Here is a 283,833-nt window from a genome sequence, read left to right as displayed (position 1 = left end):
ACCGCAATGACTTCATATATTGGAATTATCAAAAATTATGGCCTTAGAATCACAAGTTCAGGGACTTCTCTGGTGGCGCAGTGGTTAAGAATCCACCTGCCAATGCAGGGGACACTGGTTCGATCCCTGGTCCGGGAAGATCCCACATGCCGCAGAGCAACTAAGCCCGTGCACCACAACTACTGAGCCTGTGCTCTAGAGCCTGCGAGCCACAACTACTGAGCCCGCATACTGCAACTACTGAAGCCTGCGTGCCTAGAGCCCGTATTCTGCAACAAGAGAAGCCACCGCAGTGAGAAGCCCGCACACCGCAACGAAGAGGAGCCCCTGCTCACCACAACTAGAGAAAGCTCGTGCGCAGCAACGAAGACCCAATGCAGCCAAAGCCAAAAAAAAAAGACCAAGTGCTCTGAAGCCAAACACCCCCCAAAAAAGATTTCTTACAACTCAACAGTAAAAATGACAAACAACCCAATTTAAAAATGAGCAAGGGATTTGAACAAATATTTCTCTAAAGAAGAAATATGAATGGCCAATAAGTACATGAAAAGGTGTTCAACATCATTAGTCACAGGAAAATGTAAATCAAACCCACAAGGAGACACCATTCACACCCACTAAGATGGTTACAATAAAAAAGACATTAACAAGTGTTGGCAAGCGTACAGAGAAACTGGAATCCTCATACATTGCTGGTAGGAATATAAACTGGTGCAACCACTTTGGAAAAGAGTATGGCAATTCCTCAGAAAGCTAAATGTGATCCAGCAATTCCATTCCAACAGAGATACCCAAGAGAATGAAAAACATATGTTTACATAAAACTTCTACTTGAATGTTTATAACAGCATTATTCATAATAGCCAAAAAAGTGGAAACAATCCAAATGTCCATCAACAGATATGGTATATTCATACAATGGAATATTTTTCAGCCATGAAAAGGAATGTAGTACTGATACATTGTAAATGAACCTTGAAAACATTATGTTAAGTGAAAGAAGCCAGATACAAAACTGTGTATTCCATTTATATGAAATGTCCAGAATAGGCAAAGTCATAGAGATAGAAAGTAGATTAGTGGTACATAAACCATAGCAATATTTCTTTGGATCTGTTTCCTAAAGCAAAGGAAATAAAAGCAAAAATAAACAAATGGGACCTAATTAAACATAACAGCTTTTGCACAGCAAAGGAAACCATTGACAAAACGAAAAATTCAACCTACTGAATGGGAGAAAATATTTGCAAATGATATGACTGATAAGGGGTTAATATCCAAAATATATAAACAGCTCATACAACTCAACATCAAAAAAAGAAAAGCTTGATTTAACAAATGGGCAGAAGACCTAAATAGACATTTTTCCAAAGAGGAAATGCAGATGGCCAATAGGCACATGAAAAGATGCTCAACATTGCTAATCATCAGGGAAATGCAAATCGAAACCACAGTGAGATATCACCTCACACCTGTCAGAATGGCGATCATCAAAAAGAGCACAAATAACAAATGTTGGCCAGGATGTGGAGAAAAGGGAACCCTTGTACACTGGTGGTTGGAATGTAGATTGGTGCAGCCACTGTGGAAAATGGTATGGAGGTTTCTCAAAAAACTAAAAATAGAACTATCAGATGATCCAGTGATTCCAATCCTAGGTATATATCTGAAAAAATACTAAACCACTAATTTGAAAAGATACATGCACCCCAATGTTCATAACAGCATTATTTATATTTGCCAAGATATGGAAGCAACCTAAATGTCCATCAACAGGTGAATGGATAAAGAAGATGTGGCATATATATATCTATATATATATGATGGAATACTACTCAGCCATAAAAAGAATGAAATTTTGCCATTTGCAACAAGATAGATGGACTTGGAGGGTATTATGTTAAGTGAAATAAGTCAGACAAGAAAGACAAATACTGTATGATATCACTTATATGTGGAATCTAAAAAATACAACAAACGAATGAGTATAACAAAAAAGAAACAGACTCACAGATATAGAGAACAAACTAGTGGTTACTAGTGGGGAGAGAGAAGGGGGGAGGGGCCAGATAGGGGTAGGAGATTAAGAGGTACAAACTATTATGTATAAAATAAACTACAAGGATATATTGTACAACTTAGGGAATATAGCTAATATTGTATAATAACTGTAAATGGAGTATAACATTTAAAAATCGTGAATCACTATATTGTACACCTATAACATATAATGTTGTAATATAAACTATACTTCAATAAGAAAAATTTTTTAATAAAAAAAAGAAGGTAGATTAGTGGTTGCCAGGGGTGGGGGATGGGAGAGAATGGGGAAAAACTGACAGGTACAGGGTTTCATTTTGGGGTGATGAACATGTCCCGGAATTAGACAGTGTTGATGATTGCACAATCTTGTGAATATAGTAAAAGTGACTAAATTGTATATTTTAAAAGGGTGAATTTTATAGTATGTAACTTATATCTCAATTTTTAAAAAGAACCTCAGAGGGCTTCCCTGGTGGCGCAGTGGTTGGGAATCTCCCTGCCAATGCAGGGGACACGGGTTCGAGCCCTGGTCTGGGAAGATCCCACATGCCGCAGAGCAACTAGGCCCGTGAGCCACAACTACTGAGCCTGCGCGTCTGGAGCCTGTGCTCCGCAGCAAGAGAGGCCGCAACAGTGAGAGGCCCGCGCACTGCAATGAGGAGTGGCCCCTGCTCCCCGCAACTGGAGAAAATCCTCGCACAGAAACAAAGACCCAACGCAGCCAAAAATAAATAAATAAATAAATAAATTTTAAAAAAAGATCCTCAGAGATAATGTTAGCTAATAATAAGGGCTAACATCTGTGAAGCACTATGTATCAGACCTGTTCTAAGCACTTTACATGTATTAATTCACTTATTCCTCTCAGCATTCCTGTAGGTAGGTACTGTTACTGTTCCATTTTACAGACAAAAACTCAGTTGGAGAGAGGTCACTTGTCTAAGGTCATCCAAGTCAACCGGTCATTGTTCAAACAGGGAACCTGAGGCCCAGAGAGGGGTGATGACTCAGCCAGGTCACACAACAATGTAATGGCAAACTCAGAACCAGAACCCAGGGCTCCTGCATGGTTTCCTTCAGGAGGCTTTCAGAATCAGGTCTTGTTTGGGCTGGGGGTTGCCATTAGGGGTCTGTGTGCCCCTAGAGGCCCCAGGAAAGTTTTTGCAAAGGATTAAAAAAAAGAACAGCTCCTGAGGCTGGAACACTTACCATAAGCCAGGCACTATGCTCAATGTTCTATGCCTCATCCCAGTGAAACCTCCAAAACCCCTGTTTATCTTCCCCCATTTTTTTTGGCTGTGTTGGGTCTCCGTTGCTGCGCGCGGGCTTTCTCTAGTTGCGGTGAGAGGGGGCTACTCTTCATCGCAGTGCGTGGGCTTCTCATTGCGGTGGCTTCTCTTGTTGCGGAACGCAGGCTCTAGGTGTATGGGCTTCAGTAGTTGTGGCTCACGGGCTCTAGAGCGCAGGCTCTGTAGTTGTGGCATAGGGGCTTAGTTGCTCTGCAGCATGTGGGATCTTCCCGGACAAGGGCTCGTACCCGTGTCCCCTGCATTGGCAGGAGATTCTTTTTTTTCTTTTTTTTTCTTTGCGGTACGCAGGCCTCTCACTGTTGTGGCCTTTCCCATTGCGGAGCACAGGCTCCGGATGCGCAGGCTCAGCAGCCATGGCTCACGGGCCTAGCTGCTCTGCGGCATGTGGGATCTTCCCGGACCAGGGCACGAACCCGTGTCCCCTGCATCGGCAGGCGGACTCTCAACCACTGCGCCACCAGGGAAGCCCGGCAGGAGATTCTTAACTACTGCGTCACCAGGGAAGTCCCTCTTCCCCCTTTTTACTGTTGCAAACTGGGGGCTCAGAGAGATGATGGGACTTTCCCAAGATCACACAGCTAGTAAGTGGTGAAGCAAAATATTAACTCAGCCCTTGGGATTAGCATCCATGCTCTAACTACCACATGATGAAAGAATGCTTGAATGAATGAATGAGAATTAAGGAGTTCCCTGGCAGATCCCAGGCCCGGAGTGTCACTCGATGGTCATCACAGATGTTGGGGGAGGGGACAGGACCAGGGAAAGAAGTTTTGGGGACATGGGACTGGACCATGCAGCTGCTGGTTGAGTCAAGAGTTACCAGTGCCTGGCAGAGAGGGCCCAGCAATATGAAAAACGGGGCGGTCAGTGGGCTCTGGACTGGGAGGGCCCTCCTGCTAGGAATCTGGGCAGCAAACAGCTCTGGGCAGCCTTCCAAGTTCCTCTCCCCGTCCCCGATAGACCAGGGCACCCACAGCTTGCTGGTGAGAGCTTCTTCCTCTCCCTGCCGTGATGGCCCCTCTTGGTTGTAGTCCTTCATTAGGGGCTGCCAGCTGGGGCAGGGAGGGCCCCAGTGTGGAGCTGAGCACAGCCCTCAGACTCAGCCCGGGCTCAGCCCAACCTGCCCTGCCAGGGAGGCACGAGGAAGGGGGACACCTCCTCTCCAGTGCCCAAGAGTGCCTGGCAGAGTCCACAGTGACTCAGGGTAGTGGGTGTGGCCCCCATGTGGTGACTACGGGGGTAGATCCCCACGGTGTGGAGCCCTCCTGTCTGGGTCCCCAAGTCTCCTCACTGTAGGAATCTGCAAAGATGAGCCTTATCTCCCTGCTGACTTGGAGTGGAGAGAAAGAGCGCCCTGACCTCCTCCTTTTCAGAAACTTCAGCTCCACTGACAGCAGCACCCTAGACCTGGGGTGGGGAGCGAGGGGTCGGTGGAGCAAGGGGACGGTGGGGGAGGCTTTCTCAGGGAGAGAGAGAGAGACGGGGGTCTGGATTGCTGGGACATGCATCCTGGTGACCAGTTCACACAGCCACTCAGCTCACATTTGCAGAAAGGCTGTAGCCTGGCGCCGTTCAGGGCATGAACTCTAAAGCCAGACTGCCTGGGTGTTCAAATCCCAGCTTGGGTATTGGCTAGCTGTGTCACTTTGGGCAAGTCACTTGATATCCGTGAGACTTGGTTTCCCCTTCTGTGAAATGGGCATCGCAATGGTGCCTACCTCATAGGACTGAGCTAAGTAAAGTTCTTAAGACAGCCCCTGCTGTTCTGGGCTTCCCTGGTGACGCAGTGGTTGAGAGTCCGCCTGCCAATGCAGGGGACACGGGTTCGTGCCCCGGTCTGGGAGGATCCCACATGCCGCGGAGCGGCTAGGCCCGTGAGCCATGGCTGCTGGGTCTGCACGTCCGGAGCCTGTGCTCCGCAACGGGAGAGGCCACAACAGTGAGAGGCCTGCGTACTGCAAAAAAAAAAACCCAAAAACCCAACAACAGCCCCTGCTGTTCTAAGTGAGCTTTCAGTCCTTTCACCCAGTGCTCAGCATCTGGGTCCCGCTGGGAGCCAAAGTCCCCAGGCTTCATGGAGCGCACAGCCAAGTGGAGGGTAGACAAACTATAAATAAGGATTTGAATAAATAAACAAGATCTTCAGGATTTGGGGATAAGTGCTGGGAGGGAAATACTCAGAGGTTTATGATGGAGAGTGCAGGAGGGAATGGGGGTGTCAGGGAAAACCACTCTAAGGAGGGAATATTTAAGCAGATTCTGGAAGGATGAGAAGGCAAGCAGCTATGTGACGATCTGGGGAGAGTGAATTCCAAGCAGGACCAACAGCACGTGCAAAGACCCCGAGGCAGGAACTTTGGCACGCCTGGGAACAGAAGGGTGATGGGTATGCTGGACAATTCTTGGTTGTACAGGCTGTCCTATAGGATGTTTAGCAGCATGCCTGGCCTCTACCACTAGACACCAGTAGCACGCACGTGCACACACACACACCCCAATTCTGACAAACAAAAATGCCTTCAGACATTGTCAGATATCCCGTTGGGGCAAAATCACCACGCTTGAGAACCACTGGGTTAGGGTGAGCACAGTGAGAAGTCAGCCAGGTTGCCGGGCCCATGGCACCTCATAAGCCACTTAGGAGGTGTTGGATGGTGGAAGAGCCAAAAAGGGACTGGGATGTGGCTGGTGAGAAGCGGACGCCTGGTGCCTGCCCCAGCCCTGCCAGGGTGTGGCCCGGACCCAGCTTTGCACAGCCTCCTGGATGACCCCCATGCCCCCTGGAGGACCTCCATCTGAATTGCCCCTCTTGTCTCTGCCAGCCTCCCCTCTTTGTCCCCCCATCCTCTCGGGGCACACTCTGGGACCACTCCCTGGCCTCCTCAGCCTCTGAGCGTTTGCTCCTTTAGGTAGACCACACCCTGGCATGCACAGATAACAGGTCCTCAAAATATCGCCTTAGGCAGAAATAGAGACACAGATGTAGAGAACAAATGCATGGACACCAAGAAGGGAAGGTGGGCGCGGGGTGGTGGTGGGATGAATTGGGAGATTGGGATTGACATGTATACACAAATATGTATAAAACAGATAACTAATAAGAACCTGCTTATTAAAAATAAAAGAAATAAAATTCAAAATAAAATAAAATAAAAATCATAGTTGTTATCTTCCCCCCCAAAAAAATATTGCCTTAGGGACGGGTGATCTTAGAGCCACTGACCAGAACAAAAGCAGACATAGGGGTCCTCCCTTGGTCCCCCACTCAGGGGAGGCATGGGTGGGAAGCTGCCTAGACTACAGCCCACTTCCCTCCAGGGGAGCCCCACCCCTCCCCCATCTCTGCTCTCTGGCTCCCTCTTTCTCCAATTCGCCCTCTTTCTGGGCATCTCTTGTCTCCTCTCCACCAACCCAGCATCCGCCATCATCCTGTCTGTCTGTCTGCCTCCCACCTCACCTCATCCCTCTGGCTCTGGCTCTGTCCTTCCCTGTTTCTCTCCTCTCTGCCTTGGTCTCTTTCCCTCCCTCAGCACCCCCTACTCCCTGCCTCCCCCCACCCCGAGTCTGTCTCTCTCTCCCCTAGTGGCTCCAGTGGTTTGGACAAGCTCAGCTCCCTTCTGCCCAGATGACCTCACTTCCCCACCACACGCAGGCACGCACACATTCACTGTCACACACAAATACAAGCTACACACACACACGCACGCACCCTGGTCCCTGGCTGGGTTTCCCTCAGAATCGGAAGGGCCCCAGCCCCAGCGCTGGTCTACCTGCCCAGGTCCGAGGGTGGTGGAGAGCCATTCACATGCCCTGCGCCTGGCCTGCACCCTGCCTGGTCCCTGCACAGCAGTCCCTCACCCCACCGCCCAGCAACCTCCCTCCCATCTCCCCCTGGGGCTGTGGGGGCAGGCTCACAGTTCAGGGTCCCCCCTCCGCTCCCCAGGAAGGACTAGCCATCTCCACTGTCCCCCACCCTCCCCTCTGCCTTCTACAAAGGGACCAGCCCTGGCCCGGGAGCTGGAAACCTGGGTCCAGCTGGCTTAGCCTCCAACACCCTGGGGGACCTTGAGCTCATGCCTCAGTTTCTTCCTCTGTAAAATGGACCTTGCAGTACTTCTGGAAGGATCAAATGTGCTAATTCAGCCCCGTGCCTGGCACACAGCAGGCACTCGCAGACACAGACACGAGGATTCTGGTGACAGCCGCCCGCCTGCCTGGCTCCCACCCCAGTCTAAGCCCTGGGCACCTCTGTAGTTAGCCCCCCACCAGCGGTCTGTCTCCAGGAGAACTTCCCGGCAGACTTGAGGGGTCGGAGGGAAGCGGGAGCCAGCCTCCTGCCTTCTAATTTAGATTCCTGGGTTTATGGCAGGAAGCACAGTGAGGCTGACGCTGTAATTAAGGCAATTCCTGAGGCTGCGGCAGGAGCCCACCGCAGGGCTGGCCCCCTCTCCTCTCTACCCCTCTGCCAGAGGCCCCGGCCTCAGACCTTCAGCAGGCTCCTCGGCCTGCAGCCCCCTGCTGCTGCACTCCATTTTGCAGCCCGGGAAACCAGAGAGGGGTAGCTGCATTCCAAGGGTCACACAGCACTCAGGGACACATGCCTGAGCCACCCTTGGGGGTCCCCCTCTGGCAGCTGTGGTCCAGCCCAGGGTGCAGGGAGAGTCCAGACACGTGGCTTCTTTGTTCTGTCCACCCCTGGACCCCAGGCCCCATCTTCCCTGAGTCCCCCTCCCCCCACATTCCTGAGGTGTCTGGGCAGAATCTGGCCAGGGCTGTGGCAGGAGGGCAGAGCCCGCCCAGGGGTCAAGACCAGGGCAGCAGCCTGGGCCTGAACATCCGTCTCCCTCCTCCCAGTTGGGGCCTGCCCTAGCTGAGGCCTGGGACTGTACTGGGGTCTGCGGTGGCCAGGGAGGGGACCTGGGGGCTCAGCATCTCTGACAATCCATCCCAACCACAGGGCCCCCGGGCTGAAGCTCAAATCCTCGCTCTGCTCCTGGCTGGGTAACCTTGGGCCACTCCCCTCCAAACCTCAGTGTTCTCATCTGTACAAAGGGTGCAGCCGTTACCAGGGAGGCCAGTTCTCCCCGCCGCCCCTGGCTGGGCTCAGAATGAGATCCCACCAGAGTGTGTGCGGCCTTCCCCGGTCCCTACGCTCCCCCTAGGCCCAGCCCTACAAGGCTCTGTGGCCCCGGGCAAACCTCTTGCCCATCCTGGACCTCTGCATCCTCCTTGGGAAAAACAAAGGGCTTGGACAGAATCAGGGGCTCGGACCCTGGGATGTCACACGTCAATACCAATCCAAAAAGTAGGGGCGGGTGTGGGTGGGGCTGTGACTTTTTGCTTTGCCAAGTTTGGATATTTTTAACAACATCATCAAGTGCAAGGTCACAGGAAGAGCAAGGTGAGGCAGGGTGCTCACGCTCTGCGGGCCTTTCTTCCTTCGTAGCCTGTTGCAGACACCTTTGCCCCAGACTGCCTCGGATTCTGGACTGGGCTCAGGGCTCCGACCCAAGGGCTGGGCTGTTTGGTGTTCACGCGCGTGTATGTGTGTGTGTTGTGTGTGCGTGTGTGTGTGTGCTCCTGCGAGTGTGTGTGTGTGATGGTAGGCAGGGGAGGCTGCTGAGGGGCAGGAGTGGCACTCTCACACTGTAAAGGGCCAGTGCTGCCCAGAGGCTCAGGGCAGAGCCAGTGCCCAGCCTGGGCCCCATGGAGTGAACGCTAGGCCTAGGTAATGGATATTGATGGGGCGGGGGCAGGAGGGGGTGCCAGGCATTCTTCAGGCTAGGGAGAAACAGGACTTTGTTGTCCGAAACCAAGCCACCCCTGGCCTCTTTGCATGCCCAGGCACTCTGCCAAGGATGGAGAAACCCACTTGGGAAGCGGTAGGGGTGCTGCCGAGGCCTCTCCTGGAGCTGTACCTCCCCCCGCCTAGGTGTCCGCAGCCGGCAGTCAAAGCCCCAGACAGTTTCCAGATGCCAGCCTGGAAGAGCTTGGCGGAGGGTTGAAACCCAAGAAGAGATGGAGGTGGAGCAGGGGTGCCAGGACTAGAGACTCCCTGCCCCCACCTCCAGCTGAAGGTACGGTGAGGGTGGGCTAGTGATTTGGAGGAGAGTTCTGGGTGCTCATACTATCTCGTCCAGCCCTCGGGACAACCCCTGAGAGGGGTACAGTTAGTTCCATTCTATGGATGTGTAAACGGAGGCTCAGTGAGGGAGAGTGTGCAAGTTAGTGGCCGAGGAGGAACTGCAAACCTGGTCCTCTGACCCCAGAGCTTGAGCCTCAGGAGCCCTGCCCTCTCCTCCCTCAGGGACCCCTGAGTCCCTGTCCAAAGTGGCCAGGCCTGGGGTTGGTGCTGGCCACCACCGTCCAGGGTTTCAAGGATCAGACGACCAACCCACAGCACAGACTAGTATGGCTCTCAGTAGGTGTTTAATAAATGTTCACAGATGCTGCTGGGTGACAAGTTCTGTCCCTCTCTAGGTCTCGGTCCCCCACCTGTCCCCCAGGTCTGTCTTTCAGGGACTTCCGCCTTCTGACTCCAGCTGACTCTGCTTCTTCTCCCCGCACAGGGCCCCCTGCAGCCCCCAGGGCCTCCCGTCCTCATCTCAAGGCTGACTGTCATGTCAGGGGTCCAGGAGGGGTTTCTGCCTCTAGCCTCGTCCTCACAGGTTCTGGCCCCAGAGCTGAGGGCGACCTGGGGCGGGAGGTGCAGGGCCTGGACTCTCTTTACCTCTGCTGTCCTACTTGCCGGCAGCCCAGCGAGGAGCCCTGGGGCCATGGGGGCAGCGACTGGTGGCGGAAGCAGGGCCTCCAGCCCGACCTGGAGACCCAGCTAGGGGAGGTGGCAGGCTCTGGAATGCACAACCTCTTGCTGTCCCCTCCCTCTGCAGCCAGTGACTCACTTCAGACAGGGTTAAAGCACAAAGCGCCTTCCTTTGTCCCCAGCCCGTGCTTAATAGGATTGGGCAGGGGGTGGGGAGCGGGCCTCTGGTGGGGGACACCTCCCCTTCCATGGCCACAATGAGGCCCTGTGACATCATGCTGCCCCCCGCCGTGATGTCAGAGGCCACCACAATGGACCTTCCCACACAGATGGCTGGGGATGTGGTGGGAAGGGTGTGGGACCGGGACACCTGCATCCTCCGGGGCTCAGTCCTGTTCTGGAGAGCAGGCCCTGCAGGGCCAGGCAGGCAGTGGCTCTGGTCTTACAAACGGCAGGCAAAAAATTTTACAAGAGGACAACACAATCCTGAAAAAAAAAAAAGTTGAGATTTTTCTTGCCCATCCCCCTCCCCCCATATTAAGAATCTGCTCCTTGGTGCCACCCTCGGGATCGAAATTAAATCCCTAGCAGGGCAAAGAGACCATCTCAGAAGGCCAGCCACACTGGCTGTCCTTTGGCTTCTGAGATGAACCTACCACCTCATCCTTCAAGTCAGCTTAGAGGCTGCCTCTTCCAGGAAGCCTTCCCTGACCCACCCCAGACTGACCAAGTTGCTCTTTCTCTGGGTCATAGCACACAGCACTGAACTTTTGAGTATTCTTGTTTCCATGAGTGTCTCTCCCCAGGCAGACTGGGGGGTGGGGGGTTCTGTGAGGGGACCATTTGGATCCTCCCACTACCCACCCTTTCCCTAGTACCAAGAACCATTCACCGATTCCTACATTAAATACGTGAGGGCAGCCCACAGGAGTCAGGTCTGGGGATCCAGGAGCCACAAAACAGGCCTGCCCTTGCCCTCATGGAACTGGCTGGCGGGCAGGAGGTGGTGTCTATGACAGACGATTATCGCATCATGTGAGCCAGTAGCTGCAAAGAGTCAAAAGTGCATGAGTGGGGTTTCCCTGGTGGCGCAGTGGTTGAGAATCTGCCTGCCAATGCAGGGGACACGGGTTCATGCCCTGGTCTGGGAGGATCCCACATGCCGCGGAGCAACTAGTCCCGTGAGCCACAACTACTGAGCCTGCACGCCTGGAGGCTGCGCTCCGCAACAAGAGAGGCCGCGATAGTGAGAGGCCCGCACACTGCGACGAAGAGTGGCCCCCGCTTGCCGCAACTAGAAAAAGCCCTCGCACAGAAACGAAGATCCAACACAGCCAAAAATAAATAAATAAATAAATAATTAAAAAAAAAAAAGTGCATGAAGGAGATATGGTGGGGGTCGGGGGTACCTTTAAGTTGGGTGATGGGGGATCCTCTCTGAGGCTGTGATGCATGCGTTGAAAGGTCAGAGGAAGCTGGTGGGTCATGCCAAGGGTGTGTGGGAAAGAGGTCTAGGCAGTGGGTGGCACAGAGTAAGCCCTGGAGAAAGCCTGGTCTCATTCACTCAGAAACCCTTCAGTGAATATGGGGAGGGGGAAGGGTAAGCTGTGACAAAGTGAGAGAGTGGCATGGACACATATACTTTACCAAACGTAAAATAGATAGCTAGTGGGAAGCAGCCGCATAGCACAGGGACATCAGCTCGGTGTTTTGTGACCACCTAGAAGGGTGGGATAGGGAGGGTGGGAGGGAGGGAGACGCAAGAGGGAAGAGATATGGGAACATGTATATGTATAACTGATTCACTTGGTTATAAAGCAGAAACTAACACACCACTGTAAAGCAATTATACTCCAATAAAGATGTTTAAAAAAAAAAGATTCAAAAAGAAACCCATCAGTGGGGAGCAGGGCTCTGGGCCAACGTGCCAAGTTCTGATCCTGACTCTGTCACTTGCCAGCTGCGGGGCTTTGGGCAAGCCTTTCCCTTCTGTATACCCCATTTGGGTGACCAAGTAAGTTATCATTGGCAAATGGGGTACACAGTCCCCCTGCCCATGGGGTAGATGATAACCCCAGTTCATGGAGCTCTTGAAGAAAGGGATATGGAGGGAACTTCTGTCCCTCACTTGCTCAGAGGAGCTAGGACCCACTTTGACTGTCATTCCAGCCCCATTGTGGTCCATGTGCTGAAGCCGCATGGGAGAATGGGGCTGGTTTTTCCCAAATCAGTTGGTAGCAGGAATGGTTCTGGAGGTCTCCTGGGGGATGAAGAACTTGAGGTGGGCCTGGAAGAGTGAGTGCAGTTTCCTCAAGCATAAATAAAGGAGGGGAGTCTGTGCAGAGATGGGGGAGGGCTCAGATGGGGAATTGCGAACAGGTTGGGGTGTCTGGAAGGATAAATGGGAGAGGTGTGGAGTTTGGGGGAAGAGGCATGTGGAGACATCCTGGGGCTTTGCAATGTAACTGTCTGGGCCCAGATGCTGGGACTGGCTTGCCTGGCCCCGAGGCTTGGTCCCTGGGGGAAGGACCCCTCCGCCCAGCAGGAGACCTGGTCACGCAGCTGCCTGGCTGCCAGACCAGAGTGGAAACTGCATCCGTCCATCCAGGCTGCCGAGGCTGCTGGGGAATGTGATGAGGCTGCTGAAATGGGGCCCCTGGCAGGGGGGATGCAGCCGCGGCTTCCCAGAAACCCCGGTCTGGTTCTGCCAACAGAGAATAGCTGATAAGGTTTGCATTAGAAAGCCAGACCCTGAGGGGCTGGAGTGGGGCCTGCTGCCTGGAGCTGCCCGGGGAGAGGGTGCCAGGAGAGGGGGGGGCAATCTGTGGTTGGGGGGCAGGAGCCCCTCAGCCCAGCCCGGATGGACTTCCTCGCACCCTCCATATGACAAATGGACAAACCGAGATGCAGCGCCCCAAGGGACATGACCAGGGTCCCACAGCAAGGTCATCAGGAGGTGACAGAGCCCCCTTCTTCTTCCAGTCAAGGGTCTTCCTGCTGCCTTGCTTCCTAAGAACCCCACAAACTCCCAGATGTCACTCAGCAGCAGGCAGTGGGGTGAGACAGCCCTTGTCTCATATTCTGCTCTGTCACCTCCTGGCTGTGGGATCTTGGTCTGATACCATAACCTCGCTGAGCCTCAGTGTCCCCATCTGTATAATGGGGATAATCCATGCCTTGCAGAATCATTGTGATCTTTCAATAAGACAGTGTGGGTCTCGGGCTTAGCACACTGACTGGCACATAGTGGGTGCTCAGAAATGCTCAATCCCTTCTCCTTTACTGCTTGCGTGCGTGGTCCTGGCCAGCCAGCGAGAGCTGAGGCCGCCTGCATAGCATGCCTCCCGGACACAACCCACATGTGGGGATATTGAATAATCTGGCTCCATATGGCTCCACTGAGCCCCCAGATCCCAAAAGCGTGGCCCCTGTGTCCTTCATTCTTTGTTTATTGAGCGAATATTTATTGAGGGCCTAGTGGGTGCCAAACACTGATCTGGGGAGGGGGCCATGGAGGCATGGCGATCCTGCGTAAAGGCACAGAAGACCAGAGGTGAGAATGCAAGCACTTTACACACTGCAAGCATCCAGCCCGTTCCAGCGGCATCTGTTGTGTACCAGGCCCTACCCTCAGCCCTGGGCCACAGCTAGAGGTGGGGAACGGGGTGAGGAGGAGGGGCGGAGAGCTTGCCCACTCCTCTATGATTTACTAATTAACTAGAAGACCCAAGGCCGGTGCCTGGTGATACTGTTTTGACTTGCCACCCAGACCGGGAGCAGAAGAGAAAGAGGGCAATTCCCCACCCAGCATCCTTGTAATTGCTCCCTTTGCCTCCTTTAGGGCTTTGTTGGATGCATCAGAGGGCTGCCAAGGCCTCTGAAGCTCAGAGCCCAGGGAGGGCAGTGGGCTGCAGGCCCACTTCCCAGCTGAGATGACTGAGGCCAGAGATGAAGGTTCTGCTTGGGGTGGCAATGAGAGCAGGGCTGGCGTCATAGGGCTGCTCGTGGCACAACAGCCAGGGGCCAGGGTGGCCTTGGAACCAGAGCAGGGCTTGTCCTGGTCAAATGAGGGAGACTCAGGCCCCACTCACAAAGGTCTGGAGTATGGAGGACAGGGACAAGCTCTTCTGGGGATCCTTCTCCCCCCGTCACCTGATGGACTCCCTCTTGACCTTGGCCTCAACTTGGATGGCTTCTCTTCTTCCAGGAAGCCTGCCTGAACCTTCCAGGCTGAGTCAGGTGCCCCCCTCTGGCCCCTATGATACCCAGCTTCTCTCCTTCTTGGCCTGAGTCCTGCTGTGTTGCCACTGCTGCCCCTGCCTGGCTAAGAGCTCCTTGAGGGCAGAGAAGGACCTTATTCATCCCTACCACCCCAATGCCCAGCATGGCCCAGAGCAGGAAGAAGCAACAAACAGTCTCCATCCTCTCCCCTCCCCACTCCAATCTGGGTGCCTGGGGCGTTGGGGCCCTGTGGTATTTGGAGATCTTGGGCAGGTTATGTGGCCTGTTTCCGGAGGTGCCCATTATAGCAGAGAGAGGAGAATGCCTTGTCTTGGCAGTTGAAGGTGGCAAACGAAAAACCATTTTATCAAGGCCCCAGACTGCCTGGCCTCAACTCCTGTTCCTTCTGTGCTTGAGCCAGTGGCTCTGGCGAGTTACTTAACCTCCCTGTGCCTCACTGTTCAAATCTATAAAATGGGATAATGATGGTACCTACCTCGAAGTGTTGTTGGAAAGATTAAATGAGTAAATATGGGCAAAGCACTTGGAGCAGTGGGTGGCACCTGGTAACTCCTGTGTGTTTGCTGACACCCAATCAAATTCAAGCAATATATTCCTGGGTTTGTTTGTTTGTTTTTTCACTGATGATGTTAACTTAGTTATGGTGGTGTTTGCCAGGTTTCTCTACTGTAAACATTTTTTTCTTTTTCTTTTTAAACCCTTTTTATACTTCCTTTCTTTGGAGGGTTTCACTAGGTCCAGTCCACACTCAGAGAGTGGGGGGACTAAGCTCCACCTCCTGGAGGGGGAAAACCTACATGAATTATTTGAAATTCTTCTGTAAGGGAGATTTGTCTAGTCTCCCCCATTTATTTACTTCTTCAGTCATTATAGCAGTACAGACTCATGGATATTTATTTTATACTTTGGATGATAATCTAATTCTGTTATTTGCTCCGTTGCTCATCCTGGTTTAGGTTTGGCCATTGGGATCTCTTTCAGGTTGGTTCCTGCTCTGATATCCCACCATCTGTTTATTTTTTGAGCATTTCCCTACTCTCTAGCACTGCAAGATGTTCCAGACTCATCTTGCATTTTTCCCTGCCTCAGCCCTGGAATCAGTCATTTCTCTAAGGAGCTCTGATTCCTTTTATTAGAGAATGGTGTTTAGGAACCAAGATCTGGGGGCTGGATGTGCTTATTGCTACCAGGATGTCACAGCTTCTAGGCCCTTTAGAGGGGAGAACTGGGTTTGCTTTCACTTAAAAAATGAAGTTTCCCCTCTTGCCAATCGTGGGGTCTGTTGGAGGCTCCAGACGGCTGCCCACTGGCCTTTGACCCAGTCTGTAGGCCACAGGCCTCTGCAATGTCATATGCCCTTAGTAGGCTTTATGTCCACTGGGGCTGTGACAGAGCGAGCGGGGGAACACAGGCCGCCACTTCCCCAGCACGCTGAGCCACCTCTTGTGTCCACTCCTGCTCACCAGTGGGGCCATTGGGTGGCTGAGTCGCTTTGGGAATGGGACTGAGCCTGGTCTCAGGTGCCCTCACAGCCCAGACCGCTGGGGAGATTATAGGCTTGCTCCTTGCTGGACCAACAGCTTTGTCAACAGTGGTGGCAGTGGCCACAGCCCAGCAACAGAGCCACGCTGGCCACCTGGGGCACGACAGGCAAGGGTCATGTCCCAGGAAGGCCTGACTCAGCCACCATGCCCAGCACACTCAGGTGGCCCAGTGCTCATGGGAGAAAGGGCTGGTGAGCTGGTCCCTGTCCTCTCTTACCTTTCCCAACCCCAGCACTGCCCAACGCTTCAGGAAACACTGATGCTCAGTGGGCCAGGACCCAGAGCTCCCCATGGAGGCAGCTCTCCTGCAGCTGTAGGGAGTCAGGGCAGAGTAGGCATCCTGAGGCCCTAAGGCAAGCTGAGCTCCCTCCCAACTTTGCCAGAATGCATCCTGTCTCCCCATAGCTCTAGGCTGGGAGTCAAGAGGCCCGAGTTCCGGGCCTGCCTCTACCAGTGACTTCTGTTTGGGGCACTGTAATCACATCTCTTCCTATTTAAAATCCTGAGTGTCTCCCCATCGCCCTCAACTTAAAATCCTGGAACTGCCTTACAAGGCCCCGGAGACCTCTTCAGCACCCTACGTCACACCCTAATGACACCAAATTGCTTGTGATTCCTCCTTACAACATCACTCGGTTTCTTACCTCCACAGTTTACTCTGCCTGCATCACCCTCTCCCAATGCTTCACTGGTTAATTCCTACTTGTCCCTGAGCTCTTAGCTCTGGATCACCTCCTCCAGGAAGGCTTCCTCCTGTGCCCCAGACCACTTCTGCTCATCTGGTCCTGTCTCTGGTCACCTGTGTATGACACCTTCCTAAGGCCCACTGTGAACAACCTCTGGCGTACCGGGCAGCAACCCGGTACAGTGGAGGAGGTTCGGGGTGTAATACCCGGGCTTTGGCTTCCCTCAAACCCTCTGCTCCTTCCTGCTGTGTGACTTCGGGCAAGTCACTGCACATCTCTGAGCCTCAGTCGCCCCTCTGGGAGAAAAGCATCTAACTGGGATTCAAGACCCTGCTTTCAAGTCTGGCCTCTGCCTCTAACTCACTGTGGAGCCTTGGGCAAGCCCTGTCACTGGGCCCGGCCTCAGTTTTCTTCTTCTGTAAAATGGGACTACCCATAAAACTCGGAGTGCTAAGGCTCCAACAAGCCCAAACTTGTGAAAAGTTTTATAAACCTCAGAGCCCTACATGGATGAAGAATCTATTTCAACAACTCCGTGGAGATGTGTGGGAGGGAGGCTGAGGGGTGTTCTCACCGTTCTCCGCCCGCCCCCCCCCGCCCCCCAAGCCCTCCAGAAGCCTTGAGATCAAAGGTGACAGAGGCCTGTTGGCATGGAAGCGGGACTCGGCAGGGCCCGCTCCCTGGTCCTCCGCCCACCTTCCACCCACCCCATTCCCAGGGTTACATGACATGTGTGCCTTGCGTAAGAAGCTGTTTAAACACTCTGGGTGGGGTGAGCCCTCCCCTACCCACTGCTGACACAAAGCCTCTCCAACCCCACTGTTTGAACAATCTGCAACTTTATTTCAGAGCAGAAATAAGTCATTTCCTAACAATAAATATAAAAAAAATAATAATAAATTAAGGTTCGAAAAAAATACGCAACAGAACAAAATCATTAATACTGACAGAGTAGAAAATGTTGTCTAAAGGGGTGAGAGGCCGGATGGGCCAGCCCCCAGCCTGGGAATGTCTGACACAGGCCGTTGTCTGCCCCCAGTCCTAGCTGGGCCCCTGTCACACACACGTTCTCTCCACAAAGTACAAAATATATATTAAAAAAAAAAAAAAAACCCTCCACACAACCAAGCATCCTGTGAGGGCCCCGAGGAAGCAAGAGTTTGGCCCGTGGGGGCTGAGGATGGGGCCTGGGGGGCTGAGGAAGGCACTAGAGGGACGGGAGAACCACTGTGGGTCTTGCCCAGCTGACTTTGCTGTTTGTCCTCTTCTCGTGAGGTACCCTGCTCCTGTGACCACTGCAGGCTGACTGCCCCACCTCCTGAGACGGCGAAGGGGAGGTCAGTTTAGCAATGTCCCACGTGTGTGTCCAAAGGCCTTGGCAGGGCTCCTGCCCCAGGGGATGCTGGGAACACGATGGTGACTGCTAAGTGCTTGGCTGTCTGTCCTTTGTAGGTGAAGAGGCCCCCCTGCCCAAGGTTCCTGAGCATCTCCTCAGCTCAGGCCAAGGTATCATCCAAGACCCCCCAGCAGAGCCCTCAGGGTGGCATCAATAAAGAAAGACTAGAAATAAATAAGGTCCCTGGTGGCCCAGCATGGAGCTGGCAGGAAAGCCAGTCTGTTTCTTCAAGTATTCTTAGCTGAGGGGGTCACGAGGTCTGTCAGGGCTCAGATGGGGATCCCCACTGTGTTCACCTGGTCCTTGAGGCCCAGCAGGCTGTAGGCAATGCGCTTCTGGTGGCCGGGCAGCCGCACCCCGATCCTCTTGATGTCACTGTGCGGGGGAGGGAGAGAGGGAGAGTGAGGGGCCTGCTCTGGAGAGGTGGGCAGCCATGGGAGGGAGGTGAGGGGAGAGAAGAGGGACCGGGGAGGGGGCCTTGGGTGCCTGGGGGGCAGAGCTCGTAAGGCAGAGGTCTGATGAGTGGATCCATATCCGGAAAGCCTGCCGACACCGACAAAATTCGGAAAATGATTGAAGCGCTGAATGCGAGCAGCTTTGTTTTTTTTTTAAATCAAATCTGCACAAAATCTATGGTAGGTGCCGTTTTTGCCCCCATTTTGCAGACTAGAAAACTGAGGCTCAAAGAGATGAAGTGACTTGCCCAAAGTGACCCAGGCTAAGAGGTGGAGGAGCTGAATCAAGCCAGCTGTGAACAAAGGCTTCCCTCCCCCACCCTGGGGTCTGTCCCCAGGTAAGGCTCCTCCCCAGGCAGCACTGATGCCATCACCAGATGCCAGGGACCCTCTGGGGGTGTCGCTCAAAGCTCTCTGCCCAAGGTCTCTTCGTAGCCATCGCCTTATTTCACCCCCACTCCCTCCAAGTTCTCATAATGGAGGAAGGACTCAGGAAATCCTTGCTGAGGGGCCATCAGAGGTTCAAGTTCTGCTGGTCTCTAATGGGAGGGGCTTTCAGGTGACCGGATCCAGTGACTAGGTTACCCTGAGGTAGGGGTTTTCCCTTCAGGGACCTCAATTTCCTCACCTGTAAAATGGGATAACAGTGCCTAACTGCAGAGTGGGAAATCCCGGATACTGGTGGCAGAGGGCTAAGGCAGCATTAGTACCAGATAGAAAGACGCGCCCAGGAGCCCATAGCCCTTCCCTGCCCCTCCTTTCCATGCCCCTGCAACCCCTTGTAAAACCACTTACACTCCAAGAGCCCTGGAGCGGACCTTACTGCTTACTCTGGGAGTTTCCTCCTTCACCATCCTCATCCACCAGCCCAAACCCATGAAAACACCCAGGTTTTTATGGGACCTCTCCTGGCTGTAAAGGGAGCTAATTATATGGTGCAAGCTCCTATCTGCAATTCCGGAGACATGACTTTCCCACAGGCTCTGCGAGCCCCTGGAGAAGTGCTGAGCACAGAAGAGCAGGTGTGTGGGAGGGTGGCTCAGGGACTGAAGCAGGAAGGCCAGAAGTCAGACATCTGGGAGAACTTCCTAACCTAACACTACAGTGCCATTTCTAACCTATACAGTTGAGGGTGTTGGAAAAGAAGCACTGTGTTCCCCATACCTGTAGGTGTCTAAGTGTGGCTCTCAGATAAGTATTCGGACCAGCAGGGAAGGAGGCACTTACTGAAAAGGCAGGCTCCTGGGCCCAACTCCAGACTCACTGACTTTGAAGTTCTGAAGGTGGGGCAGGGAGTCTGCATTTGATCAGATCCCAAAGACCCTGATGTATGGTTTAAGGACCAGGGGGTTAAGTTAGCTATAGCAGAGCAACGGTAGGGCCTAGTGCCCCAGGCTCATCCCCTCAACCCCAGCCCCTCCCAAGGTCCAGGATAGGCCTGGTAAACAGTAGGCCCTCAAGAAGTGTCTGCTGAATGAATGAATGAATGCTTTAGTGGCGACTGAGCCACTGCCCAGGCTGCCTGGGGCCCCCCTCCCAGGTTGCTGAAGTTAACCTGACAGGGCGAGAACTGAGGGTGCTTCTGAGGTCCATCTAGGAGGAAAAGTCCTGGGCTGGGAGTCAGGAGGCCGAATTCTAGTCCTGGATTCCACCAGAGCCTCAGGTGGGTCCTGTCCTGTCTTTGGGCCACAGTTTCTTTATACGTAAAATAGGAGGCTCTGCTTAGATGCTTCTAAGCCACCTGCCCCAGCCCCATTCTCTTCCAACACAAAGCCCCCCACACCTTCCCTGCCTCATTTCCTAACTATAAACAGAGACACACACAGGATGAGGCTCCCAGACCGGCCAATGCCTGCGGCCTCTTGCAAGTCTGTTCCTGCCCCAGCCTCAGTTCCCCACTCGGAGATCCAGGGCAGTCACTGCCTTGGATCAACTCCCATCACAGGGGTGGGGAAGCACATGACTGAGGCCACCTTCTTCCTGAGCACTCGCAAGGCCAGCCCCGGCCTGAGGGAATTCAAAGGCCACAATGTCCCCCGGGAGCACCGACTGTGCTCTGGCCCTTGGCACAAGGAGAGTGGAGGGAGAGGTGGCCTGATCATTCATCCTCTCAGCAAACATCCCATCAGCACCAAGCCTGTGCTGAGGGCACTCGGAGACTAAAAGACCTATCAGCCAGTGTCCCCACGTCCTCTCAGGACGCTGTATGCCACAGCCTCGCACACTGGATAGGCCTTTTGTTGGACTGGGTATTTTTCTGGGGTGTAACATCCACTGCTTTCATTAGCTCCTTGAAACACATTTAGAACCACTCACTACTCTAGCTAGAAACTCAAGTGACTCCAAAATAACACGGTGAATGCTTAAGATGAGAAAAGGTGGCCACTGCGGGACCACAGGGAACTGAGCAACCAGCCCCCTGGGAGGGGGCAAAGGAAGCAGGGAGGCAAAGGCGGGGGGCAAGGGCATTGAAGCCGAAATCCAGACCCCATCCCAGAAGGGCTGAATTCTGAGAGCGGCTCAGAGCCTCGCACTGGGATCCACAGCACGTGTACACAGAGCTTTCGGAGTGAAAAAGCATTTTGAGACCCCCCTTTCTTTCATTTAATTGAAATAATGAAGGAGGCAGTGGTATGAGTCACACAGGCCCCAGATCTGAGCAGCAGTAGAGCTGATGGGAGGAGAAGCAGCGTGGAATGACTTCCTGCCTTTATGCAGGCCTTTTCAAAACACAACACACACACCCTCCACCGATCCAAGACAGCCCCGTCCCTGCTCCTGCTCGTGGGAAAGGAATTGGCCCAGGAGCACCCCGGGCTATTTCGGGAAGCTTCTACGAACATGTGTTTCCTGTATGCACTTCTCCGTGCCCTCAGCTCTGCTCACCCAGAAGAGAAGCTGTACTGTCCTCAGTGGGAGCTCCTGGAGGGGCAAAGGGGGCTGTTCCAGGTTCCCAGGTTAGAGGAGGGAGCCGAGGAACCCTGGTATTTGTCCGCAGGCTATGGGTGGAAAGCAAGGGCAGGAGGAAAAGGGAAGAGTGACATGGGTTAAGCCCTTACTGCGCACCAGGCGTATCATCTGTACTGCACCCATGCCATCCCCACAACGGGGAAACAGAAACCAAGGCTCAAAGATGGAACCTAATTTGACCAAAACCACCGGCTAGGAAGTGGCCAGTGTGGGACTCGAACCCAGGTGTGACTGCAGAGCCCAAGCTTTGGACCCTGCAGTTGGCTGGAAACAAAAGATATCCTGGGGGCTGTGTCTTCTCTCCACATTCCCGTGCCGCCCTCTGGTCAGCTCTGTCCCTGCCTGACTGTCATCCCGGCCTTCCCCTGGGACAGGCCGGGGCCTGGTCTGAGAGGCCTTGAGCAGCAGGTCAGAAGCCCAGTTGAGCAGTTTTCAGAGGCCTTGGAGAATGTTCAGACACAGGCCCAAATCCCAGAACTGTGACCCAGAACTGTGGGACCCCTGGGTCATCCCTTCCCATGTGATTCCCAAAACCTCTCAGCCCCAAGGCTCATTCCCACCATGACCTTGGACCTTACACAAGCTGGGCTATTGGGAACTAATAGTATTTTTAGAAGCACAAAAGGCTAAGAGGGTAATGTCTTCTCCCTCCTGGGGTGGGAGGAGGTGTCCATGCCAAGGCCATGCCGGGAAGGGTCCCTGATGCTGGAGCTGGGAGGAGAGAAGAGCTCCCATAGGGTAGCCTGACAAAAGCCAGAACCCAGGGCCAGGACAAGGGGTAACTGGCACTTCTTGCCAAGCTGGACCGCAGAGCTGAGAGTCAACCACACGGGGAGAGGTGCCTGGGATGGGCTGGCCTGGTGCCCTCTCTCCTCGGCAACAGCCAGGAAAGTCCAAGGGCTCTGCCCATTTCTTCTCAGCATCCTGGAGAGGAACGCTGCCCCTAACTGGCTGCGTGACCTCGGGCGACCTATGTAACCTCTCAGCCTCAGTTTCCCTACTTAAACAGGGAAGTAATCATAGCATCTATTCACAAGGCAAATAGGGAATTCAACCAGGTGATGGCTGTGACGTGAAGCCTTTCTTTTCTCAGCTACAAACTGTGTGACCTGGAGTAAGCCACGTAACCTCTCTGAGCCTCAGTTTCTCCACTAATGGCCTCCATGGTCCCTGAGTTCTGGACCCTGACTGACCAGGGCTGGAATCCCCCAAACGGCCATAGACCCTGGGCTGTACTGTTTCTGACCTGCCCAGTGGGACTACTGACGGGAACCACCTGCCAAGTTATCACAAGGGCTGATTCAGAGTGCTCAGGCGCAGAGCTGGCACAGCCCACGCTAAATGCTACGGTTATGATCACAATTACTATTATTTTCTCGCTGTGGAAAAAAGATGTAGGAAGAGGACGGAGCCACGAGTAAGCGACCAGAATCGCTGGCTGCCAGCCTGGTTCTGCCCTTCCTGCAAAGCCACTCTCCCCAAAAGAGACGGAGGGAGAGAGAGCAGAGAGGGGAGCGCTGGGAAGGTAGAGGGAAGAGTGGACGGGTGGTGGAGCCAGAGGCAGCCTGGGGAGGCAGGAGGCGGGGGAGAGGGCAGGCGCGGGCAGGGCCCGAGCGCAGACTCACTCGTTGGTCATCTGTACCACCTTCTCGATGGCCGTGTAGCCGGCCGCCAGGAAGTGCTCAGTGTACTGCTGCATCTTGATGGATTCCAGCCACTCGGACACCGTGCGGAAGGGCACACCCTCGGAGCCGCTGGTGCTGGGCAGCCGGATGGACACCCTGCAACAGGAGATAGAGGCCCGCGGGTGAGGGGCTGCAGCATCCAGCCCACGATGCTGCTCCCTAACCCCGGCAGTTGGCTCAGCTGCCCTGTGCCTCGGTTTCCTCGTCTGGGCAACGGGGCAGCCAAGTCAGGTGGGTTGCCGGGAGTCTGCCTGACGTGTCGGGAGCGCTCAGTGTTTATAGCTCCTGCCGCCCCTCTGATCCTACTGACGATACCACCACCAGCTACTACAAAATAACCACATGTTAAGAATAGTCAGGTTTTCAGAGTCACAGCCCCAGCCTGGCCACTTGCCAGCACATAAGACACTTCATTGCCCTACGTCTGTTTCCTCATCTACAAAAGGGGGATGATTACAGGAGCCAACTCCTAAGTCGTTTAAATGAGTTAAAACACGTGAAGCGCTGAGTGCCGCGCTGGCACATTTACTGTATATGCTGATTGGTTCTGTGAGGGCCACCTGAGCCAACCCGGTCCAGTCTAAGTAAAGTCCACGCGTAACGTCTGAGCCCCTTGCCCACCGCCCCTGGCTGCCCATTACGCTGAAGTGGCTCAGGAGTAAAACTGGGGGCCACCCTGGACAGAGGGTATGGAACCCACCGGGGGTCAAAGTCAGCCAGGGTCTTGAGGGATTCGGGGGCTCGGATGAGCTTGTCCAGGATGCTGACAATGTCGGCGAACTTGGGGCGGCGGGCGCGCTCCTGCTGCCAGCACTGCATCATGAGCTGGTAGATGGCGGAGGGGCAGTCCATGGGTGTGGGAAGCCGGAAGCCATCATTAATGGCCTTCATCACCTGGGGGAGGGGGCGAGCAGGATGGTCAGGGGTGCCTTCACAGCCCCCAAACTCCCCCATACACAGGAGCTGGTAGAGGAGAGAAGGGGAGCCCCTGAAACAGAGGGGTTGGCCTCCTTCCTTAAGCACGACACACAACCTTCAGCGCTACACAAAGGACAAGTGCTAAGAGGATGTCTCCAGAGGAGGAAGGGTCTCCTGACTTGGTTCCCTCACGGGGTACCCCGGGCAGCAGCCATGCTGTGTGCCCTGCAGCCAGCCTCCCTGCGGTCTCTGGGCGCCTATACACTCTGCTCCCTTCAGCCAGAGCACTCTTCCCGCTCCGTGTCTTCACCTGGCTGCCGCTTTATTGTGCCTTAGTCCTAGCTGAGACGTGACCTCCTCTGGGAAGCCTTCCAGGCCTCCAGGCTGCGTGAGGCACCAGGCACTTGCGCACACACACACACACAGATACACACATGCATGCACGCACACACTTCCCCCACACCCACTACTTCTTTCCTCGTCCTTCTGCTGAGTGTAAGCAGGGACTGGGTCTGGAGCTCAGCACAAGGCCTGACACATGGTAGGCCCTCAATAAACATTCACTGAACGAACCAATGAAGGGGTGTACCAGATGAAGATTAGCCCCCAAAACTCTTCTCTGCCCAGCCCCTGGGGTTCGAGGATGAGTAAAGGGTTTCAGTTCAGGTCCGGACGGGGCTGGGCAGGGCGAGGGCGCCTACCTCGTGGTTCGACAGCTCCCAGTAGGGCCGCTCGCCGTAGGTCATCACCTCCCACATGACGATGCCATAGCTCCACACGTCGCTGGCGGAGGTGAACTTGCGGTAGGAGATGGCCTCCGGAGCCGTCCAGCGGATCGGGATCTTGCCACCCTGTGGGGACCTGGCCAATCACTATTGTCCCCTAGGCCACCCCCAGGACGATCGCAGTCAGGGCCCTTCCTCCATGCTCCCCAGAGGCGTTCTCGCCTCCTGAGGCCCACGCCCCAGGTGTGTAGGGGAGAGGACCCCAGAACAGAGCGAAGGCTGCTTCACCTTGAGGCCCCCATCCCAGGTGACAGCCGCCCCAGCCCTTACACTGGTGGTGTAGGTGGCCTCGGGGTCGTCCTCCAGCACACGGGACAGGCCGAAGTCAGACACCTTGCAGACCAGGTTGCTGTTGACGAGGATGTTGCGGGCAGCCAGGTCGCGGTGGACGTAGTTCATGTTGGCCAGATACTTCATGCCGGCCGCGATGCCCCGCAGCATGCCCACCAGCTGCAGCACGCTGAACTCGCCATCCTTCTCCTGCCAGAGCACAAGTCCTCAGCTGCCAGCCAGCCCCGTGCCCCCCAGGGCCCCTAAGCGCCGGCCACAGATCCCGGCCCACCCCGGCCCACGTCCTTACCCGAAGGAACTTGTCCAGAGCCCCGTTCTCCATGTATTCGGTGATGATCATCATGGGCTTGTCTGCAGGGGTGAGCACAAGTGTGAGGGGATGGCCACGGGTGGAGGGAAGAGGCACAGCCGGGGCTGGGGTGGGCACAGCTATGAACAGAGGCCCGATCAGAGGCCCCAGAGGGCAGCCCCTCCCCCATTCCCCACGTGGGTCTCCCACACCCCACCCTGGAGCTGGGCCTCACACTTGGAGACAACGCCTTCCAGGCGGATGATGTTGTGGTGGCTGAACTGGCCCATGATGCTGGCCTCGCTGAGGAAGTCCACCCGCTGCTTCTCGGTGTAGCCGGCTTTCAGTGTCTTGATGGCCACGGGTACCTCCTTCTTGCCCGGCACCTTCAGCGTGCCCTTGTACACCTCCCCAAACTCTCCTGCAGGCGGGCGATGTGGGAGACACACCCCAGTCAGCCCGGGCGTCGGGTGCTCCCGACCCGCACCAGGCCCCTCGGCGAGCGCTTAACCTCACCTGCTCCGATCACCTTCTGCCGTGTGACACAGGACGGATGGATCTCGGTGGTGAACTTGAGCACGGCCTGGTTGGGGTCCTCGTATGTGTGTGGGTCCACGTATGTCTTCAGGGGCTTCAGTTGTTCTGGGAGGGAAAGGAAGGGCAGGGTCATAGACAGTTTGGGGAGGGGAGGGGTCCCTACGAGGGGCTGCCTTGGAGGAGGGGGAGGGGGAGGAGGCAACAGTCCGGGCACCTCAGGAGCTTCTGGCTCAGCCCTCTGAGCTGCCCAAGGACGCCCAGGGAGTGCTCTGGCTGCCCGCATCTCTACCGCAGAGCTGGGGAGGTCCGTGGGGACAGCAGGCCAGGCAGGGAGGCGGCGCTGCATCTCACCTGACTTGGAAAAGTAAACGTCTTCCGAGGACTGGCGCGTCCGCAGGCTCTTCCTCCTGAGAGACCCCATGGGAAACCAAACACGCAGGGAGGTCAGTGACCTGCCCCAGCCGGGGAGCCTCCTGACCCTACTCTGGTCCAGGTTGCGGGCCTGGTGTGCTCAGCACTCTGCTCAGTCAGGCAGAGGGCGTGGAAAAGGCCAGGGGGAGAGGAAATGAGCAAGCCGGGCTCACTCCTTGGGATCTACACCCCGTAATGGCCCCTTAAGTGGCTGTAATGAAGGCTCTCCTCATTAGAGCTCCCCAGAGCTTCCTGCCCGCGTGTCCCGAGGAAGTGTGGACGCACTGTCATAATGACCACCATGCCCTGAGCCTTGCAGGTGCTGTGCTGAGCCCTTTACAGATCATTACATCTTTACAGCCCCCCGGGAGGCAGGGACTAGATTCCTATCAGCCCCATTTTCCATACAGGAAACTGAGGTTCCCGCCCCTGTGTCCCACCTAAGCCCCTGGGGAGCCGGGGCGTAGGCTCCAACGAACCTGCGGAGGATGAAGAAGCCAATTCCTGCCAGCACCAGAAGCAAGACCACACCAACGGCCAAACCACCAATCACTGCCATGTTGCTAGATCCTTCTGTGGCTGCCAGGGAGAGAACAGTAGATGACAAGGGAGCCCCCCCCACCGCCACTTCAAATCATGGTAATACCCCCGGTTGTACTTTAGGGCCCCAAGACACCTGCCGGATGCCTTTACTAGTGATGGTCCATGAGGATATTTATTCCCATTTCATAGATGGCAGATGAGAGGGCTTCCCCAGGGAATAGAGCAGGTAGTCTCAGGTGTGTGGGACTCTCTCCACGATGCAGGATTTGAACTGGGCCCACCAATGCCGGAGCCCACATCCTTCCTTCTCTCAACACTGCCCTGGACACACAGCTGGTTCCCACACCCCCAGCCCTCAATTCTGCCCCCTCCCCAGACTTGGGGCTGACCCACACCGGGCTGTCCTAGGCCCTGGCCGACCAGGAAGGGGACACTTCTAAGTTCTTTGATCCATTCCCTCCGCCCACGATGTTCCAGTTGTTTCAGGACTCTGGCCTGGCCCACACCCTGGTCCCCGACTCACACAGTGTCTGGAACTCGTGCACCTTGCTGCCAGCACCCTGGCCCTCCTGCGTCAGCGCCTGCACCTGGACCAGGTAGATGGTGTCCGGAGCCAGGTCATCCAGGGTTACGGAGAAGCCTTCAGTGCGGCGCACGTTGTAGCTGTTGGAGTCCCCCTGTGGGTGTTTGGCGGGTGGAGGGACAGACAGTGAGGGCAGGGCCATCAGCTTAGCCCACCAGAGAGCAACCCCAGCTTAGCAAGGTGACAAGCTATGTTAGCAACCTCGATGCTCTCCTTACAGAGGAAGAAGCTGAGGCTCGGAGAAGTGAAGCAACTCACTCCAGATCATAACCAGCAAATGCGTGACCCAGGACTCAAACCCAGGTCTGTCTGATCCCCAAGACCTGGCTCCCCACCACCCAAGACTATGGGGGTTCCAGAACACTATGTCTTCTTTCCCACAAATCTCTGCTGGGCTGGCCTGGGAGAGGCAACTCTCAGGAAGACCCCAGACCCCACTTTCCTCATCTGCAGAACAGCACTTCTTCAGATGGCTGTGTTGTGCAGTGAGCATCTATGTGACCAGCTGGTCCTCTGTTCGAAGCCCAGCGGGGACAGCCCCAACCCTTTGAGAGTTACCTTCTTGCGGTAGGTGACCTCGTACTTCCACACGCGGCTCTGCTGCGGCGGAGGGATGCTCCAAGAGACGCTCAGCGAGGTGGTGCTGCGGTCATCCAGCTTCACCTTGGGGGGTTCTGGGCAGGACGGTGGGGGGAAGGGAGGGATGTGAAAAGCCACGCGGGGGGAGGGGAGTAGTGGGTATGCACCCAGACGCATTCCCATCCACAGCCCAGGCTCCTTAGATCCCGACCTGGCATTCTCAACTTCCAGCTCCAGGGCACAAAGCCCCAGGCTGGGCCCCACCACAGGCTGGCACATCGGGGGTACCCTGTGAGTACTTATGAGTGCATAAATAATAAAACCAAAACAATATCTGACTCTTGCTAGAACCTTTCTATGGACCAGGCACTGTTCTAAGAGCCTTATATACAAGAGTTTATTAAATCCTCTCAAAAGCCCTAGAACGCCCATTTTACAGGTGAGGAAACTGGGGCTCAGAGAGGTTAAGTAAGCTGCCCACAGTCACAGAGCGTGGAAGTGATTACAGGGACTGCGTTTAACCACGTGCTGCTATCTCTCTCTGAACCCAGCCGAACCCTGAGTGGCCATCCTCACGAAGCCCCACCTCGGCGGGCCCCAAGGGCACAGCTGCCACCCCTGGGCCCTCACCTGTCTGGTTGATGCTGACGCTGGCAGTGAGGAAGCTGCGGCTGGTCACCAGGTCCGAGACGCCGTTGCGGGCCTCTAAGGTGAAGGTGTAGTTCATATGGGGCTCCAGGTCGCTGACTGTCACGCTGGTGCGGGTCAGCCCGTGCGGTGGCTCCGAGTAGCGCACGCTGGCCTCGCAGGGACCGCACTCGCCTGACTCGGGCCAGCACTGCTCGCAGGTGACACTGTAGGTGATGTCCTCACGGCCCCCATTGTCCTGGGGGGGCGTCCAGCGCAGCTCCACTTTGGCGCCCATGCCCACAGCCGTGAGGTAGTACGGGGCGGAGGGCGGGCCTGTGCAGAGGGCAGAGGGCAGAGCTCGGATCCAGGTAGGCCTGGACATGTCAACATCACCACGCCCAGCTCTGTCACCCCTCCTTGACCCGCTGTGAGACTCACGTGTGCAGGGCAGTGACAGTGGGTCCTGCGGGGCCCGGAAATAGCCTTCCTCACACTCGCAGGCGGTGGCCCCCTCGGAGGATGGCAGGGTGTTTGGGGGGCACTCCAGACAGGGGCTCTCGGAGGCCTCGGACTTGAAGAATCCCGGCGAGCAGGCTGGCAGGCACAGGGACAGACATCAGCTCAGCCTGTTCTCACCTCCAGCGACTTTTCACTCCCTGGCCCTGGGACCCCTGGCAAGTCACTAAACCTCTATGGGCCTGTTTTGTCATTGGTAAAATGTCTTGTGGTGAGAAAATGCGTGGTAAGCACCTAGCTCGGGCCAGGCACCCAGGAAGTGCCTTGCCCTCCTGCTCCCAACCTTTGCAGCCCTCCCCAGTGGCTCTTGTAAGAAGCGCCATGCCCCTGAGCCTGGCATTCAAGGCCCACATCTCACCTTCCAGCTTCCTAAGAATCCTATCTCACAGCTGGCTCAGCATTGGACAGAGCATGCTGCCCACCTGCCTTATCTCCTTTAATCTGTGAGGACCAGCCTGGCAGGTCCCCACCTGGACTGCGAGCTGCCCAGGGCAGTGACTGCTTCTTCTTCACCATTTGTGTTTGCTGACTAACAGATCAGACAGGGGCATCAGGATGCCACCTCTGCAGGTGCTCCCCCCACCCTGGGACCTGACCTGACCACTTTCCTGTTCCGGGGCTGGCTGACCAGGAAGCAGGAAAGGCCAGGCCCCCAGCATTTTCTCTGGACCTGCTTTCAGGGACCCAGTCATTTCCGCCACTCACAAGGGTGGCCAGGAAGCAGCTTTCCCTCCCCCGGTGGCAGGTCCTGTCCTGGCCAGGGCGGGCGGGGCTCAGACACCTGATTCCAGAGTCTCCTTCCTCCCACCACCCTATCCTGCCCCTGCCTGCCCCTGCCCCAAGCCCTTTCCTGGTCCCACAGACAGGAAGCTACCCAGACACTGTGCAGGGCTGTCCAGGGATTGGGCAGCTGCTGAAGTGGCCAAGATGGGGTGGGGTCACCCAGGGACCTCTTACCCAACCCTACAGTTATCGTTCCCGCCCTCAGCTTACTCTGGAGAGGGTCCTGAGATACCTCCAGCCTCAGTGTCACGTTCATCAAACACTGATCCTCAACTCTGCGTCCAGCCCAGTGCATGGACCTCGAGATGAGACAAAGCCCCTGACCTCTGGGAGCAAGAGCACGTGACAATGTCCACCATAAAGGGGCGGGCAGCAAGGACCTACTGTACAGCACAGGGAACTCTGCTCAATGTTATGCGGCAGCCTGGATGGGAGGGGAGTTTGGGGGAGAATGGGTACATGTATATGTATGGCTGAGTCCCTTTGCTATGTACGTGAAACTATCACAACATTGTTAATAGGCTATGCTCCAGTATAAAATAAAAAGTTAAAGTAAATAAATAAATAAAGGGGTGGGCAAAGGGCTAAGGGGGTAGAGACAACCTTGGCTAGAGGTTTGTGGAGTCATAGAGGAGATATGTCAGCTGGGGTTTAGAGGCTGAGTAGGAGTTCAGCAGGGCAGAAATACTGGGAGGAGGAGTTAGGGGTGAGAAAGAGCAAGACTAACACAGGAACTATGAGTGCCTTGGTGGTCGGAAATCAGGGGAGCAGCAGGCAACAAGGCTGAGCGATCTCCAGGGACCAGATTGAGAAAGGCCTTTAATGCCAGGTCAAGGACTTTATCCTGGGGGCAGTGAGAGCCACTGAAGGTTTGATGTAGAGAATAATGGCACAGCCAGATCTACGGTATCAAGAAAAATTTGTGGACAGTCTCCCTCCTTCGGTCCTCTACGCGAGCAGAGAGGTGGGGAGTCAAGGGACAGGACTCAAAGGACACCCCGTTCTTAAGGTCTTGGATAGTGACTTCCCGTTAATGACTGCTTGCTGGAGGCCCCAGGGGGACCATCCCAGACGTCTCTCTCACGTCCTCTGCCTGTCCTGCCACTTCAGAATGTTAGCACAGGCCCTGAAAGAGCTCAGGCACACGCTGCAGGGAAGGGGGCTTGTCCAGGACAGAAGGGACCTGGGACCCGACTCCTGCTCTGTGCAGAGCCTGGAGCCCCAGTTACAAAAGCGACCACTGATTCAGCAGCTGCTGTGTGCAGTTCCTGGGCTACGCACTTGACACTCATTTAGTCCTCACAGTGAGTCTGTTATACTAGGCACTGTGATCACTCATTCCACTTTGGAGGTGAGGAAACTGGTGCTCAGAGAGGAAAAAGAACTTGGCCAAGGTCAACAAGCTCCTAAGACACGAACCCAAAACCTAAACCCAGGATGCCTGACCTCGAACCTCCCTCCTTTCTCACAAACATTTCAGTTTGGAGCAAAGAGAAGTCAATGTTCTGAAACAAGCCAGAAGAGAGAGGAGAGGAGGTCCGACCTGCTTCAACAGCCAGAAAATCCCAAAACTAATTTCAGAGCAGCTGGGGGGCGGGGCGAGGGGCCGTGCCACCTCTTAACATACGTCTTCTCATACTGGGCACATTTATGTCCTATGGGGAGAAAAGACTAGAATCAAGCCCGGGGGGTGGGTGGGGGTGGTTTGTTGGGGCTGCCAACGTGGCCTCCTTCAAGGAAGGTCCAGAGGTCTTTCCAAGTCTCCTACTGTATTTAAGAAATACACATGTTGGGGCTTCCCTGGTGGCGCAGCGGTTGAGAGTCCGCCTGCCGATGCAGGGGACACGGGTTCGTGCCCCGGTCTGGGAAGATCCCACGTGCCGCGGAGCGGCTGGGCCCGTGAGCCCTGGCCGCTGAGCCTGCGCGTCCGGAGCCTGTGCTCCGCAGCGGGAGAGGCCACAGCAGTGAGAAGCCCGCGTACCGCAAAGACAAGAAATCCACATGTATTTTGCAGTCCTCCTCATAACTTATCTGTTACAATACAAAAATAGCTCTCTCCTCGCCCAAATCTTCAAGTACAAATGAGACTTCAGAAAGCTGGGCTATGTTTATCCTGGGATCTCAAGTCCCCCAAGTGCCCTGACTTGCCCACCCGAGGGGCTTACCCTCTGGGTAAGTGCTGGCTCCAGGTGGTCCAGGCCCCACGGGTTAGGGGGGCTCAGGGGCCCCTAGAACACTGTAGCGTCTTCCCGGCTCATGGGGAGGGACCACGAGCCCCCACAAAGTTTTAGCCACCTGCAAAACCCACAGTGTCCCCACTCCCCACCACGGGGTTGCTCCCCAGCCCCCAGCCCTATGCCAAGAGGCGGAAGTAGGGGGAGAGGCGGGTTCCATTCTTTGGTCCCAGAGCCCGGGGGTGGCCCGCCTGCTGCCAGCAGGAAAGAGGGAATTTGGAGAGATTTCCGCTGCGGATGTGCCAGATATTACAGTGGAGAGGCAGGACCAACGAGGCATGTACTTGCCTGACGAGAATGCGGCGCCCCCTCCTCCAACCACAGAACTTCAAGGGGCCCTGCCAGAGTGTGCCCGTGCTCAGGGGCCCCAGAGTTCATGTGTCTGACACCAGCAGGCCCCTGTGTCTTCCTGACTTTGCCTGGTTGGATTTCCTGGCATGCAGGGCAGGCAAGTGGGGACAGGGGTCACACTTTTGGTGTTCACACATTCTCAAACATACTCACATACACAAAATACCCATGGTCCCTTCGCCAACCAGCAAACTCCTATGCATCCTTCAATACCCAGCTTGAGTTCTTCTACACAGCCCTCCCAGACTGCCCAATTTCTGGTCCCCTTCTGACCATTAGGGCATCTATTACTCAATCTTATGTTTGCCAAATAGAAATTGAGCGTTTCCTACGTGTCTGGCACAGTGCGGGGTGCTGGGAGACTATGGCAAGATAAACACTGTTTCTGCTCCAGGGGAATTCACAGCCTGGCTTTCATGCTTCATTGGAAATGATTTCTGCACATATTAGGATCCTCTATGAGACTGGCAGCTCGTGGGGAGCAAAAATTATCTGTGTCCCGTGTCCCAGCACAGGGTCTGGCATGCAGTAGGTGCTCAGCTAGTGTTTGCTGACTGGATGGGTGAATGAATATGTGAGTAAAGACAAAACCCACGTGCTCATTAAATATGAGCTCTAGGGCCACAGAAATGAGTGGCGTTTCATTCCCCAGGGAGACCCTGCGGGGACGGTGCACCGGGACACCACCTGCCTGGCACCGGAGGCTGACTCTGACACACCTGTGGAGAACTCCTCTGACCCCGGTCGCCTGGCAGGCCCCGGGTCACTCCGAGCAGGGGAAATGGGGCATGGTGGCTGCACCCAGGGCTGTACCCCAGCTTTTCCAGTTCCCGATGCCCGCCCCTCAGATGGCAGCATGGGGTGTGACTCAGGGACATGCATCCTCTGGCATGACGCAAAACCAGCCCCTGGCAGAGCCCCTCCCCCAAGGCCCAACAACCTCCCGGGCTGGTGGTGGCGAGGTCACAGGGTCAAGAAGTCGCAGTGACAATTCCCTGCAGCCGGTCACCTCCCCAAGCCATGCCCAGCTGACGACCACGTGCACCCCCTCAGCCCAAGAATGCGAAGCCTGGACTTTGTCTGGTGCCCTGACGGGCAGCAAACGGCGACCCCGTAAGTTACTGACCCTGCAAATGAGGGGAACTGATAACTCCAGACCCCAGCAGCTTCTCAGTCCCCAGCAGGCCCTGTCGCCCCCATGGAAGCAGTTGTCCCAGTGGCCCAGTTGCTGCTAACACCTTGCCCTTTTCCCACACACCCTGGGGAATTATCTTTGTGCGCATTCCTCCACCAAGCTGTGATAAGCACAGCCTCTGCTTCCCGCTGTCTCCCTACCACCAGCCTTTTATCTTCTGTTTGCTTTCCCTGCCTCCTTCCTTCCGTTCTGGGGACTCACTCACCTCAGCGAGGGAGGGAGGGGCCGCCCCATGGAGCTGCCAGCGTCTGAATTTGCCCCCAGTGTGAGCTGAGGGCAGGGTGAGCAGGACACAGAGGTGGGAGCTGCCACCCACAAACCCCCATTCAGGCCAGAGGAAACTCCACAGAAATAAGGCCCGGTGGCACTCCCCAGGGAGGGGACAAGCCCAAGCAAGAGTCACAGCACACAGAGTTCCCCGCCTGGGGATCAGCCCTGTCCCGACTGCCAACAGCCCCTGCCATGGCTCAGGGACACCCTGCCTAAGGACCACCTCAATCAGCTCCTCCCCTTTAACTCTGGATCTTGGGAGAGGCCTGGGCCACTCAGGATGCCAGCACTAGGACCCAGCTCCTTGCACACATGGTGAGGTCACCCAGTCTGCAGCTTGCCAGAGTGACCCAGGTTCTCAAAAGGAACCACAGCAGAAAGTCACAGGAGGTAGACTGTGATCACTAAGTCAGCAAGGCTCCAACCTACCCATTTTACAGGTGGGGAGAATGAGGCCCAGAGGGGACTCACCAAGGTCACACAGCTTGTGGGTAGAAAGATATATGCCAGGGGCACTTGGGGACAGCCCTCCCCATGCCAGGCCCCAGCTCTTTTGGTCATTGTTTCCTCTTTCTGGGCCTCAGTTTCCTCATCTGTAAAATGAGGATAAAGTCCTCAGGTTCTCTGGTTTGTTTGTGAAGACAGAAGGAAACCTCGCTTGGGAAGTGCTCCGCATGGGATGAGGTGTCCATGAACTGGGAGCCAGAGGAGCTGCAGGAGCGAGGGGCTGGGCCCCTGGAAGGAGCAGCAGCTTCCAAGGAGGGAATTCCTGACCCTGCAGCCCCACCTCCAGCTCTGGCCTCCCAGCTGCTGGGCTGAGCCTCTGGCCAAAGCCGCTGGCCACCTGCTCACCTGGCCGGCAGTCGCCTCGGCTGAGGCGCTATCCGGGGCCCCACCAGCTCAGCTGCCGATGCCAGCACAGGAAGCAGAGACAAACAGGGAGACAAAGCCGCCCCGGGGGAGATGACGGTCAGCCTGAGTGACTCCACTGTCCCCTAGGCAGGCCTGGGGAGGGAGGGCAGGGAGGGGGGGAGCTGGAGGGAAGCTGGCTCATTCCTGACATAGCTCACAAGAGCTCTCTGGGCAGTGTGCCCACCTGTCCGCACAGCACCTGGGAGGTGCCTCTCTTCCGTTGTCTATTTAACTCTTTCTTGAGCTGAGAGCTTCCTGGGGAAAGAACTCTCAGGAGAAACAATCGCTGGGAATAACCTGGACCAGGTGCTGGGTGACCTTGGTCTGCCCAGCGCCCTCTCTGGGCTTGGTTTGTCATCAATAAAAGCCACAATGGGAGAATCTGGGTCCATGGCCCCGTGGAGGGTGAGGCGCCATTCGGGGGGGGGGGTGGGCAGACTCTGCATCTCTCTCCATTTCTCCCTTAACATGCTCAGTAAGAGCCCCTCAACTACCTCACATCCTGCGCCAGGACCCACCATCCCGGGGCTGCCCTGAGAGTCTGTCCCAGGGCCAGGAGCTGAGTCAGGGATTCCAAAGGAACTGGTCATTTCCCGCCCCGTTTCCTGACCCATCCTCCAGCTTGGATGCTGCTGCATCGCTTAGATTCAATCCTGATGCAACTAAATCTTAGCTGTGTGACTCCAGGCAAGTCTCTTCACCTCTCTGAGCCTCAGTTTCCTGTCTGTTAAGTGGGACTGATAACAGTCCCTGCCTCTCACGAAAGCTGGTGCAGATTCAGCAGGAACAGCAAGATAAAGCACTTGCTGAGCTCATGCCTGCCCTGGAAGGGCACTTTTCTTTCCTTTCTTTTTTTTTTGAAGAGCACTTTTCTACGGGAATTACTGTTATTATCTCCACTGGCATCCGGTCAGGGGTGCTGGGGAAGGTCTGGAGGGATAAAGAGTAGCCAGGCTGGGGGTTCCCAACCACACAGAGGGTCCTTAAACCACGTTGAAGGGAATTTTGGGAGAGGGATCCTAAGGAGGAAAAAACCAAGGCAACAGGTGGCCGGCAGTGGAGAGGGTCCCACAAGCAAAGTCAAAGATTTCGCTCCTGGAAACCAGTCCTCCCTACCCTGGGGTGGCTCAACTCTTCACAAACAAAGCCTGTGAGGCCCTGACCCCCCACTTCCTGGGGAGGGAAGCCTGCCCCCCTTCCTGGAGAGAGACATCCCTCCCCAACCTCAACTGTCCACTTATCTCTGCAGGGCCTGAATCACCAGCCTGTGGAAAGTTTTCAGCTGCCCCTCACCCCCCACCCCTGCATTCTTGTGTGAGGATGTCATGTGGGAGGAGTCTGCTCAACCCACTGGGCTCCCTCACAACCCCCCCAGTCATTGTCTGAAACTGGGAGTGTGCACTTGAGGTCACCTAAAGCAGGGGCTGCCTGAAGAGCAGACGAGAGCTGGGAGGACAACAGGGTGGTGTGAAGGGCCAGAGCAGAGACTACACCACAGGCACAGAAAGGCTCTGAGGGGACGTCTCATTCAGGGGTTTGCAGACTGTGTTAAGCAGGGTTCTGAGGATTTGTTTTAAGAGGCAAGTGGAGCCCATGAGAAAGGGCTTCAGGCTCCTCCAATACCTGAAACCCTTTCATGGGTTGCAGGATCCATGGCTATTCCATGGGTTGCAGGATCCATGGCTAAAACCCAAGTATACAGTCTGCTAGTATAGTTGAACTTCTTGTCTTACGGACAAGAAGCCTGAGGCCAGAGATGAAGAGAGATTTACTGAAGGTCACTCAGTCGGTATGTATAGCTGTAGGGCCTAACCCCCCAATTTCTCAACACCCTGCTTATCTCAGCAAAGAAGCTCCCAGAGAGAGGGGATGAGCTGGCCTTCCAAAGGTCAGCCTACATTCCACAAATGCCCTGCCCCACAGCCATTTCCAGAAAAAGTCACCCATTGAAAAAATCCACGTTGCTCTAGAGCTTTCCGCTGTCACAGGTCCTGGCCGGGCCAAGCCACAGCCTCCCAGTGTGAGCTCACTAATGCCCAGGCCCTGTTCCCAGAGAGAGTCTGATTTAATTGGCCCCCTCTCTGGGCTCAATCCGTCATCAGTAGAAGCCCCAATGGGAGGATCTGAGTCTATGGCCCTGGGGAGGGTCAGGTAGGGAGGGCAGATCCTGAGGATCCCCTCCAGGCAGGCATTTTTCAAAAAGCTCCCCAGGTAACTGTCATGTGCAGCCAGGAGACGCAAATCCTGGTTTCAATTCACTCACCTCCATGTACAAAAGAGGAGCCTGAGACCCAGAGAGGTTAAGTGACTTGCCTAAAGTCACAGGGAGTTAACAGGGATGGTACTAGCTCCTGGGACTGTGTTATGTGCCCACAGTGCTGGTATATAATAGATACTCAAGATATACTTGTGGGATGAATCAAAAATAACAATCACACTTAAAAACGCTTATGTGTCAGACGTTGACCTAAGAACTTTACAAGTATTAAGTCATTTGATTATCATAACAACCCTACAAGATGGGCACTATGTTTATCTCCATTTTACAGATGAGGAAACCTGGGCACAGAGAGGTTAAGGAACTGGCTTAAAGTCACACAGCTAAATGTAGACCTGGGATTCGAACCCAGGTATTCTTTCTGAGAGTCTTCACTCGTAACCTCCATACTGTTTCTCAGTGTACCCATTCTCGGTGAATGAGTGAATCCAATCGTAAGGCCAGGAAGCCTCCGAGATTTTCACTAAGAGAACCACTGCGTGTCTGAGCAGGGACAACCTTACCAAGATCCCCACATCCCAGAGCTGAGACCAGATCCCGGACCACAGCCTCCACCCCAGTACCCCCTTTCTCTGCCACCCCAGCACCGTCACTCACCCTGGCAGGCGTCCTCCACCTTCTCGTAGCCTGCTTGGCACAGGCACTGGCCGATGGGCACCAGCCACTCGCCATCCACTGCACAGTGCATGCGGGGCTCTTCACCCCCGGGCGGCACCACAGCGTGGTCCACGCAGGTGCCAGCCACGGTGGCCAGGGAGGGCGCGTCGGAGCCCGCAATGGTCTCGGGGAAGTGGGCCAGCCCCTGCAGCAGCTCAGGACACTTCTTGTAGTAGACGCGCACAGAGAGCAGCGCCACGCAGGCACCAATGTCCTGAAAGGCCAGGTAGAAGCCCTTGCGGCTGAGCGGCCCCACGGAGCGTTCTTCCACGTTCAGCTTCACGTGGCGTGCTTCGAAGTCGCTGCTGACCGTGATCTCGTCAGGCGCAATAGTGTCGATCTTGGTGAACTGGCGCTTCTGGAAGTTGGTGCCATAGTCCACGTCAGACTCGGCGTAGTAGAGGTTGAAGGTTTCCTTGCAGGAGCTGGCGCCCCCAGGGAAGCTATTGCAGTCACGCACGGTGAACTTGAGCTCGATGAAGATGCGCTCGGCCTCACCGCGGTATACCCAGTTGGTGCGGAGCCAGTTGTCCTGGTCGCCAGCCACCACGTTGCACACGGAGTACATGTAGATGGGCATGTCGTCCATGATGTTCTGCATGAGGTCCCACTGCATGGGGCCGACAGGTTAGTGTGGGCAGGTGCCTGGGGGAAACTGAGGCCCAGAGGCATCGCCCAGGTGGCAGAGCTGGGCAGCAGGAAGCTGCTCTATGGTTCCTGCTGTCTTCATTCTACGGGGAAGGAAACTGAGGCCCAGGGAGGGGCTTCAAGTCACCATCACACACTACAAGTGGCGGAGCTGGATCTGACCCCCTGGTGTCCCTGACCCCAGTGTTGCAGTGCTGAACCCGTATATTAGACAGTGAGCTGAGGGGGGAGGCTGGGGGTCCCATGTGACCTCAGGCAGATAACTTAAACTCTCTGAGCCTCGAAGTCCCCATTGTACAATGGGGGCAAGAACTACCTCACAGAACTGCTGTGAAGATAAATGACAGAATGTCTATTGAAGGCTGAGCACATCGCCTGGCGTGGGTGACAGTCACACAAGGCAGCTGGTATCATTATCATGATTATCCCTATTATAATTATCATTATAATTCACCGTGTAGATGTGTGTGAGTGGCAGGGAAGAGGTTAAGTCAGAAACAGTGGATGATCCCCCATCACTCCTCAGAACATTGCTCAGCCTCCTCCAGGAAGACTTCTCAGGTTGGGCCAAGATTGGGGCAAGTGCTTCCCCCTGTCACCCAAGTGGTGACAGCTACACCTGGCTCCCACACGAGATTCTGAGCTCCTTAGGGCAGAGACTGCACCTAGTTCATTTCTGTATCCCCAGGGCCTACCTGAAATGGAGGAGGTACTCAGGAAAGTATTTGTTGAATGAATGAGCAAATGAATGAAAAAACCAGAAGGGGCCAAGGAAAAAGACCTGGGCTGCATTGTGTCACACGGGCCTCAGATGCCCTTGGGCCTCAGTTTCCCACTCTATATAATGACTGGGTTGCATTAGGTGATCTGTGTTCTCTCCCAGCTGAACATTCCAGGATCCTGGAAATCCACTTGAGTTAAACTCCAGGCCTCCTCGGAGCTAAGGTGACCAGGGACAAGTGCCTGACTCCGCAGATCTGGCCAGCAATAGAAACTGTCCCCAGCTATCCCCCTGGAGATACCGCTCTCCCCAGCTAAGGCCCCAGAACAAATTCAACAAGGGGAAAACAGGCCCAGAGAGCAGCAGTATCCTCCCCAGGGCCACACAGTAGTCACAGGCAAAGCCAGGGAGAGGACCCTGGGGTCTTGCCCTCCAGTCCAGGTCACAGCAGGGCAGGGCAGAGGGAGGGGAGGGAATGAACTTGGGTGGGAAGGAGGCAAAACAAACTCAACCCCGAGCAGGAAAGGGAAACAACAGCTGGAGGAGCAGGGAGAGGGCCCAGCAGGAAGGAACATGATCTGGTTTCCCGGGGCTGTGGGGACCTGGGAGCCCACATTCCCTGTCTCTTCCTCACCCCTCACTTCCTGGGCTGGGACCTCAAAGGCAGGGGGAGCCTTTAACCCCTTCCCACCCAAGAGGGGAATGAAGGGAGCGCGAGGGGGTCCCTCTTGACCATCAGCCTTCTGGGGCATCCAAGGGTCCTGCTCCGCTAGGGCCTTCAGCTGTCTCCCCAGCTCTTTCCACGTCTCGGGTCCCTTCCCCACCTTCCAACCCCAGCCTTCCCAGTTTGTGTGAGAAGCAGGAACCCGAGTTTGAACCCTGGCTGAGCTGTTTGATCTGGGCCAGGCCCCATCCTCCCTGGGTCTCAGCTTCCTCATGCCCACACCCGCACCCTGAAGGCTTACCCCTTTGCCATATGGGTGTGTGAGCCAGCCGAGTTCCCCTTTAGCTGCAGCAAAGTCCAACAGGACGACTGGAAGAGATGAGAGAGGGCGCTGGGTGAGCTTGGGGGTATCTTCACGGGTCAGGCCATGGGAAAAGGTGAGAGTCCCCCAGGAATCCCAAGAAGCCTTGAAGGCTTCCTCAGCCCTCAGAGAGAGACCCCACCACACAGGGTCACCAGGTCCAAGAGACCCGTCTCTCCAAAAACCAGGAAGCAGAGCTCCAGGCAAGGGATGGGACCTAGTCAAAGTCATAGAGCAGGTTGGGTGAGGCCTCACGTCTCCCAGCCCACGCCGCCCCCTCAGCAGCCCCCAGCTGGGCAGAGCAGGACAGAGCTCGGCCCAGCAGGGGAACAACAGCTGGGTAGAGAGCTGGGGCGAGCAGGGCTATTAAGTGACACCACGCTGCCCCATCTGCTTCCTGAAACAGGGCCCCTCCGCAGCACTTCACATGCACGTGGGCCTTGGAGGCACTCTTGTCCGCTCCTGCCACGTCCCCTCCATACACACACAGCACAAAACACCCTCAGCCCCACCCAGGCCACGTAACACATGCTTATGCAGCACACGTATGTACACACATGTCTCATGGCCCTCCGAGAGGAGAGAGTTGTTCACAGGTGGGAACAGCTCCAGGGAGGGGAGCGGGATGGGTGGGGGGGTCTGGAAACCGATCTTCCCACCACAAAAGCCACAGAGCAGGCAGGATAAAGCCCTGAAGCCATAGGGGCTTTTAGGAGGGACCCAAAGATACACACAGCTGGCGAGGTCCCCTCCCTGGGAAAATCGCTCCCACTGCCCCCGTCCCTCACACCCTGGCCACTGCCCTGCCAGGGGTGCCTAGGGGACCAGGGATGGAAACCCTTAAAGAGGACTTCCAGGCCCAGAGGGACCAGGTGCCAGGACCTGGCACCCAGAGAGGCATCTGGAGCCTGAGGGAAGGATACATTGCCAGGGGCTTCCCTAGATCCAGCCCCTCCCCCCCGCTTGGGCACCTCCCACTGGCCCACCCGGGGTTCTGCCAGGCTCAGGGGCTACAGCCAAGACCCAAGACCCAAGACTCCAGTATGGCCCCCTCCTCCATTTCCAAGTAAGGTCCAGGTAGCTGCCAATAGAAGCTACCCTCCCTGGAGGATAACGCGATTGGAGAAACCGAGGCATGGACCCTATACAAGGTCCCTGGATTCTGAGAGTAAAGCCCTAAGGTGGAGGGAGTAAGGGACCAAGTGCTTACTTCCTCTGGAGTCTGGAGCATGAGGAATATGGCCTCAAGAAGGTGCATTCCTCAAGGCCTAGGCCTGGAAGAATGACTCTAAGGGTGCAATCCCGGGCAGGTGGAGATGGGCCTGATTTAGAGAGATGGGGAGGGAGGGGGAGAGGGGCCTGAGTAGAGTCTGAGAAACCCTTTCCTGAGGACAGACTGCCCTGCTCGCCTGGGCTGAAGGCCCCCAGGCCTGGGGATGAAGCACTGCCACCTGACCGCTGCTGACCCGAGCCAAGTCTCTCTAGGAAGGGCCTCACAGCCCAGACAGGGAGAGGAAATCCGATGTGGCACCGGCCCCAAGGCTGAGGGGACAGGGGAGGGTGGCTGGGGGGTGGGTAGGGGCAGGGATTTGTTCGGACATGCCCAAGGCTCAGGCTTGGAAAACTCACTAACCCCACTAGCAAATGGAATGTTCTGGCTCCACAGGAAGGAATCTGGGGGCTCCAGCTGGGTGTGTAGGCGGACAAAGGTGAGTGTCCCTCAAGGTCCTGCACACCCCCCTTCCTTAGAGGCGTGGGAAGCTGCAGTCTGCGCCCCTGGGGAAGGGGGCTCATGGCTCCTAGGCTCTGAAGGGTTAACCTGGCACAGAGGGACCCCCACCAGCCCTGCCAGAGCTCGCTCCCCTTCCAGACCCAGGCCCGGCTCTAGAAATATCACAGGGCTCATCGGAGAAGAAAAGAAGCCTTCACACAGGAAGGAGCCCCCTCCCGGGGAAATTCCCTAGAACCGATCACCAGGAACAGGCGCCCAACTCCGGTCCCTCCACCCTGCCACACGGGTGCGGCCTCTCCCGGCCTCTCCCTGAGCGGCCTCCAGGGTCTGAGGCTCCTGCTCCCCTGGAAGGGGCGGGGGCCAACAGCCCCTCGGCTGGCCCCGAAGGCTTCACTGAGAAGCCTGGGCTAAGCAGGGCTCATCCAGGAGCCCCCCGTCCCTCCTCCCACCCCCAGGAAAACCTCCTTCTCGGTCTGAAGTTCCATCATAAATGTCATCCTTCTGGGTCCGTATTGTTTTAGGGCTCTTTACTCAAAGGCAGTACGACCACCCACTTCCCTAGTGTCACCTCCCTGCTCCCCCCATCCCTCCTGAACCAAGACCAGCTAATTCCTAAAGAAGCAGAGAGGCAGGGGACTGGGGGGCGGGGAGGGGGAAGAATGAAGAAGAAAAGGGGAAGGGGACAGAGGGCACATTGGGCTCTTCCGGAATCAAGAAGCCAAGGACTTTCCAGGCCTCCTGAGGGCTCTCCAGCCCACCTCCCTGCTGCACCTCAAGTCAGCAAGCCCTGCACCCCTGCCCAGCTATTCTCACTTCTCAGAAAAACCCACCACACAACCGGGTGCGGGGGCCCTGGGCTCTGGCAGCCCAAGAAGCCAGATGCTCAGACCTAACCCTCCCTATACAGAGGGCCCTACTGAGGGAGGGCTTGGGCCTCCCTGTTTCCCCATTTGTAAAAGGAGGGCAGATTCAGTGGCTGTTGAGAATTTAACAGGCTCCATCTGGGTCTCCCAAGGCAGCCTGGCTCCTCCACTCACAGGGGAGGAGAAGGGAAGCGAAGAGCAGCCTGGGTGAAGGGTTGAAGGGACGTGTGTCTCTGCACCCCCAACCCAGCCCCAGGCAGATCCAGCACATCCAGCCAGAGTCCCGGCAGCCGGGCCATCACTCCCCCACCCCCCCCACTACAGGAACACCTCCTTAGGGAGTCCTTCACAGGGACTCTTGAAGCCTAAGGAAGAATGTTCCCCTGTCCTTTTCCTCCCCCGTTCCATGGGGGTGGGGGGCGCAGTAGTCATCTAGGCTGGGGAGGGCTCGGCAGAGGGGCACAAGGACAAGGCTTGCAGCACAACAATCGCCCAGTAGCATCCCTCCTGCCTAATCCCCCCATGGGCAGCCTTCAAGAAAGGCCTGTAGTGAATTCAGCTGTCTCTCCCCTTCTCTCCAACCGCAATCCCCCAGGAAGGGGGAGGACGAAAAGCTGGGGCGGGGGCGGGTATTGGGGATCACAGAAATCCCTGCCACCCACTCCTCCAGCACATTGGGACAAGAAACCCTGAGTGATTCAGGGACGGGGACAGGATGCCACCCCCGCCTCCACCCTCCAAGAGTTCCAGCTCTGGCTTCTTTTCCTCCCAACTTAGAACAGCAAAACCTCCAACCCCAGTTTGGGAGGCGGAAAAGGAAGGCAAGGCTCAAGGAAACTTCTCACCGGGCCAGGGCTTCCTCCGCACTTCCCCCTGGTGGAGCCTGCGGAAACCTCCCTCGGCCCCGGCGAGCGGGCAAAACTCGTTCTCAGTCGGAAACTGAAACCGGCCTCGGCTGGGTGGACAGGAAGGTCCTCGGCCAAGGGCAAGAGCCCGCATCCTCTCTGCGACCCTAGCCGAGGGGCAACTTCCCCATCCACCACCCGCCCCGCCCAGGGCAAAGTCCGCGGCCCCTCGCGCAGCGCGGCAGCGGGAGCGCTGGGGCGGGGGTGGGTGATGCTGTCCCCCACCCCCGGGCGCTCGGACTCCCTGGTGGCCCTGGGGTGACGGCTCCACACCTTGGGAGGCCGCGCCCCCACCTGCCGCATTTCCTCGTTCTGAGTCACCCCTTGCTCAGAAGGCTTGGCTTTGGGACTTCCTGTCCGCTCTCGCGGCCCCGAGCCTGCCCCCCGAGCCTGGGAGTGCGGGGAGGGAAGGAGGGAAGGCTGTGCGTGGGCAGATTGACCCGAAGCTCCCCGCAAGCTCTCCTCCCCGACTGGAGGCATAAGGGGGCGTGGAGAAAATCCCAGGGAGCTGGGGCTTCTGCAGGGGTCTGTCTTCTCGCCTGTCGAAGAGACCCCTCCCCAAAATGAGGGGCCTCCACAGAAACGCCTTCTCCACAGAATAGGGGCAAGCAGGTTAGCGAATTCACCGTGAAGCTGAGCCGGCGGAAAGGCCCCCAGGTAGCCCATTCTCCAAGGGACCCCGAGGCCCCGCCAGGACGCGTTCCTGAAACCGCCACCCTGGCTGCAACCGTGTGGACGCCCTGAGTCCCCCTTTTCTTTCTTTCTTTCTTTTTTAAAATTTTTATTGGAGTATAGTTGCTTTACAATGTTGTGTTAGTTTCTGCTGTACAGCAAAGTGAATCGGTTATAGGTTCATATATACCCTCTTTTTTATATTTCCTTCCATTTAGGTCACCACAGAGCATTGAGTAGAGTTCCGGGTCCCCTTCTCTGCGGCCTCTGAACCCCGCGCGCCCGGGCCCCAACCTCTTAGTCCCCGGAGCCCCTATAACCCCGGGTGGGGGGGTCCCAGATTCGTCCCGATCGCAGCCAGCAAGTCCTCCCGACCTCAGCACTCCGGGACTGGGCGGCGCCAGGTCAGTTTCCAAAGTTGCGCGCGTCCAGGAGCGCCTGGCTCCGGGAGGAGCGGGGGTCCGGGGGTCCGGCCGCCGCGGCTAGGTCGGGCCGGGTGGCCGCCGGCGCGCACACTCACCTTCCTTGCCCTGCGCCGCGACAGCCGAGGCCAGCAGGCAGCCCCACAGCAGGGCGAGGCAGGCGCGGGGTGCCAGACGCTCCATGCCGCGCTCCTTGCTCTCAGCCCGGTTCTCCGTGCCCGGCTCCAGCACGCCCGCGCGCAGGCCTCGATGTCCGGCTACCTCCTGCCGCCTGCGCGTAACTTCTGCCCCGAGTGCTTAATGGAAGTTGAGTGAGAACCGGCTCCTGTTCATTCATGTCCCGCGCTGACGTCAACGAAGCCACGCCCTCAGGAATGTCTTTAAAGGGGCCGGGCTGGCACCCGGCGAGAAGGGAGGGGGAAGTCCCGAGGGGGTTGGAGGGGCCCTTTGGGCCCGCTGGACTCGCTGGCGCCCCCCAGGTCCTTCCAAGTTTGAGCGCCTCCAAGCACCAGTGCAACCAGGGCTAGTCCTCGAGGATCTCTGAGCCGGGAATCCTCGGCCCAGACTTGGGGATGGTTTTGTGCTGAGCCATCCCCCACTCTCACCCTTTGGCCTCTGGGACCAGCTCAACGTTGGCCCGATGGCCTGAACTGAAATGGCCTGGAGGGTCAAGAAGCAGTTGCCTGCTTAGCAGCTTGCCTGGAAAGAGAGCTCCAAAATAGACCCAGATGCCCCTCTGCCTGGGATTTCTAAACTGCACCAAACCGTCGGAGGTCAGGGAGAGCCTCTCTGCTCAGGGGCCTCTAAGAATACAGTAATCTGAGAGCAGCCTCGTCTAAAAATGAGTCAGACATGCATGATCTCCTTTAATTCTCATCTGGGAGGTAGATGTCATTATCCCCATTTTACAGACGAGTAAACCGAGGCTCCAACAGCTTAAACAATATGCCCAAAGGTTGCACAGCTCAAAGGTAGTAGAGCCAGGATTTGAATCTGGGTAATCTCTGCTTTAAGCACTGCCCATATTGGGAAAGGGTGGGCAAGAGTCTGCTGGGTAGAGCACCCCTATGCCCCAACCCTAGCATGGTAGAATCAGTTGGTCTGTTTTGACACTTTGGAGGACAGGACACCTGCTTCCCACCTGCCCCTTCAAGGGGCCTCTCCCCAACGGTTCCTCAGACAAGAACTCATCTCCCCTCCTGACAGAAGTGGCTGGTGCTAGTGAAACAAATGGGAAATGTCCTCTCTCCTGCCTGCCTGGCCACCCACAGTTGCCTGTTGCCCAATCGCCATTTGGTCGGTCCAGTCCAGGAGGAGCAGCTGTAGCAAGCCTGGCTTCCTGGGAGGCTACAACCCCCTCTGCCCACCTCCTTCTCTTTCACCCCATCCTCTTCTTGACTCTCCTGGACCTGCTCACCAGACAGCCACGTGACTTCCTCTGGTACCCAGGTCCTCCCTGCCAGATGTGGACATCTTGGCCCCTCGGCCTTGGCGCCAGCCCTTGGGAAGCGGGTCCAGACATCTCCCTTGGAAGGGGGTGGGAGGGTTAATTACAGGTGTTGGGGTAGTATAATTAAAGCCTTTGACCAAGATGATGGGAGGAGAGCCTTGGTCTTCTGAGAGTGTGTGAGTGTGCAAGTGTCCATGAGATTGAGTGTGTGGACATGTGCGTGTGTGTGTGTGCGTGAGCATGTGTGGACATGAGAGGATTTGTGTGTGACCAAGTGCCATACTTGGCAGTGGTCAAGACTGTAGGCTGTGGAGTCAGCCTATGAGTTTTTGGACATTTCACTTCTTGGAGGCTCGATTTGCTCATCTGGAAGATGTATAAACCTACTTCAGAGGGTTACTGTGAAGATCAAATACGATCATGCATGTTAACTGCAGAAGCCAGGATGACGGAACGCGCTTGTTAAATCTCAGCTGTTATTATGGTCACACGTGGTGCAGCCAGAGGAAGCAGCATCTGTAGCGGGTGGGGCGGGCGGTGTGCACAGGGCGCTGCGCATGGCCTGTGAGGGGTGTGTGTTTGTGTGTGTGTGTGTGTGTGTGTGTGTGTAGTACATGGTATGGATAAGTGTTTTGCATTTTGTGTTGGACCCTCTGGGCTATGGACATTGTGTGGTGAGCATAAGATTTCCTGTATGTTGTATGTAAGACTCTGTACATGTGTGTTACCTACCATTGCAGGCTCTGAATGTTGGATGCATCACTAGAAGATGTGGTCCAAGAGGGCAGGGATGTTTGTGGAAAACAGACAGCATCTGATACATCGTGGGTATTCAGCAAACCTTTGCTGAATGTATGAACTGATGAGTGAATGAAGGTGTTGGTAAGTTCGACGTCGTGTGAAAGTCGTTGTGTGGCGAGTGTGGGTTTGCATGTGTGGGTTTCCATGTGTGGCCCCGCAAGGTTGAACCCACATGCTGGGGTGCAGGCAGGCCCTGTTGGCTGTGGGCTGAGTGCCTGCAGGATGTGCCCAGCTACGGGCTCAGAGCCCAGAGCTAAGTGTGGCTCATCTATGACACAGGACATGAGCAGAGGCGTGTGGGAAGGGTGGTGTGTGAGAGGGCAGCAGGGTGTGGAGTGGGGGCAGCTCCTTGGTCTTTAGTCATTCACCTGGTGACAACGCCCTTCCCTCTCTTCCTGTCTCACCCTGAGTCCCTCCCGCTCTGGGTAACTGGATGCTGAGAAGGAAAGTTCTTTGGTGAGTCTTATAAAGCAGCACGGAAAAGTGGTATTTATAGTGACATAATAAACCCTAATGGAGATGGAATTACCCCATAAAGGCCCCAAAGAGCCCTCGGGGCCTGAGAGCCACTGCAGCAAGTAAGCCTTCGGGTACAGGCAGGTGGAGCCTGAGAGAGAGAGAGAGAGAGAGAGAGAAAGAGAGAGAGAGAGAGAGAGAGAGAGAGAGTGTGTGTGTGTGTGTGTGTGTGTGTGGTTGCACGGGCCTCACCTCCTAATCCCCACCTCCAGCCCACCAGCCTGCTCAGGTGCCCACCCTTTGCTAGGACTTGGCTAGTGGCTGGTGGCAACCAGGTGACAAAGATAAACATTGAAACAATAGTTTTACCCAGGAGGTGAGCACTGTTACTGTGCCCTTTTGCAGAGGATCAGACTTGCTTGTAAAAGCTGGAAAACAACTAGCGTTCTAGCCCAGGCAGCCTGAATGCGCCACACCTCCCTCCCAGGTACCTCTTTCCACTGCCTCTCAAAACACTGAATTCCACAGAACCCAAAGAGCCGTCCCAGCCCAGATGCCTGGAATTATGCCCTGCTGGAGTCTTCAAGGCCAGTCCAATGAGTACCTCTGCAATGGAGTCCCCAGGGATCAGGCCCTCCCTTGAGCCTCTGGAGCCCCTGTACCACATGCCCTCCAGGACCCCGGCCTCAGCCAGCTTAACTCTTTCTTGTCTTTGGAGCCTCTGAACTGTCTCTCAACTAGACTGTAAGCTCCCTGAGGCAAGGAACAAATCCAACGCCCCTTTGCAATCCTGGCATCAGCTAGAACAGTGCCCGGTACAAGGAGTCACTCAAGAGATGCGCACATTTGATGGTGACCCGCTAAATCAGTTCTCTCCATTCTTTCAATTCATTTTCTCAAAGGCCTACTACGCGCCAAGCCACTTTTACCTATGCAAACTCATCTAATCCTCCCAGAAGCCCCGGAAGGATTAATATTGTCCCCATTTTTGCAGGTGAAGAAAGTGAGACTCAGAGAGAACTTGCTTGCCTAGAGTCATACAGCCAGGACATGGCAGAGGTAAAACTAAAAAGTTAAGTGGGTTTCAGTCCAGAGCCCGGTCTAGCTGTGTTTCTTTGAACACACCATGTGTTTTCATGCCTGCATCCCGTTGTCCAAGCTATACCCTCTCCCTGGATGCCCTTTCCACCTCGGCAACTCCTATTCCTTCTTCAAGGCTTACCTTGGAGCAGCACAGAAGAGACACTGGAGCCCCCAAATGGAGGTGGGCACCTGGCCTACAGCGTGTGCCGAGACAGATCTGGTGGGTGAATGAATGAATGAATGAGGATGGGTCCAGTAGACCTGGACTCTGCCATTGAACCAACTGTGTGGCCTTGGGCAAGCCTTATAATCTCAACTGCCATGTCTGTAAAATGGGCATGATAATAATGGTTTCCACCCTCCAGTACTGCTGCTGGAATTAAACGAGATTATATGTTAAACCCTTAGCACAGTGGCTGGCACAGGGTGAGTGAGCGTTACATTTTAGCTACTGTTACCTTTATAATCAAAAGTCACTTCGAAAAGCCAGCTGGGCACTGCCAGGCAAATAAATCATCTCAACCTGGAACAGACCTCAGTTCTCACACTGTGTTATAATTACTTCCTCACCTTCCCTCCCCTTTAAGCAGGGGGCTCCTTGAGGGATAGAAGCCCAGTTTTATTCCATCTTGCCATGCCCCATGGAGACTGGCATACAGTAGGTGCTCAGTAAATGTACCTAGTACCACGCAGGTACTAGGACTCCATCTTTTTCAAAGGAACACACTCCCCAGTTGCAACCACAAAGTGGGACTTGAAGTTCAGCTTTTCAGGCAAGGTTTTGGGGGTGAACTTGCCTGAGCAGAAGTGTTACTGAGCACCCCTTCCCCAGTGCGATGGTCAGGGAAGGGGAACTTAAATGTGGGCTCCTTCATTTGGACGGGGGCAGTGTGGGAGGAAGCCCTCCCATAATTGTGGGGCTTCCCCCATGCCCAGAGTTGGGTCAGAGGCTGTGCCGCTTCCTTTGGGACTTGCTCAAGCTTCCTGGGATCCTTTGAAGTGGGTTCCCTGAAAATCCTGCCTGTGGGGCCTGGATAAGGGACAGAGCCTCTGGGTGGGGTGGGGTCTCAGTTGGGAGGAGGGGCGGGAGTGAGGTGTGTCCCTGATCAGTGTCGCTTGGGTGCCCATCTTCTGCCTGCTTCGCACCTGGATTCAGAGCCCCCTTCCTCCTGCACTTGGCTTCCGGATGACACCCCCCATTCCTCTTGGCCTTCTCTGCCCCATCTGGCCACATTCTCTTCCCCTTCCAAACTCAGCTTAGACCCCCCAACCCCACCCCGCCCCAGAAGGCTTCTCTGATCCCTGGACCACTACTGGCCTTTCTCCCTTCTCTGAGTGCCAGTCCTTAACTAGGTGTTTAAAAAAATCAAAGTAGGGACTTGGGTTAAGACTCCACGCTCCCAATGCAGGGGGCCTGGGGGCCCGGGTTCAATCCCTGGTCAGGGAACTAGATCCTACGTGCCGCAACGAAGATCCCGCGTGCTGCAATGAAGATCCCGCGTGCTGCCACTAAGACCCGGTGCAGCCAAATAAATAAATATTAAGAAAAATAAACTACTAAAAAATCTAAGTAAAAGCAGAGCCCATTTGTTGAGCCCCGATTATGTGCCAGGCCCTGATCTAAGAGCTTTGCAGCACCACCTCAATATACACACACAAGCACCCTGAGAAGCAGGGATTCTACCCCCATTCTACAGAGAACACTGAGTTTCAGAGAAGTCAGAGTCACTTGCTTAAGGTCAGGAGCCTGAGGGGGCAAAAGTATCTCCAAAGCCCTTGCTGGGATCACGCCCCCTCCCCTGACCGAGTCATAGCATGGCCACTGAAATGGAGTCTTAGGAGATCAAGTCCAATCTCTGTATTTTACAAAGGAGGAAACTGAGGCCACAGAGGGGAAAGAACTTGCTGGAGGTCACAGAAACTGCGTGAAGACTACAGCCCTGGCCTTCTGAGTCCTAGCTCTGTGTAAACACCTTCTCACTAATCACTTCTCTCTCTTTTTTTTTGGGGGGGGGGCGGGCAAGAGGCATGTGGGAGCTTAGCTCCCCAACCAGGGATGGAACCCGAGTCCCCTGCAGTGGGAGCGCGGAGTCCTAACACTGGACCACCAGGGAAGTCCCACTAATCACTTCTCTTGACCTTCAAAGGCTATCAGCTGCAGGGAAGGTGCCTCATCAAGACCTTTGGCATAAGTGAATTTGGATACAGGAATAGGGCAGCCCTGCCTCAGGGCTTTTGCACCTACTTCTCCCTCTGCCTGGATCACTCCCTCCCCCCACTCAGTTTTCAGGGCGGCTCCCTCACCTCCTTTAGCTGACCACTCTATTTAAAATAAAAGAGCAACACCAGCCCCACCCCTGGACTCCCTACTTCCCTTCCTTGCTGTTTTTCTCCATCTCACCACCCGCTGCCATGCTCTACATATTATTGTTTATTTGACTATTGTCTGTCTCCCTCCCCCACCCCACCTCCATTAGTGTGTCAGCTCCCAGAGGGCTGGGCTGCTGCCTGCCTTCTTCATGGTGTACCTGCCCCAGCAGTCCAGCCTGGAGCTTAGTGGAATGAAGGAGCCCACAGTGTGGTAGCTTCACAGCACAGTGTGATCTGGGCTAGCTATTTCTGTTCTCTTTCTCTCACTTTCCTCGTGGGTACCTTGGGGGGAAACAGTGGCTCCCCCACTTAGAGAGGTATGAAGATGGCCCAGGCTACCATCTGGTGCTCAGCCACACCCAGAGGCCCAGGACGCATTCCAGAGATGAGGACTAATGGGGGGGTTCCTGCTACTGCAGAAGGTGGGGTGGGTGACCAGGGGCCCCAGTGGATTTACCTGAGTTCCAGGATCCTCTGCTGTGGCCCTGGGGTGCTCAGACCTGCCAGGTGCTGTTCCTACATTATCTTATTTCACCCTCACAACAGCTCCTGTGAGCGGCATGTTCCCCATTTCACAGACAAGGAAATTGAGGCTTAGACAGATGAAGTGACCTGCTCAAGTCACAAAGGCAGGATCCGAATCCAAGCCCGTCGGGCTCTGTGGCCCCCAGTGCTAACCAAGGGCCCAGAGGTCACTCCTGTCCTTTCTCCACCCTGGTCTGCTCCCTGCTCTGTGTTCTGAGGGTCCCCCTGCCAACCAGAGTCCCCTGTGCAGATGTGGCAAGGCGGATCCGGCCATGGCTGGCAAGGGGCTGAGGGTACACTTCTGGCTTTCCACAGCCACCATCTCCTGTGAGAAGCATCACCTCTCTCGAGCTTCTGTTTTCTCCTTGGTCAATTGGAGATAAAAATAATACAATACCCACCTTGTGGGGGAGCCGTGAAAGTATAAACAACTCTCTCGGCACAATGCCTGGCACATGGCAAGTCCTCCGCAAATGTCAGCAGTGATCATTTTTATTGCTGACACTGTATTTGGGGGCCCAGGTGCACAGTACCTGCCAGGCACCACCCGCCTGCCTGAGTCCTGTCTGTTTGGCCTCAGGCCTGTTGGAGGCTCAGAGGAGGAAGGGAGGAAGGGTAGGAAAGCTGCTCTGTTTGCTTTCTGAAAACCTCCAAGTCTGACCCCAAGCCCCTTTCCGCCCTGACACCACTGACAAGCACACAAGGCTTCATTCACCGCGAACCCTGCCCTAGGTCCCCTTCCCACCATGCCCTGGATAAACCCAGCAGGACCCTACTAGCCTCTGAGGGAAGGACAGGGACCTCACACTCCAGGCCTCTATTCTCATGCCCATCACCAGGCCTGTGTGCTCACAAGTCTACACACACACTGAGAAGTACTGTGAACACAGCCATGGTCCCAATACTGCATAGGTCTGAACACACACACACACACACACACACACACATGTCCAGGCACGCATGTCTAGGGGACTCGGTAGGGACAACCTTGGGACAAGACAGGAGCTCCTAACCCACCCCACCCTTGCCCCTGCTTCCTGTCCTGTCTCCCTCCATCTGTCTAGCCATCTCCATCAACCAGTCCCAGCAGGGCTTTGGTCACTCCTCAGCTATCCTCCCCATCCATCTATCCATCCATCCACGAGTCCATCTGTCTGTCCACCTGTCTGTAGCCAGCCCAGCAGTGAGCATCCATCCTCACCCAGGCCTATGCATCATCTCTGCCACAACCTCCCCAGCAAGACCCTGTCCCCTCTCTCAGCAGGCTCTCTCATCACTCGTCCACCCCCCACCCACCCCTCCCCCACTCCTCATCTGTCTCCCTCATCTGTCCGTCTGTCTGTCCCTCTATCCATCCTTACTTCCTTCCTTCCTTCCCCAATGGGCCCAGCCCCTCACAGTCCTCTCTGTGTCCCATCCATCACTTCCCAGACAGCCCTTCCCAGCCAGGTAGTCACCTCCTGGCAGCTCCTGTGTGTCTATCTTTCCACCAGCCCATCCATCCATCCATCCATCTGTCTGCCATCCCATCCATCATGCCCCAGCCACTTGTCCAAACTTGCCACCATTCACATATTCCCTGGTTGGACCCCCTGAGGTGCCCCCAGCAAGCCCTAGGTAGGGTGTGTGTGTGTGTGTGTATGTGTGTACGGACACACACATGCTCACATCGGTAGATAGCTCTGTGACCTCTGACACGCATTGTGTTGAATCCTGTGCTGAGCATGAGGGGACCAGAGACTTGGACATAGCTCTGCCTTGAGAAGCACGTGTGTGTATGTTGAATGTGTGTGAGTGTGTGTGGAAACTGGGAACCTTGGTGGGGACCTGGGGGGGGTGGGCTGTTTTACTGTGTATTCTTCCTGTTGCAGTTGACAATTTCACCATATGCATCAGTGACCTATTCAAAAATAAGTACATAATATGAAAAAAAATCCAACCTCTATTCTTATCTCCTGATTCCTTAAGAGGTACCTGACCAGTGCCCCCAAGATTGGGGGCGCAGGCACCCGCCAGCCCTGGCGTCCCAGACTGGGGCCACCCATCCATCTCCATCCAAGGGCACTCCCCCTCCTCTCCAGCTTCCGAGAGACAGAGGCGCGCTGGGACAGAGGTGGAAGCTGCGGGAGAGCCCGGAAAAGCCCGGAAGGAGCCCGGGCCACGTGGAGAGGAGAGAGCCGGAGAGGAGGCCGGAGAGAGGGGAAGGCGGAGCGAGACAATAGCCGGGGGCCAAGGGGGGTGGGGGTCGGACTCCGGTTCCCTGAGGGGCCGGCGCCCACCTGCCCGGGAGCGGGACAGTGAATTAAGGGGCCCGGGGCGGGGAGCGGGGGTGGGGTGGGGGGCGGCGCGGCCCAGCATCCCCTGCCCCCGCGCCCGTCTCGCACCCCGCCCGCCCGGGCTGCCAGCCCCGCAGGTGCAGCCTTTGAGGGTTGCCGCGTGCGGTTTACGGCCGGCCCGAGCCCATTCCCCGCTGCGAGGAACCGCCTCTGCGCCTCGTAAAGGGGTCGGGGGCCTGAGAGGGGCGGCCCCCGTCGCCATGGAAACAAGGGCGGCCCTGGGGACGGCGACAGGGGACGGGGCATCCGGGCCCAGGAGCTCCGGCGCGGTGCGAGCTTTGCTTGTTCTTGACTTGGAGTCCCAGCCGCTCCTCCTCCCCAAGCCTCATCACCCCCGCCTTTAAAAGTGGCCTGGGGCCTCACTGGTGCTTCACAACGATAATAATTAGTAATAAATCACAGCGAGATTCACTGAGTTCTATCTCTGTGCCAGGCACTAGGTTAGTGCTACACATCCATTTCCTTTTGTCCTCACACCAGCCCTGTGCCGGAGGCAAAGGAGAAAACTAAGGCTGGCAGAGGTCTGCTCCAGGTCTCACAGCTGGAAAACTACCTCCTGGTTTTCTCCATCTGTAAAAAGGGAAGGTGGAATGGGTTTCACCAGCTGACCAGCCAAGGGCAGGAACTAGATCACAGACTTGCCTGGGGGTGGTGGGTCTGGAGGGCTGCCTGTAAAATCCTGACTTCGAAGGTCTTTAGAGGGCATGCAGGCTCCGGTTTGTCCCAGTGCCTGCCAGGCACACCCACTCTCCCCACGTGCCCCCCGTGAGTCCCGCCCCTGTGATCCTGAGTGGGTCTCTCCAGGCCAAGACCCTGGAGACCCGAGAGAGGTTCGAAGGGACCCCCCAGCTTCGACATTCCGAACAGACTTAGGTCATCACGAGGGTGACTTGGTATACTGCTTCCCCCCTCTGACTGGGTGTTGGGGGGAGGGAGGGTAAAGGGGGGTTCCTGCCTCTCCCATTAGACCAAGTGCTCCTAAGGGCCAGTACACCTCTGCCACCTCCCCAGGTCTGTGGTCACCAGAAATGTGCAGACCCCAGGGGCTGAGTTGGTTGACTATGTCTGTCCATGGCCAAGCTCATCCCAGGGGTCTGCCCCAGCCCCTCCCCCTGCCCTGAGATCTGGGATCCACAGGACTGGGTTCCTGGTGAGGAAACTGCAGGCTCCACCATGGAAACAGAGAGCCTCGTCCGAGACCCCCAGACCCTTCCACAGCACAGGCTTGGAAGGGGAGAAAGGGGCCTAGGGGCCACCTCCCAGGTCATAATCACACCAGAATTATCATCCCTTCTGCTTAGTGAGCTTCGTGCCCAGCACATAACCAACAGTGAGCCGTTCATTTTCACGCCCATTTTATGAGTGGGGAAACTGAGTTCAAAGAGGGACAATCACTGGACTAAGATCACCCCCCTGAAAAGCGGCAGCCCTGCTCTTTCCCCTCACACCCTGCTGCCTCTCTGATGGTCTCCCAGCACACCTCATACTGACTTGGAACTGACCGTTGACACGTCATCCGTCATCCGCAGTATTGGGTGAGCACCTTGAGGGAAGGGAGGGAACAAGGTTTGGTTTGGTTTTGCTTTGTTTTAACTCTGAGGCCCCAGTGCCCAGCTCAAAGCCTGGAACATAACAGGCTTGTGGATCACACCTGATCGTATCTGTTCTCTTCCACATGCCACGTAGGGGCTGCTGTCCCAAGTCAACCCAACCAGCGCTTACTGAGCATCTGCTGTATCCTGGGCACTTTACACATGTCACCCTTGGTATAGATCCTCCCATGGCATGCACCCCCTGCCCCGTGGCCTCTCAATGACTATTTGCACTTCCCCACTTTACAGATGAGGAAGCCAAGGGTTGGGGCAGTTGGCATTTGAAGCCAGATCTATGTGTCTCTCACACACAACCTCCCCCTGGCCAAATGGGCATTAACCCAGGAGAGAGAGCAGGGGGCACTGAGCCTGGGCACCCTGCCTGGGGCATGGCTGACTTAGGGGTCCACCCCAGAGACAGAATGCTGCTGGTGGGGGGTGAGGGTTCCCTCTGCGGTCCTGGAGACCCTGCCGCAGTCCCCCAACTGCATGTACTTGTGCGTGCACTTGTGTGAAGGTTCACAAGCAAGGGTGTGTGGGCACATTGCATGTGAGTTGGGGGTGTTCTGAGCAGGGCCGTGTGGGCTCATGTGGGTGCCCACGTGAGTGTGTAAGGACGCGTATGTGTCCACGTCTGCATGTCCCAGAGTAAGGGAACAGGTGGGGGAGGGAGGTGCCAGGCATGCGAGCTCTTATGATCCTCATTTCACAGTTGAAGAAACTGAGGCTCAGGGAGGTGAAGGGACTTGCTCAAAATCATACAACTAGCATGTCTGTCTGCGTGTGCGCACAGATGTGCGTGTCTGTGCCCGGGGGTGTGTGTGTGTGTGTGTGCGCGCGTGCGCGCGCGCGGTGGGCAGGGTAGGGTGGGACGAGGAGGGAGGGCTGCCTGCAGCTCCAACCCTGAAATAGAGCCCCCCTGTCTCACCGGGGCCTAGAGGAGCAGCGGTAATAACTGTTTTGCACGGCGGATCCACCTCATGTCACAGCCCGAACCTGTGCCTCGGGGCCAGTCTGGCAGAGACCCCCCCTCCCCAGCCTGGGCCTGACCTCAGGCTGATCCCTGGTGCGGGTGGGGGTGTCTCTGGGCCCTGCCCTGCCTTCCTCGCCTCCAAATTGGCCTGACGAGGCCCAGCAGGTGAAGGGGTTGGACTCCAAGCAGCCCTGCTAGTTCGCAGCCGTGCCCGCCTGCCTTCCTCTGCCCTCAGACTGTGAATCCCCCAAGGGAAGGGCAGTATAGGTCCTCCAGCAGTTGGTGGAATGCTTTTCCAGGAACGGCCTGTGTGCCCTCTCCTGAGACGAGGAACTCCCTGAGGGCAGGGGCTGTGTCTCTTTCATCGGAGGAGAGATATTCCCAGGGCAGGGGCCAAGCCTTCCCCCATCAGACACGGACCCCCCAGCCCAGCCCATCAGCTGAGGGCGCCCATCTCAGAGGAGGCCCCACAGACACGGCCTCTTTCAGCCCTGGGCCCCCAAATCATTGCCATCTGTTCGAGTCCCCTCCCCCGAAGCCAGAGAGGGGAGTCAGGGCAGAGGGCAGCAGGTCCTCAGACCCGGGCTGAGGCCGAGGGCAGTGGGGCATAAACTGGCAGGCAGGCTGGGAACCAGACCCACTGCCCCCCTCCCACCCCACCGGGTCTCCTGCCCCCGCCCCGGCTCCCACGGACTTTGACCACCCCTTCCTTCTCTTATCAAACACCACCAAAACCAGCCATTGAAACTCCTGGCCTCCTGACCCCTCCCCCACGTGCCCCACCCGTCTGCCCCATCCTGTCTCCCATTGCCCACAACCCGCCAGTTTCGTTCCAAGGGAGACCCGGCGGGGAGCAGGGCTGGCACCGTGAGGCCAACGTCCAAGACGCCTCCAAGTCCTGGCCCTTCTTGGCCCAGGCTCTTCCCACCACCACTCTTGTTTCTCCTGGGTGCGCCCCCCTCTGCCCTCTGGGTGCCAGTGTGGGGTGGGGGGGTGAGGGTGGTGCCCAGGGGCATTGCCCATAAAGATAAAGGGAATCTGAAGGCAGGCACCGCCAGGAGATCAAAGACTGGCCTGGAGGGTGAGGCCAGCCAGGGGAAGTGACTTGTCCCTAATCAAGAGCAAATAGCACTGAGGACGATGTGGTGCAGGCCCCCCCCCCCCGCTATCCCTTCCCCCTCAGGGCTTGGAGGGACCCTCGCTGATCCCAGCAGAGACGGGAAACTGAGGCCCCCCCAGAGTGGGAGGGGCTGGTCCAGGCGCACGAGGCCAGGCCTGGGGGAACAGGGGATCCCTCCCGACCACCCTGCGCAGTGAGCAAGGCTCTGAGTCACAGGCCTGGCCCTGCCCTTTGCTCACTAAGGATCTGCCCCTCAGTTTCCCCGTATGAAAAATGGAGGATAAGGATAGTGAGTCAGTTTTATTAGAGGAGATAAGAGACCTGGCAAAGCAGCCGGCACGGCGCCTGGCATATGGAAGGCGATACTGAAAGCACAGATGCCCCCGCTCGGGTCTGAAGTCCTCACTCTGGGCCCTGAGCTCCACTGACCCAACTCCTTTGCAGGGAGCCTCTTAGCTCCCCATGCAGGACTCAGCCTGACTTCCCCCACTAAGGCATCTCCCCCCACCCCCCTCCCCCTGCAAGGGAAGCAGAGCTTCCTCCTCCCCTCCTGCCACCACCTTCCTGGTGACGGGGGTTTGCTGGGAGTGACAGGGCTGCGCGGCCTGCTGACTCAGCGCCTGGAGCTGGGACTTGCTTAACAACCAGCACAGGCCTCCGGCAAACAGAGCCACGGGCCCACACACCCACACCACAGGAATGCAGCGGCATTCCTGGGGGTGCCTGCAACGGGGGGGTGGGCAGGTCAGCACCTTGTTCTGCCACCTTGGCACCGGGAGGGAGGAGGGGGCCTCAGACAGAGGCGCAGGGCCTTACAACCGCCCAGGCCCTGGGGCCAGCCTGCTGGGATCCCAGCCTACAGCTTGGCATCTGAGACCGGGGGGGCCAAAGTGAGGTCGCGAGGCTCTGAAATCTTTACGAGCTGCGTGACCTTGGACAAGGCCTCTCTGAGCCTCAGTTTCCTCATCTGTCAAGTGGGGGGGAAATTATTCTGGTGCAATTGCTGTGAGGATTGGATAAAAGAATGCAGGTCCAGGCCTTAGCACAAGCCTGCCTCACCGAAGGATTCAGTGAAGGGGCCCCTCAGTCATCAAGCCCACATCGCCATGACAGAATGAGGAGGTCTCCTGGCTCTGGGGCCCTAGAAGGAGAATGAGGCCCAGAGAGGGATTTTCACCTCCCTGACGTCACACAGCAGGGCAGAACCGCAGGGCCCAACTGCCCATCGTGATGCTCCCCTCATCCTCTACACCCACCCAGAGCCCTCACTATTGAGACCCACACTCCCTTCTCTCCCAGGTGAGTCTGGGTCCCAGGTCAGTGAGGACCCCCAGGCCCCACTCCTCACACTGGCCGGGGGCAGACCTGGTACAGGAGGCTCTGGGTGGGGAAGCCCTGGGCTTTCATCTCCCCTGGCATCTCTGGCACTCCGTCCTCGTGTGGTTCGCTGTCCCTCCTCGGCTCTTCTACCAGACGGGGCAAAGTCCAGGCGGCACTGCAGCCCTCGTTCCCCAGCGCCCCCCTCAGGCGCTCAGGAGGGGAGGCTTCCCCTAGGAGACCCCCTCTCTTCTCCCTTCTGCCAGCTGGTGTGTCCTCCTCTCTCTGCCTGCCTTTGTCCTTTTCTATGTCTCTGGAAGAGGCCACAGGACAGGGGTGTCAAGCACAGAGGAAACTTGTTTCATGAAAAAAGCCCTGAGTGGGAGCTGGGTCACCTGGATTTGAAGCCTGGTTCTGCCTCCGACTTGCTGTGTGAACTTGGGCAAGTCCCTTCCGTCTCTGGCCTTCCAATTCCCATCATTACCTACACTGCCGGTGGCCATGAGGACTACGTGAGATCAGGGGGTGCCCAGCACATAGTATGGAGTCCCATGAGAGTGTCCCCAGCTCCTCCCCAGCACCCCCAGCCTCTCACTGCCTCCTTTAATCCCCCCAGATCTGCCTGCCTTTGATAGTCCTGTCGGTGGCTGAGCCAGGGTTCTGAATAGGAAGCTGAGGGCTCCCAGGCTGTGGGGAAGCAGGCAGGAGCAGAGCCTGCCAGGCCTGCCCACGGGAGGGGCTGCAGGCCCCTCGCCATTCACCACTAAGCCTGGATCCGGATGCCTTTGTGCCAAGAACAAAACCCCAGGGATCAGTTGTTCTCAGACCTGCCTCTCTCAGCTCCGGAAGGGACAGGAGCCTGGGCCTGAGGGTGGAGGGTGCCCCCTCCATGGGCCCTGGGAGGCCAGGGGGTGTCTCCACACCCCAGAAGCTCCCCACTGTCCCAGGGTGTGGGGCTGTGGTGGGTGAGCAAATCCGGGTTCAAATCCCGCATTTTATTCATCAAGAGATTTGGGTAAGCGTGTTAACTCCTCTGAGCCTCGGTTTCATGATCTGTAAAGTGGACGGACGTTATAATGGCTCCAACCTCATGGGGTGTGAGGGTTAAATGAGATGCTGCATTCAAACTGCTTGGCAGTTTCTGGGGCCCATTAGGTGCCCTACAAATGCTAGCTGCTATCAGACTAGCTTCACTCCTGCCTGGGTCCCTGGGGCTTAGGCCAGATCAAAATTGGGGGTCTGAGTGCAAAATATGTGAGTGTGAGATGGAGGGGCTCTGAGCAAGCCTGGCCAGGTGTGCTGGGAGACAAAGCCCCCGACCCACCCTGCCTGCTCTTCCTTGCATAATACCCTCCATGGTCCCCATGGCGCACGGGTCACTCCCAGCCAGGTGCCCTCGACCCAGGGCTGCAGGGACCTACCTGCGACGTGTCCCTAGAGAGGAGGGGGGGAGGGCCTCTGAATATCTGGGGACGCGGCACCCCTGCTGACCAGGCCCCAAGTTAATGCCGAGCCTGAACCTGTCCCTACTCCGGCCTTCCTCCGGGCCGCAGTGCCCCGCCTGGCCCTCAGACTCGGGCCTCATGGTGGTTGGTTGCTCCCAGCCCGGAATGACCGCGAAGCTCTGGCAGGGGCAGCCCCCTTGGGGGGATATCTGGGAGAAGCCTCAGGGGCCCTGCCTGCTGAGGGATCCCTCCTGTGCCCCTCAGGCCTGAGCCGTGCCCCGGGACGAGGCTCTGTGTCAGAGATGGCTGAGAGCAGAGCCCCAGGCAGCTATGACTTGAGTTTCCCAGGCAGGGGGCCAGGAGGCCCGTGGGCACACTCTGCCTGGGGCCTGGGCTCCAGCCAACCGTCAGCAGCAGAGATTGTTGGGTCGGTTTTATTTTAAACAAAAAAGAACTTTGAGTGGAAACATGTGTCTCTTCTTCTCCCCCTCCCCCTCTCTCCCTCTCCTTCTCTCTCCATTTCGTTCTCGAATATTTCTCTTTTGGGGGCCTCCCTTTCTCTGTTTTTCTCTGTCTTGCTCTATTTCACTCTGCCTCCCTGCCTCTGTCTCTGTCTCTGTCTATCTCTGTCTTTCTATCTCTTGACTTCTCTGTCTTTCTCCATCTCTTTCAGGGGTCGGGGGTGGTACCAGACTCCCTCCCTTGGGGTGTGGCCCAAGACCCAGCATCCCACCCCTCCCTACAGGTGCAATCCCCAGGGGGTGCCATGGAGGGCTGAGTCCCCTCCCCTGGTGTCTGAGTAGCCGAGGCTCCAGGACCCAAATCCTCCACCCTCCTGCGGTCGGCCCCTCCTCAAACCCCAGCTTCCCCCAGCTCTGTCCCTCTTGTGTCTGTTTTCTATACCAGGCCTCTAGACAATCATTCTGCAGCTTAAAACAAGTTTTCAACCACTGGTCTGGTCCGAACCACCAATTTTGCTGCCAGAGAGACTGGTGTCAAGGGGCGGGGACAGGGGTGGGAGGGACCATGAATTGCCCAAGGCCACACAGGGAATTAAGGGCAAAGCTGGGCAGACCCAGGTCCCCACCCGCAGGCAGCATCATCTACACGTCAGGAAGGGGGGTGTTCAACCCCCAGACTCACCTTCACTCCACTTCTCAGGGCCTGGGGCTTGTAGGAGGGTGGTCACCAGCAAGAGGGAAATTGTAGGCCTTGGCTGGTCACCCTTTCCCCCCAGGACAGCCATGTTCTTGCGCCACTACCTTCCAGCCTCTTCCACCACTCACCAGGTAGCAAAAAAGAGACTGGCCATCCAGGGACTGGGTGCAGGTCCCAGCTCAGCCTCTGAGTCCTTGTGCGACTATGAATATGACCTTTCCCCTCCCTGGCCTCAGTTTCCCCATCTTTGCAGCAGAAGGCTTGTCTTTGCCATAGGTCCCTTTCTGCCCTAATATTTTGTTGTTTTCTCCTGTTCTTTACAAAGAATCTTTTAGAACACCTGGCCGGGAATGCAGTCTTCCCTCCCGAAGTGAGAAGGACCCTTCTCAACATGATCAGCTCCCCTTAGCTGCCAGGCTCACTGCCCCTGGATGCAGGCGCCTCAGATGCCAAAACCAAGAGGAGAGATGCAGAGTGGGGCATGGCACCGTGATCCGGTACCCCATTGTCAAAGGAGGGCTCCCTTGGGTGCCCAGGGTCCTGCCAGCACTCAGGTACGGATAGGAGGGGCTGCATGGGTGGTGGAGGGGAATTCCTCCCCCCTCCCATGGTACAGGAATTAAACCAGGGTAAAAGGAGGGGATTAGCCAGACTCGGGCAGGTGAGCCCGTCTTTCCAGGTTTGGGCAAACTCTGTTGTCACCACTGAGCTGCTCTGCCCACCCCCTTGCGCCACCCGCTTCTGGAAGTGGCGCAAACAGAAGGGCGGGGGGCTTCATGGTCACCTCCACTGGGCAACCCAGGAATCCTTGGGCCGGGAATCAGAAAGGAAGGATAGGCTGCCCAGGAGGCCAGGGGTGGGAAGGGGATGAGGTGCCGGTCTCCCACAGCTGAGGCTCCTGGCTGCCCTCTGGGCCCCCTCAACATGCCCCAGCCAGGGCTGGAAGGTGGGACCTTCCACAGTGCCCCCTAGTCTTGCTGATCTCCCGGCCTCTGGGTTGGAGCATAGAAACAACCCATTTCATCCTCACGACAGCCCTGCAGGTAGGAACCATCAGCACCTCCACTTTACAGACGAGGAAGATGAGGCACAGGAAGGGGAAGAGCCTGGCCTGACGTGCTAGAGCTGGCTCCTTCTGGCTCAGGGAGAGTGGGTTGTTAAAATTTCATGAATTTGGTGAGCCAGCTTTCATTGGTACCTTGAAATAACTGTGAGTGGAAATATCTACACCACAGCAATCAGCAAATGATGCAAACCAGAGCATTTTTTTTCTCCTTTGAGAGGGCCAGTTGGTAAACACTTACCAGCTCACCACTAGCTGGAGGCCACAGCTTTTTTTTTTTTTTTTTTTTCGGTATGCGGGCCTCTCACTGTTGTGGCCTCTCCCGTTGCAGAGCACAGGCTCCAGAGGCGCAGGCCCAGCGGCCATGGCTCACGGGCCCAGCCGCTCCGCGGCACGTGGGATCCTCCCGGACAGGGCACGAACCCGCGTCCCCTGCATCGGCAGGCGGACTCTCAACCACTGCGCCACCAGGGAAGCCCGAGGCCACAGCTTTTATAATGTCTCAGGAGGTTCCCAAGCTTAGAAAGTTTGAGAGCTCAGCAAGACTGCTCCCTTGTCTCAAGACCTGTGACAGATCTGAGCCTGTCTGAGTCCAAACCCAAAGAAATTCCTTCCTTCCTTCATGATGCCAAGAGATAGCTTCTCTTTCTCCTCCGCCATGACAACTTCCTGTCCAAATCAAGAGACTGTCCTGGCTGTCCCTTGGGGGCAGCGATTAAAGGTACTGCAGGGTTCAAGGTGCCTGGCCAGCAGGCCCTGCCCTCTGACACTAAGCGATCAATTCCATAAACATTTACCAAGCACCTCACTTAACCTCCCTGAGCCTGTTTCTTCAGCCACCTGACAGCATTCATTCATTCATTCATCCATCCATTCATTCAGTTAGTGGCTCCCATGTGCCAGTCAGGTAGTGTCTTGAAAAGCTTGGGATCAGCATTCCTGCTCTGAGCCGTGACTCTGCCTCTGCCTTCCTATGTGACCTTGGGCCTCAGCCTTCCATCTGTACTTTGACATCGTCTGTAAGGGTTTATTCCAACTCCCCCCGCATTTCAGGGGGTGTTGCAGGGTCCCAGGCTAGCTGTTGGTGAAGCAGCTGGAAGTGACGGTCATCAGGGTAGCTAGCCTGGCTGAGGACACAAAGGCAACAGCGGCTCACGCCCTGGAGACAAAACACCCATGTCATTCACACCAACAGTGGTCCCTGTTTCTATCTACTTGAATGGAGAGTTCAGAGGGCAGGGAGATGTGGGATACTCAGGAAAGACTGGGGCAATAACACTGTGACAGCGAACATTTTTTTTTTTTTTTTTTTTTTTTTTGCGGTACGCGGGCCTCTCACCGTTGTGGCCTCTCCCGTTGCGGAGCACAGGCTCCGGACGCACAGGCTCAGCGGCCATGGCTCACGGGCCCAGCCACTCCGCGGCATGTGGGATCTTCCCGGACCGGGGCACGAACCCGTGTCCCCTGCATCGGCAGGCGGACTCTCAACCACTGCGCCACCAGGGAAGCCCCAACAGCGAACATTTAATGAGCACTTAGTCTGCGTCAGGGTCTGTGCTAAACACACGCTCTAGATCTCATTTAACCTTTACAGACTTGCAAGATGGGAACTCATATGACACCCATTCTGCAGGTAAGGAAGCTAAAGCCCAGAGCAGGGAGGTGACCAAGATCACTCATTTATTAAAAAAATATTTATTGATAGCGATTTATTGTTTCATAGGGACAGAGTTTCAGTTTGGGATGATGACAAAATTCTGCAGATGAATAGCGGTGATGGTTGCACAACAATGTGAATATACTTAATGCCACAGAGCTGAATACGTAAAGATGGGTAAGATGGTCAATTTTTCATTATATGTGGTATATTTTACCACAATAAAAAATCAACTAAAAAAGTATTTATGGATCTCCAACTATGTTCCAGGCACTATGCTGTATATCTTGGACACCAGGGAACAAAGCAAATGATTATCTCTGCCTTCGTGGAGCTGACATTCTATAACGGTGCTGTCCAAGAGAACTTTCTGTGGTTGGAGTGATGGTTGGATGGCAGTGTTCTATATCTGCTCTGTGCCATACGGTGGCCACTAAGCCACATGGGGCTACTGAGCACTGGAATTGTGGCCAATGCCCCTGAGGAACTGGCTTTAATTTTATTTCATCTCAATTAATTTAAATGTAAATAGCCACCTGTTGCTAGTGCCGACTGAACTGGAAGGTACAGTTCTCAAAGGTCAGTAACAGGACAGGTAAATGGTAGAGCTGGGGTTAGAGCCCATGTTTGTCTGTCTAACCTGGCTTTGTCTTCTTCAAGCTTTTCACCACTGTGTGTCAGCAGTGTGGGCCTCCTGCATCTGAATCACCAGGGAAGCATGCTCCGAATTCAGATCCCCGGGTTCTCCCTCAGATCCACTGAATCAGAAAGTCAGAGGATGGGGCCCAGGAGTCTGCATTTTTGTCGAGGTTCCTGGGTGATTCTGAGGCACGAGAGTTCAAGTCTGAGACCCACCACACTACTTGCTCAAGACACCCAGTTGGGGAGGGTTTGAATTAGGTCTGACCTGTGCTGGGCCTCCTCAGCCAGGCCTAGGCCTGCCCAGCCCGGCTAACCCAGTAACTTGTTCTGGCTACCAGCCTGTGATTCCCTGAAGAGCGAAAAGATTTGGCCTTTCCATACTCTCTGCGGGGGAGGGGGGGCTCCTGAGCTCCCTGTCTCATGCCCCAATCTCTGGGTTCCCCAGTCAGCCAGTTCAAGGCTCGGGCCCTAGCTGGTGGGCAGCAGGAGAGACAGGCTTGGCCCAGCTCCCCAGGGCAAACCAGCCTGGTCAAGTAAGGGGAGGAAGGAAGCAAAGCCAGGCCAGGGGCCAGTGGGGACAGGGGTGAGAGGTGATGCGGGCCTCAGGAATTTGAAAACAAACATTTAGCCAGCAAAGGAAGAGCCAGCAAAGGAAGAGCCTGCTGTTGGTCACTGAGCTAGGGCGGGCCCAGTTCCCTCCCTCCCGAGGCAGGGGTGAATCCCACCCCTGCTGATCATGGCCCCTAGCTGGGACCAGTGCCTGGGGAGTTTCCACTCACCAGCAGGATGGGAAAGTCTTTTGGGGGGTGTGCCCAGACACCGGAGCATCCTGGCTGGAGTGAGGAGAGGAAGCAGCAGAGAGCAGGGTGCTGGCAGTACCCAGGAGGAGGCCCAGAAGCAACAAGTTGCCTCTTCAAGCTTTTATTGAGCACCCATGGTATACCAAGAATTCAGAGACGAAAGCACTGCCTTACTAGAGAGGGAAGCAGGCGCAGGGGGAAGATAATACTGAGGGAAGCCCAGGAGCCTGTGGGCCCTCTGCAGAGGAAATCAGAGAAGGCTTCCTGGAGGAGGTGGCACCTGAGCTGAGCCCTGAAGGACACATTTTGCCAGGGCAGAACAGAATCATTATCCTCACCCCTCCCTTTCCCAGAGCTAGCACTCAGTGAATGGATGGGTGAGTGAGTGAGTGGCCAGCAGATATGTGGAATGAATGAATGAATGAATGAATGAACAACCCACGAAATCATGTGAAGTCTGAAGTCTCAAGGTCCAGACTGCAAAATCCAGCTTCCCACCACTCAGCTATGGGCTCTCCTCCTAGTCCTGGGGCCGTGCTCCCATTTGGTATCTGGAGACTCGGGAGCCAACCTGTATGGGTTCAATCCCAACTCAGTCACTTACCATCTGTATGACTTGAGGTAAGTTACTTAACTTCTCTGTGCCTCCATGAAATGGAGGTAGTAAGACAGCTTACTTTTGTGAAGACTGACTGAGTACAGAGAAGGAAAGGGCTTAGAGCAACGCCAGGCATGTTGCGAGAGCTACATAAGTGTCTGCTAATGTTGTTTAGGCATTAGCTTATTCATTAATTCACTCATTCACTTATTCATTCATTGATTCACTCTATTCAATCCACCACTCCCTTCCCACTCCTCCCACTTCACCAGTCATTTGTTGAGCAATCCCGGTTCCCAGGCTCTCTCTCCTTCTCTCGCAGCCCCCCTTGCCAGTCCTGGATGGTGCCCACCACCCTGCTAATTACATAACAACTTCACTAATTCCTCCCAAACCCGAAACAAACGAGAAGATGCTGTCTGGAGCAGGGGTGCCGTGCTACAAACAGAACCAGGGTGTGGGCACTAAGCCTACAGCATGGGCTCCTTGGCCGGGGGCCGTCACCTGGAGCTGCCCCAGAGAGGACCAGGCCTCCCCCCTGAATCCCCCCACAAGGCAGTCTTGTCCGCTCTCCTCTTGGACAGGCTGGATTCTTCCAAGTCCTGACCTCGCCCAGATGGTGGCCTCTGGCCGTGCCCATTCCCTGCCCACACCTCAGGCTCTGCTAATGCCAGGAACCCAGAGCCGGCTCAGGTGGGAGACTCAGGTGGGAAGCTCGAACCCATTTCACCAGTGAGCCATGGAGCTGCGTGATGAGCGTGATGACTGATGCTGATGGAGGTGAGGTGGGCGAGCAGAAGATTCCACAGCTCCCTTCTCCCCCACAGGCCCTGGGAAAACAGGTCATGCTGGAGGAGAGTCTGTAGGAACCATTCATTCCCTGAACACCTGTTGCCTGCCGGCACCCTCTGGGCCCCTTCTATCCTTTGAACAGTAAGGCCCAGTGGGGTGACAACCTGCATCTCATCAGTGAGGAAGCTGAGGCTCAGAGAGGTAATGGGACTTGCCCAAGGTTACAGAGCCGGTAGGTGTGGTCCCGGAATTCAAACCCAGGTCTCCTGACACCCCCTCCTACTCCAGAGTGAGCAAGTCTGGCATCTGGGAAGTTGGAGAGAGGCTGGTTTGGGGCATGACGTGATGTTTGGGCTAGAGGTTGGGGCAGGAGAGAAGGAGAGTGAGAGAGACAGGGCTGCTTGCCAGGTAGGAACAATGTCGCAGGGTGGGTAGCGGGAACCTGGCCAGGCCTGGGGATCCTGGGCAGGCCCTGCTGGGCCCTGGAAGCAACAGGTTCATCCCGTAGAGCTGCCAGGGTGATACCAGCCTCAATCCACTGACTCAGCGATTGCATCGGCCTTTTCCTGGAAACCAGCAGACTCGGCGGGGGTGTCCAGGAGGGAGGCACCTGTTTGGGAAAAGGGGGTGTGGGCCCCCCATCCTCCCCTGTGCTCCTCCCTGAGCCCGTCCACGTGTCCTCACCTCCAGGTGCGTTGACTGCACACTTGGACCCCAAAACCACCCCCAGCAGCCCGAGTGGCTGTAGGGCTGAATCCAGGATGCCACTGGGGCCCCGAGTGACCAGTGCCACCGGCCACTACCTCAGCCGAGAAATACAGCCTTCCAGCACATGTCCACCCCTGCCTTCGCAAAGCCTTGCTTCACCCCACCCTGCGGGGGGCAGGTGTAGACAGGCATTGAGGCAAGGTGGATGTGACACCATTTGGTGTCAGTCTTCTTTGGCGGGTCACAGCTTGAGGGGCATCAAAGTCGGGTTCGAGGCATCCCACTGCCCACTGGGCACAAGATTTACCTGGGGGGCCAGGAGCACCCCCAGTCCACAGGCAGGAAGAGGGAGGGGCAGGGGGCCCAGCAGGGCCAGTCACAGGCACTTGTCACGCCCTGGAGGGGATAATAGGATCAGGGGCGCAGCTGCTGAAACTGCATCATTCCCACACCCAGGCAGGATGTGAGCAAAGAGAGGGAGAGCAGAGGCTCCGGGAGAGCCAGGCAGAGGGGCTGAAGCCTGGCTGGGAAGCAGAGAGGGCCTGTGGGCATTGCGGTATCTTCACTTCTCTCTGAGGCTCGGTGGGCTCCTATTCATCCAGGGGTGTGCTGGTGAAGGATTAACAGCCAGCTCTGACGTCGGGTGGTGACAGGGATGGGGGGCAGCTGGTTTCAGTAGTATAAATACGCCCAGCATGGCTCATTTCCAGCACCAGCCTGACATCACTGAACGCAGAGCTGGGAAGGGCTGCTCCTGAGTGCCCGGCTGAGTGAACCGTGGTACGACACTGCCCCGTGCTCCCCAGCCCCATCTGCCCACCTTGCAGGGCTGCTGTGAGCACCATGGTGACTGGTGGACATGCATGGGCTTCCTGCGTTGGGAACTGCTGCAGAGCTGGGAGAGGGTGGTTGTTAGAGCAAAGGGCTTCAGGGAGTAGGCCCTGGGTCAGGGGGGTCTGGGTTCAAAGAGGCTCTGCTTCTTATTTGCTGTGTGACCTCACTTCCTCTCTCTGAGCCTCTGTTTCCTCCTTTGAAAAATCTGGAAGGTATATATAGAACCTGTTTGGAAGGTTGTCACAGGGGTTAAGGAGATAAACAACGTGGATGAAATGACAAACAACATTTAGTACGTGGTGGTGGTGATTTTATTGTCGCATTATGCAGCCAAGAACTTGGCATAAAGATTCAGACATCCCAGGGCCAAGTGGGTGGTCTCCGGAGCCTCTGGAGATAAGCATCTTTCAGTCTTAGGAATTCTCCCTTCCCCTTCACTCCACCTTCGGGGCAGTCTCAGAAGGAAGGGGCTCTGAACCCAGCTCAGACACCCGCTGCCCACATACATGTATTCAATAAGCCTTAAGCACCCCTGAGTACTCGGCCCATGCTGGGACCCCTGAAGGAGTCAGAGTGCACGGCCCTCAAGGTGCCGACCATCCAAAGGGAGCATAGAGAAGGTGACTTACCCTGTGATGCTGATGCCGTGGATTCCAGGGCTATGGGGGCAAGAAGAGGGCTCCTGACACAGCCCTGGAGTCAGCGGGGAGCTTCCTGGAGGAGGGTGTCACGATCAACCACCATCTTGCTTGTCAGACGTTTTCCTCTCAGAGCTGAGGTCAGGACTGGGCATGTGCTCCTATTTCCCAAAGGCTGTGCCATCTCTTGCCCCCTGCCCAGCCCGCTGCTCTGTGCGCCTACCCTCCAGCACACAGCTAAGCATCAGGAGGGCTCAAGACCCAAGGATGTGAGAAGTGGGCAGGGCACCACCCTCAGGACCTCTGGGTCCCAGTCCAGGGCTCTGCTGCCCTCTAGTGGCAGGACTGAGAAGTACTCTGCTCCCTCTAGAGCAGCGGTCCTAACCTTTTTTGGCACCAGGGACCGGTTATGTGGAAGACAATTTTTCCACGGACGGTGGGGGGGGGTGGGTGGCGGGTGGCGGGAGGTGGTTTCTGGATGATTCAAGTGCATTATGTTTATTGTTCACTTTATTTCTATTATTATTACACTGTAATATCTAATGAAATAATTATACAACTCACCATAATGCAAGATCAGTGGGAGCCCTGAGCTTATTTTCCTGCAACTAGATGGTCCCATCTGGGGGGTGATGCGATACAGTGACACCTGAAGTGTGTTGCTTATGTCCAGTCTACTAGGTAAGATGCAGCTTAATTGTCACTTGCCACTCACTGATAGGGTGTTTTTGTTTTGTTTTGTTTTAATGTTGAGCCTTCTTTTAATTTATTTATTTTTATTTTTGGCTGTGTTGGGTCTTTGTTTCTGTGCGAGGGCTTTCTCTAGTTGTGGCAAGCGGGGGCCACTCTTCATCGCGGTGCGCGGGCCTCTCACTGTCGTGGCCTCTCTTGTTGCGGAGCACAGGCTCCAGACACGCAGGCTCAGTAGGTGTGGCTCACGGGCCCAGTTGCTCCGTGGCATGTGGGATCTTCCCAGACCAGGGCTCGAACCCGTGTCCCCTGCATTAGCAGGCAGATTCTCAACCACTGCACCACCAGGGAAACCCACTGATAGGGTTTTGATATGAGTCTGCACGCCATTGATTTATTATGGTCTCTGTGCAGTCAAACCTGTCTGCTAACGATAATCTGTATTTGCAGCCGCTCCCCAGCACTAGCATCACCGCCTCAGCTCCACCTCGGATCATCAGGTGTTAGATTCTCATAAGAAGCGCGCAACCTAGATCCCTCGCCCGTGCAGTTCCTAGTAGGGTTCACGCTCCTGTGAGAATCTAATGCCGCCGCTGATCTGACAGGAGGTGGAGCTCAGGCGGTAACACGAGCGATGCGGAGCGGCTGTAAATACAGATGAAGCTTTGCTCGCTGGCCTGCCACTCACCTCCTGCTGTGTGGCCCAGTTTCTAATAGGCCACAGACCGGTACTAGTCCATGGCCCAGGGGTTGGGGACTCCTGCTCTAGAGGAAACTAGTTAATGAACAGCAATCACTTTTTTAAAAAAATGATGATGATATTCATCATTTTACAACTTGTCAAGTACCTTCTCAGTCAATCATAGGCAGCAGGGGGAGGGTGCAGGATACTGGACTGAAGTCATATGGGATTTAAGTCCTGAGTCAGATTCCAGCTGGTTATGTGACTGTGGACAAGTCATGTCACCACTCTGAGCCTCATTCACTCTGTAGAAGGGGTGACAAAAATAGGGTTATTGTGGGAATTCCCTGGCGGTCCAGTGGTTAGGACTCCGCGCTCTCACTGCCCAGGACCCGGGTTCACGGGACATGACCAAAGAAAAAACGGTTGTTGTTAGGCTGAAATGACCTTATGCCTGGCGCAAACTTTGAACTCAAAACAAAACCACCATAATTGTTACCATAATAAAGCTTGCCCGGTCTGCCGTATATCCCGCCACCATCAGGATGCTTTCTGTACAGTCCCTTTCAAACTGCCACCTCCTTTCATCTGCGCTATCCTTCCAATTTAACAGGGGACGGAACTGACCAAAAACGGGAAGTAACTGGCCGAGAGCGTCACGGCGCATAAGTGGTAAAACAGGACTCAAAGCCAGGTCTGCCTGACTCCAGCTCCAGTGCTCACTTCCCCACACCCTGCTTCGGAAACTCTAAAGCACCTGAAAATTCCCCGGGTCCTGGGCCTCCCTGGTGGCGCAGTGGTTGAGAGTCCGCCTGCCGATGCAGGGGACACGGGTTCGTGCCCCGGTCCGGGAAGATCCCACATGCCGTGAGCCATGGCCGCTGGGCCTGCGCGTCCGGCGCCTGTGCTCCGCAGGGGGAGAGGCCACAACAGTGAGAGCCCCGCGTACCACCAAAAAAATAAAAAATAAAAAGAATTCCCCGGGTCCTTATTGCCTGGTTTAAATAAACAAGCACAGCCTCTGCCCCCACTTCAGCCTCTTTCTCCACCTTCTCCCACACCCACACCAGTGCCGGGTGGGCCTAACAGCTGACCCCTTCTCTCCTTCCTGACCAGGTCCCTGGCCCTCAAGGCAGCTCATGAGCCAAGAGCTTGAGAGTGGCTTCCAAAATTCATCGTGTCCATACTCCTGCACCCAACCCAAGCAGATGACTGTTCATCCTGTTCTTCACGCGGCTCAGGGGAGGAGATTCCGTAAGTCCACTTCCTCCACCCGCCCAGGTGTTTGTTACAGTTCCCAAAGCTGGCAAGTTCTACTTTATGTCTAACCAGAGTCCTTCCTGCTGCAGTTTCGGCCCATTTCCTTTTGTTCTTCCTCTGAGGCGTGTCAGAAATATAATCTTGGGTGGACACTTGAGGCCCAGAGAGGAGGACCCTGGAATGGGGAAGGATCACTCAGGGACAGGAAGTGAGAGCTGAGCCCAGGTTCAAATCCAGGTCAGGGCAGCAACAGTGGCTGAGCTGGTCTCCTGGTGCCCAGGGCAGCCTCATCCACATCCTGAGGACACCTGTGCTCACGCCCTGCCCCACTGCCACCATGTGGCTCCTAGCAGGGGGGTGGTGTGGGAACCGAGGGGCGGAGCGGGTGCGAAGGGACACAAAGACCTCAGGCTCAGGAGTCACGTGGAGCTGGGTTCGAATCCCCTCAAGCCCCTCAACAAACACTTGCTGAGTGTCTCCTCTGTGCCAGGCGCTGCATGCGGCCCTGAGGCCACAGCCAGGATCCCTGTCCTCGTGGAACTCACAGTCCAATGAGGGATTGACAGTCAACAAGTCAATAGATAAATAAAGAAGGAATCCCAGAGTGGCAAGAGGGGAGGTAGGGAGACCACGTATGCCATGGTGATCATGGAAGGTCTCCTGAGGAGGTGGCATTTGAGCCAAGTCCTGAATAACAAGAAGGGGCCAGACCTGAATATCTGAAGGGAGAACATGCCAGAAGGAGTGAGCAGCCAGGGCAAAAGCCCCGAGGTTGGAATGAGCTTGTAGTCTAAAGACCAACTAGGGGCCTCCCTGGTGGCGCAGTGGTTGAGAGTCCGCCTGCCGATGCAGGGGATACGGGTTCGTGCCCCGGTCTGGGAGGATCCCATATGCCGCGGAGCGGCTGGGCCCGTGAGCCATGGCCGCCGGGCCTGCGCGTCCGGAGCCTGTGCTCCGCAACAGGAGAGGCCACAGCAATGAGAGGCCCGCATACCGCAAAAAGAAAAAAATAAAATAAAATAAAATAAAGACCAACTAGAAAGATGGACAGGGCGGCGAGACTGCATGGGGTTCTCGTTTCTGGACTCACATGGTGCCTTTCTCTCCCTCTTTTTTTTTTTTTTTTTTTTTTGCGGTACGCGGGCCTCTCACTGTTGTGGCCTCTCCCGTTGCGGAGCACAGGCTCGGGACCCGCAGGCTCAGCGGCCATGGCTCACGGGCCCAGCCGCTCCGCGGCATATGGGATCCTCCCGGACCGGGGCACGAACCCGTGTGCCCTGCATCGGCAGGCGGACTCTCAACCACTGCACGACCAGGGAAGCCCTCTCTTTTTTTTTTTTAAGGACTTTTTTTTTTTTTTGGCCGCACCTCGCAGCATGTGGGATTTTAGTTCCCTGACCAGGGATCAAACCCACGTCCCCTGCAGTGGAAGTGCGGAATCTGAGCCACTGGACCACCAGGGAAGTCCCACATGCTTTTCTCTCTGAGTGTCAGTCTTCTCTGTAAAATGGGATCAACAATACCCACTTAACATGAAGATGGACACACAGGCCTTATCCCAGGGCTTGGTAAGTGGTCAGTAAATGGTACCTGGTTTTTTTTGTGTGGTTTTTTTGGTGGTACGCGGGCCTCTCACTGTTGTGGCCTCTCCCGTTGCGGAGCACAGGCTCCGGACGCGCAGGCTCAGCGGCCATGGCTTACGGGCCCAGCTGCTCTGCGGCATGTGGGATCCTCCCAGACTGGGGCATGAACCCGTGTCCCCTGCATCAGCAGGGAGATTCTCAACCACTGCCCCACCAGGGAAGCCCTTTTTTAAAAAAATATTTATTTATTTATTTATGGCTGCATTGGATCTTCGTTGCTGTGCGAGGGCTTTCTCCAGTTGCGGCAAGCAGGGGCTACTGTTTCGTTGCGGCGCACAGGCTTCTCATTGCGTGGCCTCTCTTGTTGCGGAGCTCGGGCTCTAGGTGCGTGGGCTTCAGTAGTTGTGGCATACAGCCTCAGTAGCTGTGGCTCGTGGGCTCTAGAGCGCAGGCTCAGTAGTTGTGCTGCACGGGCTTAGTTGCTCCGCGGCATGTGGGATCTTTCCAGACCAGGACTTGAACCCGTGTCCCCTGCATTGGCAGGTGGATTCTTAACCACTGTGCCACCAGGGAAGCCTGGTACCTGGTATTTTATCATTGCTCTAATAACAGGTTCATGGGTGGCATGCTTCAGGGTTTAATTTCAACACCATGCCCCAGCCCCAAACTATCCACACCATGCACACGGGCTGCTCAACCATTCAGTGAGGTGTTAAAGTGTTTTAGGTCTTGTCCAAGTGTACTGCACTTCACAGTTTATAAAGCATTTCCTCCCATCCTTCCATTGCCCTGCAGAGTTAGGTGGCTGTGGAAATCTTTGGAGTCACTGGATGGCAGAGTGTCTGTCTGTCCCTGGCCCACAGCAGGTGCTCAAAGGATTTCAGGTCCAGGTCCTGCCACTCCTGCCTCCATGATGAACTTTCAAATTCCAAAGGCCTTTCTTACCAAACTTCCTTTATCTGCAGAAAGGATCATTTTCCAGCCACATAGATTCCTAATACTGGGAGGTTCTGAATCACAGCTAAGCTCTGTTGGAATCAGAAGCTGAGCCTCCGTGTAAACCCAGAAAAAATACTGGAGCAAGAATGATCCTTGGACCTTCTCACATGGAAGCAAATCAGGAGCAGGCCAAAGTCAAGGTCAGGTCAAGGACTCGAGCCGCTGACTCCTCTCTTCCTGACAGGAAACAGCTTCTCAAGCCGCTGGTTCCCAGAGGAGGGCAAATCCTGGGTTTCTCTGCTCTGCTGTGTCCTTGTCCTGCCACCTCCATTTCAGCTTTTCAAGTCGTAGCTTGGGTGACACCACCTCCAGGAAGCCTGCCCTGATCCCTTGTAAGAGCTGGCTGCTCCCTTATTTGCCCACCCACAGTTCCTCCTACCAGGGTTAAGTTTCTGTTGAAGTTTAACTCACAGGTATAAAGTACACAGATCTTGAGTGGTTAGCTGAATGGATTGTCCCCAAATGAACAGCCTGTATAAACAGTATCATCAGACTCCTCCCCCATAAGTTACTAGTCCTGCCCCAGGGCATCCCCACCCTGACCTCTACCCCTCAATTAGTTTTGCCTGTTTCTGTACTTTATGCAAAAACAATTATCTAAGAAGTCCCCTTTTGTGTCTGGCTTCTCTCTCTTACGCATAGTTGCAGATGGTTTATTCTCATCACCGTTCCAGTGTGAGCGGTAATACTCATAGCATTCCCATGTGTGACTAGACCAGAACTTATCCATTTTACCATTGATGAGCATTTGGGTAATTTCCAGTACTTTTGCCAGTTAATGAATAGTACTGCTAAGAACATTTTAAATAGTTCGTGTTTTGGGGAGCACACGTGTACAGATTTCTGTTGGGTGTATATGCAAAGAAAGAAGCAAGGGCCTTCCCTGGTGGTCCAGTGGGTAAGACTCTGTGCTCCCAATGTAGGGGGCCCAGGTTTGATCCCTGGTCAGGGAACTAGATACCGCATGCCACAACTAAAAAAGATCCCGCATGCTGCAACTTAAAAAAAAAAGATCCCGCTCACCGTAACGAAGATCCCACGTGCCGCAACTAAGACCTGGCGCAGCCAAAATAAATAAATAAACAAACAAACAAATATATATATATATATATATTTTAAAAAACCAACAACAACAAATAAAGAAGTGAAATTACTGGGTCATAGGGTGGGCATGTACTCGGCGTTAGCAGATGCAGCCAAACTGTTTTCCAAAGTAGTTGTGCCAGTTTACACCCTCCTGCTGCCCCACATCCTGGCCTACTCTCAAAACTGCCTGGTAGCCCCCGCACTGCATCTGTTCACTTGTCTGTCTCACCGATTAGGGTAGGAGGAGGCTGTCCGAGCCCACCTGGCTCCCAGGAGACACAAATGAGAGAGAGGAGAATGAAGGGGATTAGAACGAAGCACAGAAGGGGACTTCCCTGGCAGTCCAGTGGTTAGGACTCTGCACTTCCACTACTGGGGGCCCGGGTTCGATCCCTGGCTGGGGAACTAAGATCCCGCCAGCCACATGGTGTGGCCAAAAAATAAACTGTAACAAAATTAACTCTAGACAGACTGCAATAGGGCTTCCCTGGTGGCGCAGTAGTTAAGAATCTGCCTGCTAATGCAGGGGACACGGGTTCAAGCCCTGGCCCAGGAAGATCCCACATGCCACGGAGCAACTAAGCCTGTGCGCCACAACTACAGAGCCTGCACTCTAGAGCCCGCAAGCCACAACTACTGAAGCCCGCGCGCCTAGAGCCCGTGCTCCACAACAAGAGAAACCACCACAATGAGAAGCCCGCACACCGCAATGAAGAGTAGCCCCCGCTCGTCACAACTGGAGAAAACCCGCGCGCAGCAACAAAGACCCAATGCAGCCAAAAATAAATAAATAAAATAAATAAAAATTTTAAAAATAAATAAATAGACTGCAATAAGTTAAACTACATTAAAAAAAAAAAAAAGCACAAAGAGAGAGAGGGGGAGAGAGAGGAGGGAGGGAGAGAATGAACAAAGAAAGGTGAATATCTCTGTGCTGTGGGCTCCGTGCTGGCTGCCCGGAGTTAAGCACCTGCTGGGGCTGAAGCTCTGGCTCCTGGTTCACCCTGAAACCTCATTGTGCCCTAAAAATGAACAACTGAATACGTTTCTTTCTCAATTCATTTCAGGATAAAGTCTTCTAAACAATAGGTTCAGAGTTTGGGAACTATTGGGGGGGCAGAGAACAGCAGGATCCCCTCAGTCACTGCAGAAGGGGCTTGGCACTGGGTGGGAAGCCTTTGAGATGAGCTCCTGGAAGCCCATGGCTTGGACAATGGCTGAGCAGACAGCCTCAGGGGCCAAAACCCCTGCCCTGGACATGCCCACCCATCTCCTGTCCTGCCCAATACCACCCCCACCTCCCTCCGTCTCCTGCAGCAAGCAGGGGCAAGGCCCTGGGTCCTTGGCCAAGGCCAGATGCCAGGGCAGAGCCTACTGGGCAGAGGTACCACTGAGAGAGGGGCTCCCCCCAAGATGCCTTGCCTGGATATACCTCCTGAAGTAGACCCCATGGGACCCTGCGCAGTCTGCCTCTCTGCCCAGCAGCACGGCCCCAAAGAGAGCCACCTCCCCGCCCCCGCCAGCCCCCAGCAGCCTAGCCCAGACTCCAGTGTCAGCCAGATATGCCAGGGCAGGTTGAATGAGGAGAGTTTGTTCCCTCTGCTTTGCCAACCTGGTGCCAACCTTGGCTATTTCCGTGCAGATTCAGCACTGGAAGAAGCAGAGGGGCCGTTTGGTCTTTACTCAGTGCAGGGAAGTCCCGTTCCTGGACTTTCTGAGTTCCTTAAATCCTCAAGAAACAGAGGCCTCACCACCTCACAAGGGCTCCCATGTTTTGGCTATGCAGCTCTGACAATAAAAGCCACCATTTTTTTGCAATTTCTTATGGACCAGGCACTGTGTCAACCTTACATACTTTATTTCACAGTGGCTCCATGAAGTAGGTACTATTATCACCATCCCCATTTTGCAGAGGTGGAAACTGAGGTTTAGAGTCATTATGCATCTTGCCTAAAATCACATTTTGTGAGTGTGTGTGTATATATATATATATATATTTTTTTTTTTTTTTTCCTCTGTCTGATGAAAGGGCCTAGAAACAGTGACACCTCAGTAGCAATGAGCACATCCAGTGCCCAGATCTTAGTTTCTAAACACCACCCTTCAGTAAAAGGAACCAGGCTCCTTAGAGAAATGGCTGATTCTGGTGCTGAGAAAGGGAAAATACAACATGAACCTGGAGCATCGTGTGCCAGAAAGTAAGGAAATGCTCAAAAAGAAAAAAAAGGATGGGGGATATCACAGACACAGGAGCTAATCTGACAGAGTTCCCAATGGCCAAAGTTGGAACAATCTGAACAATAAAATAAATAACTTAGTATTGAATTATAACCCAAAGAATAAGACAGATAAAGGCATGGGTCCATGCTGATAGAAATAAATGGGGGGAGGGGGAGGTGGGAGGAGGAAAAATCTTCCTAACAGAAGAATTCAAAATAATATATGTAGATACAGCTTCCAGGAGGTGGAGTATGGCTTTCCCCCAACTTGAGTGTGGGCTCCACTTGCTTCAAATAACAGACTGTGAAAAGGAGAAAATAGTAACTTCACAGTGGAAAAGGCGGGCAGACACCAACTCAACCATGTAATTAAGGTTAACACAACCAGTAATAAGTCATGGGGACATCATGTGCCTCCTGGGATGATGTGACAAGAAGGGCACTTCACCTCTGTGGTCTTCTTCCCCCAAACCCACAATTCCTGCCCAGTCATGAGCATCATACAAACCCAAACAGAGGGACAGTCTAACAAAATACTGACTGGAACTCTTCAAAATTGTCAAGGTCATGAAAAACAAGGAAAGACTAAGAAACTGTCCCAGACTAGAGGTGTCTAAGGAGACGTGACAACTGCATGCAATGTGGGAACATGGACTGGCTCATGGAACAAAAAAAAAAGGACATTAGTGGAAAAACTGGTGAAATCAGAAGAAAATCTAGAGTTCAGTTAATAGTCATGTACCAGCGTTGGTTTCCTAGTTTTGACAACTGTTCCATGGTCATGTGAGATGTTACCATTAGGGGAAACTGCAGAAGGGGTATGCAGAACTCTCTGTATAATCCTGCAACTTTTCTGTAAACCTAAAATTATTCCAAAGTAACAGCTATATTTTTAAAACTCATACGGAGGGGCTTCCCTGGTGGCGCAGTGGTTAAGAATCCGCCTGCCGATGCAGGGGACACGGGTTCAAGCCCTGGTCCAGGAAGATCCCACATGCCGCGGAGCAACTAAGTCCGTGCGCCACAACTACTGAGCCTGCGCTCTAGAGCCCGCGAGCCACAACTACTGAGCCTGTGTGCCACAACTACTGAAGCCCGTATGCCTAGAGCCCGTGCTCTGCAACAAGTGAAGCCACTGCAGTGAGAAGCCCGCGCACCGCAACAAAGAGTTGCCCCTGCTCACTGCAACTAGAGAAAGCCCATGCGCAGCAACGAAGACCCAATGCAGCCAAAAATAAATAAATTAATTAATTAATACAAAAAAAATCATACGGGGACTTCCCTGGCAGTCCAGTGGTTAAGACCCCGCACTCCCAATGTGGCCAAAAAAAAAAAAAATCATACAGGATATAAATGTATGAACCAGCACTCAAATTCAAATATGTCTGTCCCCTTAGCCCATACATTCCACCTTCCCTGCACCATCTCATGTTAGAAAGTCATTCCCAAAGCCTTCTTCATGGGTCTGAGCTTCTTCCCATCTGCCCACGTTTGTCCTCTTGGACCACCCTAACTCATTTGTTTCCTTTGCCCCATGACCTCCTCTTGAGAGATGAAGGATGCTCCTATCCCCTCAGGTGTGTACACATCTCCAAGCTCATTATTCCCAGGTCCTTCCACTTTCTTGGGTGACATGGGTTTCAGTGAATATTGGCCTCCCTAGCACCTACTCCTCCTTTGCAGCAGCCATCAGATTCTACTTGGGGATCCATGGGGTTCCAGAGAATATAACCTGGTTCCAGAGATAAAGCACATGACTTAGGCTAGGTCTATTAGCACACACCATCCCTTGGCCACTGTGATCAGCCCAGAGGTAGCAATGTGACCCAAGCAGGTCTAAAACATCCCAGGACTTTGACAGGGAATGCTAGGACAAAGACAGTTCTCTTCTTCCATTTTGGATGTAAATGAAGAAGCCCCTGGAAGCCTTAGGATGAAGCCAATTATAGGGACAACAGAGTAGAGAAATGGAAAAAGCTGGGTTGTCAGTGACATCAATGAGCCACTGGATCAAGCCTTGCCTGAAGCCCATCCTGCCACTACACTTCTCAGTTGGCTGAGAAATGCCCCCCCCACCCCCCCCCACAGATATCCACATTCTAATCCCTGGAACCTGTGAATGTTATCTTATAGGACAAAGGCAGGGGAGGGGGGTTCTTTGCAGATGGGATTTAAATTAAGGATTATAGGATGGGGAGATTATCTGGGTGTGCCCCAAATGCAACCGCATGTATTCTTTTTTTTTTTTTAATTAATTTATTTTATTTTTGGCCGCGTTGGGTCTTTGCCACTGTGCACGGGTTTTCTCCAGTTGTGGCGAGCAGGGGCTACTCTTCGTTGCAGTGACCAGGCTTCTCATTGCAGTGGCTTCTCTTGTTGCCGAGCATGGGCTCTAGGCTCATGGGCTTCAGTAGTTGTGGCTCGCGGGCTCCAGAGCGCTGGCTCAGTAGTTGTGGCGCACGGGCTTAGCTGCACGTGGGATCTTCCTGGACCAGGGCTTGAACCCATGTCCCCTGCATTGGCAGGCGGATTCTTAACCACTGCGCCACCAGGGATGCCCCAACCACATGTATTCTTATAGGAGGGAGGCAGAGGGAGATTAGACAGACACACAAAGAAGGCAATGTGACCGCAGACGCAGAGAGTAGAGTGATGCGGCCACAAGCCATGGAATGCTGGCAGCCACCAGAAGCTGGAAGAGGCCAGGAACCATTCTCCCCTAGAGCACAGCTCCTCTACAAGACAGAGCACAGCCCTGCCGACACCTGGATTTTGGCTCAATGATACTGATTTCAGACTTCTGGTCAGAATTGCGATAGAATAAATTTCTGTTGTTTTAAGTCATCTAGTTTGTGACAGTTTGTTAAAGAAGCTGTAAGAAAAAAATCCAAGAACTAACATATTCTCTTTAATATTTAAGACTACTTGAATCCGATATTTTGTTCATTGCGGCCAAAAGCAGTCTAACTGATACACAGCCCCTCTCTCACCCTCCTCTGGTTAAGAGGTGAACTCTACAGAAGGGCCAATCCCCGGTGGGAGGTAGCCAGAGACCCTCCTGATCTTTCGCTGGGGAAATAGGGCTGGGGTGGAGGCAGTACCAAAAGGCTCACAGACTCCAAGCAAAGGCATTATGGGACTTTATTTACAGACAGGTCCCAGCAGCCAGGGCCCACACAGGCTCGGGCCAGAAGACTCCAGATATATATACATGTACAGGTCCCAGCACCCAGCAGCACCAGAGCCATTGCCAGCCAGGTCCCTGCCAGAGGGACCAAGAGTCAGGCAGTGTCGAGGGCAGGAAAGGGAGAGGGCCCCAGTCCTTGCCAGATATCAGAGGTCACAAGTTGTGGCCCCCAAGCCAGAGGAAGAAACTACCCTCGTCCCTGAACTGTGGACACTGAGGAGCATGAGGACAGGGGAGGCCCCCTCCTGTGTCCAGCCTGTACTCTCAACGCCAGGTTTCGGAACAGAAGTCCCAGTGACAGCATCTTGGGGCATGGAGACACTGCGGGCCCCCTCCAGACCTGTCCAGGAGCCGGGCGTGGAGCAGGTGTCCCAGGCCATGGCTGCCCATCACACGGGGGGCTCCCCCAGTTTGCTGGTGGCACTTGTGATCCGCTTATTTTCCCGGAGGTTTCGGAGGCGGGCACTGAGGCTGCTGATCTCTTCCACGTAGGCCTGGGGCACCCACCCTTTCTCACCATCTGCCAGGCGGACCCCCTCCAGCCAGCCTAAGGGCACATAGTCCAGGCGTTGCATCAGTGGCATCAAAGGAACACCTGGGCTAGGTCTGCGAGGAAACACCTAGGCCCTGATACAAGCCTTGTCTGCAGCCCTGGGGCTGAGGTGACATCATCTCAGTATCCCCCAGATCCAGGAAGGAGCATGCCTCTAGCAGACTTGCAGATGAACTTCTGACCTGTTTTTCCTGACATCCTCTGAGAAGGGATTTCCCACTCTCCCTCATCAGTTACTCTCAATCCTAATCTTTGCAAGCAGGAAGTTCCTCCTCTTGTCTAACTTGATTCTTGCATGCTGTAGTTGATCAACACTTGCATAACCTTTTTCCTGTGCACTCTTAGCTATCTAGCTACTTCCTGCCCACTAAAGTCCCATCAGGGCGGCCTTCCCAGGAGGCCCCTCTCACCATCACTGGTCCGGGTCCTCACTGCCAGAATGTCAGTCTTCTCCAAGGTCAGCTCGTCTGGCTGCAGCGCCTTGTATGTCCTGACACACTGAACCTGGGGGCGGTCTGAGAGCCCAAGGGAGAGTGAGGGAGTCCCCAGGGTAGGATGGGGCCGGGGGAGGCAGGGAGAGGCAGGAGCAGCAAATAAGGGGTGGGAGGGTAGTCTCTGCTGCTGCTTTTCCTCTGTCCACCCTGGCCACTCTTTTCTCTGACCCTAAACACAAGTTCTAGGTGAATCCAGTCTCTCCCGGCTTCAATACTGCTTCTGTGCCTGGGCTCTCATCTTCCCAGCTCAATTCAATACTTTGTTCCTGACTTCCTGGTCTAACTGCCCCCAGAAAACCTCCACAAAACAGTAATGGTCCCTTTGTATGTCCCCTCATGCTACTCTGGTGTTCCCTCCAGTCCCTCCTTCTCAGCTGAGCTTCAAGCCACATCATTCCCCCATTTATAATCCTCCAGGGCTTCCCACTCTTCTTAGAATAAAATCCAAAGTCCTCCCCACAGCCTACAAAGCCCCACACAGTCTGGTGTGGCCCCCCTTGCTAACCTCCTCACCTCCTGCATCTTCCCCTCTCTCCTTCGCTCATGAAGCTCAGCCACACTTGTCACCCTGCTGTTCCTCAAACACTCTAGGCTTCCTCCTCCTTCAGGGCCTTTGCACTGGCTGTTCCGCCTTCCAGGAATGATTTTCCCCAGATCTTTTCATGGCTGCGCCTCCCCATCCTTCAGGGGCCTTCCCTGACCACCTCTTTGGAGTGGGAAGTTTACCCTCCAACCCAAACAGGACCCCTAGCTCAAGTCAGAGAATCAGGTCCAGTCCAGGCCCTCAGCCCTTTCTACCTCCCTAGGTGGGCTGGGAGTATCGGGAAAACCACAGGCCTTGGGGCCAGACCAGCTTATTGGCTGTATGACCTTGCAGGTTACCTAACATTCCTGGGCCTCAGTTTTCTCAGATAGGAAAAATGAATAGGATTTTTGACTAATGACTAATAGGATCATCATGAGGATTAAATAAAATAAAGGCATATACAAATCCCCTAGCACCCTGGCACATGGAAGGTACTGGGTGGAAATGAGTTCCCTACCTTCCCTTCCCCTTCACTAGCTTAGCCTTAACACCCTCTCTCAGAAACCTTCCAAAGCTACCTGGTACCCACTATACCAAGATGCTCTCTGATTGGGCTGCACCCTAGCTTACCAGCCTCATTTCATACCCAGAGAAGCCTCTGGATCAACAGAGCAGATCCCTTATCCTACCACCCCCACCCCCATGCCCCAGCCACTCTGGTTTCCATCCTCTTTGCAACTGATGCAAGGCTAGAGACAGACCTGGGTTCCAGTCCCAGCTCTGCCACTTACTAGTTGAACTTGGACAAGTCACTTTACCTTTCTGAATCTGTTTTCTAACTTGGAAAATGGGGATGAAATGGGAGGATGGAAAAGGCTATGTCATCTCCAGGGTGCTACCTGTGCACGTGGAGGTTGGTCTGTCCTATGTCAAGCCTACCCATCCTTCAAGCTGTCACAGAGCTGCCCCTGCCTGCCCCAGGCCAGTTGGTCTCTCTTCGCACTAGCCCCGCTGGCAACAGGACACCCGGGGCTGGAGGAAAGGGGAGCGCAATGAGGTACCCAGCCCAGGGAATGTGGCTCCAGTGGGGGTGGGGGCCAGGCTGTTACCTTCCCCCTCGCTGATGACCTCCTTGTCCTCCTGGGGGGTAGAGGGGCACATGGCTGAGATCCATCGCTGCTTCTCACTTCTAGGGAAAGGGGGGCTGAGTTGTCACAACATGCAAAGTGCAGTCTCCCAGGGCCAGGGTGGTGAAACCGGAGCTGGGAGAACTGGGTACGACGCCCAGACCTGGGATCCAGAATCAGGTCTTCTCTACCCGAGGGCCCACCCACGGCCCTGTTCCCAAGCCAGTGCCCCACCCAGCTCTGAGCATAAGAACAGAACAGGTGCAGGGCACCCTGGATGCCAGCTCTGCCCACGTCCGGCCTTATGCCACCATCCTGAAGCCAGAGATAAAGGCCTTGTGCCTGCCAGGGGGGTCCTCTCCCCGTACCCAAGCCCACTCACTCCGTCCGGGCCCTCAGTAGGAACTGGTGCTTCGTGTGCTGCCCATGGAGGAGTTGAAGGAGGAACACATGGCCAGGGATGCCCTGGAGCTTCAGGCTCAGGTCCTTCACCTGCAGCTCAGCCATCTTGGCGTGGACAAAGACGGCGAATTTCCCCAGCCTGCAGGACCAGAGGAGGCGAGGTCAGCCTGCCCCCACCCTCAGGACGAGGTGAATTCTGATTGGAAGAGAGGAGAAGGGGGTCACCTGTCCCTCTAGGACCCTCCTCAAAGAAACTTGGCTGCACAGGGCACCGCTTCCCTGGCAGCCAGCAAAGTCCCTAAAAGGAACGGGGGTTCCATTCGTGCTGGCTCACTGACGGAGGTGGAAGGTGATGGAGACCAGTCCCTGGCCCCCAGGCACACTTTCCACTTCTCTGAACCTCCTCCTGGAGGCTCTGTTCCGAAGAACCAACTGGGCAGCTCCCCTGATGAGATCTATGGACTGTTTCGTGTCTGACTCTCTAACCGGTAGAGAAGCTGAACTTTGTCTCATTTGCCGCTGTATCCCAGCACCCAATACTGCCAGGCCCACTGTTTGGGTCTGATAAACCCTTGTGGGAAGGATGGGTGGGTGGGTGGGTCAAGGATGTTCCATAAATTCCTTCATCTCAACCCATCTAAACAAAACCAGTATCTCCTACCCCAAACCAGGTCCCTTCACTGTTCCCCATTCCAGTGAAAGACGCCACCAAGTTGCCCAAAAGGAGACTCAGTCCTCATTCTCACCTCTTTCCTTCCTCTCCCCCGACACCCAACCGGCAGCTGTGTCCTATCTGTCTATCTCCTTAATGTCCCCAGAATGCAGTTATCCCCAAGCCCATTACCACTTCTGGAGCATCTACTCTCATCTGGGCAGTTACAAGAGCTTCTGGTCTCTGCCCTTCCGGCCCATTCTCCAAATTGGCCAGGAGTAAATATCACTCCTCTACTTAACTTCCCATGTTCCCTACTGCCTTCAGAAAGTCTAGCCTCTCTGCCATGACTTTCAACATCCCAACTTCCTTCTCCTGCCCTTCCCCTCTATAAATCCAGCCATACTAGGCTTCATCGTCTCCCAAACATACTCTGCTCTTATACCCTTCTGTGACTTGGCTATATCCCCCCAAATTCCTCTACCTGAAAAACTCCTACTTATCCTTCAAAACCCAACTCAGATGTTCCTTCCTCTGTGAAACTTTACTGATTCTCACCCCACACCAGGGGATACTACAGTATACTACCCCTTTCCTTCAAAACCCTGAACAGGTGGTTATCAGGATGTATTTTCACTGGTCTGAGAGCTCCTACACACTTTGGAGGGCCCAGTACAGAACAGGGATTCAGTGATGCTTCATTGAATGAATGAGTGAATCAGCAATGAACTCTTTTCACGGCATAAAATGTCCATCCTTTTCATGGCATAAGATGTCCCATCCAGCCTTAAGGCTTACTTCATTCCAGAAGTCTCTCCCTCATCCCGAACGTATAATAATCAAGGCTAATACTGAGCGAATGTTCATTATGTACCAGGCACTCTGCTAAACTCTTCACATATTATTATCACATTGAATCTCCCTTCTATTTTACATATGGAAGACAGGATAGTACAATATTTAAGAGCCTGGGATCTGGCATCAGACAGACCTGGCCTCCTCCTGGCTCCTGCACTTACTAGCTCCATGATCTTGAGAAAAACAAGGGAGACTACTTCTCAGGAAGATGATTAGAGGATTAAAGGGAACAATCCACATAGCATGCCTGGAACAGAATACACGCTCAGTAAATGTTGATTATTATCATTACGACTCAGGGGAGATTGGAACTCTACGGTTGTGCTTTTAATCTCTGCTCCAGTTAGCTTAAGCTCAGAGAGCTTCAAAGTTCTTGGCACACAGTTCAGCCCTTGATTCTCAGGTCCAGAAGATGGACTTGCCCTAGCTCTGTCTTTCCTAGGGGAACCTCCCAGGCTCAGGGTGCCCTGGCAGCACAGCCTGTCAGATGGACTGATTGTGAGCCCGTTGGTGGGGAAGAAGAGAGCTCCACTCTCATCTACACCCACCCCTGCCCCGACTCACTCCTTCCTCCGGGACAGCAGGAGGCAGTCATTGAAGAGGTGCAGGTAGACCGCCTTGCTGGACAGCTTCAGCTTGGCAGGGGGTGCTGCGGGCAGCGGGGCCAGCTCCACCAGCTCCCCGTGCCGAACCAGCCAGCGGGCCTGCGAGATCAGCGGGAAGATCTGGGAGGATAGAGGAGGCAAGGGGGAGCCCAGGTCAGGCCGGGGGCAGCAGGGCAGGGAGCACAGGGCAGGGGATGGGAGGGCTGGACGGTGATGAACTGGCTTGCAGCCCCCAGGGAAGGAGGAGACAGGGCTGCCCCTTTGCGTGCCCCATCCTATCAGCGGAGGCCATGCACCTTGCCCTCAAAGTGGATCTTCTTGCTCAGGTGGATGAGCTCCTCTGTCCTCTTCATGGACTGCACACTGGCATTGCACTCTTGCACCAGCTGGGGAGACCAGAGGTGGGTCACCTGCAGCGCCCCCTACCCCGGCTCCCAGAGCCCAGCCTCAGGCTCCCACCTGGGGACCAGAGACTCTGAAGGCTGGGGCTCCTTTAGAGGCACACAGGGATTCCGGGGAGGCCCTTGGAAGCCAGACATCCCCTGCCCTGCCGAGCTCACCTCCTTGAGTGCATTGAAGGCCTTGGTGGCCATGTCTTCGTCTTCTGAACCCTGTGCTGTCCGCTTCAGGATGTTCTGGAGGGTGGAGTCGGCACAATGAAGCAGGCTGTGACCTCTCCCAGTGACCCTGCCCAGCTGTGGGTGCCCGGAAGGGGCTGAGGAGGGCACAGCAGCATCTCCCCCACCCAGCCCTCCCCACAGCCCGGTGCCCTCTAGGTACCTCCACCAGCATCTTGAGGCGGGTGATCCTCTGAAACGGCAGGATGAGGAAGGAGGTGAGGGGCAGACGCTGGCACACGGGAGACTCCTCCAGGCGAGCCAGGATGCTGGGGAACTTGGGGTTCTCCAGGCTGGAAAATGGGGAGAAGGGAGGGTCTGCGATCACAGGTGACCCTGAACTTCTGGATCCACGACTCCAGCCACCCCATTTGTCCTTGAGGTGCGTTCTCAGGTCTAGCCTTCTCCTGGCCAGAGAGCCCTTTTCAGGTACCCCTCCCCTCCCAGGTCGCCCTTCCTCACCCAGTCCTCTGCACCTACTGCTGCCTGAGACTCCCCTGTCCTCCCCCACCTCCCCTTTCAGAGCCCCCAGCCCTACAGCAGCCGCTGGTAGGTGCGCTCCTGATAGGCCTGGTTGGTGACATAGGGCAGGTAGACACGGCGGAAGGCCGGACAGTGGTGCAACACAATGTCACACACGCTGAAGCGCAGGACATCGGCCTCCAACCGCTGCTCCAGGTCCTGTAGGAACCTGAAAGGTCAGAGAGGGGTCAGGGCCAGCAGCAGGATGAGACCCCAGATATGGGAGCCCGGGCTCGGTCCCTGACTCCCGGCGAGGCCAGACCACTCCCTCACCTCTCGCTGGTGCTCTTGACCTCGGGCAGTTTGGAGAACAGCCACTGCTTGTCCTGCACCCCCAGACACTCACTCAGCTCGGCCGAGCCTAAGAAGTGGCCCACGGCCACCGACAGGCTGTGGATGTATGAGGCCTCGGACGTAATCAGCTCAAATTTGGCCTGAGGGCGGACACAGGGTTGAAAAGGCGGAACCAGCCAACGCTGAATGCGACCGCTTCGCCCACCACGCACACCCCAAGCCCTGGACACCACCTCTTTAGACGTAGCTGCACTCCCGTGTCGCCTCCCCTTCTCTAGCCTCACCCAGGATCTGGCGCCAGATGGGGTTCGGAGACACGCCCCCTGCTTCTAGCGATCGTCCAAACCCTACAGCAGCCCAGGTTTGCGCCCCTAGCTCCGCCCATCCAGCCGGGCCCTAGTCTTCTGATGGCCCTGCCCCTCCCTGGTGCGCCCTCCCATTAGCCCCGCCCTCCTGCCGACCCCGCCCCTGCTCTTCTTCTCGCTCGGTCCTGCGCGCACCTTGCGTTTTGCGCTCTGCGTGTCTCCCCCATCCCAGTCCCCGCTTTCAGTGATCTCTGTCATAAGGCCCAGCCTGATTCCGCCCTTCCTCTGGCCCTGCCCTATCCTAGGCCTTGCCCCGTTGACACCGCCCCTCCATCGAGCTTCCCCACTCGCCTTTGGCTCCAGGGCTCCTGCGTCCTCGCTTGCATCCAGCCTCACCTTTGTCGTGTTCTAGACCCATCTTCCCCATTGACAGCCCCTCTTTTGTGGCCCCTCTTTCCCCGCTGGATCCCATGCCCACCTACTGCAGTTTGTAGTCCCGCTGGCCGGGTACCCCTGCGGCCCGGGTCGCCGCAGAGTCCGCGGACCACCTACTCCTGACCCCGCCCCTTATGTTGCCCCGGCCTCTTTGGGCCCCAGGACCGCCTCCCACGGCTGGCAGTCCCGCCGGCCCCGCCCGCCGGGTCCCGGCGCCCACCTCCTGCAGTTTACAGTCGAGCAGGCTCAGCGTAGCGAGGACGCCGCTGCCGCGCACGTCGGGGATGTCTTGCCACAGCGAGAAGGTGGAGCCTCGCGCCGAGCGCTGCGCCCGGAAGGAGCTGCTCGGGGAGAGGTTGGCGCGCGGCGGCCCGGGCCCCTCCTCCGCGCCCTCGGCCTCGTCCCCCGGGCCCTCCTCCTCGCGCTGCTGCCGCCGCAGTTCGCGGGCGCTGGCCACGTCGCTATATTCCTGGTAGAGGACCGCTGGGCGGGGAGAGGGGCGGGGGAGGGCCGTGGGGCGCCCGCCAGCCCTGCCCGGCTCTTCCCAGGCTCCCCCGAGGGCCCGCCTCACTTAACCAGCCTTTCCGATGGTTCGGATAGCGGGACTCAGTGAATTCATTAATTCACTCACTCATTCCACAAACACTACTTGAGCACCAATTGCGTGCTAGCCCCTGTGCTGGATACTGAGAGTTCAATTCTCTCCCTCTCACAAGAGCCCTACCTCTCAACTCTCCAAACCCCAGTTTCCCAGTACGCCAAAGCCCCCAGACCCTTCCTCGGTGACCCCCTCCCACGTACAGTTAAGGAGGAACCGTGACTGGCGCCGCTCGCTGGCGCTCCTGGAACCCGGAGCCGGCTCTTCCTGCGCATCTAGCCTAAGAAAGGGAGTGTCAGGGCCCTTCTTCACCTGTACCCCGCCTCGGACCCAAGGCCGCAGTGGGAGGTGGTACCTGGGCTCGGGCCAGCTGCCACGGCCCCCGCTCAGGTCAACAAGAGCCGGCATCACCATAGCGTCCACCCGCATCTCTACACTGCGCGACTCTCTTCCAGACGCTTTCCCTGGAGGGGGCAAGAGCTGAGGGAGGGTGGCCCCAAGAGTGGCGCTGGGCACCGGGGCACCACCACACTCCAGTTGACCAGGCCCCAGTCTCAGGTATCCAGTGAGCGTGAGCTGTGCCCCACCCCGCATCTGGCTCTTGGGCTGCTCTTAGGGCCCAGGGGAGGAGGCTGTACCTTCCCGGGCAGCTCCAGGGCCTGACCCTGGGGTCAGTGCCCTGGCTGCCGAATTCCGTCCCAGGCGCAGGGAAGAGTGCAACCGGGTCATCAGCTCAGAGGCTGAGAAGCGCCTCCGCTCAGGCCCCTCGAGGCCCACTCGGGTGGGCCCAGGCAGCTCCAGCGGCCTAGGCTCCGCTGTGCTCAGGGCCTGTTCTGTCGCCTGGCGTGGCTCCAGGAAGACAGCATGGGCCTCAGGGCTGCCAAGGGCCTCTTCTTGCTGGTACACCCGCATCTTGCGCCCTGCAGGGGGGGTGGGGTGAGAGCATAGGCTGGCATCCACTGGGGTCTCTCCTCTCCTCCCTGCCACCGCTCTGTGGCCCTGAGCATCAGGGGGACGTGACTATGAGAAAGGCCAATGTTTTTGCCAGGTTCTTTCCCCAGAGTAATGGGATCAACAAGAGGGGCAGAGAGGAAGCAAAGTGCCTGACTGCAGTCGGCAAAGGGTGGGCAAAGGACCAGGGAGGCCAGGCCAGCCACTCACTGTGTAACCTCAGACAAGTCACTTGCCTCCCCTGAGCCCCAGTTCCCTTATCACTAAAATCTATCACTTGTCCCACCTATTTGGGGAATTTGGGGGCTTACGGGTCCTAAAAGAGCCACCCAACCTCTTCCCCATCCTCCCCACCAGGCCACCACCCCCCTCACCCTGAGGGACTCACAGGCTGACTTCTTCTCTGAGCCGTGGCTGGCCCGGCGCTGTGGCTGTAGGTGCTGGGAACTCCAGGGTCCCTCCAGAGCTGGGGACTGGGCACTAGGACAGTGTGGCCAGCTGCCAGCCCTGCTGGGCCGCATTCCCCCACTGGTAGAGATCTCGGTGTCTGGGCCTCCTGGGGATGGTGGCCATAGCAGCCCTTGGAGAGGAGCAGGGGTCCCCAGAGACCAGCGGCTGCCAGGTGCCTGCAGCTCCTCTGGAGCGACGGGGAAGAGATCCAGACACACAGGGCTTGGGGGCTGCAGGGTGGGCAACTCCGCAAAGGACAGACTCTCTTGCTGGCACACAGCTACTGGGCGGTGGGCAGTGCCAGGTGGCCCAGCCAGATGGGACTGGAGGGTGGGAGGTGGCCCACAGTCCATTCCTCCTTTGATCTGCCACCCACCTGGGCCTGCAGGGGAGAAGGCATCAGAGCGAGACACAGGACAGCAGGGCTGGCCAGTAAGCACCATGTCCTGGAGACCTGGACAAAGCCTTGTGTACACACATCTGTACAAGCACACACACACCTTATTATATAGTAATAGCTAATGCTTACTTGGCACGTACTGAATGACAGGCCAAGTACTTTACACATCTTATTTCATTTAATCCTCACAACCCCAAGCTGATGCTATTATTAGCCCCGTTTTATAGGTGACGAAAGTGAGGCACAGAAGTTGTTATTTGGTAAATAATGGAGCCAGGATTCAAACCCAGGCAGTCTAGCTTCTGAGTCTGTGCTTTTAAGCACCTTGCACATTTCCTAACTCTCACTGACATGCAATCAGACATACAGATACACACGTTGTCACACAAACCCATGTCTGTTCCATGCACATCCACACACATTTTCTTCCAAGTATACACATTGACATACATACTTTTGCAGATATACTCAGACATTTCTAATTTGCAGGCTCACACATTCACACACACTTTTTTATACAAGTACATATATTCACTCAGACTTTCACAAACACATGATGACCCATCAGATATTTACATATCCACTCAAGTTTTCTCACACTCCTGTTCCATTCACACTCACACACCATGATGCAGATACAAACACACAGGCCCAGGAATCCTTGCTTTGGTGTTACCCAGCCTCCCCTCCCGTGCCCAGAGTTGTAGCCTTTAGCGCTGAGAGGTGCCCACACCCATGCCAAGCTGGCTGGGAGGGTCACACACTGGCAGGCGGGCCACCACACAGATCAGACTGGGCCCTCCCAAGAGATGAGCAGGGAAGTGCCCCAGCCCCTGAGCTTAGGGTGAGGGAGGGGTTCTTCCCTACCCCAGCTCCCAGCCCCAGGATCGGGCCAGGCTGAATGGGTCCTCTCTGGGCAGGACGTCGTCCCGAGGGAGGCTGCCGGAGCCTCAGGACAGGTCTACTGATCAAGGGGTCTGAGCCCCCCAGCCCTTGCCCCGTGGCCCTTTGCTGGCTGCCCTCCTGCAGCCCCTCACCTCTCCAGCCAAGGCCCACTGCTGATGTTGTTCGGCTGCTCCGGCAGGGGAAGCCCTCTCTCTTCCCAGCTGGCTGGGGGAGATCCCACCCAGACAAAGAGTTTGATTCATCAAACCCTGTGGTAAGGCAAGCGGGTAGGGAGGGAGGGAACAGGCAGCGGGCTGGGCGGGGGCATACCCTAGCCTGGCCTCGCTGTGGGCAGGCTGGGCAGCGAGGACCCCCCAGAGGCCCCTTCAGGCCAAAGGGGCAGTGCCCAGCCTCGTAGGGCCAGGAGACCCAGGAGACAGAGACTGAGAGACCGAGGGACTGAGACCTGGAAAACTGAGACCCTTTAGACAGCAACCCAGAAACCGAGACCCCAAAGCACTCAAAACCAGAAAACCACAGACGCTGAGACATTCAGGGACCCAGAGATGGAGACACAGAGAGAGACACTGAAAATTTCAGACAGACCAGATATTCAGAGACAGATGTGAAGCCCGGAAAAACTCGGGGAGACAGATGGGCAAATGTTTCATGCCACGCAGGATTGCCAGTCTCATGGGGAAGCCAAAAATGAAAACAGTTACAATCCAGGTTGGCAAGAGCCAACCCAGAGGAACCGTCAGATTAGGGTGCTGGGCTCCGCTCAACCCGGGCATTCCAGGAAGGCATCCTGGAGGAAGTAAGAGTGAACTGTTCTGGCTGAAATACCTAAGGACCCAGTCCACAGAGATAGGGAGAAAGCCTCGGCATGAGAGAAACAGTGACAGTGTCAGTGACCCTGGGAGAGAGGGAAAGAGGGGAGGACCCAGTGGAGGACAGCTGGATCTGTGACTGGGTCCCACTCTCTGCAGTCCCTCAACCTGCCTCCTCCTGCTTTCTCATCCCCTGCCTGGAGTCCAGGTAGGGTGGCTGCTTCTGAGGAACAGTTACTTCTCTAGACCCTCCCCACATGGAGCAAGTCTCTTCTTATCTGGTAAATGGGACAGTCATGCTTCAAAACGCTAATAGGAGAATTAAGAATAATGCAGGGGGGGCTTCCCTGGTGGCGCAGTGGTTGAGAGTCCGCTTGCCGATGCAGGGGACACGGGTTCGTGCCCCGGTCGGGGAAGATCCCACATGTCGCGGAGCGGCTGGGCCCGTGAGCCATGGCCGCTGAGCCTGCACGTCCAGAGCTTGTGCTCCGCGACGGGAGAGGCCACAACAGTGAGAGGCCCGCGTAGTGCAAAAAAAAAGAGGCCCGCGTAGTGCAGGGGGACTTCCCTGGCAGTCCAATGGTTAAGACTCCTCGCTCCCAATGCAGGGGGGCACAGGTTCAATCCCTGGTCGGGGAACTAAGATCCTGCATGCCTCACGGCGCAGCAAAAAAAAAAAAAAAAAAAAAAGAAGAATGCATATCAAGCACCTATCACATAGTGGGAGCTTTGCAGTTGATAGTCATTCTTCTGAGTGTTATTAGTGTTTCTCTAGTCAGAGGGATGGCTTCAGCCATCACAGAGTTAGGGAAACTGAGGCAGTGAGGGTGAGACACACCCTATTTTGTAGGAGCATGTGGCAGGAGACACAGGGGACCACTGCCCACCAGACAGGTCTCTTTCTTTGCTGGAATCAGAAGTCCTTAACACAGAAGTCCCACTTGCTTCTGTGGGTACACGTGTGCAAGAATACACACTCTGCTCCCTTGTATTCTGGGAGATTCTCTCCGCTTGGGTTCTGGAAGCCCCTAGAGGGCAGGGAGGAACCCCCTGCCCTTGTCAGTTGCAGGGATAAATGAGCAAAACATGGAACCCTTGGGGCAGGAGTACCCCCAATTTAAAAAAAAATTTCTTTTTTTGGCCATGCCACGCGGCATGCGAGATCTTAGTTCCCTGACCAGGGATCGAACCTGTGCCCCCTGCCGTGGAAGTGCAGAGTCCTAACCACTGGACCACCAGGGAATTCCAAGGAGCACCCCCTGTTAAAGCCTCAGAGGAGAAGGCTGGGTAAATGGAGGGGGCGTGTAAGGCTTCCTCAGGGGCCACAAGCTGGAGGCAGGTCCTTAGGGAGGAAGTCAGGAGTGGGTCAGCCTCCACCTCCGTCCAGGCCAAGGGACAATGAGAATGACCCATCTAGCCAGGATGCCAGCCCTGTGGCCTTCCATGGATGTGGTCCACTCAGCCTCAATGCTGGGGACCAAGGAGGGGCAGAACTATGTTCATAGTGTTTATAGCTTATCTCTGCTAGAAAAAAAAGAAAAAAAAAACCTCAGGAAGAGACTGGCCCCAGGTAACAGAGGGACGTTACCTGCCCAAGACATTGTCACAGGATACTCTAGTGCCCACTAGGCAAGGGTCATTCTGGAACCCACAGGGGAAAACCCCTGCCAACGTTCAAGGCCCTGCGTTGACACTGGCCTTAGGCAAATCATAGCCTGTGCCTGGGCCTGTGTGTGCCCATCTGTAGAGCAGCCCCTAGGGCCCCTCTCAGCCACGCCATCTAGGAAACTTTGGTCATCATGAGTATCTCTGCAGGCTGAGAAGGATGGGCAGGGCCAGAAAGGGTCCCATCCAGTGGGCACTGCTAATCACATGGACAATGGGCCCACTTGGCAAGGCTGGCAGGGAAGGTCCCTGGACACTGCTATGGTCCGGAGAAAGCATCTCTGACCTCCTGTGCCCAGCTTTTCCCTTCCCCCTCCCTGGTGCCCCCTGCCCAGCTGCCCGAGGAGTAGGGCCCTGCCAGGGCCCCTCTTCTCCTTAAGGGACAAGGCCAAGTAGGAGGTCATGACTGGAAAGGGAATCCAGGCCAAGCAGGCTGTGGAGCCCCAAGAGGCCTTAAGTGTGTGGGAGCCAGGATCAGAGGCCAGGCAGGCTGCACAAAGGACTCACTTGGGAAGACTGGCGGGAGGAGGATGGGGTTGCTGGCAGCCAGGTGGGGCCCTACCTCAGCCAGGGAGCTCCGTCCAGCCTCCAGCACGGTCCAGGGCTCCAGGACACCCTGGGAGCTCTGGGGTTGCAGCCGGGTCCTCAGGGGGCGATGTCAGCATGGCCCCTGAGCCAGGCAATGCAAGCTCCCGGGTATTGTGTGGGGCAGGGAGAAGGGGAGGCAAGGGCGGAGGGAACCTTGCGGGCGGGCAGGCGGCTGTCTCAACGTGCCTGCTCCCCGCCCCCCTTTCCCAGAACCGGTTTGGCCAGTCTGAGGTACAAGAGGGGGGCTGGAACAATGGGAGTCCTATGCCCAGGAGAGGCTTTGAAGGACCCCAGACCGACATCCTAAAGATGGGGGAGGCACTGTTTTTCCTCCCAGGGGACAGACAGGTCACCCCTCTTCTGGAGCTTCCCAAATGTGAGATGTGCTCAGGGGGCTTCTTGGGGCTGGGGAGCATCCTGGGAGTTTTGCAGAGAAACTCCCAAGCCTTGGTCTCCTCAGGGATCCTGAGAACTCTGCAGTGTGCTGATCCTCTCTGAGCCTGCTACAGCATCTATAAAGGGATCACTCGTCTCTATGGTTGGGAGACGAAAATCGTGAAAGCCAGTGATGTGACACACCTGGCACCATCCTGGCCATCGTCCCAGCATCACAGCTCCTCATGAATGATCTATCCGCCCCTGCTACCTGCAGGGACCCACCCTCACCATCTCCAACAGCCTCCTCCACCAGACTTCCCAGACTCTAGACCACACTGAATGAGCCCTCAAAAAACCAATTCAGTGTCCCGAACGGATAAAGAAGATGTGGCACATATATACAATGGAATATTACTCAGTCATAAAAAGAAACGAAATTGAGTTATTTGTAGTGAGGTGGATGGACTTAGAGTCTGTCATACAGAGTGAGGTAAGTCAGAAAGAGAAAAATAAATACCGTATGCTAACACATATATATGGAATCTGAAAAAAAAAAGAGGTTCTGAAAAACCTAGGGGCAGGTCAGGAATAAAGACAGATGTAGAGAATGGACTTGAGGACACGGGGAGGGGGACGGGTAAGCTGGGACGAAGTGAGAGAGTGGCGTGGACATATATACACTACCAAACGTAAAATAGCTAGTGGGAAGCAGCCACAGAGCACAGGGAGGTCAGCTCTGTGCTTTGTGACCACCTAGAGGAGTGGGATAGGGAGGGTGGGAGGGAGACGCAAGAGGGAGGGGATAGGGGAATATATGTATACATATAGATGATTCACTTTGTGATACAGCATAAACTAACACACCATTGTAAAGCAATTATACTCCAATAAAGATGTTAAAAAAAATTCAAATAGCCCAGTGGTATGCAATCTTCGCATGCCTTTTTTTTTTTTTTTGGCCACACAGTGAGGCTTGTGGAATCTTAGTTCCCCGACCAGCAACTGAACCCCCTGCCCTGGCAGTGAAAGCACCGGAGTCCTAATGGACCACAGGGAATCTCCTTTGCATGCCATTTATTTGAGCAATTGGTAATTGCCAGACACTTAATATGAAGATGTATACAAATACTAATACTCACGTTGCTAATAACTCTTATTGTACACTCACTGTGTGCCAGGCAGTGTTCTGAGCACTTCACATAAATCATTTAATATCCACCACAACCCTACAAGATAGATACTGTTACTGCTCCTACTTACCAGATGAGGACATGAGCCTTGTACATGTTAAGTACATTATCCCATTTAAATGTCTCATCAGTTCTATGAAGTCTCTATCTTACAAATGATGAAATTGAACTTGCCCAAGGTCACACAGCAAATAAAAGTCAGAACGAATATTCAGACCCAGGTCTGTGACTCCACCACCAATCTGTGCCCTTAACTACTGCCCAGTACTGCCTCACCAGGCTTTGGGGAGGATCTGGTGAAAAGTGTGTGAAAGTCCACTGGGAGGTGTCTCAGCTGACCTAACTATAAACACTTTCATTATTGTTGACACACTACAGGCCTTGATGAGCATACAGGGCAGGAGGTCCACGCCCAGACCCTAATGAGCTCTCCCTTACCAACTGCTGACCATTCAGTTCAGAGAGGTTAGGTCCCTTCACTCCTTCATATCCACTTCGCCCCCCAGAGCACAGTCACATAATGAGGAGACACTGCACAGAGTGGTTGGGGACCAGGTGTCCATGGAGAGGTGGCACGCTGGGGCGCAGAGAGGATTATTGTCAGCGTTGCACATAGAGCAGGACACTGGAAACATGAAGAGGGAGGCAATGCAGGACTAGGGGTCTTCAGAGAACCCCAGCCCTCTCATCCCAACTCCAGGGCCGACCTTGGGGCCGCTGGCCAAGGTACTGCCCAGACCCCTAGCTGGAAGCAGAGGACCCCAAAGGAGGGAGGATCCTGGGGGAACTAGGGTCTTGGAAGGGCAATCTCTCCTCACTCGACCCTGCGTCCTGGGCTCTGGGGACAGCGCCCTTGCTGCAGTGGACGGAAAGCAAGCCTAGGTCAGGCTGAGCAGGAGGGCCCTCCAGAGCAGAAGCGACAGTGGTGGAAACAGTGTAAAAGAAGGGGCGTGGCGTGCGCGGAGCTGGATGAAGAGGGAGGCCAGGCGAAAATCTGAGGGCAAGGGGCCAATCCTCCCCCTGGGCGAGGCCAAACAAGAGGGCGGGGCAAGAAAGCAGAGCATAGGCCTGGGAGCAGGCAGAGGGGCGTGGTCAGAGGGGTGGGGCCAGGGTCCTTGGGCAGCGCTAACCGAAAGTAGCGCCTCCCTGTCGTCCTCCAGCGCCTGCTTGGCCAGGTAACGCTCGCGCTTTATCTTGGTAGCCAGGGCGGCTGGCACGTCGGGCACGAGACAGGCGATGAGGCCCAGGAAGAACACCACGTGCTGGGGAGAAGGAGGGGCAAAGAGAATGACTGCTTTAGCAATCTTAATCTGCCGAGCGTTCACAAAGTGCAAGGCACTATTCTGAGGGTTTCCGGGTATTCATTAAGTTAATCCTCACAACAACTCTAGGAGATGAGTAAATTACTTCCCCTGTTTTACCTGTAAAGAAACCGAAGCATAGAGGTTCTCATTTGCCCAAAGACACAGAGGTATAATTCGAACCCCTTAACACTAGGGATCCTGTTAGAATCAGAGCTAGAGAAAGAGGATCTTGAGCAAAGCTGGAAGGAGCTCCAGGGCTGTTGCCAAGAGATAATAATAGTAGTGGTCGTGACATTAATTCACTGAGCACCCACTATGCTGTGCAAGTACTTGCCACTGAATCTTCGTAGCGACCCTAGGAAGTAGATCCTATTCTGCAATATACCCCGTTTACAGCCAGTCGGCCGCACAGCCCGAACTTGTACCCGGATCTGCCCGACGCACAGATGGCTGAGCCTACCTCGAAGGCGATGATGAAGCCTAGACGCACAGCCAGCAGCTTCCAGCAGAAGAGGGTGAGATTCCTCTGAGCGTCGCGAAAGCCCTTGTACCTGGGTTGAGGAGGGCGCGGGGTCCCGCGAGGTTCTCGACTCCGCGACCGGCACTCCCACCCCTCCCCACCCTAGAGCCTGGCCCTGCCAGGTTAGCAGTACCCTCAGCCAGCTCTGCCCTCTAGCCCACCCCCTAGACTCAGCTTCCTGCCCTCCCAGTTAGGCCCCGCCCAACCCCTCCCACAAACTAATTGCCCCGCCTCCAGATTCAGCACCCCGCCCCCAGCCAGGCCCAGCGGGTCCGCAGACTCAGGGCCCCGCCCCTCCCAGGCAGGCCCCGCCCCACCGCGTTCAGCCCGCCAATGGTTCTCCCACCTGCAGGGCGTGTGGTTGCCCCAGGCCAGGTAAGCAGAGGGTGCGGGCGCCAGCATGAAGTTCACGTAGCCGCACAGCTGGCTGTGGTGTTCTTACTGGTACAGCAGACGTGGCAGGAAGTCCGAGGTGAAGGCGATGAGGAAAGCCTGCAAGGGGGCTTCACAGGAAGGCCGTTCCGCCTTTCAGGGCCCAGTCTCCTAACTCATCCCCGCCCAGGTCCAGCCCCACGCCCGCAGGCAGGAGCCTGTGCCCGAGGATCCTAGCCTTCTGCCCCTATTTCCCAATCTCTCACCCTGATTTCCAGCCTCAGCCCCCATTTCCCTATTCCCGAGGCTCCTCCCAGTCTCTGATCTTCATTTCCCCCTCTGACCCTGTATTTCCCACCTTACCCCCCTCTCCTCACATTCACGATGACAGAAAGGTAGGCAATGGCTTCAAGCAGGAGCAGCCGGGTCCACTCAGCCACCAGCCGTCAGTACTCGCACAGAACTTCTGGGTGTCCGGTCGGATCTCCACCCAGTGGTTGAGCAGAGCAAACAGGGGTGCCGGTGGGAAGGCTGCCACGAAGATGGTGATGAACCTAGACTGCAGCACTGGAGTTGGGGGCTGTCAGGCCTGGGGTCACCTCCCCTGCTGGGCCAGGCCCCCAGGAACCCTGCTGGGCCTGGTACTGCTGGGCCACTGCTCACCCATCTCCAGGTATTCATCAAACTGGCCCTTGACCTCAATGAGCTCATAGTCGTCCTCCCAGCGCCGCTGCTCCTGCCTGATCTAGGTGTCCTGCAGCCCAGCCAGGTGTCTCTTCTGCCACTGGGTCTTCAGCTTCCTGGGACCAGACAATGCCATTTCTATCCTCCCACTCCCTTAAAGATAGGCACCATGATTATTCACACTTTACAGATGAGGAAATGGAGACTCAGAGTCCTGGCCCAAGGCTCCCCAAGTTGTAAATGGTGCAACCAGAGCTCAAGTCCTGTTTGTTAGACTCCAGAGTCCAGGGCTCTTAAACTCTGTGCTTCCTACATGGCCATTCTCGGTCTCTGAAAGCCCTTCCCCGATCTAAAATGCTAATAGAAAGCCCTCCTCTTTCCTGTTCAGCATATCATTTAATCCACTCAACTCTCTTGGAGAGGTATTATTGTCCCCATTGTACAGGTGAGCAAACTGAGGCTTAGAGAGAAGCAAAGCCAGAGCTTACAGGAAGCAGAACTAGGACTGATGTTCCGGGGTCCTGAGCCCCATGGTGGGGGGCGGTTTCTGCTGTGCTCTCATAAAGGCCCCCTGCCCCAGCCTGACTAGGCCCAACCCCCAGATCATCCCCTGCACTCACAGCACAACGAACTCCTGCACGTTGCTGACCAGCTGTTTGCCCACTGTGATGATGAAGAGCTGTTGAGCAAGCTCGAGAAGTCAGCCTCCAGGCTCGCTGTGATTGGCAGACACACAGCACCTTACTCAGGGCTTAGGGGCTGGCCCCCTACTCCTTGGAGGCCCCAGAGGCAGATCCTGCCCTGGCAGACCTGAGGGTCTGATGCCCCCCACCGTCCCTCAAGAGCTGGCTCTCTAAGGATGCTCACGTCCTCGTTCCACATGCCAAGCAGCCTGCCATGCTCACCAGGGTATCCCACAAACCTGTAGACCCACCGCATCTGTTGGCAATGTGACCTCCCCTTCTGGAGCCAGGCCACAGCTAAACTCCACGCTGAGGCTGACCTCTCTCCCTGCCCACCCACTGAGAGATAACTCTGGTGACCGGGCTGCTGGGAGGCCTTGTCCCACCGCCCCCAACTAGGCTATGTTCCCAAGGCCTGTTGGGACCATGGCCCATATCTACTGCTCAACCCATGAGAAGTCAATTGGGTATTTCTGGCCCGGGAAGAGGGAGTCATGCTGCTGGTGGGGGGAGGGGTGGTTCTCTTGGTGATTCTCCCTCCCATTCCTGCCAAATGACAACGGCAATTACACAGTAACACCACCTCCTGGGAGTCTAGCCCTTGAGGACTCCTGACCCATCCTTGTTAAAAACTGGATGCTCCTAGAGGGAAGGCCCAGCTCTGGTTCATTTCTGTGTCCCCAGCATCCAGTCCAGACTGCTCAGTGGAAAGGCTACCACAAAGATGGTGATGAAGCCAAATGTCAGCAATGGGAGGTTGAGTGAATGAATGAATGCAGGTGTTAGAGTTTCACATTTACCCAATGATGCACTGGAATATTACAGTTGAGAAAATGGAAGCCCAGGGATTTCCTTGGTGGGGCAGCAGTTCAGACTCCGCGCTCCCGATGCAGAGGCCCAGGTTCGATCCCTGGTCAGGGAACTAGATCCCACATGCATGCCACAACTAAGAGTTCACATGCTACAACTAAGGAGCCTGCCTGCCGCAACTAAGACCCAGCCCAGCACAACCAAAATAAATAAATAAATAAACATATTTTTTAAAAAAACTGAAGTCCAGGGAAATCAAGGACCAACTTCAAGGTCAAGACCTTGGTAGAGACAAATCTAGAGGCTCAAGGATGCTGCCACTCTGCTGGCAAGTCATTTGAGAGTCGACAGCCTTGGTAGGGGTGGGTGGGGGAGTCCTCACCTGCCCTTGAAGAATGCCACAAAGAAGGGAGAGGAGTGGATGGACTTCCCTGGCGGTCCAGTGGTTAAGACTCTGCACTCCCAGTGCAGGGGGCATGGGTTCTATCCCTGGTTGGGGAAGATCCCACATGCTGTGTGGCGTGGCCAAGAAAAACAAAAAAAGAAAGGAGAGGAGTAGAAATTGACAAACTGGAAGATGAAGACTTTAAAAGTGAAGGCATCTTCATGGAGGGTCTGGGCTCTGTGCATCTCTGGGCAAAAGGCAGAGCTGGTCAGAGTTTTACTGAGTGTAAGGGCGCAGGCCCAGCCCACTGGGTCAGCTCATATGCTTCTGTCCCCAGTCCACCTTCCCCTAAGGCTGACCATGCCCCCCTGGCCACCTTCACCTGAGGACGGCTGAGCAGGCTGGAGACACCAAGGTGGGAGCTGCAGGCTCTGAGATGCAGGGAGCCCTGCCTCAGGGCTCACAGTTCCCAAGTGATGCCAGGACACCCCTGCAATCCCCTGCCCTTATTCATCCCAACTGGTGAGCTGCTCAGCCAGTGAGGTATAGATCTGGCCCAGGAGGAGGATCAGTACCAGGTAGAGCACAGTGCTGCTGATGTTGGCAACGTTAGCAGCCTAGGCAGAGTGATGGCCATCACCTTGATCCCAGCCATGTGGAGAGACAGAAGGAACTTGAGGATGCCCCCGTTGTGCCCAGAATCTGGAACAGTGGTCCCACCCTCCATTGCTCCAAGGGGCACTCACTTGGATCATGAGCACAGAGTTGGCCGTGTGGAACATGGCAATGCTGATGATGCCACAGTAAATGATGAGGGACACCAGGAAAATCATCACCACACAGAGCTGGGGGCCAGCAGGGAGAGCTGTCAGAGCTGGAAGGCAGGTCCACCAGGGCACCAGCCCACCCTGGAGGGCACAGTCCTTCCAGAGCAAGGGCCCAACGCCCCCTCACCATGATGAGGATGGCTGCAGAGCTGGTGAGTAGGCGGGGAAGATGGGTGCGGGGTGGGAAGTAGGGCTCCTTCAGGCCTGTCACTGGGTTCTGGGCCATCTGTGGGGCCAGGGCAGCAAACTCTGGATGTGGTCACTCCTATCAGAGGGGGCAACAGAAATGTACATCCCAGGGCCCAAGGGTCTGGGTGTCATGACCCTGGGGTGAGGGAAGCCTCCTGCCTTTTCCTGTTTGCACAGGGAGCTCTGGAAATGCAGGAATGAGGTCTGATTCATTTTTTTATCTGCAGGGCCTTTTTTCCCTAGGGCCTGACTAAGAGCCTGTGGATGGATGGATGGATGGATGGATGGGTGGGTGAGTAGACAGAGAAGTAAACAACAAACGGATGCACATGTGGGAGAGGGCTGGATAGTCTGAAGGACGGGTGGCAGTAGGTGGACAGGTGGGTGGGCAAACTAGACAGGCAAATCTCGATAAGTGGGTGCACAAATGTGTGGGTAGATGGGCAGATGGATGTATGTATGGATGGATGGCTAGGTGGAGGAGGACATGAGGGTGTAGTTGGATGGATGATGGACATGAGGATGGATGGGTAGATGGAGGGATGGGTGGATGAATAGATAATGTATTCGTTATTCAATAACTATTAACTGACCACATACACTCTGCAGTAGATACTGGATATGACATGATGAACAAACTGGACAAAATCTAAGTCCTAACAGAGTTTACAGTCTAGTTGGGGAGACGGACATTAGATAAATGAACACAAATATGTACTTGTGAATACCTCCTATGAAGGAAAACTGGTCTTCAGGGATGATCACTCAGAGGAAATGACGTTTTAGCTGGGCCCTAAAAGATAAACAGGTGCTAAGTAATGGGAAAATGAAGGGGAAGTATTGCAGGGGTTGGGGAGGAGACTGTGTGCAGAGGCAGGGCCACTCTTTGAATCACGTGAGTTGTATAATTCACTGCTCTAAGAGGTGCCATTCACAATGACTTTGTTACTTCCGTTTTTCCTTCCTGCTTTTTCAGTCCTCCAGAACCTGTTTAACCAATCAATACCTTATATTAAATCCTCTCTGTTGAAATAACTAGTCTGGTTTCTATCTTCTTCTCAACCCTAACTGTTGGATGGATTACATTATGGATATCTGGACAGATGGATAGGTGGAGAGATAGATTTGTGATTCATAGATTCACCCATCAAATGTTTAATGAGCACTTTCTATATGCTAGGGGCTGTTCTGGGCCCTAGGGAGACAGCAACATCACACACAAGGTCTCTGGAGCTCACGTTCTAGTGGCAGAGGACAGACAAAAAACAATAAACAAGACAATGTAGTGATAAATGCTGTGATGAGGTTAAAACAGTGATAGGGAGACTCTTTAGATTGGGTGATCAAGGAAGGCCTCTTTATTTTTATTTATTTATTTATTTTAGCCACCCCCTCACAGCTTGTGGGGTTTTAGTTCCCCGACCAGGGATTGAACCCAGGTCCTTGGCAGTGAGAGTGCGGAGTCCTAACCACTGGCCATCAGGGAATTCCCAAGAAAGTCCTCTTTAAAAGGGTGATATTTAAGTCAAGATATGAATGACAAAAAGTAGGCCATATAAAGTCTGGAAGAAGATTCTAGCAGAGAACAGCCAGTGCCAAAGCTCAGGGGTGGAAATAACCCCGTCCTATTCAAGAAACAGCAAGGAGCCAGTGGAGGTAGTGGAGGAGAACTAGGCAGAAGCCAGATCACACAGGGTTGTGGGCTGCTGTGAGGGGCTTGGATAGTTTTCCAAGTGCATATGAGAACCCACTAGAACGCTTTGAGTAGGATAATTCAGGATGTGATTTGTATCTTCAAAAGATTGCCCTGGCAGCTGGGAATGGATTGAATGGGGGCAAACATAAGAGCAGGGAGATATACGGGGAGGCTACTGCGGGGGTTCAGGTGAGACAGAATTGTGGTTTGGACTGGGGCTAGGGGGTGGGGAAAGTGAGGGTGGCAGTGGAGATGGAGAAAAGCAAACAGATTCAGCATCAATGATTAGATGTTTGGATGGACAGGTGGATGGCTAGATGGGTAGGTGAGTGGAACGCTTCTCTCCTTCTTCCCTGTTTCAGGAAGAGTTTCTCTTTGAGCCTCTAAATGCCTCTAGTATTTAACTTCACCAAACCTTATATCATCCTGATGTCAGGGGAGGGTGGAAAAGTGACCCAGGAAAATTGTAGGGAAGAGCCAGATTTGGATCCTGGGATGCTGGACTCCAGAGTCTGAGCTGTTCCCAGCATGCCTTATGGCCTCTGAGAACTGCAGGAAGCAGAGTTCTGGGCCTGGAGGGCTGAGCTGGGTGTCACCTCCTCTTCCTGGAAGTCACTGCAGTCCCAGTGGTGGGCCACGGTGGTACTCTTGTGCTTCCAGTGCTCCAGGAAGGCCATGGCCCAGAAGGACATGAAGATGCTAAAGAACACAGTTCCCAGATGGTCATAGAGATAGCCCAGCTGCAAAGGAGGGAGAGAGGGCACACTGCAGAGGGCACACTGCCTTCCCAGCAGCTAGGCCCAAGGTGCTGGGTCCCAAACACCTACCCATTCCCTTGCTGTCTTCCCTGGCTCACCTTGGCCATGGGGCAGATCTCGGAAATATTCCATGTGGCACAAGTATCACAGAGTGAGCACATGAGGAAGGAACTCCTGGTCGCACAGATCTCCTCCCTACGAGCAAAGGGGACCCCATCCTGGGAGGGTCTATCCTCAACCAGCCAGCTGACCCAGCCCATGCAGCTCATCCCCCCAGCACCCCCAGTCATCACGCTGGTACATTTGTGCCCATGGTAACTAGGCCAGAGGTAAAGACCAGGGTACCCACAAGAGCAGCAGTCAGCAGCCAGGCTGTGTAGGTGACAGAATGCGGGGGGACAGAATGCTCATGAGCCTCCACCTCTGTACTGAACCCCAGCTCCCAGCCCTCACCCCCAACACCAGATGCACCAACCAGGCAAAGTAGATAGCTGCCTTGTCCCCAAAGTCCTCCTGTATGTGGTGCAGGGGCTGATACTTTTGCCAGCACCCCCAGCAGGCCCCGTATGAATAGAGCAATTGTCGAGGGTTGAGGTCTGCACCAGGCATCTGGTACCCGGGCAGATCACAGGGGCCCTAGGGAGAGGAAAGGCGGGAGGGCTGCAGGGAAGTCCCAGAATTTTCTCCTGATGCCCCTGCAGTGGAAGAAAGCTGGGTTTGTGTCATCTCTACCTCACGCAGTGGGAAGGCTGCAGTGTAGACTCCCTCGGTCAGCAGACGGGCCATGACCGTCTCTGCACGTTTCTGTTTCCCATAGATTGTTCGGGCCAGGATCTCTGCCACCTGCCAGAAAGAATTCTGGCATCAACTCTGCCCCCGTAAGGTCCCAGCTGGACCCTCCCCAGGCAGTTGTCTCAGCACTTAGTGCCTCTGGGTGCTGGAGAAGTAGGAGTCATGGGAAGCCCTGCCCAGGAATCTGTGAGCAGAGCAGGGGTCAGAAGCTGAACCCTCCGCCGAATGCGAGACCTAACACGATGGGAGCGCAGTCTCTAGGCTGGGGACGCAGGGATAAAATGTGCCAGCTGGACTTCCCTGGTGGCACAGTGGTTAAGAATCCACCTGCCACATGCACGGGACACGGGTTGGATACCTGGCCGGGGAAGATCCCACGTGCCATGGAGCAACTAAGCCCGTGCGCCACAACTACTGAGCCTGTGCTCTAGAGCCCGCGAGTCACATCTACTGAGCCCGCGAGCCACAACTACCGAAGCCCGCGCGCCTAGGAACCGTGCTCCGCAACAAAAGATGCCACCGCAATGAGAAGCCCGCGCACCTCAACGGACAGTAGCCCCCGCTGGCGGCTGCTAGAGAAAGCCCGCGTGCAGCAACGAAGACCCAACGCAGCCAAAAATAAATAAGTAAAATAAATAAATTTATTTTTTTAAAAAGTGCCATTTGCTAAAACCGGAGAGCCCTTCTCCCCACAAAGCTCAGCCTGGGCTGGGTGTTTTGCAGCCAGGTGAGCATCTGAGGGGCATTGAACGGGTGGGAATCAGGGACGGGGAGCCGCTCGGGCTCCCTGAACCCCAGGTTGCGGAAAGGACAAGCCTGAGACCTAAAGTGAGTTAAGCAGGAGTTGCCTCACTGGCAAACCAAGGAGGAGCAACGGAGCCTCGATTTGGCTAAGCCTGCGGCTGGCGCCCCTCCCCTCTGCGGGAGGCCCCGCCCACCCGAGACAAGTCCAGCTTGGAGCGGCGGAAAGTCCAGCGGCTTATTGGGCACGTGTTGCTGCAGAGGTTGCAGAAGGCGAAGGCGCCGCAGTAGCTCCCCCGACCCCGTCCGAGTCACGTCGGGCCTGCGGGACCAGGGCAGGGTCGCCGGTACCTGGGAAGACTCCGCCCCCGGGCTGACCTCGCCCCGGCCCGTCCCTGCCACCTACAGCGGCACGCACAGGCTCAGTTCCTCCGCCAGCAGCTCCCAGGGCGCACAGCTTGGCGAAGTACACGGCGAGGGCGCGGTGCTTGGCGAGACACTACTCCTTGCGGGGCCGGGGTCTCCGGATGGGCCAGAGCCCGGTGCCCCTCCTCTCATGATCCCGCCTGGGAGTGACAGTTCCCGTTCCGCGCGCGCGCGGGCCCTTGGCCGCCTTCAAAAGAGCTTTGATTTGCGTTTCCTCGTTTGAAATTCAAACGAGGGGGGAACTAGCACCCTCATTTTACAAACGTGGAGATAGACGCTGAGTAGGCCGGCGTCATACAGTAGTGGCTGCTGGTTCCCATTTATTGAGCACCTCCAATGTGCAGGCCCTGGGCTGAGCGCTTTGCACGCTCGCCAGTTTAATCATCACCGCCCCTCTATGGGGCTGACGCTACGGTAAAGCCTATTTTACAGATGAGGTGCTGAAGTCGCTTGCGCAGGTCACAGGGCTCGTTAGGGGAGCCCGCGCTCGGCCTCGGGGACTGAACCCGCGCAGCCCGTCCCCGCCGCGCTCACCTCCTCCAGGAGCAGCCCGGCCGCGCGCAGGTTCCTCTGGAACTTATCGCGCCAGCTCCGCTGCAGGAGTCGCTGCCACCACGCCCGCCGCGGGGGTCGCAGCTTCTCCTCCCTCACGAGCAGGAAGTCTGTCCCATCGCCGGGGCAGGACGGCAGTTAGGAACGGTCTGCCCCACCCTACCCCACTTCCACCCTGGGTGGGGAGTTGGGGGCTGGGTTTATCAGTCCCACTAAAGCCCAAATTAAAGGAAATAGTTCGTGGGACTTCCCTAGCGGTCAGTGGTTAAGACTCCGCGCTCCCAATGCAGGGGACGCGGGTTCGATACCGCATGTCGCAACTAAAGATCCCGCAGGAGGCAACGAAGGTCCGCGTGTCAGAACTAAGACCCGGCACAGCCAAATAAATACATTAAAAAAAAAAAAAAAAGGAAACAGTTCGCGCCACAGCAAGAGCGACTGGGCTTAGCTCAAAGGAGGAACTGCCCATTGCAAGAAAGGGACCAGAGATGCCACGGGATTCCTCGCGGAGGTAAGACCTCTCTTTCCTCCCTGTAAGAGAGGGACTGTGGGTTGGCTACTCTGGCTGCCTGAGTGAAGCGGTGAAGTGGGGCTAAGAGTCCTGTCTGGCCCCAGTCTCACCGATTTCGGTTTTCCAGTCGCGGAAAAAGTTGCCTCCGGAGTCTGGGACACAAATGCTGCCGCGGGACGCGCAGAGACGGTCGTCCTCCGGTCCTTGTCCTCGGCGCCATCGCCGTCCTGGGCTCAACAGGACCGGAGTGCGGGTGAGAGGACCCCGGCGCAGGTGCAGGTGCCAGGAACTTCTCCACCAGCCCAGCTGGGCCGCCCCCGCTTCCGCGCACCCGCCCGCCCACCTCTGGCTAAATATAAAGCGCAACAATGGAGGCGCTGTCGGCGCGATCTGCGACCCTGCTCCCTCTTCTCCACTCGCTCTCAGCCCCAGAAACACCACCACTACCATTAGTAACAACAGCGACAAAGACAGTAGCCAACCTTTGCTGGGCCCGTAATTCAGTGCCTGGCCCAGTGCTAAATATTTTACACGCATTTACTTGTTACAACTCAGAAGAAGTGAGTGGGTGCTCTTGTTATCTCCATTTTACAGATGACACAAAGGAATTACAGTGAACAATCCAAAGTCACAGTTCTTCACCTTCCTTCTGGACCATGGTCCCAAGCCTCAGTCGGTCCCCTTTGCTCCCAGGAAACACCCCTTCTTTCTAGAATAGAATTGAACACCAACTCTCCCCACTTCACCTCGCCCCTACTGGCCCAGCCTCTAGGTCTGAGGTCACAGGGAGGGAGGGGCCCCCACCCCCTTACTCCCAGCTTGGGCCTCTGGGGATTTGCCTCCACACAGCTCTGACTTGTCTTGGGCCCTGAGCCCCATGCCACCCTCTGGGCACTGCTCCCCCAAGTGTGTTTCATGGCACGGGGTGGAGGCCGGGGGTGGTGTCATGGCTGGCACCAGGCTGCCCTGGGAGTAAGGAGATCCAGGGCAGCACCAGGGAGTCCCACCCCCATTCTGGACTCACCCAAGGCTCTGGAGGCCTGCCCAGCAGCCTTTGCAGATCTGGCTTCCTGTATCCCCTTCCTCATCCTGGGAGCAGGCAACTTGCCTGGGGTTCTCCTTGTTGTCCACAAGGCCAGGCTTGGCTGGTGGCTGGCAGCAGGCAGGAGCTTCACTTACCAGCTCACTGTGGCCTGGGAAGGATGGGGGAAGGAGAGAAAGAGGAGAGGGAGGAGGGAGCGAGGCACCAGTACCGTATTTCCCCTCCTACAGGCAGCCCCAGGCTTCTGCTTGGAAAAGCAAGACCAGGTGGGCTCATGTGAGGGGCTGGACCCAGAAGACACCATTGGGGGATGAGGGGAAGGGACAGTCCAGGGGAGAGGGGTACGGAAGGCTAAGAGCATCAGGGCTGCTCCATGGCTCTGCAGCCTTGGAGAAACGCCTGACCCTCTCTGGCCTCAGCCTCCCTATCTTAGTCCATTGGACTGCTATAACAAAAACCCACAAACCGGGTAGCTTACGAACAACAGAAATTTATTTCGCATGGCTCTGGAGGCTGGGAGTCCAAGATCAAGTCATCATCACTGTCCAGTTCTGGAGAGGGCCCTCTTCCTTGTTCACAGCCAGCACTTTTCCTCTGTGTCCTCGGATGGTGGAAGGGGCTAGGGAGCTCTGTGGGGTCTCTCTTATTAGAGCACTAACCCCATTCATGAGGCTCTGTCCTCATGACCGAATCCGCTCCCAAAGGCCCCTAACACCATCACGCTGTGGACTAGGATTTCAGTGTACCCATCTTGCGGGGACACAACCATTCGGTCCATAGCACTCCCCCTCTGTAGGAAAGGGGCTTGGGGAGGGAAGAAGAGGGGTCTGGGATGTCCTGACAAACAGCACCAGGGCTGGGCTGCAGCACATACACACCCCCACCCCTGGAGAAGCTAGTCCCTCCTCCTCCCACCAGCTTCCCTCTAAGGCCCTGAAGTCTGTGGGCTCCAGGGGCCGGGGGAGCAAACATGGCTACCCTCTTCCCAAGGATCCCCTCCAAGTCAGGGCTCACCCTTGAACCATCCTGGGGGCACAGTCACCACCCCTTCCCTCCAGGTAGTCTCAGGGCCCACAAAGGGAGCAGCAGGGTATTTGCCTTTGAGCTGTTCTAAGGCTTAACCTAACGGTGGAATTTCTGGCACCAAAATGGGGAGAAGGCAACTCCCCGACTTCCGGTGGCCTCCGGACACGCCACAGAATGGCCTCTGTCTCCAAGGCCCTGAGAGAGGAACTTTATCTGGAGTCTGGACCCTCTCCTGTGCAGGACCTACCACGTGACTGGTGGTGTCCAGTGGAAAACTATTGAAAAATTATTAAGGATTTCAAGATGGCAACAGCAGAGCATTAAACCAGGTGTGGGCCCCCCAGTGCAGAGCCCTGTGGACTACTCAGGTGCCAGGCCCACAAAGCCGGCCTGAGTCCGTGTGTGTGTGCACACACATTCTCTTCTCATTTGCTTTCCACGACCCTGCCCAGAGTCCACTCTGCGGGGACAGCCACCAGCTATTAGGAGAATTATGGCTCTGCAGCTCCCTCCTCCCTCGTGCTTCCAGTTCTCTGCACTTCGGTGGAGGCCTCTAAGGGGGTAGCCTACGAAATACTAAAGTGGCACTGGGCCTGGGCTCTGAGGGGCTGGGAAAGCAGTGCTGGGATGGCAGGTGGCCGGCTCCAAGTCTTAGCACCGTTGTGGTCCTCACTTTGTTCTTACTCAGGGAGAAGGGAATTGTTTACCTCTTGGTTTGGGGTGAAAGTGGGTGAGGGGTCGATTCTCTGACTGGAGCAGTGCTAACCAGTGCCAACCAGTGCCCTGCTCTGCTGTGGGGAGGATCTAGGTTATTTCTCCAGAGCAACCTCTGGCTCTTGGCTGAGCTGGTGCCCAAGAAGGATGCTGAAGCTTTAAGGCCTGAGATAACTGGCTGGGATGTGGGGTAGCTGGCGCCCACAACACACACGGGTATCCATAGCTGGAAGGTCACATTCCAGCCCAGAGGCCACCTTTGCTGGGTCCTGCCTTGCTCTGCCTGGTGGGTAAGGTCTACTGGAGCTAAGACCAGAGGGAAATGGGCCAAAGCAGAGCTGAAGGCAGCAGTGGGACACTCTGTGGCCCGGGAGCAGGATTCAGCCAGTGGGCTGTGCAGGCTGTGAGGCCTGGGTCCTGCCCAGCAACATTCCTCCTCTGGGACATGGGCTAAGCTCAGGTCTCAGCTCTGACCCTGAGTTGGGGGTAAGAAGGTGCTAAAATCAATGCTTTAGACCCTGGAAAGGTTGACAAACTTACAGGCAGTGCACAGGGTGGCCAGACTGACAAGCAGTGCCATGCAGGCCATCAGTAAGCGTAGGAGCGTAAGCCAGGGAGAGCATGCAGGAGCCTCCTGTGTGTGCCAGGAGGGAGAAGCGGGGCAGCGTTTTAGGGCAAGTACTGGTGTGTGTGCGCACACGATCATGCGTGTGAGTGTGGAGTGTTCAGAGCTGCTTTCTCGAGAGGGGGCTCTGAGGGTCAGCTGGCTGACCTGGGCATCCAGGGCCCTTCCAGCTGGGTCAGACTCAGGCCGGCTCTCTGCCCGGGGGTCCATCTATGGGGCTGGAGAGGGTGTCACCGGGGAGGGAAAGAAAGTATAAAGGTCGGCTTTGTAGGCACCTGCCCGCAGGTGCCTGCAACTCTAGCCCACATTCACTAGTGTCTGGCTGATGGGGCAAGGTCACTCACCTTCCTGCTCCTGTCCTTGCTGGCCTCCTGCCAGCTCACGCCCTGACCCCCCACCTGGCCCAGTCCCTGCCTAGTGATACTTTCTGGTTCCCCCAGGCTGGCAGGGCCCCTGTCCTAAGCATAGCTTGACAGCTTCATGGTCAAAAAAAGGAATTCCAGAGTGAGGTGCTTGCCTCCTGGACACACAGGTGGACTACATTTCCCAACTTCCCCCGCTGCTCTGTGTGACCATGTGACTAGGTGCTGGCCAATGGAATGTGGGCAGAAATGAGGCACACTGTCCTAGGCCAGGTCCATAGAAACCTGCTGGGGGACCTTCCACCTGCACTCATCCCGTCTGCTGACTGGATGTTGATGCCCCGGGACAAGCTGGGAAGAAACTCATTGAAGATGTCAGAGCCTGGGTCTCTGAATCAGTGTATAGAGCAGAGCCTCCACACCCACCTTCACCTCCACCTGACGTGAGACATAGAAAGAAAAAAACTTCTATTAAGTTAAGCCACTGAGAGTTCAGGGTTTACCTGGTACAGCAGATGGTATTACCTCAACTAATACGTACAGGCTCTGACTGAAGTCACTTGAGGTCCAGGGCCCAGCTGAGGCACCCCGCCTCCCCAGTCACACTCCATGGTTGCTGCAGAAGGGGGAAGGGCAGGGGGAGGCTGGGGAGATGCTTGAGACCTCAGGCCTTGCACATACAGTTCCTCAGTTTCCAGAAACCCAGACTCCTAGGGCGGAGGGAGGAGGCCAGAGGACAGCCAGATGCCCTCAGATGGCTGCCCTACAGAGCCTTGTGCCCCATTTCACTGCCAAGAATTCCACAAGGAAAGTGCTCTGGGGCCGGGAGCCTTCTCAGGCCACCATTCTCCCTGACTAGGACCCTCCGGCCAGTCCTCGGGATGAGATCAATATTCCTGTCCAAGCCTTGGGCCCTGGGTCCTGCTCTGGGTCACCTGAGGGTGGGGAGTGCCCACTCATCATGCCACCACCCCTCAGCTGGGGGGGTCCTCTGGCGGGTTGGGGAGCAGGCCAGCTGCCACCTGGTCCTGGTGCCACAACTGCTCTGCCAGGCCATTGAGCACATGGGCAATGTCGGCCAGCCCAGCCCGCCCATCCAGCGTGCGTCCATCTGCCAGCCGTCGCCCTGGCACACTCTTCACCCGCAGGAGGGGCAGCTCCCAGGCCTGCCGGAAGGCTGTGAGGTCACGCTCAGGCACGTCTGTGTGCATATACTGGTCAAATCTGGAGGAGGGTCAAGGAGCCTGTCTGGGCACCTCTGCTAACCATTCCATCAAACCCAGCCTTCTCCCTCCTCCCTTTGCCCCCCACACCCAGGGTCTGGGGGAGGCCCTGTTGCAGCCGTTAAGATAAAGCCCGTGGGGCTGGACCCCATAGCTGGGCAGAGGCAGGCTGCCCGACACCCTTGCTCCGTGCCTTGCCAAGTGTGGCCTCTGACAGTCCTGGGGGGCACCCAAAGGATACTTGGAGCCGATGACCATCCTGACCACACCAGGGGCCTCGCCTGCTACTCGGGCCAGCTGTCCAGGGAGGTCTTCAAAGGAGGCACGGTCAGTGAAGGAGAAGAGAAAGAGGAAAGCATCTGTGTTCTCCTGGCAAGCCTGGGGATAGAGAGGCTGATTAGAGGCTGATGCGAGGCTTGTAACCAGAACCTATCGGCTGCAGGGCCCTGAGAAGTCTCAGCACCATCCCTCCTTTCACAGACTGGGAAACTGAGGCCCAGAGCAGGGAGTGGCTGGTCCCAGGACAGAGCTCTCCCAGCCCGGGCAGCATCCTCAGTCCATTCATGCCCACTTCTGGCTCCTGCAGACCAGGCAGGCCAGGCTCAGATGGCTGTACTCAGAAGCCCACCTCAGGCAACCAGCCCCTCCTGGACCCACCCAGGCCCACCTTCCTGCTCACCGGCAGCATGTGATCAAACTTTTTGAGCGCAGACTCCCCGCAGTCCCAGAACTCAAAGCGGAACATGACAACACGGTCGCTGGCCTGCAGCTTGGCCGGCCAAAATACCACGGTGGTCTGGATGCCTGGGGAGGCCGGGGTCAGTCACTCAGCATGGGAGAGGCGGAGGTGGAGAGGAGTAGGGGGCCCAGAAGGAACAGGAAGAAGAGATATGTCCCTACCTTAATGGGTCCTCAGTCTGATGGGGAAGGCATAGTCCCTGACGTGGGAGAATTCTCAGTCCGATGGGGGAAACTGCCCTGCCCCAGAGGAGCCTCCAGTCTACCAGGGAGAGGCAGCCCTAGCCCTAGCCATGACAAAGTAGTTTCCCTCTTGTGCACTGGGGAAGCCAAAGGTTCCGGAATACTCTCAGATATTGCAACATGATGGTCAATCAGCATCCAGTGGAAGGAAACAAGAAAGGAAGATTGGTGTTTTCTGAGCACCTACCCTGTGCCAGCTTGATGCTAGGCATGTTACCACAACTATCGCTAGTACCAACCCCACCACAACCCCAAGGGGTTGGTACTATTATCCCTTTTGGACAAAGGAGCCAATGTAGGCTCAGAGAGGTGAAGTGACTTTCCAAGGTTGCAGAGTAAATGGTAAGGCTGGTTACAAATCCCAGCTTATGTGGTCCAGGGCGAGTCTTCTCTCCACCCCAGGGAAGGCCTCCTCGGAGGGACTCACCAGTGGTCTCGTGGTGCACCACGGGCACCTCCAGGCCAGCCAGCTTGGCCACCAGCGCTGTCTTGCCCACACCACTCTTCCCAGACACAAAGATCTTGTAGCGGGCGGTGTCAATGGCCACAGGCGGGGGCAGCACTGGTCGCTCGAGCAGCCCTGGGGCAAGGAGGGATCCAGGTGGGGTCAGGGAGTCACCGTGCACTTGCCCCATCATACCTTGGCTGTACAACCTCATCTCTTAGGGCTTTTTCAGTGCCAACCAACCATTCCCTATACAGCACTCATGACAGAGGCCTGGGATACAAGCAGCATCCCCGGAGGAGAAGCTCTGCTGGGGACACCTGTGCTCTGTGAACTGGGCCGGTGCCTACTCCAAATAACACCATTTTTCAAAAAAAGTTTGATGCGTGAGATGATTTTTATTATTTTATTTTATTTTTTGCTGCACCACACGGCTTGCGGGATCTTAGTTCCCCGACCAGGGATCGAACCCAGGACCCAGCAGTGAAAGCACTGAGTCCTAACCACTGGACTACCAGGGAATTCCCTGAGATGGTTTTTATTAATACTATCACATATCCTAGATTTCCCACAGGTAAAAGAAAGGTTTTTCCTAATTCTCTCCTCAGTGGAGAAATATCAGCAAAAGTATTCTTAATTAATATAAACTCCTTAGAATCAATACAGTGAGATATTTATGAATGTTTATTTATTCTTTTTTTTTGATCCCACCGTGCAGCGTGTGGGATCTTAGTTCCCTGACCAGAGACTGAACCCAGGCCCACAGAAGTGAAAGTGCCGAGTTCTAACCACTGGACCGCCCTGAATGTTTTAATTTAAAACTTGCAAAAAATAGTCTAAACTATGATCCATCTATAGGTGTAGGACCTGAAAGTCCTAAATTGTGGGTTGCCTGTCACTCTCTGGTCTTAAGCCTTCTGGTGTTTTGTCTCTCCTGGCCAGAGCTGGACTCCTGCAGCCGATGCCAGGCCCCTCTGCTGGCCTGTCAGCTGACCTTGCCTGGGTGAGTTAGCTTCATCCTGGGGAACATGAGTGTCTTATCCTGGAGACAGCAGGATATGGAAGAGGCTTGTCTCTACTCACTAGGGGATCTTGGACAACTCTGCAACGTGCTGTTGAGAAGGTTAAATTGGAGTCCATTGTATAAAGTGCCCAGCAGAGGGCCTGCCACCAGGTGAGGCCTCAATCAACAGCCTCTCTGGTGACAGTGGTTCCTGGCAGGGTTTTGGCTGTTTCCATGGCTCTGATGACAGAATTAACGCTAAGGAGGTTTGGGGGTGGGGACCCCAGGATAGGGCTTCTGGGGTCCCCAAGGTTGAGGAGTGCAGTGGAGAAGGCCCTCAACTGCCCTGCTTCTCTGCTCCACGCCCCCACCACAGGGGACACTATTCTCCCCAGGGAGTGGCAGGTGACAGGCTGGGGGAGGGGGGCACTTACCAAACACCCGCCGGCGGTTCTTGCGCAGGATACAAGCCAGGTACTCCTTGCCCTCGGCGCTCTCGTGCCAGTCTGGGACAATCACTGAGCCTGGGGCGGGTAGTCTGGCCATGGCTGGGCAACCTGACGGGGAGGGGAGATGGTAGAATGCTGAGAGTAGGGGATGGGAGAGGGTAACTGTTCTAAGCTGTACCTGTGAGGGCTCTTAACCTGCCCTCGGACTCTCCCCTGGAGCCCCAGCTCCCTCCTTGGAGGATGGAGCAACTATGGAGCCCCAACCTTCTCATTATTACGACTAACATTTTTGGAATCCAAGCTCCCTTTCAACATCCTGAGGGGTTACACACCCCCGTCCCCCTCTTATCACCCAGAAGGTGCAATTCCATAGTCCTTTCTCCTCCGTATTGCTCCCTGGGGGACAGCCATCCCATTATTGCCCCAGAGGGCATTTACACAGTCCCTAGCTCCCTTGTCACCTCCGGGGGCGGGGTGGGGGGGAGTCACACAGACCTGCTTCTCCTCTGCCTCCTGGATCTTGACTCCCAGGACCACCCAGCCCTCACCATCAGCAATCCCCGCGGGCGAATGGGCCCGAGTGGAGACCGGCCCTTTAAAAGCCCGCCCAGCGTTCCCGCCGCTCAGCCCGCCGGGGCCAGCTTCCGCCCTGCTTGCGTCCGGCTTCGGCTCAAGCCAGCCCAGGCGCCGGTGCTTGAGGCGCATGTGCAGAGGCTGTTGTCATGGAGACGCGGGGGGCGGGGTTGGGCTGCCGGGTTCCACGTAGGTCCTATGTGTGCAGCCACCCCGGCTCAGAGACACCCTGGACAGGGACTTGCCCTCTGGGCCATGGATCCTCTTCACATTGCTCAGTCCCAGCCCCAGTCTTTCCTCCAAAACTTGATCAAATCCCCCTTCTCCAGGAGCCTTCCCTGCCTCTTTGCTCCTCAGTTTCCTCTTCCATAAAGTGGAGGTAAAATACTGTTACCTCCTAGGGTTCTTTACAACACTGCCTGGTCCATAGCAGTGCTCAATAAGTTTACTTATTATTGTTTTGCTTATTCCTGCTCGGCAGGAACTTGATATGAATTAAACACCGCTGGCTTCACAGATGGGGAAAAAGCTGCTGAGAGATGTCAATGGACTTGCTCAAGGTCTTAAAAATGAGTCAGAGGCTCTCCAGTCACTCATTGATTGATTGATTGATTGATGTCACTCATTCAACAAATAATAACTGAGCGCCTACTGTATGCCTGGCCTGTTCCAGCTGCTGGGAATACAATGGCAACAGGAAGTCCCTGCCCTCCTGGAGCTGACATTTCAGCACTGAGGCCATGAGCCCTTCTCCACTGTTCCAACACTGGGCATCAGGCCTGTTACCCAGAAGATGGGTGCTCAGTAAATGCCCATTAGTTGGACAGGACGCAAAGTGGGTCATTACTGACAGGTTGTCTATTACACTGTTTTTTTTTTTTTTTTTTGGCTGCGTTGGGTCTTCGTTGCTGCATGCAGGGTTTCTCTAGTTGCGGCGAGCAAGAGCTACTCTTTGTTGCAGTGCGCAGGCTTCTCATTGCGGTGGCTTCTCTTGTTGCGAAGCACAGGCTCTAGGCACACGTGCTCAGTAGTTGTGGCTCGTGGGCTCTAGAGCACAGGCTCCGTAGTTGTGGCGCACGGTCTCAGTTGCTCTGCGGCATGTGGGATCTTCCCGGACCAGGGCTCGAACCCATGTCCCCTGCATTGGCAGGCGGATTCTTAACCACTCTGCCACCAGGGAAGTCCTCTATAAGTTAACTTTTATTGAAGGCCAACTAAGTGCCAGAGAGTGGGGGCTTTACAGAGGTTAGCTTGTTTACTTCTATAAACAAACTTGTGGAGTAAATATTCTTCTTCTTCTTTTCTTTTACAGATGAGGAAACTCAGAGACAACGGGATTGTCTGAAGTCACGCCATACAGGTGGTCAGTGGGAAAACTAGGCTCAGAACCTAGGGGTCCTGGACTCTGAAGGATGTCTTTGTTCTGCCAGATTGGGTCTTGTGTTTTTAAAACTTTGACCCCAGCCACTAGGCAGGCCATTCCTAGTAAAGCTGAAAGCAGCCAGAGGGCCATGAACCCACAAATCATTGAGGTCCATTATGAGGCCCCAAGGGGGTAGAGGGGACAGGGCACTTGCCCACAACTTGCTTGCACTGCAGCTAGGCGGAAATACAACAAATTAATAACCATTCCTACAGGATTCTGCAGCTTGAAACCATTGCCTGTACTCCCAGGTCACTCAGTTCCCCTTCCTGCAGTTCCTAGCGCATCTGCCAGAGTCGGGGTTAATCACAGCTGTGTGGAGTTCACACTGTGGACCCCGAGTACCTCAGTCACAGGCCTCAGATCTGATTTATCTCTGGGTTTCCAGACTTCATATCCAGCCCTGCCCGGGCTTGGCTTGTGGAGGGCTCAGGGAGAGTGTGAGGAAAGGGGGCAACTCGACAGAGTGAGCTTACTAGTTAACCTGGAGGCCAGATAAAATGTGAAGTCCTCTTGGGCACAGAGAGGGAGGCTGGCGGTCAGAGGAGATAGTGGCCGGAGGGTTGGGGGGATCAGTCTTCACTGCCCTCAGGAGCTCATGGAGAAGACACTCCAGTGAGCGTCAGGAGCCTGTTCAAAACATGGATTCTCGGGCCCCGACCCCCAGGGATTCTGCTTCAGGGGGTCGGATGGGTCTGTGAGCCTGAACACTTAACAAAAGCACTGGGCAGTTCAGAAGCTGGGCTCTGCATCAGTCGGCTTGGGCACCACAGACGGGGTGGTGTAAACAACAGAAAGTGCCTTCTCACAGTTCTGGCAGCTGGAAGTCCAAAATCAAGGTGCCAGCAGGGTTGGTTTCTGGTGAAGACTTTCTTCCTGGTTTGCAGGCAGCTGCGGCCTCACAAGGCCTTTTCTCTGCTCACACACACCCTTGGTGTCTCCTCCTCTTTTCATAAGGACACCAGTAATATTGGGTTAAGGCCCCACACTTATGACCTCATTTAACCTTAATTACCTCCTTAAAGGCCCCACCTCCAAATAAGTCGCATTGGGGGTTAAGGCTTTAACACGCGGTGGGGGTGACGCAATTCAGTCTGAAACAAGGCCCGAAGACCTCCCTGAGCATGGTCACCACTGCTCGGGACAGGAAGCCAGTCGGGGGTTGCAGCCTGGGAGTGGGGTGGTTGGAATTGTGTTTCAGAAGGATGCTGTGAACATGGCCTAGTGAGTTCCTCTCTCCTGTGCCTCTTTGACCACTAAATTGTGTGTCCCCTTAAGGATCTCCTCTTTGGGTCTCAAGTGAAACGGGTGGGCCATCCATCTAAAGGCCCTTCTAGTGTAGAACCTTCGGATTAATCCACTCGTTTTTTCATGGTTTGGTCTTCTCCCCAGATGCAGCACCTCCTGGACAAGGCTCCACAAGGCCTTGAGAGGAAGATCTGTCAAGGCAGGGACGCAGGTGGCCCAGGAGGGCAGACACACACAGAAACCTGAGGACCTGGAGGGCAGGGGTGGGGGTGGGTGGGACGCCCAGGGAGTGTAAGTGGAGAAGGGACACCATCGGCTTCATGTTTCTGTCTCTTGCTCGGATGCTACAGCTGCTTCCTTCAGGGCTTCCCTGCTTGCCCTCGGGGACGCCACACAGGCACCAGAGTGATCTTTTTGCAACATAAATCCACTACTATCACACCCATGATTACAGTCTTCCAGTAGTTTTCACTGCGCTCAGAATAAAATCCAGACTCCATGCCTTCCAGGCCTTCCGTGACTGGCCCCTGACCACCTCTCGCTTTCATTTCAACTGCCACCCTCTTCCCCTGGCCTACCGCACTCCAGCGACTCTGGCCTTTTCCTGTTCCCACTTAGGGCCTCTGCGTTGCACCCCACCCCGGGAGCCCCCTGCACCACCCCAGTGCCTCACATGGATGACTGCTCCCTGGCTCAGGTCTCCTGCACAGAAGCCTTCCTCCTCTACACTCAAGGATATGCCCGTGCACCCCTGGCTCACTTTCACATTGTCCTTTCTTGATCCTGAAATTTTAAAACGTACTGTCTGTCTCCCTCACCTAGGACATAAGTTAGGATAGGGGCCTTGTCTTTTTGTTCTGTTATATCCCTGTATTAATTTCCTAGAGCTGCAGTAACAAAGTGCCACAGACAGGGTGGCTTAAACAACAGAAATGTATTTTCTCAGTTCTGGAGGTTAAATATCTGTGATCAAGGTGCTGGCAGGGTCAGCTCCTTGGCGCGGTGGTCCCCAACCATTCTGGCACCAGGGGCCAGTTTCGTGGAAGACAATTTTTCCACGGACGGTGGGAGGAGGGGATGGTTTCGGGATTATTCGAGCGCATTACGTTTACTGTGCACTTTATTTCTATTATTATTATGTTGTAATATATAATGAAATAATTATCCAACTCACCATAATGCTGACAGGAGGTGGAGCTCAGGCAGAAATGCGAGCGATGGGGAGCGGCTGTAAATACAGATGAAGCTTCACTCACTCACCCGCCACTCACCTCCTGCTGTGTGGCCCGGTTCCTAACAGGCCATGGACCGGTACCAGTCTGTGGCCTGGGGGTTGGGGACCCCTGCCTTGGAGGGCTGAGAGGGAAGGATCCATTCCAGGCCTCTCTGTCTTGTCGGTAACCATCTTCTCCCAGTGTCTTCACACCGCCTTCCCTCCGTGTTAAGTCCCTGTCCAATTTCCTGTTCTTATAATGACACCAGTCCTACTGGTTTAGGGCCCACCCTTAATGATCTCATTTTACTTTAATCACCTCCGTAAAGACCTTATCTCCAGGACTTCCCTGGCAGCCCAGTCGTTAAGACTCTGCCCTTTTACTGCAGGGGGTGTGGGTTTGATCCCTGGTTGGGGGACTAAGATCCTGCATGCCGTGTGGCCAAACAAACAAACAAACAAAAACTTATTTCTAAATATCACATTCTGAGGTACTGGCGGTTAGAACTTCAACATATGAACTTTTTCCAGGGTGCGGGAGACATAATTCTGCCCCTATTCTAAGTAATCCCTATTACTTAGAATATGTCTGAAATATAGTAAAAACTTAATAAAAATGTGTTGACTGATTGCCTGGCTATGGCTACAACATGAAGAATGGCTTGAACGACCCGTTAGGAAGCAGGGTAAACATTCCAGGCACGAGTGGATGAGGACATGTATTTGTCAAATATTTATGGGCACTCACTGGGAAGACAACGGTGAAAGAGATACAAGGCTTGCCCTTGTGTAGTCCACATTCTGGCAGAGACTGGTAGGCAGGGCAGCAGGGTAGAGAGGATTCTAGTCGGCAGATTGAAAATGTCCAGATTAAGTAAGTCAGAAAGAGAAAGACAAATACTGTATGCTAACACATATATATGGAATTTAAGGAAAAAAAATGTCATGAAGAACTTAGGGGTAAAACAGGAATAGAGACAGAGACCTACTGGGGGTGGGCTTGGGGATATGGGAAGGGGGGGCTGTGACGGGGCGGGGGAGAGGCATGGACGTGTATACACTGCCGGGCGTGGGGTGGATGGATGGTGGGGGGTGGCCGCGTGGCGCGGGGGGATCAGCTCAGTGCCTTGTGGCCGCCTGGAGGGGTGGGATGGGGAGGGTGGGAGGGAGGGAGACGCAGGAGGGAGGGGATGTGGGAACAGATGTATATGTATGACTGATTCACTTTGTTGTAAAGCAGAGACTAATAAAAAAAAAAAAAGAAAAAAAAAAAGAAAATGTCCAGAACACCTTTAAATACAGGATTCGGGGCTGGAGCTGCCAAATCATCCCCAGGGAGTTCTTTTTAGGCTGGGATGTGACAGGTTTGTGCTTGGTGGCAAGGCTGGTGTCCTCGACCTGGACAGCCTCGGGTCAATCCCCTGCTTAAAACCCTCTAACAGCCTCCCACTGCACCTGCTGTCCACACCCCTCCCTCACCACGGCCTACAAGGCCCACCTGTGCACTCTGCCCCTACTCGACACTCCAGCCACACTGGCCTTGCTTCTCCTCCTTGAACTTGTCAAGTTCACACCAACCCCAGGGCCTTTCTTCCTGTTGTTCTCTCTGCATGGAATGCTCTTCCCCCCATCTTCGCATGGCTGCTGTTTCTTACATTCACGTCTCAGCTGAAACGTCACCTCAGAAGGGACACTCTGATGAGCCCGACCCCATCACATTCCGTCACATCCCATTTTTATTTTCTTCATAGTATTCATCTGGAATAATCTTTTTTTTTTTCGCAGTACGCAGGCCTCTCACTGTTGTGGCCTCTCCCCCTGCGGAGCACAGGCTCCGGACGCGCAGGCTCAGCGGCCATGGCTCACGGGCCCAGCCTCTCCGCGGCATGCGGGATCCTCCCGGACCGGGGCACGAACCCGCATCCCCTGCATCGGCAGGCGGACTCCCAACCACTGCGCCACCAGGGAAGCCCTGGAATCATCTTGCTTAGTTGTTTACACATTTGTCTGTCCCTTCTCCTGACCCTCCACTGACATGGAAGTTCCACGGGGCAGGGGCAGGGCCTGGAAGTGCCCCCTTACAGTGGGTACTATATATCTGCTTAATGCAGGAATCCACGCTGGCCAGACACCTCCCTCTCCACCTCCAGATCCAGCTGGCCACCAGAGGCTGATTTTTCTCCCATTTCTCATCTCTCGTCGTTGCCACTGTCTGGGTCCGGGCGCCCATTCCTGGGCTCCGCCTCTCGTCCCCCATCTCCAATTCACTCTCCAGTTCTGTCCACTCATCACACTGACCTCGAAGCTCTGGAGGGGCCAGTCACAGCCGGGTCTCTGTGCCTTCGCACAGGCTGCTCCCTCTACTGGAAGACCCTTTTCTTTCCTTCCTCCAGCACTTGCCAGAATCCCTCTCATCCTTGGTTCTTGTGGATCCCAAGCACTTCATCTGACTCCTCTCCTTCTATTTGGAGCAAGTACAAGTTTTTACCTTCACTGATTCAGACATTTAAGAAATACAGCTTTGTTTCCTCGGACTCAATTTAATCTGTCTCTGCTATGCAGACATTTTAATCCAGCAATTTCCTGGCAAACTTAAGTTCAGTGATTCCTCATACAGCTTAAACACTCAGTCTTCACAAGGCTGTTCCTTTTCATCCCCCCCTCCTCTGGCCCCGGGGCTCGTGTTCAGTGGGGTGGCGGGGAGGCACTTATCCAAGTGCCAGGGAAGCATGGTGGAGTGCGGGTGGGGTACACAGCCCTCAGATGTCATCCCTCCTGGGCCTTTGTGGGCCTCCTGCTCCAGAGAGAGCTCTCCTCTGTACCTTTGCCATGGCCTCATCCATGCTGGCCTCTGTCACAGATGTTCTCTCCTCCCACTGTAGATCCTGGTCATGAGCTTCTGTCCCTGCTACATCGGAGGGGATGACCTCTGGTCACTCTGCATTGTCCTCAGCCCTGAATGCCGGCTCCTCTGGACATGCCAGACTCCCCACAGCTTCTCTCACCCTTCCTGGAGCACAGGGAGTCTGTCTTCCCAGTCTGAGGCCTGTAGCCCTGCATATTCTGCATTACTGCCTGCCAGAGGCCAGGCCTGGGCCCCCCACGACCTGGGATCTCCCAGAAAGGCTCGGTCCTCATCTGCCCTCTGCCTCAGTTTAGCAGGATGAGGCCAGGACAAGAACAATTTCCTAGTTCTCTGGCTTCTCAACCGTCCTGCCCCCTGCTGGCTGTGTTGGTTGTTCTACTGACTTCACCTTCTCATCTTTTGGTATGACATAACTGGACTGTCTTTTGGCCTCAGAAGCTCAGGATTTGTAGCCTTTGTTCAGCCAAGGTGACACTCCCTGGTGTGTGATGAGGTTGTGAACTCCTCCAGGGGCAAGCCTCTTTTTGATTTATCTGTGCCCAGTGCCTCAGGGGTCAGTCCACGTTCAGGGAACGTGTGCTGAGAATGAGTGATCCCCAGGGCAGTCCTGGGCCCTCCCAGCCTTGCCAAGGAGTGAGCAGAAGCCCAGGTCCCAGGGCCCCAGAGCAGGAGCTTCCTTCTTCCTCCCAGGCTTCTGTCTGACAAGGCCTGGCCCTCATCCCTCCTTCTCTTCCCTGCAGTAGGTGGGCAGACAGGCTCCCTGGTAGGGGCACGGCACACTCCACCAGGCCTCTTAGGCATTTAAAACTTCAGCCCAGCTTTGTGCATACTGACAGGGCCCGGGCCCAGAGCCCAACCCCATGGGCAAAACACTGGCTTTCCCACAGCTGGGGGCTAGAGCAGAGAGGGCAGGCCGGCCAGCTTCGGGATGGTGCTCAGAAGCGTGGAAGAGGCCAGAGAAGGGGTCCTCCCCAGGCTTTACCAACAGAGGTGGAGGAGAAATGGGCCATTTTCTCTTCTAGCCATTTAGTTTCCTTCTCAAGACACTTTCCTTGACAAGACTGTCAAGGAGGACTTGAAGCCTTTCACAGGGTGCCCCCAGGTGGTCTTTTGAGGAACCACACCCATGCCATAGACTAGCAATTATTGCTGGTTCCAGCTGAACTGTAACCTGTGAAGCCAGCAGCATCATAACCGTTTTAGCTGAGGCTCAGAGAAGTGGGATGACTTGCCCCAGCTCAATGAGACAGGAAGTTTTTGAACCGAGGTCTTTCCTGGTCCAAAGTCTGTGCCTATGTCCCTGTCCTGCGGACTCTCTGGGAAGTTCTAAGTCCACAGAACCACATCTCAAGAATTGAAAGGGCATACAGAGGCCCCTTGGTCTCATTCTTGATCTGATGCATAAGTCATCTCTGTCATCTCCTCCTATACAATTTACCAGTCTCTGCTTGAATACTTCTATCAATAGTGAAACCATTACCTCATAAAGAATCCACAAGAATGCTGGACTGCTTTTGTCAATGGTATATTGTAGGGAGAAGGGGATAGTTACGGCCATTGAGAGCAGAAGGCAGACTTTAGCTGGAGATACTCCCCTCTTCCTGGAAGAGGTAAGAAGGGCAAACCCCAGTCACCTGTGGTGACACTACAAGCAGAACAGCCTGCAGGATTTCAAGGTGATGCCTCCTGTACTACCTGGACCTGAGGATACTCACAGCCTGGTCTTTCCCAGGTTCCCCAGATGCGGGGGATGTGAGGCGAAGTCTGGGGCTGAGGAGCCAGCTCAGGGTAGTAATAGCACGTGCAAGGCCTTTGTCTCCTTGTTGGAGTCGGTGATTCCTGCACTGCTTCCCCACAGGGCCAGCTGGAGGAGAGCTGTAGAGATGCGGGAAGCGGACAGGACAGTGCGGCATTGCCCTTTCTCTGGCTAGGTGCTGTGATTCAGACCCAAATGTACACAGGCCTCTGGCCCTTTAGTACCCAGGGAAGTGGCCAGGGAGTACTGTGCTGGGACTGCATGGGAAGGCAGTGGCTGCCAACTCCTGCAAGGCCTGGGGTTGAGTCGTGGCTCTTCTCTGCGCTGTGATCTCCTTGACATTAAGGTTTCTCCTCAAGTTGGCAAGTTCCCTCCTCTCTGCTCCACACGTCCTCTGACGTGGGGTCAATCACACTGCTGTCTTCATACTCTGACCCTTCCAGAGCAGAAGCCTGCTCCTCAGTAGTTAGGAGCATGGCCCCTGGCACAGACGGACTGAGTTAGGAAGCTGTCAGGGAGCCTTATGGGACTGACCCATCCTGCAGGCTGGGCCTGTGGGGTCTTCCCGGACCACCAATCACTGCTGGCACCCTACCCACCGAACATCACCTCCTCTACAACATCCCTTAGTCTGACTACCCAGGCAATGCTTGAATTCCTCCAGTGATGCTACCCTGGTTCCACTCATTTACGTAGAGCTCTGACGGTACAAAGTTCTTCCCAATGAGCCTTCTCTAGAGCTTCTACCTACCGGACCTTGTTTAGCACAACAGAGCCATAAGGAGCAAGCCCAACCCTTCTGCAAGGGCAACTGTGGAAGCATCCAAAACAATCCTTCTATCCCTACCACCACCAAATCAGTACCTGCCAGCACATGGGCCCTCTGTCCCTAGACCCTTCCTCACACCATGGTCTAGTTTGCTATATGCCTCAAAGTACAGTAAACAGAACAGAGAGAATCAGACCACATGTTGTTAGAAATGGAAAAGTTTCATCTTGCAGCTTGGGAAACACAACTGTGCAGACAGGATGAGACCTGCAGGCTTACAGCACCTGAGCCTGGGATAAGGTCAACATTCAGTATGCACTGAATGAAAAGAACATTAACGGTGCTTGGCACAAAGACCCAGGGGTATAAGAAACTGGCACATACTCAGCAAGTGGCTTCAGGGCTGTAGCCCCCCCACCCTCCTCCTAGGCTCCCACACGGGTGGGCAGACTCATGTCATCAGCCCCCAAATGATACTAAGTGTGCCTTTTCTTTTCTTTTTTTTTATTACCTACATGAAAACTGCTGTCCTTCTCTTCCTTTATCCTTTAAATGTAGGAGACACAGGAAATTGACCTAAATCTGATGGAATCTGACTTCTTTTGAATGTTTTTTTAAAAATATTAATTAATTAATATATCTATTGCACAAGAAACACCTGTGGTTACTACAGAATATACATAAGCAAAAAAATACTAAAATTAGCTATAATTCTACCACTTAGAAATAAGTCTGAAGTGGGTCTCTTGTAGACAGTATATGGATCTTGTTTTTGTATCCATTCAGCAAGCCTGTGTCTTTTGGTTGGAGCATTTAATCCATTCACGTTTAAGGTAATTATCGATATGTATGCTCCTATGACCATTTTCTTAATTGTTTTGGGTTTGTTTTTGTAGATCCTTTTCTTCTCTTGTGTTTTTCCCACTTAGAGCTCTAAGTTCCTTTAGCATTTGTTGTAGAGCTGGTTTGGTGGTGGTGAATTCTCTTAGCTTTTGCTTGTCTCTAAAGCTTTTGATTTCTCCATCGAATCTGAATGAGATCCTTGCCGGGTCATCTTGGTTGTGGGTTCTTCCCTTTCATCACTTTAAGTATATCATGCCACTCCCTTCTGGCTTGTAGAGTTTCTGCTGAGAAATCAGCTGTTAACCTTATGGGAGTTCCCTCGTATGTTATTTTTTGTTTTTCCCTTGCTGCTTTCAATAGTTTTTCTTTCTCTTTAATTTTTGTCAATTTGATTACTATGTGTCTCAGCGTGTTTTTCCTTGGGTTTATCCTGTATGGGACTCGCTGTGCTTCCTGGACTTGGGTGGCTATTTCCTTTCCCATGTTAGGGAAGTTTTCGACTATATAATCTCTTCAAATATTTTCTCTTCAAATATTTTCTCTGGTCCTTTCTCTCTTCTCCTTCTGGGACCCCTATAATGTGAACATCTTTGCATTTAATGTTGTCCCAGAGGTCTCTTAGGCTGTCTTCATTTCTTTTCATTCTTTTTTCTTTATTCTGTTCCGCAGCAGTGAATTCCACCATTCTGTCTTCCAGGTCACTTATCCGTTCTTCTGCCTCAGTTATTCTGCTATTGATTCCTTCCAGTGTAGTTTTCATTTCAGTTATTGTATTGTTCATCTCTGTTTGTTTGTTCTTTAATTCTTCTAGGTCTTTGTTAAACATTTCTTGCACCTTCTCGATCTTTGCCTCTGTTGTTTTTCCGAGGTCCTGGATCATCTTCACTACCATTATTCTGAATTCTTTTTCTGGAAGGTTGCCTATCTCCACTTCATTTAGTTGTTTTTCTGGGGTTTTATCTTGTTCCTTCATCTGGTACATAGCCCTCTGCCTTTTCATCTTCTCTGTGAATGTGGTTTTTGTTCCACAGGCTGCAGGATTGTAGTTCTTCTTGCTTCTGCTCTCTGCCCTCTGGTGGATGAGGCTATCTAAGAGGCTTGATGGGAGGGACTCCTAAGTGTGCCTTTGAATCCAGGCGAATCCTTCACGAGCTAGAGGCTGAATTCAACTGGCAAACCAAAGAATAAAGTCCAAAGGGAGACGAAACTACTGAGACCACTCTGACCTGACTGATGGCAGCAGCTGCTACGTACTGCTCTCGAGGCAAAAGCCTCAGAGGTTCTCATGGTGACATGTAAAAGACGACTCAGACAACTGTAGACATGCATAATCTTTAGTATGGCCATGCTCCTAACAATTTACACACATTGCCCAGCACTTTCATTCAAGATCACGTATTTTCAAGGCCTAATTATAAATAACAGCCACCATTTATTAAGCATTTATTATGTGCCAGGCACTGTGCTGGTGCTCTTCATATACAACTTTAATTAATCCTCATGATCCTATAAAATAGAAACTATATTTATAGATAGGAAACTTGTATCCAAGATTAAGTAGTAAATAGCAGAAGGTAGAATTAGCCACAGGCCTATAGGGCTCAGGCCTGTGTTCTGAACCCCCATTTGCTATGCTGTTTCAAGACCCGGAGGCCCTGTGTCCTCATCTTTGCTTAGGAGGTCAGTGACGGCGTAGATGTCATCCTGGTCCCTGGGCCTCTGCTCCAAGCTCATCACCTCTCTTGGGTCTCCAATGCAGGGTGGTACTGAGGCTCTGAAACACTGAGTCCTTCAAGCATGATGGAGAGAGCTGCTTTATTAAATGACGTCCTCAGGGATGGGCAACCTCCTAGAGGAGGAGTATCTTTCCAACTACCTTGCTTCCAACTTCAATCTCCAATTGCTTTTCATCACAGCTTGCTTGCTTTCTTTCATACTAATAAAACAGTTAAGACAATTCTATCCATTTTGTTTTATTTGTTAAACTGCTAAAAAGTCATTGGGGAAAACATAAACGAAAAATAAAATCGACAGAGATTTAAATATCAATGAAATCAAATCCACTTTTCATTCCTACACTGTAATGTGCCTAAAACGATCATCTCAGGGCAAGCCACCCAGGACCCCTGAGCCGTATGGGAAACATCACTCAGAGCACCAGCTTCCTCAGGGCACAACAGGTGGGCACTGACATGAACCCTGGTTGGTGGGAAGGGAGCACAGCGAGGAGAGAGAGTACAGTGGAGCCAATGCCTAAGGGTTGCTTTCATTTGACAATGAACATGGTGGAGGGAGCCACTTACTGGTGACCATGCAGAACATGCCTTCTGCAGTTCATGGGGAGGCTGCATGGGGTACAGGCTTTGAAGTTCGGCTTCCTTGCCCCTGGGTGTGTTCAGATCCTCCCCACTGACTTGTGTGCTGGTAAGAGACCACAGATAATGCAAAGCAGAGCACATCACCATACTACGATCACTACAAGGACAAGGACAGACAAACCAACCAGGAATGTCACTCTGAAGAAGCAAAGCAGAAGGAAATCCAGAAAAATAAAGTGAAAGGAAAAGGAAGCATCCCTTTGTTCTCCATCAGCTGGTGGCTTTCTGTCCTCCAAAGTCAAGACTTCAGTTGCTTTTCTTTCTTCTTCCTCTTCTTCTATTTTAAAGAGTTTGGACACAGTTCCTAGGATAGTTCTTGGTTTCAGCTCTTGATAGAAAACTCAAACATGAAAATGAAATCAATCTCTAGAGGGCCGGGAGGAGAGTAAGCCCAGTATTGCCTTACAACTAAAATTTAAGCTTGTTTTGATACCAAATGTGTGCTTCCAAATGTATGGTGGGTGCGGTGGGTGGGTGGTGGTTTGCGGAACCCACCACTGAAGTGTAGCAGCAGGGCAGAAATATGAGCAAAAATACAGAACCCTCTCTGCTGCACAGCCTGCAAAATGAGAAAACAGCAAGCTCTGTTCAAGAGGATGGGAAGAGACTAAAATTCTCACGACATCAGTGAGGTGGCCAGTGGAGTCAATGTGACATGGGGGCTCTCAAAGGCACACTTGCAGGAATGGAAGGGGGTTAAAGCTTCAAGTAGAAACAAAATGTATTTTAAATACTTAAATATGGATAAATATTTACTTTAGGTGCTCCTGAGGGTTTAAAAAAATATTTTGTCTCATTTTCCTCAGTGAATTTTAAGACAAAATTGGCATCATGTCAAAACCAGAGTTGTGGTTAAATCTGATCTGACTGAAGCATCCATGGCGCTGTGGAAAGGGTCACCTCAGCTGAGACGCCTGAAGTTCCACTGCATGGGGCGGCTTCACAAGGGCCCAAGGAGACAATCACCTTGACTATGTTGAGTCACTCTCCCAAGATGCACGGCCACAACGCCCAGGAGCCACCAGGACCAACACCACCAGGTGCGGAAGAGGCAGGTTTTCCTTAAAGAGCTGTAAACAGACAGTCTGGTTCCAAGTGGCGCAGGTAATCCTGGGATGCCATGGAGTTCCGAGGAGCCACGTTACTTTCTAAGAGAATCATCATCTCTGTTGCCTGCCTACTTGGGGAAAGTAGAAGGAATCAACAAGTTAACAGCTGGCTTAGGAAGGCCACAGGACAAAAGGAAAGATTACAAAGTTGAGATTCTGAACTTTCAGCCTTCCAAATACTTTATATTGAAGTAGGAACTGAGTTTGGAGGCACTGTCCATGCACAAACGCAATGTCATAAACAAGGTTCAGCAATAGCAATGATGCCAAAATTGCTGATCTTCTAGGCTAGCTTTCTCTTGTGAATAAGGACCCCCGCGTGATCAAACAGTCTTTGCCAAAGAAGGACTGGCAACAGGCCCAGAGCAGAGAGTCTGGAAAGCTAAGTGCTGAGCTCTGAGCAGTTGGACACCACAGTAAGTAGGCACATGGTAGTTTCCTCATCTAAGAGAGCACATAGAGCAGTTTCTGGAACACATACCCCTCCCCATGAGCTGGCCCTTTCCTGGGCTTGGCACCAGGGGCGCTTTCCCACCAAGACCACATTGTAGAGCTAATGGCTAGGGGAAAGGATTTAACATGACGTTAACAGGAGAAAACAGACTTATCAGACAGACTGCTAAGAGCTGGCTGAGAGCCAGGACCCAGGGCCAGCTGTAGCAGGCTTGCGCTTGGGAAATGCTAACAAGAAAAAGGGGAGTGTGGGGATGAGAAATGCAGTGTTTTGAAATTTAAACCCTAAAGGCAAAATAAAAATCCTCTTTCTATTGATAAGAAATCACCAAAATAATCCACATTTAAGTGGTGCCAATGTCTCCTATGTCCAGGCCATGGTTTAGACACTGGTAACTTGTAATCTCCTGTGCCAACCAAAAAAAATGCTCTGGTTGGTTATACCTTATCTCAGAAATGACATGAAAGTAAAAACCCAAGCCTTGTTTGGGTGACAGGTAAACATGACAATGACAAAGAAGGAGCTGCTCCCAAGGTCAGCCATGCATCAAAGAGGCCAAGCACGTGATACTCAACCCAATCACCAGTCAACAGCCAGGCAGAAAAATGCATGTCACAAACAAGGGCAAAAATCATTTCTAGAAGGAATTGTTATTGGGATTCTCTCCCAAGATCAATTTCCACATTCTATAAACATGGATGGGTGTGTCCAATGTGCTTTGGAAATAAAAAGAAGCCCATGAGGTAAAACAGTATCTTTTTTTTTTTTTTTTTTTTTTTTTTGCGGTACGCGGGCCTCTCACTGTTGTGGCCTCTCCCGTTGCGGAGCACAGGCTCCGGACGCATAGGCTCAGCGGCCATGGCTCACGGGCCCAGCCGCTCCACGGCATGTGGGATCCTCCCGGACCGGGGCACGAACCCGTGTCCCCTGCATCGGCAGGCAGACTCTCAACCACTGCGCCACCAGGGAAGCCCAAACAGTATCTTTTGATGCTTCAAGGATTTCTCATGATACTGGCATCTCAGAATTCCCTACTGGTCCCCTAGTGACACCAGAAAAAGGATTCCAGAAATACTTCTGAGAGATTTCTCTGGGCACCCAAGCTTAAGAAAAGAAAGTGCGAAAGGTTTTAGGGCTTAAAAAAAATCCACATATTAAAGAAAAAGAGGGAGGGAGGGAGGGAGGGAGGGAGGGAGGGGTGCGGAGGGAAGGAGGAAGGGAGGAAGGAGGGAAGAAAAGCAGCCTATAAATAGAAAAGGCAGCCTCTGAGGATCAGGTTTTAAGGGAAAGAAAAAGAGAACAAATGTGGGTTTTGGCAACTGCAACGAAATATGATTGTCAGAAAATTCCACAATCAGACACCAGAATGTTTTCTGAAACATGGAGAGAGCAAAGACCAATGGACACTAGGTGTTTCTGCATAAACTTTGTTTCACGATGATCCCGGCACACAAACGTGGAACAAAATCCCTTGTTGGGTAACTTTCCTCAGTCACAAAGAGCAGAATAGGGCCAGGCATAGGGCATTACTGCAAAGAGAAGTTTTCACAGGTCCTCTGCGGGCGGGGCAGGGCGGGGAGAAGAACAGTTTTCTACAGGTTACTTTTACCCTGCCAGCCCCTGAAGCATGGGAATCTGAAACCTCTAGTCGTGCATCTTACACATGCCCTTTCTTTTTCTAACTCTAAGAAGGCCAAATAAGATTTACAGGTGGCTCTTCAGTTTCTTTAGTAAGGTTCTGGTATTAATCTATTCCCTAAATTCTTGGTCTAGTTATCAGCAAAGTAGAAAAAGGCAGCACAGCCTCTGCTAAAACACAGCAACAATTTTATCTGAACCAGGACGGAGATCTCTCCCTCTTTGTAAACAGAGTTGGCTATATAATATATATTTATATAATTCTTTTCTTTATGAAGATTTGATCCCAGCCTGGAGTGAGTGAGGTTGGGAATTGGGGTTTGGTTTATGAGAGCAATTTTGTCCTTTGTTTCCTCAATTCTCAGTCCAAATGCTTGCACGCTGGAAAACTCCAAATTAAAAGCCACAGGAAGGGACAGGGTTTTAGAACATATTATCTCTTTGCTCGCACAAAGTACAAGGCGTTTGTTTTTGGATAGTACTTCACATTCTGCTTCTTGTCCATGAGTCCTCCAAATATGATGAGTTCACCCCTGCCTTGTACCACTGTATGCAGGCTGGTTTCGGGAGGTCCAACCACAGAACTGCTATTAAATACTTTCCATTTGACTCGCCCCTTCTCCTTGGTGTCTTTAATGTCCAGCACGTACATCTGCATGGGCTTGCAGTTCATACTCTGGTACAAGGGTTTGCCAACATTTAGGGACTGTGGAGGGTGGTGGCCCAGGCGCCGGGCAATGGGAGGTAAGGAATGTCCATCTCCTTGGGTAGGCCCTGGGCGGGGAACGGGCACTGTTTCTCCACTGCTCAGGTTCTGGCTCCCAGGGGAGCCTGGAGAAGACCCCAGAGGAGGACTTAGTGCTGCGGAGGCTGGGGGTCCTTTGGACGACATTGCTTTGATGGCTTCTAGGCTCCGACGCAGGGCACCTGGGGAAACGGCTCCTGCAAGGGCACTGGCCACATGCGGTGGGGTATGCACACCATTTGTCTGTTCAGGAGGGTGTCTCAAACTTCCCCCAACTGTTCTGTTGTCCACGCCATCCATATGACTGCTACTGGAAGCAGGTTTCGGATCCCAGTTCAGATCCATTGATCCTAATCTTAGATCTTTCTGATCCGGTAGTGACCCTCGTCGGGGGGCCAAAGAAAGTCCCATTTTTAGGTCATATCCTTCAGTGGTGGATGGAGTGCTAGGAGATATAGCCTGTACAGGACTGTCCAAGGAAGAGCCACCTACAGCTGCTGATCCTGGAGATAAATTCCCACCATTGAGGATGGGAGAGCCATCGCCTCTGGCTGGGGAAAGGCTTCCTTCTCGGGAACTTGAGGGTGTCTGTCTTTGCGCTCTGGGCCTCAGCGTTCCCCAGCGGCCGTTAACACAAGGAGCTTCATCCATACTCCTTACCGGAGACTGAGAGCGGTATTCTCGAGGTTCGGGAACTAGGGCTGGAGGAGTGGCACTGATAGGTGATGGGCGGGAGTTCAAACTGGGGCTGAGTGGGGCTCGCCCACTAGGAGCCTGGCTGAAGACCACCACACACTGCCCAACCTGGAAGACAAAAAACCTGTGCTCAGTTCTTATCATCCATTTAACCATCAAACATTTTGTCACGAGCATCTGGGATGTGCCACGTGTTTTGTAGGTACCTGAGATGTAGAGATGAAAAGAATGCAGTCTGCCCTCTAGGCTCGATGTGGGGATAGATGGGAACAATTTGTTGCTACAGGGAGACATGTGCTACCATTTGAATTATCTCTACAGAATAGGGGTAGAGTGGAGGAAGGAATCAAGTATTTGTTTGGGGGACCCTGGGGCAAGTTTTAGAGACAAAGAGATGCTTAAAGCTGGGGCTTAAAGGATAAGTGGGGCCCATGTTAAGTTTTTCCATCTAGTGGCTCATGTATGTGAGAAATACCCAAAAAGCTATGGTCAATGTCCACCTCTTTTGTGACATCAAGGGGTTTTCGATTTCCGTACAAAGTTGCTTGGGAATCTGATGAGTTAATTTGGCTTTAGAGTTTAGGACCTCTCCTTCTGCTGGCCTGTCAGTTCCCTACTTACTCGGCAAGCTGGATGGCACCACAGTTCTGGGGCCCCATGGTCTTCATTTTCTACCTTGAGTGGTTGCCAGGCCCAGGGACCTGAGTGCATGTGCAACAACCAAGCATCCTTGAACAGCTGTAAGAGAAGCACCAACAACAGGACTCAGGTGTGGTACATGTTACAAAACACATACACACACAGAGCTGGAATCTCAAAGTTGTGCTGTCTGTCATAGAGTGTGTGAATTCTTCAGAAAGAATAGCAAAATCTCTAGCCATTCATTCATTCATATATTACCACTGGCCTGGCACGTGAAATTGTACTTGTGACCCCATGAATCAATTTTAAGTGGTTTTGAATTTTGCCTGTGGTTTTATGTGTGTGTATGTATCTGTGTGTGTACACTGATGAAAGGGTAGATAATACATATCCAGAATGTCTGAATCTGCATTCTTTTTTTTTTTTTTTTTTTTGCGGTACGCGGGCCTCTCACTGCTGTGGCCTCTCCCGTTGAGGAGCACAGGCTCCGGACGCGCAGGCTCAGCGGCCATGGGTCACGGGCCCAGCCGCTCCGCGGCATGTGGGATCTTCCCGGACCGGGGCACGAACCCGTGTCCCCTGCATCGGCAGGCGGACTCTCAACCACGGCGCCACCAGGGAAGCCCTGAATCTGCATTCTTAAATAAATTCCATGTGAACTCTGGCCATTATCCATCTGCTTTTCTGTCCCATCCCTCCTTGAAAACATGACAGCAGCAAACCTTACAGCCCAAAGACTAAGTGGGAGTTAGGAAGGCTTTAGACAGGAATATCCAATAGACGAATGTCTCTGATGAAAAGCTTCCCCCCGCAAAAAGAGAGTGGAGAAGAAGGCCAGAAAATACAAAGGCTATATACCCAAAGTGGAAAAGGTATTTTCTAAATAAAAATGCTACAGAAATGGCCTTGTACACTTTGACAAGATGAGACAGGGGAAGCAAGTTTTGAATACTTAGCAGCATGTGCAGGGGAACGCCATACCAGCAATACTCACAGCATTGGGACCGCCACACCCTCCAAGGATTAAAATAGTTGCATCATCTATGACAATCTGGGGAGAGGAAGAAATTTAAAATAAACCTACAAAGACACAGGCATCTGAGCTTCCTATACTTCAGTGGTAAATGAAAATAGTCTACTCAGCTCCCAAATGAGAGTATTCTATTTACCATAAGACCTCCATTACCCAAACCATGTCAATTCTGATCCTCGTAAACAAATTACTGATGATTCACCTGAATGGATTCTTTGTTGATCAAACATTATTAACATGAGAGTGCCAACCACATAAAATGCAGGGTTCTCTTGAAAAATAAAAAAGCAAAGTAAATGCTTTCAGGAGAGGCATAATATAAAGCCAACAAAAATAATTATAACCCATTAGAAGTTGAAAAATAAATACCAGCCAAAAAGAATGATAAATTCTCCTTGGCTTCTGTATGTTGGCATCTTACCTGACTCCCTCCTCCCTCTCCTGTCCTAACTGAAAGATGCTACAGTGTTTGCTGAATAGTTATTTTAATTTCTGAGCACCTGAGATTGGCCACCTCGAGGATGAGGACTAGGGCCGGAGATGTTCGGCTTGGACCACGCCCACTGCTCGAGGTCAAGGACCCAGACATCATTGCTCCTATAAGACAAGGACAAAAGAATGAAGCAGTTGGGAGCTCTCAGGGCCCACAAGAACTGATATAAATGAAGTTACATTCATAAGGATGCCCCGCAAAGTGCCATGCTCATAGTCAGTGCTCAACTATATTTTTCTTCCCCTCCTTTCCCTGGAAAGGAGACCTTCAAACCTTTGCTCTTTCCATTGACCCATAAGGCCTCAGTTGAGTCATGTCTGTAGCCAAACAATAATACCCAAAGCTAGAGTTAATTAATTGGTGATAGCAGGAAATAGATACTAGTCATGATACAGTCCTTCAAAGGCAAAACCCACAAGGAAGAGCAAAAAATTATTCAAAAGGCAGTTCTACCATTGTCCAGGAGATAAAGATTTATTGACTTTGGCTACAAAAGGTAATTTCACCATGGCTCATGAAAGCTGCACTTTTATCAAGGACAAATTGGCATCTCCAACCCTCAAGGGACCAGTATGGCAAGGATAGACTCCTAAATGGCAGTCTCTATTTTATGGTCCCCTCTCTATGGTCAGTTATACACACACAGAAACACAGGAGTAAGAGCTCCAATACCTTAAGCCTTAAACCCTCTCATCTGGAGGGTAGAGCTCACATTGTCTCCTCCATACTGTTTTAAAATAAGAAGATGGAAAGTACCCTAAGGGGGAATAGGGTTGGATCTGGAATGGTTTTACTGCTGACAGCCCATCAACCTCCATTTCAAAGCACAGAGGAAACAACCACTACTGCTCCTAATGCCAAAGCAGATACATAGTGATTCAGACAGACTGCTCCGGGTCTGGCCTGAGCTGGCCAGTCGTGGCCAGAGGTGGAGGACAGTGGGCAGGGAGAACCACCTCACAGAGGATGTCAGGCCTGACACGGTTTTCTTGCTCCTACCCACTCCCTCAATCCATCCTATTTGGAGAGTGAACCGTTTCCACCTGTCCTGTCAATCTACCTCTCTCCTTCTCTAAAGCCCCAAGGGTCACGAGCTGGGCCATAAAGGAGAAGAAGGAAAAGTACTCTGCTTCTTAGAGGGCGGCCTTCTGTAGGCACAGGTAGAAACAGAGAAGGTGGAGGCCCCATCAGAACTTATCCCACTGAACTGAACCACATATCAAACAAAACAGAGATTCTACATAGCCCTGATTCTATGGAGCAAGTTTTTCAACATATTGGTCTATGACTAGAATAAAAAAATGAAATACTAGGGGGTGAGATAATTATTGGATTAATTAGAACCATGCTCAGGAATACTGACCCTGACTAGTTTACTTTTCTGACCTAGTTTACTTTTCCAGGAGTATTTACGTTCAGGTTGATAGCGAACAAACCAAATAGACTTACATTTGCCGGGATCCTAGGGAGCCACCAAAGACGATCATTTTATCGTCTATCACACAAGAAGAATGCCCAGCCATGGGAGGTGGGCCATGGGTTGTCACAATGCAGTTCCACCTAATATAAAAAGACAGGAGGAAGCCAAGAAGTCAGCCCCTCTGCTTCTGACCCTACATGTTTAAGGTGGAAAACAGTTAAGCAGGCATCCATTTAAAATGACAATCCTATCACCTTCAGTAGAGAAACTGTTAGGATAATAAATGGAGGATGTCACAAGGTATTTATGCCTTTTCTACGAATCTGCTAACGTTATATACACTTTCAACTTCTCAATGTGTATGGCTTGGAGGTAGAGTGATGAGAAAACAATGACAAGGGATTCCATTATGGTTCCTTAGCTGCTACGGCCTAGTTTGCTGAAGGAACACCACCTGCTATTTCTTCCTAGAGGCCTGATCTGATCAGTAGCGGCTGCCAGGAGCCCTGTACGAAGTAGTCCATTACAAGGAACAGAGGTTACTGTCATTTAAAAAAGACAAGTTTGTAAAACAACTGGGAGTCAGTCTTGGGGACAAAGCATGGAGTAAAGAATCATCTGGATCCATAGCACTCCTGGGGAATCAGTAACCAAAGCTGAAGAGCTCTCTATTCTTCAACTGTCTCATTCATTTTTCTTGGAAGAGGAATAAATGTCTTCTACATTTTCTCTTCGGAATAAGCGTTCTTAACTTCAAGTTTTAAGGGGGTCCTATAAACCCTCTGAAACCGTAGGCAAAATCTGTGCATGTGTAAAAATTTTGTTTTTCTGGGAAAAGAGTCCAAAGCTTTCGTCAAATTCTCAAAGAGATTCCTGGACACACGAAAAAAGATAAGGAATCCAAACATTTTAAACCTTCTACTCCAGATTGAAAGGATCTTATCTTTGTGGCTTACCAGTTTTTAGAGGGTGAGTAAGTATGTATTTCATCAAAGAACCTCTCTGGTTGGTGTAGGGGGTAAGGGCTTGGCCGTGTCCAACCACCAAACAGCACCAGCAGGTCCTTGTATACAACCAGAGTTGCGCCAGCTTTGGGGGAAGGATAGGACCCTGGGAGAAGTCAATAACAGCATGGTTAGGATTCAGGGCCTCACAAAAAGCCATAAGTAGGCTGTCTATAGATCACCTTTTCCTGGAAGACTGGCAAAACAGGAACCAATTCTACAAAGCATAAGGGAGAGAGAGGAGGAGACAAAACTGGGTTTGCAGGTCTGAGGGAAAATCATCACCAATTTATACGTCTTTTATAACTGAAGTAAAGAAACCTGAATTAGAGGAAAGTTACTTAGTCTCTCTCAGGCTTAGTTTGTTCACCTGAAATTAGGGCTGAGAGTATATATCTCATAAGGTTGCTTTGAGTATTAAACAGTATATTCAAAGCACCTAGCACAGTGCTGGGCACATAGCAGGTACTCAATAAATGTTGACTCTCCTGTCCGTCCCTTCAATAAGCTTAACAGAGATCACAAAGGAAAGCATGTAAAGGATCCGGGGAGGAGTATATATAGAGGCTAGATACAACTTAAAAATAACTGCTGCTAACAAACATAGGTTAAAAAAAAAAAAAAAAAAGGAGGCAGAATGCAGTTCTCATTTGTCCTATAAATCAAATGTTAACATAGTGACCTTTGGGCCCCTAGCTATGGGCCTCACTAGCACAATGGAAGCAGACTTTCAAGGCTTTATATGAAAGCATTCCAATGAAACTGCAGCCAAGAGTGGCTACTAAGGCCCTCCAGGCTGGACCTCCGAGCTATGATGACCAAATTTCAAAACAATAGAAATTTGGCTTATGCTGGAAAACTTTACGGCTAACAAATGTCCCACAGGAGCATCATTTTTCAGAGCTTCTTGTCTTCGAAACAATAGCTATTTCTCCCAATCCCTTACTCTACCTGCCACCTTTAGTTTGCTCAAGACCAAAGTAATTTGTCTCATCCAGTATTTACTAATACTGGAATATTAAAAAGAATTTTTGTTGTTGTTAAAGCTATAGGATCTATTTTTCAAAGGAAATCTTAAGCAGAAAGAATCCCAGCAGTATATTAACATGATAGCTGTTGAGGTGCTCCAATTTCAGTGGATAACTTGGCCTCCCCCTTCAGCAAGGGGTATGGGAACACAGTTTGAAAAGCTCTGCTCAGACTGCTTTAATGGTGTCGATTACACAGTCCTGAGGTTGAGAAGGTGGAGAAGAGGACAGTCTTCCCTGGGATGCAACTTAAGAGTAACAACATGAGGGAAGTCCCTGAAAGCTTAGTGGTTAGGACTCTGTGCTCTCATTGCTGAGGGCCTGGGTTTAACTCCTGGTCAGGGAACTAAGATCCCACAAGCCTCGTGGTGTGGTTAAAAAAAAAAAAAGAGTAACAACATGATTTACTAGGAAGGTACCAGCACTCAGAATGTGGAGTAAGCATCAGATATTTTGAATACTTTTCTAATAGAACACACATCAATCCAGAGCAGGATCTGAACACAGAAACAAGTCTTCTCTAGGAATGGTTCTTCCTGAGACACTAGGTGAAGTATTCCATGAGTCAGTTCTTGCTATCCTCATATCTCACAGGAATCACGATTAAGGGGGCTACTCATGATATGTTGTCTTTCATACAATCTCATGATTTCTGGTTAAGAACTTTTGCTCTCCTAGGAGGAAGCCTCCTAGCCCAACTAGAAAGCCTAACTGATACAACAGTCAAGTTAAAACGCTAGTGTTACCCCAAAATGATTTAATTTGTGAAATACCAAACAAAGCTTCAAGTTCTTGCCCCTACTTTGGAACTCCTAAGTACTGTGAAAAAGTTGGAAAAAGCTAATAAAATACGTAACAGACTTCAGCAGAGTAGTAGCTTAAAAACTTTCCAGACTAAAATTTGGATTTGAATTTGAGGTACTGGAGACCCCAGCTTTTAAATTGAGTGTATAAAGTGAAGAAGCAGAGAATTCCCTGGTGGTCCAGTGGTTAGGATTCCGTGCTTTCACTGCCGAGGGCCCAGGTTCTATCCCTGGTCGTTGAACTAAGATCCCGCAAGCTGCGAGGCGCACCCTCCCCCCACAGAAAAGTGAAGCAGCATACCAAGGTTCCCCCAATAAGCAAAACATGGAAACAAACAAAAATGGGATTTTTAACTTAAAATGAGCAGTTTGTATCAAAAAAGTTTAAGTGCATATGCTTTGAATCAGAAATTCCATTTCTAGGGATTAATCTAACAAGATAGCTGGGCAAATGAAAAAAGAAAAGAAACAAGGATGCTTATTTGCAGTGTTTAAATAGATCAAGGAATATCCATATAAAAGAGTGGTTGTGAAAATTAAATGACTTAAATCACATAATGCATTTAGGACAGTGCCTGGTATTGTTATTATCATTGCTAAAGCAAATTATTACGACGTTAATACCAGGTCAATTGGCCACAGACATCTGATAGTAGTGCTTTCTACATGGCACAAAGTTTATGAGAACAGAACTGAACTGGTGGACATATTTAACTACTACAATATGATTAGAGTATTCCTGGCAGAGTAACTATTTAGCTCAAGAAAGTACAATAGAAATGAAATTATAACCGATGCTACATGATATGAAAAGGAGGTCATCCCGAGTCCCAGAAAGGTAACTCAAATATACTGAATTATGATTTGGAAACAAAAACCAATGGTTAACATGATAAGACTAGTTAGGGTTTGCTCTTTCATGTGTACTATGTATTTCCTATAATATCTTTTGAAATAAATTACCAATACTTTATAAGGCAAGGCAAACCAATGTTTACCACTGCTGGGTGTAAAGAGATTACAAATGTAGTATAAGAATACATATCTCTTAAGGGGAAAAACTAGTCACAGAATCAAAAAGACTGTTTGTAAAACATAACAATATGTAAAATCAAACCCAAGTAAAGACCATACTTTAGACCTGCATGCCCAGCACAGTCACCATTTAGCCACATGTGCCAGTGACTATTGAATTGGAAAGTACAGATACACAACATTTCCATCATTACAGAGACAGTACTACTTTAGACAAAGGATTTTAACTTTATAAATTCTATGCCTATGTTCACACGGTATGGGGAAGGTGGTAGGGATGGATGGGTGACCTGACCGACTTTTAAGAGAAATTACAATTACTGCTACTTAAAACTATTACTGGGACTTCCCTGGTGGTGCGGTGGTTAAGAATTCTCCTGCCAATGCAGGGGACACGGGTTTGAGCCCTGGTCCAGAAAGCTGCCACATGCCGCAGAGCAACTAAGCCCGTGTGCCACAACTACTGAGCCCATGTGCCACAACTACTGAAGACCGCGTGCCACAACTACAGAAGCCTGTGCGCCTAGAGCCCATGCTCTGCAACAAGAGAAGCCACTGCAATGAGAAACCCGTGCACCACAATGAAGAGTAGGCCCCACTTGCTGCAACTAGAGAAAGCCTGTGTGCAGCAACAAAGACCCAAACGCAAACAAAAATAAAATTAATTAATAAAAAATAAAGTTACAAAACTTAAAAAAAAACCGATTACTACTGCTACTAATGATAATGACTAACATTTACCGAGCATTTATTATATGCTAAGCACATTTCTAAGTACTCTGCATGTATTAAGTAATTTAATCCTTCCAAAACTCTAGTTTTACCTCCATTTTATGTTGTTGGTTTTTTTTTGGCCATACCACACAACATGTGGGATCTTAGTTCCCAGACCAGGGATCAAACCCGTGCCCACTGCAGTGCAAGTGTGGAGTCTTAACCACTGGACCACCAGAGAAGTTCCTTTATTTCCATTTTACAGATGAGAATACCGAGGCATAGCTTATACTCATTCTCTAGATTGTTCTTCATGCACACAGATACATTCCTTCTGAGTAGTTACCACAAACAAGTCAGGCACCTCAAAAGGTCTGAGTGTTTCAAAGCTGAAAAAGTTCTTTCCTAAATCTTTTTTTAAAAGTTCCTTTGTATTAAAAATTTTTAAATTGAAATATAGTTGATTTACAACCTAAATCTTTTTTAAAATTTAATTTTATTTATTTAAATTTATTTATTTTGCGGTATGCGGGCCTCTCACTGTTGTGGCCTCTGCCGTTGCGGAGCACAGGCTCCGGACGCGCAGGCTCAGCGGCCACGGCTCACGGGCCCAGCCGCTCCGTGGCATGTGGCATCTGCCCGGACCGGGGAACAAACCCGCGTCCCGTGCGTTGGCAGGCGGACTCTCAACCACTGCGCCACCAGGGAAGCCCTACAACTTAAATCTTAATTAATTAAAGCCACAGACCTAGAACAGACAGAGAGATAAGTAAATTGAACAGAAGGCTATTCTTAGGATCTCTTTTTCTCCACAAGGCTCTGGGTCACACTCTACCTCTAATATAGACAAGACCCTTTATTTGTTCTCCAGGCTCTCCAAAGAAAGGTAAACTGGGACCAGTGACAATGATAAATCAATCCTTAAGGATTATCTTAAATAAGGGCTTTCTGAAATGACTTCTCAAATATCTTGACCTTTAAGAAAGCCAAAAAATTTCCCTCTACTTCTTAACCAAAGAAGTAGGAGAATCCCTTCATCCAAAATTTCCAAGGTCTGTTTTATGTCACATATGGAAGCTTTAATTTTAGCATCATACTATCTTGACAGCTATACAGAGTCATACTGAAAAGTTAAATTGTGCTTCTCCATCTCAATTTATAAGGAAAGTGGGGAAAAAATTACCCTACAAGAACAAATGAAGCAGGGGGGAGGGAGGGCACAGAATTCAACATACAACCTCTGTACAGTTGGTTCAGCAACAAGAGGTCAAAGATACTGGTGTGTCAAATTTTCTGTGACCAATCATGCATGTAATGCTTACATTATTTGTTGCAAATTCGATACTTTAAAATTCTTGTTACTTGAAGAAATCAATATTATAAAGCCTTTGCCAAGAGCCCCTAATTTTATCATTTTTTAAATTTACATATTTCCTATTTTGAATTTGTTTAAAGCAAAGGGTCTTCAATTCCCCTCCCAATTATCTTAACGCAAGGTCCACAAATGAAATGAATTAAATTTATGGTGAGATCAGAGTCTGCAGAGGTCAATGAATTTTGGCAATTTCTATATCTTAAAAGAATAAACAGTCTATTTATCCGAGTTCTGGAAAGCAAACAATATCTTTACCAGAATTCTTAGAAAAACAAGAAAACTCATTTTCAAATTACATACCTTTATTTGCTGTTTTAAAGTTCCAAGAAAAGCAAGCTATGTAAAGAGTAGCGTTTACAAACTTTATTAAAAAACAAACAAACAAACAAAATGACCATACATTATTGGGCAAGGAAAGTAACTTTCATATGGACTCTCCCTAGATAAAATATCAGGTCCTAAACTTTGAAGAACTGCACCTATATGCAAGCAATTCATTCCATACAGTAGCTAGAATGAAATCACATGGTTGTTTAACACACCCACCTATGACATGAGAGAGGGAATGAGTCACTGGAAATCTTGTACAGTACAGGGCAGTCTGACAACAAGACCTTCCACAGTTAAAAGGCCCATCATCATCATGGTGACATACGATGAAATAAATACCCTTCCTTCAAGAAAACGTATAAATGGAGGTTTTCTACTCATTAGGACCTTTCTCGGCCTGCCTTCAAAATATGAGGTCACTGGGGCTCTAGACAGTCTAAATATCATTGTATCACAGAAGTGGAGTTAGAAAGGGTGTCACTCCCAAGTCGGTTCTCATCAAGCACCAGAGGACCAAATATGCCCGTGTCAGACGTGGACAGACATGTTACTTAAGCTCGTTCCTCCCAGAGCTGATGGTTATCCTCACCGGCTTCTTTCCCCAAACACCAAAGGCCTCTGATCACACAGGAGATATGATCAATGGAGCGAGTTTCAAAACAAGGCACAAGCCAAAAAGGCATCTGTGGGAAACTGGATAATCAGATAGGCACCCTATACACAGAACTAACATTCCCTAAAATCACTAACTGGCTCACATGTTTCCCAAGACTCCTATGAAATCAGAAGAAATTTTCACACACGAAAGACAGTGGTAGAATTACAAGGCATTCTCGTTTACTTTTGCAAAGACGATGGTAAAACAGTGAAGCGATGCCAAATTCTGGTTTGGTTTCTATGCCACTTTCCCACAACTGTGGTGGCTACTCACGTAGACCCTAGTACTAGAAGAGAAGCGCGATTGTTTGATACAGGATAAAACAAGCACCCATTCTAATTGAGGGTGCCTGTATTTTATGCATGACTAAAAAGCTACTTTTACTTCTCCATACTGTGAGCATTATTTATTAATATTATTGGTTTACTATTCAGATGTTATAGTTACCATTCCCCTCGAGCTGTAGTTCTCAAACTTCAGTTGTATCAGAAGTAGCTGAAGGACTTGTTACAACGCAGATTGCTGGTACACATTTCTGAGTTTCCTATTTAGTAGGTATGGGGTAGGGTCCATGAAGTTGCATTTCTAACAAGTTCCCAGGTGATGCTGATGTTTGGGGACTAGACTTTGAGAACCATGTTGCAGACTTAAATAATCCTTGGGTGAACCTGTTAGAAAATGCTCAAAGATGACATTAAAAGGGCATGTGGTCAGCCTTTTGACTTTTTCCCCAGTTTATATGATTTTCCTTAACGCTGAATCTATCCAGACTTCTTCTGTACATACACTCTGTTTATGACTATATGAACATGGGTCCAAAGTGGGTTTTCCCTGCCAAGTGCTTTGATTAAAGGGGTGCTGAAAGGAACTACTTTAACATTTTCAATACACAAATATTTCCTTGGTCATCCTCATCTACATGTTACTGGACCTACACTCTGCAAAATAAATAAGTGGAAAAAAAATGTTCCACCTACTGCTTTCAGACAAGTCACTTTAAGACTTATTTACAGCAACATAAGTGACTTGCTAATAGTTCTCCATGACTCTGAAAATAGAAAGATCTACTACTAGGAATTAGGTACTTACAAGAGGTAAAGTTTGAAAACAAGAAAACTATGAGCATGAAAAATTTTACCAAGGGAGACTCACTAGCATGCCAATTAATCCAGAAGAAAAGTACTGGACAAAAAAATCTCCACTTCGCTCATGGAGTTACAGAATTCTTTGGTGTGTGATTTGCTTTTTTAAAAAGGGGGTCTAAATTGCTTCCTAACTGGAAGTCAAAAACTTTTCCCTGGATGCTTTCAAATAATTACTATTTTGTAGTAATGATGCCAAAGGGGACATTAAAGAATGAATAATGGGACTGAGGTTTCAGGTCATACTCTCCATCTCATATTAACAACTCTTCACTTGCACTCACTTTCTCAGGGTAGGTCCAATGAAAGGCATTCACTCGCAGCTCCAAATGAGGTACACTCGTCCATCCCACACAAAACTGGCCTTGAGGGCAAAATAAGACCAGATAGGCCAGATTAACCAACAACCCTACCTCACAGTTTCTCTTCTGTGGGTACTCTTCTGTGGTAGTGAGGAGCCTGAGTTGGTGTGGGGGGTGGGGGAGGGCGTAGGGGAAGATGAGTTTTGCTGATAGGACCCAAGCTGGGTCTTGGGAAGTGGACCAAGCCCTTGGTGTGACAGAACTGTCATTATGGTAGTGTGTGAAGTGACTGACCTTGATAGCAAGAGTCAGAGGTCAAGAGAAGAATAATTTGGAGAGGTATTTCCCAGACACCACATTAGCATCTGCAATCAGAAAACCTACAGGGCACAAGAAGATAGGCTGGCACTTATAACTTAGGACGGAAGAGACCCTTTAAAGAAAAACTACTGGAGTTATAATTTAACTGCTTACATCTCTAAACTGGTTTGACTTTATAGGTAATACTTTGTAATCAGAACAAGAAAAGCATGTTTCATGGTTTTATGACTTGAGGAAGGGGGAGACAAAAGGAAAACTGAGAAGAACACAATTCATGAGTATAAAGTCTGTCTTGGGCACTGTAAACACCTTGAAGACTAGTAACTATTCAGAATGGTCTCCAAAGTATGCAGCCAGGACCACAGAGGTTCTATCTGGAACAGATACCAGTTTCTCTTCAGCTAATGAAAATGTTTCCAATTTAACTTCAATGTGGCCAATAATAATTATGTTGAGTCTCCTCAATTATTTAGAGGCCCAGGGAAGATACAAAACTATAATGCCTATTTTAAAGAACAAAGGTAGGAGATAAATATAAAGTTACTCTTTGGCAAAGTCACTCCAGAACCCCTAAACTCCTGCTTTCCAAGACTTGATTCTAGCCAACGGGGCTCTTTAATTCTAAAACAGGGACTTAAGTTAGTCACCAAGGACATGGTACTGGATGCAAAAGAACTAAGTTCTTCTAGACATGGCTTTCTTCAGGACCAGCACATTCCTTCCCATGCTGGGCTAAAGACCCTCCTAGGGGAGGGAGGGGTGAATGGAGAGGGACATCCTTTATCTAACCTCAATCTGAGCATTCAGTACAGTGCTGAAATTATCCATTTAGAATCTCCCGATAAGATTATATTATTATATTATCCTAGAGAACAGGAACTATTTCTCATGAAAATGTTTGCAGAACTGAACCCATCCAAGGAAGCCGAATGGTTATGGATCCCTTGTGGGCTGGGATGAGACCTGGCTCCAGTTCATCACAACCTACCCTGGAGGTATCAATGTGCCTTTCAGCAGGGGAAAGGCCAAACACTTCTTTAGGTGTTCCCCTCACACTCCAATTTTTTTTTCCTTTTCCTATTTTTTTCCTCAGTTGCAACATGGTCAGAAAGTTACTGATTGATATCAAAACAACTCACTAATATTAGACGAAGCTTGCCTGGATCTCAGGCTTCAGGGTACACATTTTCATTATTACAATTATACCCATATCTTTAAAAACATCACTCCCTGGGTCATTTACAGAACATCCAAAACAAGAGGAACTTTTGTAATAGGCATGAGAAACTTTTAGATCCTGTATAACTATATAGGCCATAGGCATGAACAAAAAGAAATTCCCTGGTGGCAGTTTTCACTTCTAAACAAACCCACATGAAAGACCACCTGATAAGTAAGGCAGCACTTATCAGTTAAAAACTAACAACATGAAAACCAGTAACAGTTCCTTGTTACCATGTTAAGTAGTCTTTTGATTCAATTTCTGGGGAAGGGGATGAGGTCCAGAGTCTGAGTCTAATCTGGTAATTTGTTAATTGCAGTTCTCAGGGTTGGGGGGGCAGGTGCCCTTTTAAGTGGTAACAATGTGGCGAGTCATAAAGTTTCTGGCCTGGTAACAAAACAGGAAAATCCTAGTCAGGCAGGAGAGAGCTAAACTGAAATATGGTAGAACCTTATTTATTCTCTTCCTTAGAGGACTAAAGTTTACCCAGATTTGTGCTATGCAAATTTCCCCACTCTTCTCTCCAGCAGGAGAGAATGTGTACCCACCTTAGAAAAGCATGTATTCTGGAAAAATCCCAGGATCTGAACTTTATAAACAAACAGAAAAGGATTCCTTCCTTTCCTAGGGGAACCCACTGGCTCTGCACTCATTCCCATCTCCCAAGACCACCAGAGATCCAGGCTGTTCCAGGATTGCATAGGGCTAGAGGAGACATGGAGAAATCACCAACTCATAAAGAGGATTAACCAGGAACGGGGTCCATGAAGCAGGAAGGAGCTAACTCAACAAAGAATTAAAAGTAGTCACTTAAGTAACATCCTATGCCTTCCTCATAGCGATTAGCACTACGGTATCTGGGCCCTGGGTGCCTTCCTACTACGAAAACAAAAAAATGGAGATGGAGATTCAAATATGTCAGAGTTATTTTAAGCAAAATCACATAATCTTTAAACAACTAGTCTTGGGCTTCCCTGGTGGCGCAGCAGTTAAGAATCCGCCTGCCAGTGCAGGGGACACGGGTTCCCGTCCTGGTCCGGGAAGATCCCACATGCCACGGAGCAACTAAGCCCACGCGCCGCAACTTGTGAGCCTGCGCTCTAGAGCCCGTGAGCCTCAACTACTGAAGCCCGCATGCCTAGAGCCTGTGCTCCACAACAAGAGAAGCCACCGAGATGAGAAGCCCGTGCACCACAACGAAGATCCAACTCAGCCAAAAATAAATAAATTTAAAAACAAAACAAAACAAAACAACTAGTCTTAAAAATAACTTGTAACAGGGAATTCTGTGGTAGTCCAGTGGTTAGGACTTGGCGCTTTCACTGCCAGGGCCGGGGTTCAATCCCTGGTTGGGGAACTAAGATCCCGCAAGCCAAATGGCAGGGCCAAGAAAAAAAAAAAGGCAACAAATTCTGAACAGAATCCTATTTCATTAGTTTACTACTTTTCTCCTCATAAGTCATATTTCTTTTAAAAACCTACCCATCCATATAAGTCCTGGCTCTATATACATTTTATAACTTATTTAAACACCTCCATCTACTTTCTTGCACCACCAGTTATTTTCTTCTTAGTTCTTTGTATTTTCTTCGTATTGATTTGTTTATTGTCTTATAGATCTTGCTGCTTGTTCACATCTATATCTGCAGGACTTACAACAGCACTGGGCATAAATACTCAATAAATAAAGGCATGAAAATGAACAAAGGAATGAATGCACTTTTCAAGCTTTGGGAACTCGAGGATAACTTATGACCACTCTCTACACTCCTTAGCTAGGACTTCAGTATACATATAAAGGTGTATTGTATATAATCCGAACAAAAGTTATGAAATGTAGGTATTACCATGTCTACCTTATAGGTGAGGCAAATGAAATGTTAAACAACCTGTCTAAGGTCATCCAGTTACTAAGCAACCTTAGCCTGAAGAGATCAGATGCAAACCTGTGTTTGCTCGGCACAAAAACCATGCTCTTAATGGTACTACCACCAACTAGCCTTCCTCCCATCACTTGAGGTCATGAGGCCCTAATAATGAGTGTACCTTTAATTACTAGCTGAGTGGTCTTTTCTCTTCAAACCTCTAAAATACTTAGTTATATCACTATATCCTCCTACTTAGAGCAAGACTAAGTGAGGAGAGAACTCTCTGGGTACTTAGTGTGTCTAGAATATTCTTTTATTTATTTATTTTTGGCTGCGTTGGGTCTTTGTTGCTGCACGCGGGCTTTCTCTAGTTGAGGCGGGCGGGGGCTACTCTTCATTATGGTGCACGGGCTTCTCATTGCGGTGGCTTCTCTTGCTGCAGAGCACGGGCTCTAGGTGCGTGGGCTTCAGTGGTTGTGGTGCACAGGCTCAGTAGTTGTGGCTTGTGAGCTCTAGAGCTCAGGCTCAGTAGTTGTGGCGCTCAGGCTTAGTTGCTCCGTGGCATGTGGAATTCTCCTGGACCAGGGCTCGAACCCTTGTCCCCTGCATTGGCAAGCGGGTTCTTAACCACTGTGCCACCAGGGAAGCCCCCTAGGATATTCTTTAAAGTTGACAAGTAGGTCTTAAGTAAGAAATGAGTGCATATGTCCACAAACAAATTTATGTAAGAATGTTGACTGCAGCTATATTCAAAGTGGAAATAACCCAAGTATCCATCAACAGGAGAATGGGTTCAAACAAAAGTGGTATATTCATGTTACGGAATACTGACAGCAATGAAAAGGAATAAACCACTGACAGATGCAACCGCATGGATGAATCTTAAAAAAAAAACCAAGATGAATCTCAAAAAAATCTCTTGGAAGTCAGAATAGTGGTTACCTCTGTGGGGAGTGGTACTGACAGGCAAGGGGCACAAGGGAGCTTTCGGAAGGGAGAGCAGCATTTTGTATCTTGATCGAGGTGATCATCACATGGCTGTGTACATATGTAAAAAAGTCTCTGAGTTACACACTTAAGAGTTGTTCGTTTTCCTATATGTAAACTGTCTTAACAAATGTATTGTTAAGAAAGAAAAAATGGCTAATGCCAAAGCTAATGTTAAAGCATGTTACACTGTTGTCACATGGCATCACCCACTACTTTCACCAGTAAACAGAAATACCAGCAATCCACTGTCAGAATTAAAATTCACTATGTGAGGTCTTTAAGAACACATTCCTCATTTAATACCTAACCACTCTATAACTCATAGATACATATAAATCAAATAGCAACAAACATTTTAAGACTGGGCAATGGGATTTCAGAAAGTTTACTAAAATGGGAAGAGAAAGCAAGAAAGGAACACAGTGTAAAAGCCAACAAACCACATATAAAATCCATAGCCCATAATCACTTTCAAGAGAACTATGGAAAAGAGAAAATAATCAGGGGTACTACTTGTTTGATAAGTAGAGTCAATTAAAGTATAGCTCAAGAGTTCATCTCCCAAAGAAGAGATGAGAGGTAGCTTCTGAGCTTTGAAAGGATAAAGTAGTTTCCCAGAATTCAGGCTGATATTTTTAAGTTAATAAATGACCAAACACAACTCTCGCCCACCTGGGAAGAGCACCCTGCAGATTCTGTACAAAATCTCCTCAACGTTAAGAGAGTTGGAAAACTTGAGAAATTGGCCTGATCCTGGATTGTAAACAGCCAAACAATGTGCACTGGGCACGAGTTGGTACACTGTACTGCTGAGTGTACTAGAAACCAACAGGGTCATTCATGGGGAAGGAGAAGTTAGAAACAACACAAGGACAATACCTTTTGTGTTCCCCCATACAGGACTAGCTTTCTAAAATTTCATTCAGGACACAACATTAATAAATCATACAAAGTGAAGTGCTCTTGCTCGGGGTGGGGTGTGGGGTAGGGAATTACGTGGATACCTGACAATAAACAGAAACACTAGATGGTCTGAGAGTTTTACTGCACAAGGAATCCAAGAGCAACCAAAAATGGCTTGTCAAGATAGTAGGCAGAGGGGGCTTCCCTGGTGGCGCAGTCGTTGAGAGTCCGCCTGCCGATGCGGGGGACACGGGTTTGTGCCCCGGTCTGGGAAGATCCCACATGCCCCGGAGCGGCTGGGCCCGTGAGCCATGGCCGCTGAGTCTGCGCGTCCGGAGCCTGTGCTCCGCAACGGGAGAGACCACAACAGTGAGAGGCCCGCGTACCGCAAAAAAAAAAAAAAAAAAAAAAAAAAAAGATAGTAGGCAGACATGAACACATGTGTAGATATGAAAGCTCAGAATTCTAAAGAAAGTCACTGCTTATTCTCAATGACACTCTGAACTTCTATCTAAAATAAGAAAAAAAATTAGAAGGTTTTAAGAAAGGACAGAAAAGGCTCATGAGTTGGACCAAATGAATAAAGTTAAAGGATATAGAATTTCCAACATGGAAGAGATAAACTAAGGACAGATTTTAATACATTTTGGTAATCAATACATCTGGTAATCAAGAAAAGATCTGTAGGTAAGAACGAACTGGGACTTCTCCTTCACAAAGAAAATATTAAAACAATGAGATCAATGATTTGTTTTTACGACAGAAGAGAAGCTTGAAGGCATGCAACAGTGTCCTCTTGCTACACAGTCTAATATTTACCAGTTGATAAGCAACCATTTCTCCCCCTTCTCCATAGACAGGTATTCTCAGAACACATTTACATATAATGGTGATTTTTTTAACAAATGTATAAAGGGTTTAGATGCAAAACAACGCTAAAAAGCAGAATCTAAAGCCCATAAGTACACTAATACATTTTATTCTAAAAAATTCCACATCCAGCTATTTCAATGTCAGCATTGACATTTGGGACCTAAGGCAAGGGAAGGACTGGGTGATCTTCTCCAGAACAGATTTTTCCGTCAGCTGTTTTGGTTATACCTGGTGCCAGGTATCAGTCCCAGACTCCCTTCTTTCCAGGTGATATTACCACAGGCTCAGGAAAGGGCAGTAGAAAACCTAAGAGTAAGCTTTTCCACTAGACACAGAACAGAAAGCTTCATCAATGGATCCAAGAACCCTATGAGTATCATTTTTAAGGTATCATTTACACAGAAGAGAAACAGTGACACTCTGGGCAGTTATTTCTGGATAGTTCCAGCACTTTTCAGCTTCTGAGGATATTCTGGGCTGTCCTATAAACATCTGATATGACCAATACTCTTTCTTTTTCCTGCCCCTGACTCCAAAAGTAGACTTTCTGCAGGATTACTCAGTGATTTTGTAAGATGTGATTTTTCTCTTGGGGAATTGTCCTAAGGAAAGAAAATTATTTCCAACAGAGCTTCTGACTCTGGATAGCTGGAAGGATCTTGATCGGGTTAAGTCATAATAAAAGAGAGATTCTGTCTTCAGCATCCTCCTGCTTCCCACCAAAAAATTAAAAAAGGCAAATCATGTTGATATTTTAAAATTCTCTAAGCTGCGAAAAGGTTTCTTTGCTGACATACCCTCTGCTCATCATCCTTTCCTGACTCTGATGATAGACATAATGGCCAGAGAGCTTAGTTATTCCCCCTCAAACTGAATGTCAAGGACCAAGGGCAACTATAAATAAAGAAAAGAGAATCACAGGAAAGTAAACAAACTTTAAAAAAGAATTTTAAAAGGAGGGAAAAAAAAGAATAATTATTATAGTGGAGAAATCTAATAAACACTATCTCAGCCAGATGATAAGGGTGACATCAACAGTGATAAATCATGTTGACAGTATGTACCCTTGATGGGATGTGATGAAAAGGGCACTATACCACTATGGTCTTCTTCCCCCAAATCCATAACTCTAGTCTAACCATAAGAAAAACACCAGACAAACCACAACTGAATGATAGTCCACAAAATACCCCTAAAACTGTCAAGATCAACAAACAAGGAAGTCTGGGAAACTGTCATAGTCAAGAGGAACCTAAGGAGACATGAAGACTAAATGTGATGTGAACTGGATGAGATCTTGGAACAGAAAAAGGACATCAGAATAAAAAAATAAGGAAATGTGAATAAGGTAGGGACTTCAGTTAATAATAATGTATCAATATTGGTTCATTAATTGTCATAAATGTACTATTATGACTAGATGTTAACAACATGGAAAACTGGTTGTGGGAACTCTGTTCTATTCTAAAATTTAAAAATCCATTTAAAAAGTAAAATTGATAATGTGAAACTAGCAAACTATAGAATAAAATAAAACTACTCACAGCATGGCATAGTAGAAAAAAACACAGACTCTAGAGACAAAATCTTGCGTTTCAATCACTGCTCCGTCACTTATTGGCTGTGTGATCTTAGGTAAATTATTAGGTGATTCTCTGAGCTTCAGTTTCCTCACCTGCAAAATGGGGATAATAGTAGTGCCAACCTAGTTGGGTTGGTTTGAAAGTTAGGTAGTTATGTATGAAGAGTCTGGGGCAACCAACACCCAAAACCTTTCTCCATAATCATTTCCTCAGAAAGTAGGCTATTCCTAACTAGGGTAACAGGTAGCTAGTTCTACAAAGAAGCAGCTAAGAGAGCACAGAGCGGCCATTCTTAACAGTTAGGGAATCCAGTTTGGCACACACCCACCTAATAGACTGTGACAACAAAGTGAGGTCACAGTTTGCACAGTAAGAAAGCAAGAAGATTTCGCAGTGATCCAGGGTTTCCAAATTTAGCTAGGTTTAAAATCAACTGGGACATTTTCTTTTTTAAAATGCAGATCTGCCACTCTATCCCCAATCCCTTGATAACAGGTGAGTGACTGTTATGAGGCTGAGGAATCTATATTTTTAGTAAGTTTCCCAGGTGATTTGCTGTGTAGTTTTAGGAACAGTGGTCTTATCTTTTCCTCTTTATACAGTGAAGGAAATCGAGGCCCAGAAAATGCAGACGTGATTAACTTCAAAAGCAAGTAGCTCAGAAGTAGCAAGGCCAAGATTAGAATAGGCATCTAGTACGTGTGTCTCGGACCTTGATATGTTTTTCTAATACAAAGGGCCTGAACAACAATCCATCACTTGGAACTCCACGCGTGACTAAAAGGGAAGAAACTAGAAAGGGGGAAAAAAAAATCCTTGGGAAAGAAGATTCTACGGGAAGGATGTGGTAGGAAAATCAACTGTGCTCCAGGACTAGAGTTGACAGGCTAAGCTTTAAATCTTTACCTAACATTTATAGGCTCTCCCAAAATTTATAGACTCTCATAACTATGGAGAATTTTAAAACTGAAATTTGTTCCCCTTTTGTAAATGGGTGTGAGCTAATGTTTAATACATTTTAAAAATCACAACAGTCCAATATTAAATGTAAAAATTTCTACTTGAAAATTTCTACCTTGATTTAAAGTAACCAAAAAAGGCTGTGACTTACATGACATTATATATTAAACAGACGCCAAAATTAGCTTCCGTTTGAATAAAGGGTATTTTAGAAAGAGTGGTTCAAACATTAGTCTTTTTTTTTTTTTTTTTTTTTTTTTGCGGTACGCCATCCTCTCACTGCTGTGGCCTCTCCCGTTGCGGAGCACAGGCTCCAGACACGCAGGCTCAGCGGCCATGGCTCACGGGCCCAGCCGCTCCGCGGCATGTGGGATCTTCCCAGACCAGGGCACGAACCCCGTGTCCCCCGCATCGGCAGGCGGACCCTCAACCACTGCGCCACCAGGGAAGCCCCAAACATTAGTCTTTTGAAGTACCTGTCCTAAGAACTGCTCATTTGCTTTAGGAATTGAACACAGGCTGAGTCAAACAAAACTAAGAGTGAAGGTGTTACCTTAGTACAATACCAGAAGTCGAAACACTCAACTTCCTAGAACCGCCTGGCAAAGACTACAATGAATATAACTGTACATTCATAATCACCAGCCAAGATTTCCAAGGGCTTCTGTTCTGTTCCATTCTTAATTATTTTATCTGAGTGATGAAGCAATCAGTAGAGAACTTCCACCAGTTCCCACACCTACCCATCCACCAGCATCCGTAATCTGATATTCCTTCTTGTTCCTTTGGATAAAGGGTCAGTGTTCCTATCCACAGTCAAGCCCTCCACCTGTATAGTAGATTCTGCCTTTGTCACTATTTGAAGACACTGTCCTAGCAATTAATTCTTCCTTTTTATCCAAATCAATTCCTCCCTCTAGAAGAGCATTCCCATCAGCAAATAGACATGTTATATCTGCCACCTTAAAAAAAAAAAAAAAAACCCATGGCTTCCCTGGTGACACAGTGGTTGACAGTCCACCTGCTGATGCAGGGAACACGGGTTCGCGCCCCGGTCCGGGAAGATTCCACATGCCGCGGAGCGGGTGGGCCCATGAGCCATGGCCGCTGAGCCTGTGCATCCGGAGCCTGTGCTCCGCGACAGGAGAGGCCACAACTCTCAATTCTACATTCATCTCTGCTTAGCACCTCACTTCCCTGCTCTCCTTTATAGTAACACTCTTTTAAAAAAATTAATGTATTGCTCATACTTAACTATCTTCAACTCCTCTCTTCCCATTCTCTTAAAACCATTCCAAGTAGGCTTCATCCTTACCTCTCATTGAAAATACTCTTTATTAAATTCAAAGTCAGTTCTCAGTCATTATATGACTTGACCTCTTAGCTGAATATGACACGGTTGACTATTTCCTCCTCTTCTGGAAACACGTGCAAGTATGGTAGCTTCCAAGATGCCACATTCCCCTGGTTTTCTCATACCACCGCCCTCCCCCAACCTTGCTCTTTTTCTAGTATTTTGCCATTTCCCCCTCCTCCCTGATTTCCAAATGGTGGAGTCTCCCAGACTTAGACTCTCTATCTTCACTTACTCCCTTGGTAATCTCATCCAGTCTCACGGCTTTAAATCCATCTACATGACTCCCATTTGGCTATCTACACAAAAATCTCTAGCCTGCATTTCTCCCCTGAACTCCAGACACATACCTTTTTCTACCTGGATGTCCTAATGTGCATTTCAAACTTAACATGCTTCAAACTGAATCTCTCATCTCTCCTGCACTTTGCCAACCCTGGCCACCCACAGTCTTACTCATCTCAGTGAACGGCAACTCTATTCCTTCAAGTGCCCAGGCTAAAAATCCTTACAGCCATCCTTGACTCCTCTCTTTCACACTCCATATCCAAACCGTGGGCTCTATCCAATGCATCCAATTTTTATCTTTCTGCTAACACCCTAGTCCAAATCACCATAATTTCTTGCCTAGACTGTTGCTACCATTTCTTAACTGATCTCCTCGCTTCTACACTTGCCATCTGACAGTCTTCTCAGCAACCTAAATCATCAGCCATTTCACTCAAAGAATATGACAAAGTCCACGAAATCCTTATAACAGCCAGAAAGCCTTATATGTAGGACACCCTCTCCTCCATTATTTGTCCAACCTCTCCTAGAACAGTCTCCTTTGTTCACTCTGTTCCAGCCACACAGGATTCTCATTACCCCTTGACTGTCCCAAGCACACTCTCACCTCTGAACCCTTGCACTGGTTATTCTTTGGAATGTTCTTTCCTTAGATATCCTCATGGTTCACTTCTTGTACCCATCAAGTCTTTGTTCTGATGTCACCTTCTCCATGAGGTCTACCGTGATCCCCCTAGTTATAATCTCCCCTATTCCTCATCCCCTTTACTATGCTATAGTTTTGCTTCAATAGCATTAATCATCTTCTAATATATTATATTAGGTACCTGTCATTTTATTTCATTTTTAAAATCTATTTATTTTTATTTTTATTTATTTTTGGCTGCATTGGGTCTTTGTTGTTGCATGCGGGCTTCCTCTAGTTTTGGCAAGCGGAGGCTACTCTTCTTTGTGGTGCGAGGGCTTCTCATTGCAGTGGCTTCTCTTATTGCGGAGCACGGGCTCTAGGCATGCGGGCTTCAGTAGCTGGGGCACACGGGCTCCAGTAGTTGTGGCACACGGGCTCTAGAGGGCAGGCTCAGTAGTTGTGGCACACTTGCTCTGCGGCATGTGGGATCCTCCTGGACCAGGGCACGAACCTGTGTCCTCTGTGTTGGCAGGTGGATTCTTAACCACTGCGCCACCAGGAAAGCCCTGTACTTGTCATTTTAAATATGTCTTCCCTCATTTGAATTTAATCTCCAGTAGGATTTTTTGTCTGTTTTATTCAGTCATGTATCCCCAGCATCTAAAACAATACCAGGCACAGAGTAGGCAATCCATAAATATTTGTTGAATGAACAAATGAAGGATGAGAGAACAATTAACTAAGCAAAAGGACTGTACTGTCATTTAAGGAAAGTCAAGTCCTCTATTTTAAATGCCAAACTCCCCATAACAACTAATTACTTGATACCACCACTTAAATGTTTAAAGAGGTAAAAAAAAAAAAAAAAAAAAAACCTCTTCCAAATGTTTCTTCTCCATTTCAGCAAATGGCCCCACTACCTACCTAAGTGAACAAACCTGAAACGTAAGTTAGCCTTGATTGACCCTCTCACCCTCCCATATCCAATCCATCAAGAAGTCCCATCATTTTTAACACAAAAATTCAGCTCAAATTCATTCACTTCTCTTTATCTCCACTGTTAGGACTCTAGTCCAAGCCAACACAGTCTCTCACCTGTACTATTCTGATAGCCTCCTACCTGTTCTCTCTGCTTTATTTTCTTGCCTTCTTTAATCCATTTCCTAAATAGCAGCAAAAGTGTTCCTAAAAATGTAAACAGGATCATAATATTCCTTTGTTTAAAATCTCAAAATCTCACAGACTATGGTCTGTGAATGATTTGGCTTCCATCTACACCTCAACTCCATCTGTGCCACTCTACCCCTTGCTCATTACGCTACATCCACAAAGCTCTGTTTTCAGTTCCTCCAATATGTCCTCTTCTTTGTATATGACATTATCACTTCCTTCCACTCTGCATCTTTCATATCTCAGCAAAAAAAGGTCGTCTTCTGTTTAAAGTAGATCTCCCCCTCTTATTCTGTATCTCATTCCTCATTTCCTTCATAACTGTTTTTTTTTCTTCCCCATTACAGTATAAGCTCCATGAGGGGAGGGGTCACCTACCCTCACGTAAAAGGGAGGAGGCGGTAACTCACGTAACTCCGAAATGTCGGAGAAGTACTGTAGGTCTCTCTCAGCTGTAAGAGCTGTCATTCCAGCACTCATCACCACCACACTCCCTCCAGATGCTCCCTCCTTCTATCATTTCAAAAGGAATGCAAGACAAGGTTTCATTGGCAAATCACATTAATTCCAACTGCTATGGACTGAATTCTGTCCTCCCAAAATTCATATGTTGAAGTCCTAATCTCAGTGTGATGGCATATGGAGATGGGAGCTTTGGGAGATAATTAGGTTTAGATACTTTTATAAAAAGAGGAAGGGATATCAGAACTCACTCTTTGCCATGTAAGGACACAGCAAGCTCACTAGCTCTCTGAAAGCCATGAATAGAGGCTTCACCAGCACCCTGCTCTCAGACTCCTAGCCTCCAGAATTGTGAGAAATAAGTTTCTGTTGTTAAAGCCCCCCAGACTTTGTGTATTTTGTTATGGCAGCCTATGCTACAACACCAACCAAAATGAGATGCTCCAGTCTCATCTGTAATAAAACCAAATACACATGTAAAAAGATACCTGATACAGTAGCATTCTTTATCAAGATTCTGCTCTTAACCCAAACTGTTCCACTGTTTTTTGATGCTCTTTTCCAAAGAGCTACACTTTTTTTTTTTTTTTTTTTTTTTTTTTTTTTTTTTTTTTGGTAGACATTCGTATTTTTTTTTTTTAATTTATTTATTTATTTATGGCTGTGTTGGGTCTTTGTTTCTGTGCGAAGGCTTTCTCTAGTTGTGGCAAGCGGGGGCCACTCTTCATTGCGGTGCACGGGCCTCTCACTATTGCGGCCTCTCTTGTGCGGAGCACAGGCTCCAGACACGCAGGCTCAGTAATTGTGGCTCACGGGCCTAGTTGCTCCGCGGCATGTGGGATCTTCCCAGACCAGGGCTCGAACCCGTGTCCCCTGCATTGGCAGGCAGATTCTCAACCACTGCGCCACCAGGGAAGCCCAAGAGCTACACTTTTGAAGACTGAGCACTGTTAAAACTATCACCCTAGGCTTCCCTGGTGGCGCAGTGGTTGAGAGTCCGCCTGCCAATGCAGGGGACACGGGTTCGTGCCCCAGTCTGCAAAGATCCCATATTGCCGCGGAGCGGCTGGGCCCGTGAGCCATGGCCTCTGAGCCTGCGCGTCCGGAGCCTGTGCTCCGCAACGGGAGAGGCCACAACAGCGAGAGGCCCGCGTACTGCAAAAAAACAAAAAAAACAAAAAAAAAAAAACACAAAAAAACTATCACCCTAGATACCCATCACTTGCAAATACTTAAATGCTAGAAGACGTCACATCTGGTACCAAAGGGTGGGGGTAGCACCCTCCTCTCAGCTACCATCTAACTTACCCACCACCATGCACTAAAATGGGTGAGTCAGGCACACCAAGACATCCCAACAACTGTGTTTTATTCAGAAAGACTCACTGATGTTTCAGTTAGGAAGTAATTTTGGTTGCGACTCATGACAGCGTATAGAAACATTTCCCCAGGCAATCTTCCCATGGGATTTCTGCCTAAATGAGAATCTCACAGGACTCTTTATTAAATTACTGTGGGTTTTTTTTTTTTTAAAGTAGACATTCAAGAAGCTCAGTTTCCACCCCTCTAAAACTAGGCTCTAATTGTAGATTAGAGGGAAGCAGAAACTAGATTCTTTGAGACATTTTGTTAGAAAATTACTTTTAAACATTCAGGAGCTAATATATTTTATAAAATGGAACAGTCTAACATTGTTTTTTTTTTAATGGCAATTTTTTTCTTTATTGAGAAACTTAAGACTTGGGTAACATTGTATTTTTAAAAAATTCAGATCCCGGGGACTTCCCTGGTGGTGCAGTGGTTAAGAATCCGTCTTTCAGTGCAGGGGACGCTGTTTCGATCCCTGGTCGGGGAACTAAGATCCCACATGCCGCAGGCCTACTAAGCCCGTGCCGCAACTAGAGAGACCGTGCACTCTGGAGCCTGCGCACCACAACTAGAGAGAAGCCTGCATGCCACAACTATAGAGAAGCCTGTGCACCACAACGAAGATACTGCACCGCAGTGAAAAGATCTCACGTGCTGCAACTAAGACCCGACCCAGCTAAAAATAATAATAATAATAATAATTTAAAAAAATCAGATCCGTTGTAGAATCTGAATTACAAAGTCAGTTATTTCTCTGATACTTCTACCTTGGGGATTTCAAAGCATTGCTTTTAAACTTAGTAGTTAATAACAACAACAAAACATCCCATGTCTATCTTATAGGGAGAAATAAGGAAAAATAAGCAAAGTAGATGCCAACAGGCTATGAAGGTCCAGAGCTCCATGTCTACAAGAAAGAGCAACACCCATGCCAAATTATCAAAGGCATAAAGCTTGGTTACAAAACAGAGAAAGGCAGTATTTGTATTTTGTGACTGGAACATGAAAGCTACTCTGAAATGGGGCCTGGACAACAAGTACAAGGGCAGTTGGATGTTTAAGCCAAAAAGACCCTCTGCATTTTAGAATCTGTGATTCTAGATTTTAATCAATATTGCACTAAGTACAATGAAGGACAAAGTGCTAGAAAAGGAAATGCTCCAAAGTACAAAATTCTGAAGGCTCTAAAATAATACTAATCTTCAAAAAATTTTAATGATTAACAAACATCTCTTTATCTTTCCAATAATTTAAAAGAATTTCATCTGTACAAAACCCAGCCCCACTTGTGACTATCCACTGTCAGTATGCTCCTCCTTTCTATATATTTGCCTATTGCAGAGGAAAGAAACAGGAACTTACAGTTTTGGGGAAGCAAAATGTAGCTTCTTCTCATGAAATGATTTTAAGCCCCTGGCCTAGACATTCACAGTAGTCATTACAGAAATAAACGAAACATAAAGCAGCTTTCCCGACCCATTTAAAAACAGCATCTTCTGCTCTTCCTCCGTATTTCTCCCAGAAAGATATGGTAACTTGTTCATAGTTACATGGGGAATTGGTGATTTTGCCAGGAAATGAAACTCACGTCTCCTCACTTAGTCCAGTGACCTTTCTAATACACCATGTTGTCTTCCGTTTAGTAATCAAAGTAAATCAAGACCTAAATAAGTATGGAATCTGCCCAAGGGATACCCAAGTCTCCTTAGTCCTAGAGTGAATTCCAACCTTGAAAAGCCAATGAAGAATGTTTGGGAAGAGCTTGCCAACACATCTAGCAGAATACTTTATACTCAGTGGACTCTATTTCTCCATCACACCAGCCCCTCCAATCTTAAACTGTGCCTTTTCAAACTGTCCCGCCTCGTGAGTGCAAAAACAGAGAGAGAGAGAGAGAGAGAGAGAGAGAGAGAGAGAGAGAGAGAGAGAGTGTGTGTGTCTGTGTGTGTGTGTCTGTGTGTGTGTGTGTCTGTGTGTGTGTGTGTGTCTGTGTGTGTTTTTTCCTTCCCCAAGAAAGGTTAGGTCAAAAGAGAAAATAATCTAGTTTCCTTCTGCCAGAATTTGGGCATAGTGGGACTGTGCAGGAATGTACCTACTGTGGAATCTTCCCACACTCCTGAGCTGTTAAAAGTAACCAGCAGAGGCATGTTCCATACACTCCCCAAATACCTGAGCTGGCAACAACAAGATATTCAGAGATCTTAGCCCTGGGACAAGAGCTTCTGTCAGTCAACTACAGTTCTCACGACTGTGCTTCTGCTCTTACTTCAACTTCATACCAAAGAACATATCGCACCTGTACAAGTACTTCAGAAAACCACACAAATGAATTCACACAGTAGTATAGCAATTTTGGCAGGGTACCAATACTAATGATAAAGTATAATTTAAAAAAAAATTCAAAGCCCTTACACAAGCATATTACTCTTAGCATTTACAAGCAGATTTGACAAAGGATCTGGGGCCCCAGTAATCTGTTCTTGAGACCAACACCTAAAGGATCAGGTAGAGTTTCCAGACAAAGGGGGTTACCTGATAAGGAAGCAAAGATCAGCATTTTCTCTCTTACCTGAAGCCAAAGGTCGGATCCACTCTTTGCTATTTAGGTCAAGTCTCCAGAGGTCATTGAAGGCAGCATTGCAGCTGCTCTGGGTACAGCCTCCAAACACATACATAGACTGATTAGCATCATAATAGCACGCACCTAGAAAGAAAACAGTAAATGAATAACTGATGTCTAATTCTGAAGCCACTCGAAACCTTAACTGTAGCCCATATCTTTCAAAGATCAATTATTTCACACATTCTGCAGTTGTTCCCAGGTATCAACCTTTCTATAACCAGCCTCCTGTCTTCAGGTTGATCAATATCACATTAACCTTTAAAATAAGGACCAGAGAAAAGCTATGGAAATGTTATGTTATTTCTGAGCACACTAAACAAACTGACAATGATATCATTAAATAAGACAATATAATTCTAGCAAGAGAACACAAGAATTCAGATTAAGGGTGTTCAATGAGTGAAATTTCAGCACAGCTGCATAATTAATCTAAATCTGCATTATTATCATCTAGGGCTAGGCGAAGATGGCGCTAACAGAAGTACTCTGTCCTCCCATTTCTCTCCACCCGTCCTCCTCTTACTGCTTTTGCTTTCAAATGAAACATGAGGCACAAAACAATAACAAGACTTTATATGAAAGAGAATGACAGAAAACAGTTTTAAGAACCTGCTGTATGTATAAATAAATAAATAAAATTTAAAATTTCAAAAGAAAAGAAAACAATTTTAATCCATGCCATAAAGTAACCACACATACAGAACCAATGTAGCTCGGCGATCTCAGAAGTAGTATGGTCCCCAAACAACTGAGAGAAAAACCATGAAAGTCATCAAGCTCCTAGGTGTGTATCCAAAAGCCACCAAGGCCGACTGGTTGGTGCTGAATAGAAAACCAATGCAGTAGGTAACAGTTAAAAAGCACCAAGGTCTCTAAGAAAAGCCTTTTTAATTAGGTGACTATATACACCTCACCAATGAGTACTATTCCGAAGAAAAGAGTCAATGACTGTGAGAGGGGCTGTTCCCCTAAAACCAGAAAGACCAGAGCCAGAGTCTAGACAAGAGACATGAAAGCTAAGCTCTGCCACCTTGCTTCTCATTGGAAAGTTCATTTAGCCACTGTCCTTTGGAAAAGATGACCATGCTCCTTCCAGTCCTGCATTTACCATCTTGTATTTCAGGAAAAGGGCTGAGCAAAACTTCATTTCATGCATACCACTGGGAAAAACAGACCTCTCAATGTGAAACTAGGCTAAAACAGTTAAGCGTCACATAAAAGAAAGGGGAAAGGGAAAAGAAATTCAGAGATTCAACCCACTAGTGCATGGCTTCAGTGATCATCCAGTTTATCTGTAGGTCTTGTTCAGTTTAGCACACCACGGTTTCTAAGATCTCTTCTGAACTCTGGCACCACTATTTAAGTTCAGAAAAAGGGAAACATCACTGCTATAATTACCTCTGTGATATATACTAGCTCTGGGAATAACCCTCCTTTTTTATTTTTTCTTAACTCAGCCCACTTGATATGCCTTTAAGGACTCTCTACACTAGGAAAGCCAAGTCCAAAAATTGGATGAGCTAAGAGATAATAAAAGCAATGTGTTCAGTCACTTACACCCAGTAATCTCAGCCAGTGGAAGGAGTAAAACCAAAACATCTGGGACTTTCCTGGAGGCACAGTGGTTAAGAATCCACCTGCCAATGCAGGGGACATGGGTTTGATCCCTGGTCCAGGAAGTTCCCACACGCGGCAGAGCAACTAAGCCCGTGCGCCACAACTACTGAGCCTGAGTTCTAGAACCCCTGAGCCACAACTACTGAAACCGCGCGCCTAGAGCCCGTGCTCTGCAACAAGAGAAGCCACGGTAATGAGAAGCCTGCACACCGCAATGAAGAGTAGTCACTGCTCGCCGCAACTAGAGAAAGCCAGCGCACAGCAACAAAGACCCAAAGCAGCAAAAAATAAATAAAATTAAAGGAAAAAAAAATCTGACCTCTGATGCTGTGCAATAACAGAGCTACAGACTTTTCAAATTAACAAAGAAATTAAAGAAACTAGAGATGTGAAGAAATGAAATACCATTTAATCATCAACAGGCTCACATCTGCAAAATACTTAATTACTCCCAGAACTCAAACATGCTACAATGGTGTATGAAGGTTTAAATGATCTTACACTTTCCACTGACTTTCTTCCTTTTTTTTTTTTTTTGGTTGTGCCCTGAGGCTTGCGGGATCTTAGTTGCCTGACCAGGGATCGAATTCGGGCCCCCGCAGTGAAAGCACCGAGTCCTAACTACTGGACTGCCAAGTAATTCCCCCATCCCCCTTTTTTTTCCTACTGACTTTCTTTGCCTTTGAAAATAACTTCTAATCCATATCTAAATCAGTTTTTTAATTAACATCCCAATAAGAAAGTCTATTAAGAAGTAAAATCCTGGGAATTCCCTGGCAGTCCAGTGGTTAGGACTCTGTGCTTTCACTGCCATGGCCTAAGTTCAATCAGGCAAGCAGCGTGGCCCAAAGGAAAAAGAAGAAGAAAAAAAAAAAAAGAAGCAAAACCCTATGTAAGTCCACTGCTCATGTTTCAGGTTTGTTGAGAACTGCAAATAACAAAGGATCAAGTTAGATGACATTAAACAAACAAAAAGGATAATTACTGAAGCCACACTTTAATCTCCACTAAAGGAGGTGAGCTTCAGGTATATTGGTCTTCTCATACATACCTTTTTGAACTAGCTACTATAACAAACTGGGGCAATTCTGAATTGAACTGACTGGTGCCTGACATAAAAGAACATTCTCTTCCACCTGATAATCCATAACCCCAGAACAGAAATTAGCAATGTCCTCTGGCTTCTGAAACCTTAACTGATGTTCATTATAACAATGTTTAATAAGACAAATCCATGATTTCATAACTAAAACAGTCAGTAGCTCATTTATGTCCCACTATTCCTCAAAGATCAACTCTTGGCAGCTGCTTCCTTCATGTAGCAAAAAAGCACAGCGCCTTTATTTTTCAAAGAGGTAGCAAACATTCTTCTTCTCTATTTGGACTGAAAACCTAGCCAGCAGCTGGGCCCCATGAGGTCCTTACCACGTGTATTTTAATCCTATACTAAAATAAGGCAATTGGTATTTTCCTGCTTCTCTTTGAGCAAACAAAGGTTTCTGGAAGAGGAAGGTACAGCCCAAACCCTATGCAAAGCTAATGGGAATGGAACGACAAGTTTCACACACTGTAGTTTCAATATCCAGCAGTCATTACCAACAAAGCTTGGAGAGGAAGGGAGTCAATTTAGGCAGCTATGTTTAGAACTCAGATATAATGGGAATGAGAAACAGCCATCAATAATACACTCAAATATTTTAAGCATCCTACTGAACTCTGTTTGCCTATTTTTATTTAAGATGCGTACATGTTGGTCGGGGTGGGGGTTGGGGACCCAAGTTCAATGAGCCTTTCAGAAAAAATTAAGAATTTAAGCAAATACCACTGCTCAAGTAATTACTTCCTTTTACCAAAGTTCTCCACCCAAACAGAACATTCTCCTTTCAGAATATCTAGACCACTGGAATGTGCTATACAAAAGTTACCGTTCGTAGTACGGTATGACTACTCTGCTAAGAAATAACATTGAGAATGTGACTATTCCAACTGCTAGATCTCTTCAAGCTTTCTGAAATGTGCTTGACTGCTCCATGAACAACTATTGCAAGTCACATACCTCAAGTTAAAATCTAATAATCCCTACTCGAAGACAAGTCAAATATGCATAGTTACACGCACAACAAGCAAAGCCTACTATATTATAATCCTCTGAAGTTCCAGGTCGTCCAGTTGTTTCATATTTTCCAGGGTGCCTGGTGGTCACTACAGTAATGTTCACTGCACTCTAATTTTTGCACTTTCAGAGGTTAAATTCTCTTGTTCCCTCACTTGTCTCCAGGGAAAGGTCCTGAGGCATTTATCCCATGCTTAGAGACTATGCTGTCATGTGTCTCACATCGACAAGCCAGGACATACTTGATAAGGCCGGTAATTATGTAACTATGGAATAAGAAAGGCTGGTTATCCAGTCTGGGCCTGCTGGCTATTGCAGGAGCAAGATGAGCAAGTGTATGGAATGACCTGACCATATTTGGAGCCTAAACACTAAAAGGTTTTTCAAAACATAATGCTGGGGATTCAACAGACCCCTATGTCAATCTGAAAGGGACATTCTACCTTAATCAAGGATTGCATGATTGGCCATGCACACACTCATCAAATAACCAAGAGAACTGGCTTCATTTTACTTTCCCTGCATTTTTTTTTGTCCCAGACTTTTACATAAGAAAGAAGCTCTATCGCTCGTATCTTTGTTACACAATTCCACAGAATTAATAGATGTCAACTATGAACCTGGTGTTGTGAAAGGTGCACAGATGTCTAAGACATGGAGCCTGACTATCCTCAAGTAGATAACAATCTTGTGGAGAAGACATCATCATCGTCCTATAATTTTACAGGTTAAAAATATATTTTTACAAGTGTTTCCTCAATTAAATTTCCTAGCAACCCTGTGGCACAAACGGAATTGATCATATGCATTTTACAGATGAGGAAATTGTCGGTTAGAGGAGCCAAGGAATTTGCTTCCCAAGTCTAAAGTTCTTCCTTTGCATGCAGCCTCTCTTACACAGATAATTATGGTAAAAGACAGATGGTAATAAACATTAAGAAGAAGGTATGCAGAGTGTATTAAACGAGTATAAGCAGAAAAAGAGAAGAGTTTAATCTCCACGGTGGGGAATTTGAGAGTAGTGTGAAAGAAAGTGGCTTTTGGCTTTGTCTCCAAGATGGGTTTTAGAGGTCAGGACATTTTCAACCAATTAACATGGGGCGAACAAGTCTAGGGGCGAAAGAGGAATGGGAGGGGAAAGGAAAATGAAATCAGGGCCTCCAAGCAAAGCCATGAGGTAGGGAAGTTTAAGACAAACAAGGAATCTTGTGTGGGTAGAGCCTGGCTGTGTAAGGATGCAGCAGTGAGTCAGGCTGAAAAGGTAGGCTTGGTGAATGCCAGGTGGGGTGGAAACTTCTACATGCAGTGCAAAAAGGCTCAGGCTTTTTGGCAGAGGAGTGACAAGGCTGGTTGTCAGATTTGCAGTTTTTCCCGACAGGAGCTCCTGTCATTTTGAGCAAGTCAATTCTTTGTGTGCAGGACCGTCCCATTCACTGCACGACATTTAGCAACCCAAGTAGGTCCTTGCCTACTAATTGCTTGTGGCCTTACACATTTCCAGATGCCCTACGAGGTGGCACTGTCCCCAGTCTTGGAGATGGCTGCCAAGTGTCTAGACCAGGTTCAGATGAAGAGAGAAGAAAGGCAAGAAGACTGTTTAGAAAAGACTTAGGGGAACTTCCCTGGTGGTCCAGTGGTTAAAACTCCACGCTTCCACTGCAGGGGGCACGGGTTCGATCCCTGGCTGGGGAACTAAGATCCCACATGCCACAGCCAAAAAAGAAAAGAAAGAAAAGATTTAGGAAAGATGGAATGATTAAGTCATAAGGGTGAGTAATGGGGGGCGTGGTAAAAGAAAAGATATGCGAGAGATTGCAGAGATAGAACAGAATCAACAAGATTTGACTTTTGTTGTTGAGGGAGGGAGAAGAATTGAGGATTAATCCCAGATTTCAAGCTTGTATAATTGAAAGAATGATAATGCCATTAACTAAATTAGAGAGAGGAGAAAATTGGGGGGAAACTACTGAATTCTACTTTTGGCTCACTAAATATGAAACATCTGTGAATCTCTGTGGCAGTATGAGCAAAGAACTGGAAATGTGGATCTCAAGCTCCACATGAGTTAGGCATAAGGAATCAAATAGCGCTAAAGGGAGAAATACAGAGATGGAAGTTGAAGGAGCTAAGGAAAAAATTAAAGGAATGCCTTGTTTTCAACCTATTTTGAAAACTGCCCATTCCCTGTAATAATCCTCTTCAGTTTGCCAGTTAGATAGCATGTAGAGACTGATGGAAGAAAACAATAAAGAGACAGACCGAAAGAGACAACGAAAGACAATGAGACACCTTTTCTTGGATATCAAGTAAGGAAATGAAAATACCAAGTAAGGAAATGAAAAAAAAAATTTAAGCAAAAACAAGTATCAAAACCCACCAACAGGGCTTCCCTGGTGGCACAGTGGTGTAGAGTACGCCTGCCGATGCAGGGGACATGGGTTTGTGCCCTGGTCTGGGAAGATCCCACCTGCCGCGGAGCGGCTGGGCCCGTGAGCCATGGCCATTGAGCCTGCGCGTCTGGAGCCTGTGCTCCGCAACGGGAGAGGCCACAACAGTGAGAGGATGGCGTACCGCAAAAAAAAAAAAAAAAGACACAAACATACAAGTTAACAATGAAAGACAATGTGAGTTAAGTGCCAAATTAGTATTCCAGACATAAGCTCAGAACAGGAAAAATTTTTCTGTGGGCTAGAGAGTTGAGAAAAGGTTTCCCAAAGGAGCTAGAACTTCAACTGAGTTTTCAAGGAGAAGCAGGCTTCAGCTAAGTGGATGGGAATACTCTAGAGAGGAAGAATCAAGTACAGCAAAGTGACAACTTGAAACAGGAAAGCTCTTGGGAAAAGTTGGGAGATGAAGTGGTAATTTAGAAATAAGTCAACTTAAAGAGGGTTTTAAATATAAGACTAAGTTTTTATCTTGTAGGCACTAAATAGACACTGAAGGTTTCTTTTTTTCTTTTTTTAAAATTAATTTATTTTTGGCTGCGTTGAGTCTTTGTCGCTGCGCGTGGCCTTTCTCTAGTTGCGGCGAGCGGGGGCTACTCTTCATTACAGTGCACGGGCTTCTCATTGCAGTGGCTCCTCCTGTTGTGGAGCATGGGCTGTGGGTGTGCAGGCTTCAGTAGTTGTGGCACACGGGCTCAGCAGCTGTGGCTCGCAGGCTCTAGAGCACAGGCTCAGTATCTGTGGCGCACAGGCTTAGTTGCTCCGCGGCATGTGGGATCTTCCCGGACCAGGGATCAAACCCGTGTCCCCTGCATTGGCAGGCGGATTCTTAACCACTGTGCCACCAGGGAAGTCCTGAAGGTTTCTGAATACAGAAGTAATCTAACTAAAGCAGCAATTCTGAGAACTTTCTAAGAGGCTTCCCTCTCCTCTCAATGAACTTTCTTTATGTAAAACCATTAATAAATACAGCTTTTGTGGCCTAAGATAGATCACATCTCAGTCTCACTTTCATGGAGGGATATAAATCACTAATAGAATAAAATGGTATCAGGAATTCCCTGGTGGCCCTGTGGTTAGGACTCGGTGCTCTCACTGCCGGGGCCTGGGTTAAACCCCTGGTGGGGGAGCTAAGATCCTGCAAGGCGTGGGTACAGCCAAAAAAAAAAAAAAAAAAAAAAAAAGAATAAAATGGCATCTACAAAAATCAATTAAAATGGAGAGTTAACTCTAGAAAAAGTCAGGGTTTCCCTGGTGGCGCAGTGGTTAAGAATCTGCCTGCCAATGCTGGGGACATGGGTTCAAGCCCTGGTTCGGGAAGATCCCACATGCCGCGGAACAACTAAGCCCGTGCACCACAACTACTGACCCTGCACTCTAGAGCCCTCGAGCCACAACTACTGAGCCAACATACCACAACTACTGAAGCCTGTGTGCCTAGAGGCCATGCTCCGCAACAAGAGAAGCCCACGCACCACAACAAAGACCAACGCAGCCAAAAATAAATAAATAAAATAAATTTTTTTTAAAAATCCTAAAAAAAAAAGTCTAGAAGTCAAAAACTCTAAATTGTCTATTTGCCAAAACATTTTATTTATAATTTTACTACTTAAATTTGTATTTTATAAACAATATCCTTCATGTTCAAAATTTTTGTGTGACCCTAGTCAAATTCAGTGTTTGTTGAACATACACTATGTTAAGATAAAGAGTTATTGCAAAAATTAGTGCTAAGCTCTGGCTACTCCCTAAGCAGGATCCCAGAAAAACCCTCACGTATGCCTTTCCTTTCTTTTCCTCTTACATGATGTCAAATGTTTAAAAACCTAAGCATAACACCTTGACCTCTTTGGAGTAGAGATACTACAAAAATCCAATGAAAAAGCAGAATATAAAATTATATCACAGTGCCTACCATATATTTAGGCTTGTGCTCTTCCCTAATTCTGATTGTAAAATTAATATAAACCCTTATTTAATATTTTCTTCATTAAGAAGTCAGACAAAATACAAGCCTCCAAAATAGCTTTTGGAAACACGACCACAGGCAGGATGGGATCTGCTTTCACAGTAAATACTTACTGTGTGAGAACCGCTGAGTGATTGGGGTTCCAGGATAAGGGTAAGTCCGACTCTCCCACTGAATGTTTCCTTCCTGGACAGCCTTTATGAAACCATGATAACACTGGTGGGCTACACCTAAAGACAAAAATAACAAAAGCTTCAGCCTGGACTCTTCACTTGTAAATCAAATTATTAAAACTGCAGCTATTAATTCTTATCACTTTTATAAGACATATGTTTCTTTGAGGAACTCCAAATTTCTTTGATTTTTTCATTCAAAGACAGAAAACAGAATCACAGAATTTCAAAACTGGAAGATCTAATCCTTTCATTTTACCAAGGTTAAGTGACTCCCTCAAGGTTACAAAATCAGCTCACACTTAAAATCTGCTCCCCTTTACATCGTATCATGAGGCAACACATCAAAATAATTGGTGCTATTTACTCCAAAGCAAAGGGGCTGGGAGATAATTTAGTTTTGTGAGAAAAAGTGTGGTAAAACAGTCTCCGGAATATAACAGCTGTTCAGTAAATATCTATGGTTAGACCACGGCAACCAAGTATTCTCCATCTTAAACAAGGAGTAATAATTAGCTGACAGTGGATTATGAAATGATGAATTTATAACTAAGGAAAGCTGTTTTTTTTTTTTTTTTGCTGTACGCGGGCCTCTCACTGCTGTGGCCTCTTCCGTTGCGGAGCACAGGCTCCGGACACACAGGCTCCGCGGCCATGGCTCGCGGGCCCAGCCGCTCCGCGGCATGTGGGATCTTCCGGGATAGGGGCACGAACCCGTGTCCCCTGCATCGGCAGGCGGACTCTCAACCACTGCGCCACCAGGGAAGCCCAGGAAAGCTGTTTTTAAAAAAAAAAAATCAGAGTTTTTACTATAATGCTGGATACATGTCATTATATATATGTCCAAACTCACAGAATGTACACCCTATGTAAACTACAGACTTTGGGTGACAACGATGTATCAATGTATGATCGTCAGTTGTAAGAAATGTACCGCTCTGGTGAGGGATGTTGAAAGTAGGGGAGGCTGTGCATGTCTGGGGACAGGGGTATATGGGAAATCTAGGAACCTGCTCAGTTTTGCTGTGAACTTTAAACCACTCTAAAAAAGTAAAGTCTATTTTTTTAAAAAGTGAGAGCTTTATACCTCTGGAACAATCTGCTTTCCCAACACATGAAATTACTTTCTTATTTCAAAGAGAAATATTTTGAATAAAGAGTACAACCAATTATATATATATATATATATATATATATATAATTTTTAAAATAAATTTATTTATTTTTGGCTGTGTTAGGTCTTCATTGTTGCGTGTGGGCTTTCTCTAGTTGTGGTGAGCAGGGGCTACTCTTCGTTGTGGTGCAAGGGCTTCTCATTGTGGTGGCTTCTCTTGTTGCAGAGCACAGGCTCTAGGCGCGTGGGCTTCAGTAGTTGTGGTACGTGGGCTCAGTAGTTGTGGCTCGCGGGCTCTAGAGCGCAGGCTCAGTAGTTGTGGTGCACGGACTTAGTTGCTCTACGCCATGTGGGATCTTCACAGACCAGGGATCGAACCCGTGTCCCCTGCATTGGCAGGCAGATTCTTAACCACTGCACCACCAGGGAAGTCCCAATTATTTATATTTTGAAAGAGTATATCATTCTTGAATTTATGCTACCTTAGTGGATCCTTAAGCAGGATAACAGAACATGTTTTCTAATGATGATCATTATCCCTTGGTTGAACTCAGTTAAGAAATGGAATATTAAAAAGACATGGCCGGGCTTCCCTGGTGGCGCAGTGGTTGAGAGTCCACCTGCCGATGCAGGGGACACAGGTTCGTGCCCCCGTCCGGGAAGATCCCACATGCTGCGGAGCGGCTGGGCCCGTGAGCCACGGCCGCTGAGCCTGCGCGTCTGGAGCCTGTGCTCCGCAACGGGAGAGGCCACAACAGTGAGAGGCCCACGTACAGCAAAAAAAAAGACATGGCCATTTTTTGGTTCTGAAAAACCTGGGGGCAGGAGTGGAATAAAGACGCATATGTAGAGAATGGACTTGAGGACACGGGGAGTGGGAAGGGTAAGCTGGGATGAAGTGAGAGAGTGGCATGGACATGTATACACTACCAAATGTAAAATGGATGGCTAGTGGGAAGCAGCCCCATAGCAAACAGAGGTCAGCTCAGTGCTTTATGACCAACTAGAGGGGTGGGATAGGGAGGGTGGGAGGGAGACACAAGAGGGAGGAGATATGGGGCTATATGTATATGTATAGCTGATTCACTTTCTTATAAAGCAGAAACTAACACACCATTGTAAAGCAATTATACCCCAATAAAGATGCTTAAAAAAAGAAAAAAAAAAGACATGCCCATTTTTAATGTGTGACCATACTGCCAACTATGCACTGGTGAAGTAATACAGATCTGCAAATGCTGAAATGAGGTAAGGCAGTAATGAATAAAAGACAGACACATAATGATCGAGGGGAAAAAAAGCTGTCTTGGCAGTGACTTCCCCCAGAAGATCTAAGACTGCGAGTACTAGGTTAAGGTTCTTCTCTCTTAAAGAAAGATCAAAATGATAAGAATGCCAAATAAAACCTAAGAATAAATTCATATATTTGATTAGATCACCATCCCTCGTCTGTGATTCTCCACCTCTATTTTAGAGGTAAAACCATCTACTTCCACAGTGTAAGGAGGCAATGTCTCCTGAGGAGTCCATTAACTCTGCAAACAGAAGCAGGCTGTGCATACCAGTGTCATCAGTTGTGAGCAGATGAGCGCAGGACCCAGCAAGCAGTTTCAACACAGCTGGTCCTCATTAGCCCTCTAGGCTGGACTTTGGACGAATGACAGGGACCCTAATCCTCAGAGAATCACTATGATTTGAGGAAAAGGTTTTAAGACTGATTCTGATCTCAAGGTTTTTCTCTCTCGTATCTCTGGCTGCCTTGTTCCCAAGAGGAAAGAAAAAATTGATACGACCCTTGCTTTGATCAAAGATTATTCAACTGGCTCGGTCATCTTCATTCAAAAAATGGGCCCTTTCCACCTAAAATGGAATGAAACCAAATAACTGCTATTAATTAAAACTACAGCACAACTAGTGACCTCAACATTTAGCCAAAGTTGAAATCTTGATTAGAAAATGGAGGGGGAAAAAAAAAGAGAAACTCATTTAAAAAGTAAAAGACATACATAGGGCCTGTGCTGTTTAGAGATAAAATCAAGCAGTAAATGCTTTCATAATCCCACATCTGCCACAATTAGTGACTTTAAGCTATTCATAGTTCGCTATGAGGATTGTAAAGCAGTTATAATAGTCCTGACAATGGTAAGAGTTATATGAAGGTGAGCTATTACTGTCAATCCATATCCATCCCTACTCTACCTATTCAAGAACAATACAACTTACCAGATCAACTCCAAGAATATGCAGAAAAAGAATCCTCATTTTAAAACTGGAAATTGGATTAAATACTATAATATTCAAGCTGTTCATAAAATTAGGCAGGATAAAGAGAAAAGAAAAATGTACAGTGCTAATCGTCTAACACTAAATTTTAGAACCACAAAAAATTTAAGGGAGAAAAGAGAAAATGAAATTGGGAGGTAAAAATAAATCATTCAGGGCTTCCCTGGTGGCGCAGTGGTTGAGAATCTGCCTGCCAATGCAGGGGACACGGGTTCGAGCCCTGGTCTGGGAAGATCCCACATGCCGTGGAGCAACTAGCCCCGTGAGCCACAAATACTGAGCCTGCGCGCCTGGAGCCTGTGCTCTGCAATGAGAGGCCGCGATAGTGAGAGGCCCGCGCACCGCGATGAGGAGTGGCCCCCACTTGCCGCAACTAGAGAAAGCCCTCACACAGAAACGAAGACCCAACACAGCCATAAATAAATGAATAAATAAATAAATAAATAAATAATTTTTTTTTAAAAAAATAAATCATTCAAACAAATTTTAAATAAATAAATAAAACTTTCCACTTTCCACAGTACCTTTAATAAGTCGGTACCACTGTTTGCAGACAAGGGCTGCAGTTTTGTGTTCTTGGTATGGTGAAAGAAAGGACAGGATATACTCCAAAACCTCTTCTGGCAGCTCAGACATGGACCTATTATGTCTAGTCTCCTCAACCTCCAATACTGGGTGGGGCTCCTCATCTTGCTCCATTGTCCCTTCCAGCACAGTTTCTTCTTGGTCCACAGCCATGAAACTATCATCTTCACTGTCCGAGGAGCTGGCCATGACATTCCACTTGACAGCTACAGTGGGAAAGAAACAAACATCAGTATACACTGTCTGAAGTTCTGAAATAACTCAGGCAAGGCATCCAAGCTGTTCATGATTTCTTTTAGATGCTCAATCTGAAATCGGTCCTTTAGCACTTTCCCACACCAGTTGTGAGCCACCTTAATTTATCAAGTACAGCTCAAATACCAAGGCCATCCCAAATATCTAATAAATCCCTAAAGGCTTCTGATGGTATTTTTTCTCTCCACTGAAAACCAGAGTGACAGCCGAGTTCTGGTATAACCACAAAACCAAAAAACTTGTTCTCAACAACTCCTCTAACTCAAGGATCTGATTGGCAGACAGCAAAGGGAACAGCAACTAGCTTCCCTTGGCCAGTAATATAATTCAAGACCTCAAATGTAGAAGAAAAAACTGTGGGTCCTAAAAGAGTAAAAAGAATATTCTGAGGATATGGGAATAAGAAATGACAGGTTTTTTAGCTTCTATACAAGGTAATTCACTTAAGAGGATAATAAATATTTCAATAACAGGCTTAACTAGCTATAATACCAAACACAAGGCAATATTTATACTAGAAAACATCGTAACAGATCCAAGGAGTGAAAAACTGGAAATAATACAAATGCCCACCACCAAAAGAACAGGTAGATTGTGGTACATTCACACAACAGAATACTATACAGCAAAGAACCACAGATACACACATGGGTAAATCTCTTAAACATAATACCGAGCAAAGAAGACAAAACAGTACATACTACATGACCATGCTTATATCAAGTTGAAAACTAGGCAAAATTAATTTATGTTGTTGCAAGTGAGGATAGCAGTTACCAAAGATAACGACTGGGAGGCTCCTGGGGTAGTGGTAAAGCTTCCTGATTGGGTGATGGTTACACAGATGTGTTCAGTTTGTGAAAAATTCACCCAGGTGAACACTTAACACACTTCTCTAAAGTTTAACAAAATAAGCCACTATTAACAGTTACCTCTAGTGGAGGTTAATTTAAAAAAATATATTATGGGTATTTTTAAATGTCTTTGTGCTACCTGTATTCCCTGAATTTTCTAGGAAGAGCACAAGTTAAAACACACACAGAGGGACTTCCCCGGTGGCGCAGTGGTTAGGAATCCGCCTGCCAATGCAGGGGACATAGGTTCGAGCCCTGGTCTGGGAAGATCCCACATGCCGCGGAACAACTAAGCCCGTGCACCACAGCTACTGAGCCTGCGCTCTAGAGCCCATGAGCCACAACTACTGAGCCCGCGTCTAGAGCCCATGCTCTGCAACAAGAGAAGCCACCGCAATGAGAAGCCTGCACACCACAATGAAGAGTAGTCCCCGCTCACTGCAACTAGAGAAAGCCGCACGCAAAAACAAAAACCCAGCACAGCCAAAAATAAATAAATAGATAATAAATAAATAAATAAAACATACACAGAGGCAGACAATTCATTTATACCACACCAGTGATGTTTCATGCAAAGCCTGAGGTAAAAACAGTAAAATGAAGGAAAGAGGGTGATTTATGTAAGAAGTGTGTCACAGGTTAGATTCTAGAGGAAGCAGATGCTAAAATAAAATTAGGAATGAAAAAGGTTTAATGGGGAGAACTCTTATGAGAAGAAAAGAATAGGATTTAGCAGGAGGAGCCATCAGACCATGAGGCAGATCTGATGAAGCCTGAACAGAGAGCTCGGGAGCAGAATGGCCAGCAGAGGACTCCAGTGCTGGGCAAGAAGGTGAGGCTCTTAGATCACTGCTCTGCTCACCACCACTGCCTGCCCTGAGAAGAGCATGACCTTGTTTCCAATGCTGTGGCAGGCCCTGAAAGGACTGACAGCTTTCTTTTGCTACATTCCTTACAAACGGGCAGCAAGTCATTTCTTGAAGGGGCATCTGAGTTCCTTTTATAATTTTTTAATACATCTATTCCCTTGACCATACACACCTACCCTGACCATTCACTATGCCATCCACCTTACAAATTTCCAGCATTCCCTCCAGCACTAATGAGAAGGATAAGAAATAACAGGAAGAGAAGAGTGACCCTGAAATATACTTTGGGGACTTGAGAAAGATCTGAAATGTTCCAAAAGGTGAGGGGGGTGGTGGTGCGAGGAAAACAAAGAAAAGAAACCTCCAACCTCATCTCTACCACTCCTGTAATTCACATACTAATTATGTACAGCACCTTAAAAACTGGAAGAATGATCACATTAAGAAAAACATGACTCAAAACTCATGAAACTGCTCCCAACATAATTTATCTACAAAATTAGCTCATGATACTGCAATGTATCCTAGCAAAGTGGCAGCTAGAATCTTGATGATGATGAACAACTGGTGGCTAATTAGAAGTAGGGGAGGGACGTCCTTGGTGGCACACTGGTTAAGAACCTGCCTGCCAATGCAGGGGACACAGGTTCGAGCCCTGGTCCAGGAAGATCCCACATGCCACGGAGCAACTAAACCCATGTGCCACAACTACTGAGCCTGTGCTCTAGAGCCTGTGAGCCACAACTACTGAGCCCATGTGCCATAACTACTGAAGCCCACACACTCTAGGGACTGCGTGCCACAACTACTGAGCCTGCATGCTGTAACTACTGAAGCCTGTGTGCCTAGAGCCCGTGCTCTGCAACAAGAGAACCCATTGCAATGAGAAGCCCATGCACCACAATGAAGAGTAGCCTCCACTCGCCGCAACTAAAGAAAGCCCATGTGCAGCAACGAAGACCCAACGCAGCCAAAAATAAAAAGGTAGGGGAGTAGCCTAAGTCCCCCTAGTTGGGGGAGAGTGGTGGTGGCAGAGGGAGGGCAGCAGCAATTCCCTCCATTCCTCAAAAGTAGAGAAGTATTGTGATAGGTTCACTATAAATTGTGTTAAATAAAAAATCCTAGGGACTCCCTGGTGGCACAGTGGTTGAGAGTCCGCCTGCCGATGCAGGGGACGCGGGTTCGTGCCCCGGTCTGGGAGGATCCCACATGCCGCGGAGTGGCTGGACCCGTGAGCCATGGCCGCTGAGCCTGCGCGTCCGGAGCCTGTGCTCCACAACGGGAGAGGCCACAACAGTGAGAGGCCTGTGTAATGCAAAATAAATAAATAAATAAATAATCCTAGTTAGCCACATCTGCCCTACTTTCAGTGAACTGTTTTTCCACATGCTTAACTTGCTAGAGGAAGGCCTTTCCATTTCTAGCCCTAACTCCTACCCTAAAGAGAACAGTTACATATCAAAATGACTATATTACCCAAGGCAATCTACAGATTCAGTGCAATCCCTATCAAATTACCAATGGCATTTTTCACAGAACTAGAACAAAAAATCTTAAATTTTGTATGGAGTAACAAAAGACCCTGAATAACCAAAGAAATCCTGAGAAAGAAAAATGGAGCTGGAGGAATCAGGCTCCCTGACTTCAGACTATACCATAAAGCTACAGTCATCAAAACAGTATGGTGCTGGCACAAAAACAGAAATATAGATCAATGGAACAGGATAGAAAGCCCAGAAATAAACCCACACACCTATGGTCAATTAATCAACGACAAAAGAGGCAAGACTATACAATGGAGGAAAGACAGTCTCTTCAATAAATGGTGCTGGGAAAACTGGACAGCTATATGTAAAAAAATGAAATTAGAACATTCTTTAACACCATACACAAAAACAAACTCAAAATGGATTAAAGACCTAAATATAAGACGGGATACTATAAAACTCTTAGAGGAAAACACAGGCAGAACACCCTTTGACATAAATCACAGCAATATCTTTTTTGAGCCATCTCCTAGAATAATGGAAATAAAAACAAAAATAAACAAATGGGACCTAATTAAACTCAAAAGCTTTTGCACAGCAAAGGAAACCATAAACAAAACGAAAAGACAACCCACAGAATGGGAGAAAATATTTGCAAACTATGCAACCAACAAGAGATTAGTCTCTCTCCAAAATCTACAAATAGCTCGAGGCTCAATAGCAAAAAATCAAACAACCCAATCAAAATAAGGGCAAAAGACCTAAATAGATATTTCTTCAAAGAAGACATACAGATGGCCAAGAGGCACATGAAAAGATGCTCAACATCTCTAATTATCAGAGAAATGCAAATCAAAACTACAGTGAGATGTCACTTCACAACAGTCAGAACGGCCATCATTAAGAAAAAAAATCTATAGGGAATCCCCTGGTGGTCCAGTGGTTAGAACTCCATGCTTTCACTGTCCAGGGCCCGGGTTCAATCCCTGGTCAGTGAACTAAGTTCCTGCAAGCTGCACGGCACAGCCAAACAAACATATCTACAAACAATAAATGCTGAAGAGGGTGTGGAGAAAAGTGAACCCTCCTACACTGCTGGTGGGAATGTAAATTGGTACAGCCTATGGAGAACAGTATGAAGGTTCCTTAAAAAACTAAAAATAGAGCTACCATATGATCCAGCAATCCCACTCCTGGGCATATATCCAGAGAAAAACATGGTTCGAAAGGATACGTGCACCCCAGTGTTCACTGCAGCACTGTTTACAATAGCCAAGACATGGAAACAACCTAAATGTCCATTGACAGATGAATGGATAAAGAAGATGTGGTACACATATACAATGGAATACTACTCAGCCATTAAAAAGAATGAAATTATGCCATTTGCAGCAACATGGATGGACCTGGAGATTATCATACTAAGTGAAGTAGGTCAGACAGAGAAAGACAAATATCATATGATATCGCTTGCAGGTGGAATCTTAAAAATAATGATACAAATGAACTTATTTACAAAACAGAAACAGACTCACAGACTTAGAGAATGAATTTATGGTTATGGGGGGAGGGGGGAGGAGGGATAGATTGGGAGTTTGGGACTGACATGTACACACTGCTATATCTAAAACAGATAACCAACAAGGACCTACTGTCAGGGAACTCTGCTCAATATTCTGTAATAACCTAAATGGGAAAAGAATTTGAAAAAGAATAGACACATTTATATGTATAACTGAATCACTATGCTGTACACCTGAAACTAACACAACATTGCTAATCAAATATACTCCAATATAAAATTTCTAAAAATCTTTTAAAAGAGAGTACAGTTACATGAAACAGAAAACAATAATTAGAATTTTTCTGGCCCCTCTCCCACAAAAGTGCCTTTTTCTACTGGAAAAAATATCACTTCCCACAATCCTCCTTACTCTTTCCCTTGCAAGTTATCATTTTTCATCTCCCATTGACTATATTCCTTTATTTATTGACTTTCTCATATATTTAACCCTCACTCAGCTCTGAAATTCACCAAGGAAAAGAGTCCAAAGAAACAGATTCCTTGAGTTTGCCTGCATCTTTCACATTTGAATTAAATATAGCATGTGAAATACAACTGCTCCCTTACACATCTTGACAGACTGTAAGCTGAGGGTCTGCTTCTGAACAAACTGAATCAATGAAGGCTGCAAAAGGTTATTTATATTACTATTTTTTCCCAAGCAAAATAAACCTGTTTGGCTCAATAAAAAAACTTCTTACTTTCTTTCCAAACCTTCTCAAAGTACAATTAGCAAGCTTAAATAAAGGGACTCACACTTTTGTAATTCCAAATTTTAAGCAATTCTCATCGTTCAACCATTTCACTGTCCATAAAAGCAGCAAACCTCATGCCCCCGAGGGCATGTTTGCTAACTTGGCTTTGAGCACAGATGCCAATGAGAACACACAGGTATGGGCTCAGATGCAAATCCTCTGTAATTACGTGCCCTGCACCAATTTGCACAGCCCTTCATTTTCATGTCCATGATTAGGTAATGAAATCATCACTCATACTCCCGGAGGATATAGAGACACTTCGAAACAGTTTTTCACTTTTTCATGCCAAAAGGTGTACACTGGCCTGAGATCTGCTGCCAGACTCCCGAGCCATACCCAATGACCCTTTGCTGGGTCAAGAGGGATGGTACTGAAGAGAAACCATTTATTTGGCCCAGCTGTACCTTTTCCTTTGAAAAACTACTACACTATATCCAACTAAGTACAAACCAATTTTTAAAACCCAAATATTTTGCCCTTCTGGAGTTTAAATTAAGGTTAAGACTTTGAGACTGGGAGATCTGGCTACTGTTTCTAGCAATAATGATCTGTTACCCAGGCTAAGTCACACAGTTAAGACAGGAAAATCTCTCTATCCCTAATGAAAGTTCCCCACCTACTTCATAAAGATTCTGTAAAGACAGCAGATGGCAACAAACTCCTCTGAACTTATTGGAGGAAACAGATTAACTTGTGAAGAGTTAAAATCGATTCAAAGAAATTCAAGATGGGAATGAAACTACTTTGTTATCCATGTAACAATCACTGCCTAGTACAATATTTGACCAATTGTACCTTTGATTTCTACACAACTAGACATCTGACAATCCTCTTGGAGTAAACACATTTTCTTTTCTTAAGAAAATCAGAATACACTTCACTTACCTGAAAGGAAATTGAACATTTAAAATACAATCAAGCTTATTCTTCACAATTTCAAAAGGTTAAAAAATGCAATTAAGGAAGAACCTTAATGACGATGTTAAGAAAAAGCACTGAGACTTAACTAAAGAATGCGTAGCTGGATTGAATGGAAAGCACCCACAGTCATCCGTCAGCATGAGGGCCTCTCAAGCTTCAGGGGCAAAGTAGCAACCCTGCACAGACATCATTATGAACTCATGAAGTTACCCACCCCAGCCACACTAATGGGAGCTAAGTATTTTTTTTTTTAATATTTATTTATTTATTTGGTTGTGCTGGGTCTTCATTGTGGCAGGTGGGCTCCTTAGTTGTGGCTCGCAGGCTCCTTAGTTATGGCCCGCGAGCTCCTTAGTTGTGGCATGTAAACTCTTAGTTATGGCATGCACATGGGATCTAGTTCCCTGACCAGGGATCGAACCCAGGCCCCCTGCATTAGGAGCGTGGAGTCTTATCCACTGCGCCACCAGGGAAGTCCCGTGAGCTAAGTATTAAATACTATCCTTGAAAATAGAAAATACTGTTGAATGAAGATTTACAGACCACAATATGATCCAATCTAAGATGATAATAAGTCTTCTTCTTATTAATATACCACCATTATTATCATCATTGTACTAGGTCAAATGAATAAGTTACAACAAGTGAAAAAATGGTAAAATATAAATTTCTACCTTACTTCATGCCCTCAATAAATACCAATGGAACATTTGCTATATGTGAAAATACTGTGCTTAGATCTCATGGGAGTTACAAAAAGAAGACATGCCACTATTTCCTCTCAAAGAGATTAACCCAGTAAGTGCCAAAGACACATAAAGAATACCAGCACAGGACAGACTGTGGTACCAAACAAGAAGCTCTAGCAGTTCAGGAAAGGAAGAGATGGCTTCCAACTAGTATGAGAAGGAAGTAACACAGAAGCAAGCATTTTCGCTTTGAAGAATAGGTAGCATCCCAGAGAATGAAATGGGGGAAGGTGGAAAGATGAAAGATTTTCAAGTTACTGTCTCCTGTACGATATGCTTTGCCACTTACAGAATTACTTTTAGAACAAAAGGGCAAAAACTGGGTTTCCCTGGTGGCGCAGTGGTTAAGAATCCGCCTGCCAATGCAGGGTCATGGGTTCGAGTCCTGATCTGGGAAGATCCCACATGCCACGGAGCAACTAAGCCCATGCAACATAACTACCGAGCCCACGTGCAACAACTACTGAAGCCCGTGTGCCTAGAGCCCATGCTCCACAACAAGAGAAGCCACCGCAATGAGAAGCCTGTGCACTGCAACAAAGAGTAGCCCCTGCTCGCTGCAACTAGAGAAAGCCCGTGCAGCGACAAAGACCCAACGCAGCCAAAAATAAAATAAATTTTAAAAGAATGATAAAAAAAAATTTATTTTAAAGGGCAAAAACTTTTTTACTCTATGGGCATTTTACCACATGTACAAACTACTTATTTTATCTACATTAACAGAAGCTCATAATCTGGAGACTACTTAGTTCCTGACAGTCAATGTTTTGATATAAAAAAAGTCTAGAAATAGAATAATTTGGCATAACTACTGTTGCTATTAGCAAACTGTTAGCTATTTTAACAAGTAAGTTCAGAGAGCTGTTTCTAGAAAGCATTCCAAATTTAGTAACAGATACCAGCTGCAGTGACGTTTGTTCTTTTTAAATGGTTAACTCATCTCTGTGTTATCCAAGTAAGAGTCCCTTTAATGAAACAGAAAAATAAAGTATTTTCCCAAACTACCCAACAGTATACTTTCTTATTATTCTTTGCAATGGCTGATGTTAAATGAAAGCATTTTATGACTGTTACAGAATAGTAGCAGAAATGTACAGTTCTCAGGGCCATTCCCCATATTCATATGTAGCAGCCAAAGGATTTTACTAAGTATAAACGGTTGAGAAAAATATACTGGTTTCAATCATCAATGAAGATATTCTAGGTTCTGAAAATTCCATATGGAGAACCATATACTCTAGGTTCAGCAAAATGTTTCATGTGGTACAAAATGAAAAAAGTATAACAAAACTTTAACACTCAAATTTATATTTCGTGAGAGCTTGAATTTTTAGATTTTAAGAGAAGACAGTAATAATATACAAAGTATAGCGTAATTCTAATTGTAGTAATTTAACTGTAGGACTTCCCTGGTGGCGCAGTGGTTAAGAATCTGCCTGCCAATGCAGGGGACACGGGTTCGAGCCCTGGTCCGGGAAGATCCCACATGCCGCGGAGCAACTAAGCCCGTGCGCCACAACTACTGAGCCTGCGTGCCACAACTACTGAAGCCCGTGCACCTAGAGCCCATGCTCCACAACCAGGGAAGCCACCTCAATGAGAAGCCCACGCACCATAATGAAGAGTAGCCCCCACTCGCTGCAACTAGAGAAAGTCTGCACACATCAACAAAGACCCAGTGTAGCCAAAAATAAACAAATAAATAAATTTATAAAAAATAATGATAATAATTTAACTGTAACAGTGATTTTAAACAAAAGGCTTTCATTTGAAGTGTAGTACAAATCAGAGGAGAGTTAGAGAAAAGGTGCAATTTTCTAGGCTTGGAAATTATTTTCCTCTTGAAACTAATTATTTAGGAAAGTAAGAAAATGCAAAAGAGGCAAATAACCATACTGTAACAGTAGTAAACTGTGTTAACTCAAAATTGACTGCACCAGGCTGCAGAAACGCTCAAAGCACACCTACCTCTCCCTCTGTGCTTCTACAATACTAAGTACCTGCCTTCATACTAGCAATTACTATACTGTTGTCTGTCTGCCTCCTCTCCCCTTAGGGCACAAAAGAAAATAATTCTATTTCTTGCATTCATGTACACACTCAGCAAAAGGCTGCTGAATGAATAAGCAAACAAAGCTTTATGAATTCATTTTCGAGTCAACAAAAGGTAAATGTTCATTTCTAGATATTCTGATTGAAAAAAACAGAAACTTCGTATCATAAATTTAAATGAAAAATAATAAAATCACAGATTTCAGAAGGTTAAAGACAAATAAAACTAGAGGGTAAAAATGGGGCATAAGGGACTTCCCTGGCAGCCCAGTGGTTAAGACTCCATGCTTTCACTGCAGGGGGCACGGGTTTGATCCCTGGTCAGGGAACTAAGATCCTGTAAGTTGCGTGGTGCAACCAAAAAAATTAAAAAAACATTAAAAATAAATAAAATGTATAGTACTTAAGCAAATCATTACTATTTTTTAAAAATATTTATTTATTTATTTGGTTGCACTGGGTCTTAGTTGCGGCACATGGGCTTCTCAGTTGCAGCTCGCTGGCTCCTTCTTTGCGGCACATGGGCTCCCCAGTTGCGGCATGCGAACTCTTAGTTGTAGCATGCATCTGGGATCTAGTTCCCTGACCAGGAATGGAACCCGGGCCCCCTGCATGGGGAGCGTGGAGTCTTAACCACTGCGCCACCAGGGAAGTCCCAAGTCATTACTATTTTTAAGATGTTCTGATTTTTCTGCCATTATGTACCCTCATTCTGAAAACAAGGGAGGAGTATGCAAAACCACTGCATATCAGGATTCTCTTAGCCTTTTGGGGAAAGGTTCTATCACAATGGTTCCCAGACCTCTGAATTTCACAGACCAGCAAGTTTTTTTTTTTTTTTTTTTTTTGCGGTACGCGGGCCTCTCACTGTTGTGGCCTCTCCCATTGCGGAGCACAGGCTCTGGACGCGCTGGCTCAGCGGCCACGTCTCATGGGCCCAGCCGCTCCGCGGCATGTGAGATCTTCCCGGACTGGGGCACGAACCCATGTCCCCTGCATCGGCAGGCGGACTCTCAACCACTGTGCCACCAGGGAAGCCCAGACCAGCAAGTTTTTTTGAACTGACATAGGGTTGACAACTTTTTATTTTCCCAAATAAGGCAGGAAAAAAACCCAAAAAAACCCTACCTACCCACACCGACAAATCCTACCATCTAATATCATCATAGTTTCATAAAAGGATGTTTAAAAACCTGAACAAGTTGGAAGATCATAATCTCTGAATAAAGGCTTTTCCTTCCAAGAAAGGAAACCTTATAAACACACGCATGCACAAACCCTCAAGACAATATGAACCTGAACCAATATTTTTGGGACTACTATTTCACTACTATGTCAGGCTATTTCATTTTACTACTTATTTACTTTGTGGAAAAAAATCCCACAATTTAAACAAGTTATACACTCTGAAATTTTTTAAAGGCTAATTTAAATTAAAACTCCCAGCATGCTGGGAAACCATTTCCAAATGCTAGAAAAAGAGAGACAATGATGGCTACTGGCAAGAATGCATGAAAGATGAATGTAACCTGATTTCTTTCAAAAATAGCTTGGCTGCTCTTTTGTTTCATTGGCTGGTGAATTTATAACGCTTTTTTTTTTTTTTTTTTTTTTTTTTTTTTTTTTTTTTTTTTGGTGATACGCGGGCCTCTCACTGTTGTGGCCTCTCCCGCTGCGGAGCACAGGCTCCGGACACGCAGGCTCAGCGGCCATGGCTCACAGGCCCAGCCGCTCCGCGGCATGTGGGATCCTCCCGGACCGGGGCACGAACCCGCGTCCCCCGCACCGGCAAGCGGACTCCCAACCACTGCGCCACCAGGGAAGCCCCTATAACGCTTTTTTAATCATGTGTTTCCCCCACTAAATTCTTAAGGTCTGTATTTTTAACAAGACTTAACTGTAGCACCTTTTTTTCTTTTAAACTGCAATGGAATATATCAAATTTTATTACTGTTATTAGGGATATTACAGTCAAACCACAGAGTTTCAAAACTTCCCATAGAAGCTAAAGTTTAAAACATAAGATGCTATGACACATTAAAAGAGAAAAAAGAGAAAGGAAAAAAAGGAACAAGTCCAAACCTCATTCCAAAATGATCTAAGTTAGAAAACTCTTCAAAATCCAGAAGAAAGTCTTTTTCCAGAGGAAAACAAAAGTCTCCCCTGAGTTAAGGATAGTTAAAGCAATCATCACTTCATGGTTTCAGTTTTAAGAAGGGCTAACATCTTTCTAGTTCAGTCATCCACTGCAGATCTATTTCAATGGAAGGAAGAAAATTTTTTTAAGTTTTATTTTATTATTATTATTTTTGGCCACGCCATGCAACTTGAAGGATCTTAGTTCCCAGACCAGGGATCAAACCCGTGGCCCCTGCAGTGGAAGTGCAGTGTCCTAACCACTGGACCGCCAGGGAATTCCCAGAAGGAATAATTTTTTAAAAATCAAATTCGTTTTACTTTGCATAATCAGCTCTGTATCACTAAATGAATATTTTCCCCATAATTAAAAAACAGCAATTGATTTTAAGTTTCTTTTAAATATATCAACATATACAAGTATTTCTGCTATTGCACAGAACTTCTTGTATAGCTGATCCTTGAACAAGGCGGGAATTAGGGGTGTCTACCCTCCTCCACTCAGTTGAAATCTGCATATAACTATTGGGTTGGCCAAAAAGTTCCTTCAGTTTTTAAGTAAAAATAAAAGACACATTTTTCATTTTCACCAAGAACTTTACTGAACAATGTATTCACCATTTTGTTCCACTACCTTCTGCCATTTTTCAGGCAACTTCATAATTCCATCTTCCCAAAACTTTTTATCTTTTTGAGCAAAGAGCTGTTCCAGGTGTCTTTTACAGTCTTCCAGGGAATTGAATTTTTTCCCATTAAGAGAATTTTGTAAAGATTGAAATAAATGGAAATCTAAAGGTGCAATTTCTGGTGAATGCGGTGGATGAATCAGAACTTCCCAGCCAAGCTGTAACAGTTTTTGCCTGGTCATCAAAGAAACATGCAGTCTTGCATTATCCTGATGGAAGATAATGCATTTTCTGTTGACTAATTCCAGACGCTTTTCGACAACTGCTGCTTTTGGTTGGTCTAACTGGGAGCAGTACTTGTTGGAATTAATCATTTGCTTTCAGGAAACAGCTCATAATAGAGGACCTCCTTCCAATCCCAACATATACACAGCATCGCCTTCTTTGTTTTTTGGGTTTTTAAAAATAAATTTATTTATTTATTTTTGGCTGCATTGGGTCTTCGTTGCTGCGCGCGGGCTTTCTCCAGTTGCAGCAAGCAGGGGCTTCCCTTTGTTGCGGAGCATGGGCTCTAGGTGCGCCGGCTTCAGTAGTTATGGCTCGCGGGCTCTAGAGCACAGGCTCAGTAGTTGTGGTGCACGGGCCCAGCTGCTCCGCAGCATGTGGGATCTTCCCAGACCAGGGCTCGAACCTGTGTCCCCTGCATTGGCAGGTGGATTCTTAACCACTGTGCCACCAAGGAAGTCCCAACATCACCTTCTTTGGGTGAAGACCAGCCTTTGGTGTGCTTGGTGGAAGCTCATTTCACTTGCCCCATGATCTCTTCTGTTCCACATTGTACAGTATCCACTTTTCATCGCCCGTCACAATTTGTTTTAAAAACAGAACGTTTTCGTTACGTTTAAGTAGAGAATCACAAGAAGGTTTTCTTCACCTAACTTATATGGAACCCAAACATCAAAGCGATCAATATAACCAAGTTAGTGCAAATGATTTTCAGCACTTGATTTGGATATTTTGAGCATGTCGGCTATCTCCTACATGCTATAACGTTGATTGTTCTCAATTAATGTCTCGATTTGATCGCTATAAACTTCAACTGGTCTACCGGACCGTGGAGCATCGTCCAGCGAGAAATCTCCAGCATGAAACTTCACAAACCACTTTTGACGCACTCGATCAGTCACAGCACCTTCTCCATACACTGCACAAATCTTTTTGTGAGTTTCAGTTGCGTTTTTACCTTTCTTGAGATAATAAAGCATAATATGCCGAAAATGTTGCTTTTTTTCTCCATTCTTCAATATTAAAATGGCTACACAAAAATTCACTAATTTTGATGTTTTTTTTTTAAAGTGCATGCTGATACGACAGCTGTCACAATACAATCTAACAAAATTGTTTTTAATCAAGTTAAAGACAACTAAGTGCTACTACAGCCATCTTACGGAAACGCCCAACGAACTTTTTGGCCAACCCAATAACAGCCCTCCTTATATGCGGTTCCTCCGTATCCACTCCCAGATGGTGTACTATTGTAGTATTTACTACTGGAAAAAGAAAATCCCTGTATAAGTGGTCCTGTGCAGTTCACACCTGTTGCTCAAGGGTCAACTATATAAGTATTTCCTTCTTCAGAAGAAGAAAAAGTTCATACAGAAGAAGGAAAATTTCAGTAATGTATTGGATTTGGTGGTATTGACTTGCCGTTTGACTCGGCAAGTTAATTTTCAGGCATCTTTCCAACACAAACATCTATACATGTGCACTAGTGGAGGTTTGTTGCATCTTCTCTGTAATGACAAAAACTTGCAGCTACCTAAAAGTCCATTAATAGGACTTCCCTGGTGGTCCAGTGGTTAAGACGTAGCTCTTCCACTGCAGGCGGCATGGGTTTAATCTCTGGTTGGGGAAGTTCTGCATGCTGCGTAGTGCAGCCAAAGAGGAAAATAAAAGTCCATTAATGGAAGAATGGCTATGTAAATTAAGCTATATCTAAGCTACAGAATTTAAAGCACTCGTTTTTTAAAATGTGGGTATGCCAGCATATATTGACATGAAAAGATCTCCAAAAACTGCAAAATAATATGATAAATATAATACCACTTATGTTAAATAATAAATTAATGGCTGCCCATCAGAATCGTCTGAGAACTATTAAAATTCAGATTCCTAAGCCCATTCAAGCCAACCTAATCAAAATCTCTGGGGGGTTGTACCCCAGGCATTTTTATTTTTAAGGGAGCACCTGAACAACTCTTTCACAGCCAGTTCAACGACAACAACAAAGGAACAAATCAAAATTGTATATCCACATAGGTATCTATATCTATATATATATGCATAGAAAAATGATCTAGAAAGACACACATCAAAGTTAGGAGCAGCACCTCTAAGGAGGGAAAGAAGGAGGCTTTGCCTTTTTAAAATTAATTTTTAACAGCCAAATATTGATATATCATACAGACAAAACCATAGAGAGGTACAGCCATGGTGGGAAACAGTATGACAATTTCTCAAAAAATGAGTCAGAATTACCATATGATCCAGCAACTTCACTCCTGGGTATATACCCAAAAGAACTGAAAACAGGGACTCAAACAGGTATCTGTATACCCATGTTCATAGCAGCGCTGTTCACAACAGCAAAAAGGTAGAAACAACTCAAATGTCTATCAGTGGATAACGGATAAACAAAATGTAGTATACACACGTAACACAATATTATTTAGCCTTAAACAGGAAGGAAATTCTGACACATGCTACAAGGAGAAGCCTGAAGACATTATGCTAAGTGAAACAAGCCAGACATGAAAGGATAAGTACCACATGATTCCGATTATGTGAGGTACCTAGAGTACTCAAGTTATACAGCAAAGTAGAATGGTGGTTGCCAGGGGAGCTAGAGGGTGGGGAGAACAGGGAATTATTGTTCAATGTGTATGGAGTTTCAGTCAGGGAAGATAAAAACATTCTGGGATGAATAATGATGATGGTTGCACAATAATGTGAATGTACTCAATGCCACTTAACTGTACAGTTAAAAATCATTAAAATGGTAAACTTCATGTTATGTAAATTTACCACAATTTTTAAAAACTGCATAGGACTTCCCTGGTGGTGCAGTGGTTAAGAATCCTCCTGCCAATGCAGGGGACACGGGTTCGAGCCCTAGTCTGGGAAGATCCCACATGCGGTGGAGCAACTAAGCCTGTGCGCCACAACCACTGAGCCCACACGCCACAACTACTGAAGCCCGTGCACCTAGAGCCCACGCTCTGCAACAAGAGAAGCCACCGCAATGAGTAGCCCCCGCTCACCGCAACTAGAGAAAGCCCACATGCAGCAACGAAGACCCAATGTAGCCAAAAATAAATAAATAAAATACATTAAAAAATTGTTTTTTAAAGAATTTTTAACAAAAAAATATACATATATATTCCTAAGCAATACACTGCTTAGTTGTTAAACATAGCTGCAGTTCACTTTCACTGCAGTGTAAAACCTTGTTGTATGAATCAGTCATAACTTATCCTTGTTGAATGAAATCAGTTGCTTCCAATGTTTTGCTCTTATGAAATAATGAGCATTTTTTAGCTTCTCTAGAATACTGGCTTTCAAATTTTGACAGCAACCACAATAAGAAAATACATTTTACCTCACAAATCAGTCTACCCACACATACACAGATACATAGCTAGGAATAAGTTTCACAAAATAATACCCTTACAGTAAAGTACACTCATATTTTCTATTGTATTTATCAGTTAAGAAAATGGTTGGTCAAATGCCACTAAACTGTCTTCATTCTAATGGGCTGCAAGCCACAGGCTGAAAAACAACGTTCTAGAGTACATATTTAGGAGTGAAATTGCTGGGTGTAGGTTATACATCTTTACTAGATAATGTCAAACTGTCTTTCAAAGTGACTTCCAATTTACACTCCCACCTCCCATATGCAAAAAGTGATTTTAATTTGACTTGATTTTAAAATCATAAAGGGGCTTTAAAAGTGTATCAAATGCTTTTGCTCAATTATTAAGATATCATGTTTCCTGTTAGTCTATTGGTGAAATAAGTTATATTGATTTTTTAAAACTATTTATTTATTTATTTGGCTGTGTTGGATCTTAGTTGCGGCACGCGGGGCCTTAGTTGTAACATGCGGGATTAGTTGCAGCATGCAGGATCTAGTTCCCTGATCAGGGATTGGAACCCGGGCCCCCTGCATTGGGAGCGTAGAGTCTTAATTAACCATAGGACCATCACTGGACCACCCTACTAATTGATTTTCTAATGTTAAAACAAGCTTGCTTTCCTCAGATAAACTGAATTAGGCCACAGTTTATTTTATATATATATATATATATATATATATATTTTTTTTTTTTTTTTTTTTTTTTTGCGGTACGCGGGCCTCTCACTGTTGTGGCCTCTCCCGTTGCGGAGCACAGGCTCCGGACGTGCAGGCTCAGCGGCCATGGTTCACGGGCCCAGCCGCTCTGTGGCATGTGGGATCTTCCCGGACCGGGGAACTGTCCGGACCGGGGTACTGTCCATTCCTGGTTTTGGAATCAAAATCATGCTAATTTCATAAACTGATATGGGGACTGTTCCTTTCCCCCCCATTCTCTGGAAGAGTTTACATAAAACTGGAATTATCTGTTCCTTGACTATTTGGCAGAAATTGCTTGCAAATCTATATAGGCCTGGAGTTTTCCTTTTTTTAAAGAAAGTTTATTTATTTTTTAATTATTTTTTGGCTGCATTGAGTCTTCGTTGCTGCACGCGGGCTTTCTCTAGTTGCGGCAAGTGGGGCTTTCTCTTCGTTGCAGTGTGCAGGCTTCTCATTGCAGTGGCTTCTCTTGTTGAGGAGCACCAGCTCTAGGCGCACGGGCTTCAGTAGTTGTGGCATGTGGGCTCAGTAGTTGTGGCTCACGGGCTCTAGAGCGCAGGCTCAGTAGTTGTAGCCCACAGGCTTAGTTGCTCCGCGGCATGTGGGATCTTCCCGGACCAGGGCTTGAACTCGTGTCCTCTATATTGGCAGACGGATTCTTAACCACTGCGCCACCAGGGAAGCCCTGAAGACTATATTTTTAAAAGTTACGTATGGGGGCTTCCCTGGTAGTCCAGTGATTAAGACTCCACGCTCCCAGTGCACGGGGGCCGAGGTTCATTGCCTGGTCAGGGAACTAGATCCCGCATGTTGCAACTAAGATCCCGTGCGCAGCAACGAAGATCCCGCATGCTGCAACGAAGACCCGACACAGCCAAATAAATAAATAAAAATTTTTAAATAAAAATAAAAGTTATGTATACTGTAGTATAGAACAAATAAACGTGAACAGTACTAAAAAATAAGATTTTCAGTTTAAGGAGAGACAAATATAAAATCTAAAGAAAAGAACCCTGTAAAGATTCAAATTAAACTGGAAATAACAATATGAAGTTTTGATTTCTAAAAAACATATTTTCTATCTCTGCCCATTGAAAGGACCTAGAAATAATGAAGACCCACTAAGCAATGAGCATTCCTAGCACTCAGATCTTGGTTTCTAATGGCATTCTCTGTAAAAGTAACTAGGTCTTCCTAGAAAAATGACTGATTTCGGGTCAAGAACAGAGAGAGTACAAGGTGCACCTAGAAAGTCTTGCAAGAGAAAACAACCCAAACACCAAAGGGCACACGGGGCACATCAAAAGGACACAACACTAGCTTGAAGACACTCATACCGGTGAAAAGGTTCTGCGTTAAAGAGACTAATGGCTGTAACTAACTGTAAAATAATGAATACATAAAAATTCACGTGCCTACAATGATACAGAAAATAGAAAAGAAACTCATTTGCTACCACTGAGGTGACCAATTCTTCATTGTAAATTCTTCAAAATTTACAATGAAAAGCAAAGAATTAAACAAAACACCCTGCCTTATTAGGAGAGACGTTTAGTAGTTAATTCTCAGTTGATTCTCATTTATTAGCCAGCTAATAAATGTGGAAGGAATACAACAGTAACAATCATCCTTTTGTAACCTCCAATGAAACAACTGATTCAGGCAAGGATCTCTGAGGGACGTTAAAACCAACAGGTGAAAGATGGAATAGAGTAATTGTGTTGTATTAAATTGCTACCCACAGATTACTTGATCCATGTAAAGGGAAACCTTTGCAATGGAAAGATCTAGGACTTGCACATTAACCAAGTGATCAAATTCAGCATCATTATAATGGCAAAAGCTGACATCAAGTGTGATACAATTTGAACACACAAGTTATCACAAAGGATGGCAAATTGTCAATTATCTTAAAAGGTGATAAAGGGAGGAATTAACTGACACAAGGAAATAGTAAGACAAATCATGAATGTGGAAGTGTCTACCAGAGAACCAGAATGGTCTCTTCAAAAAGTCAGTGTCATTGAGTGAAAGAAAAAAAAAAAAAAAACGGGGGGAAGGGGAGGAGGCTATTTTAGATTATGAAGCAAAAACTAAACAACAGCCAAATGCAATTTGAGAATCCCAACTAGATCCTGGTTCGTACTTTAGACCTTTGCGCTAGCTGTTCCTTATGTCCCCAAAACTTAGCATTAAACATTCTGCCTTGTGTCTTTCGGCCTGAATATCACCTTCTCACTGAGGCCTTCTCTAAACCAATCTCAACTAGTCTTCCCTTCTAGCTAACTCTCTTTTATTTTCTTTGTAGTATTTATTACTGTCTGAAGTTTCATTCATTCATTAACTGCCTTCTTCCTTCTCGAATGTAAGATCCTGGAAATCAGAGCCCTTGCCTATTTTGTCCACTGTAACCCTAATATCTTGAACCATGCCTAGCACACAGCATTCAATACATGTTTTTTGAAGGAATGGACCAATGAACAAAAAGGCAAAAGAGACTCAACGGACACTTAAGATCATGCAATGCCTCAGAAAGCCCACGAAGAACATCAGCCCATAAGAATCAAACGCATACACTGAATGAATATTTGAGTGCCTAATATGTAAGTACTAAATGTGCATATAAGACACTAAAAATATTACATGTGAATTATACTGCATGATATATCCCTTTTAAGTATTTGGCAGGAATTAATTAGCACAGTAGTTTGCTTTTGGGATATTAACTTTAACCTAATTGTGCAAGGGCAACAGTGGTGAAGTGGTGGAGCACACAGGAGATACTCTGCAGAGCTGGACAGAGTAGTTAATGAAAACTATGCCTCCTGCCTAGGAAAATGAATATTCCAGTTATAAAAATGAACATGATATACATGAGAGGCAGTGAGACTAGTCTGGCTTGAACAGACTGCATGATGGGTATCTTGTAAAATAAGGCTGGAAAGGTACAATGAGGGCCAAATGGAGAGCTTCAAAGGTACGTAAGGGAGTAGGCAGTGATGAGTTACCACAGGTTCGCGGGCAGAGGGGAAGCATTCAGACCGTAGAGTCCCTTAAGATTGGTCTGTCATAATACTGTCACTGCAGTCTTAATCGCTTCCAAAAATTACCAAGAAGAAAAGCTCAAGTAACAGCAAATACTTCTTACGCACTGTTTACCATACGTCAGACACTTAGTTAAATACTGCACGCGTATGTCATGCAGGAGGAACTGGAACTCCCATTCTGAAGGTGAGGGAGGCTGAGGTCACACAACTAGGAAGGAGCAGAGTCCTGGCAACAAGACTAGTTAAGAACTACAGCAATACTTGTCTGCCCTCAGCTCATAAAAGCCTGGTCTAGAGTCATGTCAGCAAGTATAACGAGGAGCAGGGAACCCTAAGGGATGCTGAGGACGATAATACAGATCTACATGGCAGGACACAAAAGATTTTTTTTTTTAAAAAAGGCTATTAACAAATGACTCCCAGTTTCATGGTCTATCAGACCAGAATAAAAGTATTCTATCTACAGAGATGGGAATATTGAGAAGGGAACTTGGTTAGTAAAGGTTTTTACGTTAAGGGAGGTAAGAGGTGAAACAATGGACTCAGTTGTGAACACGTGGACAGCTGAGTTTGAGGATATGCTCCATGAAGTCCCTGGAAAACCAAGAGGCATAAAAGAAAGATCGCATCTAGATGGATTTAAGAGACATAAGGGCAGTGGTATCAAATGAAGACATGAATAAGCCCAGTTCTCCAATCAAATACAGAAAGGGAAGCACAGGGGACGCCAGAAAACATGTATTCCTGCTACAGGCATGTCTGCATTCAGGACAAGTATGCCACTGGACTATGCTATGAGGAAGCCAGGAGACAAGTTCCCCTTGTCCCAGTTTTAATGTTCCATAAAACAATGTAATAATAATGTTTAATATTTAAGTGTTTACTATATGCTAGGCAATGTGCTGAGAAGTTCACACGTATTCCCACATTTAACTGTCCCAAAACGTGGGCATCATCCTCATTTTATAGATGGAAAAACTGAGGCTTAGAGAACCTAAGGTGCATACCCAAGGAAAGTAACAGAACTAGGGTAGGGGCCTGGGTCTACCTGGGGTCAAAGCCTATGATCTTAATAACTATACTGAAATAAATAATTATCAAGCCAGCCCACAGAGCACATGTAAACCATTAAGCTTCCTCTGTGTGTGTGTTAATATATACCTTGACATAAAAATTGCCATTTTAACCATTTTCAAATATGCAGTTCAGTGGCATCAAGTACATTCACATTGTTGTGCGACCATCACCACCATCCATCTTCAGAACTTTGGTCCCAAACTAAAACTCCATATCCATTAAAAGGTAACTCCCCTTTCCCTCCTCTCCTCAGCCCCTGGCAACTACCACTCTACTTTCTCTCTCTATGAATTAGACTATTCTAGGTACCTCATACAAGTGTAATCATACAATATTTGTTCTTTTGTGGCTTATTTCACCTACCATAATGTCTTCAAGATTCATTACCATTGTTACTTATAAGTTAAATAAAATGTGAAATTCTAACGCACACATCATTCTGCAGCTCTATGGGGAATTATATTCCAAAATTCCATTATGATTTATGAAACACACTTGGAAGAGAGAACTGCATTTACTGGAAAAAAAACAAAAAGGTGGGGGGACGTAAGGAAGACAGACAAATCAAAATGTGAAGGACCCACAGGAAAGTAAAACTTCAGATTCAGTAATAAGGAAGACAGCAGCTTGCTTGCTTCTCACTAGACTGAAGGATCTATCTAAGTATCTCAAAGCAAAAGCTAAGACAGCAGTCCTGCAGAACAGACTGCAAACATAACACTGCTGGATCAACCAAGAAAAGACAAGACACTGTCGCTTTCTGGCAAAACACAGCAAGACTACTAGCAAAAAAGCTTTAAAAATAAATACTGAAACAGAAGGATAAATTCCATTTTCCCTTGATTTGCATCTGAAAAACCAGCAGATGGGAGAGGCAACATTTAGTAAAACTGTATTGATCAATTTATAATTAACATCAATCTTCCTCCAAACAATGCACCAAGAGGTTCACTCTGGAAAAAAAATTCTTGTTCTCTAGATAGTAACATGAATCAAACATTTAAGATGAGAATAATAAAGGAAACACAAATTTGGAAGAGTATGCCATACCAGTGAATTCCTTAAAATAGCTGAAATAAAAGTATCCTAAATGTTAAATATTCTAAGGGAATATTAGTAGCTAAAACTGGCACTTGCTTGCCTTTATATAAATTAAATGAACTGGGACTTCCCTGGTGGTGCAGGGGTTAAGAATCCGTCTGACAGTGCAGGGGACACGGGTTCGAGCCCTGGTCCGGGAAGATCCCACATGCCGCGGAGCAACTAAGCCCGTGTGCCACAACTACTGAGCCTGCCCTCTAGAGCCCGCGAGCCACAACTACTGAGCCCCCGTGCCACAGCTACTGAAGCCCGCGCACCTAGAGCCCGTGCTCCGCAACAAAGAGAAGCCACTGCAATGAGAAGCCCGCACACCACAACGAAGAGTAGCCCCTGCTCGCCGCAACTAGAGAAAGCCGGGGCGCAGCAACAAAGACCCAACACAGCTAGGAAAAAAAAAAAAAGAAATTAAATGAACTACCTGAAATCTATGTATTACTAGGAGACAAGAGAAAATATGTTACTATTTAAGCTAAGTTACTGTCCAGAGTCATAAAATTTTACAAGTAACTATTGCTTTATATAGTATCTGTACATTTATCAGATTTATATATATAAACAAGCATCAAAGGACCACAAGATACTTCCACCTTTGAAGCAAAACAGAACAGCAACACTAGAAAAAATTAAATAAAAAGCCTAGGAGAAAACTTTAGAAATTAAAAAATAGAAACTTAATACAGGAAGAATCAGAATTCAAAGCAAATTTGCTTTCCAATACATGCATGAGTAAGTAAGTGCAAAATTAAGCTATACAAGAGTACCACTAATTTTACAAGACATTTAGAAGAATGTCACAAGAAACAATTTTTTTTTTTTTTTTTTTTTGCGGTATGCGGGCCTCTCACTGCTGTGGCCTCTCCGCTCCGGACGCGCAGGCTCAGCGGCCATGGCTCACGGGTCCAGCCGCTCCGTGGCATGTGGGATCTTCCCGGACCGGGGCACGAACCCGTGTCCCCTGCATCGGCAGGCGGACTCTCAACCACTGCATCACCAGGGAAGCCCAGAAGAAACGATTTTAAAAATAAGCTGTAGTGTTATGAGCTTCATACTGGGCAATTTTAAAATGACTTGTCTGTAGGTTGTATCTTTCTACATGTGACAAACTGTCACAATATAGAAGAATGAACAAACACATCACCTTCACTTTCTTGTCAACCACTACCTTAAAGCACTCATGTTAAGATACAGATGGTATGGGTTCAATACTGCACCACTTACAGATTCCACTCAATCCAAAAATCCATAAAATTTCTGCAATGTAGGTGACAACATGCTAAATTAATTATAAAATACCACAGCACTAAGATGAGGAACTTGCATTGAAGAGAAGTTTAATATCAGAGATGCTAAGCAGCCTCAATCTACATAAATAGATTCTATAAAATAGTTTAGTATACTTCTGGCTTAAACTGTCGGCTTCACCTCAAAAGGAGAAGGACCTTCTTGTTTTATTTATTATTGGGAGACCGGAGACAGTACTAATAATCACTTACAGTCAACATTCTAAGGGACTGACAACTAAACATTTATTAACTGAATGGGATGAAATTCAAATCATACAGTACTTCTCGTGCCAGTTTACAAAACAAAAATAAAAGCATCACCACTCTAGAGCTGTCACCACTTAGTAATCGGAGATATTTTAAATTGCAGCTGCAATGTTTGTGTTTATTGCCTGTGCATATGACTCACTCTCAGAAAGGTTCTCCCAAGACTCTGGTGGATTTTTGAGAATGCAGAAACCATAACTGGGGCATACTGTGTGGGAAGTGTCATGACAATGAATGAATAAAAGAGGAAAAGAACTCGTGACAGAAAATTTTTAAGTTTTTATAAAAAGCAGGTTGCTCACAAAAGGCATATTTTTCTGCAGAATAACAGGAAAGGTTGGGGAAAGACATCCTGGCTCTGAGAAGCCTTCCTTGACTCCCTTGGTTGGATTCAGTGCATTTCTTACACTATAATATATTTAACTAGTTTCTCAGTCTGGCTCCCCGACCAGACTGCAGGCAACTTGAGACCAAAAGCTGTTAGAATCATCAGTACCTACTTCCCAAAATGTCCAGCACACAGAGGGCTCTCAATAGGTATTTTCGTAAAACTGGTGATTGAATAATCAATCTTACATTCACCTTCTATTTTACAAAGCACTTTCACAAACATTACTCTTTTGTTTCACATTAACAATCTTGTGAAATGGGAAGGGCATTATTTAAACAAATGGCTTCTAGTCTTATATAGACTAAAACAACCGTGAAATCACAAAGATAATCACGTATTTGTTCATCTTTGAGATAACTTCTCCTTGGGACCTCAATATTCTTGTAAAACCTAGAGGTTTTGCTAGTATTTTCACAATGGGTAGCAATTACACAGCTCTGAGTCCTACAGAAGGGTTTTAACTATATAAAGCAGTATTAGAGAAGGCTCTTCTAGAAATCAGACATTTAAGAAGCATCCTAAGCTATTTTTCCTGATCCTCTTTTTTTTGTGACTCTGAGAAGGCAAGAAATTGCAAAAGGCAAAATGCTGGAGAGTGAATGATGTCACGGATGTCATGAAGTTGCATCAATATCTGATGATGATTTAGCACAACAATGCAACACATTATGCCAAGAAGTATAATGTCAAACCACCAGGATGTTTTACTGCGTTAATTTCATGAATCTTTATTAGCAAATTGAAATGTACAGTGGCTCTCCAATGGCCTACAATGGAGAAGTTGCTGGTTTAGGTTTATGCCCTTAGCAAAGGCACTAAGACAATGTACAAATCTCTATGGAAAAGGCTTTAAGAAAAGAAAAAAATGGTCAAAAAATTAGCTACTATTAAACTAAACACTTCTCATTTTAACAATTAAAAGCTTTTTGAAATAGACAAAACACCCATGGGTCAATGTAGATAAAGTAATATATTCATACTGGGCTTGTCAAAAGCAAACAGTTACAGAATATACAATGACAACATACAACAGAAAGGAAACCAATCAGATTATACACATGAATACGCTCAAAATTAGGGATCTGAAACAGAGCATCACTATTCACTGTAAAAGGTATAGTCTGAATCTTAAATGTTCAATTCTAAATGATGCTATTTCCTCTCAAATTTTCCTTGTCCCTTTAAATCCATGACGTCATCATTCTTAAACACAGGCAAAACAAATTTAATTTATAAAAAGTATTTGGTGTGCCCAAGCCAATGCTACCTCCTCAACAATTCCCCGTAGCACAACTGCAACTGAAGCCTTCATTCCTCACGGAAGAGACCACAAGGCTTCAAACCGGCTTCCCTACTTGAAAGAAACAAAATCAAAGCCTCCAAATTAGCATGTGAACCACAACAACAAAAGTTGTTCTCAAAAAGGGTAAGTATAGTACAATGTCCCTGCCAGCAAGCGAGAACTGGTAATGTCTGAATCTTCACGCTGAGCAATAGGAATCCCACCACAGAAAAGTCCAAAGACTCTGGCACTTGAGAAATGAAGCTTTTATTTTCCTAATAAAATTCGGGAGATTAACAGACAAAAGCAATTGGGTATTCCGAATCTTAACAATCCAAAGGTTTCAAAGGATCGAGAGGACTTCATTAGCCCCGAAGTTACTTTCCAGACACTATCAAGATCTTCCGACTGTTTTTTTCTTCGTTTACAAATTGGTTCCCACCCTCCACGGTTCCCTTTGCACCAATTCTCACCAGAAGCCTTCCACGGTCACAACGTGGGCTGCTATCTCAATCAAGGAGATCCGCAGTTCCTACTTCTCTGGGGGAACACTCAAAAATCTAAGGGGTAGGAAAGGCTGCTTGTGTTTCATTTTTTAAGCCAATTCCAAAATCTTCCTTTTGCAGCTTCAGAGATGCTGGCCGCTCGCCGCAGCCCCAATTTTGGAGGGCACCGAACTCCGGCTCCTCTCAAAAGGCGTTAAAGATTTGGGGGTGGGGTGGAAGATAATTTGACACCCCAAAGCCATCCTTACCCTGGTCACACACCCTTTCGTGGCTCCGGTGAGGGGACGAAAACCGCCGTGCTAGAGGGGAGAGGCCGGGTTCGCCCCCATTCCAAGGGCTGCCTGGAAAGGGGTTCTCCTCCGCCCTGCCTAACGCGGGGAGGCCGAGAATGACTACAGCAAGGCCCCCAAGCTAGCCGGCACCGACCCCCGCGCGGGGTGCAGGGCCTGCGCCGGACCCGTGGCATAAAGGGCATAAGCCGCCAGCTCCCCGCCGCGGCCCCGGGAGAGGAAGAGGCCTCACCTGGCCCAGCCAGCGCCACGCTCTCGGGTACGCTCCGCTGGCGAAGAAGGTGAGGGAGCCGGGGATAGGACCCGAGCAGAGGCGCTCCGCCCCAGGCCGCGCTTGCCGCACTCGGGATTCCTCACAGCTGGCGGGACACCCATCCGCTCCGAGCCGCCATCTTCCTCCACTCTAACGCCGCAACCGCCTCCGCCGCCGTCACCGCCGCCACCGCCGCTCCTGCTGCTCTGGCCGGGAGAAGACCGCACGGAGCGCGCATGCGCCGGGGACCGGCACACAGGACACGCGCGCTCACACACGTCAGTGCGGCGGGACCGCGGCAGGCGGCCTATGGGGGGCGCCATGTTGGGAAGGTACACGCCGCGGCCCGCCGCCCCCACCCTCCTGGTCCCCGGGAGATTCTCCGAGGTTGGAACGCCGCCTGGGGGAGCCAAGCTGGAGTGAGGAAACCTCGCGCTTCCGCGCCCGCTTTCTTCGGGTGCCTACAAACGCCATTAGAACTGCACTCACCCTCCTCTGCACTGCTAGGGACAACTGAGCAGTTTTCCCAACGGCTTGAGTCTATGATAGATGTTAGACCAGGAATTAGTTCATTTGTACCCCGAGGGCCCGATGAGCACAATCGCTCTTGATGTCAACTGAAGGAAACTCAGTGCCTTGGTTATGCAACCGAAGCCTCCCATAACTGTGTAACAACCATTGTGTGACTTGTTACTAGCTCCATGTTTCAGATGAGGAAACTGAGGCACGGGATATATCAGTTATTTTCCCAAAGCCACATATCTGGGGAGTTGGCGTGGGAAGGTAGGATTTGAACTCAGGCGCTTCCGGTTCCCAAGCTCTTGTACTTTCCAGTATCACTATCACTGGTTCCAGCAAAATCCTCCTTCCAAGGGAGCAACCTGGTATGTAGGTGAGAACCTCCATGAATTACCTGCACAGCATGTGGTCTAAGGAAATGCCAGAGATACAGAGCCCAAGGGCTTCAGTCTTCATCCCTTGCACCTAAAAATGAAGCAACCTTGAGCTGCCAGCCCACCACCCTGGGATAAAGTGGACCTTCTGGGACATCTCTTAGGACATAGGGCTGGGCTAGAACCCAGGTCTGCTCTCAAGTTGGGAAGGCAAGATGCTATCGAACAAACTTGGGTCAACCTCACACTAGAAAGCACTAGATCTGTGTTCCACAAACTTGAATAATGCAAAGACCCCTGGGTAAACACTCATGGAATCCCAGTATGAGAAACACCGATTTAAGAAACTCAAGTCTTTCAGTTAGGAAATATCACTGCAGAAGAGAAATTTGGCAATTATAAATATAAATAAATATGAAAATTGTATCATTAAAAAATCCCAAGCTTAAAAATTGTCATAGAACTTGTGAACCCCCCCCCCACCCCGACCCACAAGTACCCTGTAGACTCAATGTTAGAAACACTGGACCAGCTTTTGAGCACTTCCTTTTAAAAATGCAGGTTCGGGCTTCCCTGGTGGCGCAGTGGTTGAGAGTCCGCCTGCTGATGCAGGGGACGCGGGTTCGTGCCCCGGTCCGGGAAGATCCCACATGCCGCGGAGTGGCTGGGCCCGTGAGCCATGGCCACTGAGCCTGCGCGTCCGGAGCCGCAACGGGAGAGGCCACAACAGTGAGAGGCCCGCGTACCGAAAAAAAAAAAAAAAAAAAATGTAGGTTCCACCTTTTGGCTCTCTGAGCAGTACCATGGAGGTCAGCAAGAACAAGCACCTTATGAATAGCAGCGAAAAGGGAACCAAGAAGAAAGTGGTTGATCTGTTTTCTAAGAAAGATTGGTACGATGTGGAAGCACCAGCTATGTTCAATATAAGAACTATTGGGAAAACACTGGTCATGAGAACTCCGGGGGGACTTCCCTTGCAGCCCAGTGGTTAAGACTTTGCCTTCCAATGCAGGGGGTGTGGGTTTGATCCCTGGTTGGGGAGCTAAGATCCCACATGCCTCATGGCCAAAAATCAAAACATAAAACAGAAGCAATATTGTAACAAATGCAATAAAGACTGTAAAATTAGTCCGCATCAAAAAAATCTTTAAAAAAAACAAAAAAAAACAAACCTCTGGGCACCAAAATTCCATCTGATGGCCTCAGGGGTTGTTGTTTTTGAAGTGAGCCTTCGTGATCTGCAGAATGATGAAGTTGCATTAAAAAAATTCAAGCTGATTACTGAAGATGTTCAGGGCAAAAACTGCTTAATTTCCATGGCATGGATCATACCTGTGACAAAATGAGCTCCATGGTCAAAAAAACAGCAGACTGTGATTGAAACTCATGTTGATGTCAAGACTACCAATGGTTATTTGCTTGTCTATTCTCTCTTGGCTTTCCTAAAAGAATGCAACAATCAGATTCAGAAGACCCCTTACTCTCAGCACCAACGGGTCTGACAAATCCGGAAGATGATGCAGACAAATGACTAGATAGAAATTGTCAATAAGTTGATTCCAGACAGCATTGGAAAATACATGAGCCTTACCAGTCTAATTATCCACTCCATGATGTCTTTGTTAGAAAAGTAAAAATGCAGATATATATAACAGAATCACTTTGCTGTACACCTGAAACTAACACAACATTGTAAATCAACTATATTTCAATAAGAAAAATTTTATTTTTATTTTTATTTTTATTTTTTTTCTTTTTGCGGTATGCGGGCCTCTCACTGTTGTGGCCTCTCCCGTTGCGGAGCACAGGCTTCGGACGCGCAGGCCCAGCGGCCATGGCTCACGGGCCCAGCCGCTCCGCGGCATATGGGATCCTCCCAGACCGGGGCACGAACCCGTATCCCCTGCATCGGCAGGCGGACTCTCAACCACTGCGCCACCAGGGAGGCCCTCCATTTTTATTTTTATTTTTATTTTTATTTTTTTTAAGAAAAATTTTAATAAAAATAAATAAACAATAAAGTAAAAATGCTGAAGAAGTTCAAGTTTGAATTGGGAAAACCCCTGGAGTTTCATGATGAAGGTGGTAGTTCTGGAAAAGCTACTGGGGGTGAGATAGGTACTAAAGTTGAATGAGCCAACTGATATGAGTCATGAGTCCAAGAATCTGTTTAAAATTCAGACTCTTAACAGTGACAAAAATAAAATCTTACTTGTATAAAAAAATGCAGGTTGCAGGGCTCACTTTAGACACTGACTCAGACTTCTTCTAAAGCTCCCCAGGGATTCTGATGTCCAGTTAGGTTTGGAACTGCTAGATTATGTTAGAACATGTTCAAATACAGAAACCACTCCACCCTGAATCTCCTAGCTCAAGGACAGCAGGGATTTTTGTCTGTTTTGTTCAGTGCTTTATCGCATAATTATAGAGACTGGCACCCTGTAGGGACTTGCTAAATATCTGTTGAATGAATGAACTGGGAATTTGAAAACTAAGAGGGAATTCAGTCAAATATTTAGTGAGCACCTAATACGTGCCAAGCCATGTGATATGTACAGCAATATACTTTTAAATAAAACAACAAAGTCCCTGACCTCATGGAGAGCCCAACAGTTTACTGGGAGAGACAGACAGTAAACAAGTAAATAAGCCAATATAAAATTATCAATTGTGATAAGCACAAAATTATTATTATTAAAGCAAAGTCTTTAATAATAATCACAGTTGACGTATATTGTATACTCTTGTTATGTACCAAATACTGCTAAGTAAGTGCCATTGTTGAGCTTATTTTACAGAAGATGAACCTGAAGCACCCAGGGATTAAGTGACTCAACTCATGGTCATGGGTAGGACTTGAACCCAGGTGGTCTCACGTCAAAGCCTTTGCTACTGAACTCTACACAATGTTGCTTCTGACAGACAAGAGGACATAAGATTGAGGTCAGTTTATATATGGCCTGGAATATCAGGAAGAAAACTGGGTTTTACCTCCTAGGTCATGGAGATTTGGGGGCAAGGAGGATATGTGATGAAATGGTGTTTTAGAACAATCTCTCTCTGCAGTGTGAAGACAGATTGGGACATGACTGGAGTTAAGAGGACAAGATATGAGGCTAGGATGAGAGGAGTGGCTATGGTCTCTCTCATAAGTATCATCCAGAGTCCATCCCAACAATCAATTACTGAAATTCATTTCTTATGTTCTTACTTATTTAGAATAAATAATATATGTACATAAAACAAAATTCAAAAGGTACAAAAGGACATATAATAAATATTAAGTCCATCCTACCAGTCCCCCAGCTACCTGGTAAACCTTGCCTCTCCACCAAAGTGACCACTGTTACAAGTCCCTTATATCTTTCCAGAGATGCATATACAAATACACACATACACATATAAATAAATAAGCCTACAAATAGCAGCAAACTATACACACTGTTCTGTATCTTGCTTTTTTTTAAACTTAACTATAGTTCTTCGAGATCATTTAATGTCAGTTTATTTAGAACCATCTAAGTTAACAATTCATTCTATTCCTTTGCATGGCTGGACCATATATTTTTAAAATGAATCCTCTAGGGATGGACATTTGTTTCCAGTCTTTTGTGATTATAAACAAAGCAGCAATGAATATACTCATAATTTTATTTGCATATGAGCCAATGTATCTACAGGGAAGTTTCCTAGAAATGCAATTGCTGGCTCAACAGGCATGTACTTTTTTTTTTTTTTTTTTGCGGTATGCGGGCCTCTCACTGCTGCAGCCTCTCCCATTGCAGAGCACAGGCTCCGGACGCGCAGGCTCAGCGGCCATGGCTCACGGGCCCAGCCGCTCCGCGGCATGTGGGATCTTCCCGGACCAGGGCACGAACCCGTGTCCCCTGCATCGGCAGGCGGACTCTCAACCGCTGCGCCACCAGGGAAGCCCAGGCATGTACATTTTAAATATTGGTAGGTTGCCATTTATTTCTTAACTGTCTACATAGCCCCAGCTTGGAAATCAGATGGAAAGTTTTCTCACTATGGGCTTTGCTCTTATATTCCTATCACATACCAGAGTGTTTCACGTGATAGATCAAAGGTACCTGCAGTTCTGAGTGCAAATCACTAAGCCCCAAACATGAAGGCTATAACAAACATATTTCACAGGAAAGAGAAACTCATGCTTTAGGGTCTCTGCCAGGGCCTGTTTATGCCCCTGCCTCAACTTTTGGGGCTCTCCCCCTGGAGAAAGAAACTTCCACCACTTCCTCAATTTTAGACCTTACTTGGTTCCATCCCCTCATTTTACAGATGAGGAAGGGACTTGCCCAGGAGGCCTATGTGATTAACTAGGGCTGGCCTCTTGATTATCCATTTGGTGGAAGAAAAGCAATTTCCTTTGCAGCAACCTCAAACGAGCTCCAAGATCTAGTCGCTTAGTAGATTCAGTCTTAAGAATGCCCAACATGGGACTTCCCTGGTGGTGAAGTGGTTAAGAATCCACCTGCCAGTGCAGGGGACACAGGTTCAACCCCTGGTCTGGGAAGATCCCACATGCCGTGGAGCACCTAAGCCCGTGTGCCACAACTCCTGAGCCTGTGCTCTAGAGCCCACGAGCCACAACTACTGAGCCTGCGTGCCACAGCTACTGAAGCCCACGTGCCTAGAACCCGTGCTCCGTACCAAGAGAAGCCACCACATCACAACGAAGGGTAGACCCCGCTTGCCATAGCTAGAGAAAGCCCACGAGCAGCAACGAAGACCCAACGCAGCCAAAAATAAATAAATAAATTAATTAAAAAAAGATAATTGGAGAATATTAGAAACAATGAAAAAAAATGCCCAACAAATTCCTGTTAGGCTCATTGCCAAATGTAACACAATTGCAAGAAACTGTCTCCCTCTGCTGGTAACATCCTGCAACTACAAAGCCTAAAACGACTTCATGACTTGCAATTAGGAAAACTAGATGTAGGTGATGGATGACTGATTGATGCTCTCATCCACCTTGCTGCTGCCAAGGCTCAGTTAGGATAATTTACTTAAAAGAATGAGTTCACAGGAGGATGTATTCAAAGTAAATATAGTTCCAGAGAGTGAACAAGACAAAATCTTTTTTTTTAATTAATTTAATTAATTTATTTTTGGCTGCATTGGGTCTTTGTTGCTGCATGCAGGCTTTCTCTAGTTGCAGTGAGCGCGGGCAGTGCAACGGGCTTCTCATTGCAGTGGCTTCTCTTGTTGCAGAGCATGGGCTCTAGGCACACAAGCTTCAGCAGTTGTAGCATGCAGCCTCAGTAGTTATGGTTCACGGGCTCTAGAGCACAGGCTCAAATTCTTAACCACTGCGCCACCAGGGAAGCCCAAGACAAAATCTTTCATCTTTGAAGTTGGTCAGGCCATTAACGGTATTAGTGATATCTTAGAATAGAGTATTTGAGCTGCTAGTGGAATAGCCATGTGAAGTGCCAATAAGAAGCCTATATGAATTGGAAACACCAGGTCAATTCAGGGCTGTAAGTCAACTTTGGGAGTCACCAACAGTGGGTGGCTTACACCATGAGCATCTAGGTAAAAACAGTGGACTGAGGACAGACCCAGAGATGACCGATATTCCAGAGACAGGAAGTCAGGAAACCAGAAAATTAGTAAGCATGTCACTTTAAATAAAGACTAGTAAGAGTTAATACATGACTGCAATTTATAATAATCATTAGGAATACAAATGGCAACATTTCTCAACAGGAAATGGTCACTTTAGAAAGATGAATGGTGGACTTCCCTGGTGGCGCAGTGCTTAAGAATCCGCCTACCAAAGCAGGGGACACGGGTTCGAGCCCTGGTCCAGGAAGATCCCACATGCCCCGGAGCAACTAAGCCCATGCACCACAAGAACTGAGCCTGCACTCTAGAGCACATGCACCACAACTATTGAAGCCCACATGCCTAGAACCCATGTTCCACAACAAGAGAAGCCACTGCAATGAGAAGCCCGCGCACCACAATGAAGAGTAGCCCCTGCTCACCACAACCAGAGAGAGCCTGCACGCAGCAAGGAAGACCCAATGCAGCCAAAAATAATTTTTTTTTTTTTGCGGTACGCGGGCCTCTCACTGTTGTGGCCTCTCCCGTTGTGGAGCACAGGCTCCGGATGCCCAGGCTCAGCGGCCATGGCTCACGGGCCCAGCCGCTCCGCGGCATGTGGGATCTTCCCGGACCAGGGCACGAACCCGTGTCCCCTGCATCAGCAGGCGGACTCTCAACCACTGCGCCACCAGGGGAGCCCCCAAAAAATAAATTAAAAAAAAGATTAATGGCATGCTAATAACACAAGAAGAAACCCATTCAAAAAACCCATTCTAAGTCAGATAACTTGATTATAGCAGCCAAATGCAACACTACTGAATGATATGGTTTTAATACTGAGAGGCCTACAGGAACATGTCAGTGAGAATAAAAACACAAGGTGTTTGCTTTTCCTCCTGCTTTTGTGTTTTGGGGAAAAAAGGATAACTAGAGAAGTGAGAATTATAAGTCTTCTTAAGGCAGGCAAGACACCTCCATAATGATAATAGCTAATCTTTAGAACTCTTACTATGGGTTAAGCACTTTCCTAAGCTTTTTAGCAGAGTAACTCATTTAATCCTTACAATCTACCTTTGAAGGAGCTATTATTATTATCTTTTTTTACACTTGGGGAAACTGAAACTGAGGCACAGAAATCCTAAGCAACTTCCATAAGATCACACAGCATGTTAAAGTTGGAAGTGTCCAGGGCTTCCCTGGTGGCGCAGTAGCTGAGAGTCCGCCTGCCAATGCAGGGGACGCGGGTTCATGCCCCGGTCTGGGAAGATCCCACACGTCCTGGAGCAGCTGGGCCCGTGAGCCATGGCCACTGAGCCTGTGCTCCGCAATGGGAGAGGCCACAACGTGAGAGGCCCGTGTACCGCAAAAAGAAAAAAAAAAAAAGTTGGAAGTGTCCAAAGTTGAACTTTAAAGTCCAGGGTCTCCAATTCTATACTGTAAGAAAAAAAAAAGAACACTGTTTAGGAAGACACATAAAGTAAGTTTCGAAGTTAATGTACGTATCTGTCATTAAAGACTCAGGAAAACTTCAGCAGTTCTGGTCATCCAGCTCAGGTGCAATTTTATCAACTAATGTTGATAAAACAACTAATGTTTTCACCTCAAGCTAGAGGATATAAACTAGTGTTAATAGATGCTTGGAATACTGCTTTATGAGCCGGAAATACTGTAATCATTTTCACTCTACCAGATAGAAATAATAAAATGTTTTATGCACCAGCGGATATTTTTCATCCTTTTGTTACCAAGCAAGGGCTCACTGTCTAACACACATAGAAGCGAATACTATGGCACCAGCTTTTGAGAAAAGAAAGCATTTTATTGTGAGTCAACCGACAGGAGGCAGGGCTCAAATCTGTCTCCCTGTCCAGTGTTCAGGGCAAAATGTAAGAAGTTAGGGGAATTTCAAACTTGGCACAAGCTTATTGGCTAGTGTTGACGGTCAGAAGCTGATTGGAATCAAGCTATTTGGGCAGCTGGAAGCTGGATTTTTCTTATTGAAGAACTTCTTGCTTGGTAAAGGGCTCCAGTGGCAACATGTCTATTGTTTGAGTTCTGCAGACTGAAGATTCTTGGTTCTGGGGTCATCCTGGAGACATGGGTTCCTGCCTTGCACATGGGAGTGCTGTCTCTGTAAAATAACTCAAGGTTTGATTAGTCAACAACCTATTTAAGGAGACAGAACCAGGATAAGCAGGTCAATGTTTTATGTGCTGTTTTATTCCCCCCCTTTCACTTTGTACATTCCTCAACCTTAAGGGAAATAGGGTGATGAGCGCTCTAGCTGCTTCCTGCTGAGAAGGGGCATAGATTTTTATAAGAGGAATAAAATTGTTTTTGCACTTGATTGTAAATATTCACGAGTCCCACTTTGAATGCTTAAGTCTTGGGCAATCAACATGTGAGTGGGGGAGGCCTTTTAAAATATATGAGATAGACAATAAGTAAAAAATTTGGTGAGTAAAAAGATTAACCCCATGATACACAGAACTATGATTCCTAATTTTAACAGTCCTCCAAAAACAGACCTTATTCTTTGGGAACCAGTGAAAACATGTTATTTTTAACATTCTTAGTGACTGAATTTGGATTTATATCGGCCTGGTCCAGACTTCTGGGCGGAGCTGTCTACTTTCGAGATGTCCTCGTCTTCTCTTCCTGACCAGGTGGAGACTTATCTGTCCTGTTTCTATTTGAAAAGTAACTTAAGTTCAGTTAAGGGTTCACAAGTGTAATTAGGGGCCGAGAAATCAGTAGTGGGTTTCCAGGCCTCTCTGGTGTTAGGAAGGTTGGGTCCTCCTACTTCCTCCTGTCCATGGAGAGCGTGCCCTGTTTGGGAGTTGTAAAGGGGACAATGGGGTGCTGGTTAGAAATGGGTACTATTTTTACTCCGGAGGAGTGTATCCAAGGTTTAACTCCTTTTAGCTCTACTGAAGAATGTGTAACCAGAAGGACTTCATAGGCTCCAATCCACTTGGGTTGCAGTTGATCCTCAGGGCAGTAATTTTTCCAAGTTTGAGAAGGACCCAATTCCCTGGGCTTATGCAGTGCACAGGAATGTCTGCGGGAAATGTTAATTGGCTACAGGCATATCTATATACAGAAAATAAGATAGCACCAAGAGACCGTACACATTTTATAGTATCTAATTCTTTTACAATGAGATCACTTTCAAGAAAGCAATAATACTTAGTCTTAAGGAAGGGTCTCTCATTAACATTTCATAAGGGCTCAAGTGGTGCTTGCTTCTAGGGGCTACTCTTACCCTCGGCAGGACAACTGTTAAGACATTATCTCAAGTGAAGTTGGTTTCTTGACATACTTCGGTGACTGTCTCTTTTAAGGTATGATTCATCATTTCAGTCATGAGGGCTCCATGAAGCATGTAACTTCTGTTGTAGTCTGAGGGCCCCAGATACCCCTTGAGTTACCTTGGCTATGAAAGCTCCTCCACTGTCACTTTGAATTGAAAGAGGCAACCCAAAATGAGGGCTAATTTCTTTTAGTAAGGCCTTTTTACCTAGGAAGCTTTCTCTCTCCAGCACAGAAAAGCTTTGACCCATCCTGTGAAGGTGTCCACAAATACCAGCAAATATCTATAATGTCCCATGGCTCTTGGCATAACAGTAAAGTCTATTTGCCAGGCATTTCTTGGTTCTGTCCCTCAGGTTTGCACCCCTTTGAATATTGGAGGTGGCCCGGCTTTAGGATTGTTTCTGGTGCAAATCAGACAATTTTGTATTACCTTTTGGATGGTCCTTTGCATTTATGGACTAACAATAAACTTTTGTAGCCAATGATAGGTTGCATCCTTCCCATAATGGGTTCCTTGATGTAGATGAGTAATAATTCTTTCCATTAAATGTTGGGGCATAAGCACTAATCCCTGTTCATTATATATCCAGCCTTCTTTGTTTGTTTGGTACTGATCACCATCTATGTCTCAAGAGTCAGCGTGAAATCCCCATTCATCATCTCTCTAGATCCATTTCTGAATACTGAGGCTTAAACAGGGACAGGTCCACACTTTGAATGAGTGTTAGGGTGTTTGGCTCTGGTCCCCTGTTTTGCTACATGTTCAGCCAAATTATTTCCTTTAGCTATACAGCTATCAGTCTTTTGGTGTGGGCAATGTACTATGGCTACTTCTTCCGGCATTAAAACAGAGTTTAATAAGGTCAGTATCTCCTCTGCATGTTTAATTTTTTTCTTTCCAGATGTTAGTTGACCTCTCTTTTTCCACATGGCCCCATGTGCATGCATGACAGAGAAGGCATACTTAGAAGCAGTATGAATGGTTACCTTTTTCTTAGCTCCAAGATGCAGGGCTCTCCTGAGGGCTACAAGCTCTGCCTTCTGGACAGATGTACCTGGAGGGAGGTCTTCTGCTTCTACGACCTCCTGATGAGTTGCTACTGCATATCCAGCTTTTCGGAGTCCACGATCCATGAGGCTGTTCCCGACTGCAAACATTTCCGTATCTGGATTCTCTGAAGGCTGATCAGGCAGGTCAGGTCTGCTAGAATACTCTTCTTCAATTTTTCGTATACAATCATGGACAGGTTCTTCTGCTTTTCATGTACAATTGTGAACAGGTTCTTCTGGGGAGCAGAGTGGATGGGTTTAAAGCAGATACTTCTTTTAATGTTACCTTTGGGTTGTCGAATAGTATGGCCTGGTATTTGCCCAGTCTCCCCAAAGTAAGCCAAGATCGGCCCTTTTGTTCGAGTAAAAGTTGCACACCATGTGGGGTGTGCATAGTGGTAGGACAACCCAGGGTAAATTTTTCAGCTTCTTGTAAAAGGTCACAGGTTGCAGCCACAGCCCGGAGGCAAACTGGCCATCCTTGAGTTACAACATCCAATTGTTTGGAAAAGTAAGCTACTGGCCTTCTGGCAGTATTTAAATTTTGAGTTAGCACTCCAAAGACTCATGCTCTGTCTTTCAAGCACAAAAAGATCAAATAACTTTCTAATGTCTGGGAGACCAAGTGCTGGGGCTGTTGAAATTTTCTCCTTGATGGTACGGAATGACTCATGCAGTCCAGCTTAATGGCTCATTGGCATTTCTTTGAGAGCCTCATATAGAGGTTTGACTACAAGTCCAAAGTCAGGAATCCAAATACGACAAAACCCAGCCATTCCTAAGAATCTTCTCAATTGCTTTCTGGTGGTGGGTGCTTCCCTTCGATCTGGCAAGTTTCTTTCTCCTTTTGATAACTCAATTCCTAGATATTTTACAGCTGGTTGAGAAATTTGTGCCTTTCCCTTGGGGATTTTATATCCCCAGTCTGCCAAAAAGTTTAAAGTGAGGATTGTATTTTGGTCTGAAGCTTCCTTAGTTATACTAGCACTTAGTAAGTATATCACCCACATACTGGAGTAAGATTCCTTCATTTAATTGGAGATCTTTTAAGTCCTTGGCTAAGGTCTCCACAAAGATGGTGGGGGCATTTTTTTTTTTTTTTTTTTGCGGTATGTGGGCCTCTCACTGCTGTGGCCTCTCCCGTTGCGGAGCACAGGCTCCGGACGCACAGGCCCAGCGGCCATGGCCCACGGGCCCAGCCGCTCCGCGGCATGCGGGATCCTCCCAGACCGGGGCACGAACCTGTTTCCCCTGCATCGGCAGGCGGACTCTCAACCACTGCGCCACCAGGGAAGCCCGGTGGGGGCATTTTAAAATCCTTGTGGAAGTACAGTCCGGCAATACTGCTGTTTTATATTAGTCTCTGGATCATTCCACTCAAAGGCAAACAGTTCCTGGGACTCAGGACTTAGGGGTATGCAATAAAAGGCATCTTTTAAGTTCAGAACTGTAAACCAGCAAAAGTCTCCAGATAAAGCTGTAAGCAAAGTATAAGGATTTGGCATCACCGAATGTACATCCTCTACAATTTGGTGGATAGCTCTCAAATCCTGTACAAAACGATAATCTCCAGTCCCAGGTTTTTGTACTGGCAGGATGGGAGTGTTATATGGGGACTGACAAGGTCAGATTAATTGGCATTTAAAAAAAGTGTTTATCAGAGGCTTTATACCTTCCTTTGGGTGCCTCTTTAAAGGGTATTGCTTTAACTTTGGAGCCTGGGCACCTGGATGGAGTTTTACTACTACCGGGTCAGCTGTCTTGGCTCTTCCTGGTGTCCCGTCAGCCCAAACTTCTGCTCTTACCTTTTGAAGAATTTCTTCAGGGACATCTGGTTGAGGCTTGTCTCCCAATTGTAATGGCGCAGCTTGGAGGGCGCAGTCTTGACCTGGGAGTACTTTGGTGTCTACTTTTTCTGCTGAGAAACCCACTTGGTCATTTAAATTTGTTAGTACCTCTTGCCCTGATGAGGGACTATGACATCCAGGCACATACACAAAGCTGTACTTTACATGTGTTTTCTCTACATGACATTCAAGCCATTGTAGAAAAGGTTTCTGAGAGACTTCCCCAGATACACCAGTAATGGATGTTATCTTGGGGGAGAGGGGGCGCTGTCTGTTTTTGGGACACTCCCTTTTCCAGTGCCCTTCCTGTTTACAAAAGGCACACTGTTGTGGCCCAACAGATGGATGGCCTTTCCCGCTAGGTTTTGGAGGTCCCCAGGGTCTTACCCGTGGTAGTTTGTTCTCTCCTGCATACGTCCTGCTGGGTCTTGACTGGTTACAGCTGAGCAGAGCAACCTGCCTCACCATGCATTGCTCGATGCATTGCTCCTGCTTTTCCCAAATTTCATATCGGCCTTTGAACACTTCAAAAGCAATCTGGACCAACTGAGACGTTGGTGTCCATGATCCCCCTTCCAGTCGTTCTAGTTTTTTTCTTATATCTGGGGCACTCTGACTGATAAAGTTTAAATTGACCAGTCCCATGTTATCTGGGTGTTCTGGATCAATATCAGTATATTTTTGGAAAGCCTCATAAAGCCTTTCAAGGAAGGTGAATGGGCCCTCCTAAGGCCCTTGCTGTACATTCTGGACCCTCTTGAAGCTGTTTGCCCCTTTTTGCAGTCCAGTTATTAAACAATCTTTATGATTCAGCCTTGCTTGATCCCCTGGGTCACTGGGATCCCATTCTGGTTCAGTTCCTGCTTTGCTGGAGCTCTGATTGGATTATTTGGTTTTAATTCATGAAGCCTTTCGGCTTCCTGGAAGGCCTTCGCTAATATCATGCTGTGTTCCTCTGGACTGAGGAGGATACACATGAGGGTCTGTATGTCAGCCCAGTTAGGAGGAAAAACAGCAAAAATATATGTAAAGAGATTCTCCATATTCCTAGGAGCATCTTGATAAGATGGCATTTTAGCTTTATAATTAAGTAAATCTATGACTGATAAACGATGATGCATGATTCCAAGTGCTCTGGATTGGCCTTGGTCATCCAAGCCTGCTGGGACCTGCCTTAACGGAAATTGTCCCGCCTACAGTAGAGTGTTCCCTGGGCCAAACTGAATACCCTGGAGGGTACAGGGAGGGTAGACCGTTCCTTTGTGACCATCTGCTAAGGGCGAGTACAGAGCCGGACCAGCAGCCCTAGGAGGATTGGTAAAAGCCTTGGCACTGCCTGCAGGAAGATCCCCTTCAGGATTTGCGGGAACCACAAGAGGTGCTGAGGGAGGGGCTACGGAAGGAAGTGCCCAGGTCGGGCTACTGCAAAAGGTGCAGACGGAGGGACTGGATCGTCATTAGACTTTGACTCAGGTAAAACAGGTTTTTTGTGAGGTTCTTCCCTCTGACCCATCATTTTATCAATAAATGCCTTATGCATATTTCTCCTCTTATATAAAGACATAAATGAGTCTACATATGGGATTTCGTCCCATTTATTTTTTCTCTTACAAAACGAGTCTAACTGTATAACAGTATTATAGTTCAAAGACCCATTTGGGGGCCATTTTTCCCCTGACTCCAGTAGATATTTGGGCCAGGCAGTGTTACAAAAGAAAATCATTTTCTTTTTTTTCATACCTCTTTCATCATTAGAGGTAAACATTGACCAACCTCAAAGAACACTTTTCAAGGGAGTGCCGTCTGGTACGCTGTTATCATTCCCCATCTTGGAAGGGTTTTTTTTCTCAGGATGACCACAGCAAAATGACATAAAACAGATTCAATAAAGTTTTTCTGTGGTCATCCAATAGTTAACCCTATTAGCCAATTCCTAACAAACAAAACAGTCAGACATAGACAAAGAAATTCAAAGGCCTGGGATTCTAACCGGATCTTTTGAGTACCTCGGTGGTTATAATTTTTTTTTTGGCCGCGCTGTGCGGCTTGTGGGATCTTAGTTCCCCGACCACGGATTGAACCTTTCATACTGTCTCCCTTAGAGTGGGACTCTAACCCACAATCCTGATTAGACAATTATTGTCAAATAATTGTTATTAGACAATTTAGGCACAAGCGCGTTTTAATGAGGTTACTCACCCAAAAGATCCAGATGTTTCTTTCCCCAAAAGTGAAAGTAGCGCGGAGGAGCCTGGAGCGCAGTTGCTGCGGGAAGCAGGAACCCGACAGCCGAGCCTTTAGACAAATCGGGTCTAGGTGGCCACTCAGGGTCGGTGACGAGGGCCTACACCCAGCCGGGGGCTACAGTGCCTCAGCCAGGCGATCACAGGAGCTTAGTTCGTTTGCGATCGCCAGAAATTCTCACCGAGCAAGGGCTCACCGACTGGCGCGCATAGAAGCCAATACTATGGCACCAGCTTTTGAGAAAACAAAAAGCTTTATTGCGAGGTCGACCGGCATGGAGACAGGAGGCAGGGCTCAAATCTGTCTCCCCCAGCCAGGGTTTGGGGCAAAATTTAAAGGGTTAGGGAAATTTCAAACTTGGCACAAGCTGATTGGCTAGTTTTCCAAGCAGTCCATATATGGTAAACAAGGTACTATGGCAGATGGAAGCCGGATTTTCCTTACTGAAGGACTTCTTGCTTCAGCTGGTTAAGGGGTCCGATGGCAACATTTCTATTGTTTGAGTTCCCCAGACTGAAGATTCTTGGTTCCGGGGTCATCCTGGAAACGTGGGTTCCGGCCTTGCACATGCGCAATAATGTCTATAAAAAAAAAAACCTCAAGACTTGATTAATCAATAACCTATTTAAGGAGTCAAAGCCAGTTTAAGCTAGTCAATGTTTTATCTCCTGTTCCACTTTGTTGAAGTATAAAAATGTTTTCAGAATTTTGAAAAAGCATAATCTGCAGTTTATGAGAACTACGACTTAGGGCTTCCCTGGTGGCGCAGTGGTTGAGAGTCCACCTGCCGATGCAGGGGACGCAGGTTCGTGCCCCGGTCCGGGAAGATCCCACATGTCGCGGAGCGGCTGGGCCCGTGAGCCATGGCCGCTGAGCCTGCACGTCCAGAGCCTGTGCTCCGCAGCGGGATAGGCCACAACAGTGAGAGGCCCGTGTACCGCAAAAAAAAAAAAACAAAAAAAACCTACGACTTAAAAAAATGTAATTGTTTGCCCTTAGAAAAGATGGTTCTAGGGACTCCCGCTGAGAGAGAGAGGGAGGGCGGGGGCGGGGGAGGGGGCGGGGGCGGGGGAGGGGGCGGGGGGCGGGGGAGGGGGCGGGGAGGGGAGAGAGAAAAATCACGTTGCCCTTAAGAAAAATGGCAACTCTCTGATTTCTCTGCCCTCTCCCAAGATGGCTTCCTGAATGATCTTGGGCCTTGGAGTGGAGCCTCTTCCGGGCTTGGCAGGGGGCGGGGTTCATTGAGCAAAGCCTTGCGCGCTAGCACCCGCGACGGAGACGCGCCTCAGGGCGCAGGCGCGGAGAGGGGGTGGAGGAGGAGGGAAAGCGGCGAGTAAGATGGAAGATGAGGAGGTCGCTGAGAGCTGGGAGGAGGCGGCAGACAGCGGGGTAAGGAGGAGCCGCCGCCCCGGGGCTGGGCCGGGCGGGACCTGGCGTGAGGGAAGCCTCCGGGGAGTGGGTCTGGGGATGGTTGTCCCCGAGGAAAGGCCCCGCACGCCGGGCCGGGGGCGAAGGAGAGGCCTCCGGCCCCTGAGCGCCGTGAAGGCCTCTTAAAGGGGCCGCGTTCCATTTCTCCCTCCACCTTTGCCCGGTGCGCCTCCTTTCACCCACCACCCCCTTAGCGATGTGCACGTCACCCGGGGCGTCACACCCGCCCCCCAGGGCCTGTTTTCCAGGCGCCCTCTAACCCGCCCCAAGCTCCTTTGATCCTTCCTTTCCCAGTCGGCTCTCCCTCCGCCCAAAGCACCATTTTAAAGTTCATGTGCTTTGAAGAGGAGAGACACACCATGTGGGGAGGGGGTGCGCGGACCTGGGGCGGCAAGCCCGGCTCCGCAGAAGAGCAGGAAGAGGAAATTGAGTCATTTCTGGACCCCTCAACTCTGCTAAAATCCCCCACTGCTTTGCGCCATACGCCACGGTGGGCGAGTCTGGGGTTTTTTTCCTCTTTCAGTTTTACTCTTGAGAGCCCGCGTTAGGCTCGTCTCCTGGGAACCCCGCCGTAACAACCGAAAGCCCAGCGGGCAGCCTCTGTCCCCGAGGCCCACCCAACGATCTGAGCACCGGGGAAGGGTCTCGAAGTGTGATCGCCGGGGTCGAGGGGGGAGGGGTGCGATTTGTAAAGTAGGCGCATTCCTGGGAGAGGAGGGGGGAAAATGGACCGTTCGACTTTGGTTTTTGGAGTTTTGTTTACCTCCACAAGCTATAGGAAATTAGTTTTTCTTAAGCCGAATAGCCAGTACCATTAGGTTCGTGTTTAATTTGGTCATTTCAGAGTATGTGGTTCTATGGTGACCCTTGTGAAGGTGGGGAGATGTCTTTTTGTCCTCCCCGTGTTCGTGTCTGTTCAGTGCTGGCTCGAGTGACATCCACCGTGAAGGTTTGTGTGTCGGGAGTAGGGCGTGGAGAGCCGAGTGTACCGGGGTAGAACAACAGGAGCTGGGGTTTTCCCCCCAAGCGCCTTTAAGGGTGCTTGTCAACGCTTGAAGCCGAGAAACGGATCCTCTCCCTTAACATTTCCTTAATGTTGAAACTTTGGCGTTGAAGTTTTTCCCGGTGGTGGTTCAGCGTTTCTCTCAAGGTCTTTGTTTCTCACTTAGCATAATTGAGGATATGAAGAATTAATTCGTTCAGAAGGTATTCGGTACAGCTCTTATATGTGCCGACCATCTTTCTTGGATTTTGACTTGAGTAAGGAGAGCAATCGAAAGATTTTATAGCGAGCAACAGGTGTCAGCTAGGTATTTATTCATTCAACAAACATTTTGGAGTGTCTGCTCTGTGCTAGACAGCGTGCTTAGCAGTGACTTTGTGCCAGAGAATTTACAGTCTCCGGTAGGGGCGTTTATTGCCTACCGCGAATGTGAGTGAATCATTCAGAACCCCTCATGCTGCTCCCTGCAAAAAAAGCTTGGTCTACAGTTTGAATATGACTCGAATGAGAAGTTTCTTGAGCATCTTGTCCTTTCTTTGTTTTTCCTCACATGTTTCAAAGGGACATGAGTTTCTCATGTTAAGGAATAAGAAAATAAACAAAAATGAAGATAGGGTTCAGAAATTGAGGATTGCTTTAGTTTTTCACAACTGGCAAGCTGCTTAGTGATCAACTAGCACACTCCTGCATTTTATAGCTGAATAAACACCAGAGATGTAAGATTTAGCTTAGATCTTTCTGGTGCTCGTCCAGTATTCTTTGTACTGTACTTTACTAAAACCCTTTAAAAGTGCCAGGTACAGAAATAGAACCCAAACCTTGTTTCATTGACATCATGAGCAGTACTGCCAAAATGCAAGTTCCCTTATATAGCTTTTATTTAATTGAAATAACCCGTAGATGTATTACCTTCCTTTAGTAAATAAGGAAACTGAGGTTTAGGGAGTAACCTCTCTTGCTCAAGGCACACAGATAGTAATTGGGAAGCTGGGATTTTGACCTGACTCCAAAGCTGGGTTCTTTCTCTAGCATTTTGCTGTCTCCCACCTGGGGACCTATGGAAAATTTGGGAGTTGGGCATTAACTTTCATTTTTAATATGTTTGTTTTGGGCTTATATTTGAAGATTCTCTTGAATTTGATTCCCTTTGCGAATTTCACAAAGGGTCTTGTAAATGTGCACTTTAGAAGGAGGGGATGAAGCATAGTGTCCATATCACTGGGAAACCAACTAACTATACAGCGTCTTTCAGACGTACCCGGTTGCATACGTAAAGGTCTTAGCTTCAGGTTACCCTGTTTCTCAACTGATATATGGTAATGAGTGTTAAATTACACATACACAACCCCTTGCAAAAAAATGAAACACCAGGATAGCAAGACTTCAAATGGGGTTGACTAATTCTAAAAGTGAGCATTTAAACTTTATATAATTTAGAGGCAGTTCTTATCCTTGAAAGTAGAGGCTTTTGGTGATCCTGTCCTCCAACACCACAAAAGAATTTTGCCATCATGCTAGAATTTTTTTCTTATTTGTCAGTACATGTGAGGTCATTGTTTCCTTTGTATTTTCAGAACACTCAATATCAAGTTCTATTGTGTCCTTCAGGCGAAGACTGACTTTGAGAAACACCTCAAATATTCTGTAAATACACTGCTTTTTGCTTTTAGTTAATATGGTGACCACTTATCTGATATAAAATAGTCCCTTTACCTGTGCTCCCAAGGAGTTGCATCCTCAAAAAAAGGACAGTTCAAAAATGTAACTTATATTCCATTGAGGAAATGCTTCTTTAAAAATATGCTGCCTTTGGGAGAAATGAAAATGTAGAATTGAGTTAATGTTGATTCACACTCTAAATTGTGTCCTTGTGTTAAGCACATCTCAAGGGACAAATAGTGTACTGTATTTTGTAATCCTTACTCCCCCCGAAATCAGATCAGCAGTTTGCTCAAATTGAAAAGGCGAGAAGGGCTCACGTGCCCAGGGCACAGCAAAGTAAGGTGTTTGCAGCAGAGTAAGGATTTTATTGCAAGGTGCCAAGCAAGGAAGTGGGAGACAAGTCTCAGATGCACTCCAACTGGTCTTTGAGTTAAGAGTTGGTTTTTTGTTTTGTTTCTGTTTTTGTTGTTTCTTGGTTTTTTGGGTTTTTTGGCTGAGCCACACAGCTTGTGGGATCTTAGTTCCCTCACCAGGGATTGAACCCGGGCTCTCAGCTTGAGAGCATGGAACCCTAACCACCCTAACCGCTGGACCTCCAGGGAATTCCCTAGTCAGGAGTTTTTAAAGGGGAAAGAGAGGGGAAGCTGGTGGTTAATCATGCTCTTGTGACATTTCTTAATCATAGTTCCAGGAGCCAGGCTGTCTGTGGTCTATGTGCCTCCTGCCCAGTGGTCTGTGACCTGGTGGTCTGGAGGTGGAGCCTGCAAAGGTCATCTTGTCCTGAAAACAACTTAGACTTGTGCATCAGTGATGTTATCAGAGGTTACAGTCTTCAGGTATCTGGTCCTGGTTAATTATTACTGTGCAAGCATGGGGTAGAATTTAGAGGAGGAAAAAGAAAAGGGAGAAGGGAAAAAGTTTAAAATCAAAGCTTTCTTAAAAGCTGGTTAATGGACTCAGGTTCAAATTTCTGATAGTTTGAAGCTTTATATTCACTTGTTGTCTAGACACACAAAAAAGATATGACCTAGTCCATCTTGTTGGTAATGAGCTAACCCAGTCCTAGGGGAAGACAGATGGTACATAAATGGAATTGGACTGGTATTTATTATAAAGTGTTGGCAACCTTTTAAATTTCCTTGCATCTCAAAAGTTGCGTTTTATTCTTTTTCGCAAGGGCAAGTCGTGTAGCTAATTGGAAAGAAATGCATCTTGCGTAAGTTAAAGGACACTGGTCTTCTGGATTAAGAATTTAAATTATGTTTACTTTCTACCCTCATTGAGCTAGTCATCTAAACATTAGCCCTTCAGCAGTACTGCATGGTATATAAGTCTCTAGTAAGGTGTCAGTAAACATGGAATACTTGCTGTATTCCAGGTACTAGGCACAGCACAGTCCAGTGGAGGCGTCAAGTGGGGCAGCACTTTCTTTGAAAGAGGCACAGACAGGGTTCCGTGGCTGGGATCAGAGACAGTCTTGTAGAAAAGGTGATAGGGTTTGAAGGACCAGTTGAATTAAGCAGTAGTAGGTCTGAGAGGGGCAGGTAGAATGTAGGACAAATGCACACATAGGCAAGGAGGCAGTGAGAGCAGAGTATGCAGCATTGGGAGAGCTACAAGTATTTCCTTCTGGCTGGAGGGCAGGATGTTGGCAGGACTGAGTGGAAAGAGATGAGGCCCGAGAGGTATGCGGAGAGGTATGCAGGGGCCAGATCAGGAAGAGCCTCCTTGTACTTGGTTCTGGGGAGCTTGGACTTTGTCCTGAAAGCAGAAAGGAGCTTTGGAGGCTTTTTTTTTTTTTTTTTTAAGCAGAGTAGTGACATAGTTTTTAATTTAAGAGATAAGAGCTTTGATTTGCTTATCTTTCTTTAGAGAAGAGGCCATTCTCCCTGAAGTGTGGCTGCCACCTCACTTTGGGGTCTTCAGTGCTACCTGTAATTGCTGTCATCACAGAAGGTGTACAGTGGCTGTGGATAGTGGGCAAATACTAGCTATTTTGGGGCTACCTGATGCTGATTTCCTTACGTCTGTCCTTACAGTAAAGAAGGCATTTAAGATTTGTGCTATCAGCACAAATGTAGGTGTACCATGCCCAAAGGGACCATTTCTAAGCTATTTCTGGTCCTTTTGGAAAGATTGAGTGCTAGGCACTGATGTCTTCAGAAGGGACTTTCTATAAAGCAGTTAGTTTAGACATGATTGTGCTGAGCCGTCTGTCCCTGGGACTCTGGAGAAAGCTTTTCACTCGTAACTGCTCAGCTCTTTTCTTTGAGGCTGCATGGGGGTCTTGTTCCCGGCATGCTCAGGGTGTACAAGAGAACTGCCATGGTGCTGTGGGTTGGAATTCGGAAAGTTGCTTTTCCTTCTACAACAGGACAGAATTGTGTGTCTTTCTAAAGCTTTTGGTAAAATCCTCCAAGAGAAAAGACACTGTTGTCTAGATCTGGTGACTCAAAAGAATTCTTGGGGCCAGCCCTTTCTTTGCAGTTTCTCCCTTTACACTGTAGTGGGCCTCCCACAGTTCATGTCAGTTTCTGGCTGTATCAGTTCACAAGGTGGAGTGGGTTCACAAGGTGGAGTGGGTTCTTTCCTGCACACTTTCCACGGAAATAGAAATTTTTTCCTGTCAAGACAACTACTGACTTGTTGGTTTCCTAGGAGAAGATTGAGTTTAGCTACTTCTATCTGTGGCCAAAATACAGAATGAAATGTTTTTTTTTTTTAAGTGGTAGCTATAGAGATTTCTCTTCCCAAGGGTTTTTTAAACTATGCTAGCCTCCGCCAAGCATCCTTCTCCTTAACATCCAGCTCAGCTCTATGCAGGATAAAGGTTAAAACCAGCCACCACAGAAATTAGCAACAAATCCTAACAGCGGTCAGTGTGTACATAAAGAGTCTTATCCCTGAGGGTAAGAGATTTTAAAATGTCCCTCACGGTAAGTTATCCACTCCCCAAACCCCAAACGCTTTTCCTTATAAAATGAACACAGGAAATAGTCATTCCTTTCTAAAAGGAATAATAAATATGTACAGTTAAAATTGCATTCTTTGGGACTTCCCTGGCGGTCCAGTGGTTGACTCCATGCTCCCAACACAGAGGATGTGGGTTTGATCCCTGGTTGAAGATCTATGATCCTGCGTGCCGTGTGGCGTGGCCAAAAAAAGATTTTTAAAAAAAGCTGCATTCTTCAGGGGTGTGATCCTTAGATGAGATTGTACAGGACAGTTATGACTCGAGTCTGGAAAGGTCAGGACTGTCGTTACTCTTTATAGACGTTGAGAGCCAAATTACCAGCCCTCACGCTCTGGCCTTCTTGGCTTATAAAAGCATGCGCGACCCTTCAGCAGTCAGTTCTGTTTCTGCTACCTAGTTGCACATCTCGGTGGTAAACGAACACTGCCTATAAGCCTGTGAACTCCCAAATCCCACTGGCCTTTCTGAAAGGGCTTCTTAGACAGCATCTTGAGAGCTCATTACTGGGCAGGTGGAGTGCCTTTTTACGTTCATTACCCCATTCTGTTTCAGTGACCTCGTGAAGTGTAGGTACTATCATTCCTAGTGTCCAGGAGAGGAAGTCACATGGTCCGTCTCAGCCGAGGCTTTTGGCATCCTGAGCCTACACTTAGGGATCTTTTTGGACAGTTTGTTTACCTTTGCTTCTTGGCAGATATTTAACTAGTTCAGTGCTTTAGGGTGCTTAGTTGCTAGTTCCTTTGAAGTACTGTATTTGTTTTGCCTAGGATTGACCTCCTGCTTCTGGATAAGGAGCTAATAAATTTTGTGTATCTGAGAAACTTGAACTCGGTGCTCAAGAGCCAGAAGGCCAATGCTGCTGTTAGCTGTTAATACTAAGAACAGTGACTGCAAGTGATACGCTGGTTGAAAGGTTTCTTTTAATCTTTTTTTTTTTCTGGCCGCACTACGCAGCTTGCAGGATCTTAGTTCCTGAACCACAGATTGAACCCGGGCCCTTGGCAGTGAAAGTGCGGTATCCTAACCACTGGACTGCCAGGGAATTCCCTGAAATCTTGATTATAAATGGGAAATAACTTTTTAACATCTAGCCAAGCAGAGAGAGAGAGAATGTAAATAATTTTTGCTCAGATCTCTTGAGAAGATTGAACATCTCTGCCATCTTAGGATCCCTTTATCTGTACTTCACACTGCCAGCCCTCGGGTATTCGACCTATAGACTTTTTGGGGGTGCACATGGTTTTTTAAATATTGAATCTGAATGCCTTTACCTGGGTCTTGATTCCTCTTATCTCCTCTCTTCCATAGTCCCCACCGCATATTACCTACCTACGTATTGTGTTACCTGTTGTGTTTTGTCCTGCCTGTTTTATTGATCGACTTGGCCCTGGAGGCATTGTTTGCTGCCCCTCCTGAGTGTGTGATTCTAACTAGCCTTTGGTGAAGGCGCCCTTGGGTGTTTGAATAAAACCTGGTGTTGGGGGGTGGTAATAGCGACTTTGCTCCGTCCCCCAGTCTGTTTGCCTAATGTTTCCTTTGGGAGAGGAGACTTGCTGTCTTCATTCTAAAAGGTAGCAAGAAAGAATAGGTTGCCTCTGCCAGTCAGTGACGCACTTCCACCATCCACGGCAGGAGAAGTCAGAAGTCTAGGCCAAGGGTTCAAGTGCCATGTCTGATTTTGGGGCAAGTCATTACCTACTGTCAATGAAAAAATTAATCAATAGTCAGTCTAAGAAAGAAATGGAAAATTTTATTCTAGCCAACCTGAGGATTATAACCCGGAGACAGTCTCTCAGAGAGCTCTGAGGACAGTTCCGAAGAGGTAAAGGGAGAGGCCAGTAGATGTGTGATTTTGGCGAAGGGGTGCATGTACTTCAAGCACACACCTTGGCAGAAGGTTACTGCTATCCACGAGGAACAGGTAATCTCAGTTAATGGTTTTAGTGCTTTCTAAGTATGGGAAGATGTGAGAAACTGGGTCCATAAAATTTGCTCCTGAAAATATCTGAGGGCCATTTCTGCCAGTTTTCCCAGAGCACAAAATGCCTCATCCTGATCTTCACCCTGAATTCTTTTCAGGTGTATTGTAGGTCAGTGACTGCAGTGGCTAATGGCTTGATTCTTGTAGAACTGGATGGTGAGCAACATTCTTTATTGTACAATCCCTTCCCTTTCGGTCTTAATTTCAACCAAGGTTTGGGAGGCGTTTCCTGACCAATTTGCCCCATGGCACTAGGAATGCTCATTCCCAGGTCAGGTGAGGATTTTGTTGATAGGCCACTTAATGTGCTATTATTCGACTAGGCCCCGTTAACAGTAACCAAAAGCTTCTGGACCACCTGACTTACTAGTCTGTTATGGTCCTGGAAATGGTTCCCTCTTGTTGCTTCTTCCAATATCTAGGGTTAGACTATTACAGTCATTGATCTTACAGAACTGTATATCTGGTCAATTGTTTCAAGTGACCTAGTCATCATTAATTTTATTGGAGTCTCAGTCATACACTTGGTAGTGCAAAAAATTATAATCTTGTAAAACAGATAGAATACAAGTAATAGAGCTAGTAACGTTAATAAGGTCATAAGTAAGTATTTAAGCTGAGAACTTGCATTAGGTGCAGCCCAGTATCTCCCCAGGTTGTCCGACCAGTCTCTTCTGCACCAATCACTGTGTTTAAGGAAACTGATATATTGGCCTTGTACATAAAGTTCACCAAAGATGTCTGCATGTACAAGGCAAGTGGTAGGTCATTCTGACTCCTTACAGGATTAAGAAAGGAATGGTATCTACTAAGGAGGTGCATAGCCGACACCAGAAGAAAAGTGGATCTTTACCGTTCAGCAGGTATTTCTGCCGTTGGGAAGGTGTGGTTAATGCATAATACAGGTGCACAATGCACACTAGAGGGGGAGGGAGGGGGCCCAAAGGGGCAGAGGAATCTTTTGTGTTTAAATTTTTCCTGTTTTGTCTTAAAATAATTTTTATTTCATCACTACCTTTAAGCTTCGTTTTCCTCATTTGTAAAATTAGATGAATAAAATCTGCCTTGCCTGGTGATGAGAGTTAAACAAAGCACTGAGTAAATAAAGCGTCACTCAAAGACGATGCTGGGGCAGAGCGTGTTGTTGCTCTGAGTGTGAGGGCTGCTCTCCAGCCATTGACAGTGTGGCCTCTCTCCCATTAGGGTGCGACAGGACTGGCTGAGGGGTCTCTTTCTTGGTGCCCCAGAGGACTAATTTGTATGTTGTTTACTCTAAGAGTTGTATTGCTTAGTGTTGTATGAAAAGGGAAAGGAGAAAGCAATAATAAACATGGAGAAAGGGGACCCCCATTAGACTCTGCTTCCTGTTTTATTCCAGGGGTTGGGCTCACCACCGCTACTCCCACCCCTGCCTGTTCCACTCCTTTAAGGTAAGGGACTGTGTGGATTCCCTCCCCCATGGAGACCCTCTGAAGAGGCACTCGAAGCAGAATAATACATCGTCTCAAGGTGGCAAGTTACAGAGTTTCTGAGGGATACATCTAAATTGCTAGGCCTGTTCTGGAAATTTGTTCCTTTGGGGCACTTCTTAGATTTAAGATCTGGACTTTGGAATTGAGCTCTGCTGTAGTCCTTCCTCGGGAACTGTGGGCTTGCACTCACCTGGCTTGGGGTGCGCAGGCAGGCAGGTTGGTGATCCCTGTCAGTCTTTATTCTACTTCTTAGGTCCTGCGGCCACACACCAGCCACACTCCTGAACCTTTTTGCTTCCTCCTCTTGAGGTTTAGGGTTCAGTTCTCTCACTTACTGGTTGCGTAGCCTTAGGCAACTCAGTTAACCTCTGAGCGTGCAGCAGGGGTGCTGTACATCGCTTGAGTTGTGGTGAGGATTAGGGTGGTGAAGGAAGGACCTGGTGCCTTCCTTACACATACCTGTGGCAAGTGTTTGGAGAGTGCGCTCCCACCACCACTACTGTGAAGTGCTTAAGGCAGCCTTAGATTTTATTTGGAACATGGAGAGTGTCACTGCCTTTGGATCCGGATAGACCCAGTTTATATTCTGGCTCCACCCCATAGTAGCTGTGGAACCATGGTCAGGTTACATAACCGCCTCTGAGTTGGTTTGTAAATCATTTGTAAAATGGGGATATATCGCTAAAATCTTGTTTCATAGGATTGTTCCTTGACTTATGTGTTGGGTACTGTTTTAGGCACTCCGGACAACTGTAGTGAATGAAGTTTCTGCTCTCATAAAGCTTACTTTCTAGTGCAGAAAGATGGACAATAAATGATAATAATATCTTATACACACACACACAATGAAGAAAAATGAAGCAAATAAAGGAGCATAGAAAGTGACTGGCAGGAGTACCTTTTTTGTTTTTTATTATTTATTTATTTATTTTTATTTTTCTAAAATTTGGCTGCGCTGTGCGGCTTGCGGGATCTTAGTTCCCAAACTAGGGATTGAAACCGGACCCTCGGCAGTGCAAGCATGGAGTCCTAACCACTGGACCACCAGGGAATTCCCCAGGAGTACCTTTTCTTAAAAATGGTCAGAGAAGGCCTCTCAAATAAAGATAGGCTGAGAGAGCAAGCCAGGTAGAAGCTGCAGAAGTACCTTGCAGGCAGAGGGAATGCAAGTGCAAAGGCTCTAAGGCTGTATTGTGCTTGTTTTATCTAGTAGGAATGGATGAAAGAGAAAGTGGCAAGAGATGAGGTCAGAGGTAGCAGGGAGCTAGATGCAGTAGAGAATAGGAGGCCATGGTGGAGATCACCTTGAACTAGGAAGCCATGTGAGGGTGTTAAACAGAAGTTAACTTGGTTTTTAAAAAGGTAGTTTTGGCTGCTGTGTGTAAAATAAACTGCAGGGGCAAGAATGGAAGCACAGAGACTAATTAGGATGCTGTTACAACTGACCATTCAGGGGCTGTTGGTAATTTGGACCAGGGTGGTCACAGAAGCAGAAGTGCTGAGAAAATTCACAGTACATTTTGAAAATAGAACCAACAAGATTTGCTGATATGGGTGTGAAGGAGGCATCGAGAAGAGTGCAGAGTCTTTGGCCTGATCCCTAGAAGACTGGAATTGCTGAAATGGGGTGGGTAAAGGGAATGTGGGAGGAGAAGATTTGGGTGATTGGGTAAAATCAAGAGTTGGGTTTTGGACACAAAAGGTTGAGGTACCTTTTGAAATCCAGGTGGGAATGTCAAGTTGGCAGTTGTGTATCAATGGTTTTAAAGCTGTGGAACTAGATGAGATCACTTAATAAGCCAGCTTGGATACAGAAGGGGCAAACTCTCCAACCTCAAGGGATCAGGAGAGGAAAAGGAACCTATCTTGTTATAGGAGAAATCAAATATGGAATGTGAGAGGGAACTACCAGGAAAGTAGTGTCTGGAGACTGAATAAAGAAAATGCTTTATGCATTCTATATATAAAAGCTTACTTCAATTGATTAATGGACTTCCCTGGTGGCACAGTGGTTAAGAATCCTCCTGCCAATGCAGGGGAAACGGGTTCGAGCCCTGGTCCGGGAAGATCCCACATGCCGCGGAGCAGCTAAGCCCGTGTGCCACAACGACTGAGCCTGTGCTCTAGAGCCCGTGAGCCACAACTAGTGAGTCCGTGTGCTGCAACTACTGAAGCCCGTGTGCCTAGAGCCCGTGCTCCACAACAAGAGAAGCCACCGAAATGAGAAGCCCGCGCACTGCAACGAAGAGTAGCCCCCACTCGCCGCAACCAGAGAAAACCTGCGTGCAGCAATGAAGACCCAACGCAGCCAAGTGACGATTTGGAATTTACCAGTGATTCTGGCCAATGACTGCATGTCTTTGGCAGCTTCGACAAGAACAGTTTCAGTGGGACAGTGGGGCTTAGAGAGCTGGATTGAAGTGAGGTGGTGAATGTTACCCAGAGCAGGGCCTGAGCCCAACATTGGGTGCTGGATGAGTGCTAGTTGCTGTTATGCCGACATGACAAATAGGACCCACCAAAGTAGGTCTTGCACATCAGTACACACCATGCCTCTTGGGTCCTTAAGGCACTCAGTCACTAGTTGCCGACAGATGAAATGTACAACAGAGGCACATCTTACTCTAAGGTTAGATCTAAAGCAGTGTTGTCCAACAGAAGTATCATGCAAGCCACATAGGTAATGTAAAATTTTCTAGAAGCCACATTTGAAAAGTATAAAGAAACAAGTGAGGTTAATTTTAATATTTTTAATTTAATCCAGTATATACAAAGTAGTATCATGTCAACATCTAAATATTGAAGATATATTAATGAGCTATTTTACACTTTTTTTGTTGTACTAAGTCTGGGAAGTTTGCTATGTATTTGGCACTTAAAGCACATCTCAGTTTGGAATGGCCACGTGTCACGTGCTTACCAGCCACACGTGGCGGTCACCACTGCACTGAGTGGTATAGCTGGATCTAGTGCAGAAGAGAGAGTGTGCCCAAAGGATTCCCTCTTCCTGGGCGGGCGCAGAGAGGTCCAGAAAGCTGTAGCGAACTTGGAAAAGAAAGCAGGAAGTGGTTGTTCCTTACGAGCAAGTACGAATTGTTTGATCTTTACAGCGTACCACCCCAAAGCCCTTCGTGGTTTTCTGGTGTGCCTAAGTTCTTCCAGTTCATATCTTGCTGGCCCTAGGAGTTACAACTAATTTTATGCAGTAGCCTTTTTTTTTTTTTTTTGGTGGTACGTGGGCCTCTCACTGTTGTGGCCTCTCCCGTTGCGGAGCACAGGCTCCGGACGCACAGGCTCAGCGGCCATGGCTCATGGGCCCAGCCGCTCCGCGGCATGTGGGATCTTCCCGGACCGGAGCACGAACCCGTGTCCCCTGCATCGGCAGGCGGACTCTCAACCACTGCGCCACCAGGGAAGCCCGTGCAGTAGCTTTTTGAGTAGTGTTGATACCAAATATGTTTTGTTTTTCTGGGGGGGTTTTTTGGCTGCTTTGGGTCTTCGTTGCTGCACGCGGGATTTCTCTAGTTGTGGCGAGGGGGGGCTACTCCTTGTTGCGGTGCGCGGGCCTCTCTTGTTGCAGAGCACAGGCTCTAGGCACACGGGCTTCAGTAGTTGTGGCATGTGGGCTCAGTAGTTGTGGCTTGAGGGCTCTACAGCACAGGCTCAGTAGTTGTGGCTCATGGGCTTAGTTGCTCCGTGGCATGTGGGATCTTCCTGGACCAGGGCTTGAACCCATGTACCCTACATTGGCAGGTGGGTTCTTAACCACTGTGCCACCAGGGAAGTCCCCAAATAATACGAACCATTGCTGACTGCAGCTAAAGTAATCTCAGATGGTTTTCCAAGCCTAGATTTTTTAAAAGAGATGGGTCCATTATCAAATACCTTTCTAGATTTGAATATCTCCATTTAAGAAGTATCATATTTGGGGTTCCTTTTTTCTTTCCCTCTATTCATGTTTTCATTCTTTCTCCCCAACTTTTTTATGCCCCTTCTCTTCTCCTTATAACTCTAGTCCTTTAAGTTTCTGCAGCTTTCCCTGACTTATCATGGCAGGCTCGTCCCCCCTTCATTTCTCTTTCCAAAACACTGTTGATACAGCCAACATGGCAACTGTGGTTTATCTGTCTTCTCCCACCTGGCTAGGCTCTCCTCATCAGCGGGGATTGCCTTACTCATCTCTGGGTTTCCAGCTTCTAGCACATCTCCTACGTTGTAGTAGGTTTTCCATAAATGCTTGTCTCCAGCTTTTTTTTTATCACAGTAAAGCAAAAAGAAAATGGCCTTGAGATACATTAACAAAGCGTAGACTTCCTTAGGGAGGGAGCTTTAGAACTATATCCTGTGCCCTACAGTGGCCCACGTAATTAAAGTGGAATGTTTTCCTTGCTGTGGGAGGAACAGAGGAAGGAGGAATGTTTTGCGGGAAATGGAACCTTCAAACAGACTAACCTGCGTCTGTATTAAAAAGGCAGCTGATGGCCTAGCTGTGCCCCCACAGGTCTTCTTTGTCTCTCAACTTCTGATTTCTGCCTTTTGCTTTTTCTGAATTAACCCGATCATGTTTGCTTAGGAGTTGAGTTGATTTTCTGAACTTGACAGTAATCCTGAAGCATCACTGTAAAATCAAACCTGGGGTGGTATGACTTCGGGTGCTTCCCTCCCTGGAGTTAGTCGGGGGAGGTAGAGTAAGCAGAAGCATTGGAGACGGCCAACCCCACTGGGGCAGGACAGTGTCACTGCCATGCCACTGATGTCGAGAAACAAGGCAGGGATGAAGCACAGAGTTACACACGTTGATATGAAGGTTGTTTGGAAAAGTCTCTATGGATTGCACATCTGTACTTGAAATGACCAGTGGGGCACTTTAAAAGTTACAGAGACTTTCTTATCTGGTTTTAGACCAGATTTTGCTGGTTCTCCCCATGAATTCTTTTTGCTTTATTCCTGAATGAAATTGAGGCCCTCGTGGAAGGAGCCAGAATTCCATCCTTGTGTGTGGTATGGAGACACAGGCACCTTTCTGGGGAGGCTGCTCTCCAGGAGGCCCTGACACAGGCTGTCTTTTAGCCAGGGGAATGGGCGCTGATGTCCTGCCCAAAACTTAAAGAGATTAGGCCCCGCTTGGGCACTTCCTGCTTGGGCACTTCCTGCTATGGTGGGAGTTCGGGAGCCAGAACGTACTTGGAAGGTGGTCTCACCATCAGCTCCTTGACAGCGTCTTCTCTTTGCTTTTCATCAGGACCTGTCAGGCTCTGGTTCTGAGAGAAACACTTGTACTTTCAGGACTCCTATCTCTTCAGATCCCCCCAGTGGTCTGCTTGTAGATATGTGCTCCCCAATTTGGGATAGCTGGACGAGACCAGATGAGCCTGTGGGGCATAGTGGTTCACAGGGAGCCCAAGACCAGTCATTATTCCTTGAATCTGAGAGGAAAATCAGAAAAGATCCTCTTCTGCAATGGAAACTGACAAAGAGAGGCAAATTGTCCGGAAAAGTCACTTAAATAGTAACTGTTGCTGATAAAAAGATGGTATTTCCTAACTCAGAGCCAAGACCTCTTAGACCTCCATTCAATACAAGATTACTTGGATTCTTTGGAGTTGCGTTGGCTGCGGTGGCGACCAGAGGATTTGGGTTATCAGAGAGAGGGGTGCTGTGGTGGAGCAGGACACGGTGTGGTGGGGGCCCTGGGGAGCTGGTAGCCGGAGGTCAGGCTCCAGAAGGGACAGGACACCTCCTCCCACACCCCCTGGTGTAACAGATCAGGATTTGGGTTTGTTCACTCTGTCTCCTGTGAGTGTGGCTAGTATGAGTCAGCTTCACCCTCCCTAGGTGAGCTGATAAAGTCTGTTTTTTGGGACAGTAAGCTGTAGTGGTGCTGTACTTGCTGTACTTTGCACCAACGCCCAGAATAACCTATCTGTTTATCTCTTCTGCCTTTTTCTCCTCACCTCTTACCTTCTCACTTTTCCTTTTTCCTTTCTCGTGCACCTCTCAGTGTTACAAGAGTGAGGCTCTCACTGTAGTCTGCCTGCCCTTGCACATACATCCTGGTCCTCTTTGTTGCCACTGCTCCTTTTGAAGGTTGTGCCTGGGTCACGGCCTAGGCTGTTTGGGGCGTCTCCTCCCCTCCCATGCTTCCATTCCCAGCTCTCTGCTGGAGGTTCACGTGAGCATAATCATTGCAAGACTAAGGTCCTCGGCAGCCAGTGAAGCTGTGCTGCTTCCCTGGGTGAGCTGAATTTGCAGATGTTGATGTCTTGTGTCGCTCACCCGGTGGCTGTGGCTGTGGCCTCCCCTCTGCCTCCCATGAGGACGAGCCCGTCCAGAACCACCTCGCTCCCCACTGTGGCTCTTCATGACCTCCTGCCCCCATGCTTGCTTTCTTTATGGTTTCGCTTGTTCTCTCAGACCAAGAAGGATGTACCTCATTTTTGTAGAGGGGTAGCTCCACAGGAGAAGTGATACCTGTGCTTGGTAACAAGAGATCTTTTGTTTAGAATTTTGACCCAAAGAGAGGAGGCCACCCCACTTAGCAGAGAGCATCATCTTCTGGAGTCTCTTCAGTGCTACTTGACAAACAATAAAGAGCTTTTCTGGAAGGAGAAGCCATAGGAAATCAAACTTTCTTAGCACCTCCCCTCTGATGGCTTATCCCCTAAAACTTGCCTTGTGCCCCGGTGACGCTTCCTCACTCAGAGCTGAGTTATAAAGTGATGAGCTTATGGGTTTCTTTCACTAACACAGAAGTCCTTGGTCCTCTAACACAGGAGCCTTGACCTTGGGCCGGGCCTCTGTGCATCCTTTTAAAAAGAGAAGGTGCCCTTAGATAACTAGATTCTTTGTTGGGGCCCACATCTAGACGCTTCCTCACACATTCTGAGGCCTGTTTAATTCCTCTGGGCTATTGCATCTCTGGAGGAGACAAGCATTCTCCTTGTAGTGCACCCTGTACGAAAGTTTCCACTTGGTCCAGCTCTTCAGAGCATGAGTCTGAAGGCAGATTGATTGCAAAGCCTTGTCCAAGGAGAGAATGGACTGACTCGTGATACCTGGACAGACTCCAGAGTGAGATGCAGTGCCCTCTCCAGCTGCTGGCAGAACACCCCTCCCCTGCTGGGACGGCTCTGAGCATGCTGGTGTACAGCTGGCCATCTGTAGACGGCCAGGACCCGCTTTCCACCAGAGCTGTTGGGTTCATATCTTGTCCTCTCATCTGACGGAAGAATTCTTCAACTCTGATAAACCATCCTGTCTGACGCAATGGAAATTGATGAGAGTATTAGTTATTGGGGTACCAGGGAGCTGTGTAGGATTCAGGGGCTGTACGGAAGAGGGGGTCAATATCTAATGACTCTAGCAGCGTTTCCAAGGGTTTGAGCCCGCCTGGGGGTGTGGCAGCACGGGACAGGGCCTCCAGAGGCCGTAGTTCTAGGGCTGCCTCCATGATGTCCACCTTGTGACCATGGCTAAGTTCCTTAACCTCCCTGAGCAACTTGCCCTCATCCGACAGAGACGGATACAAGCTACTTTGTTTATCAGACAGGGTTGGTGTGCCAGAAAATGAGTGTTTGGGAGTGTATTAACAGCTACATTAAGCATTATAGTCCGTATGCCCTCTTGAAGGGCTCCTTTCCACCCGAGCTGTATTTGCTGGGCTTGGGCAGATTCCCCGTCTTCCCTAAGGCCCTAGAGAAAGAAGGAAGCAGTTTGCCTTCCTGAGAGGAAACCCGGATGGGACCTCTCAAATTCAGCCACTGTAATGTGTATTTTTCCACAGTGTTTTTAAAAATCAGCTAACGTGTTAGGCCCATTTGCCTCTTACGTCTTATTTGGCCCTTAAGGAGATATGAAAGCCAGAGTTCATGTAATGACGTTTAAAAATTTAGAGCTTTCCCATAAAAATCTCCTAAAATAGCAGCTCTGGCCCTGTCGTCCAGGGCTTGGCTGCCTGTCTGTAGGGGGAACGAGTGTTCTTTGGTGCCTCACAGCCCCTCGCCCCCTCACTGTGCTGCCTGCATATGGAGTTTGGTTACTTGCCCACCTGTGGAGGCACTTGATTTTGACCATTTGAAGACACCTAAATCCCACAGATGTGAAACCTTGCATTTATGATGCAGAAACTTGAATAGGAAGTCTCATCTTCAGATTGGAGCAGAATGATAGTGTGGAATTTTAAAACTACACATTGTTTGTGAAAAGCCCATAAAAGGTAGTGGGCATTAGACTAATGTGAAACATAGTATTTACTCAGGCAGTAACACTGTTATTAATCCAAAAATTTAGAAAAATTACATTACTGACTGTGCTGTGGCATAGATTCTCTTTGAGTGCATGTCTCTCTGTTCACAGAAAACATCTAGGTCATTCTCTTAGCCTCCGTGCACCATTTCTATTCAGTCATTAAACAGCCATTGGGTGCCAACTTGTGTTCCATGCTTGAGTGAGAGGTTTTTGTTCTTGCGGCTTCCTACCCCCTCCAGAGAGTTGATGGTGCCTCAGAATACAGTTTGTTGTGCTTGCCTAAATATACTTTGGGTCTTTCATAAAAACAAAAAATTTTAAACACAACTCAGCATCAGTCATAATGAGTGTGAGTGTCAGACTCGATTTAAAATTCAGCTTCATATGGTTAGGCTAGTTTCATCTTGCTTACAGGAAACAAAAATAAGGACATGGAGAGATAAGAAGTAAGAGAGGAAAACATATTCCAGGGGATACTAACCAAAAAAAAAAAAAAACTGGCATAGCTTTATTAATGTGAAATAATAGAGTTTAAGATAAAGAAGATTACTTCATAATGATAAACTTTAATGTACTAGAAGGAATAATTCTTGATTCTTTCTGTACTCCATAGATCAAACAAATCAGTAAGAATGTAGAAGATTTGAATAATATGGTTAACCAGCTTGAACTGCACAGGAAATACAGAGCGTTTGTGAAAACTAGCTACACGCTGGGCTCTGAGATGGAACTCAGCAAATTTCAGAAACTTTTTACTAAGGTAGTCATTCTTAACATTTTGCAAGTAACAGACTCCTTTGAAAATCCCATCCATCTTATAAGTCAGGGTTTCTCAGCCTTGTCACTGTTGACATTTGGGGCTAGATAATTCTTTGCTGTGGGGCTATTCTGTGCATTGTAGGATTTTAGTGGCATCCGTGGACTCCACCCACTAGATGCCAGTAGCAGCTCCCTTCCAGTAATGACAACTAAAAATGTCTCCAGACGTTGCCACACGTACTGGTGGGCAAAGTCACCCCTGGTTGAGAACCACTGTTACAGATCTACTCTCCAGAGAAATACATAATTTTGCATAATCCAGTAGCTGGATGGTCTTCCCCTTGCTGGCTGGTGGAACGTTTTTTAAGAAAAAGCAGTGGGACAGCCAAGGAGCCTGGAGGGTTGGGCTGTGCTCTGTGCACAGCTTCCCTGTCCCATGCATGGAGGCTCGTACACGAGGCTGTGGAGGAATTCCTGGTGCTGAGTGCCTGAGGACTCTGACTTCCATCCAGTTCCACAGATGCTAGGCTTCTGTTTTGTCCTAGGCCTTTTGCTAGGTGCTACTCACAGAGTTCAAGTCCATACGAGTAAGAAAAATAGATCATAAAATATGTGACACAGGGCTTCCCTGGTGGAGCAGTGGTTGAGAGTCCGCCTGCCGATGCAGCGGACGCGGGTTCGTGCCCCGGTCCTGGAAGATCCCACATGCCATGGAGCGGCTGGGCCCGTGAGCCATGGCTGCTGAGCCTGCGTGTCCAGAGCCTGTGCTCCACAACAGGAGAGGCCACAACAGTGAGAGGCCCGCGTACCGAAAAAAAAAAAAAAGAAATGTGACACATATGATCATGAAGGAATGTAAAAGGGAGAGCTTATGTCTGAGGAGCAGGTGATTAACTGTATGGGATCAAAGAAGACTTCAGAAAGAAGAGGTGGACATTCAGGCTGGGTTTTGCAGGATAAATGGGAGTTTGCAAGGAGGCGGAGATTGCAGGCAGGCAGATCAGCACGCTGGGTTCCGGGGGTTGCCACAGTTCGGTTTTGCTGTGGTGTAGCACAGGAACAGAAGCTAAGGGAATGTGTGGGTGAGGCATGCTTAGGAGCTTGGACTGGATCCGGCAAGCAGTTGAAGTGTTTTAAGTGGGGAAGTGACACAGTCAGACTTACGTTTAGAAAGTTGATACGAGTGGCTCTGTGAAGGACTGATTGGTGACCAGGAGACCAGTTGGAGGCCATGCAAAGAACCCAGCTGAATGATGAGGTCTAGAACTCTCACCGCAGCCACGGGGATGGAGGGAGATGAACCTGCAGGGAGTCAGGACCCCAAATCCTGGAGTCTCATAAAGGGAGGGCTGCATCCGTTACTTCAAAGGACACAGTAATGTCCCTGATCAGAAAGGACACTGCCCTTAGCTCTGAAAATAAAGACGTAAGTTTTTATTTGAGAGAGATTTTTTTTCCACTTTTTATATACATTTTTTTCCTCTAGGAAATAGACAGACGGTTGGAAAAAAAACTGAAGATCACACAAAAGGAGAGGTAAGGCTGCTGTCTGGTCTGAGGGCTCATGCTCTCTGCCGTGAGAGCTGGGCAGTCAGTGGTGTTCTCCAGCTGGCCGTTAGATACAGGCAGGTCAGGCTCCTGGGCAGCGAACCCTTCCCTTAGGGACACGGTGGCTTGCGGCTTTGGCAGTGAGGCTGGAGTGTTGCACCTGCCTCCTGTCTTAGTGGGCGCCCTGTGTGAGGTGGGAGGTGACAAGTCAGAAGGCTTGGGCTTGAGGCCTGACTCTGAGGTTTGGAGCAAGTTGTTTCCCTTTCTTGACATCACTTTCTCTCTCTGTGACACAAGGAGTTTGGACAGATGATTTCCCTGGGCCCTCTGTGACTTGGTGGCTTGGCGCATTACGAGGGTATCCTGGAAGAAAAGATTCTTGGGAATTCTTCAAGACCTTTAAGGATAGCTTTTTTCCCCCACCCAGGCAGCAGAGGAAGTGGGTTTCCAAAGCAGGTGAAAGTTGACTTCAGCAGTCTGCCTTTGCCCTGGTAACCTGTCAGCTTCCCGCAGGGACAGGCGGCAGGGAGGAGGCGGGGAGGGCCTCTCTGGACTTGCTTGATGGGCTGCACAGTCATCCCCAGGGAACTGGGGGTGCCCTGCCCGTCCGCTGACTTTCCTGGCTCGCTGCCTCTGTGATCCGAGTGCTGGCTCCTTGTCTGTCTGCTCATCTCTGCAACCACACTAGCGCCTGGTTACAGTCCCCTGGCCATGCTGTCCTGTCCCGCCCAAGACTTGTTCCAGCCCCCCGGCAGCGGCCCTCCAGTACCTACTCCTCCTGACAACCAAGGCTCTGAAAACAGGCCCCTGAGCGCTGTTTGGTTCTGAAGAGAAGCTAGTTGACTGCTCTGGGGAGGGTCTCTGTGGCTGTCGAGGGGTGGCCGTTCCTGCCTGTATCCCTTGTTCTCCTGTGGCTTTTGTTTCTTTCCCTTCCTGTGTCGTTTTCCTCCTCCCCTTGTGGACACATTGCCCGATGTGCACATCTACCAGCCTTGGACAGTGTTTTTCCTTTGAGCACTGCCAAGCACTGTTTCCAGGGTCGTCCTTGACCCCAGCCCCGCCGCGTCCAGCAGACCGGAGAGCCCTGGTGAGGGAGGGGTCTCTGCTCAGAAGCTCTTCTGAAGAGGCCATCCAGTGTCTGGAGTAGCTTGTCTCTGGGAGGCACAGGACACTCACCAGAGGCTGAGGCAGTTTGGTAAATCCTGTCTTGATGCCAGGCAGGGACGGCGGAGCTGGAGTGTTTGGTCTGAGCGTATGTTGTGGGACCTTGACTGGGAGTGAACACTTTGCTGATCCCCAAGCTAAGGGGCTCCCGCCGCACCGGCCTGTTACACGCTGGTCTGTGTAGGGAAGCTGGGGTTTTAACTGAGGCCACTGGATCCTGGACAAGAGGTGTTTTGCCGCAGGGGCCCGACAGTGGTTGATGTGACTTTGACGAACACGGGGATAGAAGTCCCAGAATGAGCTGGTGTTCCTGCCCCCCTTGCCTGGGGTTCGGTCTGAGGAGCAGACCTGTGGGCTGCGTGAGCTTAATAGGCAAGGTTGCTCTTTCGAGAAACCCTTCTTGAAGAGTGAGAATTCTGATGTCTGGTCAGAGGCCAGAGAATAACGAATAGAATTAGGAGGGGGAGGGAGAGAAAAGTGGTGAGGGGTGGGTGTGGGACATGGATGGGGCCTCTGTAGTCAAGGGTAGGACTTGTGAAGCTGTGTTTGCTCTTTGTCAGCAGGAAATCCAAATCTCCTCCCAAAGTGCCCATTGTGATTCAGGACGATAGCCTTCCCACGGGGCCCCCTCCACAGATTCGCATCCTCAAGAGGCCCACCAGCAACGGTGTGGTCAGCAGCCCCAACTCCACCAGCAGGCCAGCCCTTCCCGTCAAGTCCCTAGCGCAGCGGGAGGCAGAGTACGCGGAGGCCCGGAAGCGGATCCTGGGCAGCGCCAGCCCCGAGGAGGAGCAAGAGAAACCCATCCTCGACCGGTGAGTGTAGCTGGCAGGGGTGACCTGCCAGCCAGACCTGACCACTCCACCAGGCCACCTTGAGGAGGAGGAGGAGGAGGAGGAGAGTGGCCTGGCTACCTGCAGAGTAGTGAAAAGCAGGCAGAATCAGGGCTGGAACCATCGTGGCTACAGCTGCCCACCCCGGCTGGTACGGCTGGTTTGTTGTGTGCACTGGCTCCGGGACTGCTCTGAAAGCTTTGCTGGCATGCTGCCTCTGTAGGCACCAGGGGGCAGTGTGGCATACAGGGTAAGGGCATGGACTTTGAGTCAAAATCAGCCAGTTTGAGCCCATCTCTGCCACTTAACTTCTTTTTTTTTTTTTGCGGTACGCGGGCCTCTCACTGTTGTGGCCTCTCCCGTTGCGGAGCACAGGCTCCGGACGCGCAGGCTCAGCGGCCATGGCTCACGGGCCCAGCCGCTCCGTGGCATGTGGGATCCTCCCGGACCGGGGCACAAACCCGTGTCCCCTGCATCGGCAGGCAGACTCCCAACCACTGCGCCACCAGGGAAGCCCTCTTTTTTTTAAAAAAAAAAATATAAATTTATTTATTTATTTATTTATTCATTTATTGGCTGCGTTGGGTCTTCGTTGCCACCCGCGGGCTTTCTCTAGTTGTGGTGAGTGGGGGCCACTCTTAATTGTGGTGCGTGGGCTTCTCATCGCAGCGGCTTCTCTTTGTTGCGGAGCACAGACTCTAGGCATGTGGGCTTCAGTAGTTGTGGCACGTGGGCTCAGTTGTGGCTCAAGGGCTCTAGAGCGCGGGCTCAGTAGTTGTGGTGCACGGGCTTAGTTGCTCTGCGGCATGTGGGATCTTCGCGGACCAGGTCTCGAACCTGTGTCCCCTGCTTTGACAGGTGGATTCTTAACCACTGCGCCACAGAGGGAAAGTCCTCCTCTGCCACTTAACTTCTGCTTAACCTAGACCTACTTAACCCCTCTGTGCCCTCGTAGCCTACTCTGAAAAATGGGATAATGATCGTACCTGCCTCATCCATTTGTTGTGCAATTAAATAAGTGGGTTCTGGATGTTATCTTTTGGGTCTTATAATGGGCCAATGTGATGTTTCTGTGAATTTTCTAAATTCTTTTTTATTCCTGGCATTTTTTTTCTTTGCAGTCCTAGAGGTTGTATTATGTAAGTTTGTCATCTCCTGGTAAAGCAGTATTTGTTGAAACAGCCTCTTTCTAACTTTGAGACTCCTCCTTGGACGGAGTATTCTGGGACTTGAAGTGCTAATCTGTACCTTATTTCTACGCCTTCATTATTTTGATGGACTTCTGTTATCTCTCCTGTAAGCCTTCATTTGGCAAAGTAGAAAAAGTCTATTTTCTTTTAGTTTTCCACAGTAATATGAGTCAACCATTAATCCCATGATCTGGAGAGAAGCAGGAGAGCAGCGGTGGCGGGTGCCAGGTCACTCTGGTGAGCTCTTGGTTAGAGGTCTTTACCTTGGCCGGACCTCTGGGTAGTCTGTGCCATGAAGTTCTGTGGAAGATATGCTATCCATGGTCACTGCCTCTGTAGAGGATGGGCCCTGGAGCACTTCCTCTGCCTCCGGTGAATGATGGCGAACCAACCTGTGGGGAAGAGTGCTGCAGGTGCTAGAGGTGAACATGGACCGTCCACCCCACCTGCTCTCAGGGGCTTCCCAGCTTGGAGCTGCACTGAATCTGGTTGCCAAAGAAGCAGGCTCGGAGAGCCAGAGTTGGCTAATAGCCACTGTGACTTCTGCCTCAGGTGCAGAATTGGTTGATTTTAAGATTTGGGGGTCTCTTTTATACCCTTTTTCAGGCCTCACTCTGATCTTCTTCCCTTCAGGCCAACCAGGATCTCCCAACCCGAAGACAGCAGGCAACCTAACAATGTGATCAGACAGCCTTTGGGTCCTGATGGATCACAAGGCTTCAAACAGCGCAGATAAACGCGGGCAGGGAAGGATGCCGCCGCCACCGCCGTCACCACCTCCTGGGTCGTCCGCTGCGGGTCGCACTGCCGTGGCAGACAGCTGGACTTGAGCAGAGGGAACGACCTGACTTACTTGCACTGTGATCCCCTTTGCTCCGCCCACTGTGACCTTGAACCCCATGCACTGTGACCTCCCTTCCCCCCCTTCCCACTGTGATTGGCACTTCTACAAGGGCTGTCCCAAGTCAATGGAAAGGGAAAAGGTGGGGGTTAGAGGAGGGTTGGGAGGACCCACCAAGGACTCAGAGTAGAGTCAGACAGTGCCACTTGGCCGCTTGGGGTGAAGCCAGTGCCAGCAATAACAGTTTATCATGTTCATTAATTTGGGATTTCAAAACACAAATGAGAACTCACATCCACCCACCCTCAAGTGCATGTCTTCATCACTTAAAAGCAAGTTCCATTTGAAAATATCCTTTCTTTTTTTTTTCTTTCCTTCCTATTTTTGTTTGTTTATACAAATATTTGATTTGCAAAACAAAGTACATGGGAGGGGTTTTAGCAGTTTAATGAATTTTTAATTAAGAAAGGGTAGTTTGGTAGTCTACTTAAAAATGTTTCTGGGCAATCCACTAGAAACATTAACCAATAGGATTTTGGTGAGCTTAGCTTCTGTATTCCTACTGCCGCCGAGAAAAGGGGCAGGGCTCTGCAGCCCAGGACAGATGAGCACCCCATGCCTATACCTCCCTCCCCCCAGCTAAGTCCCAGAGCATCTGGGCCCTACCTGGAGACTGGGCCAGCTCTATAGGCTCAGAGAGCCTGGGGAGGGTGCCAACCCCTCACCTTTAGTATTTTGGGAGACAGGGAAAGTGAACAGACTTTCCCTTCCAAAACCCCTCAGGGTGGTTCCCTACCAGCCGGGCTTACTACTTCTAGAAGAGGGCAGGGAGTGAGGCTGCACTCCCGGGCTTTAGGAGTGAGGCTGCGAGCCTTGCTCAGTATTTTGCTGTCAGCACAAGGAAAGCCAGGAGAGAGTCTGACTCCAGGACTCTGAGCCTCCTGCCGAGTGTGGTCAGAAGGTAGGTGGGTCTTCCCACTCCAGCAAGGCTTAGAACTCTCAAGGGTCTGTGGAGCGCCATCACTGTTGATGGCATCAGCTCGGTAACTCTACCCGGTACATTTCCCTTGTGAAATCACTACCTTGGGAGCAGACCATTCTGAATAACATTTGGGGAAAGACAAGCTGTGCATTGCAAAGATTGGTAACGACAGACTGGTTCCCCATAGGCCTAGGTTACCCTCGACTCCTTTTTCCAGAGCAAGGGCCTGGAATGAAGGCAGTTTCCCCTCTGTCTTTGGAGCCTGGAGATTCGCTTTGGCTCTTCGAGGTGGAAGAGGCTTAGGGGGCCCAGCCCAGAGCAGCTGTGTGTGTACAATCTGGCCCCTCTCAGGCTGTCCGATCTCTTCCGTTGCACTTCGCCTTATGTCCCTCAGCCAGCCAGATGGCCTCCTTGCTCAGCAGATGAGTTTTGGAGTGGTTGGTGTGACATTTGTGATCAGGGCAGCTCGTGGTGGCCAAGGTGGCAAGCTAGGTCTTGGAGGCTCGCTCCACCTTTGGTTTGCTGGCTCTCAGCCTTGCCCTGTGGGGATGTCAGCCGGGCCCAGCAAGCCTTGGCCCACTACATCTTCCCATTAAGAGGAAAGGTCAGCTGTCGGTTAAGTCAGTAACTAGTCCATAGCACAGGCTTATAACTGTTTGAAGCCAGGATATTGTCCGTGAGCAGAGCTGGAACAAAGCTTCAGTCAGTAAGAACCTGCAGAACGGTGTTCTGAGGGGAAATGACCTCCAGGAGTGGGCAAGGGAGAAGGTTGCTGCTGTCTTTACAGTTCCACCGCCCTGACCAAGTTTCCGCATTCTGAACGGATAGTGTCCATCCCTCATGTGATAGTGGTTTCTGGCCCCAGATGAGCCTATCCTTTTCAGTTGGAGAAGGTACAGAGGTAGGCCAGGTGGGAAGGCCAGAAGTGCTGATTGCTCAGCTGTTGGGACCACCTGTTCTTGCTCCCCTCCTCTAGTGGGAGCCAAGGGAAGCCTGGCTGATGGGGTGTCTGTGGATCAAGGATGTAGTAGGGACTGATGCTCCCACCTCCCTCCAGCCAAAGATGGGGCTCTGCCCGCTGTGTGCCTGCCACCACCCACCAGCGGTCATGTCCTGGCTTCCCAGATGGAGAGGTGACAGGCAAAATTTTAAAGAGAAAGAAATGAAAACAGGAAACTGTCGTGTTGGGGGGAGGTGGGAGGGGAGATGAGAGAACGGTTTGGATTTTGTGTGTGTGTTTGTGGTTGTTTTGGGGTTTTTTTGTGGGGGGTAGTTGTCTGTAACTTTCATTAAGTGCTTTTTTTTTTTTTTTAATTTTTTAAAAGTAAGCTGCAGGCTTTGGCTTGGAAAACCCCAGGGGAGTTGGGGGCAGACACCTGAGGCTGCTGCCCCTTTATCTGCCTTCATGGTACTGTCCCCTTCCCCCAGCTCCTCCCTGACTCCGTGAGCCAGGCCTCAGACCTTCCAGCTAACCGCTTCCCATGAGCCACTACTCTGATGTCAGCCTATAACCAAAGGAGCTGGGGGTCTGGGCCTGGTGACCAACCCTTCTCCGCCCACTCAATCAGGGTGCTCCCCACCTGCAGGCAGGAGGCAACACCCTATCTGCTACCATCAGCCCCTTCCAGAGCCCACTGCCTCACCCCGCCCTGCCCAGCCCAGCCGTACCCTGCTCTGCCCCGTCTGGGGATGCTCTGCTCAGGGATGGGCCGGCAGGGCTGCCCCAGCCTCCCTGGTAGGCAGAGGCTCTGGAAACCTCTGGGGTCCTGTTTTCGGCCATGTGATCCCAGGGGTGCATATGGGCCCCTTGGGTATCCGAACAGAAGGGCATGGGAGGGAGGGCCGCACCCCTGCAGTCCTGCTCTGCTGGTCTAGCGGGTAGCTGCCCACCCTACCCCACCCCGCACCGCGGGCTCCTGAGTCGGCAGATTAAGCATTTTATAAATTGTATTTTAAATACATGTTTTAAACTTGTCGGAACCTTGTCCTCATTTCAGTTTCTGGCCTCCTAACCTCTTGCTGTGGCTGCTTGTTTAACCACTGGGAAGCTATCTCTGCTCAGTCCTAGGGAGGGGCTCTCTCTTTGAGTAATAGGACTGGGGTGGTGTATGGATTGGGGCCACGGACCCACATGCTTAGGCTCCAAGGGAAGGGCACCCCTGGGTCCTGGCCCTCTGTTTGTGAGAGCATGGCTGAGGCCCCTCCTGCCCTTCCACAGGGTCTGTCCGTTTTAGGGGCCAGGGTCTTTCCCAGGTACTTCCCTTATGTTCACCATTCCCTTCGAGCAAGTGGGAAAGAGAATTCCTGCCCTTATGGGACTCCTAGTCCAAGGCGTGGAGGCACCCATCTGAGAATAGTCCCAGTTCTGTGCTTTGAGAGTGCACAGGAGGTCAAGACTTTGAACCCAGGGCCGCCTCTAGCAGGACTCCTGACCCTCGGCAGGGTTTTGAGGCAAGTCTTGCTTCAGGGGCTCCGAAGCCTGAGGGAGGCTGAGGCCCTCCGCTCTGAGAGCCGAGTGGAAGGGTGAAAACCTGGGGCCTTCCCTGGCACCAGGCACAGAGGCTGAGGTTCTTGTTGTTTATTAGCTTACCAGACCACAAAAGCAAAATCCAGCAGCAGTCCCTGCCTGATGACCCGTCCATCTGCAGGCCCTGAACAGCTGCCCAGAGTCAGGACTCCGCAGGGTCAGTGGGTTCGAGCCGGCACAGAACTGAGCCACTTTTGGCTGTCAGAGCTGGGTTCCCTAGGGAGAGGGGTGGGAGGAAGTGAGCCACCCCATGTGCCCAAGGGGAGAGGAGTCCTTCCCAGGGAGGTGATGGGGCCAGCAGTCGGGCTCAGAGGCCTGATTCCAAGTCCAGTGTTCTTTTATCCCAGGATGCCTGGAAGAGGACTGCTGCCGGGGAAGCTTCCCTCCACCCAGCTGCTAAGCCTGTTTCCTACTACTCCTAACATGGAATCAGACTCAGGCAAAGGACTTAAACCCCCTGCATGAGAAAGGCAGGTAGTGCTACCGAGTCCCGGGCACAGAAAGGCGTAAGTACCCTGACTTAGGAACAATCTACCTGGGACACAGACTCTCAAAGGTTAGTTTCTTCCCCCTTCCATCCTTTCCCCTTTTTCCTCCCTGGAACAACAGTCTCTGAGGCATCTCTTGGAAGGATGGATTTCACTTGGGTTAGGCCAGGGACTTCATAAGGAAGGAGGTGGATGGGCCTGGGCTGCGGTCCCTGCCCTCTGGGTACCCACCTGCTTCCTTGAGATCCAGTCTGGAAGAAGAGGCTACGGGTGTCAGGGCCCAGGCCGGTGGGGGTACACAGCTCCAGCATGTAGTGGCTGCCCTGCTTCCGGCGGACCGTATTCTTGTCCAGCCGCGGGCAGAGCGGGATGCAAGGCACCTGGGCATAGGAGCTTTGCAGGTTGGCAGCTGGCAAAGGTGGAAGAGGCAGGAGAGGGGAATGTTTCAGAGCACGTCCAGTCCTGGGAGGCAGGCAGATCCATGTGAAATCCCAGCTTTGCCACATAACGACCTGGGTGGGTTTGGGCAAGTAACTTTACCTCTCTGAGCTTCTGCATAAGCTGGAGTTGATGGTGGCATCCGCCTCAGAGTTAATGATGAGGATTAAAGGGATAATAAATGCAAAGTACTCAGCTAAATGCTGAGAACAGTGTAAGGGCTAATACCTGCTTAAAAAGGAGCACGTGTCTTTGGGATGAGTCCTGGCAGAAGACACTCTGAAGACTCTAGAAAGCTTCTAGCCCATCACTTGGCACACAGTAGAAGTCTACTATTATGGGAAGGTAACCTTGCCCAGAGAAAAGAGCACAGGTTTTGGAGTCAGAGCTGGGTATAAACTCCCCTTTCTGACACATGCTAGCTGTGGGACCTTGGGCAAGTTGCTTAAACTTCAGTTTTCTCTTCGTGAATACGTGGGGTAAATATGTGATTATGAGGATTAAATTCTAGCATGTCTGCAAAGGGCTTAGCATAGTGAGTGACCCCAGAGGGTGCTCAGTAAATGATGAGGTGGGATTGCTAAGCACTCTTGCTTCTCAGTCCAGGCTCTTGGGACCAACCTGTGCTCAGGGCTAAGGCTCAGGGGAAAGAGTGTGCAGAAGGCTGGAGATGGGTGGTGATCATCAGCCAGCTGGCTGATGGCACACAGTTAAGCCCAAAGTGGGAAACCATGTCTCAGCTCCTGGGCCTGGCTGTGTGGGCACCCAGGGCCCTCACCATAGTTCTGCTGCTTCAGCTGGCTCAGGATCCTGATGGCTCTTCGTTCTGGGACTTCCAAGGTGTCTGCCTGCTGTGGGTTGTAGGGAAGCTTCTGGGACTGCAGCCGGCCAATGGCCGGTTCCATCTCTCAGGCCTTACAGGTGCCTTCCTTCAGCTTCTTCTGGTAATAGCTGGGGAGGCAGTGCCACCCAGCTCAGCCCAGCCGTGTTTAATTCACCCTCTTCCTCCCTCACTCTTCTGAGCCCCTGTTCTGTCTGGCCAGCTCAGGAGCAGGGCCACAAGAGGTCTGGGTTTTAGTCCTGGCTCAACCATTAACTTCCTGTGACTGTGGGCAAGTCACTGCCCTGCTCTGGGTCTCAGTCACCCCTATGTAAAGTGGGGGGAAATGGTTATCTCTACCAGTCATTGGAAGTCACTTGACTCCTCTAAGCAGATCAGTCAACGTTTTTATAGGGTTAAAAACAAAGATTAAATAACAAGACCCATTAAGCACTCAGCAAATTGACTCAAGGAAAGAGCTTAGTAAATGTTGCCCGTGATGTCTATCACTGGTATTTTTACTTAGGTGTCAAGTGCTTTGTAAGCCAGCTGTACAGTTAACTCCTCCTCATCTTCCAGATTGCAGCTTAAGGGCCATCTCTTCCAGAAAGTCCTCTCTCCTCCAATAGACGAGTTAGGCTCCCGCTATAGTCCCCCTGACAACTTGTACTTAACCCTATCACAGCCCACTTAATCTTCTTAACTCATCACTACTTGCCTTTTCCCCACTAGACTGCAGCACCATTCATTCATTCATTCAAATATTTATTGAGTGTTTACTGTATGCTGGCCACTCACCTAAATGCTTGGGAAAGAGCAGTGCAGGAGATATTCATATAAGGTCCTTGTGTCATCTCTCAGCCCCACCTCTTACTCCAGCCACTGTCACAGCAACCACTTCTACATGGGCCTCAACCAGCTCTGCACAGGGACAACCTGGCACAGTCTCACCTCAGGTCTTACCTCTTGCTGCTTGCTCCAGAGCCTCTCTGACACATGTACGCCCCAGAAGTGCAGGGGAGTTAAACACCTCTGTGGGGCACCCTTGACAAAGGAACCAGCAGCTGAGGTATACAGGCTCCTGTCTCTTCCCCTGACGGTTCTGAGCCACCATTCATAGTCTCCTCAGAAGATCCTGGGGATGGCTGCCTCAGTGGCACATCACTGTATTGGCTCCTCCTCCTTTTGTGTTCATGTCCCTTCCCTCACTTCTGCTCCCTGGTATCACCTTCTAAATCAACTACCTAGGCACATATCTAGTGGGAGAGTTGGGCCATGAACAAGTAAATAAATTATGGTACCATGTGGGGAGTGATGGGTGTTCTGAGAGAAAGTAAAAGCTGAGTAGGAGGTAGTGATGAGCTATTTTGTCCACAGTAGTCTGAAAGTCTCGAGGTGGTAGCATTTGAGCAAAATGAGGGGAGGAAGCAAGCTAAGTGGATATCGGGAAGAAGCCTCTTTCAGGCAGAGGGAATGGTCTGTGAAAAGGCCAGGAGGTGCGAAAGAGCTTGGTGAGCTCTAGGAACCGAGAGGGGCTAGAGCTTGTGTGTGAGGGAGAAGGGGGTAGAAATGGGCAGCAAGATGGGAGGGCCAGACTACCTGGGACTTTGTAGGCAGTGATGAAGGCTAGGCATGCTACTCAGAGTGTTAGGAAGCCCTTAGGGCTTAAGCGGGTGGTTCTGCTAGGGCCTCTGCCTATCCCTGAAGCCTGGAATTTTGGGTTTTACTGAGCTTCACACAGAGAAAATAGAAAATGAATACCAGAGCCCTCAAATGGAGATTGGATCTAGACCCCTGTGTAAAATTAGAACCTGAAAAGGCAACATCCTGAGTAAAAAGATGGACTAGAAAATAACTTCACCCCACAGGGGCCAACAGGACATGAGCAGAGTGTGTGCAACTTTCTCAGTCGCAATTTTAAAGGAAATTGCTTGCTCTCTACTTCCTCTCCTTCCCCTTCTTGTGGGCTTGAATTTAGATGTGTTGCTGGTAAATTGGCTTAGGATTGACCTAGGGAATGGTGGAAGAATAAGTGGGAAAGAAACTGGGTGCTTGAGCAACCTTGCCTTCCTGCCTGCTTCCTCCAAGCCATCAATATGAAAGAAATAAACTATATTGTTTGAACTATAGTACATTGGGGTCTATTCCTTAATGAATACACTAATCTAGAATTCTGTACCTAGCTAAACTATTCAGTAAGTGTGATGGTAGAATAAACACTTTTGTAGACATACAAAATCTCAAAACTCTTGCCTCCCATTCATCCTTTCTCAAGAAGGTACTGGAGGGCATGTTCTTCCAAAATGAGGGCATAAACCAAAAAGAAAAGGAAGATATACATACAGAAAGTAATAGATCTAACACAGGAGAAAGACAAAAGTTAAAGGAAGATGGTGAAGGGAGATCCCACAATGGCAGTGCAACTGCTATAGAGGACAACCAGTTTAGATTGGATCACTATAGCTTAAAAGACAGAAATTTCAAGGGCTGGCATTCCCATACCTGTCGCTGAATTACTGCCTTTCTAACCCCAAAAAGCTACTGGTGAAACATGCTCCCATTATTATTTTTTTTAAGCAAATCAAACGAAGAGTAAGCAAACCAAGAAAGAGTAAGCAAACCAAGGAAAAGTAAGACATGCGATCCAGTAGACAGAATTCCAATCAGAGGAAAGGAAGAAAGAATTCCTAGGATGACAACAGACTCCCAAGATGACGGCTCTGCAGCATGCCTAAGAAGAAATTAATCCAAAAATGAGAAGAATGGAATTATTTAGAAAATGCCTCCAAGAAAAAGAAGCTCTAGGAAGGTACAAGAATTGTCAGTGAATACAAAGAAAAAAAAAAGGCAATTGTCAACTTTTAGGAAATGAAAAAACAAGAAAGGAAATGAAATCATTATATAAAAAAATGCCCAGCTGTGAATAATTGTGTAGCCATAATATTAGAAACCCCAAACATTTAGTAAAAAAATGATAATATATTTGAATGGGGAAGGAGGAGCTGAGGGGATAGTTGTATCAGACAGCTAAATTCTTACCATAACAGGAAGTCAGTAGATACAAGTCTAAAAATCATTAACCAAAATATTGTAGTACATCCATATTATGTAGAAGTAACTGCCAAAAATACTCAAGAAGAAAGAGAAAGCCTGGAGAGGGTGTGGAGAAAAGGGAACCCTCCTACGTTATTGGTGGGAGTGTAAATTGGCGCAAGCCACTATGAAAGACAGTATGGAGGTTCTTTTGAAAACTAAAAATAGAGTTACCATATGATCTAGCAATCCCACTCCTGGGCATATATCTGGAAAAGATGAAAATTCTAGTTTAAAAAGATACATGCACTCCAATGTTCATAGCAGAACTATTTACAATAGCCAAGACATGGAAGCAACCCAAATGTCCATCAACAGATGACTGGATAAAGATGATAAAATATAAAATGGAATAAAAAAAGAATGAAATAATGCCTTTTGCAGCAACATGGATGGACCTAGAGATTATCATACTAAGTGAAGTCAGACAGAGAAAATATATGATATCACCTATATGTGGAAAATAAAAAAATGATATAAATGAACTTACAAAACAGAAATAAACTCACAGACATAGAAAACAAACTAATTGGTACCAAAGGGGTAAGTGGGGGGGGGTGATAAATTAGAAGTTTGGGTTAAAATATACACACTACTATATAGAAAATAGATAAACAACAAGGACCTGTATAGCACAGGGAAATATATTCAATATCTTGTAATAACCTATAATGGAAAAGAATCTGAAAAAGAATATATGTATATATGTAACTGAATCACTTTGCTGTACACCTGAAGCATTGTAAATCAACTATACTTCAATTAAAACAAAACAAACAAACAAAAGAACCTCCCCACAAAGAAAACAAGGTCCAAGCGGCTTCACTGTAAGTTCTACCAAACCTTTAGAGGAGACTGAATACCAAGATTTCATGAACTCTTTCAGGACATGAGAACACATAACTCATTTTATGATGCCAGCATTATACTAACAGGAACACTAGATATCACCCAAAAAGCAAGTTAACGACCAATATCTCCTTTGAACATAGGTGCCAAAATTCTTAACAAAATAGCAGGTTGAATCCAGTAATATATTAAAAGGATAATACATTACAACTAAGTGGAGTTTTCCCAAAGAATGCAGTTAGTTTACATTGAAAAATCAGTTTTATCTACTATATTAACAGAATGTAAGAGAACAACCTTAAAATCATCTCAAGATGCAGAAAAAGCATTTGACAAAATTCAACTCCCATTCATAATAAAAACTCTCAGCAAACTAGAAATAGAAAGGAACTTCCTCAACATGATAAAAGTATCTATGAAAATCCTACAGCTAAAATCAAGCTTAATGGCGAAAGATTGATTGCTTCCCCCATGATCCGGAGCAAAGGCAAAAATGTTTGCTGTCATCGCTTTTGTTTTACTTAAGGTCTTAGCCAGTGCAGTAAAACAAGAGAAAGGAATAAATGCTAACGGATTGGAAAGGAAGAAGTAAAGCTGTCTTTATTCACAGATGACATCATTGTGTGTGTAAAAATCTTAAGAAATCTACTATAAAAAGCTACCAGCACTAATAAGTGAATTTAGCAAGGTCATAGGATACAAGATCAATATACAACAATAAACTATGCTTCTATAATACCAGCAGTGGGCAATAGGAAAATGGAAACATCTACAACAGTATAAAATATTAAATATTTATGGATATATATATATATATATATTTTTTAAACTTCTTAACCATGAACTCTCATGCTTTGCAGAGGTCTAAACTCTCAGCACCTTATCACTACTTATGGATATATTCAACAAAATATGTAAAAGATCTATATCTTGAAAACTACAAAATCTTGCTGGAAATTAGAGACCTAAATAAGTAAAGAGTTATACCATGTTCATGGACTGAAAGACTTGTTATTATTAAGATGTCATTTCTCCCAAAATGAACATATAGATTCAATGCAATCCCAACAAAATACCAGCAGGCTCTTTTATAGAGATTGACAAACTGATTCTAAAATTTATATAGAAATGCAAAGGACCTAGAATAGAACAGGATCTAGAACTCTTTGAAAAAGAACAAGTTGGAGGACTTACTCTACCTGATTTGAATACTTACTATAAAGCTGTAGTAATCAAGACCTATGTAGTATTTGCAGAAATACAGACACAGGAAGAGAATAAAGAATCCAGAGGTAAACCCAAGTGTATATGGTCAATTAATTTGGGTGCGGGGACCTTCTATTTATAGTGTATTTTTTTTTTCTTAACTAAGATTTTTTTTTGATAGACTTTTTTAGATTCACAGAAAATTGAGTGGAAAGTACAGAGAGTTCCCATATACCCGCTGCCCTCCCCCCCCACACACACACCCACAGACTCCCCCATGATCAACATCCCCCACCAGAGTGGAACGTTTGTTACAACTGATGAACTTACACTGACGTATCATTATTACCATAAGGCCATAGTTTACCTTAGGGTTCACTCATAGTGTTGTACATTGTATGAGTTGTGACAAATGTGAAATGACACGTATCTACCATTTTGGTAATACAGAATAGTTCCATTGCTCTAAAAATCTGTGCTCTACTTCCCTCCCTCTCCCCTCACCCCAGTAAGAACTGATCTTTTTACTGTCTCCATTGTTTTGTCTTTTCCAGAATGTCACATAGTTGGAACTGTAAAATATGTAGCCTTTTCAGATCAGTTTTTTTCATGTAGCAATATGCATTTAAGTTTCCTCTGTCTTTTCATGGTTTGATGGCTCTTATTAGTGCTGAATATTCCACTGTGTAGGTGTAGCACAGTTAATTTTCAGTTCTTTTGGGTAAATACCAAGGAGCACAATTGCTGGATCATATCGTAAGAGTTTGTTTAGTTTTGTAAGAAACCACCAAACTGGAACTTCCCTGATGGTACAGTGGTTAAGAATCCACCTGCCAGTGCAGGGGACACGGGTTCGATCCCTGGTCTGGGAAGATCCCACGTGCCGCAGAGCAACTAAGCCTGTGCGCCACAACTACTGAGCCTGTGCTCTGCCTGCATGCCACAACTACTGAAACCCACGTGCCTAGAGCCCAAGCCCCACAACAAGAGAAGCCACCGCAATGAGAAGCCCGCACACCGCAAGTAGAGAAAGCCCATGCGCAGCAACGAAGACCCAGCGACGAAGACCCAATGCAGACAAAAAGAAATTAACTAATGAATTAAAAAAAAACCCGCCAAACTGTCTTCCAAAGTGGCTGTACCATTTTGCATTCCCACCAGAAATGAAACGAGTTCCTTTTTTTTTAATAGATTTATTTATTTTTTTAATGTATTTATTTTTGCTGCATTGGGTCTTGCATGTTTATGTATACATACATATATATATATATATATATATATATATATAAAAAATATGTAGGTAATGTTTTTCTACTCCAGATGGTATTGATAAAAATTAACTTGTAAGAGAGCTGTATCTAATTGGCTTAAAGAAAGGAAAAAAAGCTTATATAAATTAAGACTAGTCAAACAAGCATATGTTATCTCTACCAGATGTTTAACATTATAATGCTATGAATTCAACCTAAGAACAAAATGCCCAGTTAAAGTGCATTGTTTGATGTATGTCAACCATGACAGTAAATTAAAAGTAAAAAAGAATGGAGAGAGCCATACATTTAACTTTCTAGGTTCTTTGCCTCTGTGATTTCTTTTTTTCTTTTTTAATTTTGTCCGTGCTGTGCGGCCTGTGGGATGGTTCCTGGACCAGGAATTGAACCCCGGCCTCCACAGTGAAAGCGCCAAATCCTAACCACTAGGCCACTAGGGAACTCTTTGTGATTTCTGATACTTGCCTGATTTGTCCACAAAGAAAGTGATATATATATATATATATATACACACACACACACACACACACACACACACTAATATATATATACACACAGTAATATATATATTAGTATATATATAGACCTGAATCACTTTGCTGTACACCTGAAACTAACACAACATTGTAAATCAACTACACTTCAATAACAAAAAATATTTTTACAGACAAATTAGTCTTTATTTGATAAAAATGGAACTGATTGTGGAGAGACAAGTTCTTTGTTTCAATAAAAACTATAACACACCTTTGTAGGTTGTTGAACAGTTCACTTTGAGCTTTTTGTCTTCTTTACAAACTGGCTCCTCCTGCCACTTTGTGTATTCACAAAGTGAATAAACGTTTCTAGTAATCAACATTTCTAGTTCCCCTCCACCCTCCGGACCTGGCATCACTGAACACTAGGACTGCCCTTTTCCCAATGCCCTGCAAGCTAAAGCAACTTAACACAAACTTCAGTAAGAAAAAATCACTGCAACAGATCATGTGTAACAACCCTGTATGCCTGCTGCTGTCTGTTCACTGGAGCACCCAGTGCCGTCACCAAAGACATTCAGACCGCAAGCCAGAAAATTCATCAGAGAGCCACGAGGTAGCCTCACTCCACCGTTTTGTTTTTTTTTTCTCTTTTGGCCACCGTGTGGCACGCGGTATCCGGGTTCCCCAACCAGGCATCGAACCCGTGCCCCCTGCAGTGGAAGCGCGGAGTTTCAACCACTGGACCGCCAGGGAAGTCCCTCCACCATCTAAAGATGCTTTGAGACTGACATGTAAGAATCTCACAATCAACTGCCCTCTGGCCTCAAAAACTGAGTTTACAATTTATCCTAACCGTTAACCTCTGTTCCTCTTTTGTTTCCAAAGAAATGCCCCTCATTAAATGCTTGCTAGCAGCTCACCATATAAAGGCCTAAGTTAGGCGGGTGCCCTACTCCCACCTATACCATTGCCTCCTAAAGTGAGCTCCGACTGTCACTGAACTGACCTGTTCTCAGGACTAAGAGTCGGATCCAGGGCAATACGGGATCATGTGCTTAGATTTGTTCTTTTCTGCTTGTTCCGATCTGTGTTCAGCCCCCTTTCACAGATCTCTTTGCAACTTCTAACCCGACTTTTTCTCCACGGCCACCAACTCAGCTTTTAATAGATGAAACGTCTAGGGAAGTGCCAGATGGAGGAAATGAAGGAGTTTAGGACATGCCACCCCAATACGTGCCACTTCGGCATGTTGATTATTTTCAGTTCAAGGCACTTGAAAAACAATAGATGCAAGAGGGGTCCACTGACTTTTTCTTTCTAAAAGCAGGAGATAAAATTCCCAGGTGGAAGCTGCCCTCCCTGAACCAGGAGGAAGAAACATTCTTATCACAAGAGAGGAAGAGGGAATTTCGCGGCGGTCCAACGGTTAGGACTCCGTGTTTTCACTGCTGAGGGCCAGTGTATACGTGTGGTGTGGCCAAAGGGAAAAAAAAAGAAGAGTCCAGGCCAAGAGAACTCTGTACAAACAGACATGGTTAAAATAACTCTTATCTCTCTCATTCTGCATATATATATATATATATATATATATATATGTGTGTGTATATTTATGTATATATATACTTTTTTTTTTAACTGCACTGGGTCTTCTTTGCTGCGCACGGGCTTTCTCTAGTTGCAGCGAGCGGGGGCAACGCCTCGTTGCAGTGTGCGGGCTTCTTATTGCAGTGGCTTCGCTTGTTGCACAGCACAGGCTCTGGGCGCGTGGGCTTCAGTAGTTGTGGCTCATGGGCTCTAGAGTGCAGGCTCAGTAGTTGTGGTGCGTGGGCTTAGTTGCTACACACCATGTGGGATCTTCCCCGACCAGGGCTCGAACCCGTGTCCCCTGTATTGGCAGGCAGATTCTTAACCACTGCGTCACCAGGGAAGTCCCTGCCCATATATTTTAGTTAGTTTTCTACAGTTGCTGCTCTTTTTTTTCAACCTTGTATGCAAGCCCCTCGGGCTTGTCAGTTCTTTGGTCTTCATTACTCTTGTCAGGGCTCCCATGTGCATGTAAGTTAAACTTGTATGCTTTTCTCCTGTTAGTCTGTCTTACATCAGTCCCAGCTGGAAGCTCTAAGAGGGTAAAGGAAAATTTTACCTCCCCTACACACTAAATGTCATTTTTTACTTGAAAAAAGGATAAACTATGGTTATGCAGCCTTGCGTATTTTGGCAGATATTTTCTCGAAAATGGATGAAGTTAGCCCATCCTTTCAAGGAAAACAACTGACAGCATTTGTTACCTATGACAAAATTAAAGCTTTCAAGTAAAAAATTAGAATTTGGGAAAGCAAATCCATTATCATGGGACTTTCCTGGTGGTCCAGTGGTTAAGACTCTGAGCTCCCCATGCAGGGGGCCCGGGTTCGATCCCTGGTCAGGGAACTCAGATCCCCACATAACTGCAACTAAGCCCAAGTGCTCTAGAGCCCACACACTGCAACTAGAGAGCCCGTGCACCGCCACAAAGAGCCTGAGTGCCCACGTGCCACAATGAAGACCCAGTGCAGCCAAAATAATATAAATAATAAATAAAACTTTAAAAGACCCATTACAATAAGCATGTATCATATGCATGTTCATACACAGAATAGTTTATAACAGTCAAAATGAGTGAACTGTAGCCTCACACAACACTTCTAATATTTAAAAACTTTTTTTTTTAAAGCAAGGATGACTTTATTTTATTTATTTATTTATTTTTGGCCATGCCACGTGGCTTGTGGAATCTTAGTTCCCCAACCAAGGATCCAACTTGGGCCCCAGGAGTGAGAGCACCAAGTCCTAACCACTGGACCGTCAGGGAATTCCCTAAAGACTTTTCTGACGTTAGGAGTGATATTAATAATTATACATATAATATATAGAATAACTACAATGAAATGTGTCAACATTTAGAAGATACGCAATATGTTCTAAATGAACATGTTACAAAAGCCATTCATGGGAAAAGATCCATTTAAACTACAAAACAGACCAATAGATTTTTATTTAAAAGAGTACAACGAGGCTACTTCCCTGGCGGTGCAGTGGATAGGACTCCGTGCTCCCAATGTAGGGGGCCCAGGTTCGATCCCTGGTCAGGGAACTAGATCCCACATGCATGCTGCAACTAAGAGTTCGCCTGCCACAACTAAGGAGCCCTGGGGCTGCAACTGAGGAGCCTGCCGGCCGCAACTGACACCCCATGCAACCAAATAAATAAATATTTTTTTTATAAAAGAGTACAACGAACAGTTCACAGATATGGCATCAGATTCCATATTGCAACCAACTTTTAAGACACTACTGCTCGTCAAGTTTGGTGTACTATCAGAAAAATACCTCCATGATATGTGAGATATTAAATGAAAAGGCTATTAAAATACTTTTTCCAATTACATATTTGTGTGAGGCCGGATTTCTTCATATACTTCAACCAGAACAACAGATTGAATGCAGAAGCATATAGGAAAATCCAGCCAACTTCTTTTATGCCAGACACTGAAGAGATTCTCAATATTGTAAAGCAATGCCATTCTTCTCATTAATTAACTTTCTTGTTTGTTTGTTTTGGAAAATGTCATTATTTTTTCATTTAAAATGTTTTTTTCTATTAACGTAATGGGGTTATCTTCGTTAAATAAATTAATAGATATTTTTTAGATCTCTCAGTTTTAAGTTCATATATAAAAGTATTGACAGTTTCCTAGACCAAAAACTTTTTAAACTGCTGCTCTGGAGAAACTCTTGCCCAGGTATCCTGGAGACATATACAAAATATTAACACTGTTGCTACCATGGCTGGAAACTGAACATAGACCTAATGTCCATCTCAGAACAAATACATATATTGTGATGTAGTCATACCAGATAATAGTGTGTTGCAGTGAAAATGATAAATGATCTACAGCTATGCATAAGAACATGGATGAGTCACAAATACATAACACTGAGAAGAAAAAGCAAGTAACAGAGGACTTATAGTATGAGTCCACTCTGATAGAGGTAAAAAATATGGAAAGCTAAACAATAAAGTATTCAGGAATACAAACAAGTGTGAGTCAAAATTTTAAAGTGCCACTGCAGGGCTTCCCTGGTGGCGCAGTGATTAAGAATCTGCCTGCCCATGCAGGAGACACGGGTTCGAGCCCTGGTCCGGGAAGATCCCACATGCCGTGGAGCAACTAAGCCCATGCGCCACAACTACTGAGCCTGTGCTCTAGGGCCCGTGTGCCACAACTACTGAGGCCACATGCCATAGCTACTGAAGGCCGTGTGCCTAGAGCCCGTGCTCTGCAACAAGAGAAGCCACTGCAATGAGAAGCCCGCACACGTCAACAAAGGGTAGCTCCCGTTCGCCACAACTAGAGAAAGCCCGTGCGCAGCAACGAAGACCCAACGCAGCCAAAATGAATAAGCAAATAAAATTTATTTTTTTTTAAAAAGTGCCACTGCATATCCACCAGACTGACTGAAACTAGCAAGACTGACAGTATGGATTTGCACAAGATGTGGAGCAACTGGAACTCTCGTACATTGTTGATGTGAGTGTAAAATGGCAGAATCACTTAGATAAAAAAAGTCTGGCAGTTTCTTGTAAGTAAAATACACCTATCCTATGACCCAGCAATTCCATTTCTGGGTATTTACCCAAGTAACAAAATATATGTCCACACAAAGACTTGTACAAAAATGTTAATAGCAGCTTTATTCATTATAACCCCAAACTGAAAACAGCTCAGAAATCTACCCATGAAAGGATGGATGAACGAACTGTGACTGTGATATATTCATCCAATGGGATACAGTAATGAGGAGTGAACTGTTGCTGCCCACAGCAACATGGATGAATCTCAAAAGCATTATGCTGAGTGAATGAAGCTAGACACTAATGACTATATACGGTTTGTTTCTATTTATATGAAGTCAGGCAAAACCACTCTGTAATGGAAAAAAAAATTAGAAGAGTGATTGCCTCTGGGTGGGGGTGGGGGGCGGTTCAGGGACCAACTGGCAAGGGTCATGAGGGCACTTTCTGGAATGATGGTAAAGTTCTGTATATCTTGAAAGGGGTTCAGGTTACTGGGGTGTGGGCATGGGTTGAGACTCATTCAATGATACACTTAAGATCTGTGCATTTCACTGAATGTACATTATACCTCACAATATGCGGGGGGGGAAGCTCTATACAAATATTGATCATTAGCTAATGCCATGTATGCTGAAGTATTTAGAGGGAAATAACTATCATTTACTTTGAAATGAATAAAAAATAATATAGATCGGTGAACAGATAGAGGGATAGAAGCATGGCAAAAGAAGTATGGCAAAATGGCAACAGTAGAACCTAGGTGGTGGGTATATAAATGTTCACTGTAAAATTCTTTTAACTTTGCCATATGTATGACATTTTCAATAAACGATACGGGAAAAAATAAGCAGTGAAATTTTAAAACAAAAAGCCAAGGAATAAGGGTTGGTTCTTGTTAGGGAGAAAGTATTTTGTGATTGGGGTAGGGCACACAGGGGCTTCAAGATTACTGGAATTATCTATTTTTTTTTTTTTTTTTGGCGGTATGCGGGCCTCTCACTGCTGTGGCCTCTCCCGTTGCGGAGCACAGGCTCCGGACGCGCAGGCTCAGCGGCCATGACTCAGGCTCAGCGGCCATAGCTCAGGAGCCCAGCCATTCCGCGGCATGTGGGGTCTTCCCGGAGCGGGGCGCGAACCCGTGTCCTCTGCACCAGCAAGCAGACGCTCAACCACTGCGCCACCAGGGAAGCCCCATGGAATTATCTATTTTTAAACTGGAGAAATTGATACCTGGGAATTTGTTTTATTGCTTTTAAAATCATACATTTGTCGTCTTCAGAGTTATGTATGTTTAGTGATTTATAGATGCTGGGAGGAAGAAAGATCTCTTGTCTTTGGGGTTTGCTAAGTTGGTTTTAGTGGAACAGCCTGCAATCATTCCCCCTCCTCTGGCCCCTGCCGAAAAAGCCTGGTCTGTGGCAGGAAAAAATGATCCAACTTTCTGAGCGATAGGGACAAGCTTCTGTGTGCTGCAAGAGAGACCAGGTGGGCCATTCTGCCTTGACCCTCTGCTTCTAGCCCTCGAATGTTCGTGTTGTTTTTGTACACAGCCGTCTCTTCCTTAGGTGAACCACTAACCACCCACCAGCCCACTCTGGCAACACGGGGAGGCTTCCACCTCGTGTTCTCTAGCCCTAGACAGGCCCTATCACATTCCCTTTCTGGGACTGCTGTATGAGTACTGCAAGAAGGTATTCCTCTTGCTGATGAGGTTGCAAAACAAGGAGGGTATGAGTAGAGTAGAGGCTGCCGGTTGCCATCCTTCCCACTGTGGGAAGAGCCTCGCTGAGCTTGAAGCTAATGCAGAGATGAGCAGGAGAGAGAAAGCCTGAATGGTATCATCTGGTCTCCTAGATCCAGCCATTCCTGAGGCCCTGAGCAGTGATGTGAGCCAATACATTCCCCTGTTGTGTAAGCCAGTTTTATGTGGGTTTCACTGGCAACTAAGAGTCCTAATTATCAAAAGTCCTCAGCTGCCAAAATGCCAGGTGCCACTTCTGTGTCTGCAACCCTCCACTCCCAACAGCCAGTCCTACTCACCTGGTGATCTCCTCTAAGGCTGCCTCAGGTAAGGCCAGCATCTCCACCAGCAGGGACAGGATCTCAAAGAGCAGAGTGCAGGGGTTTGGGGGAGCCATGTCCGTCAGGGCCTTCTCTTCTGGGGGCATGGGATGGTGGCTGCCGTTACCACTTAACAGCCCTGGATGCCTAACGGCCCCGGCAGCCACCTAGTCCCTCCCCGCAGCTCTGAGTGCCCTGGGCTCACCCCTGCTCACCCACAGAGCAGAAGAAGCACTTGGTGTCTGTCATCACGGCCAAGAAGTCTTTGAAGTTCACGTGGCCGTCTCCTGTGGAGGCCAGAAGAATACAGGGTGGCCGGGGCCTTTCACAGCGGGCTCGGGCATTGCGACCCAGGCGCGGTTATTAGCATTTACTCATTGGGTTTGATTATAAAAGTAACGCATATTCAATGCAGAGACCGTGGTGCACACAGGAAAGTAGAAGGTGAAAATTAAAATCTCCTGGGTTAGAAGCTCCCAGGAGTTCCTGGAAGCAGCAGACTGGGTTCATGTCATAGGTGTACCACTTACTATCTTTGTGACCTTGGCAAAGTCTCTTAACCCCCCTAAGCCCTAGTTTTCTCATCTATAGGGTGAGGATGACCATAACACCTTTCTCATGGGAGAGAAATTGAAGCAACGTGCTCAGAATAGGGCCATGCATATAATACACGCTCATTAAATGCCAGCAACTCTTATTACAGTGTGCTAGTCTCTGCATGAGAACATATTTGTACCTACAGTTTTCCCACTTCGGCCTTCAGAGTCCTGCTAGGCCTCCCCGTTACCTGTCTCCAGCCTCACCTGGCACCAAACTCCCCAGCGCTAACCTGCTCTCCCTCCAGGGGCCACATTCTTCCCTGTTGCGGGCCTTTGCGTATGCTGCTTCCTCTTCCTAGACTTCTCTCCACCACCTTCCAACTCTTTGTTTGTTTGCTTGTTTTTGTTTGTTTGTTTTTTGTGGCCGTGCAGGATCTTAGTTCCCCAACCAGGGATTGAACCCGGGCCCCGGCAGTGAAAACGCAGAGTCGAAAACGCGGAGTCCTAACTGCTGGACTGCCAAGGAATTCCCTCCAACTCTTTCACTTAATGCTCCCCCTTGACCATCACTTCCTTAGGGAAGTCAGACCAGTGCAGGTCAGACCCCCTGATGGACACTGTCATAGAACCCTTGTACTTGAACCACACACTCATAAGATGTGGGATTTAACTGAAGCTCTGGGAGACAGGAACTGGCTGTTTTGTTCTGCACTGTGTCTTCAGGGCTTAAGACAGAGAGGTGCTTAGCAAATGTTCTCTGAACTACTTGACAAATTGATGAGTGGTCTCTAATTCTTAAAGCCACCCTTGTGGGGGGGTGGGGGGGAGGAGGTGGGGGGTCGCCTAATACCCTTATCCCCATGTCACAGATGAGACCTGAGGCATAGACAAAAGTAGGCTGTTGCCTGGGGTCATGTAGGGGCCGAGCTGAGGTCAATTCTTAGCTTGTGTCTGAGGATTCACGCTCAGGCAGTGATGGAGGAAGCAGAGCTGACACTCAGAAGTCAGGAGCCCAGTCCCCCTACAGCTCCGCTGTGTTCCCTGCATCTAGCCAACCAAACCACATGTGATGCTTCTCACCCTGTGCCCTATTCCCTTTGTCCAGGTTATTTCTGCCACCAGCAATGCCCTTCTTCCTTCCTCTCTCCCTGCCTAACTCCAGCTTCATCTTTCACAATTTGGCTCAGGCATCACCTCCTCCAGGAAGCCTTCCTTCCTGACCCCTTCCTCCAAGCCACCTTAAGCGCTGCTTCCTTTGGCAACTCTTCCTTCTGTGTCATTGACTGTGTGAGCACCTCGAGGGCAGGTCTCATAGGTCTTACACATGTCTTTATTCCCAGTGCCCAGCACAGGAATGGATATACAGTAGGCAGTTAATAAATATTTAGTGAATGAATAATACCAGTTAATGTCTCCCGGATGCATGCTCTGCACCAAGTGTTGTGCTCCATGCTTTGCCTGGATTATCTCATTTAATTATTTTAACAGCCCAGTGAGATGGGTATTGCTGTAAGCCCCATTTTACAGGTGGGGAAACTGAGACTTGGTGAACTTCAGTGATTTGTCCAAGGTCATACAGCTGGTAAAATGAGTGAGCAAGTCATGGAGGAATGTCCGATGAAGCACACACAAAGCTCTGGAAGGAGTGATCTCAGAGATCACCTACATCTTAGGTCAGGAAATAAGTCTTGGTCATCTCTGGGTCCCCAGAACCTGGCACTGAGTAGGTATTCAGGGAGCCCTAACTTTGGGGCCAGGACCAGCTACATCCTTTGTGGGGCCCAGTTCAAAATGCAAATGCAGAATAGGGCCCCTCTTTCAAAAATATCAAGAATTTCTAGACTGTAACAGCAGAGCATTAAACCAAAGTCAGGACCCTGTAAGCGCAGAGCCCTGTTCATGCTGCCTATGAACCTGACCCTGGCTGGGGTTCAGGATGAAGCCTCCCCCAACTCACCATCGATATCAGCACTCCTCAGGGCATCCTCCACCTGGGCCGGCATCAGGAACATGCCCACGAGGAGCAGGATGTTCTCCAGCCTCTGTGCATCCACCTCGCCATGACCACTGGAGATCTCAAAGTAGCTGCAGAAGGCTGGGGTGGGCAGTGGGGTTATGTTTCTACCATTCATCCCATCCGCTCCAACCACCCCCTGTCCAGCCTTCTCTATCACCATGGCTGAGTGGAGGGACAAACTTAACAAAGAGTGGAAGTGGAGGGGTGTGGGCCCATTGACTCACTTCACTCTCTAGTACAAGGTCAGACCAAGGGCTCAGCTGGTGTGGTAAAAGCTAAGCTAGTTAGCTGCCTTCACCTTGCACCAGAACATGCCCACTTTAGGGCACCCCTGCTATGTGCCAGGCACTGTGCTCAGCTCTTTATAGCCATGTTCTCATTTAATTCTTACAACAGCCTGGTAAGAGTAGAATGCTTATTCCCTTGTAAAGATGGGGAAACTGAGGCTCAGAGGTTAGAGGACCAGATAGATCTTTCTGACTCTGAGTCTGTGCCTTGGCTTTGGGGCTCTGCAGTTACTTATCTGGATAGACATAGCCTCTAAGACAGCTTCGTTTCTCTGGACCAGAGCAGAGGACCAGGAACAATGCTGAGAAAGTCCCAGAACAGCACCAATTGATAGAAAAGTCGTGTCCTGGTCATAACATGTGTGGTGTCTGGTTTCACAGCCCACAGCAAAATCCAGGTTAGAATCAACAGACCTAGTGATAAGACTGGCTCTACCATTTACTAAGAAGCTGGGTTGCTGTTACGAGCTAAATTGTGCCTGCCGCCTAAACTCATATGTTGAAACCCTAATACCACCCCACCCCTATACCTTAGAATGTGATGATGTTTGGAGATAGGGCCTTTAAGGAGGTGATTAAGTTAAAATGAGGCCACTGGGGTGGCCCCTAGTCCAACCTAACTGGTGTCCTTAAGAGGAAACTTGGGCACACAAGAGACACCAGGGATGCGTATGCACAGAGGAAAGACCATGTGAGGATACAGGGAGAAGTCAGATGTCTGCAAGCCAAGGAGAGAGGCCTCAGAAGAAACCAAACATACCAACACCCTGATCTTGGACTTCTAGCCTCCAGAACTAAGAGAAGATAAATTTTAAGCCACTCAGTTTGCAGTACTTCATCATGGCAGCCTGAGCAAGCTAATATAGTTGCCATGGGCAAGTCACTGTGCTTCTCTGGGCCTCAATTTTCTTATCTGTAGGATGGACAGAACAACAGTACACCCTCCCAGAGAGGTTGTATTAACTCACTGCTTGGCATATCGTAGACTCAGTAAGTCTCTGATGAACAGAACTGAAATGTGGGGAAGAGGTAGGGCTGGGATTAGGGTTGGACTAAGTGGTGAGCTGCCACAGGCAGGCACGCTGAAAAAGGAAAACTGAACAGCTCTCAAAAGTGGTAAGATCATCCCAAATGCAGGGTGGTTTGGACCATCAGAGCAGGTAGCCAGCTCTTTCCTCTCCAGACAGGGCTGAGCCTTGGGGAGAATGCTGAGTCTCTAAGCCAAAGTGGCACATTGTCCATGAACTCAGCTCAAGAAGATGGGGCAGTGGGCGCTGGACCTAGAAAAGCCCCTCCAAAAATGACTAGAGACTTTTAATGCTAAAAGGAGTGAACTTCAAGGATGGCGTCCTAGGGAGCCAGAGAGTGCATTCTGGGAAGGCAGAAGAAGGGGCTGCTCTGGCCCTGCCTGGGGCCCAGACTTTGGGGAAGAGCAGAGGGTGGAAGGAGGGCACACACCTCCTCATCCAGGGCCAGAGCCAGGTGTGGCTGGGTTGGCAGTGGATGTGGATGGCTGATTAGGCCATCTCCAGAGCCCAGAGGAAGCGGCAGTCACTCCTCAAAGCGCAGGTAGGTGGAATCACGGGGCCCAACCCCAAAGACGATGGGGAGCAAAGGGCACAGTGCCTTGCCCAGGGTGGATGTTCAGAACTTTTACATTTTTTGGTGGAGGTGGGATGCAGTGGAAAATGGGGACCTGTGTGTAACTGAGCAGGACCCTATGGGGCCTTCCTGGGACAGACCCCCCCCCACCTCCCATGTCCTCTGCCTGCCTCTTCTTGTTTGTAGAAAAACTTTAGCCTCCTAGGCCTTCCCCAAGTTCCAAAGAATGGATTTAATCAGAGAAGTGAGAAAATGCAGAAAGAAAGGAAAACAGTCAAGGCAAAATAATAATAGTTCAGACATTAAACAAAGTCAAGGACATTTAGTTCCTCCTCAAGGGCTATAGATAATATTCTGAATCATGTCCTTTGAGCTGTTTTGCAGATACTGAAACCCCTACCAAGTGGAAGAAGTTAACTGTATGCTGACCACGAGCACATAGACCCCAGACCGGTTGGAACCAGGTTGATAATGTCAACTCTCGATTACCTCACCACCAACCAATCAGAAGAATGTCCGTGAGCTGATCACGCACTCCACAACCCTGTCTCTCACCCTCTCTTTAAACACCTTTCCCTGAAAGCCATCAGGGAGTTTGGGCCTTTTAAGCGCTAGCTGCCTGGACTCCTTGCTTGGAGCCTGCAATAAACGCTGCCGTCTCCTTCACCACAACCCGGTGTCAGTAGATTGACTTTACTGCGCGTGGACAAGCAGACCCCAGTTTGGTTCGGTAACATGTCCAGGGCGGGTGGTCTTGTTAAATGGTGAGGGATGGTCTAGGACAGGTGGAGGCTCTAGAGCCCTGCGTCCCATCCAGGTGGCCTCTGCAGAGGACCAATAGCATGGGCTTGGGTTGGGGTAGGCACAAACGTCTCCAAAAATGAAAGAACTTTGCAGGGCTTGCTCCATTCATTCAGACAGGTGGCTCTGGAACAGGGAAGAGAACTGGACCCTAAGTGAGAGGACCCAGCAGGATTGTGGCTCCCCGACCCAGAGGTGTGTGAGAGTTTGGGTCAGCCTCCTACCCCACTAGCCAAATGCAGGGCTGGGGTAAGTAGCAGGGCAGCAGCATGATCAGCAACCCTGTCCCTCACCCTGGGCTTATAAACCCAAGGACTGAGGGTTCTGCCTGCCCCGCAAGGGGCTCCCCTGACCAGGCCCGCCCTCACCTTCCTCTTGCTTCGGTGTGAGGTACTCTTCCGACCTCTCCTCCCAGGTCTGACACACCTTCAGGAGGCAGTGTTCTTCCAGCTCCTGCCTGCAGAGGACAGAGCCTGGGCAAAGGGCACACATCCAGCCACCCACCCCGGCCCTGCACCAAAAGCTAGGGGCGGGTGATGGGAAGCCGGGCAGAGGGGGTCATGGGAGGAACCCCAGGGGAGGCTTTAAGAGGTCAGGAGAGTCTACGAGTGACCCAGAGGAGGAGCAAGGCAGAGGTATGGGGAGTCTAGGGGGTTAGAAAGAAAAAGGGGGTTGGCAATGAAAAAGGGGACTAGATATGTAAGATCAAGAGCTGGGAAAGACAGGAGACAGAAGTGAGGGGAAATGGAGAGGGGACACATGGGAGGGAACAGACAGGTGCAGTGACAGGGACAAGAATCTGGAAGAGAGTAGCCAGGGGCCCTGGGACCAGGCCCTGACCCCAGGCACCCTTTCTGGGGTGGCTCCTCCTGTGCCTTGGGGTAGTTCAGGCTCCTCTCCCCGCTGTGGTGCAAAAGTTATGTCCTTCTCCAGCCCAGGTCTGATGCAGGGACCGGCAGGACCGTGACGGGCACTGAAGCTGGGGCTCCCGTGGAGGCAGGAAGTGGCCCAGGGGCTGGCGGTCGGCCCAGCATGGGGCCATGGCAGGAGCCGAGGCAGGGGTCTGAGGCAGGGTCAGAGGCAGGGTTGGGGCTGAGTTGCCAACCGGGGCAGAGACGGGCACGGGGGTCAGGGTCCTGGGGGACTTCCAGTTTGGCAGCGTGCAGGCCTTGGTGACCCTCCAATGCGTGGCCTTCTCCTCTTCCACCTCCAACAAGCACTTTATGAAGCCTGGCCGGGGGTTGCCAAGGTTCTGGGCCCCTGTGGCCCCTGCGGGCTCCTGAGGCTGCTTCTGGGTATGGTCCATCTCCCTCCTCTCGCCGATGTCCCTCGCCTCCTGGGGACGGGACTGGGGAGGGGATTTGGGAGGCCTCCGGCCAGCCAGATTGTCTCACAAAACTTCTCCCAGCCACCCACTCTGCAGCGGATCCTCACCCTGCCCCTCCCTCTCTGGGCCCCTGGGGAGGCCCACCTCTCCCCTGCAACCTACTGGGCTCCTCCCCCGTGTCCTCCCGACCCCTGACCTGGGCTCTGCCCGCTCCTGGCTCTCTGAGCTGTGGTCTTGAGCGAGTTACTCCCCGTCTCACCACTTGTTTATTTGCTTCACTGCAATCAACACAATTTGCAATGGCTCTGTCCGTGCCTGTTGTTTGCCTGCCTGACCAGAAGTAAGTTTCCAGAGGGCAGGACTTCATCTGCCTCTTTTATCCATATTGACCCAGCAGCCAGCTTGTGGTAGGCACTCGATAAATTCCCACTCATTCATTCAGCAAATGCAGCACCTCCTGCATCCGTCCCATTAGAGGGATGAGCTGTCCCCTGCCCACCTCCAACCAGGCCACGCCACGCAGGCTCCAGCCCAGCCCTTTCTCCCGTTCAAAGACGTAGCTCTCACCACACACCCGCTTTTCCTAAAGTATCAGCACTACCCTCTCCGCCAGATGATTCCCCTCAGCATGGAAACATGCTGTATTATCTTCTGTCTTTAAAAGAAAAAACTCTCCCGACAGTACAAAGCCTTCCAACTACCATCCCAGTTCTCTGCTCTTCCTTTAGAGCAAAATTCCTTGAAAGATTTGGCTGTACTCCATCTCCACTTTCCTCCTATCTGCAGTCCGGCTTCTGCCACCACGCCCCAACCAGACTCTTGCAAGGCAGTGGTCAGATCTCTGCCCTCCTCAGAGCCTACCACTGAGCGGTGATAGACCCAGATGACCACTCCACCCCTCTGGAAATGCCTTCTTCACCAGACTCCCACTCTCTCACCGGCTGGTTCCCTCCCTGAGTATTCGGCAGCCTCCTTCGCTGGCTATTCCTTGCTCTCGCTCCATTTCTTTTTTATTTATTTATTTATTTTTGGCTGCATTGGGTCTTCGTTGCTGCACGTGGGCTTTGTCTAGTTGTGGCGAGCGGGGTCTACTCTTCGTTGCCATGCGCAGCCTCCTCATTGCGGTGGCTTCTCTTATTGTGGAGCACAGGCTCTAGGCGCACAGGCTTCAGTAGTTGTGGCGCATGGGCTTCAGTAGTTGTGGCTCACGGGCTCTAGGGCACAGGCTCAGCAGTTGTGGCACACGGGCTTAGTTACTCCGTAGCATGTGGGATCTTCCCGGACCAGGGCTTGAACCTGTGTCCCCTGCATTGGCAGGCAGATTCTTAACCACTGCGCCACCAGGGAAGCCCCTCCATTTCTAAATGTGGTAGAGACCCAGTGATTTGTCCTCAGATGCCTTCCTGCTCTATATTCACTCTCCTAGATGTTATCCCCATTTTTTTCACATTTACATCTCCCATCCTGACTTCTCTGTCCTTCCTAACTCCAGACGTCCTCCTGGCATTTCTTCTTGGGTGTCTAGAACATGACCAAAGCAGAACCTTAGGTTCTTCCTGTCTGCTCCTTCCCCAGTGTCACCACCTTGGTTAATGACACCACTTGTTGCTCAGGCCCCAAACCTAAAGCCTCTTTTTTAAAATTGAAGTATAGTTGATTTACAATATTATATTAGTTTCAAGTATACAACACAGTGGTTCAATATTTTTGTAGATTATACTCCCTAAAGGCTCTTTTGATTTCTCTTTTTCCAACCTACCATTCCACCAAGCAGACGATGACTGTATATTCACAGGTTGCCCAGTCAAATCAAAGAACCAGGGAGTGGCAGAGTTGGCAGAGGTGGAGATGGCTGGGAGGGGGATGGGAGCCTCCCAGGTGTTCAGGGAAGCTTTGGGTTGTGTGCTGTGACTGAGAGCAAATGGGTGGAAGAAATCCGTGCTGATGTGGAAAAAGCCACGACCTGGGGTGAATCCAAGGACTCTAGAGTGTAAGAGCCTCCTTGACCCCCACCCAAGATGCACACACATGCACATGTGCAAACATGTACACGCATGCACATACATGTGCACACTCATGCAAACACACAGGCACACACTCACACCTTCCCCAGTTTGACTCCAAATACTGTCCCATTTCTGCCTCTGCCCCCTTCATCCTCCTGATCCCCAGCCCACCGTGTCCCCATCCCCACTGTGGCTCTACTTACAGGCCCAGTGCTGCCTGGATCTCCACAGCCTTGTCCCTAAACAAGGGAGGAACTCCCAGGTGAGGGAGGGGCTCGGCTCAAGGCTTGCCCCTTCTCTCAGCCCCCAGGACACTCAGGTCCAGCGCCCCAGCTTAGTTCCCCTGGCCTTCTAATCCCAGACAGGCTCCTCGTACCCTCACATCCCCTGTGGGGAGGTGGCTCTTGAAGAATAGGCCCATGGAACAAAGAATTCTGGTATTAGAGCTACTATACAGATGGGGAAATGGAGGCCCAGCGGGGCATGACTTGACCAAGTTCTACATCATATCAGGAGCTGTCAGGACTAGAATTCACCTCCCCTGTAGCTTAGCAGAAGAGCAGTCTTGTTGGGGTCAGGGAGTGGGGTGGGGGGCCATCAGAGGATGCCTTACCTTTCTTTGGATGTGTTAGGTCTTGGCATAGATGGTGGGGAAGAGTGGGCTGTCTTTTCCTCCAGAGTTGCCGTGGGCATTAGGAACATTGCTTCCTGGGGACTGTCCTCGTGTTCCCCTGAGCCAGGCTCTGGCAGAGCACCCTGTGGCCTGATGGGTGGGGTGTCCACTTCCTTGGGGAGCTTGTCCCCCAGTTGCTGTCCACGGCTGCCCAAGGTGCAACAGGGCTCTGTTGGCTGCGCTATGTCTGACTCATTGGCGGCCAGGTGACCTGGGAAGGGCTGACACTCTGGGTCCTGCCAAGGACAAGGACATCAAGATGGCAAGCCCCATCCTGGCTCTCAGGTGACCCTCAACACTCACCCAGAGACCAGCTGTCAAACCCTTACTCAAGCAAACACTGCAAGCATTATCTTACTGAGTTCTCCCAGCACCCCTAGAAGGTTGCCCACTTTCCCTCATTTTGAGGGATGAGGACACTGAGGCCCAGAGGAGGCAGGGCCTGCCCAAAGTCATAATCCAGGCTTCTCTGTGCAGGTGGAATGGGAGCCTGGAGAAAGTGAGATGATCCTCTTTAAATGGGATTTCCCAAGGGATGTTTCAAAGAACAAGAGTCCTTCACGGCACTCCCTACAAAGGGGATTTTTACACTAACTGATTTCAAGACTTTAGTAAGTTGCTATAATCAAGACAGTGTGGTGTTGGAATAAGGATAGACAAATAGATGAATGAAACAAAGTAGAGAGACCCACACGTATGTGGTCAAGTGATTTTCGACAAAGGTGCACACTCAGCAGAGAAAGGATAGTCTTCAACAAATGGTGCTGGGATGGTTGGACAGCCATATGCAAAAAATGAACCTCAATCCATCACTCAGACCGTATGCAAAATATTAACTCAAGGTGGATCATAACCCTAAATGTTAAACCTAAAACAATAAAACTTCTCAAAGAAAACATCAGAGAAAATCTTCAGGTTGAGTAAAGATTTCTAAGAAATAATACCAAAAGCACAGCCATAAAGAAAAAGCTGATCAATTAGACTTCATCAAAATTAACTTCTGTTCGTTGAAAGTCACTGTTAAGAGAATGGAGGGGCTTCCCTGGTGGCGCAGTGGTTGAGAGTCTGCCTGCCGATGCAGGGGACACGGGTTCGTGCCCCGGTCCGGGAGGATCCCACGTGCCGCAGAGCAGCTGGGCCCGTGAGCCATGGCCGCTGAGCCTGTGCGTCCGGAGCCTGTGCTCCGCAACGGGAGAGGCCACAACAGTTAGAGGTCCGCGTACTGCTAAAAAAAAAAAAGAAAAAAAAAAAGAGAATGGAAAAGACAGCTCCCAGACTGGGAGAAAACATTTACAAATTAACATATATTATAAAGGACTTGTATTCAGAATATATAAGAATTCTCAAAACTCAAGAATAAAAAAACAACCCAGTTTTGTAAAAAAAAAAGGTCAGAAAGTGAAATGACAATCCATAGAATGGAAGAAAAAATTTGTAAATCATAGGTCTGATAACAGTCTCGTATCCAGAATATATGAAGTGCTCTTACAACTCAACTATAAATTGACTAAGTCAATTAAAATGATGGGCAAAGTATTTGAATAGACATTTCTCCAAAGATATACAAATGGCCCATAAGCGCATGAAAAGATGCTTGACATGATTAGTCATTAGGAAAATGAAAATAAAGACCACAGTGAGATTCAACTATACACCTGTTAGAATGCTTAAAATTAAAAACTGACCATACCAAGTTGTGGGGAGGATGTGGAACAAGTGGAATTCTCATACATTGCTGATGGGAATGTAAAATGGTACAACCACCTTGGAGAAAAGTTTGGCAGTTTCTTAATAAGTTAAACATACAAATACCATATGGCCCATTCTACTCCTAGGCATTTATTTGCCCAAGAGAAATGAAAGTACATGTACATATAGACATAAATGTTTCTGTCTGTCTTATTTGTAGTAGTCAAAAAGTTGAAACAAACCAAATGTCCATCAATAGATGAAAGAATGAAGAAACTGGTTTTTGTTTATTTCCACTGTACAGCAAAGTGATTCAGTTATACATATATAAACATTCCTTTTCATACTCTTTTCCTATATGGTTTATCACAAGATATTGAATATAGTTCCCTCTGCTATATAGTAGGACAAGAAATTGTGACATATCCATACAATGGAATATTACTCAGCAATAAAAAGAATAAAGCAGGGCTTCCCTGGTGGCACAGTGGTTGAGAGTCCGCCTGCCGATGCAGGGGACACGGGTTCGTGCCCCGGTCTGGGAAGATCCCACATGCCGCGGAGCAGCTGGGCCCGTGAGCCATGGCTGTTGAGCCTGTGCGTCCGGAGCCTGTGCTCCGCAACGGGAGAGGCCACAACAGTGAGAGGCCCATGTAACGCAAAAAAAAAAAAAAAAAAAAAAAAAAGAATAAAGCATTCATCCACACAATAACATAGCTGACTCTCAAAATAATCATGATAATTTAAAGACGCCAGACTAAAAGAGTGGATACTGTATGTTTCTATTTATGGAAAATTTTGGGAAATACAAATTTATAGCGACAGAATGCAGATCAGTGGTTGCCTGAGGCTGGGGGTGAATGGGAAGAGAGATGACAAAGGGGCACAGAAAATTTTGGGGGGTGATAGATGTGTTTGTTTTCTTGATTGTGGTGATGGTTTCATGGGTATACACGTGTCCAAAACATCAAATTGTATGCTTGAAGTATGCGCAAGTGTATGTCAATTATACCTTACTGAAGCTGTTTAAAAAAAAAAACAAAAAAACCTTAAATCTTAAAATAGAAATAAATTAAAAGATATTTTACAGTCAAATAAGTTTGGAAAGGGCACCATACTCTAACCACATCTTGCAGGGTGCCATAGTGCTCAGCAGCTAAGAAACAGATGCTAGAATACCCTAGCATTTAAAAAAAAAAAAAATTGAGCTTTGTTTTTGTTGTTTTATAGTGAAAACTTTTATATTGAGAATTGGCCAGCTGGACTCAGTATAGATGATCCCAATGTTGTTGGCAACATCTAAAGCATCATAGTCAGGAGCCAGTCAAACATATGCCTTCTTTTCTCCATCAGGCCTGATCAGGGTGTGGACCTTAGCCACGTCAATGTCATAGAGCTTCTTCACAGCCTGTTTAAACTGGTGCTTGTTGGCCTTGACATCTGCAATGAACACCAGTGTGTTGTCTTCTATTTTCCTTTCTTTTGTTTTCTTTTTATTTATTTATTTTTGGCTGCGTTGGGTCTTCGTTGCTGCGTGCAGGCTTTCTCTACTTGTGGTGAGCAGGGGCTACTCTTTGTTGTGGCGCGCAGGCTTTTCACTGCGGTGGCTTCTCTTGTAGCAGAACTCAGGCTCTAGGCGCGCGAGCTTCAGTAGTTGTGGCGCACAGGCTTAGTTGCTCCACAGCATGTGGGACCAGGGCTCGAACCCGTGTCCCCTGCATTGGCAGGAGGATTCTTAACCACTCCGCCACTCCGACAAGGATGGGAAGTCCCTTGTTGTCTTCTATTTTCTTCACGTCTGACTCGGTGGTGAGGGGACCTTGATGGTGGCACAGTGGTCAAGCTTGTTTCTCCTAGGGGGCTCTTCTGAGGATATTTGGGCTGCCTCCTGAGCCGCAGTGTTTTGGGCCATCGGAAGGTGAGTGACGTCCGGATCTTCTTTTGTGTGTGTGTGTGGCTATGGACGCCTTTCCACACTGCTTTCTTGGCCTTCAAAGGCTTTGCTTTGGCTTTGGCTTCAGGAGGGGCAGGGGCTTCCTTCTTTGCCTTCGGCGCCATCTTCATGAAAAGCTGTCTGAGCTTTGTTAAACCCAGCATGTCCCGATTTTAATTTTACACAGAGCCCCCCATCTCCTCCAACAATTCCCTGCTCCCTCACCTCCCCTGTGGGTCAGTCATTCCATACCCTCCTGCCCCAGTCTCCATGGCCATTACCTGGCGGCTCTCGGGGAACTGACCCTCCACAGTCCCTAGGTTCTGCTGGCTCCCCTGTTGGTCCTCGGTCTCCTTCCATGAGCTCTGCTGCTGCAGCCTTTCCTGTGCTGCAGGGACCCTGGAGGGCAGCACCTCCAGCTCACTTCCTGGCGTGGCCTGATCCTGGCCTGCTTGCAGCTCCCCGGGCCCTTCCTGGGGGGCCAAAGATGACTGCTTCATCTTGGGGAGAACAGACAAAGGGACACCTCAGCTCCCAAACTGGGGCAGAGTTTTACATTCTTATATTTCTTCGTAGTTCCCAGAACACCCGCACAGGGCTCGGCACACCATAGGTACATACTTAATGTCTAGGAGAAGGAATAAAGGACTAACGTGAATTCCCCCAATCACAGACACTTTGAGGTCAATGTTTAAGAGAGTTAGGATTTAATATTTTTATTATTACTTATTGCTTTTTAGAAAAAAAAAAAAAGAAAGATCAGGGAGAACTGAGATTCAGAGAGGTCGGAAGACTTGAGCCTTGGGTCATTAAGCTGAAGTTGACAGGTCTGGATTTGAATCTGCACCTATCTGATCTCACTTTAATATTCTGGAGTATTTCCTGCAGGCTTCTTCCTAAGGATATACATACATATTTTTAATGGGGATTAATTTAGATACCATCTTCAATAATTACATAATTTTACCTAGTTATATTGCGAATACAATTTTGCAATCTTTTTTCAATTAACAGTATAATCTAAATTTTTCCAATGCCAAAAATCTCTCATAAGCATGCTTTTTAATGAAAGTATAAAATTCTCTCTCTCGTTTTTTTACTTTTTGGCCACACTGTGTGGCATGTGGGATCTTAGTTCCCTGAACAGGGATTGAACCTGCGCCCCCTTCAGTGGAAGCGTGGAGTCTTAACTGCTGGACCGCCAGGGAAGTCCCCTAAAATTCTCTATTTTATAGATAATCATAATTTACTTAACCATCCCCCTATTGTGAGCATTTAGTGCACACTGGTGTTTCCAGTTTTTTAGCATTTAAAATAATGTGGAAATCTTTGTGCATAAAACTTTGCCTGAATATGCACTTATTTCCTAGATATTTCTAGAAATAGATGAGGGTAAAGACAGTTTTAAAGCGGTTTAAACAAATTGCCAAGTTGTGTAGGCAGATGTGTGGAAATGGTTTCTATTTCCACCAGCACGTTGCGCAGCGCCTGTCTCAGGGGTGCTGACACCTGGCTTTGACTGATTCCCCTAACTTATCGTGTAGAAGAGATTATTTAGAGGTTTTTGGTTATAATCAAATTTAAATGATAAGCTGACCAGTCTCCCAAGTCTTTCACTTTGCCTCTCTCTGGCTCTCTCTCCATTTTCTCTTTTTAAAAAGAATATATTCTCACTGTAGGCAAGCTTAAAGATATATACAATATTTAGAAAGTAATAACAAAAATTCCACATAAATGTGTGTTTCTGTGTCTCGCAGCCTCTCTTTTGTTCATTCTTCTGTGAATTCAGTGAATACGTATTTATTGCGCATCTGCTACAGGCAGAGCCTCCGGCATGAGGGATGTGAGGTTAAACAAGACATAAATGCCCCTTGAACAAGACACATCACAGAAGTTTGTGGTCTAGTGGGGGAGCTCAGACAAAAGGTCAACATGAATAATTATTTAGTGCGATTCGTGCTATGAAAGAGAAGTACAGGGGCTGTGACTGGGTGGATCCACCTTAGCCTGGAAGTTGTCCCTCCTCTCCCCCACCACCAGGTGAGTCACAGGGGATTCTCTCCTGGAGCTGCTCTCTGGGAAGCCCCCGGCTCACCTTGGCCCTGCCGGAGGCATCAGCTCCTGGGTGCTGAGCTCTGGAGACCCCTCCTCTGATGCCTCTCTGTGTCTGGGCCCGTCCTCTGGCTCTCCTGGTTCTGATGAGGGCTGCTTCCCACTGTCTATCCCTTCAGCATCTGTAAACACAACCTAGAACGAAGATGCCCATGGCACTGGCTCAAGTGTTGGCCCATTCTGGAGGGATTCTCCCACTCTCTGGCATCATCCTGGCCTCAGGGACGGAGAGATCCCGTGCCTAACTGGGGAAGACATTGGAGAGAGGCAAGGAGGAGACAAGGGGCAGGGGGAGAGAGGCTCGGTCGGCACCAATGGCTCCAGTGTGAACCTGGAGTCCAGAGTAGTACCTGGGCCAAGGGGATGCCACTGAGGACAACTTGACAGAGTGCCCTGGGGGACTTCAAGACCCTCACAAGTTCTGAGAGAGGCTTCCACAATTTCCGCTACTTCAGAGCTCAGGCTCTGGAGCTGGGTTTTGATGCCCATCACTCTCTAGTTGGGTGACCTTGAGTCAGTGACTTAGAGGCAGCTCCAAGCCTCGCCTGAGTCAGCAAACTCCAGGCAACCTGGCTCAATCAGTTGATAATACAAGTTTGCATTGTGAGCCAACACTAAGGGCATCTACCACGGGGCAGGGCCAGTGTCAGGTGCCTCCAGGGACTTAACCCAGTTAATCCTCAACATGACACACATGAGCCCATGAGGCTCAAAGGGCTGCAGTGACATGCCCAAGGTCATACAGCTGGTTAAGTGGTGGCACTGAGACCCCCTGACTATGCGCATTGGAAAAATAAATGGGCAGGTAAAGGAAGCCCTGAATGTTTACCCCAGCCTCCTTCCAAGACCCCCATTTCAGGCCCTCTCCAGGGGCCTAGGAGAAGCCATGATTTATAACAGAGGCTACAGGGAGAGGGTGATACTTAATCCAAGGGAGTGTTGACTTTTTTTATGGTGACATTTTTGGCTCTGGGGACACAGAAAGGAAGCTCTTCTCTGTGCTCTTCAATTCATGCCACTTGGCACTTTAAAAAAATTTTTTTTTGATGGAAAGAGGCCAAGAAGAGTAATGAGAGCTTAGGTTGCAGGCCAGGGGATGAGGAGGGTCATGGATGGAAGCTTTGAGCAGCTGTCAGGGGAATAAAGGATAGAAGGGATGGGGAGGCTAAAGGCCATGGAAGTAAGTAGGCAATTCTTGTTTTGCTCACCCAGCCAGCCTCTCTTTTGGTAACAAAGCCAACATTCTTTTATGGGAAACTTCCTGTTTCCATTTGGCCCATGTGGCTCGGCGGAGCCAGCTGAGTACCACCTCTGGTTCCATTATACTAAGAGATCCAGGCCACTCTGCCCTGCCATGGTGACTGGTTCAGGGCTAAACATATGACTACAACTTGGGCCAGTGACACTGATACCAGAGACTTTCTTCAACTATTGCAAAGAGGCTCTCCTCCTGTTGGGAATGCTAAGCCAGAGGATGTAAGATGGGAAGATTTAAGCCTGGAGTGGCCAGGGCAATTCTTGCCATTTTGCAGAGAGAGCCTGCCTGGGAATGCCACAGAGGAAGGCAGAGCCAAGAGACACTCATTGAGCACCTTGATCCAGCCATACCTGAAGTCTACAGGTAGATTTGTCAGTTACGCAAGCTGATGTGTTCTCATTCCTGCCCAATCCAGTTTGAATTGAGTTTTGTGCCACTTGTAATAGAGGCTTAATTAAAGCAGCTGGGGAGGGAAGGAAACCTGGGCAGGGGAAAGGAAAGGTGGCTGCTGGGAGTAGAGATGTAGGTCCCTACCTGGCTGACTTCTGATGGCTCAACACCAGCCCTGTTGCTGGCAGTCCTCAGGCCAGGACTTGGCTGGGCCTCTGGAGCCTTGATCCTACACCCCACGTACATCTGGGCGTTTCTGTTGCCCATGGTGCCAGGGCCAACGAGGGTACCAAGTGAGGAGCATCAAATGCTGTGCTCCCAGAAAAGACATCCAATCAAAGTTCCACCAAGCCCATTACCTAACTACCTCTTCAGCAGCCCACGTGGAGTCTGTCATGCAGAGAGCCTGGCTCAGGGGAAGAGGTAGGACCAGGCCTGGCACAGGAGAGGCATGCAGCAAGACCAGAGAGCTAGCCACATGCTTTACCCACATATTTTCCCCAATTCTCACAATGACTCTGGGGAAAAGGAGGCTCTGGGAAACAAAGTGACTTGCCCGAGGTCCAACACTAAATAGGTCACAGAGCAGGAATCAAACCATGGCCTACTGGGTCCCAAAACCCACACGCTTTTCCCTACAGCAGCATTTCCTAACAGGTGTTCTTGGTGATATTTGTCCCATGAGGTACACCACAAAAAAAAGGGGGTTCTGAGGCCAAATGTGTCCGGAAAGTGCGGAGTTAAAATGAAATAGGCTCTTTCCTGCAGGATTTCTCAGAGCCCTTAATATCCTAAGATGCATTTTAAAGAGAGCCCAAGAGGGAATTCCCTGGTGGTCCAGTGGTTAGGACTCAGCGATTCCACTGCAAGGGGCGCGGGTTCAGTCCCTGGTCGGGGAAGTAAGATCCCGCGTGATGCACGGCGCAGCCAAAAACAAAACAAAACAAAAATAAAGAGAGCCCAAGAGTGTCACGGCTGCTGCTGCTATAGAGGAAAATTCCGTTCTTCTTGGAGCTAAGGAATAGGAGTGGGGAACGTCTGTCTTGGGGGCCCTAAAGTCACCAATGGCAATAGGTAGTTCACCAAAGCATCTTGACCCTGCCCTGGACACATCCCTTTCTAAAGCCTTTCTTAGGGTCTCTACTTTTTTTTTTTAATAAATTTATTTATTTTATTTATTTATTTTTGGCTGTGTTGGGTCTTCGCTGCTGCATGCACGCTTTCTCTAGTTGCGGTGAGCGGGGGCTACTCTTTGTTGCAGTGCGTGGGTTTCTCATTGTGGTTGCTTGTCTTGTTGCAGAACAGGGGCTCTAGGCGCGCAGGCTTCAGTAGTTGCAGCACATGGGCTCAGTAGTTGTGGCTCACGGGCTCTAGAGCACAGGTTCAGTAGTTGTGGTGCACAGGCTTAGTTGCTCCGCGGCATGTGGGATCTTCCCGGACCAGGGATCGAACCCATGTCCCCTGCATTGGCAGGCAGATTCTCAACCACTGAGCAACCAGGGAGGCCCTAGGGTCTCTACTTTTGCTTCTCCTATCCAACCTCCTATTTGGCTGTACTGCCATACCCTACACAAACATTCTGTTATAATCTGGGCAGACTCCTGCGATCCTAACCCTGCAGATCCCCCAGCCTCTCTGCTCGTTTCCCACTTCTCTCTCTTTCTCCAGCACCTCCCACCCCATCCTTCAAGCTCCCACCTCTTCTCCAAGCTTCCAACCACCTTAGCCTTCTCTCCGGCCTCTGAATTCCTTTGAGGCAACATCAACACCCTTTCTACAGAGACGCCACGGACCTCTCTTCACTGTTAACTGGTTTCTAAGGGTAAATCCTACCCCCTCAGTGAGACCTTGAGGATCTTGATGTTGCTTCTTCCACTTTAAATCATGACAGGCCGGCCACCATCCATGGAGGAACCTTCTATTTGCTGGGCACGTTTGCGAACGGTATTCTAACCACCCTGTCCTTGAGGTCAGTGGGTTCAGCCCTGTTTTAAAGATACGGAAACTGAGGCTCAGGGTAGCCCAGAGTCTTGTCCAATACCACACAGAAAATCTGCAGAGGAACCGGCTTCAAACCCAGGCCTGTGTGACTCCCAAGACTGCTTATCTCACCATATTATCTTGCCTCCAAAGAAGCTTAATTCATTCCCTCACTCACCCATGCAATCACCAATTGTTTAACAGACACGTGACATCAGGCCTTGGGGATACACTGGGGGTCCGGTGGCTCTCACAGTTTACCAGGGGCACAGGGGAGGTGCCCTTAACAGCTGCTGACCCGAATCCCCTCTCCCTTCTCCTTTCCTCCCAACCTTGCCTACCCTCCAGTCCTACCCTCTGGGCCTGTATCCCCACAATGCAAACAAGCCTCCGCTCCCAGGTGACCCCCACTCCAGGTGCAGCTCCAGCCTCCCAAAGGACCTAGGCTCTCACCTGGCACAGAGAGGTCAGCTCTGTGACCAAGCCCCTCTCTCTTTCCTTGGAGTTCCTCCCTTCTCTCCCATTAGGGCTCCCTAAGCCTTCCCCTTTCCTCTGAGCCTTCCTGCCCCAGAGGTAGATGACCCATCTGGGGGAAATCTGCCCCCCTCCCAGACCCCTCAAACACGCCCCGCATTGTCTCCACCTCAGAAAGCGCAGTCTCAGCCTCAGAATTCTCAGGCCCCAGTATTCCACAAGCTGGAGTTTTAAGGGGACAGAGGCTCCAGAGGGGATCCAGCCCCCTCTCCATCCCCATCTGGAGCTTACAACCTCTGTGAGAATCTAGATGAGAAGGGGAAGCCCCAACCCTAGCAGAAAGGCATGGGATCTGAGGATAGAGTTGGGGGGGGGCGGTGGCCAATATAGACTCTGTCCCCCTTTCAGGGCACTTTCTTCCTCACAACTTCATTGAGATTTAATTCACGTATTGTACCACTCATCCACTTAAAGTGTACAATTCAATGGCTTTTAGTATATTCACAGAATTGGACAATCCTCACTCCAATTTTAGAATATTTTCATCACCCCCAAAAGAAGCCCCACACCCCTTAGCCATCACCTCAGTCCTCCCACCCCACCCCTAGCTGTAGGCAACCACTAATCTTTCTGTTCCTATAGACTTGCCTATTCTGGACATTTCATTTAAATGGAATCATACAATATGTGGTCCTTGGTGACTGGCTTTCACTTGGCAGATGTTTTCAAGGTTCATCCGTGTTGTAGCTTGTATCAGCCCTTCATTCTTTTTATGGCCAATATACTACATTTTTTTTCCTTTGGCCGCACCGTGCACCTTGCGGGGTCTCAGTTCCCCAACCAGGGATTAAACCTGAGCCATGGCAGTGAAAGCCCGGAATTCAAACCACTAGGCCACCAGGGAATTCCCCATTTTGTACATCTGTTCATCAGTTGATAAACATTTGGGTTGTTTCTACTTTTTTGGATTATGAATAATGCTGTTATGAACATTTGTGTACAAATTTTTGTGTGAAGATATATTTTCATTTCTCTTGGGTGTATACCTAGGAATGGAATTGATGGGTTATATGGTAACTCTGTGTTTAGTCCCCTGAGTAATTGCCATACTGTTTTCTGAAGTGGCTGCATCATTTTACATTCCCTCCAGCAATGTATGAGGGTTCCAATTTTTCCACATCCTCACCAACACTTACTATGTCTTTTTTATTTTATTCTAGTCATTCTAGTGGGTGTGGGTATAAAGTGATAGCCCACTGTGGTTTTGATTTGCATTTCCCTGATGGCTAATGATGTTGGGCATCTTTTCATGTGCTTATTGGCTATTTGTGTATATTCTTTGGAAAAATATCTATTCAGGTTCATTGTCCATTTATAAATTGTGTCATTTGTCTTTTTATTATTGAATGGTAAGAACTCTTTGTATATTCTAGATGCAAGTCTCTTTTCAGATATGTAATTTGCAAAATTTTTCTCATATTATGTGAATTGTACTTTCAATTTTTTGTCCTTTGAAGCACAAAGCTTTTAATTTTGTTAAAGTCCCATTTATCTATTTTTCCCTTTTGTTGCTTGTGCTTTTAGTGTCATATCTAAGAATCTATTAGCTTCTTTTTATTATAACATAAATCCAAGGTCATAAAGATTTTTCTCTATGTTTTCTTCTAAGAGTTGTATAGTTTTAGCTCATACATTTAGGTCTATAGCCATTTTGAATGAATTTCTGTACATGGTGTGAGATAGGGGTCCAACTTCATTCTTTTGCATGTGGAATGTGGATATCTCATTCCAGCACCATTTGTTGAAAAGACTATTCTTTCTCAATCAAATTGTCTTGGCACACTTACGGAAAGTCAAGTGGCTATAAATGTAAGGGTTTATTCTCAGTTCTAGTCCATTGATCTATGGTCTATCCTTGTGCCAGTACTATACTGTCTTGATTACTGTCCCTTTGTAGTAAGTATTGAAATTGGGACGTGTGAATCTCCCAACGTTTTTCTTTTTTCAAGATTGTTGTGTTATCGAGTGCCCTTTTATAAGTTGTTTCCCCTTCGCTTAGAAATATCTGTGATGGCAGGAAAATACAGCAGGGAAAGATGATAAGTGACCTATCATATATATTTCACAAAGCCATCCAGGAAACTGCTCATCTCAAACCCCCACCTTGGCCCTGGACCTACCAGAAAGCACCTGGATGAACCACAGCGAGATTTTGCACCGTTGTCGTCTCCTGCCACGTGAGATGGGCTCTGTCTGAGCCTATACTCTGCCTGTTGGGTTGAATTGAATTCATTCGGCAAACAACGTCTTTAACCTGCGAGTAGCCAGTAGGCCCAAATATTCTCGGCAGCAGAGCCTTAGAAATGCATTTCAGGCATGTTTAGCCACGTGGCTGGGATTTGAGGGTAAGGTAAGGGACTGTCTGACCTCCTGCAGCTAGAGGACAGTGTGGTTTCCCTGGGCTGGTCACTGTTTCAGTGGCTCCACTACACAATGAGGATAACAATCCTTGCTCTGCTTACTTCACAGGGATTATTGTGTCAAGGTAACCTCTTCCAGAGAGCCTTCCCTGACTGCCCCCAGGCTGAGTGGGGTCTCTCTTCTCTTCGCTCCCACACCTGTGGTTTCTTCCATCATAGCACTTTTCACTCCGCATTTCTCTCTGTCTCCTCCTCTCCGTTAGCTCCATGAAGGCAGGAGCTGGGTGGGCCTCATCTCTGTGGTCCCATCACTCAGCACCTGGCCTATAGTCGATGTTCAACGCCCATCTTTGTTAGACTGAACTGAACAGGAAGTGCTCTGAACACATTGTAAAGCCTGGCTGCCCCCTGGCACGGAGTGAGCATTCCCTTCCAGATTCATGAGAGGAAGGTGTCCTACCAGGGGCAGCTTCATGGGGAGGCCCTAACAGTCACCGTGGGCTTCCCTGGTGACTCAGTGGTTGAGAATCCACCTGCCAAGACAGGGGACACAGATTCAAGCCCTGGTCCGGGAAGATCCCACATGCCATGGAGCAACTAAGCCCGTGCATCACAACTACTGAGCCTGCATCCTGGAGCCCGCGAGCCACAACTACTGAGCCCACGTGCCACAACTACTGAAGCCCATGCAGCTAGAGCCGGTGCTCCGCAACAAGAGAAGCCACGGCAATGAGAAGCCCGCGCACCGCAACGAAGAGCAGTCCCCGGCTCGCCGCAACTAGAGAAAGCCCGTGCACAGCAACGAAGACCCAACACAGCCATAAATTAAAAAAAAAAAAAAAAGTCACCGTGGGCCACCTTCACACTGCTTGGCTTCCAGAGAGGAAGTGATGGAACTTAGTGCTGATGGGGGATGCTATCCCAAAGTTTAGCTCTTTAGAGCTGGTCCTAGATGCTCTCCCAGCTGAAATTTTCTCCAACTCAAAGGGTCCAGGTGCTTTACTCCTGGGATACCCTATTTTCCCCTGCTGTTGTGCAGCACATACTGATGCAAAGACAGTGTGAAAGAGGAGACACAGTGCCTCATTCCCAAATTGCCCCTTGGCTTTGGGATGTAATCAAATGAACACACACACACACACACACACACACACACACACACACACACACTCATTTACCCATTCATTCACTGAGCACTTACTCTGTACCAGACCCTGTGCTGCTGAATATAGGGGTTCACAAAGGCAGGGACAGGGTCCTGCATCCAAGAAGCTTGCAGTCTAGGGACTTCCCTGGCGGTCCAGTGGTTGCGACTTCGCCTTTCAATGCAGGGGCTGTAGGTTCGATCCCTGGTCGGGAAGCTAGGATCCCACATGCCTCGTGGCCAAAAGACCAAAACATAAAACAGAAGCAATGTTATAACAAGTTCAATAAAGACTTTTAAAATGGTCCACATAAAATAAAATAAAAAACCTTTAAGAAACAAAGAAGAAGCTTGCAGTCTAGTGGGAGAGCAGACATGTAAACAGAATGATGAGAATGTGAGGGGACAAGATTGTCAGTGTGGGAGTGTGCCCTCCCCTCCCATCTCAACATCTCTCCCCTCCAGCTTCTAAGGGGAATTCTGTCTCTGCCACTCCAGGACTTTAGGAAAATGAGATAGGAACAAAGAACTAGGAGGAAGAAATCTCACTTCTCAATTTCCTCTTTGCTGTGCAGAATCAGAGTAAGGAGCAAAGTTGAAATTAGAAGTTAAATCAATTCACGTAAAGAGAGGTTAACTTCATACCCACTGGGATGGCTATTATCAAAGGAAATGGAATATAAGTATTGGCAAGGATGTGGAAAACTGGGACCCTTGCTGGTGGAAATGGAAAATGCAGCTGCTGTGGAAAACAGTTTGGTAGTTCCTCAAAAAGCTACACATAGAATTACCATATGGGTCAGCAAGTCCACTTCTAGATATATACTCAAGACAATTGAAAACAAGGACTTGAACAGGTATTATTCACCAGTAATCCACAGCAGCATTATTCACAATTGCCAAAAGGTGGAAACAACCCAAATGTCCATCAGCAGATGAATGGATAAAATGTGGTGTATCCATTGTTGACCTGAAATAAATAGACCGCCAGAATTTCTCCAGCAAAGATGGGTTTACATGAGATCAGCAGAGAATTGCAACTCAGAGTCTGCAACAATGGCCAGCCATGTGCAAGTTCCCTCAGGGCAAGGGAAGCAGAACTCTTTTACAGAGGGGGAACGGAAGTTGGGAAAGAGAAGGATACAGTAAACAAAGAGTTCATGGCTTTTCATTGGCTGAATTCTTGCCAGAAAAGAAGAGGAGTCTTTCTTCTTCCTGTTGGGCTCTGCTATCATCCCAGGGTGTAAGAGCTCCCCATTCTGGTCTCCTATTTAATTGCAGTTTCTGTTTATTATTTTTTTTACACCATACAATGGAATATCATTTAGCCATTAAAAGGAATGAAATTATGATACAGGCTATGACATGGATGAACCTTGAAAACATTTTACTAAGTGAAATAAGCAGACACAGAGAAAATTCTGTATGATTCCACTTATATGAGGTACCTGGAATAGGTAAATTCATATACAGAAAGTAGAATAGAGATTACCAGGGGCGGGGGTGGGTAGCAGGAAATGGGGTGTTACTGCTTAATGGGTATAGGGTCTGGGATGATGAAAAGTTCTAGAAATACATAGTGGTGAATGTAGTTCATTTCACTGAATTGTACACTTAAAATGGTTAAAATGGTTAAGCTTATGTTATGTATATTTTACCACAATAATTTTTTTTAAATTTAAGAGGGTAGATCAATCCTATAATAAAGAGCTTATAAAGAGTGAGTGAAAGGAGAGAGAGAGGAGAGGGAAGAAGGGGGTGGAGAAAGTTTGGGATTATTCAGTAAATCAGTGAATTTGGGATCAGCTGTGCCCCACAGAGGACCTGGCACATTGTAAACACTGAATTAAATATTTGTGTAATGAATGAGAGAATGGTAGAGGAGGAGAAGAGATTCTGAGAATTTGACTCTGGTTAGACATTGTAACTCCTATAAGATTCTGTGAGAAATACAAGTTAAGACTGGGATACTTTTAAAATTATTTATGTTATTACTAAACTTTGCTTCTTTGAATACAACCTTTTGCTGAGTCTAGGCAACAGGGGCCCTGGGCCCACAGTGGGTAAGGATAAGGGTGGCAGGGTAGGGACATCGCATTTAGCTGGTGGGACAGGTAAGGATTTCTCTAGGAGGAAAAGCCTCAGTTGCGGCTTACGAGTCAGGAGATGGCAGGACATTCAGGAAAAGCAGAGGGAAGCGGAGGCT

General features: G+C 49.2%; 7 protein-coding genes, 1 long non-coding RNA gene and 1 pseudogene across 22 annotated transcripts; 2 read left to right on the top strand and 7 right to left on the bottom strand.

Annotated features, from left to right (window-relative positions):
• Window positions 1-9,788: 9,788 nt before the first annotated feature.
• On the bottom strand, window positions 9,789-45,164 carry EPHA2 (EPH receptor A2). 3 transcript variants are annotated; one of them, XR_014013595.1, is made up of 18 exons: window positions 44,943-45,164; window positions 40,191-40,258; window positions 37,797-38,466; window positions 29,099-29,254; window positions 28,661-28,993; window positions 28,010-28,125; window positions 27,392-27,545; window positions 26,805-26,904; window positions 26,266-26,321; window positions 25,894-26,019; window positions 25,613-25,798; window positions 25,378-25,439; window positions 25,068-25,277; window positions 24,714-24,863; window positions 23,795-23,988; window positions 23,055-23,190; window positions 12,269-12,403; window positions 9,789-10,602 (listed from the first exon to the last, which is right to left on the bottom strand). XR_014013595.1 is itself a non-coding variant. In XM_081214725.1 (17 exons), exons 1-17 carry the CDS (start codon window positions 45,025-45,027, stop codon window positions 12,344-12,346), a joined length of 2,862 nt encoding a protein of 953 aa, XP_081070851.1. In that variant the 5' UTR covers window positions 45,028-45,164; the 3' UTR covers window positions 12,254-12,343. The 3 variants fall into 3 exon arrangements, 2 of the variants coding, with proteins under 2 accessions (XP_081070851.1, XP_081070850.1); XM_081214725.1 differs by lacking the exon at window positions 9,789-10,602 and having other exon boundaries at window positions 12,254-12,403; XM_081214724.1 differs by lacking the exons at window positions 9,789-10,602; window positions 12,269-12,403 and adding an exon at window positions 17,417-18,359 and having other exon boundaries at window positions 23,035-23,190.
• A 34,722-nt stretch (window positions 45,165-79,886) lies between these two features.
• Window positions 79,887-98,213, bottom strand: ARHGEF19 (Rho guanine nucleotide exchange factor 19). 6 transcript variants are annotated; one of them, XM_081225299.1, is made up of 17 exons: window positions 97,998-98,213; window positions 97,364-97,495; window positions 90,236-90,679; window positions 89,535-89,816; window positions 89,252-89,360; window positions 89,100-89,176; window positions 88,519-88,781; window positions 87,538-87,698; window positions 87,281-87,433; window positions 86,906-87,035; window positions 86,686-86,760; window positions 86,422-86,511; window positions 86,085-86,245; window positions 83,991-84,149; window positions 83,591-83,670; window positions 81,872-81,976; window positions 80,885-81,455 (listed from the first exon to the last, which is right to left on the bottom strand). In XM_081225299.1, exons 3-17 carry the CDS (start codon window positions 90,648-90,650, stop codon window positions 81,298-81,300), a joined length of 2,418 nt encoding a protein of 805 aa, XP_081081425.1. In that variant the 5' UTR covers window positions 90,651-90,679; window positions 97,364-97,495; window positions 97,998-98,213; the 3' UTR covers window positions 80,885-81,297. The 6 variants fall into 6 exon arrangements, with proteins under 6 accessions (XP_081081421.1, XP_081081425.1, XP_081081422.1 ...); XM_081225296.1 differs by lacking the exon at window positions 97,998-98,213 and adding an exon at window positions 96,672-96,858 and having other exon boundaries at window positions 97,364-97,457; XM_081225297.1 differs by lacking the exon at window positions 97,998-98,213 and adding an exon at window positions 96,683-96,858 and having other exon boundaries at window positions 97,364-97,457.
• On the bottom strand, window positions 94,049-109,209 carry LOC308605570 (anoctamin-7-like; the record flags this gene model as incomplete). The annotated part of the gene is given in 23 exon segments (XM_081215745.1): window positions 94,049-94,053; window positions 94,585-94,702; window positions 97,364-97,495; window positions 97,998-98,088; window positions 98,500-98,549; window positions 98,807-98,835; window positions 98,883-98,996; window positions 99,093-99,169; window positions 99,734-99,792; window positions 100,989-100,993; window positions 101,116-101,238; window positions 101,506-101,608; window positions 101,738-101,836; window positions 101,946-102,077; window positions 102,081-102,083; window positions 104,300-104,443; window positions 104,560-104,656; window positions 104,755-104,867; window positions 104,933-105,097; window positions 105,194-105,304; window positions 107,594-107,710; window positions 108,528-108,676; window positions 109,185-109,209. Coding segments are annotated over 23 exon segments (2,061 nt in total).
• Window positions 109,005-116,017, bottom strand: CPLANE2 (ciliogenesis and planar polarity effector complex subunit 2). 2 transcript variants are annotated; one of them, XM_081226394.1, is made up of 6 exons: window positions 115,849-116,017; window positions 115,339-115,461; window positions 113,884-114,036; window positions 113,155-113,279; window positions 112,717-112,853; window positions 109,005-109,826 (listed from the first exon to the last, which is right to left on the bottom strand). In XM_081226394.1, exons 2-6 carry the CDS (start codon window positions 115,448-115,450, stop codon window positions 109,643-109,645), a joined length of 711 nt encoding a protein of 236 aa, XP_081082520.1. In that variant the 5' UTR covers window positions 115,451-115,461; window positions 115,849-116,017; the 3' UTR covers window positions 109,005-109,642. The 2 variants fall into 2 exon arrangements, with proteins under 2 accessions (XP_081082520.1, XP_081082519.1); XM_081226393.1 differs by having other exon boundaries at window positions 109,693-112,476.
• Window positions 116,018-130,978: 14,961 nt separating this feature from the next.
• FBXO42 (F-box protein 42) lies at window positions 130,979-200,354 on the bottom strand. Its single transcript, XM_081255996.1, has 10 exons — window positions 200,098-200,354; window positions 173,894-174,160; window positions 169,913-170,029; window positions 161,603-161,737; window positions 137,609-137,762; window positions 136,682-136,792; window positions 135,240-135,336; window positions 134,701-134,757; window positions 133,686-133,802; window positions 130,979-133,172 (listed from the first exon to the last, which is right to left on the bottom strand). Exons 2-10 carry the CDS (start codon window positions 174,141-174,143, stop codon window positions 132,057-132,059), a joined length of 2,154 nt encoding a protein of 717 aa, XP_081112122.1. The 5' UTR covers window positions 174,144-174,160; window positions 200,098-200,354; the 3' UTR covers window positions 130,979-132,056.
• Window positions 200,355-201,477: 1,123 nt separating this feature from the next.
• LOC308612177 (small ribosomal subunit protein eS1-like) lies at window positions 201,478-203,637 on the top strand (annotated as a pseudogene). The gene is made up of 3 exons: window positions 201,478-201,995; window positions 202,218-202,641; window positions 203,033-203,637. The product of its transcript is annotated as a small ribosomal subunit protein eS1-like (transcript).
• Window positions 203,638-208,383: 4,746 nt separating this feature from the next.
• Window positions 208,384-215,709, bottom strand: LOC308612643. The gene is made up of 2 exons (XR_014015130.1): window positions 214,997-215,709; window positions 208,384-212,868 (listed from the first exon to the last, which is right to left on the bottom strand). It is a non-coding gene; the product is annotated as an uncharacterized lncRNA (long non-coding RNA).
• Window positions 215,710-216,321: 612 nt separating this feature from the next.
• SZRD1 (SUZ RNA binding domain containing 1) lies at window positions 216,322-243,105 on the top strand. 6 transcript variants are annotated; one of them, XM_081224794.1, is made up of 4 exons: window positions 216,327-216,430; window positions 236,054-236,103; window positions 237,843-238,094; window positions 239,936-243,105. In XM_081224794.1, the coding sequence occupies exons 1-4, from the start codon at window positions 216,380-216,382 to the stop codon at window positions 240,036-240,038; spliced, it is 456 nt and encodes a 151-aa protein (XP_081080920.1). In that variant the 5' UTR covers window positions 216,327-216,379; the 3' UTR covers window positions 240,039-243,105. The 6 variants fall into 6 exon arrangements, with proteins under 6 accessions (XP_081080922.1, XP_081080923.1, XP_081080920.1 ...); XM_081224793.1 differs by having other exon boundaries at window positions 237,840-238,094; XM_081224795.1 differs by lacking the exon at window positions 216,327-216,430 and adding an exon at window positions 224,228-224,245 and having other exon boundaries at window positions 237,840-238,094.
• On the bottom strand, window positions 242,258-275,876 carry SPATA21 (spermatogenesis associated 21; the record flags this gene model as incomplete). Its single annotated transcript, XM_081215730.1, is given in 15 exon segments — window positions 242,258-243,868; window positions 244,372-244,549; window positions 245,357-245,486; window positions 245,490-245,529; window positions 258,955-259,072; window positions 259,191-259,262; window positions 261,472-261,609; window positions 264,590-264,678; window positions 265,146-265,248; window positions 265,251-265,591; window positions 268,168-268,463; window positions 272,131-272,349; window positions 273,668-273,719; window positions 273,945-274,096; window positions 275,754-275,876. Coding segments are annotated over 15 exon segments (2,109 nt in total). The 3' UTR covers window positions 242,258-243,810.
• Between the last annotated feature and the right edge of the window lie 7,957 nt (window positions 275,877-283,833).

Source organism: Mesoplodon bidens (genome assembly GCF_964165515.1).
Source record: "Mesoplodon bidens genome assembly, chromosome: 2".
Taxonomy (NCBI): Eukaryota; Metazoa; Chordata; class Mammalia; order Artiodactyla; family Ziphiidae; genus Mesoplodon; species Mesoplodon bidens.
This window is presented reverse-complemented; position numbering and strand designations above follow the sequence as displayed.

Excerpts from the sequence above, each read along its gene's own strand:
- CPLANE2 (XM_081226393.1), bottom strand. The coding sequence starts at position 115,450 with ATGGCCAGACTACCCGCCCCAGGCTCAGTGATTGTCCCAGACTGGCAC. Across the intron at positions 113,280-113,883 it reads GGTGCACCACGAGACCACTG|GCATCCAGACCACCGTGGTA; the intron begins GTGAGTCCCTCC and ends CGGCCTCCCCAG. Across the intron at positions 112,477-112,716 it reads AGGATGGTCATCGGCTCCAA|ATTTGACCAGTATATGCACA; the intron begins GTATCCTTTGGG and ends ACCCTCCTCCAG.
- FBXO42 (XM_081255996.1), bottom strand. The coding sequence starts at position 174,143 with ATGGCCAGCTCCTCGGACAGTGAAGATGATAGTTTCATGGCTGTGGAC. Across the intron at positions 161,738-169,912 it reads CACTCAGCGGTTCTCACACA|GTGCGTGCTATTATGATGCT; the intron begins GTAAGTATTTAC and ends TTTTCTTTCTAG. Across the intron at positions 136,793-137,608 it reads TACTCACCCTCTAAAAACTG|GTGGAACTGCATTGTGACAA; the intron begins GTAAGCCACAAA and ends TTTTTATATTAG.
- SZRD1 (XM_081224792.1), top strand. The coding sequence starts at position 216,829 with ATGTGGGGAGGGGGTGCGCGGACCTGGGGCGGCAAGCCCGGCTCCGCA. Across the intron at positions 216,960-237,842 it reads GCTTTGCGCCATACGCCACG|GAAATCCAAATCTCCTCCCA; the intron begins GTGGGCGAGTCT and ends CTTTGTCAGCAG. Across the intron at positions 238,095-239,935 it reads GAGAAACCCATCCTCGACCG|GCCAACCAGGATCTCCCAAC; the intron begins GTGAGTGTAGCT and ends TCTTCCCTTCAG.
- ARHGEF19 (XM_081225295.1), bottom strand. The coding sequence starts at position 90,740 with ATGGTGCTTACTGGCCAGCCCTGCTGTCCTGTGTCTCGCTCTGATGCC. Across the intron at positions 87,699-88,518 it reads TCGACTGTAAACTGCAGGAG|GCCAAATTTGAGCTGATTAC; the intron begins GTGGGCGCCGGG and ends GTCCGCCCTCAG. Across the intron at positions 86,512-86,685 it reads CCTTCAATGCACTCAAGGAG|CTGGTGCAAGAGTGCAATGC; the intron begins GTGAGCTCGGCA and ends TGGTCTCCCCAG.
- EPHA2 (XM_081214724.1), bottom strand. The coding sequence starts at position 45,027 with ATGGAGCGTCTGGCACCCCGCGCCTGCCTCGCCCTGCTGTGGGGCTGC. Across the intron at positions 26,020-26,265 it reads CGTTTACTTTTCCAAGTCAG|AACAACTGAAGCCCCTGAAG; the intron begins GTGAGATGCAGC and ends TTTCCCTCCCAG. Across the intron at positions 18,360-23,034 it reads GTGGTACAGATGACCAACGA|TGACATCAAGAGGATCGGGG; the intron begins GTGAGTCTGCGC and ends TCCCCCGCACAG.